This window comes from Pleurodeles waltl, chromosome 3_1, assembly GCF_031143425.1.
Source record: "Pleurodeles waltl isolate 20211129_DDA chromosome 3_1, aPleWal1.hap1.20221129, whole genome shotgun sequence".
Taxonomy (NCBI): domain Eukaryota; kingdom Metazoa; phylum Chordata; class Amphibia; order Caudata; family Salamandridae; genus Pleurodeles; species Pleurodeles waltl.
In genome coordinates, this window is record NC_090440.1 from 1,291,949,291 (window position 1) to 1,292,235,459 (window position 286,169).

Consider the following 286,169-nt stretch of genomic DNA (forward strand, 5'->3'; position numbering starts at 1 on the left):
ATGGGCGCTAGGCCTACCCACACAAGTGAGGTATCATTTTTATCGGGAGACTTGGGGGAACGCTGGGTGGAAGGAAATTTGTGGCTCCTCTCAGATTCCAGAACTTTCTGTCACCGAAATGTGAGGAAAATGTGTTCTTTTAGCCAAATTTTGAGGTTTGCAAAGGATTCTGGGTAACAGAACCTGGTCAGAGCCCCACAAGTCACCCCATCTTGGATTCCCCTAGGTCTCTAGTTTTCAAAAATGCACAGGTTTGGTAGGTTTCCCTAGGTGCCGGCTGAGCTACAGGCCAAAATCTACAGGTAGGCACTTTGCAAAAAACACCTCTGTTTTCTTTCCAAAAATGTGATGTGTCCACGTTGCGTTTTGGGGCATTTCCTGTCGCGGGCGCTAGGACTACCCACACAAGTGAGGTATCATTTTTAACGGGAGACTTGGGGGAACGCTGGGTGGATGGAAATCTGTGGCTCCTCTCTGATTCCAGAACTTTCTGTCACCAAAATGTGAGGAAAATGTGTTTTTTTAGACACATTTTGAGGTTTGCAAAGGATTCTGGGTAACAGAACCTGGTCAGAGCCTCACAAGTCACCCCATCTTGGATTCCCATAGGTCCCTAGTTTTCAAAAATGCACAGGTTTGGTAGGTTTCCCTAGGTGCCGGCTGAGCTAGAGGCCAAAATCTACAGGGAGGCACTTTGCAAAAAACACCTCTGTTTTCTTTCAAAAAATGCGATGTGTCCACGTTGCGTTTTAGAGCATTTCCTTTCGCGGGCGCTAGGCCTACCCACACAAGTGAGGTATCATTTTTATCGGGAGACTTGGGGGAACGCTGGGTGGATGGAAATCTGTGGCTCCTCTCTGATTCCAGAACTTTCTGTCACCGAAACGTGAGGAAAATGTGTTTTTTTAGCCAAATTTTGAGGTTTGCAAAGGATTCTGGGTAACAGAACCTGGTCAGAGCCTCACAAGTCACCCCATCTTGGATTCCCCTAGGACTCTAGTTTTCAAAAATGCACAGGTTTGGTAGGTTTCCCTAGGTGCCGGCTAAGGTAGAGGCTAAAATCTACAGGTAGTCACTTTGCAAAAAACACCTCTGTTTTCTTTCAAAAAATGTGATGTGTCCACGTTGCGTTTTGGGGCATTTCCTGTCGCGGGCCCTAGGCCTACCCACACAGGTGAGGTATCAATTTTATCAGGAGACTTGGGGAACGCTGGGTGGAAGGAAATGTGTGGCTCCTCTCTGATTCCAGAACTTTCTGTCACCAAAATGTGAGGAAAATGTGTTTTTTTAGCCAAATTTTGAGGTTTGCAAAGGATTCTGGGTAACAGAACCTGGTCAGAGCCCCACAAGTCACCCCATCTTGAATTCCCCTAGGTCTCTAGTTTTCAAAAATGCACAGGTTTGGTAGGTTTCCCTAGGTGCCTGCTGAGCTAGAGGCCAAAATCTACAGGTAGGCACTTTGCAAAAAACACCTCTGTTTTCTTTCAAAAAATGTGATGTGTCCACGTTGTGTTTTGGGGCATTTCCTGTCACAGGCGCTAGGCCGACCCACACAAGTGAGGTATCATTTGTATCGGGAGACTTGGTGGAACGCTGGGTGGAAGGAAATTTGTGGCTCCTCTCAGATTCCAGAACTTTCTGTCACCGAAATGTGAGAAAAACTTGTTTTTTTAGCCAAATGTTGAGGTTTGCAAAGGATTCTGGGTAACAGAACCTGGTCAGAGCCCCACAAGTCACCCTATCTTGGATTCCCCTAGGTCTCTAGTTTTCAAAAATGCACAGGTTTGGTAGGTTTCCCTAGGTGCCGGCTGAGCTAGAGGCCAAAATCTACAGGTAGGCACTTTGCAAAAAACTCCTCTGTTTTCTTTCCAAAAATGTGATGTGTCCACGTTGTGTTTTGGGACATTTCCTGTCACGGGCGCTAGGCCTACCCACACAAGAGAGGTATCATTTTTATCGGGAGACTTGGGGGAACGCTGGGTGGAAGGAAATTTGTGGCTCCTCTCAGATTCCAGAACTTTCTGTCACCGAAATGTGAGGAAAATGTGTTCTTTTAGCCAAATTTTGAGGTTTGCAAAGGATTCTGGGTAACAGAACCTGGTCAGAGCCCCACAAGTCACCCCATCTTGGATTCCCCTAGGTCTCTAGTTTTCAAAAATGCACAGGTTTGGTAGGTTTCCCTAGGTGCCGGCTGAGCTACAGGCCAAAATCTACAGGTAGGCACTTTGCAAAAAACACCTCTGTTTTCTTTAAAAAAATGTGATGTGTCCACGTTGTGTTTTGGGACATTTCCTGTCACGGGCGCTAGGCCTACCCACACAAGTGAGGTATCATTTTTTATCGGGAGACTTGGGGGAACGCTGGGTGGAAGGAAATTTGTGGCTCCTCTCAGATTCCAGAACTTTCTGTCACCGAAATGTGAGGAAAATGTGTTCTTTTAGCCAAATTTTGAGGTTTGCAAAGGATTCTGGGTAACAGAACCTGGTCAGAGCCCCACAAGTCACCCCATCTTGGATTCCCCTAGGTCTCTAGTTTTCAAAAATGCACAGGTTTGGTAGGTTTCCCTAGGTGCCGGCCGAGCTAGAGGCCAAAATCTACAGGTAGGCACTTTGCAAAAAACACCTCTGTTTTCTTTCAAAAAATGTGATGTGTCCACGTTGCGTTTTGGAGCATTTCCTTTTGCGGGCGCTAGGCCTACCCACACAAGTGAGGTATCATTTTTATCTGGAGACTTGGGGGAACGCTGGGTGTATGGAAATCTGTGGCTCCTCTCTGATTCCAGAACTTTCTGTCACCGAAACGTGAGGAAAATGTGTTTTTTTAGCCAAATTTTGAGGTTTGCAAAGGATTCTGGGTAACAGAACCTGGTCAGAGCCTCACAAGTCACCCCATCTTGGATTCCCCTAGGACTCTAGTTTTCAAAAATGCACAGGTTTGGTAGGTTTCCCTAGGTGCCGGCTAAGGTAGAGGCTAAAATCTACAGGTAGTCACTTTGCAAAAAACACCTCTGTTTTCTTTCAAAAAATGTGATGTGTCCACGTTGCGTTTTGGGGCATTTCCTTTTGCGGGCTCTAGGCCTACCCACACAAGTGAGGTATCATTTTTATCAGGAGACTTGGGGGAACGCTGGGTGGAAGGAAATTTGTGGCTCCTCTCTGATTCCAGAACTTTCTGTCACCAAAATGTGAGGAAAATGTGTTTTTTTAGCCAAATTTTGAGGTTTGCAAAGGATTCTGGGTAACAGAACCTGGTCAGAGCCCCACAAGTCACCCCATCTTGAATTCCCCTAGGTCTCTAGTTTTCAAAAATGCACAGGTTTGGTAGGTTTCCCTCAGTGCCGGCTGAGCTAGAGGCCAAAATCTACAGGTAGGCACTTTGCAAAAAACACCTCTGTTTTCTTTCAAAAAATGTGATGTGTCCACGTTGTGTTTTGGGGCATTTCCTGTCACAGGCGCTAGGCCGACCCACACAAGTGAGGTATCATTTGTATCGGGAGACTTGGTGGAACGCTGGGTGGAAGGAAATTTGTGGCTCCTCTCAGATTCCAGAACTTTCTGTCACCGAAATGTCTGGAAAACTTGTTTTTTTAGCCAAATGTTAAGGATTGCAAAGGATTCTGGGTAACAGAACCTGGTCAGAGCCCCACAAGTCAACCCATCTTGGATTCCCCTAGGTCTCTAGTTTACAAAAATGCACAGGTTTGTTAGGTTTCCCTAGGTGCCGGCTGAGCTAGAGGCCAAAATCTACAGGTAGGCACTTTGCAAAAAACACCTCTGTTTTCTTTCAAAAAATGTGATGTGTCCACGTTGTGTTTTGGGACATTTCCTGTCATGGGCGCTAGGCCTACCCACACAAGTGAGGTATCATTTTTATCGGGAGACTTGGGGGAACGCTGGGTGGAAGGAAATTTGTGGCTCCTCTCAGATTCCAGAACTTTCTGTCACCGAAATGTGAGGAAAATGTGTTCTTTTAGCCAAATTTTGAGGTTTGCAAAGGATTCTGGGTAACAGAACCTGGTCAGAGCCCCACAAGTCACCCCATCTTGGATTCCCCTAGGTCTCTAGTTTTCAAAAATGCACAGGTTTGGTAGGTTTCCCTAGGTGCCGGCCGAGCTAGATGCCAAAATCTACAGGTAGGCACTTTGCAAAAAACACCTCTGTTTTCTTTCAAAAAATGTGATGTGTCCACGTTGCGTTTTGGAGCATTTCCTTTTGCGGGCGCTAGGCCTACCCACACAAGTGAGGTATCAGTTTTATCTGGAGACTTGGGGGAACGCTGGGTGTATGGAAATCTGTGGCTCCTCTCTGTTTCCAGAACTTTCTGTCACCGAAACATGAGGAAAATGTGTTTTTTTAGCCAAATTTTGAGGTTTGCAAAGGATTCTGGGTAACAGAACCTGGTCAGAGCCTCACAAGTCACCCCATCTTGGATTCCCCTAGGACTCTAGTTTTCAAAAATGCACAGGTTTGGTAGGTTTCCCTAGGTGCCGGCTAAGGTAGAGGCTAAAATCTACAGGTAGTCACTTTGCAAAAAACACCTCTGTTTTCTTTCCAAAAATGTTATGTGTCCACGTTGCGATTTGGGGCATTTCCTGTTGCGGGCTCTAGGCCTACCCATACAAGTGAGGTATCATTTTTATCAGGAGACTTGGGGGAACGCTGGGTGGAAGGAAATTTGTGGCTCCTCTCTGATTCCAGAACTTTCTGTCACCAAAATGTGAGGAAAATGTGTTTTTTTAGCCAAATTTTGAGGTTTGCAAAGGATTCTGGGTAACAGAACCTGGTCAGAGCCCCACAAGTCACCCCATCTTGAATTCCCCTAGGTCTCTAGTTTTCAAAAATGCACAGGTTTGGTAGGTTTCCCTCAGTGCCGGCTGAGCTAGAGGCCAAAATCTACAGGTAGGCACTTTGCAAAAAACACCTCTGTTTTCTTTCAAAAAATGTGATGTGTCCACGTTGTGTTTTGGGGCATTTCCTGTCACAGGCGCTAGGCCGACCCACACAAGTGAGGTATCATTTGTATCGGGAGACTTGGTGGAACGCTGGGTGGAAGGAAATTTGTGGCTCCTCTCAGATTCCAGAACTTTCTGTCACCGAAATGTGAGGAAAACTTGTTTTTTTAGCCAAATGTTGAGGATTGCAAAGGATTCTGGGTAACAGAACCTGGTCAGAGCCCCACAAGTCACCCCATCTTGGATTCCCCTAGGTCTCTAGTTTACAAAAATGCACAGGTTTGTTAGGTTTCTCTAGGTGCCGGCTGAGCTAGAGGCCAAAATCTACAGGTAGGCACTTTGCAAAAAACACCTCTGTTTTCTTTCAAAAAATGTGATGTGTCCACGTTGTGTTTTGGGACATTTCCTGTCATGGGCGCTAGGCCTACCCACACAAGTGAGGTATCATTTTTATCGGGAGACTTGGGGGAACGCTGGGTGGAAGGAAATTTGTGGCTCCTCTCAGATTCCAGAACTTTCTGTCACCGAAATGAGAGGAAAATGTGTTCTTTTAGCCAAATTTTGAGGTTTGCAAAGGATTCTGGGTAACAGAACCTGGTCAGAGCCCCACAAGTCACCCCATCTTGGATTCCCCTAGGTCTCTAGTTTTCAAAAATGCACAGGTTTGGTAGGTTTCCCTAGGTGCCGGCTGAGCTACAGGCCAAAATCTACAGGTAGGCACTTTGCAAAAAACACCTCTGTTTTCTTTCCAAAAATGTGATGTGTCCACGTTGCGTTTTGGGGCATTTCCTGTCGCGGGCGCTAGGACTACCCACACAAGTGAGGTATAATTTTTAACAGGAGACTTGGGGGAACGCTGGGTGGATGGAAATCTGTGGCTCCTCTCTGATTCCAGAACTTTCTGTCACCAAAATGTGAGGAAAATGTGTTTTTTTAGACAAATTTTGAGGTTTGCAAAGGATTCTGGGTAACAGAACCTGGTCAGAGCCTCACAAGTCACCCATCTTGGATTCCCCTAGGTCTCTAGTTTTCAAAAATGCACAGGTTTGGTAGGTTTCCCTAGGTGCTGGCTGAGCTAGAGGCCAAAATCTACAGGTAGGCACTTTGCAAAAAACACCTCTGTTTTCTTTCAAAAAATGTGATGTGTCCACGTTGTGTTTTGGGACATTTCCTGTCATGGGCGCTAGGCCTACCCACACAAGTGAGGTATCATTTTTATCGGGAGACTTGGGGGAACGCTGGGTGGAAGGAAATTTGTGGCTCCTCTCAGATTCCAGAACTTTCTGTCACCGAAATGTGAGGAAAATGTGTTCTTTTAGCCAAATTTTGAGGTTTGCAAAGGATTCTGGGTAACAGAACCTGGTCAGAGCCCCACAAGTCACCCCATCTTGGATTCCCCTAGGTCTCTAGTTTTCAAAAATGCACAGGTTTGGTAGGTTTCCCTAGGTGCCGGCCGAGCTAGATGCCAAAATCTACAGGTAGGCACTTTGCAAAAAACACCTCTGTTTTCTTTCAAAAAATGTGATGTGTCCACGTTGCGTTTTGGAGCATTTCCTTTTGCGGGCGCTAGGCCTACCCACACAAGTGAGGTATCATTTTTATCTGGAGACTTGGGGGAACGCTGGGTGTATGGAAATCTGTGGCTCCTCTCTGTTTCCAGAACTTTCTGTCACCGAAACATGAGGAAAATGTGTTTTTTTAGCCAAATTTTGAGGTTTGCAAAGGATTCTGGGTAACAGAACCTGGTCAGAGCCTCACAAGTCACCCCATCTTGGATTCCCCTAGGACTCTAGTTTTCAAAAATGCACAGGTTTGGTAGGTTTCCCTAGGTGCCGGCTAAGGTAGAGGCTAAAATCTACAGGTAGTCACTTTGCAAAAAACACCTCTGTTTTCTTTCCAAAAATGTTATGTGTCCACGTTGCGATTTGGGGCATTTCCTGTTGCGGGCTCTAGGCCTACCCATACAAGTGAGGTATCATTTTTATCAGGAGACTTGGGGGAACGCTGGGTGGAAGGAAATTTGTGGCTCCTCTCTGATTCCAGAACTTTCTGTCACCAAAATGTGAGGAAAATGTGTTTTTTTAGCCAAATTTTGAGGTTTGCAAAGGATTCTGGGTAACAGAACCTGGTCAGAGCCCCACAAGTCACCCCATCTTGAATTCCCCTAGGTCTCTAGTTTTCAAAAATGCACAGGTTTGGTAGGTTTCCCTCAGTGCCGGCTGAGCTAGAGGCCAAAATCTACAGGTAGGCACTTTGCAAAAAACACCTCTGTTTTCTTTCAAAAAATGTGATGTGTCCACGTTGTGTTTTGGGGCATTTCCTGTCACAGGCGCTAGGCCGACCCACACAAGTGAGGTATCATTTGTATCGGGAGACTTGGTGGAACGCTGGGTGGAAGGAAATTTGTGGCTCCTCTCAGATTCCAGAACTTTCTGTCACCGAAATGTGAGGAAAACTTGTTTTTTTAGCCAAATGTTGAGGATTGCAAAGGATTCTGGGTAACAGAACCTGGTCAGAGCCCCACAAGTCACCCCATCTTGGATTCCCCTAGGTCTCTAGTTTACAAAAATGCACAGGTTTGTTAGGTTTCTCTAGGTGCCGGCTGAGCTAGAGGCCAAAATCTACAGGTAGGCACTTTGCAAAAAACACCTCTGTTTTCTTTCAAAAAATGTGATGTGTCCACGTTGTGTTTTGGGACATTTCCTGTCATGGGCGCTAGGCCTACCCACACAAGTGAGGTATCATTTTTATCGGGAGACTTGGGGGAACGCTGGGTGGAAGGAAATTTGTGGCTCCTCTCAGATTCCAGAACTTTCTGTCACCGAAATGTGAGGAAAATGTGTTCTTTTAGCCAAATTTTGAGGTTTGCAAAGGATTCTGGGTAACAGAACCTGGTCAGAGCCCCACAAGTCACCCCATCTTGGATTCCCCTAGGTCTCTAGTTTTCAAAAATGCACAGGTTTGGTAGGTTTCCCTAGGTGCCGGCTGAGCTACAGGCCAAAATCTACAGGTAGGCACTTTGCAAAAAACACCTCTGTTTTCTTTCCAAAAATGTGATGTGTCCACGTTGCGTTTTGGGGCATTTCCTGTCGCGGGCGCTAGGACTACCCACACAAGTGAGGTATAATTTTTAACAGGAGACTTGGGGGAACGCTGGGTGGATGGAAATCTGTGGCTCCTCTCTGATTCCAGAACTTTCTGTCACCAAAATGTGAGGAAAATGTGTTTTTTTAGACAAATTTTGAGGTTTGCAAAGGATTCTGGGTAACAGAACCTGGTCAGAGCCTCACAAGTCACCCATCTTGGATTCCCCTAGGTCTCTAGTTTTCAAAAATGCACAGGTTTGGTAGGTTTCCCTAGGTGCTGGCTGAGCTAGAGGCCAAAATCTACAGGTAGGCACTTTGCAAAAAACACCTCTGTTTTCTTTAAAAAAATGCGATGTGTCCACGTTGCGTTTTAGAGCATTTCCTTTCGCGGGCGCTAGGCCTACCCACACAAGTGAGGTATCATTTTTATCGGGGGACTTGGGGGAACGCTGGGTGGATGGAAATCTGTGGCTCCTTTCTGATTCCAGAACTTTCTGTCACCGAAACGTGAGGAAAATGTGTTTTTTTAGCCAAATTTTGAGGTTTGCAAAGGATTCTGGGTAACAGAACCTGGTCAGAGCCTCACAAGCCACCCCATCTTGGATTCCCCTAGGACTCTAGTTTTAAAAAATGCACAGGTTTGGTAGGTTTCCCTAGGTGCCGGCTAAGGTAGAGGCTAAAATCTACAGGTAGTCACTTTGCAAAAAACAGCTCTGTTTTCTTTCAAAAAATGTGATGTGTCCACGTTGTGTTTTGGGGCATTTCCTGTCGCGGGCCCTAGGCCTACCCACACAAGTGAGGTATCATTTTTATCAGGAGACTTGGGGGAACGCTGGGTGGAAGGAAATTTGTGGCTCCTCTCTGATTCCAGAACTTTCTGTCACCAAAATGTGAGGAAAATGTGTTTTTTTAGCCAAATTTTGAGGTTTGCAAAGGATTCTGGGTAACAGAACCTGGTCAGAGCCCCACAAGTCACCCCATCTTGAATTCCCCTAGGTCTCTAGTTTTCAAAAATGCACAGGTTTGGTAGGTTTCCCTAGGTGCCGGCTGAGCTAGAGGCCAAAATCTACAGCTAGGCACTTTGCAAAAAACACCTCTGTTTTCTTTAAAAAAATGTGATGTGTCCACGTTGTGTTTTGGGACATTTCCTGTCACGGGCGCTAGGCCTACCCACACAAGTCAGGCATCATTTTTATCGGGAGACTTGGGGGAACGCTGGGTGGAAGGAAATTGGTGGCTCCTCTCAGATTCCAGAACTTTCTGTCACCGAAATGTGAGGAAAACTTTTTTTTTTAGCCAAATGTTGAGGTTTGCAAAGGATTCTAGGTAACAGAACCTGGTCAGAGCCCCACAAGTCACCCCATCTTGGATTCCCCTAGGTCTCTAGTTTTAAAAAATGCACAGGTTTGGTAGGTTTCCCTAGGTGCCGGCTGAGCTAGAAGCCAAAATCTACAGGTAGGCACTTTGCAAAAAACACCTCTGTTTTCTTTCAAAAAATGTGATGTGTCCACGTTGTGTTTTGGGACATTTCCTGTCACGGGCGCTAGGCCTACCCACACAAGTGAGGTATCATTTTTTATCGGGAGACTTGGGGGAATGCTGGGTGGAAGGAAATTTGTGGCTCCTCTCAGATTCCAGAACTTTCTGTCACCGAAATGTGAGGAAAATGTGTTCTTTTAGCCAAATTTTGAGGTTTGCAAAGGATTCTGGGTAACAGAACCTGGTCAGAGCCCCACAAGTCACCCCATCTTGGATTCCCCTAGGTCTCTAGTTTTCAAAAATGCACAGGTTTGGTAGGTTTCCCTAGGTGCCGGCCGAGCTAGAGGCCAAAATCTACAGGTAGGCACTTTGCAAAAAACACCTCTGTTTTCTTTCAAAAAATGTGATGTGTCCACGTTGCGTTTTGGAGCATTTCCTTTTGCGGGCGCTAGGCCTACCCACACAAGTGAGGTATCATTTTTATCTGGAGACTTGGGGGAACGCTGGGTGTATGGAAATCTGTGGCTCCTCTCTGATTCCAGAACTTTCTGTCACCGAAACGTGAGGAAAATGTGTTTTTTTAGCCAAATTTTGAGGTTTGCAAAGGATTCTGGGTAACAGAACCTGGTCAGAGCCTCACAAGTCACCCCATCTTGGATTCCCCTAGGACTCTAGTTTTCAAAAATGCACAGGTTTGGTAGGTTTCCCTAGGTGCCGGCTAAGGTAGAGGCTAAAATCTACAGGTAGTCACTTTGCAAAAAACACCTCTGTTTTCTTTCAAAAAATGTGATGTGTCCACGTTGCGTTTTGGGGCATTTCCTTTTGCGGGCTCTAGGCCTACCCACACAAGTGAGGTATCATTTTTATCAGGAGACTTGGGGGAACGCTGGGTGGAAGGAAATTTGTGGCTCCTCTCTGATTCCAGAACTTTCTGTCACCAAAATGTGAGGAAAATGTGTTTTTTTAGCCAAATTTTGAGGTTTGCAAAGGATTCTGGGTAACAGAACCTGGTCAGAGCCCCACAAGTCACCCCATCTTGAATTCCCCTAGGTCTCTAGTTTTCAAAAATGCACAGGTTTGGTAGGTTTCCCTCAGTGCCGGCTGAGCTAGAGGCCAAAATCTACAGGTAGGCACTTTGCAAAAAACACCTCTGTTTTCTTTCAAAAAATGTGATGTGTCCACGTTGTGTTTTGGGGCATTTCCTGTCACAGGCGCTAGGCCGACCCACACAAGTGAGGTATCATTTGTATCGGGAGACTTGGTGGAACGCTGGGTGGAAGGAAATTTGTGGCTCCTCTCAGATTCCAGAACTTTCTGTCACCGAAATGTCTGGAAAACTTGTTTTTTTAGCCAAATGTTGAGGATTGCAAAGGATTCTGGGTAACAGAACCTGGTCAGAGCCCCACAAGTCACCCCATCTTGGATTCCCCTAGGTCTCTAGTTTACAAAAATGCACAGGTTTGTTAGGTTTCCCTAGGTGCCGGCTGAGCTAGAGGCCAAAATCTACAGGTAGGCACTTTGCAAAAAACACCTCTGTTTTCTTTCAAAAAATGTGATGTGTCCACGTTGTGTTTTGGGACATTTCCTGTCATGGGCGCTAGGCCTACCCACACAAGTGAGGTATCATTTTTATCGGGAGACTTGGGGGAACGCTGGGTGGAAGGAAATTTGTGGCTCCTCTCAGATTCCAGAACTTTCTGTCACCGAAATGTGAGGAAAATGTGTTCTTTTAGCCAAATTTTGAGGTTTGCAAAGGATTCTGGGTAACAGAACCTGGTCAGAGCCCCACAAGTCACCCCATCTTGGATTCCCCTAGGTCTCTAGTTTTCAAAAATGCACAGGTTTGGTAGGTTTCCCTAGGTGCCGGCTGAGCTACAGGCCAAAATCTACAGGTAGGCACTTTGCAAAAAACACCTCTGTTTTCTTTCCAAAAATGTGATGTGTCCACGTTGCGTTTTGGGGCATTTCCTGTCGCGGGCGCTAGGACTACCCACACAAGTGAGGTATCATTTTTAACGGGAGACTTGGGGGAACGCTGGGTGGATGGAAATCTGTGGCTCCTCTCTGATTCCAGAACTTTCTGTCACCAAAATGTGAGGAAAATGTGTTTTTTTAGACACATTTTGAGGTTTGCAAAGGATTCTGGGTAACAGAACCTGGTCAGAGCCTCACAAGTCACCCCATCTTGGATTCCCATAGGTCCCTAGTTTTCAAAAATGCACAGGTTTGGTAGGTTTCCCTAGGTGCCGGCTGAGCTAGAGGCCAAAATCTACAGGTAGGCACTTTGCAAAAAACACCTCTGTTTTCTTTCAAAAAATGCGATGTGTCCACGTTGCGTTTTAGAGCATTTCCTTTCGCGGGCGCTAGGCCTACCCACACAAGTGAGGTATCATTTTTATCGGGAGACTTGGGGGAACGCTGGGTGGATGGAAATCTGTGGCTCCTCTCTGATTCCAGAACTTTCTGTCACCGAAACGTGAGGAAAATGTGTTTTTTTAGCCAAATTTTGAGGTTTGCAAAGGATTCTGGGTAACAGAACCTGGTCAGAGCCTCACAAGTCACCCCATCTTGGATTCCCCTAGGACTCTAGTTTTCAAAAATGCACAGGTTTGGTAGGTTTCCCTAGGTGCCGGCTAAGGTAGAGGCTAAAATCTACAGGTAGTCACTTTGCAAAAAACACCTCTGTTTTCTTTCAAAAAATGTGATGTGTCCACGTTACGTTTTGGGGCATTTCCTGTCGCGGGCCCTAGGCCTACCCACACAGGTGAGGTATCAATTTTATCAGGAGACTTGGGGGAACGCTGGGTGGAAGGAAATGTGTGGCTCCTCTCTGATTCCAGAACTTTCTGTCACCAAAATGTGAGGAAAATGTGTTTTTTTAGCCAAATTTTGAGGTTTGCAAAGGATTCTGGGTAACAGAACCTGGTCAGAGCCCCACAAGTCACCCCATCTTGAATTCCCCTAGGTCTCTAGTTTTCAAAAATGCACAGGTTTGGTAGGTTTCCCTAGGTGCCTGCTGAGCTAGAGGCCAAAATCTACAGGTAGGCACTTTGCAAAAAACACCTCTGTTTTCTTTCAAAAAATGTGATGTGTCCACGTTGTGTTTTGGGGCATTTCCTGTCACAGGCGCTAGGCCGACCCACACAAGTGAGGTATCATTTGTATCGGGAGACTTGGTGGAACGCTGGGTGGAAGGAAATTTGTGGCTCCTCTCAGATTCCAGAACTTTCTGTCACCGAAATGTGAGAAAAACTTGTTTTTTTAGCCAAATGTTGAGGTTTGCAAAGGATTCTGGGTAACAGAACCTGGTCAGAGCCCCACAAGTCACCCTATCTTGGATTCCCCTAGGTCTCTAGTTTTCAAAAATGCACAGGTTTGGTAGGTTTCCCTAGGTGCCGGCTGAGCTAGAGGCCAAAATCTACAGGTAGGCACTTTGCAAAAAACTCCTCTGTTTTCTTTCCAAAAATGTGATGTGTCCACGTTGTGTTTTGGGACATTTCCTGTCACGGGCGCTAGGCCTACCCACACAAGAGAGGTATCATTTTTATCGGGAGACTTGGGGGAACGCTGGGTGGAAGGAAATTTGTGGCTCCTCTCAGATTCCAGAACTTTCTGTCACCGAAATGTGAGGAAAATGTGTTCTTTTAGCCAAATTTTGAGGTTTGCAAAGGATTCTGGGTAACAGAACCTGGTCAGAGCCCCACAAGTCACCCCATCTTGGATTCCCCTAGGTCTCTAGTTTTCAAAAATGCACAGGTTTGGTAGGTTTCCCTAGGTGCCGGCTGAGCTACAGGCCAAAATCTACAGGTAGGCACTTTGCAAAAAACACCTCTGTTTTCTTTAAAAAAATGTGATGTGTCCACGTTGTGTTTTGGGACATTTCCTGTCACGGGCGCTAGGCCTACCCACACAAGTGAGGTATCATTTTTTATCGGGAGACTTGGGGGAACGCTGGGTGGAAGGAAATTTGTGGCTCCTCTCAGATTCCAGAACTTTCTGTCACCGAAATGTGAGGAAAATGTGTTCTTTTAGCCAAATTTTGAGGTTTGCAAAGGATTCTGGGTAACAGAACCTGGTCAGAGCCCCACAAGTCACCCCATCTTGGATTCCCCTAGGTCTCTAGTTTTCAAAAATGCACAGGTTTGGTAGGTTTCCCTAGGTGCCGGCCGAGCTAGAGGCCAAAATCTACAGGTAGGCACTTTGCAAAAAACACCTCTGTTTTCTTTCAAAAAATGTGATGTGTCCACGTTGCGTTTTGGAGCATTTCCTTTTGCGGGCGCTAGGCCTACCCACACAAGTGAGGTATCATTTTTATCTGGAGACTTGGGGGAACGCTGGGTGTATGGAAATCTGTGGCTCCTCTCTGATTCCAGAACTTTCTGTCACCGAAACGTGAGGAAAATGTGTTTTTTTAGCCAAATTTTGAGGTTTGCAAAGGATTCTGGGTAACAGAACCTGGTCAGAGCCTCACAAGTCACCCCATCTTGGATTCCCCTAGGACTCTAGTTTTCAAAAATGCACAGGTTTGGTAGGTTTCCCTAGGTGCCGGCTAAGGTAGAGGCTAAAATCTACAGGTAGTCACTTTGCAAAAAACACCTCTGTTTTCTTTCAAAAAATGTGATGTGTCCACGTTGCGTTTTGGGGCATTTCCTTTTGCGGGCTCTAGGCCTACCCACACAAGTGAGGTATCATTTTTATCAGGAGACTTGGGGGAACGCTGGGTGGAAGGAAATTTGTGGCTCCTCTCTGATTCCAGAACTTTCTGTCACCAAAATGTGAGGAAAATGTGTTTTTTTAGCCAAATTTTGAGGTTTGCAAAGGATTCTGGGTAACAGAACCTGGTCAGAGCCCCACAAGTCACCCCATCTTGAATTCCCCTAGGTCTCTAGTTTTCAAAAATGCACAGGTTTGGTAGGTTTCCCTCAGTGCCGGCTGAGCTAGAGGCCAAAATCTACAGGTAGGCACTTTGCAAAAAACACCTCTGTTTTCTTTCAAAAAATGTGATGTGTCCACGTTGTGTTTTGGGGCATTTCCTGTCACAGGCGCTAGGCCGACCCACACAAGTGAGGTATCATTTGTATCGGGAGACTTGGTGGAACGCTGGGTGGAAGGAAATTTGTGGCTCCTCTCAGATTCCAGAACTTTCTGTCACCGAAATGTCTGGAAAACTTGTTTTTTTAGCCAAATGTTGAGGATTGCAAAGGATTCTGGGTAACAGAACCTGGTCAGAGCCCCACAAGTCAACCCATCTTGGATTCCCCTAGGTCTCTAGTTTACAAAAATGCACAGGTTTGTTAGGTTTCCCTAGGTGCCGGCTGAGCTAGAGGCCAAAATCTACAGGTAGGCACTTTGCAAAAAACACCTCTGTTTTCTTTCAAAAAATGTGATGTGTCCACGTTGTGTTTTGGGACATTTCCTGTCATGGGCGCTAGGCCTACCCACACAAGTGAGGTATCATTTTTATCGGGAGACTTGGGGGAACGCTGGGTGGAAGGAAATTTGTGGCTCCTCTCAGATTCCAGAACTTTCTGTCACCGAAATGTGAGGAAAATGTGTTCTTTTAGCCAAATTTTGAGGTTTGCAAAGGATTCTGGGTAACAGAACCTGGTCAGAGCCCCACAAGTCACCCCATCTTGGATTCCCCTAGGTCTCTAGTTTTCAAATATGCACAGGTTTGGTAGGTTTCCCTAGGTGCCGGCTGAGCTACAGGCCAAAATCTACAGGTAGGCACTTTGCAAAAAACACCTCTGTTTTCTTTCCAAAAATGTGATGTGTCCACGTTGCGTTTTGGGGCATTTCCTGTCGCGGGCGCTAGGACTACCCACACAAGTGAGGTATCATTTTTAACGGGAGACTTGGGGGAACGCTGGGTGGATGGAAATCTGTGGCTCCTCTCTGATTCCAGAACTTTCTGTCACCAAAATGTGAGGAAAATGTGTTTTTTTAGACACATTTTGAGGTTTGCAAAGGATTCTGGGTAACAGAACCTGGTCAGAGCCTCACAAGTCACCCCATCTTGGATTCCCATAGGTCCCTAGTTTTCAAAAATGCACAGGTTTGGTAGGTTTCCCTAGGTGCCGGCTGAGCTAGAGGCCAAAATCTACAGGTAGGCACTTTGCAAAAAACACCTCTGTTTTCTTTCAAAAAATGCGATGTGTCCACGTTGCGTTTTAGAGCATTTCCTTTCGCGGGCGCTAGGCCTACCCACACAAGTGAGGTATCATTTTTATCGGGAGACTTGGGGGAACGCTGGGTGGATGGAAATCTGTGGCTCCTCTCTGATTCCAGAACTTTCTGTCACCGAAACGTGAGGAAAATGTGTTTTTTTAGCCAAATTTTGAGGTTTGCAAAGGATTCTGGGTAACAGAACCTGGTCAGAGCCTCACAAGTCACCCCATCTTGGATTCCCCTAGGACTCTAGTTTTCAAAAATGCACAGGTTTGGTAGGTTTCCCTAGGTGCCGGCTAAGGTAGAGGCTAAAATCTACAGGTAGTCACTTTGCAAAAAACACCTCTGTTTTCTTTCAAAAAATGTGATGTGTCCACGTTGCGTTTTGGGGCATTTCCTGTCGCGGGCCCTAGGCCTACCCACACAGGTGAGGTATCAATTTTATCAGGAGACTTGGGGGAACGCTGGGTGGAAGGAAATGTGTGGCTCCTCTCTGATTCCAGAACTTTCTGTCACCAAAATGTGAGGAAAATGTGTTTTTTTAGCCAAATTTTGAGGTTTGCAAAGGATTCTGGGTAACAGAACCTGGTCAGAGCCCCACAAGTCACCCCATCTTGAATTCCCCTAGGTCTCTAGTTTTCAAAAATGCACAGGTTTGGTAGGTTTCCCTAGGTGCCTGCTGAGCTAGAGGCCAAAATCTACAGGTAGGCACTTTGCAAAAAACACCTCTGTTTTCTTTCAAAAAATGTGATGTGTCCACGTTGTGTTTTGGGGCATTTCCTGTCACAGGCGCTAGGCCGACCCACACAAGTGAGGTATCATTTGTATCGGGAGACTTGGTGGAACGCTGGGTGGAAGGAAATTTGTGGCTCCTCTCAGATTCCAGAACTTTCTGTCACCGAAATGTGAGAAAAACTTGTTTTTTTAGCCAAATGTTGAGGTTTGCAAAGGATTCTGGGTAACAGAACCTGGTCAGAGCCCCACAAGTCACCCTATCTTGGATTCCCCTAGGTCTCTAGTTTTCAAAAATGCACAGGTTTGGTAGGTTTCCCTAGGTGCCGGCTGAGCTAGAGGCCAAAATCTACAGGTAGGCACTTTGCAAAAAACTCCTCTGTTTTCTTTCCAAAAATGTGATGTGTCCACGTTGTGTTTTGGGACATTTCCTGTCACGGGCGCTAGGCCTACCCACACAAGAGAGGTATCATTTTTATCGGGAGACTTGGGGGAACGCTGGGTGGAAGGAAATTTGTGGCTCCTCTCAGATTCCAGAACTTTCTGTCACCGAAATGTGAGGAAAATGTGTTCTTTTAGCCAAATTTTGAGGTTTGCAAAGGATTCTGGGTAACAGAACCTGGTCAGAGCCCCACAAGTCACCCCATCTTGGATTCCCCTAGGTCTCTAGTTTTCAAAAATGCACAGGTTTGGTAGGTTTCCCTAGGTGCCGGCTGAGCTAGAGGCCAAAATCTACAGGTAGGCACTTTGCAAAAAACACCTCTGTTTTCTTTAAAAAAATGTGATGTGTCCACGTTGCGTTTGAGAGCATTTCCTTTCGCGGGCGCTAGGCCTACCCACACAAGTGAGGTATCATTTTTATCGGGAGACTTGGGGGAACGCTGGGTGGATGGAAATCTGTGGCTCCTCTCTGATTCCAGAACTTTCTGTCACCGAAACGTGAGGAAAATGTGTTTTTTTAGCCAAATTTTGAGGTTTGCACAGGATTCTGGGTAACAGAACCTGGTCAGAGCCTCACAAGTCACCCCATCTTGGATTCCCCTAGGACTCTAGTTTTCAAAAATGCACAGGTTTGGTAGGTTTCCCTAGGTGCCGGCTAAGGTAGAGGCTAAAATCTACAGGTAGTCACTTTGCAAAAAATACCTCTGTTTTCTTTCAAAAAATGTGATGTGTCCACGTTGCGTTTTGGGGCATTTCCTGTCGCGGGCCCTAGGCCTACCCACACAAGTGAGGTATCATTTTTATCAGGAGACTTGGGGGAACGCTGGGTGGAAGGAAATTTGTGGCTCCTCTCTGATTCCAGAACTTTCTGTCACCAAAATGTGAGGAAAATGTGTTTTTTTAACCAAATTTTGAGGTTTGCAAAGGATTCTGGGTAACAGAACCTGGTCAGAGCCCCACAAGTCACCCCATCTTGGATTCCCCTATGTCTCTAGTTTTCAAAAATGCACAGGTTTGGTAGGTTTCCCTAGGTGCCGGCTGAGCTAGAGGCCAAAATCTACAGGTAGGCACTTTGCAAAAAACACCTCTGTTTTCTTTCAAAAAATGTGATGTGTCCACGTTGTGTTTTGGGACATTTCCTGTCACGGGCGCTAGGCCTACCCACACAAGTGAGGTATCATTTTTATCGGGAGACTTGGGGGAACGCTGGGTGGAAGGAAATTTGTGGCTCCTCTCAGATTCCAGAACTTTCTGTCACCGAAATGTGAGGAAAACTTGTTTTTTTAGCCAAATGTTGAGGTTTGCAAAGGATTCTGGGTAACAGAACCTGGTCAGAGCCCCACAAGTCACCCCATCTTGGATTCCCCTAGGTCTCTAGTTTTCAAAAATGCACAGGTTTGGTAGGTTTCCCTAGGTGCCGGCTGAGCTAGAGGCCAAAATCTACAGGTAGGCACTTTGCAAAAAACACCTCTGTTTTCTTTCAAAAAATGTGATGTGTCCACGTTGCGTTTTGGATCATTTCCTTTTGCGGGCGCTAGGCCTACCCACACAAGTGAGGTATAATTTTTATCTGGAGACTTGGGGGAACGCTGGGTGTATGGAAATCTGTGGCTCCTCTCTGATTCCAGAACTTTCTGTCACCGAAACGTGAGGAAAATTTGTTTTTTTAGTCAAATTTTGAGGTTTGCAAAGGATTCTGGGTAACAGAACCTGGTCAGAGCCTCACAAGTCACCCCATCTTGGATTCCCCTAGGACTCTAGTTTTCAAAAATGCACAGGTTTGGTAGGTTTCCCTAGGTGCCGGCTAAGGTAGAGGCCAAAATCTACAGGTAGGCACTTTGCAAAAAACACCTCTGTTTTCTTTCAAAAAATGTGATGTGTCCACGTTGTGTTTTGGGGCATTTCCTGTCACAGGCGCTAGGCCGACCCACACAAGTGAGGTATCATTTGTATCGGGAGACTTGGTGGAACGCTGGGTGGAAGGAAATTTGTGGCTCCTCTCAGATTCCAGAACTTTCTGTCACCGAAATGTGAGAAAAACTTGTTTTTTTAGCCAAATGTTGAGGTTTGCAAAGGATTCTGGGTAACAGAACCTGGTCAGAGCCCCACAAGTCACCCTATCTTGGATTCCCCTAGGTCTCTAGTTTTCAAAAATGCACAGGTTTGGTAGGTTTCCCTAGGTGCCGGCTGAGCTAGAGGCCAAAATCTACAGGTAGGCACTTTGCAAAAAACTCCTCTGTTTTCTTTCCAAAAATGTGATGTGTCCACGTTGTGTTTTGGGACATTTCCTGTCACGGGCGCTAGGCCTACCCACACAAGAGAGGTATCATTTTTATCGGGAGACTTGGGGGAACGCTGGGTGGAAGGAAATTTGTGGCTCCTCTCTGATTCCAGAACTTTCTGTCACCAAAATGTGAGGAAAATGTGTTTTTTTAACCAAATTTTGAGGTTTGCAAAGGATTCTGGGTAACAGAACCTGGTCAGAGCCCCACAAGTCACCCCATCTTGGATTCCCCTATGTCTCTAGTTTTCAAAAATGCACAGGTTTGGTAGGTTTCCCTAGGTGCCGGCTGAGCTAGAGGCCAAAATCTACAGGTAGGCACTTTGCAAAAAACACCTCTGTTTTCTTTCAAAAAATGTGATGTGTCCACGTTGTGTTTTGGGACATTTCCTGTCACGGGCGCTAGGCCTACCCACACAAGTGAGGTATCATTTTTATCGGGAGACTTGGGGGAACGCTGGGTGGAAGGAAATTTGTGGCTCCTCTCAGATTCCAGAACTTTCTGTCACCGAAATGTGAGGAAAACTTGTTTTTTTAGCCAAATGTTGAGGTTTGCAAAGGATTCTGGGTAACAGAACCTGGTCAGAGCCCCACAAGTCACCCCATCTTGGATTCCCCTAGGTCTCTAGTTTTCAAAAATGCACAGGTTTGGTAGGTTTCCCTAGGTGCCGGCTGAGCTAGAGGCCAAAATCTACAGGTAGGCACTTTGCAAAAAACACCTCTGTTTTCTTTCAAAAAATGTGATGTGTCCACGTTGCGTTTTGGATCATTTCCTTTTGCGGGCGCTAGGCCTACCCACACAAGTGAGGTATAATTTTTATCTGGAGACTTGGGGGAACGCTGGGTGTATGGAAATCTGTGGCTCCTCTCTGATTCCAGAACTTTCTGTCACCGAAACGTGAGGAAAATTTGTTTTTTTAGTCAAATTTTGAGGTTTGCAAAGGATTCTGGGTAACAGAACCTGGTCAGAGCCTCACAAGTCACCCCATCTTGGATTCCCCTAGGACTCTAGTTTTCAAAAATGCACAGGTTTGGTAGGTTTCCCTAGGTGCCGGCTAAGGTAGAGGCCAAAATCTACAGGTAGGCACTTTGCAAAAAACACCTCTGTTTTCTTTCAAAAAATGTGATGTGTCCACGTTGTGTTTTGGGGCATTTCCTGTCACAGGCGCTAGGCCGACCCACACAAGTGAGGTATCATTTGTATCGGGAGACTTGGTGGAACGCTGGGTGGAAGGAAATTTGTGGCTCCTCTCAGATTCCAGAACTTTCTGTCACCGAAATGTGAGAAAAACTTGTTTTTTTAGCCAAATGTTGAGGTTTGCAAAGGATTCTGGGTAACAGAACCTGGTCAGAGCACCACAAGTCACCCTATCTTGGATTCCCCTAGGTCTCTAGTTTTCAAAAATGCACAGGTTTGGTAGGTTTCCCTAGGTGCCGGCTGAGCTAGAGGCCAAAATCTACAGGTAGGCACTTTGCAAAAAACTCCTCTGTTTTCTTTCCAAAAATGTGATGTGTCCACGTTGTGTTTTGGGACATTTCCTGACACGGGCGCTAGGCCTACCCACACAAGAGAGGTATCATTTTTATCGGGAGACTTGGGGGAACGCTGGGTGGAAGGAAATTTGTGGCTCCTCTCAGATTCCAGAACTTTCTGTCACCGAAATGTGAGGAAAATGTGTTCTTTTAGCCAAATTTTGAGGTTTGCAAAGGATTCTGGGTAACAGAACCTGGTCAGAGCCCCACAAGTCACCCCATCTTGGATTCCCCTAGGTCTCTAGTTTTCAAAAATGCACAGGTTTGGTAGGTTTCCCTAGGTGCCGGCTGAGCTACAGGCCAAAATCTACAGGTAGGCACTTTGCAAAAAACACCTCTGTTTTCTTTCAAAAAATGTGATGTGTCCACGTTGTGTTTTGGGACATTTCCTGTCACGGGCGCTAGGCCTACCCACACAAGTGAGGTATCATTTTTTATCGGGAGACTTGGGGGAACGCTGGGTGGAAGGAAATTTGTGGCTCCTCTCAGATTCCAGAACTTTCTGTCACCGAAATGTGAGGAAAATGTGTTCTTTTAGCCAAATTTTGAGGTTTGCAAAGGATTCTGGGTAACAGAACCTGGTCAGAGCCCCACAAGTCACCCCATCTTGGATTCCCCTAGGTCTCTAGTTTTCAAAAATGCACAGGTTTGGTAGGTTTCCCTAGGTGCCGGCCGAGCTAGAGGCCAAAATCTACAGGTAGGCACTTTGCAAAAAACACCTCTGTTTTCTTTCAAAAAATGTGATGTGTCCACGTTGCGTTTTGGAGCATTTCCTTTTGCGGGCGCTAGGCCTACCCACACAAGTGAGGTATCATTTTTATCTGGAGACTTGGGGGAACGCTGGGTGTATGGAAATCTGTGGCTCCTCTCTGATTCCAGAACTTTCTGTCACCGAAACGTGAGGAAAATGTGTTTTTTTAGCCAAATTTTGAGGTTTGCAAAGGATTCTGGGTAACAGAACCTGGTCAGAGCCTCACAAGTCACCCCATCTTGGATTCCCCTAGGACTCTAGTTTTCAAAAATGCACAGGTTTGGTAGGTTTCCCTAGGTGCCGGCTAAGGTAGAGGCTAAAATCTACAGGTAGTCACTTTGCAAAAAACACCTCTGTTTTCTTTCAAAAAATGTGATGTGTCCACGTTGCGTTTTGGGGCATTTCCTTTTGCGGGCTCTAGGCCTACCCACACAAGTGAGGTATCATTTTTATCAGGAGACTTGGGGGAACGCTGGGTGGAAGGAAATTTGTGGCTCCTCTCTGATTCCAGAACTTTCTGTCACCAAAATGTGAGGAAAATGTGTTTTTTTAGCCAAATTTTGAGGTTTGCAAAGGATTCTGGGTAACAGAACCTGGTCAGAGCCCCACAAGTCACCCCATCTTGAATTCCCCTAGGTCTCTAGTTTTCAAAAATGCACAGGTTTGGTAGGTTTCCCTCAGTGCCGGCTGAGCTAGAGGCCAAAATCTACAGGTAGGCACTTTGCAAAAAACACCTCTGTTTTCTTTCAAAAAATGTGATGTGTCCACGTTGTGTTTTGGGGCATTTCCTGTCACAGGCGCTAGGCCGACCCACACAAGTGAGGTATCATTTGTATCGGGAGACTTGGTGGAACGCTGGGTGGAAGGAAATTTGTGGCTCCTCTCAGATTCCAGAACTTTCTGTCACCGAAATGTCTGGAAAACTTGTTTTTTTAGCCAAATGTTGAGGATTGCAAAGGATTCTGGGTAACAGAACCTGGTCAGAGCCCCACAAGTCACCCCATCTTGGATTCCCCTAGGTCTCTAGTTTACAAAAATGCACAGGTTTGTTAGGTTTCCCTAGGTGCCGGCTGAGCTAGAGGCCAAAATCTACAGGTAGGCACTTTGCAAAAAACACCTCTGTTTTCTTTCAAAAAATGTGATGTGTCCACGTTGTGTTTTGGGACATTTCCTGTCATGGGCGCTAGGCCTACCCACACAAGTGAGGTATCATTTTTATCGGGAGACTTGGGGGAACGCTGGGTGGAAGGAAATTTGTGGCTCCTCTCAGATTCCAGAACTTTCTGTCACCGAAATGTGAGGAAAATGTGTTCTTTTAGCCAAATTTTGAGGTTTGCAAAGGATTCTGGGTAACAGAACCTGGTCAGAGCCCCACAAGTCACCCCATCTTGGATTCCCCTAGGTCTCTAGTTTTCAAAAATGCACAGGTTTGGTAGGTTTCCCTAGGTGCCGGCTGAGCTACAGGCCAAAATCTACAGGTAGGCACTTTGCAAAAAACACCTCTGTTTTCTTTCCAAAAATGTGATGTGTCCACGTTGCATTTTGGGGCATTTCCTGTCGCGGGCGCTAGGACTACCCACACAAGTGAGGTATCATTTTTAACGGGAGACTTGGGGGAACGCTGGGTGGATGGAAATCTGTGGCTCCTCTCTGATTCCAGAACTTTCTGTCACCAAAATGTGAGGAAAATGTGTTTTTTTAGACACATTTTGAGGTTTGCAAAGGATTCTGGGTAACAGAACCTGGTCAGAGCCTCACAAGTCACCCCATCTTGGATTCCCATAGGTCCCTAGTTTTCAAAAATGCACAGGTTTGGTAGGTTTCCCTAGGTGCCGGCTGAGCTAGAGGCCAAAATCTACAGGTAGGCACTTTGCAAAAAACACCTCTGTTTTCTTTCAAAAAATGCGATGTGTCCACGTTGCGTTTTAGAGCATTTCCTTTCGCGGGCGCTAGGCCTACCCACACAAGTGAGGTATCATTTTTATCGGGAGACTTGGGGGAACGCTGGGTGGATGGAAATCTGTGGCTCCTCTCTGATTCCAGAACTTTCTGTCACCGAAACGTGAGGAAAATGTGTTTTTTTAGCCAAATTTTGAGGTTTGCAAAGGATTCTGGGTAACAGAACCTGGTCAGAGCCTCACAAGTCACCCCATCTTGGATTCCCCTAGGACTCTAGTTTTCAAAAATGCACAGGTTTGGTAGGTTTCCCTAGGTGCCGGCTAAGGTAGAGGCTAAAATCTACAGGTAGTCACTTTGCAAAAAACACCTCTGTTTTCTTTCAAAAAATGTGATGTGTCCACGTTGCGTTTTGGGGCATTTCCTGTCACGGGCCCTAGGCCTACCCACACAGGTGAGGTATCAATTTTATCAGGAGACTTGGGGGAACGCTGGGTGGAAGGAAATGTGTGGCTCCTCTCTGATTCCAGAACTTTCTGTCACCAAAATGTGAGGAAAATGTGTTTTTTTAGCCAAATTTTGAGGTTTGCAAAGGATTCTGGGTAACAGAACCTGGTCAGAGCCCCACAAGTCACCCCATCTTGAATTCCCCTAGGTCTCTAGTTTTCAAAAATGCACAGGTTTGGTAGGTTTCCCTAGGTGCCTGCTGAGCTAGAGGCCAAAATCTACAGGTAGGCACTTTGCAAAAAACACCTCTGTTTTCTTTCAAAAAATGTGATGTGTCCACGTTGTGTTTTGGGGCATTTCCTGTCACAGGCGCTAGGCCGACCCACACAAGTGAGGTATCATTTGTATCGGGAGACTTGGTGGAACGCTGGGTGGAAGGAAATTTGTGGCTCCTCTCAGATTCCAGAACTTTCTGTCACCGAAATGTGAGAAAAACTTGTTTTTTTAGCCAAATGTTGAGGTTTGCAAAGGATTCTGGGTAACAGAACCTGGTCAGAGCCCCACAAGTCACCCTATCTTGGATTCCCCTAGGTCTCTAGTTTTCAAAAATGCACAGGTTTGGTAGGTTTCCCTAGGTGCCGGCTGAGCTAGAGGCCAAAATCTACAGGTAGGCACTTTGCAAAAAACTCCTCTGTTTTCTTTCCAAAAATGTGATGTGTCCACGTTGTGTTTTGGGACATTTCCTGTCACGGGCGCTAGGCCTACCCACACAAGAGAGGTATCATTTTTATCGGGAGACTTGGGGGAACGCTGGGTGGAAGGAAATTTGTGGCTCCTCTCAGATTCCAGAACTTTCTGTCACCGAAATGTGAGGAAAATGTGTTCTTTTAGCCAAATTTTGAGGTTTGCAAAGGATTCTGGGTAACAGAACCTGGTCAGAGCCCCACAAGTCACCCCATCTTGGATTCCCCTAGGTCTCTAGTTTTCAAAAATGCACAGGTTTGGTAGGTTTCCCTAGGTGCCGGCTGAGCTACAGGCCAAAATCTACAGGTAGGCACTTTGCAAAAAACACCTCTGTTTTCTTTAAAAAAATGTGATGTGTCCACGTTGCGTTTGAGAGCATTTCCTTTCGCGGGCGCTAGGCCTACCCACACAAGTGAGGTATCATTTTTATCGGGAGACTTGGGGGAACGCTGGGTGGATGGAAATCTGTGGCTCCTCTCTGATTCCAGAACTTTCTGTCACCGAAACGTGAGGAAAATGTGTTTTTTTAGCCAAATTTTGAGGTTTGCACAGGATTCTGGGTAACAGAACCTGGTCAGAGCCTCACAAGTCACCCCATCTTGGATTCCCCTAGGACTCTAGTTTTCAAAAATGCACAGGTTTGGTAGGTTTCCCTAGGTGCCGGCTAAGGTAGAGGCTAAAATCTACAGGTAGTCACTTTGCAAAAAATACCTCTGTTTTCTTTCAAAAAATGTGATGTGTCCACGTTGCGTTTTGGGGCATTTCCTGTCGCGGGCCCTAGGCCTACCCACACAAGTGAGGTATCATTTTTATCAGGAGACTTGGGGGAACGCTGGGTGGAAGGAAATTTGTGGCTCCTCTCTGATTCCAGAACTTTCTGTCACCAAAATGTGAGGAAAATGTGTTTTTTTAGCCAAATTTTGAGGTTTGCAAAGGATTCTGGGTAACAGAACCTGGTCAGAGCCCCACAAGTCACCCCATCTTGGATTCCCCTATGTCTCTAGTTTTCAAAAATGCACAGGTTTGGTAGGTTTCCCTGGGTGCCGGCTGAGCTAGAGGCCAAAATCTACAGGTAGGCACTTTGCAAAAAACACCTCTGTTTTCTTTAAAAAAATGTGATGTGTCCACGTTGCGTTTTGGATCATTTCCTTTTGCGGGCGCTAGGCCTACCCACACAAGTGAGGTATAATTTTTATCTGGAGACTTGGGGGAACGCTGGGTGTATGGAAATCTGTGGCTCCTCTCTGATTCCAGAACTTTCTGTCACCGAAACGTGAGGAAAATTTGTTTTTTTAGTCAAATTTTGAGGTTTGCAAAGGATTCTGGGTAACAGAACCTGGTCAGAGCCTCACAAGTCACCCCATCTTGGATTCCCCTAGGACTCTAGTTTTCAAAAATGCACAGGTTTGGTAGGTTTCCCTAGGTGCCGGCTAAGGTAGAGGCTAAAATCTACAGGTAGTCACTTTGCAAAAAACACCTCTGTTTTCTTTCAAAAAATGTGATGTGTCCACGTTGCGTTTTGGGGCATTTCCTGTCGCGGGCTCTAGGCCTACCTACACAAGTGAGGTATCATTTTTATCAGGAGACTTGGGGGAACGCTGGGTGGAAGGAAATTTGTGGCTCCTCTCTGATTCCAGAACTTTCTGTCACCAAAATGTGAGGAAAATGTGTTTTTTTAGCCAAATTTTGAGGTTTGCAAAGGATTCTGGGTAACAGAACCTGGTCAGAGCCCCACAAGTCACCCCATCTTGAATTCCCCTAGGTCTCTAGTTTTCAAAAATGCACAGGTTTGGTAGGTTTCCCTAGGTGCCGGCTGAGCTAGAGGCCAAAATCTACAGGTAGGCACTTTGCAAAAAACACCTCTGTTTTCTTTCAAAAAATGTGATGTGTCCACGTTGTGTTTTGGGGCATTTCCTGTCACAGGCGCTAGGCCGACCCACACAAGTGAGGTATCATTTGTATCGGGAGACTTGGTGGAACGCTGGGTGGAAGGAAATTTGTGGCTCCTCTCAGATTCCAGAACTTTCTGTCACCGAAATGTGAGGAAAACTTGTTTTTTTAGCCAAATGTTGAGGATTGCAAAGGATTCTGGGTAACAGAACCTGGTCAGAGCCCCACAAGTCACCCCATCTTGGATTCCCCTAGGTCTCTAGTTTACAAAAATGCACAGGTTTGTTAGGTTTCCCTAGGTGCCGGCTGAGCTAGAGGCCAAAATCTACAGGTAGGCACTTTGCAAAAAACACCTCTGTTTTCTTTCAAAAAATGTGATGTGTCCACGTTGTGTTTTGGGACATTTCCTGTCATGGGCGCTAGGCCTACCCACACAAGTGAGGTATCATTTTTAACGGGAGACTTGGGGGAACGCTGGGTGGATGGAAATCTGTGGCTCCTCTCTGATTCCAGAACTTTCTGTCACCAAAATGTGAGGAAAATGTGTTTTTTTAGCCAAATTTTGAGGTTTGCAAAGGATTCTGGGTAACAGAACCTGGTCAGAGCCTCACAAGTCACCCCATCTTGGATTCCCCTAGGTCTCTAGTTTTCAAAAATGCACAGGTTTGGTAGGTTTCCCTAGGTGCCGGCTGAGCTAGAGGCCAAAATCTACAGGTAGGCACTTTGCAAAAAACACCTCTGTTTTCTTTCAAAAAATGCGATGTGTCCACGTTGCGTTTTAGAGCATTTCCTTTCGCGGGCGCTAGGCCTACCCACACAAGTGAGGTACCATTTTTATCGGGAGACTTGGGGGAACGCTGGGTGGATGGAAATCTGTGGCTCCTCTCTGATTCCAGAACTTTCTGTCACCGAAACGTGAGGAAAATGTGTTTTTTTAGCCAAATTTTGAGGTTTGCAAAGGATTCTGGGTAACAGAACCTGGTCAGAGCCCCACAAGTCACCCCATCTTGGATTCCCCTAGGACTCTAGTTTTAAAAAATGCACAGGTTTGGTAGGTTTCCCTAGGTGCCGGCTAAGGTAGAGGCTAAAATCTACAGGTAGTCACTTTGCAAAAAACACCTCTGTTTTCGTTCAAAAAATGTGATGTGTCCACGTTGCGTTTTGGGGCATTTCCTGTCGCGGGCCCTAGGCCTACCCACACAAGTGAGGTATCATTTTTATCAGGAGACTTGGGGGAACGCTGGGTGGAAGGAAATTTGTGGCTCCTCTCTGATTCCAGAACTTTCTGTCACCAAAATGTGAGGAAAATGTGTTTTTTTAGCCAAATTTTGAGGTTTGCAAAGGATTCTGGGTAACAGAACCGGGTCAGAGCCCCACAAGTCACCCCATCTTGAATTCCCCTAGGTCTCTAGTTTTCAAAAATGCACAGGTTTGGTAGGTTTCCCTAGGTGCCGGCTGAGCTAGAGGCCAAAATCTACAGGTAGGCACTTTGCAAAAAACACCTCTGTTTTCTTTCAAAAAATGTGATGTGTCCACGTTGTGTTTTGGGGCATTTCCTGTCACAGGCGCTAGGCCGACCCACACAAGTGAGGTATCATTTGTATCGGGAGACTTGGTGGAACGCTGGGTGGAAGGAAATTTGTGGCTCCTCTCAGATTCCAGAACTTTCTGTCACCGAAATGTGAGGAAAACTTGTTTTTTTAGCCAAATGTTGAGGTTTGCAAAGGATTCTGGGTAACAGAACCTGGTCAGAGCCCCACAAGTCACCCCATCTTGGATTCCCCTAGGTCTCTAGTTTTCAAAAATGCACAGGTTTGGTAGGTTTCCCTAGGTGTCGGCTGAGCTAGAGGCCAAAATCTACAGGTAGGCACTTTGCAAAAAACACCTCTGTTTTCTTTCCAAAAATGTGATGTGTCCACGTTGTGTTTTGGGACATTTCCTGTCACGGGCGCTAGGCCTACCCACACAAGTGAGGTATCATTTTTATCGGGAGACTTGGGGGAACGCTGGGTGGATGGAAATCTGTGGCTCCTCTCTGATTCCAGAACTTTCTGTCACCGAAACGTGAGGAAAATGTGTTTTTTTAGCCAAATTTTGAGGTTTGCAAAGGATTCTGGGTAACAGAACCTGGTCAGAGCCTCACAAGTCACCCCATCTTGGATTCCCCTAGGACTCTAGTTTTCAAAAATGCACAGGTTTGGTAGGTTTCCCTAGGTGCCGGCTAAGGTAGAGGCTAAAATCTACAGGTAGTCACTTTGCAAAAAACACCTCTGTTTTCTTTCCAAAAATGTGATGTGTCCACGTTGTGTTTTGGGACATTTCCTGTCACGGGCGCTAGGCCTACCCACACAAGAGAGGTATCATTTTTATCGGGAGACTTGGGGGAACGCTGGGTGGAAGGAAATTTGTGGCTCCTCTCAGATTCCAGAACTTTCTGTCACCGAAATGTGAGGAAAATGTGTTTTTTTAGCCAAATTTTTAGGTTTGCAAAGGATTCTGGGTAACAGAACCTGGTCAGAGCCTCACAAGTCACCCCATCTTGGATTCCCCTAGGTCTCTAGTTTTAAAAAATGCACAGGTTTGGTAGGTTTCCCTAGGTGCCGGCTGAGCTAGAGGCCAAAATCTACAGGTAGGCACTTTGCAAAAAACACCTCTGTTTTCTTTCAAAAAATGCGATGTGTCCACGTTGCGTTTTAGAGCATTTCCTTTCGCGGGCGCTAGGCCTACCCACACAAGTGAGGTATCATTTTTATCGGGAGACTTGGGGGAACGCTGGGTGGATGGAAATCTGTGGCTCCTCTCTGATTCCAGAACTTTCTGTCACCGAAACGTGAGGAAAATGTGTTTTTTTAGCCAAATTTTGAGGTTTGCAAAGGATTCTGGGTAACAGAACCTGGTCAGAGCCCCACAAGTCACCCCATCTTGGATTCCCCTAGGACTCTAGTTTTAAAAAATGCACAGGTTTGGTAGGTTTCCCTAGGTGCCGGCTAAGGTAGAGGCTAAAATCTACAGGTAGTCACTTTGCAAAAAACACCTCTGTTTTCTTTAAAAAAATGTGATGTGTCCACGTTGCTTTTTAGAGCATTTCCTTTCGCGGGCGCTAGGCCTACCCACACAAGTGAGGTATCATTTTTATCGGGAGACTTGGGGGAACGCTGGGTGGATGGAAATCTGTGGCTCCTCTCTGATTCCAGAACTTTCTGTCACCGAAACGTGAGGAAAATGTGTTTTTTTAGCCAAATTTTGAGGTTTGCAAAGGATTCTGGGTAACAGAACCTGGTCAGAGCCCCACAAGTCACCCCATCTTGGATTCCCCTAGGACTCTAGTTTTAAAAAATGCACAGGTTTGGTAGGTTTCCCTAGGTGCCGGCTAAGGTAGAGGCTAAAATCTACAGGTAGTCACTTTGCAAAAAACACCTCTGTTTTCTTTAAAAAAATGTGATGTGTCCACGTTGCTTTTTAGAGCATTTCCTTTCGCGGGCGCTAGGCCTACCCACACAAGTGAGGTATCATTTTTATCGGGAGACTTGGGGGAACGCTGGGTGGATGGAAATCTGTGGCTCCTCTCTGATTCCAGAACTTTCTGTCACCGAAACGTGAGGAAAATGTGTTTTTTTAGCCAAATTTTGAGGTTTGCAAAGGATTCTGGGTAACAGAACCTGGTCAGAGCCTCACAAGTCACCCCATCTTGGATTCCCCTAGGACTCTAGTTTTCAAAAATGCACAGGTTTGGTAGGTTTCCCTAGGTGCCGGCTAAGGTAGAGGCTAAAATCTACAGGTAGTCACTTTGCAAAAAACACCTCTGTTTTCTTTAAAAAAATGTGATGTGTCCATGTTGCGTTTTGGGGCATTTCCTGTCGCGGGCCCTAGGCCTACCCACACAAGTGAGGTATCATTTTTATCAGGAGACTTGGGGGAACGCTGGGTGGAAGGAAATTTGTGGCTCCTCTCTGATTCCAGAACTTTCTGTCACCAAAATGTGAGGAAAATGTGTTTTTTTAGCCACATTTTGAGGTTTGCAAAGGATTCTGGGTAACAGAACCTGGTCAGAGCTTCACAAGTCACCCCATCTTGAATTCCCCTAGGTCTCTAGTTTTAAAAAATGCACAGGTTTGGTAGGTTTCCCTAGGTGCCGGCTGAGCTAGAGGCCAAAATCTACAGGTAGGCACTTTGCAAAAAACACCTCTGTTTTCTTTCAAAAAATGTGATGTGTCCACGTTGTGTTTTGGGACATTTCATGTCACGGGCGCTAGGCCTACCCACACAAGTGAGGCATCATTTTTATCGGGAGACTTGGGGGAACGCTGGGTGGAAGGAAATTTGTGGCTCCTCTCAGATTCCAGAACTTTCTGTCACCGAAATGTGAGGAAAATGTGTTCTTTTAGCCAAATTTTGAGGTTTGCAAAGGATTCTGGGTAACAGAACCTGGTCAGAGCCCCACAAGTCACCCCATCTTGGATTCCCCTAGGTCTCTAGTTTTCAAAAATGCACAGGTTTGGTAGGTTTCCCTAGGTGCCGGCTGAGCTACAGGCCAAAATCTACAGGTAGGCACTTTGCAAAAAACACCTCTGTTTTCTTTAAAAAAATGTGATGTGTCCACGTTGCGTTTTGGGGCATTTCCTGTCGCGGGCGCTAGGACTACCCACACAAGTGAGGTTTCATTTTTATCGGGAGACTTGGGGGAACGCTGGGTGGATGAAATCTGTGGCTCCTCTCTGATTCCAGAACTTTCTGTCACCAAAATGTGAGGAAAATTTGTTTTTTTAGCCAAATTTTGAGGTTTGCAAAGGATTCTGGGTAACAGAACGGAACCTGGTCAGAGCCTCACAAGTCACCCCATCTTGGATTCCCCTAGGTCTCTAGTTTTCAAAAATGCACAGGTTTGGTAGGTTTCCCTAGGTGCCGACTGAGCTAGAGGCCAAAATCTACAGGTAGGCACTTTGCAAAAAACACCTCTGTTTTCTTTAAAAAAATGTGATGTGTCCACGTTGCGTTTTGGGGCATTTCCTGTCGCGGGCGCTAGGACTACCCACACAAGTGAGGTATCATTTTTATCGGGAGACTTGGGGGAACGCTGGGTGGATGGAAATCTGTGGCTCCTCTCTGATTCCAGAACTTTCTGTCACCAAAATGTGAGGAAAATGTGTTTTTTTAGCCAAATTTTGAGGTTTGCAAAGGATTCTGGGTAACAGAACGGAACCTGGTCAGAGCCTCACAAGTCACCCCATCTTGGATTCCCCTAGGTCTCTAGTTTTCAAAAATGCACAGGTTTGGTAGGTTTCCCTAGGTGCCGGCTGAGCTAGAGGCCAAAATCTACAGGTAGGCACTTTGCAAAAAACACCTCTGTTTTCTTTAAAAAAATGTGATGTGTCCACGTTGCGTTTTAGAGCATTTCCTTTCGCGGGCGCTAGGCCTACCCACACAAGTGAGGTATCATTTTTATCGGGAGACTTGGGGGAACGCTGGGTGGATGGAAATCTGTGGCTCCTCTCTGATTCCAGAACTTTCTGTCACCGAAACGTGAGGAAAATGTGTTTTTTTAGCCAAATATTGAGGTTTGCAAAGGATTCTGGGTAACAGAACCTGGCCAGAGCCTCACAAGTCACCCCATCTTGGATTCCCCTAGGACTCTAGTTTTCAAAAATGCACAGGTTTGGTAGGTTTCCCTAGGTGCCGGCTAAGGTAGAGGCTAAAATCTACAGGTAGTCACTTTGCAAAAAATACCTCTGTTTTCTTTCAAAAAATGTGATGTGTCCACGTTGCGTTTTGGGGCATTTCCTGTCGCGGGCCCTAGGCCTACCCACACAAGTGAGGTATCATTTTTATCAGGAGACTTGGGGGAACGCTGGGTGGAAGGAAATTTGTGGCTCCTCTCTGATTCCAGAACTTTCTGTCACCAAAATGTGAGGAAAATGTGTTTTTTTAGCCAAATTTTGAGGTTTGCAAAGGATTCTGGGTAACAGAACCTGGTCAGAGCCCCACAAGTCACCCCATCTTGGATTCCCCTATGTCTCTAGTTTTCAAAAATGCACAGGTTTGGTAGGTTTCCCTGGGTGCCGGCTGAGCTAGAGGCCAAAATCTACAGGTAGGCACTTTGCAAAAAACACCTCTGTTTTCTTTAAAAAAATGTGATGTGTCCACGTTGCGTTTTGGGGCATTTCCTGTCGCGGGCCCTAGGCCTACCCACACAAGTGAGGTATCATTTTTATCAGGAGACTTGGGGGAACGCTGGGTGGAAGGACATTTGTGGCTCCTCTCTGATTCCAGAACTTTCTGTCACCAAAATGTGAGGAAAATGTGTTTTTTTAGACTAATTTTGAGGTTTGCAAAGGATTCTGGGTAACAGAACCTGGTCAGAGCCCCACAAGTCACCCCATCTTGAATTCCCCTAGGTCTCTAGTTTTAAAAAATGCACAGGTTTGGTAGGTTTCCCATGGTGCCGGCTGAGCCAGAGGCCAAAATCTACAGGTAGTCACTTTGCAAAAAACACCTCTGTTTTCTTTAAAAAAATGTGATGTGTCCACGTTGTGTTTTGGGGCATTTCCTGTCACAGGCGCTAGGCCGACCCACACAAGTGAGGTATCATTTGTATCGGGAGACTTGGTGGAACGCTGGGTGGAAGGAAATTTGTGGCTCCTCTCAGATTCCAGAACTTTCTGTCACCGAAATGTGAGGAAAACTTGTTTTTTTAGCCTAATGTTGAGGTTTGGAAAGGATTCTGGGTAACAGAACCTGGTCAGAGCCCCACAAGTCACCCCATCTTGGATTCCCCTAGGTCTCTAGTTTTAAAAAATGCACAGGTTTGGTAGGTTTCCATAGGTGCCGGCTGAGCTAGAGGCCAAAATCTACAGGTAGGCACTTTGCAAAAAACACCTCTGTTTTCTATCAAAAAATGTGATGTGTCCACGTTGTGTTTTGGGACATTTCCTGTCACGGGCGCTAGGCCTACCCACACAAGTGAGGTATCATTTTTATCGGGAGACTTGGGGGAACGCTGGGTGGAAGGAAATTTGTGGCTCCTCTCAGATTCCAGAACTTTCTGTCACCGAAATGTGAGGAAAATGTGTTATTTTAGCCAAATTTTGAGGTTTGCAAAGGATTCTGGGTAACAGAACCTGGTCAGAGCCCCACAAGTCACCCCATCTTGGATTCCCCTAGGTCTCTAGTTTTAAAAAATGCACAGGTTTGGTAGGTTTCCCTAGGTGCCGGCTGAGCTAGAGGCCAAAATCTACAGGTAGGCACTTTGCAAAAAACACCTCTGTTTTCTTTAAAAAAATGTGATGTGTCCACGTTGTGTTTTGGGACATTTCCTGTCACGGGCGCTAGGCCTACCCACACAAGTGAGGCATCATTTTTATCGGGAGACTTGGGGGAACGCTGGGTGGAAGGATATTTGTGGCTCCTCTCAGATTCCAGAACTTTCTGTCACCGAAATGTGAGGAAAATGTGTTCTTTTAGCCAAATTTTGAGGTTTGCAAAGGATTCTGGGTAACAGAACCTGGTCAGAGCCCCACAAGTCACCCCATCTTGGATTCCCCTAGGTCTCTAGTTTTCAAAAATGCACATGTTTGGTAGGTTTCCCTAGGTGCCGGCTGAGCTACAGGCCAAAATCTACAGGTAGGCACTTTGCAAAAAACACCTCTGTTTTCTTTAAAAAAATGTGATGTGTCCACGTTGCGTTTTGGGGCATTTCCTGTCGCGGGCGCTAGGACTACCCACACAAGTGAGGTATCATTTTTATCGGGAGACTTGGGGGAACGCTGGGTGGATGGAAATCTGTGGCTCCTCTCTGATTCCAGAACTTTCTGTCACCAAAATGTGAGGAAAATGTGTTTTTTTAGCCAAATTTTGAGGTTTGCAAAGGATTCTGGGTAACAGAACCTGGTGAGAGCCTCACAAGTCACCCCATCTTGGATTCCCCTAGGTCTCTAGTTTTCAAAAATGCACAGGTTTAGTAGGTTTCCCTAGGTGCCGGCTGAGCTAGAGGCCAAAATCTACAGGTAGGCACTTTGCAAAAAACACCTCTGTTTTCTTTAAAAAAATGTGATGTGTCCACGTTGCGTTTTAGAGCATTTCCTTTCGCGGGCGCTAGGCCTACCCACACAAGTGAGGTATCATTTTTATCGGGAGACTTGGGGGAACGCTGGGTGGATGGAAATCTGTGGCTCCTCTCTGATTCCAGAACTTTCTGTCACCGAAACGTGAGGAAAATGTGTTTTTTTTGCAAAATTTTGAGGTTTGCAAAGGATTCTGGGTAACAGAACCTGGTCAGAGCCCCACAAGTCACCCCATCTTGGATTCCCCTAGGTCTCTAGTTTTAAAAAATGCACAGGTTTGGTAGGTTTCCCTAGGTGCCGGCTGAGCTAGAGGCCAAAATCTACAGGTAGGCACTTTGCAAAAAACACCTCTGTTTTCTTTAAAAAAATGTGATGTGTCCACGTTGTGTTTTGGGACATTTCCTGTCACGGGCGCTAGGCCTACCCACACAAGTGAGGCATCATTTTTATCGGGAGACTTGGGGGAACGCTGGGTGGAAGGATATTTGTGGCTCCTCTCAGATTCCAGAACTTTCTGTCACCGAAATGTGAGGAAAATGTGTTCTTTTAGCCAAATTTTGAGGTTTGCAAAGGATTCTGGGTAACAGAACCTGGTCAGAGCCCCACAAGTCACCCCATCTTGGATTCCCCTAGGTCTCTAGTTTTCAAAAATGCACATGTTTGGTAGGTTTCCCTAGGTGCCGGCTGAGCTACAGGCCAAAATCTACAGGTAGGCACTTTGCAAAAAACACCTCTGTTTTCTTTAAAAAAATGTGATGTGTCCACGTTGCGTTTTGGGGCATTTCCTGTCGCGGGCGCTAGGACTACCCACACAAGTGAGGTATCATTTTTATCGGGAGACTTGGGGGAACGCTGGGTGGATGGAAATCTGTGGCTCCTCTCTGATTCCAGAACTTTCTGTCACCAAAATGTGAGGAAAATGTGTTTTTTTAGCCAAATTTTGAGGTTTGCAAAGGATTCTGGGTAACAGAACCTGGTGAGAGCCTCACAAGTCACCCCATCTTGGATTCCCCTAGGTCTCTAGTTTTCAAAAATGCACAGGTTTAGTAGGTTTCCCTAGGTGCCGGCTGAGCTAGAGGCCAAAATCTACAGGTAGGCACTTTGCAAAAAACACCTCTGTTTTCTTTAAAAAAATGTGATGTGTCCACGTTGCGTTTTAGAGCATTTCCTTTCGCGGGCGCTAGGCCTACCCACACAAGTGAGGTATCATTTTTATCGGGAGACTTGGGGGAACGCTGGGTGGATGGAAATCTGTGGCTCCTCTCTGATTCCAGAACTTTCTGTCACCGAAACGTGAGGAAAATGTGTTTTTTTTGCAAAATTTTGAGGTTTGCAAAGGATTCTGGGTAACAGAACCTGGTCAGAGCCTCACAAGTCACCCCATCTTGGATTCCCCTAGGACTCTAGTTTTCAAAAATGCACAGGTTTGGTAGGTTTCCCTAGGTGCCGGCTAAGGTAGAGGCTAAAATCTACAGGTAGTCACTTTGCAAAAAACACCTGTTTGTTTTCAAAAAATGTGATGTGTCCACGTTGCGTTTTGGGGCATTTCCTGTCGCGGGCCCTAGGCCTACCCACACAAGTGAGGTATCATTTTTATCAGGAGACTTGGGGGAACGCTGGGTGGAAGGAAATTTGTGGCTCCTCTCTGATTCCAGAACTTTCTGTCACCAAAATTTGAGGAAAATGTGTTTTTTTAGCCAAATTGTGAGGTTTGCAAAGGATTCTGGGTAACAGAACCTGGTCAGAGCCCCACAAGTCACCCCATCTTGAATTCCCCTAGGTCTCTAGTTTTCAAAAATGCTCAGGTTTGGTAGGTTTCCCTAGGTGCCGGCTGAGCTAGAGGCCAAAATCTACAGCTAGGCACTTTGCAAAAAACACCTCTGTTTTCTTTAAAAAAATGTGATGTGTCCACGTTGTGTTTTGGGACATTTCCTGTCACGGGCGCTAGGCCTACCCACACAAGTGAGGCATCATTTTTATCGGGAGACTTGGGGGAACGCTGGGTGGAAGGAAATTTGTGGCTCCTCTCAGATTCCAGAACTTTCTGTCACCGAAATGTGAGGAAAATGTGTTCTTTTAGCCAAATTTTGAGGTTTGCAAAGGATTCTGGGTAACAGAACCTAGTCAGAGCCCCACAAGTCACCCCATCTTGGATTCCCCTAGGTCTCTAGTTTTCAAAAATGCACAGGTTTGGTAGGTTTCCCTAGGTTCCGGCTGAGCTACAGGCCAAAATCTACAGGTAGGCACTTTGCAAAAAACACCTGTTTTCTTTAAAAAAATGTGATGTGTCCACGTTGCGTTTTGGGGCATTTCCTTTCGCGGGCGCTAGGACTACCCACACAAGTGAGGTATCATTTTTATCGGGAGACTTGGGGGAACGCTGGGTGGATGGAAATCTGTGGCTCCTCTCTGATTCCAGAACTTTCTGTCACCAAAATGTGAGGAAAATTTGTTTTTTTAGCCAAATTTTTAGGTTTGCAAAGGATTCTGGGTAACAGAACCTGGTCAGAGCCTCACAAGTCACCCCATCTTGGATTCCCCTAGGTCTCTAGTTTTCAAAAATGCACAGGTTTGGTAGGTTTCCCTAGGTGCCGGCTGAGCTAGAGGCCAAAATCTACAGGTAGGCACTTTGCAAAAAACACCTCTGTTTTCTTTCAAAAAATGCGATGTGTCCACGTTGCGTTTTAGAGCATTTCCTTTCGCGGGCGCTAGGCCTACCCACACAAGTGAGGTATCATTTTTATCGGGAGACTTGGGGGAACGCTGGGTGGATGGAAATCCGTGGCTCCTCTCTGATTCCAGAACTTTCTGTCACCGAAACGTGAGGAAAATTTGTTTTTTTAGCCAAATATTGAGGTTTGCAAAGGATTCTGGGTAACAGAACCTAGTCAGAGCCTCACAAGTCACCCCATCTTGGATTCCCCTAGGACTCTAGTTTTCAAAAATGCACAGGTTTGGTAGGTTTCCCTAGGTGCCGGCTAAGGTAGAGGCTAAAATCTACAGGTAGTCACTTTGCAAAAAACACCTCTGTTTTCTTTAAAAAAATGTGATGTGTCCACGTTGCTTTTTAGAGCATTTCCTTTCGCGGGCGCTAGGCCTACCCACACAAGTGAGGTATCATTTTTATCGGGAGACTTGGGGGAACGCTGGGTGGATGGAAATCTGTGGCTCCTCTCTGATTCCAGAACTTTCTGTCACCGAAACGTGAGGAAAATGTGTTTTTTTAGCCAAATTTTGAGGTTTGCAAAGGATTCTGGGTAACAGAACCTGGTCAGAGCCTCACAAGTCACCCCATCTTGGATTCCCCTAGGACTCTAGTTTTAAAAAATGCACAGGTTTGGTAGGTTTCCCTAGGTGCCGGCTAAGGTAGAGGCTAAAATCTACAGGTAGTCACTTTGCAAAAAACACCTCTGTTTTCTTTCAAAAAATGTTATGTGTCCATGTTGCGTTTTGGGGCATTTCCTGTTGCGGGCCCTAGGCCTACCCACACAAGTGAGGTATCATTTTTATCAGGAGACTTGGGGGAACGCTGGGTGGAAGGAAATTTGTGGCTCCTCTCTGATTCCAGAACTTTCTGTCACCAAAATGTGAGGAAAATGTGTTTTTTTAGCCAAATTTTGAGGTTTGCAAAGGATTCTGGGTAACAGAACCTGGTCAGAGCTTCACAAGTCACCCCATCTTGAATTCCCCTAGGTCTCTAGTTTTAAAAAATGCACAGGTTTGGTAGGTTTCCCTAGGTGCCGGCTGAGCTAGAGGCCAAAATCTACAGGTAGGCCCTTTGCAAAAAACACCTCTGTTTTCTTTAAAAAAATGTGATGTGTCCACGTTGTGTTTTGGGACATTTCATGTCACGGGCGCTAGGCCTACCCACACAAGTGAGGCATCATTATTATCGGGAGACTTGGGGGAACGCTGGGTGGAAGGAAATTTGTGGCTCCTCTCAGATTCCAGAACTTTCTGTCACCGAAATGTGAGGAAAATGTGTTCTTTTAGCCAAATTTTGAGGTTTGCAAAGGATTCTGGGTAACAGAACCTGGTCAGAGCCCCACAAGTCACCCCATCTTGGATTCCCCTAGGTCTCTAGTTTTCAAAAATGCACAGGTTTGGTAGGTTTCCCTAGGTGCCGGCTGAGCTACAGGCCAAAATCTACAGGTAGGCACTTTGCAAAAAACACCTCTGTTTTCTTTAAAAAAATGTGATGTGTCCACGTTGCGTTTTGGGGCATTTCCTGTCGCGGGCGCTAGGACTACCCACACAAGTGAGGTATCATTTTTATCGGGAGACTTGGGGGAACGCTGGGTGGATGGAAATCTGTGGCTCCTCTCTGATTCCAGAACTTTCTGTCACCAAACTGTGAGGAAAATGTGTTTTTTTAGCCAAATTTTGAGGTTTGCAAAGGATTCTGGGTAACAGAACCTGGTCAGAGCCTCACAAGTCACCCCATCTTGGATTCCCCTAGGTCTCTAGTTTTCAAAAATGCACAGGTTTGGTAGGTTTCCCTAGGTGCCGGCTGAGCTAGAGGCCAAAATCTACAGGTAGGCACTTTGCAAAAAACACCTCTGTTTTCTTTCAAAAAATGTGATGTGTCCACGTTGCGTTTTAGAGCATTTCCTTTCGCGGGCGCTAGGCCTACCCACACAAGTGAGGTATCATTTTTATCGGGAGACTTGGGGGAACGCTGGGTGGATGGAAATCCGTGGCTCCTCTCTGATTCCAGAACTTTCTGTCACCGAAACGTGAGGAAAATGTGTTTTTTTAGCCAAATATTGAGGTTTGCAAAGGATTCTGGGTAACAGAACCTGGTCAGAGCCTCACAAGTCACCCCATCTTGGATTCCCCTAGGACTCTAGTTTTCAAAAATGCACAGGTTTGGTAGGTTTCCCTAGGTGCCGGCTAAGGTAGAGGCTAAAATCTACAGGTAGTCACTTTGCAAAAAACACCTCTGTTTTCTTTAAAAAAATGTGATGTGTCCACGTTGCGTTTTAGAGCATTTCCTTTCGCGGGCGCTAGGCCTACCCACACAAGTGAGGTATCATTTTTATCGGGAGACTTGGGGGAACGCTGGGTGGAAGGAAATTTGTGGCTCCTCTCAGATTCCAGAACTTTCTGTCACCGAAATGTGAGGAAAATGTGTTCTTTTAGCCAAATTCTGAGGTGTGCAAAGGATTCTGGGTAACAGAACCTGGTCAGAGCCCCACAAGTCACCCCATCTTGGATTCCCGTAGGTCTCTAGTTTTCAAAAATGCACAGGTTTGGTAGGTTTTCCTAGGTGCCGGCTGAGCTAGAGGCCAAAATCTACAGGTAGGCACTTTGCAAAAAACACCTCTGTTTTCTTTAAAAAAATGTGATGTGTCCACGTTGCGTTTTGGGGCATTTCCTGTCGTGGGCGCTAGACCTACCTACACAAGTGAGGTATCATTTTTATCGGGAGACTTGGGGGAACGCTGGGTGGTTGGAAATCTGTGGCTCCTCTCTGATTCCAGAATTTTCTGTCACCAAAATGTGAGGAAAATGTGTTTTTTTAGACAAATTTTGAGGTTTGCAAAGGATTCTGGGTAACAGAACCTGGTCAGAGCCTCACAAGTCACCCCATCTTGGATTTCCCTAGGACTCTAGTATTCAAAATGCACAGGTTTGGTAGGTTTCCCTAGGTGCCGGCTGAGGTAGAGGCCAAAATCTACAGGTAGTCACTTTGCAAAAAACACCTCTGTTTTCTTTCAAAAAATGTGATGTGTCCACGTTGTGTTTTGGGGCATTTCCTGTCGCGGGCCCTAGGCCTAACCACACAAGTGAGGTATCATTTGTATCTGGAGACTTGGTGGAACGCTGGGTGGAAGGAAATTTGTGGCTCCTCTCAGATTCCAGAACTTTCTGTCACCGAAATGTGAGGAAAATGTGTTCTTTTAGCCAAATTTTGAGGTTTGCAAAGGATTCTGGGTAACAGAACCTAGTCAGAGCCCCACAAGTCACCCCATCTTGGATTCCCCTAGGTCTCTAGTTTTCAAAAATGCACAGGTTTGGTAGGTTTCCCTAGGTGCCGGCTGAGCTAGAGGCCAAAATCTACAGGTAGGCACTTTGCAAAAAACACCTCTGTTTTCTTTCAAAAAATGTGATGTGTCCACGTTGCGTTTTGGAGCATTTCCTTTTGCGGGCGCTAGGCCTACCCACACAAGTGAGGCATCATTTTTATCGGGAGACTTGGGGGAACGCTGGGTGGAAGGAAATTTGTGGCTCCTCTCAGATTCCAGAACTTTCTGTCACCGAAATGTGAGGAAAATGTGTTCTTTTAGCCAAATTTTGAGGTTTGCAAAGGATTCTGGGTAACAGAACCTGGTCAGAGCCCCACAAGTCACCCCATCTTGGATTCCCCTAGGTCTCTAGTTTTCAAAAATGCACAGGTTTGGTAGGTTTCCCTAGGTGCCGGCTGAGCTACAGGCCAAAATCTACAGGTAGGCACTTTGCAAAAAACACCTCTGTTTTCTTTAAAAAAATGTGATGTGTCCACGTTGCGTTTTGGGGCATTTCCTGTCGCGGGCGCTAGGACTACCCACACAAGTGAGGTATCATTTTTATCGGGAGACTTGGGGTAACGCTGGGTGTATGGAAATCTGTGGCTCCTCTCTGATTCCAGAACTTTCTGTCACCGAAACGTGAGGAAAATTTGTTTTTTTAGCCAAATTTTGAGGTTTGCAAAGGATTCTGGGTAACAGAACCTGGTCAGAGCCCCACAAGTCACCCCATCTTGAATTCCCCTAGGTCTCTAGTTTTCAAAAATGCACAGGTTTGGTAGGTTTCCCTAGGTGCCGGCTGAGCTAGAGGCTAAAATCTACAGGTAGGCACTTTGCAAAAAACACCTCTGTTTTCTTTCAAAAAATGTGATGTGTCCACGTTGTGTTTTGGGGCATTTCCTGTCACAGGCGCTAGGCCGACCCACACAAGTGAGGTATCATTTGTATCTGGAGACTTGGTGGAACGCTGGGTGGAAGGAAATTTGTGGCTCCTCTCAGATTCCAGAACTTTCTGTCACCGAAATGTGAGGAAAATGTGTTCTTTTAGCCAAATTCTGAGGTGTGCAAAGGATTCTGGGTAACAGAACCTGGTCAGAGCCCCACAAGTCACCCCATCTTGGATTCCCGTAGGTCTCTAGTTTAAAAAAATGCACAGGTTTGGTAGGTTTTCCTAGGTGCCGGCTGAGCTAGAGGCCAAAATCTACAGGTAGGCACTTTGCAAAAAACACCTCTGTTTTCTTTCAAAAAATGTGATGTGTCCACGTTGCGTTTTGGGGCATTTCCTGTCGCCGGCGCTAGACCTACCTACACAAGTGAGGTATCATTTTTATCGGGAGACTTGCGGGAACGCTGGGTGGTTGGAAATCTGTGGCTCCTCTCTGATTCCAGAACTTTCTGTCACCAAAATGTGAGGAAAATTTATTTTTTTAGACAAATTTTGAGGTTTGCAAAGGATTCTGGGTAACAGAACCTAGTCAGAGCCTCACAAGTCACCCCATCTTGAATTCCCCTAGGTCTCTAGTTTTAAAAAATGCACAGGTTTGGTAGGTTTCCCTAGGTGCCGGCTGAGCTAGAGGCCAAAATCTACAGGTAGGCACTTTGCAAAAAACACCTCTGTTTTCTTTCAAAAAATGTGATGTGTCCACGTTGTGTTTTGGGACATTTCCTGTCACGGGCGCTAGGCCGACCCACACAAGTGAGGTATCATTTGTATCGGGAGACTTGGTGGAACGCTGGGTGGAAGGAAATTTGTGGCTCCTCTCAGATTCCAGAACTTTCTGTCACCGAAATGTGAGGAAAATGTGTTCTTTTAGCCAAATTTTGAGGTTTGCAAAGGATTCTGGGTAACAGAACCTAGTCAGAGCCCCACAAGTCACCCCATCTTGGATTCCCCTAGGTCTCTAGTTTTCAAAAATGCACAGGTTTGGTAGGTTTCCCTAGGTGCCGGCTGAGCTAGAGGCCAAAATCTACAGGTAGGCACTTTGCAAAAAACACCTCTGTTTTCTTTCAAAAAAAGTGATGTGTCCACGTTGCGTTTTGGAGCATTTCCTTTTGCGGGCGCTAGGCCTACCCACACAAGTGAGGCATCATTTTTATCGGGAGACTTGGGGGAACGCTGGGTGGAAGGAAATTTGTGGCTCCTCTCAGATTCCAGAACTTTCTGTCACCGAAATGTGAGGAAAATGTGTTCTTTTAGCCAAATTTTGAGGTTTGCAAAGGATTCTGGGTAACAGAACCTGGTCAGAGCCCCACAAGTCACCCCATCTTGGATTCCCCTAGGTCTCTAGTTTTCAAAAATGCACAGGTTTGGTAGGTTTCCCTAGGTGCCGGCTGAGCTACAGGCCAAAATCTACAGGTAGGCACTTTGCAAAAAACACCTCTGTTTTCTTTAAAAAAATGTGATGTGTCCACGTTGCGTTTTGGGGCATTTCCTGTCGCGGGCGCTAGGACTACCCACACAAGTGAGGTATCATTTTTATCGGGAGACTTGGGGTAACGCTGGGTGTATGGAAATCTGTGGCTCCTCTCTGATTCCAGAACTTTCTGTCACCGAAACGTGAGGAAAATGTGTTTTTTTAGCCAAATTTTGAGGTTTGCAAAGGATTCTGGGTAACAGAACCTGGTCAGAGCCCCACAAGTCACCCCATCTTGAATTCCCCTAGGTCTCTAGTTTTCAAAAATGCACAGGTTTGGTAGGTTTCCCTAGGTGCCGGCTGAGCTAGAGGCTAAAATCTACAGGTAGGCACTTTGCAAAAAACACCTCTGTTTTCTTTCAAAAAATGTGATGTGTCCACGTTGTGTTTTGGGGCATTTCCTGTCACAGGCGCTAGGCCGACCCACACAAGTGAGGTATCATTTGTATCTGGAGACTTGGTGGAACGCTGGGTGGAAGGAAATTTGTGGCTCCTCTCAGATTCCAGAACTTTCTGTCACCGAAATGTGAGGAAAATGTGTTCTTTTAGCCAAATTCTGAGGTGTGCAAAGGATTCTGGGTAACAGAACCTGGTCAGAGCCCCACAAGTCACCCCATCTTGGATTCCCGTAGGTCTCTAGTTTTAAAAAATGCACAGGTTTGGTAGGTTTTCCTAGGTGCCGGCTGAGCTAGAGGCCAAAATCTACAGGTAGGCACTTTGCAAAAAACACCTCTGTTTTCTTTCAAAAAATGTGATGTGTCCACGTTGCGTTTTGGGGCATTTCCTGTCGCCGGCGCTAGACCTACCTACACAAGTGAGGTATCATTTTTATCGGGAGACTTGCGGGAACGCTGGGTGGTTGGAAATCTGTGGCTCCTCTCTGATTCCAGAACTTTCTGTCACCAAAATGTGAGGAAAATTTATTTTTTTAGACAAATTTTGAGGTTTGCAAAGGATTCTGGGTAACAGAACCTAGTCAGAGCCTCACAAGTCACCCCATCTTGAATTCCCCTAGGTCTCTAGTTTTAAAAAATGCACAGGTTTGGTAGGTTTCCCTAGGTGCCGGCTGAGCTAGAGGCCAAAATCTACAGGTAGGCACTTTGCAAAAAACACCTCTGTTTTCTTTCAAAAAATGTGATGTGTCCACGTTGTGTTTTGGGACATTTCCTGTCACGGGCGCTAGGCCGACCCACACAAGTGAGGTATCATTTGTATCGGGAGACTTGGTGGAACGCTGGGTGGAAGGAAATTTGTGGCTCCTCTCAGATTCCAGAACTTTCTGTCACCGAAATGTGAGGAAAACTTGTTTTTTTAGCCAAATGTTGAGGTTTGGAAAGGATTCTGGGTAACAGAACCTGGTCAGAGCCCCACAAGTCACCCCATCTTGGATTCCCCTAGGTCTCTAGTTTTCAAAAATGCACAGGTTTGGTAGGTTTCCCTAGGTGCCGGCTGAGCTAGAGGCCAAAATCTACAGGTAGGCACTTTGCAAAAAACACCTCTGTTTTCTTTCAAAAAATGTGATGTGTCCACGTTGCGTTTTGGGGCATTTCCTGTCGCGGGCGCTAGGCCTACCCACACAAGTGAGGTATCATTTTTATCGGGAGACTTGGGGGAACGCTGGGTGGATGGAAATCTGTGGCTCCTCTCTGATTCCAGAACTTTCTGTCACCAAAATGTGAGGAAAATGTGTTTTTTTAGACAAATTTTGAGGTTTGCAAAGGATTCTGGGTAACAGAACCTGGTCAGAGCCTCACAAGTCACCCCATCTTGGATTCCCCTAGGACTCTAGTTTTCAAAAATGCACAGTTTTGGTAGGTTTCCCTAGGTGCCGCCTGAGGTAGAGGCCAAAATCTACAGGTAGTCACTTTGCAAAAAACACCTCTGTTTTCTTTCAAAAAATGTGATGTGTCCACGTTGCGTTTTGGGGCATTTCCTGTCACGGGCGCTAGGCCTACCCACACAAGTGAGGTATCATTTTTATCAGGAGACTTGGGGGAACGTTGGCTGGAAGGAAATTTGTGGCTCCTCTCTGATTCCAGAACTTTCTGTCACCAAAATGTGAGGAAAATGTGTTTTTTTAGCCAAATTTTGAGGTTTGCAAAGGATTCTGGGTAACAGAACCTGGTCAGAGCCCCACAAGTCACCCCATCTTGGATTCCCCTAGGTCTCTAGTTTTCAAAAATGCACAGGTTTGGTAGGTTTCCCTAGGTGCCGGCTGAGCTAGAGGCCAAAATCTACAGGTAGGCACTTTACAAAAAACACCTCTGTTTTTTTTCACAAAATGTGATGGGTCCACGTTGCGTTTTGGGGTATTTCCTGTCGCGGGCGCTAGGCCTACCCACACAAGTGAGGTATCATTCTTATCAGGAGACTTGGGGGAACGCTGGGTGGAAGGAAATTTGTGGCTCCTCTCAGATTCCAGAACTTTCTGTCACCGAAATGTGAGGAAAATGTGTTCTTTTAGCCAAATTTTGAGGTTTGCAAAGGATTCTGGGTAACAGAACCTAGTCAGAGCCCCACAAGTCACCCCATCTTCGATTCCCCTAGGTCTCTAGTTTTCAAAAATGCACAGGTTTGGTAGGTTTCCCTAGGTGCCGGCTGAGCTAGAGGCCAAAATCTACAGGTAGGCACTTTTCAAAAAACCCTCTGTTTTCTTTAAAAAAATGTGATGTGTCCACGTTGCGTTTTGGAGCATTTCCTTTTGCGGGCGCTAGGCCTACCCACACAAGTGAGGTATCATTTTTATCGGGAGACTTGGGGGAACGCTGGGTGTATGGAAATCTGTGGCTCCTCTCTGATTCCAGAACTTTCTGTCACCGAAACGTGAGGAAAATGTGTTTTTTTAGCCAAATTTTGAGGTTTGCAAAGGATTCTGGGTAACAGAACCTGGTCAGAGCCTCACAAGTCACCCCATCTTGAATTCCCCTAGGTCTCTAGTTTTCAAAAATGCACAGGTTTGGTAGGTTTCCCTAGGTGCCGGGTGAGCTAGAGGCTAAAATCTACAGGTAGGCACTTTGCAAAAAACACCTCTGTTTTCTTTAAAAAAATGTGATGTGTCCACGTTGTGTTTTGGGGGCATTTCCTGTTACAGGCGCTAGGCCGACCCACACAAGTGAGGTATCATTTGTATCTGGAGACTTGGTGGAACGCTGGGTGGAAGGAAATTTGTGGCTCCTCTCAGATTCCAGAACTTTCTGTCACCGAAATGTGAGGAAAATGTGTTCTTTTAGCCAAATTCTGAGGTGTGCAAAGGATTCTGGGTAACAGAACCTGGTCAGAGCCCCACAAGTCACCCCATCTTGGATTCCCATAGGTCTCTAGTTTTCAAAAATGCACAGGTTTGGTAGGTTTTCCTAGGTGCCGGCTGAGCTAGAGGCCAAAATCTACAGGTAGGCACTTTGCAAAAAACACCTCTGTTTTCTTTAAAAAAATGTGATGTGTCCACGTTGCGTTTTGGGGCATTTCCTGTCGCGGGCGCTAGACCTACCTACACAAGTGAGGTATCATTTTTATCGGGAGACTTGGGGGAACGCTGGGTGGTTGGAAATCTGTGGCTCCTCTCTGATTCCAGAACTTTCTGTCACCAAAATGTGAGGAAAATGTGTTTTTTTAGACAAATTTTGAGGTTTGCAAAGGATTCTGGGTAACAGAACCTGGTCAGAGCCTCACAAGTCACCCCATCTTGGATTCCCCTAGGACTCTAGTTTTCAAAAAAGCACAGGTTTGGTAGGTTTCCCTAGGTGCCGGCTGAGCTAGAGGCCAAAATCTACAGGTAGGCACTTTGCAAAAAACACCTCTGTTTTCTTTCAAAAAATGTGATGTGTCCACGTTGCGTTTTGGAGCATTTCCTTTTGCGGGCGCTAGGCCTACCCACACAAGTGAGGTATCATTTGTATCGGGAGACTTGGTGGAACGCTGGGTAGAAGAAAATTTGTGGCTCCTCTCAGATTCCAGAACTTTCTGTCACCGAAATGTGAGGAAAACTTGTTTTTTTAGCCAAATGTTGAGGTTTGCAAAGGATTCTGGGTAACAGAACCTGGTCAGAGCCCCACAAGTCACCCCATCTTGGATTCCCCTAGGATTCTAGTTTTCAAAAATGCACAGGTTTGGTAGGTTTCCCTAGGTGCCGGCTGAGCTAGAGGCCAAAATCTACAGGTAGGCACTTTGCAAAAAACACCTCTGTTTTCTTTCAAAAAATGTGATGTGTCCACGTTGCGTTTTGGAGCATTTCCTTTTGCGGGCGCTAGGCCTACCCACACAAGTGAGGTATCATTTGTATCGGGAGACTTGGTGGAACGCTGGGTAGAAGAAAATTTGTGGCTCCTCTCAGATTCCAGAACTTTCTGTCACCGAAATGTGAGGAAAACTTGTTTTTTTAGCCAAATGTTGAGGTTTGCAAAGGATTCTGGGTAACAGAACCTGGTCAGAGCCCCACAAGTCACCCCATCTTGGATTCCCCTAGGATTCTAGTTTTCAAAATGCACAGGTTTGGTAGGTTTCCCTAGGTGCCGGCTGAGCTAGAGGCCAAAATCTACAGGTAGGCACTTTGCAAAAAACACCTCTGTTTTCTTTCAAAAAATGTGATGTGTCCACGTTGCGTTTTGGGGCATTTCCTTTTGCGGGCGCTAGGCCTACCCACACAAGTGAGGTATCATTTGTATCGGGAGACTTGGTGGAACGCTGGGTAGAAGAAAATTTGTGGCTCCTCTCAGATTCCAGAACTTTCTGTCACCGAAATGTGAGGAAAACTTGTTTTTTTAGCCAAATGTTGAGGTTTGCAAAGGATTCTGGGTAACAGAACCTGGTCAGAGCCCCACAAGTCACCCCATCTTGGATTCCCCTAGGATTCTAGTTTTCAAAAATGCACAGGTTTGGTAGGTTTCCCTAGGTGCCGGCTGAGCTAGAGGCCAAAATCTACAGGTAGGCACTTTGCAAAAAACACCTCTGTTTTCTTTAAAAAAATGTGATGTGTCCACGTTGCGTTTTGGGGCATTTCCTGTCGCGGGCGCTAGACCTACCTACACAAGTGAGGTATAATTTTTATCGGGAGACTTGGGGGAACGCTGGGTGGTTGGAAATCTGTGGCTCCTCTCTGATTCCAGAACTTTCTGTCACCAAAATGTGAGGAAAAGGTGTTTTTTTAGACAAATTTTGAGGTTTGCAAAGGATTCTGCGTAACAGAACCTGGTCAGAGCCTCACAAGTCACAACATCTTGAATTCCCCTAGGTCTCTAGTTTTAAAAAATGCACAGGTTTGGTAGGTTTCCCTAGGTGCCGGCTGAGCTAGAGGCCAAAATCTACAGGTAGGCACTTTGCAAAAAACACCTCTGTTTTCTTTCAAAAAATGTGATGTGTCCACGTTGTGTTTTGGGACATTTCCTGTCACGGGCGCTAGGCCTACCCACACAAGTGAGGTATCATTTTTATCGGGAGACTTGGGGGAACGCTGGGTGGAAGGAAATTTGTGGCTCCTCTCTGATTCCAGAACTTTCTGTCACCAAAATGTGAGGAAAATGTGTTTTTTTAGCCAAATTTTGAGGTTTGCAAAGGATTCTGGGTAACAGAACCTGGTCAGAGCCCCACAAGTCACCCCATCTTGGATTCCCCTAGGTCTCTAGTTTTCAAAAATGCACAGGTTTGGTAGGTTTCCCTAGGTGCCGGCTGAGCTAGAGGCCAAAATCTACAGGTAGGCACTTTACAAAAAACACCTCTGTTTTTTTTCACAAAATGTGATGGGTCCACGTTGCGTTTTGGGGCATTTCCTGTCGCGGGCCCTAGGCCTACCCACACAAGTGAGGTATCATTCTTATCAGGAGACCTGGGGGAACGCTGGGTGGAAGGAAATTTGTGGCTTCTCTCAGATTCCAGAACTTTCTGTCACCGAAATGTGAGGAAAATTTGTTCTTTTAGCCAAATTTTGAGGTTTGCAAAGGATTCTGGGTAACAGAACCTAGTCAGAGCCCCACAAGTCACCCCATCTTCGATTCCCCTAGGTCTCTAGTTTTCAAAAATGCACAGGTTTGGTATGTTTCCCTAGGTGCCGGCTGAGCTAGAGGCCAAAATCTACAGGTAGGCACTTTTCAAAAAAACCTCTGTTTTCTTTAAAAAAATGTGATGTGTCCACGTTCCGTTTTGGAGCATTTCCTTTTGCGGGTGCTAGGCCTACCCACACAAGTGAGGTATCATTTTTATCGGGAGACTTGGGGGAACGCTGGGTGTATGGAAATCTGTGGCTCCTCTCTGATTCCAGAACTTTCTGTCACCGAAACGTGAGGAAAATGTGTTTTTTTAGCCAAATTTTGAGGTTTGCAAAGGATTCTGGGTAACAGAACCTGGTCAGAGCCTCACAAGTCACCCCATCTTGAATTCCCCTAGGTCTCTAGTTTTCAAAAATGCACAGGTTTGGTAGGTTTCCCTAGGTGCCGGGTGAGCTAGAGGCTAAAATCTACAGGTAGGCACTTTGCAAAAAACACCTCTGTTTTCTTTCAAAAAATGTGATGTGTCCACGTTGTGTTTTGGGGGCATTTCCTGTCACAGGCGCTAGGCCGACCCACACAAGTGAGGTATCATTTGTATCTGGAGACTTGGTGGAACGCTGGGTGGAAGGAAATTTGTGGCTCCTCTCAGATTCCAGAACTTTCTGTCACCGAAATGTGAGGAAAATGTGTTCTTTTAGCCAAATTCTGAGGTGTGCAAAGGATTCTGGGTAACAGAACCTGGTCAGAGCCCCACAAGTCACCCCATCTTGGATTCCCATAGGTCTCTAGTTTTCAAAAATGCACAGGTTTGGTAGGTTTTCCTAGGTGCCGGCTGAGCTAGAGGCCAAAATCTACAGGTAGGCACTTTGCAAAAAACACCTCTGTTTTCTTTAAAAAAATGTGATGTGTCCACGTTGCGTTTTGGGGCATTTCCTGTCGCGGGCGCTAGACCTACCTACACAAGTGAGGTATCATTTTTATCGGGAGACTTGGGGGAACGCTGGGTGGTTGGAAATCTGTGGCTCCTCTCTGATTCCAGAACTTTCTGTCACCAAAATGTGAGGAAAATGTGTTTTTTTAGCCAAATTTTGAGGTTTGCAAAGGATTCTGGGTAACAGAACCTGGTCAGAGCCTCACAAGTCACCCCATCTTGGATTCCCCTAGGACTCTAGTTTTCAAAAAAGCACAGGTTTGGTAGGTTTCCCTAGGTGCCGGCTGAGCTAGAGGCCAAAATCTACAGGTAGGCACTTTGCAAAAAACACCTCTGTTTTCTTTCAAAAAATGTGATGTGTCCACGTTGCGTTTTGGAGCATTTCCTTTTGCGGGCGCTAGGCCTACCCACACAAGTGAGGTATCATTTGTATCGGGAGACTTGGTGGAACGCTGGGTAGAAGAAAATTTGTGGCTCCTCTCAGATTCCAGAACTTTCTGTCACCGAAATGTGAGGAAAACTTGTTTTTTTAGCCAAATGTTGAGGTTTGCAAAGGATTCTGGGTAACAGAACCTGGTCAGAGCCCCACAAGTCACCCCATCTTGGATTCCCCTAGGATTCTAGTTTTCAAAAATGCACAGGTTTGGTAGGTTTCCCTAGGTGCCGGCTGAGCTAGAGGCCAAAATCTACAGGTAGGCACTTTGCAAAAAACACCTCTGTTTTCTTTCAAAAAATGTGATGTGTCCACGTTGCGTTTTGGAGCATTTCCTTTTGCGGGCGCTAGGCCTACCCACACAAGTGAGGTATCATTTGTATCGGGAGACTTGGTGGAACGCTGGGTAGAAGAAAATTTGTGGCTCCTCTCAGATTCCAGAACTTTCTGTCACCGAAATGTGAGGAAAACTTGTTTTTTTAGCCAAATGTTGAGGTTTGCAAAGGATTCTGGGTAACAGAACCTGGTCAGAGCCCCACAAGTCACCCCATCTTGGATTCCCCTAGGATTCTAGTTTTCAAAATGCACAGGTTTGGTAGGTTTCCCTAGGTGCCGGCTGAGCTAGAGGCCAAAATCTACAGGTAGGCACTTTGCAAAAAACACCTCTGTTTTCTTTCAAAAAATGTGATGTGTCCACGTTGCGTTTTGGGGCATTTCCTTTTGCGGGCGCTAGGCCTACCCACACAAGTGAGGTATCATTTGTATCGGGAGACTTGGTGGAACGCTGGGTAGAAGAAAATTTGTGGCTCCTCTCAGATTCCAGAACTTTCTGTCACCGAAATGTGAGGAAAACTTGTTTTTTTAGCCAAATGTTGAGGTTTGCAAAGGATTCTGGGTAACAGAACCTGGTCAGAGCCCCACAAGTCACCCCATCTTGGATTCCCCTAGGATTCTAGTTTTCAAAAATGCACAGGTTTGGTAGGTTTCCCTAGGTGCCGGCTGAGCTAGAGGCCAAAATCTACAGGTAGGCACTTTGCAAAAAACACCTCTGTTTTCTTTCAAAAAATGTGATGTGTCCACGTTGCGTTTTGGGGCATTTCCTGTCGCGGGCGCTAGACCTACCTACACAAGTGAGGTATCATTTTTATCGGGAGACTTGGGGGAACGCTGGGTGGTTGGAAATCTGTGGCTCCTCTCTGATTCCAGAACTTTCTGTCACCAAAATGTGAGGAAAATGTGTTTTTTTAGACAAATTTTGAGGTTTGCAAAGGATTCTGCGTAACAGAACCTGGTCAGAGCCTCACAAGTCACCCCATCTTGAATTCCCCTAGGTCTCTAGTTTTAAAAAATGCACAGGTTTGGTAGGTTTCCCTAGGTGCCGGCTGAGCTAGAGGCCAAAATCTACAGGTAGGCACTTTGCAAAAAACACCTCTGTTTTCTTTCAAAAAATGTGATGTGTCCACGTTGTGTTTTGGGACATTTCCTGTCACGGGCGCTAGGCCTACCCACACAAGTGAGGTATCATTTTTTTCGGGAGACTTGGGGGAACGCTGGGTGGAAGGAAATTTGTGGCTTCTCTCAGATTCCATAACTTTCTGTCACCGAAATGTGAGGAAAATGTGTTATTTTAGCCAAATTTTGAGGTTTGCAAAGGATTCTGGGTAACAGAACCTGGTCAGAGCCTCACAAGTCACCCCATCTTGGATTCCCCTAGGACTCTAGTTTTCAAAAATGCACAGTTTTGGTAGGTTTCCCTAGGTGCCGGCTGAGGTAGAGGCCAAAATCTACAGGTAGTCACTTTGCAAAAAACACCTCTGTTTTCTTTAAAAAAATGTGATGTGTCCACGTTGCGTTTTGGGGCATTTCCTGTCGCGGGCCCTAGGCCTACCCACACAAGTGAGGTATCATTTTTATCAGGAGACTTGGGGGAACGTTGGGTGGAAGGAAATTTGTGGCTCCTCTCTGATTCCAGAACTTTCTGTCACCAAAATGTGAGGAAAATGTGTTTTTTTAGCCAAATTTTGAGGTTTGCAAAGGATTCTGGGTAACAGAACCTGGTCAGAGCCCCACAAGTCACCCCATCTTGGATTCCCCTAGGTCTCTAGTTTTCAAAAATGCACAGGTTTGGTAGGTTTCCCTAGGTGCCGGCTGAGCTAGAGGCCAAAATCTACAGGTAAGCACTTTGCAAAAAAACCTCTGTTTTCTTTAAAAAAATGTGATGTGTCCACGTTGCGTTTTGGAGCATTTCCTTTTGCGGGCGCTAGGCCTACCCACACAAGTGAGGTATCATTTTTATCGGGAGACTTGGGGGAACGCTGGGTGTATGGAAATCTGTGGCTCCTCTCTGATTCCAGAACTTTCTGTCACCGAAACGTGAGGAAAATGTGTTTTTTTAGCCAAATTTTGAGGTTTGCAAAGGATTCTGGGTAACAGAACCTGGTCAGAGCCTCACAAGTCACCCCATCTTGAATTCCCCTAGGTCTCTAGTTTTCAAAAATGCACAGGTTTGGTAGGTTTCCCTAGGTGCCGGGTGAGCTAGAGGCTAAAATCTACAGGTAGGCACTTTGCAAAAAACACCTCTGTTTTCTTTCAAAAAATGTGATGTGTCCACGTTGTGTTTTGGGGGCATTTCCTGTCACAGGCGCTAGGCCGACCCACACAAGTGAGGTATCATTTGTATCTGGAGACTTGGTGGAACGCTGGGTGGAAGGAAATTTGTGGCTCCTCTCAGATTCCAGAACTTTCTGTCACCGAAATGTGAGGAAAATGTGTTCTTTTAGCCAAATTCTGAGGTGTGCAAAGGATTCTGGGTAACAGAACCTGGTCAGAGCCCCACAAGTCACCCCATCTTGGATTCCCATAGGTCTCTAGTTTTCAAAAATGCACAGGTTTGGTAGGTTTTCCTAGGTGCCGGCTGAGCTAGAGGCCAAAATCTACAGGTAGGCACTTTGCAAAAAACACCTCTGTTTTCTTTAAAAAAATGTGATGTGTCCACGTTGCGTTTTGGGGCATTTCCTGTCGCGGGCGCTAGACCTACCTACACAAGTGAGGTATCATTTTTATCGGGAGACTTGGGGGAACGCTGGGTGGTTGGAAATCTGTGGCTCCTCTCTGATTCCAGAACTTTCTGTCACCAAAATGTGAGGAAAATGTGTTTTTTTAGCCAAATTTTGAGGTTTGCAAAGGATTCTGGGTAACAGAACCTGGTCAGAGCCTCACAAGTCACCCCATCTTGGATTCCCCTAGGACTCTAGTTTTCAAAAAAGCACAGGTTTGGTAGGTTTCCCTAGGTGCCGGCTGAGCTAGAGGCCAAAATCTACAGGTAGGCACTTTGCAAAAAACACCTCTGTTTTCTTTCAAAAAATGTGATGTGTCCACGTTGCGTTTTGGAGCATTTCCTTTTGCGGGCGCTAGGCCTACCCACACAAGTGAGGTATCATTTGTATCGGGAGACTTGGTGGAACGCTGGGTAGAAGAAAATTTGTGGCTCCTCTCAGATTCCAGAACTTTCTGTCACCGAAATGTGAGGAAAACTTGTTTTTTTAGCCAAATGTTGAGGTTTGCAAAGGATTCTGGGTAACAGAACCTGGTCAGAGCCCCACAAGTCACCCCATCTTGGATTCCCCTAGGATTCTAGTTTTCAAAAATGCACAGGTTTGGTAGGTTTCCCTAGGTGCCGGCTGAGCTAGAGGCCAAAATCTACAGGTAGGCACTTTGCAAAAAACACCTCTGTTTTCTTTCAAAAAATGTGATGTGTCCACGTTGCGTTTTGGAGCATTTCCTTTTGCGGGCGCTAGGCCTACCCACACAAGTGAGGTATCATTTGTATCGGGAGACTTGGTGGAACGCTGGGTAGAAGAAAATTTGTGGCTCCTCTCAGATTCCAGAACTTTCTGTCACCGAAATGTGAGGAAAACTTGTTTTTTTAGCCAAATGTTGAGGTTTGCAAAGGATTCTGGGTAACAGAACCTGGTCAGAGCCCCACAAGTCACCCCATCTTGGATTCCCCTAGGATTCTAGTTTTCAAAATGCACAGGTTTGGTAGGTTTCCCTAGGTGCCGGCTGAGCTAGAGGCCAAAATCTACAGGTAGGCACTTTGCAAAAAACACCTCTGTTTTCTTTCAAAAAATGTGATGTGTCCACGTTGCGTTTTGGGGCATTTCCTTTTGCGGGCGCTAGGCCTACCCACACAAGTGAGGTATCATTTGTATCGGGAGACTTGGTGGAACGCTGGGTAGAAGAAAATTTGTGGCTCCTCTCAGATTCCAGAACTTTCTGTCACCGAAATGTGAGGAAAACTTGTTTTTTTAGCCAAATGTTGAGGTTTGCAAAGGATTCTGGGTAACAGAACCTGGTCAGAGCCCCACAAGTCACCCCATCTTGGATTCCCCTAGGATTCTAGTTTTCAAAAATGCACAGGTTTGGTAGGTTTCCCTAGGTGCCGGCTGAGCTAGAGGCCAAAATCTACAGGTAGGCACTTTGCAAAAAACACCTCTGTTTTCTTTCAAAAAATGTGATGTGTCCACGTTGCGTTTTGGGGCATTTCCTGTCGCGGGCGCTAGACCTACCTACACAAGTGAGGTATCATTTTTATCGGGAGACTTGGGGGAACGCTGGGTGGTTGGAAATCTGTGGCTCCTCTCTGATTCCAGAACTTTCTGTCACCAAAATGTGAGGAAAATGTGTTTTTTTAGACAAATTTTGAGGTTTGCAAAGGATTCTGCGTAACAGAACCTGGTCAGAGCCTCACAAGTCACCCCATCTTGAATTCCCCTAGGTCTCTAGTTTTAAAAAATGCACAGGTTTGGTAGGTTTCCCTAGGTGCCGGCTGAGCTAGAGGCCAAAATCTACAGGTAGGCACTTTGCAAAAAACACCTCTGTTTTCTTTCAAAAAATGTGATGTGTCCACGTTGTGTTTTGGGACATTTCCTGTCACGGGCGCTAGGCCTACCCACACAAGTGAGGTATCATTTTTATCGGGAGACTTGGGGGAACGCTGGGTGGAAGGAAATTTGTGGCTTCTCTCAGATTCCATAACTTTCTGCCACCGAAATGTGAGGAAAATGTGTTATTTTAGCCAAATTTTGAGGTTTGCAAAGGATTCTGGGTAACAGAACCTGGTCAGAGCCTCACAAGTCACCCCATCTTGGATTCCCCTAGGACTCTAGTTTTCAAAAATGCACAGTTTTGGTAGGTTTCCCTAGGTGCCGGCTGAGGTAGAGGCCAAAATCTACAGGTAGTCACTTTGCAAAAAACACCTCTGTTTTCTTTCAAAAAATGTGATGTGTCCACGTTGCGTTTTGGGGCATTTCCTGTCGCGGGCCCTAGGCCTACCCACACAAGTGAGGTATCATTTTTATCAGGAGACTTGGGGGAACGTTGGGTGGAAGGAAATTTGTGGCTCCTCTCTGATTCCAGAACTTTCTGTCACCAAAATGTGAGGAAAATGTGTTTTTTTAGCCAAATTTTGAGGTTTGCAAAGGATTCTGGGTAACAGAACCTGGTCAGAGCCCCACAAGTCACCCCATCTTGGATTCCCCTAGGTCTCTAGTTTTCAAAAATGCACAGGTTTGGTAGGTTTCCCTAGGTGCCGGCTGAGCTAGAGGCCAAAATCTACAGGTAGGCACTTTGCAAAAAAAACTCTGTTTTCTTTAAAAAAATGTGATGTGTCCACGTTGCGTTTTGGAGCATTTCCTTTTGCGGGCGCTAGGCCTACCCACACAAGTGAGGTATCATTTTTATCGGGAGACTTGGGGGAACGCTGGGTGTATGGAAATCTGTGGCTCCTCTCTGATTCCAGAACTTTCTGTCACCGAAACGTGAGGAAAATGTGTTTTTTTAGCCAAATTTTGAGGTTTGCAAAGGATTCTGGGTAACAGAACCTGGTCAGAGCCTCACAAGTCACCCCATCTTGAATTCCCCTAGGTCTCTAGTTTTCAAAAATGCACAGGTTTGGTAGGTTTCCCTAGGTGCCGGGTGAGCTAGAGGCTAAAATCTACAGGTAGGCACTTTGCAAAAAACACCTCTGTTTTCTTTCAAAAAATGTGATGTGTCCACGTTGTGTTTTGGGGGCATTTCCTGTCACAGGCGCTAGGCCGACCCACACAAGTGAGGTATCATTTGTATCTGGAGACTTGGTGGAACGCTGGGTGGAAGGAAATTTGTGGCTCCTCTCAGATTCCAGAACTTTCTGTCACCGAAATGTGAGGAAAATGTGTTCTTTTAGCCAAATTCTGAGGTGTGCAAAGGATTCTGGGTAACAGAACCTGGTCAGAGCCCCACAAGTCACCCCATCTTGGATTCCCATAGGTCTCTAGTTTTCAAAAATGCACAGGTTTGGTAGGTTTTCCTAGGTGCCGGCTGAGCTAGAGGCCAAAATCTACAGGTAGGCACTTTGCAAAAAACACCTCTGTTTTCTTTAAAAAAATGTGATGTGTCCACGTTGCGTTTTGGGGCATTTCCTGTCGCGGGCGCTAGACCTACCTACACAAGTGAGGTATCATTTTTATCGGGAGACTTGGGGGAACGCTGGGTGGTTGGAAATCTGTGGCTCCTCTCTGATTCCAGAACTTTCTGTCACCAAAATGTGAGGAAAATGTGTTTTTTTAGACAAATTTTGAGGTTTGCAAAGGATTCTGGGTAACAGAACCTGGTCAGAGCCTCACAAGTCACCCCATCTTGGATTCCCCTAGGACTCTAGTTTTCAAAAAAGCACAGGTTTGGTAGGTTTCCCTAGGTGCCGGCTGAGCTAGAGGCCAAAATCTACAGGTAGGCACTTTGCAAAAAACACCTCTGTTTTCTTTCAAAAAATGTGATGTGTCCACGTTGCGTTTTGGAGCATTTCCTTTTGCGGGCGCTAGGCCTACCCACACAAGTGAGGTATCATTTGTATCGGGAGACTTGGTGGAACGCTGGGTAGAAGAAAATTTGTGGCTCCTCTCAGATTCCAGAACTTTCTGTCACCGAAATGTGAGGAAAACTTGTTTTTTTAGCCAAATGTTGAGGTTTGCAAAGGATTCTGGGTAACAGAACCTGGTCAGAGCCCCACAAGTCACCCCATCTTGGATTCCCCTAGGATTCTAGTTTTCAAAAATGCACAGGTTTGGTAGGTTTCCCTAGGTGCCGGCTGAGCTAGAGGCCAAAATCTACAGGTAGGCACTTTGCAAAAAACACCTCTGTTTTCTTTCAAAAAATGTGATGTGTCCACGTTGCGTTTTGGAGCATTTCCTTTTGCGGGCGCTAGGCCTACCCACACAAGTGAGGTATCATTTGTATCGGGAGACTTTGTGGAACGCTGGGTAGAAGAAAATTTGTGGCTCCTCTCAGATTCCAGAACTTTCTGTCACCGAAATGTGAGGAAAACTTGTTTTTTTAGCCAAATGTTGAGGTTTGCAAAGGATTCTGGGTAACAGAACCTGGTCAGAGCCCCACAAGTCACCCCATCTTGGATTCCCCTAGGATTCTAGTTTTCAAAATGCACAGGTTTGGTAGGTTTCCCTAGGTGCCGGCTGAGCTAGAGGCCAAAATCTACAGGTAGGCACTTTGCAAAAAACACCTCTGTTTTCTTTCAAAAAATGTGATGTGTCCACGTTGCGTTTTGGGGCATTTCCTTTTGCGGGCGCTAGGCCTACCCACACAAGTGAGGTATCATTTGTATCGGGAGACTTGGTGGAACGCTGGGTAGAAGAAAATTTGTGGCTCCTCTCAGATTCCAGAACTTTCTGTCACCGAAATGTGAGGAAAACTTGTTTTTTTAGCCAAATGTTGAGGTTTGCAAAGGATTCTGGGTAACAGAACCTGGTCAGAGCCCCACAAGTCACCCCATCTTGGATTGCCCTAGGATTCTAGTTTTCAAAAATGCACAGGTTTGGTAGGTTTCCCTAGGTGCCGGCTGAGCTAGAGGCCAAAATCTACAGGTAGGCACTTTGCAAAAAACACCTCTGTTTTCTTTCAAAAAATGTGATGTGTCCACGTTGCGTTTTGGGGCATTTCCTGTCGCGGGCGCTAGACCTACCTACACAAGTGAGGTATCATTTTTATCGGGAGACTTGGGGGAACGCTGGGTGGTTGGAAATCTGTGGCTCCTCTCTGATTCCAGAACTTTCTGTCACCAAAATGTGAGGAAAATGTGTTTTTTTAGACAAATTTTGAGGTTTGCAAAGGATTCTGCGTAACAGAACCTGGTCAGAGCCTCACAAGTCACCCCATCTTGAATTCCCCTAGGTCTCTAGTTTTAAAAAATGCACAGGTTTGGTAGGTTTCCCTAGGTGCCGGCTGAGCTAGAGGCCAAAATCTACAGGTAGGCACTTTGCAAAAAACACCTCTGTTTTCTTTCAAAAAATGTGATGTGTCCACGTTGTGTTTTGGGACATTTCCTGTCACGGGCGCTAGGCCTACCCACACAAGTGAGGTATCATTTTTATCGGGAGACTTGGGGGAACGCTGGGTGGAAGGAAATTTGTGGCTTCTCTCAGATTCCATAACTTTCTGTCACCGAAATGTGAGGAAAATGTGTTCTTTTAGCCAAATTTTGAGGTTTGCAAAGGATTCTGGGTAACAGAACCTGGTCAGAGCCTCACAAGTCACCCCATCTTGGATTCCCCTAGGACTCTAGTTTTAAAAAATGCACAGTTTTGGTAGGTTTCCCTAGGTGCCGGCTGAGGTAGAGGCCAAAATCTACAGGTAGTCACTTTGCAAAAAACACCTCTGTTTTCTTTCAAAAAATGTGATGTGTCCACGTTGCGTTTTGGGGCATTTCCTGTCGCGGGCCCTAGGCCTACCCACACAAGTGAGGTATCATTTTTATCAGGAGACTTGGGGGAACGTTGGGTGGAAGGAAATTTGTGGCTCCTCTCTGATTCCAGAACTTTCTGTCACCAAAATGTGAGGAAAATGTGTTTTTTTAGCCAAATTTTGAGGTTTGCAAAGGATTCTGGGTAACAGAACCTGGTCAGAGCCCCACAAGTCACCCCATCTTGGATTCCCCTAGGTCTCTAGTTTTCAAAAATGCACAGGTTTGGTAGGTTTCCCTAGGTGCCGGCTGAGCTAGAGGCAAAATCTACAGGTAAGCACTTTACAAAAAACACCTCTGGTTTTTTTCACAAAATGTGATGGGTCCACGTTGCGTTTTGGGGCATTTCCTGTCGCGGGCGCTAGGCCTACCCACACAAGTGAGGTATCATTTTTATCAGGAGACTTGGTGGAACTCTGGGTGGAAGGAAATTTGTGGCTCCTCTCAGATTCCAGAACTTTCTGTCACCGAAATGTGAGGAAAACTTGTTTTTTTAGCCAAATGTTGAGGTTTGCAAAGGATTCTGGGTAACAGAACCTGGTCAGAGCCCCACAAGTCATACCATCTTGGATTCCCCTAGGTCTCTAGTTTTCAAAAATGCACAGGCTTGGTAGGTTTCCCTAGGTGCCGGCTGAGCTAGAGGCCAAAATCTACAGGTAGGCACTTTGCAAAAAACACCTCTGTTTTCTTTCAAAAAATGTGATGTGTCCACGTTGCGTTTTGGGGCATTTCCTGTCGCGGGCCCTAGGCCTACCCACACAAGTGAGGTATCATTTTTATCAGGAGACTTGGGGGAACGCTGGGTGGAAGGAAATTTGTGGCTCCTCTCTGATTCCAGAACTTTCTGTCACCAAAATGTGAGGAAAATGTGTTTTTTTTGACAAATTTTGAGGTTTGCAAAGGATTCTGGGTAACAGAACCTTGTCAGAGCCCCACAAGTCACCCCATCTTGAATTCCCCTAGGTCTCTAGTTTTCAAAATTGCACAGGTTTGGTAGGTTTCCCTAGGTGCCGGCTAAGGTAGAGGCTAAAATCTACAGGTAGTCACTTTGCAAAAAACACCTCTGTTTTCTTTCAAAAAATGTGATGTGTCCACGTTGCGTTTTGGGGCATTTCCTGTCGTGGGCCCTAGGCCTACCCACACAAGTGAGGTATCATTTTTATCGGGAGACTTGGGGGAACGCTGGGTGGATGGAAATCTGTGGCTCCTCTCTGATTCCAGAACTTTCTGTCACCAAAATGTGAGGAAAATGTGTTTTTTTAGACAAATTTTGAGGTTTGCAAAGGATTCTGGGTAACAGAACCTGGTCAGAGCCTCACAAGTCACCCCATCTTGGATTCCCCTAGGACTCTAGTTTTCAAAAATGCACAGTTTTGGTAGGTTTCCCTAGGTGCCGCCTGAGGTAGAGGCCAAAATCTACAGGTAGTCACTTTGCAAAAAACACCTCTGTTTTCTTTCAAAAAATGTGATGTGTCCACGTTGCGTTTTGGGGCATTTCCTGTCGCGGGCGCTAGGCCTACCCACACAAGTGAGGTATCATTTTTATCAGGAGACTTGGGGGAACGTTGGCTGGAAGGAAATTTGTGGCTCCTCTCTGATTCCAGAACTTTCTGTCACCAAAATGTGAGGAAAATGTGTTTTTTTAGCCAAATTTTGAGGTTTGCAAAGGATTCTGGGTAACAGAACCTGGTCAGAGCCCCACAAGTCACCCCATCTTGGATTCCCCTAGGTCTCTAGTTTTCAAAAATGCACAGGTTTGGTAGGTTTCCCTAGGTGCCGGCTGAGCTAGAGGCCAAAATCTACAGGTAGGCACTTTACAAAAAACACCTCTGTTTTTTTTCACAAAATGTGATGGGTCCACGTTGCGTTTTGGGGCATTTCCTGTCGCGGGCGCTAGGCCTACCCACACAAGTGAGGTATCATTCTTATCAGGAGACTTGGGGGAACGCTGGGTGGAAGGAAATTTGTGGCTTCTCTCAGATTCCAGAACTTTCTGTCACCGAAATGTGAGGAAAATGTGTTCTTTTAGCCAAATTTTGAGGTTTGCAAAGGATTCTGGGTAACAGAACCTAGTCAGAGCCCCACAAGTCACCCCATCTTCGATTCCCCTAGGTCTCTAGTTTTCAAAAATGCACAGGTTTGGTATGTTTCCCTAGGTGCCGGCTGAGCTAGAGGCCAAAATCTACAGGTAGGCACTTTGCAAAAAAACCTCTGTTTTCTTTAAAAAAATGTGATGTGTCCACGTTGCGTTTTGGAGCATTTCCTTTTGCGGGCGCTAGGCCTACCCACACAAGTGAGGTATCATTTTTATCGGGAGACTTGGGGGAACGCTGGGTGTATGGAAATCTGTGGCTCCTCTCTGATTCCAGAACTTTCTGTCACCGAAACGTGAGGAAAATGTGTTTTTTTAGCCAAATTTTGAGGTTTGCAAAGGATTCTGGGTAACAGAACCTGGTCAGAGCCTCACAAGTCACCCCATCTTGAATTCCCCTAGGTCTCTAGTTTTCAAAAATGCACAGGTTTGGTAGGTTTCCCTAGGTGCCGGGTGAGCTAGAGGCTAAAATCTACAGGTAGGCACTTTGCAAAAAACACCTCTGTTTTCTTTCAAAAAATGTGATGTGTCCACGTTGTGTTTTGGGGGCATTTCCTGTCACAGGCGCTAGGCCGACCCACACAAGTGAGGTATCATTTGTATCTGGAGACTTGGTGGAACGCTGAGTGGAAGGAAATTTGTGGCTCCTCTCAGATTCCAGAACTTTCTGTCACCGAAATGTGAGGAAAATGTGTTCTTTTAGCCAAATTCTGAGGTGTGCAAAGGATTCTGGGTAACAGAACCTGGTCAGAGCCCCACAAGTCACCCCATCTTGGATTCCCATAGGTCTCTAGTTTTCAAAAATGCACAGGTTTGGTAGGTTTTCCTAGGTGCCGGCTGAGCTAGAGGCCAAAATCTACAGGTAGGCACTTTGCAAAAAACACCTCTGTTTTCTTTCAAAAAATGTGATGTGTCCACGTTGCGTTTTGGAGCATTTCCTTTTGCGGGCGCTAGGCCTACCCACACAAGTGAGGTATCATTTGTATCGGGAGACTTGGTGGAACGCTGGGTAGAAGAAAATTTGTGGCTCCTCTCAGATTCCAGAACTTTCTGTCACCGAAATGTGAGGAAAACTTGTTTTTTTAGCCAAATGTTGAGGTTTGCAAAGGATTCTGGGTAACAGAACCTGGTCAGAGCCCCACAAGTCACCCCATCTTGGATTCCCCTAGGATTCTAGTTTTCAAAAATGCACAGGTTTGGTAGGTTTCCCTAGGTGCCGGCTGAGCTAGAGGCCAAAATCTACAGGTAGGCACTTTGCAAAAAACACCTCTGTTTTCTTTCAAAAAATGTGATGTGTCCACGTTGCGTTTTGGAGCATTTCGTTTTGCGGGCGCTAGGCCTACCCACACAAGTGAGGTATCATTTGTATCGGGAGACTTGGTGGAACGCTGGGTAGAAGAAAATTTGTGGCTCCTCTCAGATTCCAGAACTTTCTGTCACCGAAATGTGAGGAAAACTTGTTTTTTTAGCCAAATGTTGAGGTTTGCAAAGGATTCTGGGTAACAGAACCTGGTCAGAGCCCCACAAGTCACCCCATCTTGGATTCCCCTAGGATTCTAGTTTTCAAAATGCACAGGTTTGGTAGGTTTCCCTAGGTGCCGGCTGAGCTAGAGGCCAAAATCTACAGGTAGGCACTTTGCAAAAAACACCTCTGTTTTCTTTCAAAAAATGTGATGTGTCCACGTTGCGTTTTGGGGCATTTCCTTTTGCGGGCGCTAGGCCTACCCACACAAGTGAGGTATCATTTGTATCGGGAGACTTGGTGGAACGCTGGGTAGAAGAAAATTTGTGGCTCCTCTCAGATTCCAGAACTTTCTGTCACCGAAATGTGAGGAAAACTTGTTTTTTTAGCCAAATGTTGAGGTTTGCAAAGGATTCTGGGTAACAGAACCTGGTCAGAGCCCCACAAGTCACCCCATCTTGGATTCCCCTAGGATTCTAGTTTTCAAAAATGCACAGGTTTGGTAAGTTTCCCTAGGTGCCGGCTGAGCTAGAGGCCAAAATCTACAGGTAGGCACTTTGCAAAAAACACCTCTGTTTTCTTTCAAAAAATGTGATGTGTCCACGTTGCGTTTTGGGGCATTTCCTGTCGCGGGCGCTAGACCTACCTACACAAGTGAGGTATAATTTTTATCGGGAGACTTGGGGGAACGCTGGGTGGTTGGAAATCTGTGGCTCCTCTCTGATTCCAGAACTTTCTGTCACCAAAATGTGAGGAAAATGTGTTTTTTTAGACAAATTTTGAGGTTTGCAAAGGATTCTGCGTAACAGAACCTGGTCAGAGCCTCACAAGTCACCCCATCTTGAATTCCCCTAGGTCTCTAGTTTTAAAAAATGCACAGGTTTGGTAGGTTTCCCTAGGTGCCGGCTGAGCTAGAGGCCAAAATCTACAGGTAGGCACTTTGCAAAAAACACCTCTGTTTTCTTTCAAAAAATGTGATGTGTCCACGTTGTGTTTTGGGACATTTCCTGTCACGGGCGCTAGGCCTACCCACACAAGTGAGGTATCATTTTTATCGGGAGACTTGGGGGAACGCTGGGTGGAAGGAAATTTGTGGCTTCTCTCAGATTCCATAACTTTCTGTCACCGAAATGTGAGGAAAATGTGTTCTTTTAGCCAAATTTTGAGGTTTGCAAAGGATTCTGGGTAACAGAACCTGGTCAGAGCCTCACAAGTCACCCCATCTTGGATTCCCCTAGGACTCTAGTTTTCAAAAATGCACAGTTTTGGTAGGTTTCCCTAGGTGCCGGCTGAGGTAGAGGCCAAAATCTACAGGTAGTCACTTTGCAAAAAACACCTCTGTTTTCTTTCAAAAAATGTGATGTGTCCACGTTGCGTTTTGGGGCATTTCCTGTCGCGGGCCCTAGGCCTACCCACACAAGTGAGGTATCATTTTTATCAGGAGACTTGGGGGAACGTTTGGTGGAAGGAAATTTGTGGCTCCTCTCTGATTCCAGAACTTTCTGTCACCAAAATGTGAGGAAAATGTGTTTTTTTAGCCAAATTTTGAGGTTTGCAAAGGATTCTGGGTAACAGAACCTGGTCAGAGCCCCACAAGTCACCCCATCTTGGATTCCCCTAGGTCTCTAGTTTTCAAAAATGCACAGGTTTGGTAGGTTTCCCTACGTGCCGGCTGAGCTAGAGGCAAAATCTACAGGTAGGCACTTTACAAAAAACACCTCTGGTTTTTTTCACAAAATGTGATGGGTCCACGTTGTGTTTTGGGGCATTTCCTGTCGCGGGCGCTAGGCCTACCCACACAAGTGAGGTATCATTTTTATCAGGAGACTTGGTGGAACTCTGGGTGGAAGGAAATTTGTGGCTCCTCTCAGATTCCAGAACTTTCTGTCACCGAAATGTGAGGAAAACTTGTTTTTTTAGCCAAATGTTGAGGTTTGCAAAGGATTCTGGGTAACAGAACCTGGTCAGAGCCCCACAAGTCATACCATCTTGGATTCCCCTAGGTCTCTAGTTTTCAAAAATGCACAGGCTTGGTAGGTTTCCCTAGGTGCCGGCTGAGCTAGAGGCCAAAATCTACAGGTAGGCACTTTGCAAAAAACACCTCTGTTTTCTTTCAAAAAATGTGATGTGTCCACGTTGCGTTTTGGGGCATTTCCTGTCGCGGGCCCTAGGCCTACCCACACAAGTGAGGTATCATTTTTATCAGGAGACTTGGGGGAACGCTGGGTGGAAGGAAATTTGTGGCTCCTCTCTGATTCCAGAACTTTCTGTCACCAAAATGTGAGGAAAATGTGTTTTTTTAGACAAATTTTGAGGTTTGCAAAGGATTCTGGGTAACAGAACCTTGTCAGAGCCCCACAAGTCACCCCATCTTGAATTCCCCTAGGTCTCTAGTTTTCAAAAATGCACAGGTTTGGTAGGTTTCCCTAGGTGCCGGCTAAGGTAGAGGCTAAAATCTACAGGTAGTCACTTTGCAAAAAACACCTCTGTTTTCTTTAAAAAAATGTGATGTGTCCACGTTGCGTTTTGGGGCATTTCCTGTCGTGGGCCCTAGGCCTACCCACACAAGTGAGGTATCATTTTTATCGGGAGACTTGGGGGAACGCTGGGTGGATGGAAATCTGTGGCTCCTCTCTGATTCCAGAACTTTCTGTCACCAAAATGTGAGGAAAATGTGTTTTTTTAGACAAATTTTGAGGTTTGCAAAGGATTCTGGGTAACAGAACCTGGTCAGAGCCTGACAAGTCACACCATCTTGGATTCCCCTAGGACTCTAGTTTTAAAAAATGCACAGTTTTGGTAGGTTTCCCTAGGTGCCGCCTGAGGTAGAGGCCAAAATCTACAGGTAGTCACTTTGCAAAAAACACCTCTGTTTTCTTTCAAAAAATGTGATGTGTCCACGTTGCGTTTTGGGGCATTTCCTGTCGCGGGCGCTAGGCCTACCCACACAAGTGAGGTATCATTTTTATCAGGAGACTTGGGGGAACGTTGGCTGGAAGGAAATTTGTGGCTCCTCTCTGATTCCAGAACTTTCTGTCACCAAAATGTGAGGAAAATGTGTTTTTTTAGCCAAATTTTGAGGTTTGCAAAGGATTCTGGGTAACAGAACCTGGTCAGAGCCCCACAAGTCACCCCATCTTGGATTCCCCTAGGTCTCTAGTTTTCAAAAATGCACAGGTTTGGTAGGTTTCCCTAGGTGCCGGCTGAGCTAGAGGCCAAAATCTACAGGTAGGCACTTTACAAAAAACACCTCTGTTTTTTTTCACAAAATGTGATGGGTCCACGTTGCGTTTTGGGGCATTTCCTGTCGCGGGCGCTAGGCCTACCCACACAAGTGAGGTATCATTCTTATCAGGAGACTTGGGGGAACGCTGGGTGGAAGGAAATTTGTGGCTTCTCTCAGATTCCAGAACTTTCTGTCACCGAAATGTGAGGAAAATGTGTTCTTTTAGCCAAATTTTGAGGTTTGCAAAGGATTCTGGGTAACAGAACCTAGTCAGAGCCCCACAAGTCACCCCATCTTCGATTCCCCTAGGTCTCTAGTTTTCAAAAATGCACAGGTTTGGTATGTTTCCCTAGGTGCCGGCTGAGCTAGAGGCCAAAATCTACAGGTAGGCACTTTGCAAAAAAACCTCTGTTTTCTTTAAAAAAATGTGATGTGTCCACGTTGCGTTTTGGAGCATTTCCTTTTGCGGGCGCTAGGCCTACCCACACAAGTGAGGTATCATTTTTATCGGGAGACTTGGGGGAACGCTGGGTGTATGGAAATCTGTGGCTCCTCTCTGATTCCAGAACTTTCTGTCACCGAAACGTGAGGAAAATGTGTTTTTTTAGCCAAATTTTGAGGTTTGCAAAGGATTCTGGGTAACAGAACCTGGTCAGAGCCTCACAAGTCACCCCATCTTGAATTCCCCTAGGTCTCTACTTTTCAAAAATGCACAGGTTTGGTAGGTTTCCCTAGGTGCCGGGTGAGCTAGAGGCTAAAATCTACAGGTAGGCACTTTGCAAAAAACACCTCTGTTTTCTTTCAAAAAATGTGATGTGTCCACGTTGTGTTTTGGGGGCATTTCCTGTCACAGGCGCTAGGCCGACCCACACAAGTGAGGTATCATTTGTATCTGGAGACTTGGTGGAACGCTGGGTGGAAGGAAATTTGTGGCTCCTCTAAGATTCCAGAACTTTCTGTCACCGAAATGTGAGGAAAATGTGTTCTTTTAGCCAAATTCTGAGGTGTGCAAAGGATTCTGGGTAACAGAACCTGGTCAGAGCCCCACAAGTCACCCCATCTTGGATTCCCATAGGTCTCTAGTTTTCAAAAATGCACAGGTTTGGTAGGTTTTCCTAGGTGCCGGCTGAGCTAGAGGCCAAAATCTACAGGTAGGCACTTTGCAAAAAACACCTCTGTTTTCTTTAAAAAAATGTGATGTGTCCACGTTGCGTTTTGGGGCATTTCCTGTCGCGGGCGCTAGACCTACCTACACAAGTGAGGTATCATTTTTATCGGGAGACTTGGGGGAACGCTGGGTGGTTGGAAATCTGTGGCTCCTCTCTGATTCCAGAACTTTCTGTCACCAAAATGTGAGGAAAATGTGTTTTTTTAGACAAATTTTGAGGTTTGCAAAGGATTCTGGGTAACAGAACCTGGTCAGAGCCTCACAAGTCACCCCATCTTGGATTCCCCTAGGACTCTAGTTTTCAAAAAAGCACAGGTTTGGTAGGTTTCCCTAGGTGCCGGCTGAGCTAGAGGCCAAAATCTACAGGTAGGCACTTTGCAAAAAACACCTCTGTTTTCTTTCAAAAAATGTGATGTGTCCACGTTGCGTTTTGGAGCATTTCCTTTTGCGGGCGCTAGGCCTACCCACACAAGTGAGGTATCATTTGTATCGGGAGACTTGGTGGAACGCTGGGTAGAAGAAAATTTGTGGCTCCTCTCAGATTCCAGAACTTTCTGTCACCGAAATGTGAGGAAAACTTGTTTTTTTAGCCAAATGTTGAGGTTTGCAAAGGATTCTGGGTAACAGAACCTGGTCAGAGCCCCACAAGTCACCCCATCTTGGATTCCCCTAGGATTCTAGTTTTCAAAAATGCACAGGTTTGGTAGGTTTCCCTAGGTGCCGGCTGAGCTAGAGGCCAAAATCTACAGGTAGGCACTTTGCAAAAAACACCTCTGGTTTCTTTCAAAAAATGTGATGTGTCCACGTTGCGTTTTGGGGCATTTCCTGTCGCGGGCGCTAGACCTACCTACACAAGTGAGGTATCATTTTTATCGGGAGACTTGGGGGAACGCTGGGTGGTTGGAAATCTGTGGCTCCTCTCTGATTCCAGAACTTTCTGTCACCAAAATGTGAGGAAAATGTGTTTTTTTAGACAAATTTTGAGGTTTGCAAAGGATTCTGGGTAACAGAACCTGGTCAGAGCCTCACAAGTCACCCCATCTTGAATTCCCCTAGGTCTCTAGTTTTAAAAAATGCACAGGTTTGGTAGGTTTCCCTAGGTGCCGGCTGAGCTAGAGGCCAAAATCTACAGGTAGGCACTTTGCAAAAAACACCTCTGTTTTCTTTCAAAAAATGTGATGTGTCCACGTTGTGTTTTGGGACATTTCCTGTCACGGGCGCTAGGCCTACCCACACAAGTGAGGTATCATTTTTATCGGGAGACTTGGGGGAACGCTGGGTGGAAGGAAATTTGTGGCTTCTCTCAGATTCCATAACTTTTTGTCACCGAAATGTGAGGAAAATGTGTTCTTTTAGCCAAATTTTGAGGTTTGCAAAGGATTCTGGGTAACAGAACCTGGTCAGAGCCTCACAAGTCACCCCATCTTGGATTCCCCTAGGACTCTAGTTTTCAAAAATGCACAGTTTTGGTAGGTTTCCCTAGGTGCCGGCTGAGGTAGAGGCCAAAATCTACAGGTAGTCACTTTGCAAAAAACACCTCTGTTTTCTTTCAAAAAATGTGATGTGTCCACGTTGCGTTTTGGGGCATTTCCTGTCGCGGGCCCTAGGCCTACCCACACAAGTGAGGTATCATTTTTATCAGGAGACTTGGGGGAACGTTTGGTGGAAGGAAATTTGTGGCTCCTCTCTGATTCCAGAACTTTCTGTCACCAAAATGTGAGGAAAATGTGTTTTTTTAGCCAAATTTTGAGGTTTGCAAAGGATTCTGGGTAACAGAACCTGGTCAGAGCCCCACAAGTCACCCCATCTTGGATTCCCCTAGGTCTCTAGTTTTCAAAAATGCACAGGTTTGGTAGGTTTCCCTACGTGCCGGCTGAGCTAGAGGCAAAATCTACAGGTAGGCACTTTACAAAAAACACCTCTGGTTTTTTTCACAAAATGTGATGGGTCCACGTTGTGTTTTGGGGCATTTCCTGTCGCGGGCGCTAGGCCTACCCACACAAGTGAGGTATCATTTTTATCAGGAGACTTGGTGGAACTCTGGGTGGAAGGAAATTTGTGGCTCCTCTCAGATTCCAGAACTTTCTGTCACCGAAATGTGAGGAAAACTTGTTTTTTTAGCCAAATGTTGAGGTTTGCAAAGGATTCTGGGTAACAGAACCTGGTCAGAGCCCCACAAGTCATACCATCTTGGATTCCCCTAGGTCTCTAGTTTTCAAAAATGCACAGGCTTGGTAGGTTTCCCTAGGTGCCGGCTGAGCTAGAGGCCAAAATCTACAGGTAGGCACTTTGCAAAAAACACCTCTGTTTTCTTTCAAAAAATGTGATGTGTCCACGTTGCGTTTTGGGGCATTTCCTGTCGCGGGCCCTAGGCCTACCCACACAAGTGAGGTATCATTTTTATCAGGAGACTTGGGGGAACGCTGGGTGGAAGGAAATTTGTGGCTCCTCTCTGATTCCAGAACTTTCTGTCACCAAAATGTGAGGAAAATGTGTTTTTTTAGACAAATTTTGAGGTTTGCAAAGGATTCTGGGTAACAGAACCTTGTCAGAGCCCCACAAGTCACCCCATCTTGAATTCCCCTAGGTCTCTAGTTTTCAAAAATGCACAGGTTTGGTAGGTTTCCCTAGGTGCCGGCTAAGGTAGAGGCTAAAATCTACAGGTAGTCACTTTGCAAAAAACACCTCTGTTTTCTTTCAAAAAATGTGATGTGTCCACGTTGCGTTTTGGGGCATTTCCTGTCGTGGGCCCTAGGCCTACCCACACAAGTGAGGTATCATTTTTATCGGGAGACTTGGGGGAACGCTGGGTGGATGGAAATCTGTGGCTCCTCTCTGATTCCAGAACTTTCTGTCACCAAAATGTGAGGAAAATGTGTTTTTTTAGACAAATTTTGAGGTTTGCAAAGGATTCTGGGTAACAGAACCTGGTCAGAGCCTGACAAGTCACACCATCTTGGATTCCCCTAGGACTCTAGTTTTAAAAAATGCACAGTTTTGGTAGGTTTCCCTAGGTGCCGCCTGAGGTAGAGGCCAAAATCTACAGGTAGTCACTTTGCAAAAAACACCTCTGTTTTCTTTCAAAAAATGTGATGTGTCCACGTTGCGTTTTGGGGCATTTCCTGTCGCGGGCGCTAGGCCTACCCACACAAGTGAGGTATCATTTTTATCAGGAGACTTGGGGGAACGTTGGCTGGAAGGAAATTTGTGGCTCCTCTCTGATTCCAGAACTTTCTGTCACCAAAATGTGAGGAAAATGTGTTTTTTTAGCCAAATTTTGAGGTTTGCAAAGGATTCTGGGTAACAGAACCTGGTCAGAGCCCCACAAGTCACCCCATCTTGGATTCCCCTAGGTCTCTAGTTTTCAAAAATGCACAGGTTTGGTAGGTTTCCCTAGGTGCCGGCTGAGCTAGAGGCCAAAATCTACAGGTAGGCACTTTACAAAAAACACCTCTGTTTTTTTTCACAAAATGTGATGGGTCCACGTTGCGTTTTGGGGCATTTCCTGTCGCGGGCGCTAGGCCTACCCACACAAGTGAGGTATCATTCTTATCAGGAGACTTGGGGGAACGCTGGGTGGAAGGAAATTTGTGGCTTCTCTCAGATTCCAGAACTTTCTGTCACCGAAATGTGAGGAAAATGTGTTCTTTTAGCCAAATTTTGAGGTTTGCAAAGGATTCTGGGTAACAGAACCTAGTCAGAGCCCCACAAGTCACCCCATCTTCGATTCCCCTAGGTCTCTAGTTTTCAAAAATGCACAGGTTTGGTATGTTTCCCTAGGTGCCGGCTGAGCTAGAGGCCAAAATCTACAGGTAGGCACTTTGCAAAAAAACCTCTGTTTTCTTTAAAAAAATGTGATGTGTCCACGTTGCGTTTTGGAGCATTTCCTTTTGCGGGCGCTAGGCCTACCCACACAAGTGAGGTATCATTTTTATCGGGAGACTTGGGGGAACGCTGGGTGTATGGAAATCTGTGGCTCCTCTCTGATTCCAGAACTTTCTGTCACCGAAACGTGAGGAAAATGTGTTTTTTTAGCCAAATTTTGAGGTTTGCAAAGGATTCTGGGTAACAGAACCTGGTCAGAGCCTCACAAGTCACCCCATCTTGAATTCCCCTAGGTCTCTACTTTTCAAAAATGCACAGGTTTGGTAGGTTTCCCTAGGTGCCGGGTGAGCTAGAGGCTAAAATCTACAGGTAGGCACTTTGCAAAAAACACCTCTGTTTTCTTTCAAAAAATGTGATGTGTCCACGTTGTGTTTTGGGGGCATTTCCTGTCACAGGCGCTAGGCCGACCCACACAAGTGAGGTATCATTTGTATCTGGAGACTTGGTGGAACGCTGGGTGGAAGGAAATTTGTGGCTCCTCTAAGATTCCAGAACTTTCTGTCACCGAAATGTGAGGAAAATGTGTTCTTTTAGCCAAATTCTGAGGTGTGCAAAGGATTCTGGGTAACAGAACCTGGTCAGAGCCCCACAAGTCACCCCATCTTGGATTCCCATAGGTCTCTAGTTTTCAAAAATGCACAGGTTTGGTAGGTTTTCCTAGGTGCCGGCTGAGCTAGAGGCCAAAATCTACAGGTAGGCACTTTGCAAAAAACACCTCTGTTTTCTTTAAAAAAATGTGATGTGTCCACGTTGCGTTTTGGGGCATTTCCTGTCGCGGGCGCTAGACCTACCTACACAAGTGAGGTATCATTTTTATCGGGAGACTTGGGGGAACGCTGGGTGGTTGGAAATCTGTGGCTCCTCTCTGATTCCAGAACTTTCTGTCACCAAAATGTGAGGAAAATGTGTTTTTTTAGACAAATTTTGAGGTTTGCAAAGGATTCTGGGTAACAGAACCTGGTCAGAGCCTCACAAGTCACCCCATCTTGGATTCCCCTAGGACTCTAGTTTTCAAAAAAGCACAGGTTTGGTAGGTTTCCCTAGGTGCCGGCTGAGCTAGAGGCCAAAATCTACAGGTAGGCACTTTGCAAAAAACACCTCTGTTTTCTTTCAAAAAATGTGATGTGTCCACGTTGCGTTTTGGAGCATTTCCTTTTGCGGGCGCTAGGCCTACCCACACAAGTGAGGTATCATTTGTATCGGGAGACTTGGTGGAACGCTGGGTAGAAGAAAATTTGTGGCTCCTCTCAGATTCCAGAACTTTCTGTCACCGAAATGTGAGGAAAACTTGTTTTTTTAGCCAAATGTTGAGGTTTGCAAAGGATTCTGGGTAACAGAACCTGGTCAGAGCCCCACAAGTCACCCCATCTTGGATTCCCCTAGGATTCTAGTTTTCAAAAATGCACAGGTTTGGTAGGTTTCCCTAGGTGCCGGCTGAGCTAGAGGCCAAAATCTACAGGTAGGCACTTTGCAAAAAACACCTCTGGTTTCTTTCAAAAAATGTGATGTGTCCACGTTGCGTTTTGGGGCATTTCCTGTCGCGGGCGCTAGACCTACCTACACAAGTGAGGTATCATTTTTATCGGGAGACTTGGGGGAACGCTGGGTGGTTGGAAATCTGTGGCTCCTCTCTGATTCCAGAACTTTCTGTCACCAAAATGTGAGGAAAATGTGTTTTTTTAGACAAATTTTGAGGTTTGCAAAGGATTCTGGGTAACAGAACCTGGTCAGAGCCTCACAAGTCACCCCATCTTGAATTCCCCTAGGTCTCTAGTTTTAAAAAATGCACAGGTTTGGTAGGTTTCCCTAGGTGCCGGCTGAGCTAGAGGCCAAAATCTACAGGTAGGCACTTTGCAAAAAACACCTCTGTTTTCTTTCAAAAAATGTGATGTGTCCACGTTGTGTTTTGGGACATTTCCTGTCACGGGCGCTAGGCCTACCCACACAAGTGAGGTATCATTTTTATCGGGAGACTTGGGGGAACGCTGGGTGGAAGGAAATTTGTGGCTTCTCTCAGATTCCATAACTTTTTGTCACCGAAATGTGAGGAAAATGTGTTCTTTTAGCCAAATTTTGAGGTTTGCAAAGGATTCTGGGTAACAGAACCTGGTCAGAGCCTCACAAGTCACCCCATCTTGGATTCCCCTAGGACTCTAGTTTTCAAAAATGCACAGTTTTGGTAGGTTTCCCTAGGTGCCGGCTGAGGTAGAGGCCAAAATCTACAGGTAGTCACTTTGCAAAAAACACCTCTGTTTTCTTTCAAAAAATGTGATGTGTCCACGTTGCGTTTTGGGGCATTTCCTGTCGCGGGCCCTAGGCCTACCCACACAAGTGAGGTATCATTTTTATCGGGAGACTTGGGGGAACGTTGGGTGGAAGGAAATTTGTGGCTCCTCTCTGATTCCAGAACTTTCTGTCACCAAAATGTGAGGAAAATGTGTTTTTTTAGCCAAATTTTGAGGTTTGCAAAGGATTCTGGGTAACAGAACCTGGTCAGAGCCCCACAAGTCACCCCATCTTGGATTCCCCTAGGTCTCTAGTTTTCAAAAATGCACAGGTTTGGTAGGTTTCCCTAGGTGCCGGCTGAGCTAGAGGCAAAATCTACAGGTAGGCACTTTACAAAAAACACCTCTGTTTTTTTTCACAAAATGTGATGGGTCCACGTTGCGTTTTGGTGCATTTCCTGTCGCGGGCGCTAGGCCTACCCACACAAGTGAGGTATCATTTTTATCAGGAGACTTGGTGGAACGCTGGGTGGAAGGAAATTTGTGGCTCCTCTCAGATTCCAGAACTTTCTGTCACCGAAATGTGAGGAAAACTTGTTTTTTTAGCCAAATGTTGAGGTTTGCAAAGGATTCTGGGTAACAGAACCTGGTCAGAGCCCCACAAGTCATACCATCTTGGATTCCCCTAGGTCTCTAGTTTTCAAAAATGCACAGGCTTGGTAGGTTTCCCTAGGTGCCGGCTGAGCTAGAGGCCAAAATCTACAGGTAGGCACTTTGCAAAAAACATCTCTGTTTTCTTTCAAAAAATGTGATGTGTCCACGTTGCGTTTTGGGGCATTTCCTGTCGCGGGCCCTAGGCCTACCCACACAAGTGAGGTATCATTTTTATCAGGAGACTTGGGGGAACGCTGGGTGGAAGGAAATTTGTGGCTCCTCTCAGATTCCAGAACTTTCTGTCACCGAAATGTGAGGAAAATGTGTTCTTTTAGCCAAATTCTGAGGTGTGCAAAGGATTCTGGGTAACAGAACCTGGTCAGAGCCCCACAAGTCACCCCATCTTGGATTCCCATAGGTCTCTAGTTTTCAAAAATGCACAGGTTTGGTAGGTTTTCCTAGGTGCCGGCTGAGCTAGAGGCCAAAATCTACAGGTAGGCACTTTGCAAAAAACACCTCTGTTTTCTTTAAAAAAATGTGATGTGTCCACGTTGCGTTTTGGGGCATTTCCTGTCGCGGGCGCTAGACCTACCTACACAAGTGAGGTATCATTTTTATCGGGAGACTTGGGGGAACGCTGGGTGGTTGGAAATCTGTGGCTCCTCTCTGATTCCAGAACTTTCTGTCACCAAAATGTGAGGAAAATGTGTTTTTTTAGACACATTTTGAGGTTTGCAAAGGATTCTGGGTAACAGAACCTGGTCAGAGCCTCACAAGTCACCCCATCTTGGATTCCCCTAGGACTCTAGTTTTCAAAAAAGCACAGGTTTGGTAGGTTTCCCTAGGTGCCGGCTGAGCTAGAGGCCAAAATCTACAGGTAGGCACTTTGCAAAAAACACCTCTGTTTTCTTTCAAAAAATGTGATGTGTCCACGTTGCGTTTTGGAGCATTTCCTTTTGCGGGCGCTAGGCCTACCCACACAAGTGAGGTATCATTTGTATCGGGAGACTTGGTGGAACGCTGGGTAGAAGAAAATTTGTGGCTCCTCTCAGATTCCAGAACTTTCTGTCACCGAAATGTGAGGAAAACTTGTTTTTTTAGCCAAATGTTGAGGTTTGCAAAGGATTCTGGGTAACAGAACCTGGTCAGAGCCCCACAAGTCACCTCATCTTGGATTCCCCTAGGATTCTAGTTTTCAAAAATGCACAGGTTTGGTAGGTTTCCCTAGGTGCCGGCTGAGCTAGAGGCCAAAATCTACAGGTAGGCACTTTGCAAAAAACACCTCTGTTTTCTTTAAAAAAATGTGATGTGTCCACGTTGTGTTTTGGGACATTTCCTGTCACGGGCGCTAGGCCTACCCACACAAGTGAGGTATCATTTTTATCGGGAGACTTGGGGGAACGCTGGGTGGAAGGAAATTTGTGGCTTCTCTCAGATTCCATAACTTTCTGTCACCGAAATGTGAGGAAAATGTGTTCTTTTAGCCAAATTTTGAGGTTTGCAAAGGATTCTGGGTAACAGAACCTGGTCAGAGCCTCACAAGTCACCCCATCTTGGATTCCCCTAGGACTCTAGTTTTCAAAAATGCACAGTTTTGGTAGGTTTCCCTAGGTGCCGGCTGAGGTAGAGGCCAAAATCTACAGGTAGTCACTTTGCAAAAAACACCTCTGTTTTCTTTAAAAAAATGTGATGTGTCCACGTTGCGTTTTGGGGCATTTCCTGTCGCGGGCCCTAGGCCTACCCACACAAGTGAGGTATCATTTTTATCAGGAGACTTGGGGGAACGTTGGGTGGAAGGAAATTTGTGGCTCCTCTCTGATTCCAGAACTTTCTGTCACCAAAATGTGAGGAAAATGTGTTTTTTTAGCCAAATTTTGAGGTTTGCAAAGGATTCTGGGTAACAGAACCTGGTCAGAGCCCCACAAGTCACCCCATCTTGGATTCCCCTAGGTCTCTAGTTTTCAAAAATGCACAGGTTTGGTAGGTTTCCCTAGGTGCCGGCTGAGCTAGAGGCAAAATCTACAGGTAGGCACTTTACAAAAAACACCTCTGTTTTTTTTCACAAAATGTGATGGGTCCACGTTGCGTTTTGGGGCATTTCCTGTCGCGGGCGCTAGGCCTACCCACACAAGTGAGGTATCATTTTTATCAGGAGACTTGGTGGAACGCTGGGTGGAAGGAAATTTGTGGCTCCTCTCAGATTCCAGAACTTTCTGTCACCGAAATGTGAGGAAAACTTGTTTTTTTAGCCAAATGTTGAGGTTTGCAAAGGATTCTGGGTAACAGAACCTGGTCAGAGCCCCACAAGTCATACCATCTTGGATTCCCCTAGGTCTCTAGTTTTCAAAAATGCACAGGCTTGGTAGGTTTCCCTAGGTGCCGGCTGAGCTAGAGGCCAAAATCTACAGGTAGGCACTTTGCAAAAAACACCTCTGTTTTCTTTCAAAAAATGTGATGTGTCCACGTTGCGTTTTGGGGCATTTCCTGTCGCGGGCCCTAGGCCTACCCACACAAGTGAGGTATCATTTTTATCAGGAGACTTGGGGGAACGCTGGGTGGAAGGAAATTTGTGGCTCCTCTCAGATTCCAGAACTTTCTGTCACCGAAATGTGAGGAAAATGTGTTCTTTTAGCCAAATTCTGAGGTGTGCAAAGGATTCTGGGTAACAGAACCTGGTCAGAGCCCCACAAGTCACCCCATCTTGGATTCCCATAGGTCTCTAGTTTTCAAAAATGCACAGGTTTGGTAGGTTTTCCTAGGTGCCGGCTGAGCTAGAGGCCAAAATCTACAGGTAGGCACTTTGCAAAAAACACCTCTGTTTTCTTTAAAAAAATGTGATGTGTCCACGTTGCGTTTTGGGGCATTTCCTGTCGCGGGCGCTAGACCTACCTACACAAGTGAGGTATCATTTTTATCGGGAGACTTGGGGGAACGCTGGGTGGTTGGAAATCTGTGGCTCCTCTCTGATTCCAGAACTTTCTGTCACCAAAATGTGAGGAAAATGTGTTTTTTTAGACAAATTTTGAGGTTTGCAAAGGATTCTGGGTAACAGAACCTGGTCAGAGCCTCACAAGTCACCCCATCTTGGATTCCCCTAGGACTCTAGTTTTCAAAAAAGCACAGGTTTGGTAGGTTTCCCTAGGTGCCGGCTGAGCTAGAGGCCAAAATCTACAGGTAGGCACTTTGCAAAAAACACCTCTGTTTTCTTTCAAAAAATGTGATGTGTCCACGTTGCGTTTTGGAGCATTTCCTTTTGCGGGCGCTAGGCCTACCCACACAAGTGAGGTATCATTTGTATCGGGAGACTTGGTGGAACGCTGGGTAGAAGAAAATTTGTGGCTCCTCTCAGATTCCAGAACTTTCTGTCACCGAAATGTGAGGAAAACTTGTTTTTTTAGCCAAATGTTGAGGTTTGCAAAGGATTCTGGGTAACAGAACCTGGTCAGAGCCCCACAAGTCACCCCATCTTGGATTCCCCTAGGATTCTAGTTTTAAAAAATGCACAGGTTTGGTAGGTTTCCCTAGGTGCCGGCTGAGCTAGAGGCCAAAATCTACAGGTAGGCACTTTGCAAAAAACACCTCTGGTTTCTTTCAAAAAATGTGATGTGTCCACGTTGCGTTTTGGGGCATTTCCTGTCGCGGGCGCTAGACCTACCCACACAAGTGAGGTATCATTTTTATCGGGAGACTTGGGGGAACGCTGGGTGGTTGGAAATCTGTGGCTCCTCTCTGATTCCAGAACTTTCTGTCACCAAAATGTGAGGAAAATGTGTTTTTTTAGACAAATTTTGAGGTTTGCAAAGGATTCTGGGTAACAGAACCTGGTCAGAGCCTCACAAGTCACCCCATCTTGAATTCCCCTAGGTCTCTAGTTTTAAAAAATGCACAGGTTTGGTAGGTTTCCCTAGGTGCCGGCTGAGCTAGAGGCCAAAATCTACAGGTAGGCACTTTGCAAAAAACACCTCTGTTTTCTTTCAAAAAATGTGATGTGTCCACGTTGTGTTTTGGGACATTTCCTGTCACGGGCGCTAGGCCTACCCACACAAGTGAGGTATCATTTTTATCGGGAGACTTGGGGGAACGCTGGGTGGAAGGAAATTTGTGGCTTCTCTCAGATTCCATAACTTTCTGTCACCGAAATGTGAGGAAAATGTGTTCTTTTAGCCAAATTTTGAGGTTTGCAAAGGATTCTGGGTAACAGAACCTGGTCAGAGCCTCACAAGTCACCCCATCTTGGATTCCCCTAGGACTCTAGTTTTCAAAAATGCACAGTTTTGGTAGGTTTCCCTAGGTGCCGGCTGAGGTAGAGGCCAAAATCTACAGGTAGTCACTTTGCAAAAAACACCTCTGTTTTCTTTCAAAAAATGTGATGTGTCCACGTTGCGTTTTGGGGCATTTCCTGTCGCGGGCCCTAGGCCTACCCACACAAGTGAGGTATCATTTTTATCAGGAGACTTGGGGGAACGTTGGGTGGAAGGAAATTTGTGGCTCCTCTCTGATTCCAGAACTTTCTGTCACCAAAATGTGAGGAAAATGTGTTTTTTTAGCCAAATTTTGAGGTTTGCAAAGGATTCTGGGTAACAGAACCTGGTCAGAGCCCCACAAGTCACCCCATCTTGGATTCCCCTAGGTCTCTAGTTTTCAAAAATGCACAGGTTTGGTAGGTTTCCCTAGGTGCCGGCTGAGCTAGAGGCAAAATCTACAGGTAGGCACTTTACAAAAAACACCTCTGTTTTTTTTCACAAAATGTGATGGGTCCACGTTGCGTTTTGGGGCATTTCCTGTCGCGGGCGCTAGGCCTACCCACACAAGTGAGGTATCATTTTTATCAGGAGACTTGGTGGAACGCTGGGTGGAAGGAAATTTGTGGCTCCTCTCAGATTCCAGAACTTTCTGTCACCGAAATGTGAGGAAAACTTGTTTTTTTAGCCAAATGTTGAGGTTTGCAAAGGATTCTGGGTAACAGAACCTGGTCAGAGCCCCACAAGTCATACCATCTTGGATTCCCCTAGGTCTCTAGTTTTCAAAAATGCACAGGCTTGGTAGGTTTCCCTAGGTGCCGGCTGAGCTAGAGGCCAAAATCTACAGGTAGGCACTTTGCAAAAAACACCTCTGTTTTCTTTCAAAAAATGTGATGTGTCCACGTTGCGTTTTGGGGCATTTCCTGTCGCGGGCCCTAGGCCTACCCACACAAGTGAGGTATCATTTTTATCAGGAGACTTGGGGGAACGCTGGGTGGAAGGAAATTTGTGGCTCCTCTCTGATTCCAGAACTTTCTGTCACCAAAATGTGAGGAAAATGTGTTTTTTTAGACAAATTTTGAGGTTTGCAAAGGATTCTGGGTAACAGAACCTTGTCAGAGCCCCACAAGCCACCCCATCTTGAATTCCCCTAGGTCTCTAGTTTTCAAAAATGCACAGGTTTGGTAGGTTTCCCTAGGTGCCGGCTAAGGTAGAGGCTAAAATCTACAGGTAGTCACTTTGCAAAAAACACCTCTGTTTTCTATAAAAAAATGTGATGTGTCCACGTTGCGTTTTGGGGCATTTCCTGTCGCTGGCCCTAGGCCTACCCACACAAGTGAGGTATCATTTTATTCAGTAGACTTGGGGGAACGCTGGGTGGAAGGAAATTTGTGGCTCCTCTCTGATTCCAGAACTTTCTGTCACCAAAATGTGAGGAAAATGTGTTTTTTTAGCCAAATTTTGAGGTTTGCAAAGGATTCTGGGTAACAGAACCTGGTCAGAGCCCCACAAGTCACCCCATCTTGGATTCCCCTAGGTCTCTAGTTTTCAAAAATGCACAGGTTTGGTAGGTTTCCCTAGGTGCCGGCTGAGCTAGAGGCCAAAATCTACAGGTAGGCACTTTGCAAATAACACCTCTGTTTTCTTTCAAAAAATGTGATGTGTCCACGTTGCGTTTTAGAGCATTTCCTTTCGCGGGCGCTAGGCCTACCCACACAAGTGAGGTATCATTTTTATCGGGAGACTTGGGGGAACGCTGGGTGGATGGAAATCCGTGGCTCCTCTCTGATTCCAGAACTTTCTGTCACCGAAACGTGAGGAAAATGTGTTTTTTTAGCCAAATATTGAGGTTTGCAAAGGATTCTGGGTAACAGAACCTGGCCAGAGCCTCACAAGTCACCCCATCTTGGATTCCCCTAGGTCTCTAGTTTTCAAAAATGCACAGGTTTGGTAGGTTTCCCTAGGTGCCGGCTGAGCCAGAGGCCAAAATCTACAGGTAGTCACTTTGCAAAAAACACCTCTGTTTTCTTTAAAAAAATGTGATGTGTCCACGTTGCGTTTTGGGGCATTTCCTGTCGCGGGCCCTAGGCCTACCCACACAAGTGAGGTATCATTTTTATCAGGAGACTTGGGGGAACGCTGGGTGGAAGGAAATTTGTGGCTCCTCTCTGATTCCAGAACTTTCTGTCACCAAAATGTGAGGAAAATGTGTTTTTTTAGACAAATTTTGAGGTTTGCAAAGGATTCTGGGTAACAGAACCTTGTCAGAGCCCCACAAGTCACCCCATCTTGAATTCCCCTAGGTCTCTAGTTTTCAAAAATGCACAGGTTTGGTAGGTTTCCCTAGGTGCCGGCTGAGCCAGAGGCCAAAATCTACAGGTAGTCACTTTGCAAAAAACACCTCTGTTTTCTTTAAAAAAATGTGATTTGTCCACGTTGCGTTTTGGGGCATTTCCTGTCGCGGGCCCTAGGCCTACCCACACAAGTGAGGTATCATTTTTATCAGGAGACTTGGGGGAACGCTGGGTGGAAGGAAATTTGTGGCTCCTCTCTGATTCCAGAACTTTCTGTCACCAAAATGTGAGGAAAATGTGTTTTTTTAGCCAAATTTTGAGGTTTGCAAAGGATTCTGGGTAACAGAACCTGGTCAGAGCCCCACAAGTCACCCCATCTTAAATTCCCCTAGGTCTCTAGTTTTCAAAAATGCACAGGTTTGGTAGGTTTCCCTAGGTGCCGGCTGAGCTGGAGGCCAAAATCTACAGGTAGGCACTTTGCAAAAAACACCTCTGTTTTCTTTAAAAAAATGTGATGTGTCCACGTTGTGTTTTGGGACATTTCCTGTCACGGGCGCTAGGCCTACCCACACAAGTGAGGCATCATTTTTATCGGGAGACTTGGGGGAACGCTGGGTGGAAGGAAATTTGTGGCTCCTCTCAGGTTCCAGAACTTTCTGTCACCGAAATGTGAGGAAAATGTGTTCTTTTAGCCAAATTTTGAGGTTTGCAAAGGATTCTGGGTAACAGAACCTGGTCAGAGCCCCACAAGTCACCCCATCTTGGATTCCCCTAGGTCTCTAGTTTTCAAAAATGCACAAGTTTGGTAGGTTTCCCTTGGTGCCGGCTGAGCTACAGGCCAAAATCTACAGGTAGACACTTTGCAAAAAACACCTCTGTTTTCCTGAAAAAAATGTGATGTGTCCACGTTGCGTTTTGGGGCATTTCCTGTCGCGGGCGCTAGGACTACCCACACAAGTGAGGTATCATTTTTATCGGGAGACTTGGGGGAACGCTGGGTGGATGGAAATCTGTGGCTCCTCTCTGATTCCAGAACTTTCTGTCTCCAAAATGTGAGGAAAATGTGTTTTTTTAGCCAAATTTTGAGGTTTGCAAAGGATTCTGGGTAACAGAACCTGGTCAGAGCCTCACAAGTCACCCCATCTTGGATTCCCCTAGGTCTCTAGTTTTCAAAAATGCACAGGTTTGGTAGGTTTCCCTAGGTGCCGGCTGAGCTAGAGGCCAAAATCTACAGGTAGGCACTTTGCAAAAAACACCTCTGTTTTCTTTCAAAAAATGTGATGTGTCCACGTTGTGTTTTGGGGCATTTCCTGTCACAGGCGCTAGGCCGACCCACACAAGTGAGGTATCATTTGTATCGGGAGACTTGGTGGAACGCTGGGTGGAAGGAAATTTGTGGCTCCTCTCAGATTCCAGAACTTTCTGTCACCGAAATGTGAGGAAAATGTGTTCTTTTAGCCAAATTTTGAGGTTTGCAAAGGATTCTGGGTAACAGAACCTGATCAGAGCCCCACAAGTCACCCCATCTTGGATTCCCCTAGGTCTCTAGTTTTCAAAAATGCACAGGTTTGGTAGGTTTCCCTAGGTGCCGGCTGAGCTAGAGGCCAAAATCTACAGGTAGGCACTTTGCAAAAAACACCTCTGTTTTCTTTCAAAAAATGTGATGTGTCCACGTTGCGTTTTGGGGCATTTCCTGTCGCAGGCGCTAGGCCTACCCTCACAAGTGAGGTATCAATTTTATCGGGAGACTTGGGGGAACGCTGGGTGTATGGAAATCTGTGGCTCCTCTCTGATTCCAGAACTTTCTGTCACCAAAATGTGTGGAAAATGTGTTTTTTTAGACAAATTTTGAGGTTTGCAAAGGATTCTGGGTAACAGAACCTGGTCAGAGCCTCACAAGTCACCCCATCTTGAATTCCCCTAGGTCTCTAGTTTTCAAAAATGCACAGGTTTGGTAGGTTTCCCTAGGTGCCGGCTGAGCTAGAGGCCAAAATCTACAGGTAGGCACTTTGCAAAAAACACCTCTGTTTTCTTTAAAAAAATGTGATGTGTCCACGTTGCGTTTTAGAGCATTTCCTTTCGCGGGCGCTAGGCCTACCCACACAAGTGAGGTATCATTTTTATCAGGAGACTTGGGGGAACGCTGGGTGGAAGGAAATTTGTGGCTCCTCTCTGATTCCAGAACTTTCTGTCACCAAAATGTGAGGAAAATGTGTTTTTTTAGCCAAATTTTGAGGTTTGCAAAGGATTCTGGGTAACAGAACCTGGTCAGAGCCCCACAAGTCACCCCATCTTGAATTCCCCTAGGTCTCTAGTTTTCAAAAATGCACAGGTTTGGTAGGTTTCCCTTGGTGCCGGCTGAGGTAGAGGCCAAAATCTACAGGTAGTCACTTTGCAAAAGACACCTCTGTTTTCTTTAAAAAAATGTGATGTGTCCACGTTGTGTTTTGGGGCATTTCCTGTCACAGGCGCTAGGCCGACCCACACAATTGAGGTATCATTTGTATCGGGAGACTTGGTGGAACGCTGGGTGGAAGGAAATTTGTGGCTCCTCTCAGATTCCAGAACTTTCTGTCACCGAGATGTGAGGAAAACTTGTTTTTGTAGCCAAATTTTGAGGTTTGCAAAGGATTCTGGGTAACAGAACCTGGTCAGAGCCCCACAAGTCACCCCATCTTGAATTCCCCTAGGTCTCTAGTTTCAAAAAAGGCACAGGTTTGGTAGGTTTCCCTAGGTGCCGGCTGAGCTAGAGGCCAAAATCTACAGGTAGGCACTTTGCAAAAAACACCTCTGTTTTCTTTCAAAAAATGTGATGTGTCCACGTTGTGTTTTGGGACATTTCCTGTCACGGGCGCTAGGCCTACCCACACAAGTGAGGTATCATTTTTATCGGGAGACTTGGGGGAACGCTGGGTGGAAGGAAATTTGTGGCTTCTCTCAGATTCAAGAACTTTCTGTCACCGAAATGTGAGGAAAATGTGTTCTTTTAGCCAAATTTCGAGGTTTGCAAAGGATTCTGGGTAACAGAACCTGGTCAGAGCCCCACAAGTCATCCCATTTTGAATTCCCCTAGGTCTCTAGTTTAAGAAAATGCACAGGTGTGGTAGGTTTCCCTAGGTGCCGGCTGAGCTAGAGGCCAAAATCTACAGGTAGGCACTTTGCAAAAAACACCTCTGTTTTCTTTCAAAAAATGTGATGTGTCCACGTTGTGTTTTGGGACATTTCCTGTCACGGGCGCTAGGCCTACCCACACAAGTGAGGTATCATTTTTATCGGGAGACTTGGGGGAACGCTGGGTGGAAGGAAATTTGTGGCTTCTCTCAGATTCCAGAACTTTCTGTCACCGACATGTGAGGAAAATGTGTTCTTTTAGCCAAATTTTGAGGTTTGCAAAGGATTCTGGGTAACAGAACCTGGTCAGAGCCCCACAAGTCACCCCATCTTGGATTCCCCTAGGTCTCTAGATTTAAAAAATGCACAGGTTTGGTAGGTTTCCCTAGGTGCCGGCTGAGCTAGAGGCCAAAATCTACAGGTAGGCACTTTGCAAAAAACACCTCTGTTTTCTTTCAAAAAATGTGATGTGTCCACGTTGCGTTTTGGGGCATTTCCTGTCGCGGGCGCTAGGCCTACCCACACAAGTGAGGTATCATTTTTATCGGGAGACTTGGGGGAACGCTGGGTGGATGGAAATCTGTGGCTCCTCTCTGATTCCAGAACTTTCTGTCACCAAAATGTGAGGAAAATGTGTTTTTTTAGACAAATTTTGAGGTTTGCAAAGGATTCTGGGTAACAGAACCTGGTCAGAGCCTCACAAGTCACCCCATCTTGGATTCCCCTAGGACTCTAGTTTTCAAAAATGCACAGTTTTGGTAGGTTTCCCTAGGTGCCGGCTGAGGTAGAGGCCAAAATCTACAGGTAGTCACTTTGCAAAAAACACCTCTGTTTTCTTTAAAAAAATGTGATGTGTCCACGTTGCGTTTTGGGGCATTTCCTGTCGCGGGCCCTAGGCTTACCCACACAAGTGAGGTATCATTTTTATCAGGAGACTTGGGGGAACGTTGGGTGGAAGGAAATTTGTGGCTCCTCTCTGATTCCAGAACTTTCTGTCACCAAAATGTGAGGAAAATGTGTTTTTTTAGCCAAATTTTGAGGTTTGCAAAGGATTCTGGGTAACAGAACCTGGTCAGAGCCCCACAAGTCACCCCATCTTGGATTCTCCTAGGTCTCTAGTTTTCAAAAATGCACAGGTTTGGTAGGTTTCCCTAGGTGCCGGCTGAGCTAGAGGCCAAAATCTACAGGTAGGCACTTTACAAAAAACACCTCTGTTTTTTTTCACAAAATGTGATGGGTCCACGTTGCGTTTTGGGGCATTTCCTGTCGCGGGCGCTAGGCCTACCCACACAAGTGAGGTATCATTTTCATCGGGAGACTTGGGGGAACGCTGGGTGGATGGAAATCTGTGGCTCCTCTCTGATTCCAGAACTTTCTGTCACCAAAATGTGAGGAAAATGTGTTTTTTTGGACAAATTTTGAGGTTTGCAAAGGATTCTGGGTAACAGAACCTGGTCAGAGCCTCACAAGTCACCCCATCTAGGATTCCCCTAGGACTCTAGTTTTCAAAAATGCACAGTTTTGGTAGGTTTCCCTAGGTGCCGGCTGAGGTAGAGGCCAAAATCTACAGGTAGTCACTTTGCAAAAAACACCTCTGTTTTCTTTCAAAAAATGTGATGTGTCCACGTTGCGTTTTGGGGCATTTCCTGTCGCGGGCCCTAGGCTTACCCACACAAGTGAGGTATCATTTTTATCAGGAGACTTGGGGGAACGTTGGGTGGAAGGAAATGTGTGGCTCCTCTCTGATTCCAGAACTTTCTGTCACCAAAATGTGAGGAAAATGTGTTTTTTTAGCCAAATTTTGAGGTTTGCTAAGGATTCTGGGTAACAGAACCTGGTCAGAGCCCCACAAGTCACCCCATCTTGGATTCCCCTAGGTCTCTAGTTTTCAAAAATGCACAGGTTTGGTAGGTTTCCCTAGGTGCCGGCTGAGCTAGAGGCCAAAATCTACAGGTAGGCACTTTACAAAAAACACCTCTGTTTTTTTTCACAAAATGTGATGGGTCCACGTTGCTTTTTGGGGCATTTCCTGTCGCGGGCGCTAGGCCTACCCACACAAGTGAGGTATCATTCTTATCAGGAGACTTGGGGGAACGCTGGGTGGAAGGAAATTTGTGGCTCCTCTCAGATTCCAGAACTTTCTGTCACCGAAATGTGAGGAAAATTTGTTTTTTTAGACAAATTTTGAGGTTTGCAAAGGATTCTGGGTAACAGAACCTGGTCAGAGCCCCACAAGTCACCCCATCTTGAATTCCCCTAGGTCTCTAGTTTTCAAAAATGCACAGGTTTGGTAGGATTCCCTAGGTGCCGGCTGAGATAGAGGCTAAAATCTACAGGTAGGCACTTTGCAAAAAACACCTCTGTTTTCTTTCAAAAAATGTGATGTGTCCACGTTGTGTTTTGGGGCATTTCCTCTCACAGGCGCTAGGCCGACCCACACAAGTGAGGTATCATTTGTATCTGGAGACTTGGTGGAACGCTGGGTGGATGGAAATTTGTAGCTCCTCTCAGATTCCAGAACTTTCTGTCACCGAAATGTGAGGAAAATGTGTTCTTTTAGCCAAATTCTGAGGTGTGCAAAGGATTCTGGGTAACAGAACCTGGTCAGAGCCCCACAAGTCACCCCATCTTGGATTCCCGTAGGTCTCTAGTTTTAAAAAATGCACAGGTTTGGTAGGTTTTCCTAGGTGCCGGCTGAGCTAGAGGCCAAAATCTACAGGTAGGCACTTTGCAAAAAACACCTCTGTTTTCTTTCAAAAAATGTGATGTGTCCACGTTGCGTTTTGGGGCATTTCCTGTCGCGGGCGCTAGACCTACCTACACAAGTGAGGTATCATTTTTATCGGGAGACTTGGGGGAACGCTGGGTGGTTGGAAATCTGTGGCTCCTCTCTGATTCCAGAACTTTCTGTCACCAAAATGTGAGGAAAATGTGTTTTTTTAGACAAATTTTGAGGTTTGCAAAGGATTCTGGGTAACAGAACCTGGTCAGAGCCTCACAAGTCACCCCATCTTGAATTCCCCTAGGTCTCTAGTTTTAAAAAATGCACAGGTTTGGTAGGTTTCCCTAGGTGCCGGCTGAGCTAGAGGCCAAAATCTACAGGTAGGCACTTTGCAAAAAACACCTCTGTTTTCTTTCAAAAAATGTGATGTGTCCACGTTGTGTTTTGGGACATTTCCTGTCACGGGCGCTAGGCCTACCCACACAAGTGAGGTATCATTTTTATCAGGAGACTTGGGGGAACGTTGGGTGGAAGGAAATGTGTGGCTCCTCTCTGATTCCAGAACTTTCTGTCACCAAAATGTGAGGAAAATGTGTTTTTTTAGCCAAATTTTGAGGTTTGCTAAGGATTCTGGGTAACAGAACCTGGTCAGAGCCCCACAAGTCACCCCATCTTGGATTCCCCTAGGTCTCTAGTTTTCAAAAATGCACAGGTTTGGTAGGTTTCCCTAGGTGCCGGCTGAGCTAGAGGCCAAAATCTACAGGTAGGCACTTTACAAAAAACACCTCTGTTTTTTTTCACAAAATGTGATGGGTCCACGTTGCGTTTTGGGGCATTTCCTGTCGCGGCCGCTAGGCCTACCCACACAAGTGAGGTATCATTCTTATCAGAAGACTTGGGGGAACGCTGGGTGGAAGGAAATTTGTGGCTCCTCTCAGATTCCAGAACTTTCTGTCACCGAAATGTGAGGAAAATGTGTTCATTTAGCCAAATTTTGAGGTTTGCAAAGGATTCTGGGTAACAGAACCTAGTCAGAGCCCCACAAGTCACCCCATCTTCGATTCCCCTAGGTCTCTAGTTTTCAAAAATGCACAGGTTTGGTAGGTTTCCCTAGGTGCCGGCTGAGCTAGAGGCCAAAATCTACAGGTAGGCACTTTGCAAAAAACACCTCTGTTTTCTTTCAAAAAATGTGATGTCTCCACGTTGCGTTTTGGAGCATTTCCTTTTGCGGGCGCTAGGCCTACCCACACAATTGAGGTATCATTTTTATCGGGAGACTTGGGGGAACGCTGGTTGTATGGAAATCTGTGGCTCCTCTCTGATTCCAGAACTTTCTGTCACCGAAACGTGAGGAAAATGTGTTTTTTTAGCCAAATTTTGAGGTTTGCAAAGGATTCTGGGTAACAGAACCTGGTCAGAGCCCCACAAGTCACTCCATCTTGAATTCCCCTAGGTCTCTAGTTTTCAAAAATGCACAGGTTTGGTAGGTTTCCCTAGGTGCCGGCTGAGCTAGAGGCTAAAATCTACAGGTAGGCACTTTGCAAAAAACACCTCTGTTTTCTTTCAAAAAATGTGATGTGTCCACGTTGTGTTTTGGGGCATTTCCTCTCACAGGCGCTAGGCCGACCCACACAAGTGAGGTATCATTTGTATCTGGAGACTTGGTGGAACGCTGGGTGGATGGAAATTTGTAGCTCCTCTCAGATTCCAGAACTTTCTGTCACCGAAATGTGAGGAAAATGTGTTCTTTTAGCCAAATTCTGAGGTGTGCAAAGGATTCTGGGTAACAGAACCTGGTCAGAGCCCCACAAGTCACCCCATCTTGGATTCCCGTAGGTCTCTAGTTTTAAAAAATGCACAGGTTTGGTAGGTTTTCCTAGGTGCCGGCTGAGCTAGAGGCCAAAATCTACAGGTAGGCACTTTGCAAAAAACACCTCTGTTTTCTTTCAAAAAATGTGATGTGTCCACGTTGCGTTTTGGGGCATTTCCTGTCGCGGGCGCTAGACCTACCTACACAAGTGAGGTATCATTTTTATCGGGAGACTTGGAGGAACGCTGGGTGGTTGGAAATCTGTGGCTCCTCTCTGATTCCAGAACTTTCTGTCACCAAAATGTGAGGAAAATGTGTTTTTTTAGACAAATTTTGAGGTTTGCAAAGGATTCTGGGTAACAGAACCTGGTCAGAGCCTCACAAGTCACCCTATCTTGGATTCCCCTAGGTCTCTAGTTTTAAAAAATGCACAGGTTTGGTAGGTATCCCTAGGTGCCGGCTGAGCTAGAGGCCAAAATCTACAGGTAGGCACTTTGCAAAAAACACCTCTGTTTTCTTTCAAAAAATGTGATGTGTCCACGTTGCGTTTTGGGGCATTTTCCTGTCGCGGGCGCTAGGCCTACCCACACAAGTGAGGTATCATTTTCATCGGGAGACTTGGGGGAACGCTGGGTTGATGGAAATCTGTGGCTCCTCTCTGATTCCAGAACTTTCTGTCACCAAAATGTGAGGAAAATGTGTTTTTTAGACAAATTTTGAGGTTTGCAAAGGATTCTGGGTAACAGAACCTGGTCAGAGCCTCACAAGTCACCCCATCTTGGATTCCCCTAGGACTCTAGTTTTCAAAAATGCACAGTTTTGGTAGGTTTCCCTAGGTGCCGGCTGAGGTAGAGGCCAAAATCTACAGGTAGTCACTTTGCAAAAAACACCTCTGTTTTCTTTCAAAAAATGTGATGTGTCCACGTTGCGTTTTGGGGCATTTCCTGTCGCGGGCCCTAGGCCTACCCACACAAGTGAGGTATCATTTTTATCAGGAGACTTGGGGGAACGTAGGGTGGAAGGAAATTTGTGGCTCCTCTCTGATTCCAGAACTTTCTGTCACCAAAATGTGAGGAAAATGTGTTTTTTTAGCCAAATTTTGAGGTTTGCAAAGGATTCTGGGTAACAGAACCTGGCCAGAGCCCCACAAGTCACCCCATCTTGGATTCCCCTAGGTCTCTAGTTTTCAAAAATGCACAGGTTTGGTAGGTTTCCCTAGGTGCCGGCTGAGCTAGAGGCAACATCTACAGGTAGGCACTTTACAAAAAACACCTCTGTTTTTTTTCACAAAATGTGATGGGTCCACGTTGCGTTTTGGGGCATTTCCTGTCGCGAGCGCTAGGCCTACCCACACAAGTGAGGTATCATTCTTATCAGGAGACATGGGGGAACGCTGGGTGGAAGGAAATTTGTGGCTCCTCTCAGATTCCAGAACTTTCTGTCACCGAAATGTGAGGAAAATTTGTTTTTTTAGACAAATTTTGAGGTTTGCAAAGGATTCTGGGTAACAGAACCTGGTCAGAGCCCCACAAGTCACCCCATCTTGAATTCCCCTAGGTCTCTAGTTTTCAAAAATGCACAGGTTTGGTAGGATTCCCTAGGTGCCGGCTGAGCTAGAGGCTAAAATCTACAGGTAGGCACTTTGCAAAAAACACCTCTGTTTTCTTTCAAAAAATGTGATGTGTCCACGTTGTGTTTTGGGGCATTTCCTGTCACAGGCGCTAGGCCGACCCACACAAGTGAGGTATCATTTGTATCTGGAGACTTGGTGGAACGCTGGGTGGATGGAAATTTGTAGCTCCTCTCAGATTCCAGAACTTTCTGTCACCGAAATGTGAGGAAAATGTGTTCTTTTAGCCAAATTCTGAGGTGTGCAAAGGATTCTGGGTAACAGAACCTGGTCAGAGCCCCACAAGTCACCCCATCTTGGATTCCCGTAGGTCTCTAGTTTTAAAAAATGCACAGGTTTGGTAGGTTTTCCTAGGTGCCGGCTGAGCTAGAGGCCAAAATCTACAGGTAGGCACTTTGCAAAAAACACCTCTGTTTTCTTTCAAAAAATGTGATGTGTCCACGTTGCGTTTTGGGGCATTTCCTGTCGCGGGCGCTAGACCTACCTACACAAGTGAGGTATCATTTTTATCGGGAGACTTGGGGGAACGCTGGGTGGTTGGAAATCTGTGGCTCCTCTCTGATTCCAGAACTTTCTGTCACCAAAATGTGAGGAAAATGTGTTTTTTGAGACAAATTTTGAGGTTTGCAAAGGATTCTGAGTAACAGACCCTGGTCAGAGCCTCACAAGTCACCCCATCTTGAATTCCCCTAGGTCTCTAGTTTTAAAAAATGCACAGGTTTGGTAGGTTTCCCTAGGTGCCGGCTGAGCTAGAGGCCAAAATCTACAGGTAGGCACTTTGCAAAAAACACCTCTGTTTTCTTTCAAAAAATGTGATGTGTCCACGTTGTGTTTTGGGACATTTCCTGTCACGGGCGCTAGGCCTACCCACACAAGTGAGGTATCATTTTTATCGGGAGACTTGGGGGAACGCTGGGTGGAAGGAAATTTGTGGCTTCTCTCAGATTCCAGAACTTTCTGTCACCGAAATGTGAGGAAAATGTGTTCTTTTAGCCAAATTCTGAGGTGTGCAAAGGATTCTGGGTAACAGAACCTGGTCAGAGCCCCACAAGTCACCCCATCTTGGATTCCCGTAGGTCTCTAGTTTTCAAAAATGCACAGGTTTGGTAGGTTTTCCTAGGTGCCGGCTGAGCTAGAGGCCAAAATCTACAGGTAGGCACTTTGCAAAAAACACCTCTGTTTTCTTTCAAAAAATGTGATGTGTCCACGTTGCGTTTTGGGGCATTTCCTGTCGCGGGCGCTAGACCTACCTACACAAGTGAGGTATCATTTTTATCAGGAGACTTGCGGGAACGCTGGGTGGTTGGAAATCTGTGGCTCCTCTCTGATTCCAGAACTTTCTGTCACCAAAATGTGAGGAAAATGTATTTTTTTAGACAAATTTTGAGGTTTGCAAAGGATTCTGGGTAACAGAACCTGGTCAGAGCCTCACAAGTCACCCCATCTTGAATTCCCCTAGGTCTCTAGTTTTAAAAAATGCACAGGTTTGGTAGGTTTCCCTAGGTGCCGGCTGAGCTAGAGGCCAAAATCTACAGGTAGGCACTTTGCAAAAAACACCTCTGTTTTCTTTAAAAAAATGTGATGTGTCCACATTGTGTTTTGGGGCATTTCCTGTCACGGGCGCTAGGCCGACCCACACAATTGAGGTATCATTTGTATCGGGAGACTTGGTGGAACGCTGGGTGGAAGGAAATTTGTGGCTCCTCTCAGATTCCAGAACTTTCTGTCACCGAAATGTGAGGAAAACTTGTTTTTTTAGCCAAATGTTGAGGTTTGGAAAGGATTCTGGGTAACAGAACCTGGTCAGAGCCCCACAAGTCACCCCATCTTGGATTCCCCTAGGTCTCTAGTTTTCAAAAATGCACAGGTTTGGTAGGTTTCCCTAGGTGCCGGCTGAGCTAGAGGCCAAAATCTACAGGTAGGCACTTTGCAAAAAACACCTCTGTTTTCTTTCAAAAAATGTGATGTGTCCACGTTGCGTTTTGGGGCATTTCCTGTTGCGGGCGCTAGGCCTACCCACACAAGTGAGGTATCATTTTTATCGGGAGACTTGGGGGAACGCTGGGTGGATGGAAATCTGTGGCTCCTCTGATTCCAGAACTTTCTGTCACCAAAATGTGAGGAAAATGTGTTTTTTTAGACAAATTTTGAGGTTTGCAAAGGATTCTGGGTAACAGAACCTGGTCAGAGCCTCACAAGTCACCCCATCTTGGATTCCCCTAGGACTCTAGTTTTCAAAAATGCACAGTTTTGGTAGGTTTCCCTAGGTGCCGGCTGAGGTAGAGGCCAAAATCTACAGGTAGTCACTTTGCAAAAAACACCTCTGTTTTCTTTCAAAAAATGTGATGTGTCCACGTTGCGTTTTGGGGCATTTCCTGTCGCGGGCGCTAGGCCTACCCACACAAGTGAGGTATCATTTTTATCAGGAGACTTGGGGGAACGTTGGGTGGAAGGAAATTTGTGGCTCCTCTCTGATTCCAGAACTTTCTGTCACCAAAATGTGAGGAAAATGTGTTTTTTTAGCCAAATTTTGAAGTTTGCAAAGGATTCTGGGTAACAGAACCTGGTCAGAGCCCCACAAGTCACCCCATCTTGGATTCCCCTAGGTTTCTAGTTTTCAAAAATGCACAGGTTTGGTAGGTTTCCCTAGGTGCCGGCTGAGCTAGAGGCCAAAATCTACAGGTAGGCACTTTACAAAAAACACCTCTGTTTTTTTTCACAAAATGTGATGGTTCCACGTTGCGTTTTGGGGCATTTCCTGTCGCGGGCGCTAGGCCTACCCACACAAGTGAGGTATAATTCTTATCAGGAGACTTGGGGGAACGCTGGGTGGAAGGAAATTTGTGGCTCCTCTCAGATTCCAGAACTTTCTGTCACCGAAATGTGAGGAAAATGTGTTCTTTTAGCCAAATTTTGAGGTTTGCAAAGGATTCTGGGTAACAGAACCTAGTCAGAGCCCCACAAGTCACCCCATCTTCGATTCCCCTAGGTCTCTAGTTTTCAAAAATGCACAGGTTTGGTAGGTTTCCCTAGGTGCCGGCTGAGCTAGAGGCCAAAATCTACAGGTAGGCACTTTGCAAAAAAACCTCTGTTTTCTTTGAAAAAATGTGATGTGTCCACGTTGCGTTTTGGAGCATTTCCTTTTGCGGGCGCTAGGCCTACCCACACAAGTGAGGTATCATTTTTATCGGGAGACTTGGGGGAACGCTGGGTGTATGGAAATCTGTGGCTCCTCTCTGATTCCAGAATTTCTGTCACCGAAACGTGAGGAAAATGTGTTTTTTTAGCCAAATTTTGAGGTTTGCAAAGGATTCTAGGTAACAGAACCTGGTCAGAGCCCCACAAGTCACCCCATCTTGAATTCCCCTAGGTCTCTAGTTTTCAAAAATGCACAGGTTTGGTAGGTTTCCCTAGGTGCCGGCTGAGCTAGAGGCTAAAATCTACAGGTAGGCACTTTGCAAAAAACACCTCTGTTTTCTTTCAAAAAATGTGATGTGTCCACGTTGTGTTTTGGGGCATTTCCTGTCACAGGCGCTAGGCCGACCCACACAAGTGAGGTATCATTTGTATCTGGAGACTTGGTGGAACGCTGGGTGGAAGGAAATTTGTGGCTCCTCTCAGATTCCAGAACTTTCTGTCACCGAAATGTGAGGAAAATGTGTTCTTTTAGCCAAATTCTGAGGTGTGCAAAGGATTCTGGGTAACAGAACCTGGTCAGAGCCCCACAAGTCACCCCATCTTGGATTCCCATAGGTCTCTAGTTTTCAAAAATGCACAGGTTTGGTAGGTTTTCGTAGGTGCCGGCTGAGCTAGAGGCCAAAATCTACAGGTAGGCACTTTGCAAAAAACACCTCTGTTTTCTTTAAAAAAATGTGATGTGTCCACGTTGCGTTTTGGGGCATTTCCTGTCGCGGGCGCTAGACCTACCTACACAAGTGAGGTATCATTTTTATCGGGAGACTTGGGGGAACGCTGGGTGGTTGGAAATCTGTGGCTCCTCTCTGATTCCAGAACTTTCTGTCACCAAAATGTGAGGAAAATGTGTTTTTTTAGACAAATTTTGAGGTTTGCAAAGGATTCTGGGTAACAGAACCTGGTCAGAGCCTCACAAGTCACCCCATCTTGGATTCCCCTAGGACTCTAGTTTTAAAAAAAGCACAGGTTTGGTAGGTTTCCCTAGGTGCCGGCTGAGCTAGAGGCCAAAATCTACAGGTAGGCACTTTGCAAAAAACACCTCTGTTTTCTTTCAAAAAATGTGATGTGTCCACGTTGCGTTTTGGAGCATTTCCTTTTGCGGGCGCTAGGCCTACCCACACAAGTGAGGTATCATTTGTATCGGGAGACTTGGTGGAACGCTGGGTAGAAGAAAATTTGTGGCTCCTGTCAGATTCCAGAACTTTCTGTCACCGAAATGTGAGGAAAACTTGTTTTTTTAGCCAAATGTTGAGGTTTGCAAAGGATTCTGGGTAACAGAACCTGGTCAGAGCCCCACAAGTCACCCCATCTTGGATTCCCCTAGGACTCTAGTTTTAAAAAATGCACAGGTTTGGTAGGTTTCCCTAGGTGCCGGCTGAGCTAGAGGCCAAAATCTACAGGTAGGCACTTTGCAAAAAACACCTCTGTTTTCTTTAAAAAAATGTGATGTGTCCACGTTGCGTTTTGGGGCATTTCCTGTCACGGGGGCTAGGCCTACCCACACAAGTGAGGTATCATTTTTATCGGGAGACTTGGGGGAACGCTGGGTGGATGGAAATCTGTGGCTCCTCTCTGATTCCAGAACTTTCTGTCACCAAAATGTGAGGAAAATTGGTTTTTTTAGACAAATTTTGAGGTTTGCAAAGGATTCTGGGTAACAGAACCTGGTCAGAGCCTCACAAGTCACCCCATCTTGGATTCCCCTAGGTCTCTAGTTTTCAAAAATGCACAGGTTTGGTAGGTTTCCCTAGGTGCCGGCTGAGCTAGAGGCCAAAATCTACAGGTAGGCACTTTACAAAAAACACCTCTGTTTTTTTTCACAAAATGTGATGGGTCCACGTTGCGTTTTGGGGCATTTCCTGTCGCGGGCGCTAGGCCTACCCACACAAGTGAGGTATCATTCTTATCAGGAGACTTGGGGGAACGCTGGGTGGAAGGAAATTTGTGGCTCCTCTCAGATTCCAGAACTTTCTGTCACCGAAATGTGAGGAAAATGTGTTCTTTTAGCCAAATGTTGAGGTCTGCAAAGGATTCTGGGTAACAGAACCTAGTCAGAGCCCAACAAGTCACCCCATCTTCGATTCCCCTAGGTCTCTAGTTTTCAAAAATGCACAGGTTTGGTAGGTTTCCCTAGGTGCCGGCTGAGCTAGAGGCCAAAATCTACAGGTAGGCACTTTGCAAAAAACACCTCTGTTTTCTTTAAAAAAATGTGATGTGTCCACGTTGCGTTTTGGAGCATTTCCTTTTGCGGGCGCTAGGCCTACCCACATAAGTGAGGTATCATGTTTATCGGGAGACTTGGGGGAACGCTGGGTGTATGGTAATCTGTGGCTCCTCTCTGATTCCAGAACTTTCTGTCACCGAAACGTGAGGAAAATGTGTTTTTTTAGCCAAATTTTGAGGTTTGCAAAGGATTCTGGGTAACAGAACCTGGTCAGAGCCCCACAAGTCACCCCATCTTGAATTCCCCTAGGTCTCTAGTTTTCAAAAATGCACAGGTTTGGTAGGTTTCCCTAGGTACCGGCTGAGCTAGAGGCTAAAATCTACAGGTAGGCACTTTGCAAAAAACACCTCTGTTTTCTTTCAAAAAATGTGATGTGTCCACGTTGTGTTTTGGGGCATTTCCTGTCACAGGCGCTAGGCCGACCCACACAAGTGAGGTATCATTTGTATCTGGAGACTTGGTGGAACGCTGGGTGGAAGGAAATTTGTGGCTCCTCTCAGATTCCAGAACTTTCTGTCACCGAAATGTGAGGAAAATGTGTTCTTTTAGCCAAATTCTGAGGTGTGCAAAGGATTCTGGGTAACAGAACCTGGTCAGAGCCCCACAAGTCACCCCATCTTGGATTCCCGTAGGTCTCTAGTTTTAAAAAATGCACAGGTTTGGTAGGTTTTCCTAGGTGCCGGCTGAGCTAGAGGCCAAAATCTACAGGTAGGCACTTTGCAAAAAACACCTCTATTTTCTTTAAAAAAATGTGATGTGTCCACGTTGCGTTTTGGGGCATTTCCTGTCGCGGGCGCTAGACCTACCTACACAAGTGAGGTATCATTTTTATCGGGAGACTTGCGGGAACGCTGGGTGGTTGGAAATCTGTGGCTCCTCTCTGATTCCAGAACTTTCTGTCACCAAAATGTGAGGAAAATGTATTTTTTTAGACAAATTTTGAGGTTTGCAAAGGATTCTGGGTAACAGAATCTGGTCAGAGCCTCACAAGTCACCCCATCTTGAATTCCCCTAGGTCTCTAGTTTTAAAAAATGCACAGGTTTGGTTGGTTTCCCTAGGTGCCGGCTGAGCTAGAGGCCAAAATCTACAGGTAGGCACTTTGCAAAAAACACCTCTGTTTTCTTTAAAAAAATGTGATGTGTCCACGTTGTGTTTTGGGACATTTCCTGTCACGGGCGCTAGGCCGACCCACACAAGTGAGGTATCATTTGTATTGGGAGACTTGGTGGAACGCTGGGTGGAAGGAAATTTGTGGCTCCTCTCAGATTCCAGAACTTTCTGTCACCGAAATGTGAGGAAAACTTGTTTTTTTAGCCAAATGTTGAGGCTTGGAAAGGATTCTGGGTAACAGAACCTGGTCAGAGCCCCACAAGTCACCCCATCTTGGATTCCCCTAGGTCTCTAGTTTTCAAAAATGCACAGGTTTGGTAGGTTTCCCTAGGTGCCGGCTGAGCTAGAGGCCAAAATCTACAGGTAGGCACTTTGCAAAAAACACCTCTGTTTTCTTTCAAAAAATGTGATGTGTCCACGTTGCGTTTTGGGGCATTTCCTGTCGCGGGCGCTAGGCCTACCCACACAAGTGAGGTATCATTTTTATCGGGAGACTTGGGGGAACGCTGGGTGGATGGAAATCTGTGGCTCCTCTCTGATTCCAGAACTTTCTGTCACCAAAATGTGAGGAAAATGTGTTTTTTTAGACAAATTTTGAGGTTTGCAAAGGATTCTGGGTAACAGAACCTGGTCAGAGCCTCACAAGTCACCCCATCTTGGATTCCCCTAGGACTCTAGTTTTCAAAAATGCACAGTTTTGGTAGGGTTCCCTGGGTGCCGGCTGAGGTAGAGGCCAAAATCTACAGGTAGTCACTTTGCAAAAAACACCTCTGTTTTCTTTCAAAAAATGTGATGTGTCCACGTTGCGTTTTGGGGCATTTCCTGTCGCGGGCGCTAGGCCTACCCACACAAGTGAGGTATCATTTTTATCAGGAGACTTGGGGGAACGTTGGCTGGAAGGAAATTTGTGGCTCCTCTCTGATTCCAGAACTTTCTGTCACCAAAATGTGAGGAAAATGTGTTTTTTTAGCCAAATTTTGAGGTTTGCAAAGGATTCTGGGTAACAGAACCTGGTCAGAGCACCACAAGTCACCCCATCTTGGATTCCCCTAGGTCTCTAGTTTTCAAAAATGCACAGGTTTGGTAGGTTTCCCTAGGTGCCGGCTGAGCTAGAGGCCAAAATCTACAGGTAGGCACTTTACAAAAAACACCTCTGTTTTTTTTCACAAAATGTGATGGGTCCACGTTGCGTTTTGGGGCATTTCCTGTCGCGGGCCCTAGGCCTACCTACACAAGTGAGGTATCATTCTTATCAGGATACTTGGGGGAACGCTGGGTGGAAGGAAATTTGTGGCTCCTCTCAGATTCCAGAACTTTCTGTCACCGAAATGTGAGGAAAATGTGTTCTTTTAGCCAAATTTTGAGGTTTGCAAAGGATTCTGGGTAACAGAACCTAGTCAGAGCCCCACAAGTCACCCCAGCTTCGATTACCCTAGGTCTCTAGTTTTCAAAAATGCACAGGTTTGGTAGGTTTCCCTAGGTGCCGGCTGAGCTAGAGGCCAAAATCTACAGGTAGGCACTTTGCAAAAAAACCTCTGTTTTCTTTCAAAAAATGTGATGTGTCCACGTTGCGTTTTGGAGCATTTCCTTTTGCGGGCGCTAGGCCTACCCACACAAGTGAGGTATCATTTTTATCGGGAGACTTGGGGGAACGCTGGGTGTATGGAAATCTGTGGCTCCTCTCTGATTCCAGAACTTTCTGTCACCGAAACGTGAGGAAAACTTGTTTTTTTAGCCAAATGTTGAGGTTTGCAAAGGATTCTGGGTAACAGAACCTGGTCAGAGCCCCACAAGTCACCCCATCTTGGATTCCCCAGGACTCTAGTTTTCAAAAATGCACAGGTTTGGTAGGTTTCCCTAGGTGCCGGCTAAGGTAGAGGCTAAAATCTACAGGTAGTCACTTTGCAAAAAACACCTCTGTTTTCTTTCAAAAAATGTGATGTGTCCACTTTGCGTTTTGGGGCATTTCCTGTCGCGGGCCCTAGGCCTACCCACACAAGTGAGGTATCATTTTTATCAGGAGACTTGGGGGAACGCTGGGTGGAAGGAAATTTGTGGCTCCTCTCTGATTCCAGTACCAAAATGTGAGGAAAATGTGTTTTTTTAGACAAATTTTGAGGTTTGCAAAGGATTCTGGGTAACAGAACCTGGTCAGAGCCCCACAAGTCACCCCATCTTGAATTCCCCTAGGTCTCTAGTTTTAAAAAATGCACAGGTTTGGTAGGTTTCCCTAGGTGCCGGCTGAGCTACAGGCCAAAATCTACAGGTAGGCACTTTGCAAAAAACACCTCTGTTTTTTTTAAAAAAATGTTATGTGTCCACGTTGCGTTTTAGAGCATTTCCTTTCGCGGGCGCTAGGCCTACCCACACAAGTGAGGTATCATTTTTATCGGGAGACTTGGGGGAACGCTGGGTGGATGGAAATCTGTGGCTCCTCTCTGATTCCAGAACCTTCTGTCACCGAAACGTGAGCAAAATGTGTTTTTTTAGCCAAATTTTGAGGTTTGCAAAGGATTCTGGGTAACAGAACCTGGTCAGAGCCTCACAAGTCACCCCATCTTAGATTCCCCTAGGACTCTAGTTTTCAAAAATGCACAGGTTTGGTAGGTTTCCCTAGGTGCCGGCTAAGGTAGAGGCTAAAATCTACAGGTAGTCACTTTGCAAAAAACACCTCTGTTTTCTTTCAAAAAATGTGATGTGTCCACGTTGCGTTTTGGGGCATTTCCTGTCGTGGGCCCTAGGCCTACCCACACAAGTGAGGTATCATTTTTATCAGGAGACTTGGGGGAACGCTGGGTGGAAGGAAATTTGTGGCTCCTCTCTGATTCCAGAACTTTCTGTCACCAAAATGTGAGGAAAATGTGTTTTTTTAGCCAAATTTTGAGGTTTGCAAAGGATTCTGGGTAACAGAACCTGGTCAGAGCCTCACAAGTCACCCCATCTTGGATTCCCCTAGGACTCTAGTTTTCAAAAATGCACAGGTTTGGTAGGTTTCCCTAGGTGCCGGCTAAGGTAGAGGCTAAAATCTACAGGTAGGCACTTTGCAAAAAACACCTCTGTTTTCTTTCAAAAAATGTGATGTGTCCACGTTGTGTTTTGGGGCATTTCCTGTCACAGGCGCTAGGCCGACCCACACAAGTGAGGTATAATTTGTACCGGGAGACTTGGTGGAACGCTGGGTGGAAGGAAATTTGTGGCTCCTCTCAGATTCCAGAACTTTCTGTCACCGAAATGTGAGGAAAACTTGTTTTTTTAGCCAAATGTTGAGGTTTGCAAAGGATTCTGGGTAAGAGAACCTGGTCAGAGCCCCACAAGTCACCCCATCTTGGATTCCCCTAGGTCTCTAGTTTTCAAAAATGCACAGGTTTGGTAGGTTTCCCTAGGTGCCGGCTGAGCTAGAGGCCAAAATCTACAGGTAGGCACTTTGCAAAAAACACCTCTGTTTTCTTTCCAAAAATGTGATGTGTCCACGTTGTGTTTTGGGACATTTCCTGTCACGGGCGCTAGGCCTACCCACACAAGTGAGGTATCATTTTTATCGGGAGACTTGGGGGAACGCTGGGTGGAAGGAAATTTGTGGCTCCTCTCAGATTCCAGAACTTTCTGTCACCGAAATGTGAGGAAAATGTGTTCTTTTAGCCAAATTTTGAGGTTTGCAAAGGATTCTGGGTAACAGAACCTGGTCAGAGCCCCACAAGTCACCCCATCTTGAATTCCCCTAGGTCTCTAGTTTAAAAAAAGGCACAGGTTTGGTAGGTTTCCCTAGGTGCCGGCTGAGCTAGAGGCCAAAATCTACAGGTAGTCACTTTGCAAAAAACACCTCTGTTTTCTTTCAAAAAATGTGATGTGTCCACGTTGCGTTTTGGGGTATTTCCTGTCGCGGGCGCTAGGCCTACCCACACAAGTGAGGTATCAATTTTATCGGGAGACTTGGGGGAACGCTGGGTGGATGGAAATCTGTGGCTCCTCTCTGATTCCAGAACTTTCTGTCACCAAAATGTGAGGAAAATTTGTTTTTTTAGACAAATTTTGAGGTTTGCAAAGGATTCTGGGTAACAGAACCTGGTCAGAGCCTCACAAGTCACCCCATCTTGGATTCCCCTAGGACTCTAGTTTTCAAAAATGCACAGGTTTGGTAGGTTTCCCTAGGTGCCGGCTAAGGTAGAGGCTAAAATCTACAGGTAGTCACTTTGCAAAAAACACCTCTGTTTTCTTTCAAAAAATGTGATGTGTCCACTTTGCGTTTTGGGGCATTTCCTGTCGCGGGCCCTAGGCCTACCCACACAAGTGAGGTATCATTTTTATCAGGAGACTTGGGGGAACGCTGGGTGGAAGGAAATTTGTGGCTCCTCTCTGATTCCAGAACTTTCTGTCACCAAAATGTGAGGAAAATGTGTTTTTTTAGACAAATTTTGAGGTTTGCAAAGGATTCTGGGTAACAGAACCTGGTCAGAGCCTCACAAGTCACCCCATCTTGGATTCCCCTAGGTCTCTAGTTTTCAAAAATGCACAGGTTTGGTAGGTTTCCCTAGGTGCCGGCTGAGCTAGAGGCCAAAATCTACAGGTAGGCACTTTGCAAAAAACACCTCTGTTTTCTTTAAAAAAATGTGATGTGTCCATGTTGCGTTTTAGAGCATTTCCTTTCGGGGGCGCTAGGCCTACCCACACAAGTGAGGTATCATTTTTATCGGGAGACTTGGGGGAACGCTGGGTGGATGGAAATCTGTGGCTCCTCTCTGATTCCAGAACTTTCTGTCACCGAAACTTGAGGAAAATGTGTTTTTTTAGCCAAATTTTGAGGTTTGCAAAGGATTCTGGGTAACAGAACCTGGTCAGAGCCCCACAAGTCACCCCATCTTGGATTCCCCTATGTCTCTAGTTTTCAAAAATGCACAGGTTTGGTAGGTTTCCCTAGGTGCCGGCTGAGCTAGAGGCCAAAATCTACCGGTAGGCACTTTGCAAAAAACACCTCTGTTTTCTTTAAAAAAATGTGATGTGTCCACGTTGCGTTTTGGGGCATTTCCTGTCGCGGGCCCTAGGCCTACCCACACAAGTGAGGTATCATTTTTATCAGGAGACTTGGGGGAACGCTGGGTGGAAGGAAATTTGTGGCTCCTCTCTGATTCCAGAACTTTCTGTCACCAAAATGTGAGGAAAATGTGTTTTTTTAGACAAATTTTGAGGTTTGCAAAGGATTCTGGGTAACAGAACCTGGCCAGAGCCCCACAAGTCACCCCATCTTGAATTCCCCTAGGTCTCTAGTTTTCAAAAATGCCCAGGTTTGGTAGGTTTCCCTAGGTGCCGGCTGAGCCAGAGGCCAAAATCTACAGGTAGTCACTTTGCAAAAAACACCTCTGTTTTCTTTCAAAAAATGTGATGTGTCCACGTTGTGTTTTGGGGCATTTCCTGCCACAGGCGCTAGGCCGACCCACACAAGTGAGGTATCACTTGTATCGGGAGACTTGGTGGAACGCTGGGTGGAAGGAAATTTGTGGCTCCTCTCAGATTCCAGAACTTTCTGTCACCGAAATGTGAGGAAAACTTGTTTTTTTAGCCAAATGTTGAGGTTTGGAAAGGATTCTGGGTAACAGAACCTGGTCAGAGCCCCACAAGTCACCCCATCTTGGATTCCCCTAGGTCTCTAGTTTTCAAAAATGCACAGGTTTGGTAGGTTTCCCTAGGTGCCGGCTGAGCTAGAGGCCAAAATCTACAAGTAGGCACTTTGCAAAAAACACCTCTGTTTTCTTTAAAAAAATGTGATGTGTCCACGTTGTGTTTTGGGACATTTCCTGTCACGGGCGCTAGGCCTATCCACACAAGTGAGGTATCATTTTTATCGGGAGACTTGGGGGAACGCTGGGTGGATGGAAATCTGTGGCTCCTCTCTGATTCCAGAACTTTCTGTCACCAAAATGTGAGGAAAATGTGTTTTTTTAGACAAATTTTGAGGTTTGCAAAGGATTCTGGGTAACAGAACCTGGTCAGAGCCTCACAAGTCACCCCATCTTGGATTCCCCTAGGACTCTAGTTTTCAAAAATGCACAGGTTTGTTAGGTTTCCCTAGGTGCCGGCTGAGCTAGAGGCCAAAATCTACAGGTAGTCACTTTGCAAAAAACACCTCTGTTTTCTTTCAAAAAATGTGATGTGTCCACGTTGCGTTTTGGGGCATTTCCTGTCGCTGCCCTAGGCCTACCCACAAAAGTGAGGTATCATTTTTATCAGGAGACTTGGGGGAACGCTGGGTGGAAGGAAATTTGTGGCTCCTCTCTGATTCCAGAACTTTCTGTCACCAAAATGTGAGGAAAATGTGTTTTTCTAGACACATTTTGAGGTTTGCAAAGGATTCTGGGTAACAGAACCTGGCCAGAGCCCCACAAGTCACCCCATCTTGAATTCCCCTAGGTCTCTAGTTTTCAAAAATGCACAGGTTTGGTAGGTTTCCCTAGGTGCCGGCTGAGCCAGAGGCCAAAATCTACAGGTAGTCACTTTGCAAAAAACACCTCTGTTTTCTTTCAAAAAATGTGATGTGTCCACGTTGTGTTTTGGGGCATTTCCTGCCACAGGCGCTAGGCCGACCCACACAAGTGAGGTATCATTTGTATCGGGAGACTTGGTGGAACGCTGGGTGGAAGGAAATTTGTGGCTCCTCTCAGATTCTAGAACTTTCTGTCACCGAAATGTGAGGAAAACTTGTTTTTTTAGCCAAATGTTGAGGTTTGGAAAGGATTCTGGGTAACAGAACCTGGTCAGAGCCCCACAAGTCACCCCATCTTGGATTCCCCTAGGTCTCTAGTTTTCAAAAATGCACAGGTTTGGTAGGTTTCCCTAGGTGCCGGCTGAGCTAGAGGCCAAAATCTACAAGTAGGCACTTTGCAAAAAACACCTCTGTTTTCTTTAAAAAAATGTGATGTGTCCACGTTGTGTTTTGGGACATTTCCTGTCACGGGCGCTAGGCCTATCCACACAAGTGAGGTATCATTTTTATCGGGAGACTTGGGGGAACGCTGAGTGGATGGAAATCTGTGGCTCCTCTCTGATTCCAGAACTTTCTGTCACCAAAATGTGAGGAAAATGTGTTTTTTTAGACAAATTTTGAGGTTTGCAAAGGATTCTGGGTAACAGAACCTGGTCAGAGCCTCACAAGTCACCCCATCTTGGATTCCCCTAGGACTCTAGTTTTCAAAAATGCACAGGTTTGGTAGGTTTCCCTAGGTGCCGGCTGAGCTAGAGGCCAAAATCTACAGGTAGTCACTTTGCAAAAAACACCTCTGTTTTCTTTAAAAAAATGTGATGTGTCCACGTTGCGTTTTGGGGCATTTCCTGTCGCGGGCCCTAGGCCTACCCACACAAGTGAGGTATCATTTTTATCAGGAGACTTGGGGGAACGCTGGGTGGAAGGAAATTTGTGGCTCCTCTCTGATTCCAGAACTTTCTGTCACCAAAATGTGAGGAAAATGTGTTTTTTTAGCCAAATTTTGAGGTTTGCAAAGGTTTCTGGGTAACAGAACCTGGTCAGAGCCCCACAAGTCACCCCATCTTGAATTCCCCTAGGTCTCTAGTTTTCAAAAATGCACAGGTTTGGTAGGTTTCCCTAGGTGCAGGCTGAGGTAGAGGCCAAAATCTACAGGTAGTCACTTTGCAAAAAACACCTCTGTTTTCTTTCAAAAAATGTGATGTGTCCATGTTGTGTTTTGGGGCATTTCCTGTCACAGGCGCTAGGCCGACCCACACAAGTGAGGTATCATTTGTATCGGGAGACTTGGTGGAACGCTGGGTGGAAGGAAATTTGTGGCTCCTCTCAGGTTCCAGAACTTTCTGTCACCGAAATGTGAGGAAAACTTGTTTTTTTAGCCAAATTTTGAGGTTTGCAAAGGATTCTGGGTAACAGAACCTGGTCAGAGCCCCACAAGACACCCCATCTTGAATTCCCCTAGGTCTCTAGTTTTAAAAAAGGCACAGGTTTGGTAGGTTTCCCTAGGTGCCGGCTGAGCTAGAGGCCAAAATCTACAGGTAGTCACTTTGCATAAAAAACACCTCTGTTTTCTTTAAAAAAATGTGATGTGTCCACGTTGCGTTTTGGGGCATTTCCTGTCGCGGGCCCTAGGCCTACCCACACAAGTGAGGTATCATTTTTATCAGGAGACTTGGGGGAACGCTGGGTGGAAGGAAATTTGTGGCTCCTCTCTGATTCCAGAACTTTCTGTCACCAAAATGTGAGGAAAATGTGTTTTTTTAGCCAAATTTTGAGGTTTGCAAAGGATTCTGGGTAACAGAACCTGGTCAGAGCCCCACAAGTCACCCCATGTTGAATTCCCCTAGGTCTCTAGTTTTCAAAAATGCACAGGTTTGGTAGGTTTCCCTAGGTGCCGGCTGAGGTAGAGGCCAAAATCTACAGGTAGTCACTTTGCAAAAAACACCTCTGTTTTCTTTCAAAAAATGTGATGTGTCCACGTTGTGTTTTGGGGCATTTCCTGTCACAGGCGCTAGGCCGACCCACACAAGTGAGGTATCATTTGTATCGGGAGACTTGGTGGAACGCTGGGTGGAAGGAAATTTGTGGCTCCTCTCAGATTCCAGAACTTTCTGTCACCGAAATGTGAGGAAAACTTGTTTTTTTAGCCAAATTTTGAGGTTTGCAAAGGATTCTGGGTAACAGAACCTGGTCAGAGCCCCACAAGTCACCCCATCTTGAATTCCCCTAGGTCTCTAGTTTTAAAAAAGGCACAGGTTTGGTAGGTTTCCCTAGGTGCCGGCTGAGCTAGAGGCCAAAATCTACAGGTAGTCACTTTGCAAAAAACACCTCTGTTTTCTTTAAAAAAATGTGATGTGTCCACGTTGCGTTTTGGGGCATTTCCTGTCACGGGCGCTAGGCCTACCCACACAAGTGAGGTATCATTTTTATCGGGAGACTTGGGGGAACGCTGGGTGGAAGGAAATTTGTGGCTCCTCTCAGATTCCAGAACTTTCTGTCACCGAAATGTGAGGAAAATGTGTTCTTTTAGCCAAATTTTGAGGTTTGCAAAGGATTCTGGGTAACAGAACCTAGTCAGAGCCCCACAAGTCACCCCATCTTGAATTCCCCTAGGTCTCTAGTTTTCAAAAATGCACAGGTTTGGTAGGTTTCCCTAGGTGCCGGCTGAGCTACAGGCCAAAATCTACAGGTAGGCACTTTGCAAAAAACACCTCTGTTTTCTTTCAAAAAATGTGATGTGTCTACGTTGCGTTTTGGGGCATTTCCTGTCGCGGGCGCTAGGCCTACCCACACAAGTGAGGTATCAATTTTATCGGGAGACTGGGGGATCGCTGGGTGGGTGGAAATCTGTGGCTCCACTTTGATTCCAGAACTTTCTGTCACCAAAATGTGAGGAAAATGTGTTTTTTTAGACAAATTTTGAGGTTTGCAAAGGATTCTGGGTAACAGAACCTGGTCAGAGCCTCACAAGTCACCCCATCTTGGATTCCCCTGGGTCTCTAGTTTTAAAAAATGCACAGGTTTGGTAGGTTTCCCTAGGTGCCGGCTGAGCTAAAGGCCAAAATCTACAGGTAGGCACTTTGCAAAAAACACCTCTGTTTTCTTTAAAAAATTGTGTTGTGTCCATGTTGCGTTTTAGAGCATTTCCTTTCGGGGGCGCTAGGCCTACCCACACAAGTGAGGTATCATTTTTATCGGCACCCTTGGGGGAACGCTGGGTGGATGGAAATCTGTGGCTCCTCTCTGATTCCAGAACTTTCTGTCACCGAAACGTGAGGAAAATGTGTTTTTTTAGCCAAATTTTGAGGTTTGCAAAGGATTCTGGGTAACAGAACCTGGTCAGAGCCTCACAAGTCACCCCATCTTGGATTCCCCTAGGACTCTAGTTTTAAAAAATGCACAGGTTTGGTAGGTTTCCCTAGGTGCCGGCTAAGGTAGAGGCTAAAATCTACAGGTAGTCACTTTGCAAAAAACACCTCTGTTTTCTTTCAAAAAATGTGATGTGTCCACGTTGCGTTTTTGGGCATTTCCTGTCGCGGGCCCTAGGCCTACCCACACAAGTGAGGTATCATTTTTATCAGGAGACTTGGGGGAACGCTGGGTGGAAGGAAAATTGTGGCTCCTCTCTGATTCCAGAACTTTCTGTCACCAAAATGTGAGGAAAATGTGTTCTTTTACACAACTTTTGAGGTTTGCAAAGGATTCTGGGTAACAGAACCTGGTCAGAGCCCCACAAGTCACCCCATCTTGGATTCCCCTATGTCTCTAGTTTTCAAAAATGCACAGGTTTGGTAGGTTTCCCTAGGTGCCGGCTGAGCTAGAGGCCAAAATCTACCGGTAGGCACTTTGCAAAAAACACCTCTGTTTTCTTTAAAAAAATGTGATGTGTCCACGTTGCGTTTTGGGGCATTTCCTGTCGCGGGCCCTAGGCCTACCCACACAAGTGAGGTATCATTTTTATCAGGAGACTTGGGGGAACGCTGGGTGGAAGGAAATTTGTGGCTCCTCTCTGATTCCAGAACTTTCTGTCACCAAAATATGAGGAAAATGTGTTTTTTTAGACAAATTTTGAGGTTTGCAAAGGATTCTGGGTAACAGAAACTGGCCAGAGCCCCACAAGTCACCCCATCTTGAATTCCCCTAGGTCTCTAGTTTTAAAAAATGCACAGGTTTGGTAGGTTTCCCTAGGTGCCGGCTGAGCCAGAGGCCAAAATCTACAGGTAGTCACTTTGCAAAAAACACCTCTGTTTTCTTTAAAAAAATGTGATGTGTCCACGTTGTGTTTTGGGGCATTTCCTGCCACAGGCGCTAGGCCGACCCACACAAGTGAGGTATCATTTGTATCGGGAGACTTGGTGGAACGCTGGGTGGAAGGAAATTTGTGGCTCCTCTCAGATTCCAGAACTTTCTGTCACCGAAATGTGAGGAAAACTTGTTTTTTTAGCCAGATGTTGAGGTTTGGAAAGGATTCTGGGTAACAGAACCTGGTCAGAGCCCCACAAGTCACCCCATCTTGGATTCCCCTAGGTCTCTAGTTTTCTAAAATGCACAGGTTTGGTAGGTTTCCCTAGGTGCCGGCTGAGCTAGAGGCCAAAATCTACAAGTAGGCACTTTGCAAAAAACACCTCTGTTTTCTTTAAATAAATGTGATGTGTCCACGTTGTGTTTTGGGACATTTCCTGTCACGGGCGCTAGGCCTATCCACACAAGTGAGGTATCATTTTTATCGGGAGACTTGGGGGAACGCTGGGTGGATGGAAATCTGTGGCTCCTCTCTGATTCCAGAACTTTCTGTCACCAAAATGTGAGGAAAATGTGTTTTTTTAGACAAATTTTGAGGTTTGCAAAGGATTCTGGGTAACAGAACCTGGTCAGAGCCTCACAAGTCACCCCATCTTGGATTCCCCTAGGACTCTAGTTTTCAAAAATGCACAGGTTTGGTAGGTTTCCCTAGGTGCCGGCTAAGGTAGAGGCTAAAATCTACAGGTAGTCACTTTGCAAAAAACACCTCTGTTTTCTTTCAAAAAATGTGATGTGTCCACGTTGCGTTTTGGGGCATTTCCTGTCGTGGGCCCTAGGCCTACCCACACAAGTGAGGTATCATTTTTATCAGGAGACTTGGGGGAACGCTGGGTGGAAGGAAATTTGTGGCTCCTCTCTGATTCCAGAACTTTCTGTCACCAAAATGTGAGGAAAATGTGTTTTTTTAGCCAAATTTTGAGGTTTGCAAAGGATTCTGGGTAACAGAACCTGGTCAGAGCCTCACAAGTCACCCCATCTTGGATTCCCCTAGGACTCTAGTTTTCAAAAATGCACAGGTTTGGTAGGTTTCCCTAGGTGCCGGCTAAGGTAGAGGCTAAAATCTACAGGTAGGCACTTTGCAAAAAACACCTCTGTTTTCTTTCAAAAAATGTGATGTGTCCACGTTGTGTTTTGGGGCATTTCCTGTCACAGGCGCTAGGCCGACCCACACAAGTGAGGTATAATTTGTACCGGGAGACTTGGTGGAACGCTGGGTGGAAGGAAATTTGTGGCTCCTCTCAGATTCCAGAACTTTCTGTCACCGAAATGTGAGGAAAACTTGTTTTTTTAGCCAAATGTTGAGGTTTGCAAAGGATTCTGGGTAAGAGAACCTGGTCAGAGCCCCACAAGTCACCCCATCTTGGATTCCCCTAGGTCTCTAGTTTTCAAAAATGCACAGGTTTGGTAGGTTTCCCTAGGTGCCGGCTGAGCTAGAGGCCAAAATCTACAGGTAGGCACTTTGCAAAAAACACCTCTGTTTTCTTTCCAAAAATGTGATGTGTCCACGTTGTGTTTTGGGACATTTCCTGTCACGGGCGCTAGGCCTACCCACACAAGTGAGGTATCATTTTTATCGGGAGACTTGGGGGAACGCTGGGTGGAAGGAAATTTGTGGCTCCTCTCAGATTCCAGAACTTTCTGTCACCGAAATGTGAGGAAAATGTGTTCTTTTAGCCAAATTTTGAGGTTTGCAAAGGATTCTGGGTAACAGAACCTGGTCAGAGCCCCACAAGTCACCCCATCTTGAATTCCCCTAGGTCTCTAGTTTAAAAAAAGGCACAGGTTTGGTAGGTTTCCCTAGGTGCCGGCTGAGCTAGAGGCCAAAATCTACAGGTAGTCACTTTGCAAAAAACACCTCTGTTTTCTTTCAAAAAATGTGATGTGTCCACGTTGCGTTTTGGGGTATTTCCTGTCGCGGGCGCTAGGCCTACCCACACAAGTGAGGTATCAATTTTATCGGGAGACTTGGGGGAACGCTGGGTGGATGGAAATCTGTGGCTCCTCTCTGATTCCAGAACTTTCTGTCACCAAAATGTGAGGAAAATTTGTTTTTTTAGACAAATTTTGAGGTTTGCAAAGGATTCTGGGTAACAGAACCTGGTCAGAGCCTCACAAGTCACCCCATCTTGGATTCCCCTAGGACTCTAGTTTTCAAAAATGCACAGGTTTGGTAGGTTTCCCTAGGTGCCGGCTAAGGTAGAGGCTAAAATCTACAGGTAGTCACTTTGCAAAAAACACCTCTGTTTTCTTTCAAAAAATGTGATGTGTCCACTTTGCGTTTTGGGGCATTTCCTGTCGCGGGCCCTAGGCCTACCCACACAAGTGAGGTATCATTTTTATCAGGAGACTTGGGGGAACGCTGGGTGGAAGGAAATTTGTGGCTCCTCTCTGATTCCAGAACTTTCTGTCACCAAAATGTGAGGAAAATGTGTTTTTTTAGACAAATTTTGAGGTTTGCAAAGGATTCTGGGTAACATAACCTGGTCAGAGCCTCACAAGTCACCCCATCTTGGATTCCCCTAGGTCTCTAGTTTTCAAAAATGCACAGGTTTGGTAGGTTTCCCTAGGTGCCGGCTGAGCTAGAGGCCAAAATCTACAGGTAGGCACTTTGCAAAAAACACCTCTGTTTTCTTTAAAAAAATGTGATGTGTCCATGTTGCGTTTTAGAGCATTTCCTTTCGGGGGCGCTAGGCCTACCCACACAAGTGAGGTATCATTTTTATCGGGAGACTTGGGGGAACGCTGGGTGGATGGAAATCTGTGGCTCCTCTCTGATTCCAGAACTTTCTGTCACCGAAACTTGAGGAAAATGTGTTTTTTTAGCCAAATTTTGAGGTTTGCAAAGGATTCTGGGTAACAGAACCTGGTCAGAGCCCCACAAGTCACCCCATCTTGGATTCCCCTATGTCTCTAGTTTTCAAAAATGCACAGGTTTGGTAGGTTTCCCTAGGTGCCGGCTGAGCTAGAGGCCAAAATCTACCGGTAGGCACTTTGCAAAAAACACCTCTGTTTTCTTTAAAAAAATGTGATGTGTCCACGTTGCGTTTTGGGGCATTTCCTGTCGCGGGCCCTAGGCCTACCCACACAAGTGAGGTATCATTTTTATCAGGAGACTTGGGGGAACGCTGGGTGGAAGGAAATTTGTGGCTCCTCTCTGATTCCAGAACTTTCTGTCACCAAAATGTGAGGAAAATGTGTTTTTTTAGACAAATTTTGAGGTTTGCAAAGGATTCTGGGTAACAGAACCTGGCCAGAGCCCCACAAGTCACCCCATCTTGAATTCCCCTAGGTCTCTAGTTTTCAAAAATGCCCAGGTTTGGTAGGTTTCCCTAGGTGCCGGCTGAGCCAGAGGCCAAAATCTACAGGTAGTCACTTTGCAAAAAACACCTCTGTTTTCTTTCAAAAAATGTGATGTGTCCACGTTGTGTTTTGGGGCATTTCCTGCCACAGGCGCTAGGCCGACCCACACAAGTGAGGTATCACTTGTATCGGGAGACTTGGTGGAACGCTGGGTGGAAGGAAATTTGTGGCTCCTCTCAGATTCCAGAACTTTCTGTCACCGAAATGTGAGGAAAACTTGTTTTTTTAGCCAAATGTTGAGGTTTGGAAAGGATTCTGGGTAACAGAACCTGGTCAGAGCCCCACAAGTCACCCCATCTTGGATTCCCCTAGGTCTCTAGTTTTCAAAAATGCACAGGTTTGGTAGGTTTCCCTAGGTGCCGGCTGAGCTAGAGGCCAAAATCTACAAGTAGGCACTTTGCAAAAAACACCTCTGTTTTCTTTAAAAAAATGTGATGTGTCCACGTTGTGTTTTGGGACATTTCCTGTCACGGGCGCTAGGCCTATCCACACAAGTGAGGTATCATTTTTATCGGGAGACTTGGGGGAACGCTGGGTGGATGGAAATCTGTGGCTCCTCTCTGATTCCAGAACTTTCTGTCACCAAAATGTGAGGAAAATGTGTTTTTTTAGACAAATTTTGAGGTTTGCAAAGGATTCTGGGTAACAGAACCTGGTCAGAGCCTCACAAGTCACCCCATCTTGGATTCCCCTAGGACTCTAGTTTTCAAAAATGCACAGGTTTGTTAGGTTTCCCTAGGTGCCGGCTGAGCTAGAGGCCAAAATCTACAGGTAGTCACTTTGCAAAAAACACCTCTGTTTTCTTTCAAAAAATGTGATGTGTCCACGTTGCGTTTTGGGGCATTTCCTGTCGCTGCCCTAGGCCTACCCACAAAAGTGAGGTATCATTTTTATCAGGAGACTTGGGGGAACGCTGGGTGGAAGGAAATTTGTGGCTCCTCTCTGATTCCAGAACTTTCTGTCACCAAAATGTGAGGAAAATGTGTTTTTCTAGACACATTTTGAGGTTTGCAAAGGATTCTGGGTAACAGAACCTGGCCAGAGCCCCACAAGTCACCCCATCTTGAATTCCCCTAGGTCTCTAGTTTTCAAAAATGCACAGGTTTGGTAGGTTTCCCTAGGTGCCGGCTGAGCCAGAGGCCAAAATCTACAGGTAGTCACTTTGCAAAAAACACCTCTGTTTTCTTTCAAAAAATGTGATGTGTCCACGTTGTGTTTTGGGGCATTTCCTGCCACAGGCGCTAGGCCGACCCACACAAGTGAGGTATCATTTGTATCGGGAGACTTGGTGGAACGCTGGGTGGAAGGAAATTTGTGGCTCCTCTCAGATTCTAGAACTTTCTGTCACCGAAATGTGAGGAAAACTTGTTTTTTTAGCCAAATGTTGAGGTTTGGAAAGGATTCTGGGTAACAGAACCTGGTCAGAGCCCCACAAGTCACCCCATCTTGGATTCCCCTAGGTCTCTAGTTTTCAAAAATGCACAGGTTTGGTAGGTTTCCCTAGGTGCCGGCTGAGCTAGAGGCCAAAATCTACAAGTAGGCACTTTGCAAAAAACACCTCTGTTTTCTTTAAAAAAATGTGATGTGTCCACGTTGTGTTTTGGGACATTTCCTGTCACGGGCGCTAGGCCTATCCACACAAGTGAGGTATCATTTTTATCGGGAGACTTGGGGGAACGCTGAGTGGATGGAAATCTGTGGCTCCTCTCTGATTCCAGAACTTTCTGTCACCAAAATGTGAGGAAAATGTGTTTTTTTAGACAAATTTTGAGGTTTGCAAAGGATTCTGGGTAACAGAACCTGGTCAGAGCCTCACAAGTCACCCCATCTTGGATTCCCCTAGGACTCTAGTTTTCAAAAATGCACAGGTTTGGTAGGTTTCCCTAGGTGCCGGCTGAGCTAGAGGCCAAAATCTACAGGTAGTCACTTTGCAAAAAACACCTCTGTTTTCTTTAAAAAAATGTGATGTGTCCACGTTGCGTTTTGGGGCATTTCCTGTCGCGGGCCCTAGGCCTACCCACACAAGTGAGGTATCATTTTTATCAGGAGACTTGGGGGAACGCTGGGTGGAAGGAAATTTGTGGCTCCTCTCTGATTCCAGAACTTTCTGTCACCAAAATGTGAGGAAAATGTGTTTTTTTAGCCAAATTTTGAGGTTTGCAAAGGTTTCTGGGTAACAGAACCTGGTCAGAGCCCCACAAGTCACCCCATCTTGAATTCCCCTAGGTCTCTAGTTTTCAAAAATGCACAGGTTTGGTAGGTTTCCCTAGGTGCAGGCTGAGGTAGAGGCCAAAATCTACAGGTAGTCACTTTGCAAAAAACACCTCTGTTTTCTTTCAAAAAATGTGATGTGTCCATGTTGTGTTTTGGGGCATTTCCTGTCACAGGCGCTAGGCCGACCCACACAAGTGAGGTATCATTTGTATCGGGAGACTTGGTGGAACGCTGGGTGGAAGGAAATTTGTGGCTCCTCTCAGGTTCCAGAACTTTCTGTCACCGAAATGTGAGGAAAACTTGTTTTTTTAGCCAAATTTTGAGGTTTGCAAAGGATTCTGGGTAACAGAACCTGGTCAGAGCCCCACAAGACACCCCATCTTGAATTCCCCTAGGTCTCTAGTTTTAAAAAAGGCACAGGTTTGGTAGGTTTCCCTAGGTGCCGGCTGAGCTAGAGGCCAAAATCTACAGGTAGTCACTTTGCATAAAAAACACCTCTGTTTTCTTTAAAAAAATGTGATGTGTCCACGTTGCGTTTTGGGGCATTTCCTGTCGCGGGCCCTAGGCCTACCCACACAAGTGAGGTATCATTTTTATCAGGAGACTTGGGGGAACGCTGGGTGGAAGGAAATTTGTGGCTCCTCTCTGATTCCAGAACTTTCTGTCACCAAAATGTGAGGAAAATGTGTTTTTTTAGCCAAATTTTGAGGTTTGCAAAGGATTCTGGGTAACAGAACCTGGTCAGAGCCCCACAAGTCACCCCATGTTGAATTCCCCTAGGTCTCTAGTTTTCAAAAATGCACAGGTTTGGTAGGTTTCCCTAGGTGCCGGCTGAGGTAGAGGCCAAAATCTACAGGTAGTCACTTTGCAAAAAACACCTCTGTTTTCTTTCAAAAAATGTGATGTGTCCACGTTGTGTTTTGGGGCATTTCCTGTCACAGGCGCTAGGCCGACCCACACAAGTGAGGTATCATTTGTATCGGGAGACTTGGTGGAACGCTGGGTGGAAGGAAATTTGTGGCTCCTCTCAGATTCCAGAACTTTCTGTCACCGAAATGTGAGGAAAACTTGTTTTTTTAGCCAAATTTTGAGGTTTGCAAAGGATTCTGGGTAACAGAACCTGGTCAGAGCCCCACAAGTCACCCCATCTTGAATTCCCCTAGGTCTCTAGTTTTAAAAAAGGCACAGGTTTGGTAGGTTTCCCTAGGTGCCGGCTGAGCTAGAGGCCAAAATCTACAGGTAGTCACTTTGCAAAAAACACCTCTGTTTTCTTTAAAAAAATGTGATGTGTCCACGTTGCGTTTTGGGGCATTTCCTGTCACGGGCGCTAGGCCTACCCACACAAGTGAGGTATCATTTTTATCGGGAGACTTGGGGGAACGCTGGGTGGAAGGAAATTTGTGGCTCCTCTCAGATTCCAGAACTTTCTGTCACCGAAATGTGAGGAAAATGTGTTCTTTTAGCCAAATTTTGAGGTTTGCAAAGGATTCTGGGTAACAGAACCTGGTCAGAGCCCCACAAGTCACCCCATCTTGAATTCCCCTAGGTCTCTAGTTTAAAAAAAGGCACAGGTTTGGTAGGTTTCCCTAGGTGCCGGCTGAGCTAGAGGCCAAAATCTACAGGTAGTCACTTTGCAAAAAACACCTCTGTTTTCTTTAAAAAAATGTGATGTGTCCACGTTGCGTTTTGGGGCATTTCCTGTCGCGGGCGCTAGGCCTACCCACACAAGTGAGGTATCAATTTTATCGGGAGACTTGGGGGAACGCTGGGTGGATGGAAATCTGTGGCTCCTCTCTGATTCCAGAACTTTCTGTCACCAATATGTGAGGAAAATTTGTTTTTTTAGACAAATTTTGAGGTTTGCAAAGGATTCTGGGTAACAGAACCTGGTCAGAGCCTCACAAGTCACCCCATCTTGGATTCCCCTAGGACTCTAGTTTTAAAAAATGCACAGGTTTGGTAGGTTTCCCTAGGTGCCGGCTAAGGTAGAGGCTAAAATCTACAGGTAGTCACTTTGCAAAAAACACCTCTGTTTTCTTTCAAAAAATGTGATGTGTCCACTTTGCGTTTTGGGGCATTTCCTGTCGCGGGCCCTAGGCCTACCCACACAAGTGAGGTATCATTTTTATCAGGAGACTTGGGGGAACGCTGGGTGGAAGGAAATTTGTGGCTCCTCTCTGATTCCAGAACTTTCTGTCACCAAAATGTGAGGAAAATGTGTTTTTTTAGACAAATTTTGAGGTTTGCAAAGGATTCTGGGTAACAGAACCTAGTCAGAGCCCCACAAGTCACCCCATCTTGAATTCCCCTAGGTCTCTAGTTTTCAAAAATGCACAGGTTTGGTAGGTTTCCCTAGGTGCCGGCTGAGCTACAGGCCAAAATCTACAGGTAGGCACTTTGCAAAAAACACCTCTGTTTTCTTTCAAAAAATGTGATGTGTCTACGTTGCGTTTTGGGGCATTTCCTGTCGCGGGCGCTAGGCCTACCCACACAAGTGAGGTATCAATTTTATCGGGAGACTGGGGGATCGCTGGGTGGGTGGAAATCTGTGGCTCCACTTTGATTCCAGAACTTTCTGTCACCAAAATGTGAGGAAAATGTGTTTTTTTAGACAAATTTTGAGGTTTGCAAAGGATTCTGGGTAACAGAACCTGGTCAGAGCCTCACAAGTCACCCCATCTTGGATTCCCCTGGGTCTCTAGTTTTAAAAAATGCACAGGTTTGGTAGGTTTCCCTAGGTGCCGGCTGAGCTAAAGGCCAAAATCTACAGGTAGGCACTTTGCAAAAAACACCTCTGTTTTCTTTAAAAAATTGTGTTGTGTCCATGTTGCGTTTTAGAGCATTTCCTTTCGGGGGCGCTAGGCCTACCCACACAAGTGAGGTATCATTTTTATCGGCACCCTTGGGGGAACGCTGGGTGGATGGAAATCTGTGGCTCCTCTCTGATTCCAGAACTTTCTGTCACCGAAACGTGAGGAAAATGTGTTTTTTTAGCCAAATTTTGAGGTTTGCAAAGGATTCTGGGTAACAGAACCTGGTCAGAGCCTCACAAGTCACCCCATCTTGGATTCCCCTAGGACTCTAGTTTTAAAAAATGCACAGGTTTGGTAGGTTTCCCTAGGTGCCGGCTAAGGTAGAGGCTAAAATCTACAGGTAGTCACTTTGCAAAAAACACCTCTGTTTTCTTTCAAAAAATGTGATGTGTCCACGTTGCGTTTTTGGGCATTTCCTGTCGCGGGCCCTAGGCCTACCCACACAAGTGAGGTATCATTTTTATCAGGAGACTTGGGGGAACGCTGGGTGGAAGGAAAATTGTGGCTCCTCTCTGATTCCAGAACTTTCTGTCACCAAAATGTGAGGAAAATGTGTTCTTTTACACAACTTTTGAGGTTTGCAAAGGATTCTGGGTAACAGAACCTGGTCAGAGCCCCACAAGTCACCCCATCTTGGATTCCCCTATGTCTCTAGTTTTCAAAAATGCACAGGTTTGGTAGGTTTCCCTAGGTGCCGGCTGAGCTAGAGGCCAAAATCTACCGGTAGGCACTTTGCAAAAAACACCTCTGTTTTCTTTAAAAAAATGTGATGTGTCCACGTTGCGTTTTGGGGCATTTCCTGTCGCGGGCCCTAGGCCTACCCACACAAGTGAGGTATCATTTTTATCAGGAGACTTGGGGGAACGCTGGGTGGAAGGAAATTTGTGGCTCCTCTCTGATTCCAGAACTTTCTGTCACCAAAATATGAGGAAAATGTGTTTTTTTAGACAAATTTTGAGGTTTGCAAAGGATTCTGGGTAACAGAAACTGGCCAGAGCCCCACAAGTCACCCCATCTTGAATTCCCCTAGGTCTCTAGTTTTAAAAAATGCACAGGTTTGGTAGGTTTCCCTAGGTGCCGGCTGAGCCAGAGGCCAAAATCTACAGGTAGTCACTTTGCAAAAAACACCTCTGTTTTCTTTAAAAAAATGTGATGTGTCCACGTTGTGTTTTGGGGCATTTCCTGCCACAGGCGCTAGGCCGACCCACACAAGTGAGGTATCATTTGTATCGGGAGACTTGGTGGAACGCTGGGTGGAAGGAAATTTGTGGCTCCTCTCAGATTCCAGAACTTTCTGTCACCGAAATGTGAGGAAAACTTGTTTTTTTAGCCAGATGTTGAGGTTTGGAAAGGATTCTGGGTAACAGAACCTGGTCAGAGCCCCACAAGTCACCCCATCTTGGATTCCCCTAGGTCTCTAGTTTTCTAAAATGCACAGGTTTGGTAGGTTTCCCTAGGTGCCGGCTGAGCTAGAGGCCAAAATCTACAAGTAGGCACTTTGCAAAAAACACCTCTGTTTTCTTTAAATAAATGTGATGTGTCCACGTTGTGTTTTGGGACATTTCCTGTCACGGGCGCTAGGCCTATCCACACAAGTGAGGTATCATTTTTATCGGGAGACTTGGGGGAACGCTGGGTGGATGGAAATCTGTGGCTCCTCTCTGATTCCAGAACTTTCTGTCACCAAAATGTGAGGAAAATGTGTTTTTTTAGACAAATTTTGAGGTTTGCAAAGGATTCTGGGTAACAGAACCTGGTCAGAGCCTCACAAGTCACCCCATCTTGGATTCCCCTAGGACTCTAGTTTTCAAAAATGCACAGGTTTGGTAGGTTTCCCTAGGTGTCGGCTGAGCTAGAGGCCAAAATCTACAGGTAGTCACTTTGCAAAAAACACCTCTGTTTTCTTTCAAAAAATGTGATGTGTCCACGTTGCGTTTTGGGGCATTTCCTGTCGCGGGCCCTAGGCCTACCCACAAAAGTGAGGTATCATTTTTATCAGGAGACTTGGGGGAACGCTGGGTGGAAGGAAATTTGTGGCTCCTCTCTGATTCCAGAACTTTCTGTCACCAAAATGTGAGGAAAATGTGTTTTTCTAGACAGATTTTGAGGTTTGCAAAGGATTCTGGGTAACAGAACCTGGCCAGAGCCCCACAAGTCACCCCATCTTGAATTCCCCTAGGTCTCTAGTTTTAAAAAATGCACAGGTTTGGTAGGTTTCCCTAGGTGCCGGCTGAGCCAGAGGCCAAAATCTACAGGTAGTCACTTTGCAAAAAACACCTCTGTTTTCTTTCAAAAAATGTGATGTGTCCACGTTGTGTTTTGGGGCATTTCCTGCCACAGGCGCTAGGCCGACCCACACAAGTGAGGTATCATTTGTATCGGGAGACTTGGTGGAACGCTGGGTGGAAGGAAATTTGTGGCTCCTCTCAGATTCCAGAACTTTCTGTCACCGAAATGTGAGGAAAACTTGTTTTTTTAGCCAAATGTTGAGGTTTGGAAAGGATTCTGGGTAACAGAACCTGGTCAGAGCCCCACAAGTCACCCCATCTTGGATTCCCCTAGGTCTCTAGTTTTCAAAAATGCACAGGTTTGGTAGGTTTCCCTAGGTGCCGGCTGAGCTAGAGGCCAAAATCTACAAGTAGGCACTTTGCAAAAAAACACCTCTGTTTTCTTTAAAAAAATGTGATGTGTCCACGTTGTGTTTTGGGACATTTCCTGTCACGGGCGCTACGCCTATCCACACAAGTGAGGTATCATTTTTATCGGGAGACTTGGGGGAACGCTGGGTGGATGGAAATCTGTGGCTCCTCTCTGATTCCAGAACTTTCTGTCACCAAAATGTGAGGAAAATGTGTTTTTTTAGACAAATTTTGAGGTTTGCAAAGGATTCTGGGTAACAGAACCTGGTGAGAGCCTCACAAGTCACCCCATCATGGATTCCCCTAGGACTCTAGTTTTCAAAAATGCACAAGTTTGGTAGGTTTCCCTAGGTGCCGGCTGAGCTAGAGGCCAAAATCTACAGGTAGTCCCTTTGCAAAAAACACCTCTGTTTTCTTTAAAAAAATGTGATGTGTCCACGTTGCGTTTTGGGGCATTTCCTGTCGCGGGCCCTAGGCCTACCCACACAAGTGAGGTATCATTTTTATCAGGAGACTTGGGGGAACGCTGGGTGGAAGGAAATTTGTGGCTCCTCTCTGATTCCAGAACTTTCTGTCACCAAAATGTGAGGAAAATGTGTTTTTTTAGCCAAATTTTGAGGTTTGCAAAGGATTCTGGGTAACAGAACCTGGTCAGAGCCCCACAAGTCACCCCATCTTGAATTCCCCTAGGTCTCTAGTTTTCAAAAATGCACAGGTTTGGTAGGTTTCCCTAGGTGCCGGCTGAGGTAGAGGCCAAAATCTACAGGTAGTCACTTTGCAAAAAACACCTCTGTTTTCTTTCAAAAAATGTGATGTGTCCACGTTGTGTTTTGGGGCATTTCCTGTCACAGGCGCTAGGCCGACCCACACAAGTGAGGTATCATTTGTATCGGGAGACTTGGTGGAACGCTGGGTGGAAGGAAATTTGTGGCTCCTCTCAGATTCCAGAACTTTCTGTCACCGAAATGTGAGGAAAACTTGTTTTTTTAGCCAAATTTTGAGGTTTGCAAAGGATTCTGGGTAACAGAACCTGGTCAGAGCCCCACAAGTCACCCCATCTTGAATTCCCCTAGGTCTCTAGTTTTAAAAAAGGCACAGGTTTGGTAGTTTTCCCTAGGTGCCGGCTGAGCTAGAGGCCAAAATCTACAGGTAGGCACTTTGCAAAAAACACCTGTTTTCTTTCAAAAAATGTGATGTGTCCACGTTGTGTTTTGGGGCATTTCCTGTCACAGGCGCTATGCCGACCCACACAAGTGAGGTATCATTTGTATCGGGAGACTTGGTGGAACGCTGGGTGGAAGGAAATTTGTGGCTCCTCTCAGATTCCAGAACTTTCTGTCACCGAAATGTGAGGAAAACTTGTTTTTTTAGCCAAATGTTGAGGTTTGGAAAGGATTCTGGGTAACAGAACCTGGTCAGAGCCCCACAAGTCACCCCATCTTGGATTCCCCTAGGTCTCTAGTTTTCAAAAATGCACAGGTTTGGTAGGTTTCCCTAGGTGCCGGCTGAGCTAGAGGCCAAAACCTACAAGTAGGCACTTTGCAAAAAACACCTCTGTTTTCTTTAAAAAAATGTGATGTGTCCACGTTGTGTTTTGGGACATTTCCTGTCACGGGCGCTAGGCCTATCCACACAAGTGAGGTATCATTTTTATCGGGAGACTTGGGAGAACGCTGGGTGGATGGAAATCTGTGGCTCCTCTCTGATTCCAGAACTTTCTGTCACCAAAATGTGAGGAAAATGTGTTTTTTTAGACAAATTTTGAGGTTTGCAAAGGATTCTGGGTAACAGAACCTGGTCAGAGCCTCACAAGTCACCCCATCTTGGATTCCCCTAGGACTCTATTTTTAAAAAATTCACAGGTTTGGTAGGTTTCCCTAGGTGCCGGCTGAGGTAGAGGCCAAAATCTACAGGTAGTCACTTTGCAATAAACACCTCTGTTTTCTTTCAAAAAATGTGATGTGTCCACGTTGCGTTTTGGGGCATTTCCTGTCGCGGGCCCTAGGCCTACCCACAAAAGTGAGGTATCATTTTTATCAGGAGACTTGGGGGAACGCTGGGTGGAAGGAAATTTGTGGCTCCTCTCTGATTCCAGAACTTTCTGTCACCAAAATGTGAGGAAAATGTGTTTTTCTAGACAAATTTTGAGGTTTGCAAAGGATTCTGGGTAACAGAACCTGGCCCGAGCCCCACAAAATGTCACCCCATCTTGAATTCCCCTAGGTCTCTAGTTTTAAAAAATGCACAGGTTTGGTTCGTTTCCCTACGTGCCGGCTGAGCCAGAGGCCAAAATCTACAGGTAGTCACTTTGCAAAAAACACCTCTGTTTTCTTTCAAAAAATGTGATGTGTCCACGTTGTGTTTTGGGGCATTTCCTGCCACAGGCGCTAGGCCGACCCACACAAGTGAGGTATCATTTGTATCGGGAGACTTGGTGGAACGCTGGGTGGAAGGAAATTTGTGGCTCCTCTCAGATTCCAGAACTTTCTGTCACCGAAATGTGAGGAAAACTTGTTTTTTTAGCCAAATGTTGAGGTTTGGAAAGGATTCTGGGTAACAGAACCTGGTCAGAGCCCCACAAGTCACCCCATCTTGGATTCCCCTAGGTCTCTAGTTTTCAAAAATGCACAGGTTTGGTAGGTTTCCCTAGGTGCCGGCTGAGCTAGAGGCCAAAATCTACAAGTAGGCACTTTGCAAAAAACACCTCTGTTTTCTTTCAAAAAATGTGATGTGTCCACGTTGTGTTTTGGGACATTTCCTGTCACGGGCGCTAGGCCTATCCACACAAGTGAGGTATCATTTTTATCGGGAGACTTGGGGGAACGCTGGGTGGATGGAAATCTGTGGCTCCTCTCTGATTCCAGAACTTTCTGTCACCAAAATGTGAGGAAAATGTGTTTTTTTAGACAAATTTTGAGGTTTGCAAAGGATTCTGGGTAACAGAACCTGGTCAGAGCCTCACAAGTCACCCCATCTTGGATTCCCCTAGGACTCTAGTTTTCAAAAATGCACAGGTTTGGTAGGTTTCCCTAGGTGCCGGCTAAGCTAGAGGCCAAAATCTACAGGTAGTCCCTTTGCAAAAAACACCTCTGTTTTCTTTAAAAAAATGTGATGTGTCCACGTTGCGTTTTGGGGCATTTCCTGTCGCGGGCCCTAGGCCTACCCACACAAGTGAGGTATCATTTTTATCAGGAGACTTGGGGGAACGCTGGGTGGAAGGAAATTTGTGGCTTCTCTCTGATTCCAGAACTTTCTGTCACCAAAATGTGAGGAAAATGTGTTTTTTTAGCCAAATTTTGAGGTTTGCAAAGGATTCTGGGTAACAGAACCTGGTCAGAGCCCCACAAGTCACCCCATCTTGAATTCCCCTAGGTCTCTAGTTTTCAAAAATGCACAGGTTTGGTAGGTTTCCCTAGGTGCCGGCTGAGGTAGAGGCCAAAATCTACAGGTAGTCACTTTGCAAAAAACACCTCTGTTTTCTTTCAAAAAATGTGATGTGTCCACGTTGTGTTTTGGGGCATTTCCTGTCACAGGCGCTAGGCCGTCCCACACAAGTGAGGTATCATTTGTATCGGGAGACTTGGTGGAACGCTGGGTGGAAGGAAATTTGTGGCTCCTCTCAGATTCCAGAACTTTCTGTCACCGAAATGTGAGGAAAACTTGTTTTTTTAGCCAAATTTTGAGGTTTGCAAAGGATTCTGGGTAACAGAACCTGGTCAGAGCCCCACAAGTCACCCCATCTTGAATTCCCCTAGGTCTCTAGTTTTAAAAAAGGCACAGGTTTGGTAGGTTTCCCTAGGTGCCGGCTGAGCTAGAGGCCAAAATCTACAGGTAGGCACTTTGCAAAAAACACCTGTTTTCTTTAAAAAAATGTGATGTGTCCACGTTGTGTTTTGGGGCATTTCCTGTCACAGGCGCTAGGCCGACCCACACAAGTGAGGTATCATTTGTATCGGGAGACTTGGTGGAACGCTGGGTGGAAGGAAATTTGTGGCTCCTCTCAGATTCCAGAACTTTCTGTCACCGAAATGAGAGGAAAACTTGTTTTTTTAGCCAAATGTTGAGGTTTGCAAAGGATTCTGGGTAACAGAACCTGGTCAGAGCCCCACAAGTCACCCCATCTTGGATTCCCCTAGGTCTCTAGTTTTCAAAAATGCACAGGTTTGGTAGGTTTCCCTAGGTGCCGGCTGAGCTAGAGGCCAAAATCTACAGGTAGGCACTTTGCAAAAAACACCTCTGTTTTCTTTCCAAAAATGTGATGTGTCCACGTTGTGTTTTGGGGCATTTCCTGTCACAGGCGCTAGGCCGACCCACACAAGTGAGGTATCATTTGTATCGGGAGACTTGGTGGAACGCTGGGTGGAAGGAAATTTGTGGCTCCTCTCAGATTCCAGAACTTTCTGTCACCGAAATGTGAGGAAAACTTGTTTTTTTAGCCAAATGTTGAGGTTTGCAAAGGATTCTGGGTAACAGAACCTGGTCAGAGCCCCACAAGTCACCCCATCTTGGATTCCCCTAGGTCTCTAGTTTTCAAAAATGCACAGGTTTGGTAGGTTTCCCTAGGTGCCGGCTGAGCTAGAGGCCAAAATCTACAGGTAGGCACTTTGCAAAAAACACCTCTGTTTTCTTTCCAAAAATGTGATGTGTCCACGTTGTGTTTTGGGACATTTCCTGTCACGGGCGCTAGGCCTACCCACACAAGTGAGGTATCCTTTTTATCGGGAGACTTGGGGGAACGCTGGGTGGAAGGAAATTTGTGGCTCCTCTCAGATTCCAGAACTTTCTGTCACCGAAATGTGAGGAAAATGTGTTCTTTTAGCCAAATTTTGAGGTTTGCAAAGGATTCTGGGTAACAGAACCTGGTCAGAGCCCCACAAGTCACCCCATCTTGAATTCCCCTAGGTCTCTAGTTTAAAAAAAGGCACAGGTTTGGGAGGTTTCCCTAGGTGCCGGCTGAGCTAGAGGCCAAAATCTACAGGTAGTCACTTTGCAAAAAACACCTCTGTTTTCTTTAAAAAAATGTGATGTGTCCACGTTGCGTTTTGGGGCATTTCCTGTCGCGGGCCCTAGGCCGACCCACACAAGTGAGGTATCAATTTTATCGGGAGACTTGGGGGAACGCTGGGTGAATGGAAATCTGTGGCTCCTCTCTGATTCCAGAACTTTCTGTCACCAAAATGTGAGGAAAATTTGTTTTTTTAGACAAATTTTGAGGTTTGCAAAGGATTCTGGGTAACAGAACCTGGTCAGAGCCCCACAAGTCACCCCATCTTGAATTCCCCTAGGTCTCTAGTTTTCAAAAATGCACAGGTTTGGTAGGTTTCCCTAGGTGCCGGCTGAGCTAGAGGCCAAAATCTACAAGTAGGCACCTAGCAAAAAACACCTCTGTTTTCTTTCAAAAAATGTGATGTGTCCACGTTGTGTTTTGGGACATTTCCTGTCACGGGCGCTAGGCCTATCCACACAAGTGAGGTATCATTTTTATCGGGAGACTTGGGGGAACGCTGGGTGGATGGAAATCTGTGGCTCCTCTCTGATTCCAGAACTTTCTGTCACCAAAATGTGAGGAAAATTTGTTTTTTTAGACAAATTTTGAGGTTTGCAAAGGATTCTGGGTAACAGAACCTGGTCAGAGCCTCACAAGTCACCCCATCTTGGATTCCCCTAGGACTCTAGTTTTCAAAAATGCACAGGTTTGGTAGGTTTCCCTAGGTGCCGGCTAAGCTAGAGGCCAAAATCTACAGGTAGTCACTTTGCAAAAAACACCTCTGTTTTCTTTAAAAAAATGTGATGTGTCCACGTTGCGTTTTGGGGCATTTCCTGTCGCGGGCCCTAGGCCTACCCACACAAGTGAGGTATCATTTTTATCAGGAGACTTGGGGGAACGCTGGGTGGAAGGAAATTTGTGGCTCCTCTCTGATTCCAGAACTTTCTGTCACCAAAATGTGAGGAAAATGTGTTTTTTTAGCCAAATTTTGAGGTTTGCAAAGGATTCTGGGTAACAGAACCTGGTCAGAGCCCCACAAGTCACCCCATCTTGAATTCCCCTAGGTCTCTAGTTTTCAAAAATGCACAGGTTTGGTAGGTTTCCCTAGGTGCCGGCTGAGGTAGAGGCCAAAATCTACAGGTAGTCACTTTGCAAAAAACACCTCTGTTTTCTTTCAAAAAATGTGATGTGTCCACGTTGTGTTTTGGGGCATTTCCTGTCACAGGCGCTAGGCCGTCCCACACAAGTGAGGTATCATTTGTATCGGGAGACTTGGTGGAACGCTGGGTGGAAGGAAATTTGTGGCTCCTCTCAGATTCCAGAACTTTCTGTCACCGAAATGTGAGGAAAACTTGTTTTTTTAGCCAAATTTTGAGGTTTGCAAAGGATTCTGGGTAACAGAACCTGGTCAGAGCCCCACAAGTCACCCCATCTTGAATTCCCCTAGGTCTCTAGTTTTAAAAAAGGCACAGGTTTGGTAGGTTTCCCTAGGTGCCGGCTGAGCTAGAGGCCAAAATCTACAGGTAGGCACTTTGCAAAAAACACCTGTTTTCTTTAAAAAAATGTGATGTGTCCACGTTGTGTTTTGGGGCATTTCCTGTCACAGGCGCTAGGCCGACCCACACAAGTGAGGTATCATTTGTATCGGGAGACTTGGTGGAACGCTGGGTGGAAGGAAATTTGTGGCTCCTCTCAGATTCCAGAACTTTCTGTCACCGAAATGAGAGGAAAACTTGTTTTTTTAGCCAAATGTTGAGGTTTGCAAAGGATTCTGGGTAACAGAACCTGGTCAGAGCCCCACAAGTCACCCCATCTTGGATTCCCCTAGGTCTCTAGTTTTCAAAAATGCACAGGTTTGGTAGGTTTCCCTAGGTGCCGGCTGAGCTAGAGGCCAAAATCTACAGGTAGGCACTTTGCAAAAAACACCTCTGTTTTCTTTCCAAAAATGTGATGTGTCCACGTTGTGTTTTGGGGCATTTCCTGTCACAGGCGCTAGGCCGACCCACATAAGTGAGGTATCATTTGTATCGGGAGACTTGGTGGAACGCTGGGTGGAAGGAAATTTGTGGCTCCTCTCAGATTCCAGAACTTTCTGTCACCGAAATGTGAGGAAAACTTGTTTTTTTAGCCAAATGTTGAGGTTTGCAAAGGATTCTGGGTAACAGAACCTGGTCAGAGCCCCACAAGTCACCCCATCTTGGATTCCCCTAGGTCTCTAGTTTTCAAAAATGCACAGGTTTGGTAGGTTTCCCTAGGTGCCGGCTGAGCTAGAGGCCAAAATCTACAGGTAGGCACTTTGCAAAAAACACCTCTGTTTTCTTTCCAAAAATGTGATGTGTCCACGTTGTGTTTTGGGACATTTCCTGTCACGGGCGCTAGGCCTATCCACACAAGTGAGGTATCATTTTTATCGGGAGACTTGGGGGAACGCTGAGTGGATGGAAATCTGTGGCTCCTCTCTGATTCCAGAACTTTCTGTCACCAAAATGTGAGGAAAATGTGTTTTTTTAGACAAATTTTGAGGTTTGCAAAGGATTCTGGGTAACAGAACCTGGTCAGAGCCTCACAAGTCACCCCATCTTGGATTCCCCTAGGACTCTAGTTTTCAAAAATGCACAGGTTTGGTAGGTTTCCCTAGGTGCCGGCTGAGCTAGAGGCCAAAATCTACAGGTAGTCACTTTGCAAAAAACACCTCTGTTTTCTTTAAAAAAATGTGATGTGTCCACGTTGCGTTTTGGGGCATTTCCTGTCGCGGGCCCTAGGCCTACCCACACAAGTGAGGTATCATTTTTATCAGGAGACTTGGGGGAACGCTGGGTGGAAGGAAATTTGTGGCTCCTCTCTGATTCCAGAACTTTCTGTCACCAAAATGTGAGGAAAATGTGTTTTTTTAGCCAAATTTTGAGGTTTGCAAAGGTTTCTGGGTAACAGAACCTGGTCAGAGCCCCACAAGTCACCCCATCTTGAATTCCCCTAGGTCTCTAGTTTTCAAAAATGCACAGGTTTGGTAGGTTTCCCTAGGTGCCGGCTGAGGTAGAGGCCAAAATCTACAGGTAGTCACTTTGCAAAAAACACCTCTGTTTTCTTTCAAAAAATGTGATGTGTCCATGTTGTGTTTTGGGGCATTTCCTGTCACAGGCGCTAGGCCGACCCACACAAGTGAGGTATCATTTGTATCGGGAGACTTGGTGGAACGCTGGGTGGAAGGAAATTTGTGGCTCCTCTCAGGTTCCAGAACTTTCTGTCACCGAAATGTGAGGAAAACTTGTTTTTTTAGCCAAATTTTGAGGTTTGCAAAGGATTCTGGGTAACAGAACCTGGTCAGAGCCCCACAAGACACCCCATCTTGAATTCCCCTAGGTCTCTAGTTTTAAAAAAGGCACAGGTTTGGTAGGTTTCCCTAGGTGCCGGCTGAGCTAGAGGCCAAAATCTACAGGTAGTCACTTTGCATAAAAAACACCTCTGTTTTCTTTAAAAAAATGTGATGTGTCCACGTTGCGTTTTGGGGCATTTCCTGTCGCGGGCCCTAGGCCTACCCACACAAGTGAGGTATCATTTTTATCAGGAGACTTGGGGGAACGCTGGGTGGAAGGAAATTTGTGGCTCCTCTCTGATTCCAGAACTTTCTGTCACCAAAATGTGAGGAAAATGTGTTTTTTTAGCCAAATTTTGAGGTTTGCAAAGGATTCTGGGTAACAGAACCTGGTCAGAGCCCCACAAGTCACCCCATGTTGAATTCCCCTAGGTCTCTAGTTTTCAAAAATGCACAGGTTTGGTAGGTTTCCCTAGGTGCCGGCTGAGGTAGAGGCCAAAATCTACAGGTAGTCACTTTGCAAAAAACACCTCTGTTTTCTTTCAAAAAATGTGATGTGTCCACGTTGTGTTTTGGGGCATTTCCTGTCACAGGCGCTAGGCCGACCCACACAAGTGAGGTATCATTTGTATCGGGAGACTTGGTGGAACGCTGGGTGGAAGGAAATTTGTGGCTCCTCTCAGATTCCAGAACTTTCTGTCACCGAAATGTGAGGAAAACTTGTTTTTTTAGCCAAATTTTGAGGTTTGCAAAGGATTCTGGGTAACAGAACCTGGTCAGAGCCCCACAAGTCACCCCATCTTGAATTCCCCTAGGTCTCTAGTTTTAAAAAAGGCACAGGTTTGGTAGGTTTCCCTAGGTGCCGGCTGAGCTAGAGGCCAAAATCTACAGGTAGTCACTTTGCAAAAAACACCTCTGTTTTCTTTAAAAAAATGTGATGTGTCCACGTTGCGTTTTGGGGCATTTCCTGTCACGGGCGCTAGGCCTACCCACACAAGTGAGGTATCATTTTTATCGGGAGACTTGGGGGAACGCTGGGTGGAAGGAAATTTGTGGCTCCTCTCAGATTCCAGAACTTTCTGTCACCGAAATGTGAGGAAAATGTGTTCTTTTAGCCAAATTTTGAGGTTTGCAAAGGATTCTGGGTAACAGAACCTGGTCAGAGCCCCACAAGTCACCCCATCTTGAATTCCCCTAGGTCTCTAGTTTAAAAAAAGGCACAGGTTTGGTAGGTTTCCCTAGGTGCCGGCTGAGCTAGAGGCCAAAATCTACAGGTAGTCACTTTGCAAAAAACACCTCTGTTTTCTTTAAAAAAATGTGATGTGTCCACGTTGCGTTTTGGGGCATTTCCTGTCGCGGGCGCTAGGCCTACCCACACAAGTGAGGTATCAATTTTATCGGGAGACTTGGGGGAACGCTGGGTGGATGGAAATCTGTGGCTCCTCTCTGATTCCAGAACTTTCTGTCACCAATATGTGAGGAAAATTTGTTTTTTTAGACAAATTTTGAGGTTTGCAAAGGATTCTGGGTAACAGAACCTGGTCAGAGCCTCACAAGTCACCCCATCTTGGATTCCCCTAGGACTCTAGTTTTAAAAAATGCACAGGTTTGGTAGGTTTCCCTAGGTGCCGGCTAAGGTAGAGGCTAAAATCTACAGGTAGTCACTTTGCAAAAAACACCTCTGTTTTCTTTCAAAAAATGTGATGTGTCCACTTTGCGTTTTGGGGCATTTCCTGTCGCGGGCCCTAGGCCTACCCACACAAGTGAGGTATCATTTTTATCAGGAGACTTGGGGGAACGCTGGGTGGAAGGAAATTTGTGGCTCCTCTCTGATTCCAGAACTTTCTGTCACCAAAATGTGAGGAAAATGTGTTTTTTTAGACAAATTTTGAGGTTTGCAAAGGATTCTGGGTAACAGAACCTAGTCAGAGCCCCACAAGTCACCCCATCTTGAATTCCCCTAGGTCTCTAGTTTTCAAAAATGCACAGGTTTGGTAGGTTTCCCTAGGTGCCGGCTGAGCTACAGGCCAAAATCTACAGGTAGGCACTTTGCAAAAAACACCTCTGTTTTCTTTCAAAAAATGTGATGTGTCTACGTTGCGTTTTGGGGCATTTCCTGTCGCGGGCGCTAGGCCTACCCACACAAGTGAGGTATCAATTTTATCGGGAGACTGGGGGATCGCTGGGTGGGTGGAAATCTGTGGCTCCACTTTGATTCCAGAACTTTCTGTCACCAAAATGTGAGGAAAATGTGTTTTTTTAGACAAATTTTGAGGTTTGCAAAGGATTCTGGGTAACAGAACCTGGTCAGAGCCTCACAAGTCACCCCATCTTGGATTCCCCTGGGTCTCTAGTTTTAAAAAATGCACAGGTTTGGTAGGTTTCCCTAGGTGCCGGCTGAGCTAAAGGCCAAAATCTACAGGTAGGCACTTTGCAAAAAACACCTCTGTTTTCTTTAAAAAATTGTGTTGTGTCCATGTTGCGTTTTAGAGCATTTCCTTTCGGGGGCGCTAGGCCTACCCACACAAGTGAGGTATCATTTTTATCGGCACCCTTGGGGGAACGCTGGGTGGATGGAAATCTGTGGCTCCTCTCTGATTCCAGAACTTTCTGTCACCGAAACGTGAGGAAAATGTGTTTTTTTAGCCAAATTTTGAGGTTTGCAAAGGATTCTGGGTAACAGAACCTGGTCAGAGCCTCACAAGTCACCCCATCTTGGATTCCCCTAGGACTCTAGTTTTAAAAAATGCACAGGTTTGGTAGGTTTCCCTAGGTGCCGGCTAAGGTAGAGGCTAAAATCTACAGGTAGTCACTTTGCAAAAAACACCTCTGTTTTCTTTCAAAAAATGTGATGTGTCCACGTTGCGTTTTTGGGCATTTCCTGTCGCGGGCCCTAGGCCTACCCACACAAGTGAGGTATCATTTTTATCAGGAGACTTGGGGGAACGCTGGGTGGAAGGAAAATTGTGGCTCCTCTCTGATTCCAGAACTTTCTGTCACCAAAATGTGAGGAAAATGTGTTCTTTTAGACAACTTTTGAGGTTTGCAAAGGATTCTGGGTAACAGAACCTGGTCAGAGCCCCACAAGTCACCCCATCTTGGATTCCCCTATGTCTCTAGTTTTCAAAAATGCACAGGTTTGGTAGGTTTCCCTAGGTGCCGGCTGAGCTAGAGGCCAAAATCTACCGGTAGGCACTTTGCAAAAAACACCTCTGTTTTCTTTAAAAAAATGTGATGTGTCCACGTTGCGTTTTGGGGCATTTCCTGTCGCGGGCCCTAGGCCTACCCACACAAGTGAGGTATCATTTTTATCAGGAGACTTGGGGGAACGCTGGGTGGAAGGAAATTTGTGGCTCCTCTCTGATTCCAGAACTTTCTGTCACCAAAATATGAGGAAAATGTGTTTTTTTAGACAAATTTTGAGGTTTGCAAAGGATTCTGGGTAACAGAAACTGGCCAGAGCCCCACAAGTCACCCCATCTTGAATTCCCCTAGGTCTCTAGTTTTAAAAAATGCACAGGTTTGGTAGGTTTCCCTAGGTGCCGGCTGAGCCAGAGGCCAAAATCTACAGGTAGTCACTTTGCAAAAAACACCTCTGTTTTCTTTAAAAAAATGTGATGTGTCCACGTTGTGTTTTGGGGCATTTCCTGCCACAGGCGCTAGGCCGACCCACACAAGTGAGGTATCATTTGTATCGGGAGACTTGGTGGAACGCTGGGTGGAAGGAAATTTGTGGCTCCTCTCAGATTCCAGAACTTTCTGTCACCGAAATGTGAGGAAAACTTGTTTTTTTAGCCAGATGTTGAGGTTTGGAAAGGATTCTGGGTAACAGAACCTGGTCAGAGCCCCACAAGTCACCCCATCTTGGATTCCCCTAGGTCTCTAGTTTTCTAAAATGCACAGGTTTGGTAGGTTTCCCTAGGTGCCGGCTGAGCTAGAGGCCAAAATCTACAAGTAGGCACTTTGCAAAAAACACCTCTGTTTTCTTTAAAAAAATGTGATGTGTCCACGTTGTGTTTTGGGACATTTCCTGTCACGGGCGCTAGGCCTATCCACACAAGTGAGGTATCATTTTTATCGGGAGACTTGGGGGAACGCTGGGTGGATGGAAATCTGTGGCTCCTCTCTGATTCCAGAACTTTCTGTCACCAAAATGTGAGGAAAATGTGTTTTTTTAGACAAATTTTGAGGTTTGCAAAGGATTCTGGGTAACAGAACCTGGTCAGAGCCTCACAAGTCACCCCATCTTGGATTCCCCTAGGACTCTAGTTTTCAAAAATGCACAGGTTTGGTAGGTTTCCCTAGGTGTCGGCTGAGCTAGAGGCCAAAATCTACAGGTAGTCACTTTGCAAAAAACACCTCTGTTTTCTTTCAAAAAATGTGATGTGTCCACGTTGCGTTTTGGGGCATTTCCTGTCGCGGGCCCTAGGCCTACCCACAAAAGTGAGGTATCATTTTTATCAGGAGACTTGGGGGAACGCTGGGTGGAAGGAAATTTGTGGCTCCTCTCTGATTCCAGAACTTTCTGTCACCAAAATGTGAGGAAAATGTGTTTTTCTAGACAGATTTTGAGGTTTGCAAAGGATTCTGGGTAACAGAACCTGGCCAGAGCCCCACAAGTCACCCCATCTTGAATTCCCCTAGGTCTCTAGTTTTAAAAAATGCACAGGTTTGGTAGGTTTCCCTAGGTGCCGGCTGAGCCAGAGGCCAAAATCTACAGGTAGTCACTTTGCAAAAAACACCTCTGTTTTCTTTCAAAAAATGTGATGTGTCCACGTTGTGTTTTGGGGCATTTCCTGCCACAGGCGCTAGGCCGACCCACACAAGTGAGGTATCATTTGTATCGGGAGACTTGGTGGAACGCTGGGTGGAAGGAAATTTGTGGCTCCTCTCAGATTCCAGAACTTTCTGTCACCGAAATGTGAGGAAAACTTGTTTTTTTAGCCAAATGTTGAGGTTTGGAAAGGATTCTGGGTAACAGAACCTGGTCAGAGCCCCACAAGTCACCCCATCTTGGATTCCCCTAGGTCTCTAGTTTTCAAAAATGCACAGGTTTGGTAGGTTTCCCTAGGTGCCGGCTGAGCTAGAGGCCAAAATCTACAAGTAGGCACTTTGCAAAAAAACACCTCTGTTTTCTTTAAAAAAATGTGATGTGTCCACGTTGTGTTTTGGGACATTTCCTGTCACGGGCGCTACGCCTATCCACACAAGTGAGGTATCATTTTTATCGGGAGACTTGGGGGAACGCTGGGTGGATGGAAATCTGTGGCTCCTCTCTGATTCCAGAACTTTCTGTCACCAAAATGTGAGGAAAATGTGTTTTTTTAGACAAATTTTGAGGTTTGCAAAGGATTCTGGGTAACAGAACCTGGTGAGAGCCTCACAAGTCACCCCATCATGGATTCCCCTAGGACTCTAGTTTTCAAAAATGCACAAGTTTGGTAGGTTTCCCTAGGTGCCGGCTGAGCTAGAGGCCAAAATCTACAGGTAGTCCCTTTGCAAAAAACACCTCTGTTTTCTTTAAAAAAATGTGATGTGTCCACGTTGCGTTTTGGGGCATTTCCTGTCGCGGGCCCTAGGCCTACCCACACAAGTGAGGTATCATTTTTATCAGGAGACTTGGGGGAACGCTGGGTGGAAGGAAATTTGTGGCTCCTCTCTGATTCCAGAACTTTCTGTCACCAAAATGTGAGGAAAATGTGTTTTTTTAGCCAAATTTTGAGGTTTGCAAAGGATTCTGGGTAACAGAACCTGGTCAGAGCCCCACAAGTCACCCCATCTTGAATTCCCCTAGGTCTCTAGTTTTCAAAAATGCACAGGTTTGGTAGGTTTCCCTAGGTGCCGGCTGAGGTAGAGGCCAAAATCTACAGGTAGTCACTTTGCAAAAAACACCTCTGTTTTCTTTCAAAAAATGTGATGTGTCCACGTTGTGTTTTGGGGCATTTCCTGTCACAGGCGCTAGGCCGACCCACACAAGTGAGGTATCATTTGTATCGGGAGACTTGGTGGAACGCTGGGTGGAAGGAAATTTGTGGCTCCTCTCAGATTCCAGAACTTTCTGTCACCGAAATGTGAGGAAAACTTGTTTTTTTAGCCAAATTTTGAGGTTTGCAAAGGATTCTGGGTAACAGAACCTGGTCAGAGCCCCACAAGTCACCCCATCTTGAATTCCCCTAGGTCTCTAGTTTTAAAAAAGGCACAGGTTTGGTAGTTTTCCCTAGGTGCCGGCTGAGCTAGAGGCCAAAATCTACAGGTAGGCACTTTGCAAAAAACACCTGTTTTCTTTCAAAAAATGTGATGTGTCCACGTTGTGTTTTGGGGCATTTCCTGTCACAGGCGCTATGCCGACCCACACAAGTGAGGTATCATTTGTATCGGGAGACTTGGTGGAACGCTGGGTGGAAGGAAATTTGTGGCTCCTCTCAGATTCCAGAACTTTCTGTCACCGAAATGTGAGGAAAACTTGTTTTTTTAGCCAAATGTTGAGGTTTGGAAAGGATTCTGGGTAACAGAACCTGGTCAGAGCCCCACAAGTCACCCCATCTTGGATTCCCCTAGGTCTCTAGTTTTCAAAAATGCACAGGTTTGGTAGGTTTCCCTAGGTGCCGGCTGAGCTAGAGGCCAAAACCTACAAGTAGGCACTTTGCAAAAAACACCTCTGTTTTCTTTAAAAAAATGTGATGTGTCCACGTTGTGTTTTGGGACATTTCCTGTCACGGGCGCTAGGCCTATCCACACAAGTGAGGTATCATTTTTATCGGGAGACTTGGGAGAACGCTGGGTGGATGGAAATCTGTGGCTCCTCTCTGATTCCAGAACTTTCTGTCACCAAAATGTGAGGAAAATGTGTTTTTTTAGACAAATTTTGAGGTTTGCAAAGGATTCTGGGTAACAGAACCTGGTCAGAGCCTCACAAGTCACCCCATCTTGGATTCCCCTAGGACTCTATTTTTAAAAAATTCACAGGTTTGGTAGGTTTCCCTAGGTGCCGGCTGAGGTAGAGGCCAAAATCTACAGGTAGTCACTTTGCAATAAACACCTCTGTTTTCTTTCAAAAAATGTGATGTGTCCACGTTGCGTTTTGGGGCATTTCCTGTCGCGGGCCCTAGGCCTACCCACAAAAGTGAGGTATCATTTTTATCAGGAGACTTGGGGGAACGCTGGGTGGAAGGAAATTTGTGGCTCCTCTCTGATTCCAGAACTTTCTGTCACCAAAATGTGAGGAAAATGTGTTTTTCTAGACAAATTTTGAGGTTTGCAAAGGATTCTGGGTAACAGAACCTGGCCCGAGCCCCACAAAATGTCACCCCATCTTGAATTCCCCTAGGTCTCTAGTTTTAAAAAATGCACAGGTTTGGTTCGTTTCCCTACGTGCCGGCTGAGCCAGAGGCCAAAATCTACAGGTAGTCACTTTGCAAAAAACACCTCTGTTTTCTTTCAAAAAATGTGATGTGTCCACGTTGTGTTTTGGGGCATTTCCTGCCACAGGCGCTAGGCCGACCCACACAAGTGAGGTATCATTTGTATCGGGAGACTTGGTGGAACGCTGGGTGGAAGGAAATTTGTGGCTCCTCTCAGATTCCAGAACTTTCTGTCACCGAAATGTGAGGAAAACTTGTTTTTTTAGCCAAATGTTGAGGTTTGGAAAGGATTCTGGGTAACAGAACCTGGTCAGAGCCCCACAAGTCACCCCATCTTGGATTCCCCTAGGTCTCTAGTTTTCAAAAATGCACAGGTTTGGTAGGTTTCCCTAGGTGCCGGCTGAGCTAGAGGCCAAAATCTACAAGTAGGCACTTTGCAAAAAACACCTCTGTTTTCTTTCAAAAAATGTGATGTGTCCACGTTGTGTTTTGGGACATTTCCTGTCACGGGCGCTAGGCCTATCCACACAAGTGAGGTATCATTTTTATCGGGAGACTTGGGGGAACGCTGGGTGGATGGAAATCTGTGGCTCCTCTCTGATTCCAGAACTTTCTGTCACCAAAATGTGAGGAAAATGTGTTTTTTTAGACAAATTTTGAGGTTTGCAAAGGATTCTGGGTAACAGAACCTGGTCAGAGCCTCACAAGTCACCCCATCTTGGATTCCCCTAGGACTCTAGTTTTCAAAAATGCACAGGTTTGGTAGGTTTCCCTAGGTGCCGGCTAAGCTAGAGGCCAAAATCTACAGGTAGTCCCTTTGCAAAAAACACCTCTGTTTTCTTTAAAAAAATGTGATGTGTCCACGTTGCGTTTTGGGGCATTTCCTGTCGCGGGCCCTAGGCCTACCCACACAAGTGAGGTATCATTTTTATCAGGAGACTTGGGGGAACGCTGGGTGGAAGGAAATTTGTGGCTTCTCTCTGATTCCAGAACTTTCTGTCACCAAAATGTGAGGAAAATGTGTTTTTTTAGCCAAATTTTGAGGTTTGCAAAGGATTCTGGGTAACAGAACCTGGTCAGAGCCCCACAAGTCACCCCATCTTGAATTCCCCTAGGTCTCTAGTTTTCAAAAATGCACAGGTTTGGTAGGTTTCCCTAGGTGCCGGCTGAGGTAGAGGCCAAAATCTACAGGTAGTCACTTTGCAAAAAACACCTCTGTTTTCTTTCAAAAAATGTGATGTGTCCACGTTGTGTTTTGGGGCATTTCCTGTCACAGGCGCTAGGCCGTCCCACACAAGTGAGGTATCATTTGTATCGGGAGACTTGGTGGAACGCTGGGTGGAAGGAAATTTGTGGCTCCTCTCAGATTCCAGAACTTTCTGTCACCGAAATGTGAGGAAAACTTGTTTTTTTAGCCAAATTTTGAGGTTTGCAAAGGATTCTGGGTAACAGAACCTGGTCAGAGCCCCACAAGTCACCCCATCTTGAATTCCCCTAGGTCTCTAGTTTTAAAAAAGGCACAGGTTTGGTAGGTTTCCCTAGGTGCCGGCTGAGCTAGAGGCCAAAATCTACAGGTAGGCACTTTGCAAAAAACACCTGTTTTCTTTAAAAAAATGTGATGTGTCCACGTTGTGTTTTGGGGCATTTCCTGTCACAGGCGCTAGGCCGACCCACACAAGTGAGGTATCATTTGTATCGGGAGACTTGGTGGAACGCTGGGTGGAAGGAAATTTGTGGCTCCTCTCAGATTCCAGAACTTTCTGTCACCGAAATGAGAGGAAAACTTGTTTTTTTAGCCAAATGTTGAGGTTTGCAAAGGATTCTGGGTAACAGAACCTGGTCAGAGCCCCACAAGTCACCCCATCTTGGATTCCCCTAGGTCTCTAGTTTTCAAAAATGCACAGGTTTGGTAGGTTTCCCTAGGTGCCGGCTGAGCTAGAGGCCAAAATCTACAGGTAGGCACTTTGCAAAAAACACCTCTGTTTTCTTTCCAAAAATGTGATGTGTCCACGTTGTGTTTTGGGGCATTTCCTGTCACAGGCGCTAGGCCGACCCACACAAGTGAGGTATCATTTGTATCGGGAGACTTGGTGGAACGCTGGGTGGAAGGAAATTTGTGGCTCCTCTCAGATTCCAGAACTTTCTGTCACCGAAATGTGAGGAAAACTTGTTTTTTTAGCCAAATGTTGAGGTTTGCAAAGGATTCTGGGTAACAGAACCTGGTCAGAGCCCCACAAGTCACCCCATCTTGGATTCCCCTAGGTCTCTAGTTTTCAAAAATGCACAGGTTTGGTAGGTTTCCCTAGGTGCCGGCTGAGCTAGAGGCCAAAATCTACAGGTAGGCACTTTGCAAAAAACACCTCTGTTTTCTTTCCAAAAATGTGATGTGTCCACGTTGTGTTTTGGGACATTTCCTGTCACGGGCGCTAGGCCTACCCACACAAGTGAGGTATCCTTTTTATCGGGAGACTTGGGGGAACGCTGGGTGGAAGGAAATTTGTGGCTCCTCTCAGATTCCAGAACTTTCTGTCACCGAAATGTGAGGAAAATGTGTTCTTTTAGCCAAATTTTGAGGTTTGCAAAGGATTCTGGGTAACAGAACCTGGTCAGAGCCCCACAAGTCACCCCATCTTGAATTCCCCTAGGTCTCTAGTTTAAAAAAAGGCACAGGTTTGGGAGGTTTCCCTAGGTGCCGGCTGAGCTAGAGGCCAAAATCTACAGGTAGTCACTTTGCAAAAAACACCTCTGTTTTCTTTAAAAAAATGTGATGTGTCCACGTTGCGTTTTGGGGCATTTCCTGTCGCGGGCCCTAGGCCGACCCACACAAGTGAGGTATCAATTTTATCGGGAGACTTGGGGGAACGCTGGGTGAATGGAAATCTGTGGCTCCTCTCTGATTCCAGAACTTTCTGTCACCAAAATGTGAGGAAAATTTGTTTTTTTAGACAAATTTTGAGGTTTGCAAAGGATTCTGGGTAACAGAACCTGGTCAGAGCCCCACAAGTCACCCCATCTTGAATTCCCCTAGGTCTCTAGTTTTCAAAAATGCACAGGTTTGGTAGGTTTCCCTAGGTGCCGGCTGAGCTAGAGGCCAAAATCTACAAGTAGGCACCTAGCAAAAAACACCTCTGTTTTCTTTCAAAAAATGTGATGTGTCCACGTTGTGTTTTGGGACATTTCCTGTCACGGGCGCTAGGCCTATCCACACAAGTGAGGTATCATTTTTATCGGGAGACTTGGGGGAACGCTGGGTGGATGGAAATCTGTGGCTCCTCTCTGATTCCAGAACTTTCTGTCACCAAAATGTGAGGAAAATTTGTTTTTTTAGACAAATTTTGAGGTTTGCAAAGGATTCTGGGTAACAGAACCTGGTCAGAGCCTCACAAGTCACCCCATCTTGGATTCCCCTAGGACTCTAGTTTTCAAAAATGCACAGGTTTGGTAGGTTTCCCTAGGTGCCGGCTAAGCTAGAGGCCAAAATCTACAGGTAGTCACTTTGCAAAAAACACCTCTGTTTTCTTTAAAAAAATGTGATGTGTCCACGTTGCGTTTTGGGGCATTTCCTGTCGCGGGCCCTAGGCCTACCCACACAAGTGAGGTATCATTTTTATCAGGAGACTTGGGGGAACGCTGGGTGGAAGGAAATTTGTGGCTCCTCTCTGATTCCAGAACTTTCTGTCACCAAAATGTGAGGAAAATGTGTTTTTTTAGCCAAATTTTGAGGTTTGCAAAGGATTCTGGGTAACAGAACCTGGTCAGAGCCCCACAAGTCACCCCATCTTGAATTCCCCTAGGTCTCTAGTTTTCAAAAATGCACAGGTTTGGTAGGTTTCCCTAGGTGCCGGCTGAGGTAGAGGCCAAAATCTACAGGTAGTCACTTTGCAAAAAACACCTCTGTTTTCTTTCAAAAAATGTGATGTGTCCACGTTGTGTTTTGGGGCATTTCCTGTCACAGGCGCTAGGCCGTCCCACACAAGTGAGGTATCATTTGTATCGGGAGACTTGGTGGAACGCTGGGTGGAAGGAAATTTGTGGCTCCTCTCAGATTCCAGAACTTTCTGTCACCGAAATGTGAGGAAAACTTGTTTTTTTAGCCAAATTTTGAGGTTTGCAAAGGATTCTGGGTAACAGAACCTGGTCAGAGCCCCACAAGTCACCCCATCTTGAATTCCCCTAGGTCTCTAGTTTTAAAAAAGGCACAGGTTTGGTAGGTTTCCCTAGGTGCCGGCTGAGCTAGAGGCCAAAATCTACAGGTAGGCACTTTGCAAAAAACACCTGTTTTCTTTAAAAAAATGTGATGTGTCCACGTTGTGTTTTGGGGCATTTCCTGTCACAGGCGCTAGGCCGACCCACACAAGTGAGGTATCATTTGTATCGGGAGACTTGGTGGAACGCTGGGTGGAAGGAAATTTGTGGCTCCTCTCAGATTCCAGAACTTTCTGTCACCGAAATGAGAGGAAAACTTGTTTTTTTAGCCAAATGTTGAGGTTTGCAAAGGATTCTGGGTAACAGAACCTGGTCAGAGCCCCACAAGTCACCCCATCTTGGATTCCCCTAGGTCTCTAGTTTTCAAAAATGCACAGGTTTGGTAGGTTTCCCTAGGTGCCGGCTGAGCTAGAGGCCAAAATCTACAGGTAGGCACTTTGCAAAAAACACCTCTGTTTTCTTTCCAAAAATGTGATGTGTCCACGTTGTGTTTTGGGGCATTTCCTGTCACAGGCGCTAGGCCGACCCACACAAGTGAGGTATCATTTGTATCGGGAGACTTGGTGGAACGCTGGGTGGAAGGAAATTTGTGGCTCCTCTCAGATTCCAGAACTTTCTGTCACCGAAATGTGAGGAAAACTTGTTTTTTTAGCCAAATGTTGAGGTTTGCAAAGGATTCTGGGTAACAGAACCTGGTCAGAGCCCCACAAGTCACCCCATCTTGGATTCCCCTAGGTCTCTAGTTTTCAAAAATGCACAGGTTTGGTAGGTTTCCCTAGGTGCCGGCTGAGCTAGAGGCCAAAATCTACAGGTAGGCACTTTGCAAAAAACACCTCTGTTTTCTTTCCAAAAATGTGATGTGTCCACGTTGTGTTTTGGGACATTTCCTGTCACGGGCGCTAGGCCTACCCACACAAGTGAGGTATCCTTTTTATCGGGAGACTTGGGGGAACGCTGGGTGGAAGGAAATTTGTGGCTCCTCTCAGATTCCAGAACTTTCTGTCACCGAAATGTGAGGAAAATGTGTTCTTTTAGCCAAATTTTGAGGTTTGCAAAGGATTCTGGGTAACAGAACCTGGTCAGAGCCCCACAAGTCACCCCATCTTGAATTCCCCTAGGTCTCTAGTTTAAAAAAAGGCACAGGTTTGGGAGGTTTCCCTAGGTGCCGGCTGAGCTAGAGGCCAAAATCTACAGGTAGTCACTTTGCAAAAAACACCTCTGTTTTCTTTAAAAAAATGTGATGTGTCCACGTTGCGTTTTGGGGCATTTCCTGTCGCGGGCCCTAGGCCGACCCACACAAGTGAGGTATCAATTTTATCGGGAGACTTGGGGGAACGCTGGGTGAATGGAAATCTGTGGCTCCTCTCTGATTCCAGAACTTTCTGTCACCAAAATGTGAGGAAAATTTGTTTTTTTAGACAAATTTTGAGGTTTGCAAAGGATTCTGGGTAACAGAACCTGGTCAGAGCCCCACAAGTCACCCCATCTTGAATTCCCCTAGGTCTCTAGTTTTCAAAAATGCACAGGTTTGGTAGGTTTCCCTAGGTGCCGGCTGAGCTAGAGGCCAAAATCTACAAGTAGGCACTTTGCAAAAAACACCTCTGTTTTCTTTAAAAAAATGTGATGTGTCCACGTTGTGTTTTGGGACATTTCCTGTCACGGGCGCTAGGCCTATCCACACAAGTGAGGTATCATTTTTATCGGGAGACTTGGGGGAACGCTGGGTGGATGGAAATCTGTGGCTCCTCTCTGATTCCAGAACTTTCTGTCACCAAAATGTGAGGAAAATGTGTTTTTTTAGACAAATTTTGAGGTTTGCAAAGTATTCTGGGTAACAGAACCTGGTCAGAGCCTCACAAGTCACCCCATCTTGGATTCCCCTAGGACTCTAGTTTTAAAAAATGCACAGGTTTGGTAGGTTTCCCTAGGTGCCGGCTAAGCTAGAGGCCAAAATCTACAGGTAGTCACTTTGCAAAAAACACCTCTGTTTTCTTTAAAAAAATGTGATGTGTCCACTTTGCGTTTTGGGGCATTTCCTGTCGCGGGCCCTAGGCCTACCCACACAAGTGAGGTATCATTTTTATCAGGAGACTTGGGGGAACGCTGGGTGGAAGGAAATTTGTGGCTCCTCTCTGATTCCAGAACTTTCTGTCACCAAAATGTGAGGAAAATGTGTTTTTTTAGCCAAATTTTGAGGTTTGCAAAGGATTCTGGGTAACAGAACCTGGTCAGAGCCCCACAAGTCACCCCATCTTGAATTCCCCTAGGTCTCTAGTTTTCAAACATGCACAGGTTTGGTAGGTTTCCCTAGGTGCCGGCTGAGGTAGAGGCCAAAATCTACAGGTAGTCACTTTGCAAAAAACACCTCTGTTTTCTTTCAAAAAATGTGATGTGTCCACGTTGTGTTTTGGGGCATTTCCTGTCACAGGCGCTAGGCCGTCCCACACAAGTGAGGTATCATTTGTATCGGGAGACTTGGTGGAACGCTGGGTGGAAGGAAATTTGTGGCTCCTCTCAGATTCCAGAACTTTCTGTCACCGAAATGTGAGGAAAACTTGTTTTTTTAGCCAAATTTTGAGGTTTGCAAAGGATTCTGGGTAACAGAACCTGGTCAGAGCCCCACAAGTCACCCCATCTTGAATTCCCCTAGGTCTCTAGTTTTAAAAAAGGCACAGGTTTGGTAGGTTTCCCTAGGTGCCGGCTGAGCTACAGGCCAAAATCTACAGGTAGGCACTTTGCAAAAAACACCTGTTTTCTTTCAAAAAATGTGATGTGTCCACGTTGTGTTTTGGGGCATTTCCTGTCACAGGCGCTAGGCCGACCCACACAAGTGAGGTATCATTTGTATCGGGAGACTTGGTGGAACGCTGGGTGGAAGGAAATTTGTGGCTCCTCTCAGATTCCAGAACTTTCTGTCACCGAAATGTGAGGAAAACTTGTTTTTTTAGCCAAATGTTGAGGTTTGCAAAGGATTCTGGGTAACAGAACCTGGTCAGAGCCCCACAAGTCACCCCATCTTGGATTCCCCTAGGTCTCTAGTTTTCAAAAATGCACAGGTTTGGTAGGTTTCCCTAGGTGCCGGCTGAGCTAGAGGCCAAAATCTACAGGTAGGCACTTTGCAAAAAACACCTCTGTTTTCTTTCCAAAAATGTGATGTGTCCACGTTGTGTTTTGGGACATTTCCTGTCACGGGCGCTAGGCCTACCCACACAAGTGAGGTATCATTTTTATCGGGAGACTTGGGGGAACGCTGGGTGGAAGGAAATTTGTGGCTCCTCTCAGATTCCAGAACTTTCTGTCACCGAAATGTGAGGAAAATGTGTTCTTTTAGCCAAATTTTGAGGTTTGCAAAGGATTCTGGGTAACAGAACCTGGTCAGAGCCCCACAAGTCACCCCATCTTGAATTCCCCTAGGTCTCTAGTTTAAAAAAAGGCACAGGTTTGGGAGGTTTCCCTAGGTGCCGGCTGAGCTAGAGGCCAAAATCTACAGGTAGTCACTTTGCAAAAAACACCTCTGTTTTCTTTAAAAAAATGTGATGTGTCCACGTTGCGTTTTGGGGCATTTCCTGTCGCGGGCCCTAGGCCGACCCACACAAGTGAGGTATCAATTTTATCGGGAGACTTGGGGGAACGCTGGGTGAATGGAAATCTGTGGCTCCTCTCTGATTCCAGAACTTTCTGTCACCAAAATGTGAGGAAAATTTGTTTTTTTAGACAAATTTTGAGGTTTGCAAAGGATTCTGGGTAACAGAACCTGGTCAGAGCCTCACAAGTCACCCCATCTTGGATTCCCCTAGGACTCTATTTTTAAAAAATGCACAGGTTTGGTAGGTTTCCCTAGGTGCCGGCTTAGGTAGAGGCTAAAATCTACAGGTAGTCACTGTGCAAAAAACACCTCTGTTTTCTTTCAAAAAATGTGATGTGTCCACGTTGCGTTTTGGGGCATTTCCTGTCGCGGGCCCTAGGCCTACTCACACAAGTGAGGTATCATTTTTATCAGGAGACTTGGGGGAACGCTGGGTGGAAGGAAATTTGTGGCTCCTCTCTGATTCCAGAACTTTCTGTCACCAAAATGTGAGGAAAATGTGTTTTTTTAGCCAAAGTTTGAGGTTTGCAAAGGATTCTGGGTAACAGAACCTGGTCAGAGCCCCACAAGTCACCCCATCTTGGATTCCCCTATGTCTCTAGTTTTCAAAAATGCACATGTTTGGTAGGTTTCCCTAGGTGCCGGCTGAGCTAGAGGCCAAAATCTACAGGTAGGCACTTTGCAAAAAACACCTCTGTTTTCTTTAAAAAAATGTGATGTGTCCACGTTGCGTTATGGGGCATTTCCTGTCGCGGGCCCTAGGCCTACCCACACAAGTGAGGTATCATTTTTATCAGGAGACTTGGGGGAACGCTGGGTGGAAGGAAATTTGTGGCTCCTCTCTGATTCCAGAACTTTCTGTCACCAAAATGTGAGGAAAATGTGTTTTTTTAGACAAATTTTGAGGTTTGCAAAGGATTCTGGGTAACAGAACCTGGTCAGAGCCCCACAAGTCACCCCATCTTGAATTCCCCTAGGTCTCTAGTTTTCAAAAATGCACAGGTTTGGTAGGTTTCCCTAGGTGCCGGCTGAGCCAGAGGCCAAAATCTACAGGTAGTCACTTTTCAAAAAACACCTCTGTTTTCTTTAAAAAAATGTGATGTGTCCACGTTGTGTTTTGGGGCATTTCCTGTCACAGGCGCTAGGCCGACCCACACAAGTGAGGTATCATTTGTATCGGGTGACTTGGTGGAACGCTGGGTGGAAGGAAATTTGTGGCTCCTCTCAGATTCCAGAACTTTCTGTCACCGAAATGTGAGGAAAACTTGTTTTTTTAGCCAAATGTTGAGGTTTGGAAAGGATTCTGGGTAACAGAACCTGGTCAGAGCCCCACAAGTCACCCCATCTTGGATTCCCCTAGGTCTCTAGTTTGCATAAATGCACAGGTTTGGTAGGTTTCCCTAGGTACCGGCTGAGCTAGAGGCCAAAATCTACAGGTAGGCACTTTGCAAAAAACACCTCTGTTTTCTTTCAAAAAATGTGATGTGTCCACGTTGTGTTTTGGGACATTTCCTGTCACGGGCGCTAGGCCTACCCACACAAGTGAGTTATCATTTTTATCGGGAGACTTGGGGGAACGCTGGGTGGATGGAAATCTGTGGCTCCTCTCTGATTCCAGAACTTTCTGTCACCAAAATGTGAGGAAAATGTGTTTTTTTAGACAAATTTTGAGGTTTGCAAAGGATTCTGGGTAACAGAACCTGGTCAGAGCCTCACAAGTCACCCCATCTTGGATTCCCCTAGGACTCTAGTTTTCAAAAATGCACAGGTTTGGTAGGTTTCCCTAGGTGCCGGCTGAGCTAGAGGCCAAAATCTACAGGTAGTCACTTTGCAAAAAACACCTCTGTTTTCTTTAAAAAAATGTGATGTGTCCGCGTTGCGTTTTGGGGCATTTACTGTCGCGGGCCCTAGGCCTACCCACACAAGTGAGGTATCATTTTTATCAGGAGACTTGGGGGAACGCTGGGTGGAAGGAAATTTGTGGCTCCTCTCTGATTCCAGAACTTTCTGTCACCAAAATGTGAGGAAAATGTGTTTTTTTAGCCAAATTTTGAGGTTTGCAAAGGATTCTGGGTAACAGAACCTGGTCAGAGCCCCACAAGTCACCCCATCTTGAATTCCCCTAGGTCTCTAGTTTTCAAAAATGCACAGGTTTGGTAGGTTTCCCTAGGTGCCGGCTGAGGTAGAGGCCAAAATCTACAGGTAGTCACTTTGCAAAAAACACCTCTGTTTTCTTTAAAAAAATGTGATGTGTCCACGTTGTGTTTTGGGGCATTTCCTGTCACAGGCGCTAGGCCGACCCACACAAGTGAGGTATCATTTGTATCGGGAGACTTGGTGGAACGCTGGGTGGAAGGAAATTTGTGGCTCCTCTCAGATTCCAGAACTTTCTGTCACCGAAATGTGAGGAAAACTTGTTTTTTTAGCCAAATGTTGAGGTTTGCAAAGGATTCTGGGTAACAGAACCTGGTCAGAGCCCCACAAGTCACCCCATCTTGAATTCCCCTAGGTCTCTAGTTTTAAAAAAGGCACAGGTTTGGTAGGTTTCCCTAGGTGCCGGCTGAGCTACAGGCCAAAATGTACAGGTAGGCACTTTGCAAAAAACACCTCTGTTTTCTTTCAAAAAATGTGATGTGTCCACGTTGCGTTTTGGGGCATTTCCTGTCGCGGGTGCTAGGCCTACCCACACAAGTGAGGTATCAATTTTATCGGGAGACTTGGGGGAACGCTGGGTGGATGGAAATCTGTGGCTCCTCTCTGATTCCAGAACTTTCTGTCACCAAAATGTGAGGAAAATGTGTTTTTTTAGACAAATTTTGAGGTTTGCAAAGGATTCTGGGTAACAGAACCTGGTCAGAGCCTCACAAGTCACCCCATCTTGGATTCCCCAGGACTCTAGTTTTCAAAAATGCACAGGTTTGGTAGGTTTCCCTAGGTGCCGGCTAAGGTAGAGGCTAAAATCTACAGGTAGTCAATTGCAAAAAACACCTCTGTTTTCTTTCAAAAAATGTGATGTGTCCACTTTGCGTTTTGGGGCATTTCCTGTCGCGGGCCCTAGGCCTACCCACACAAGTGAGGTATCATTTTTATCAGGAGACTTGGGGGAACGCTGGGTGGAAGGAAATTTGTGGCTCCTCTCTGATTCCAGAACTTTCTGTCACCAAAATGTAAGGAAAATGTGTTTTTTTAGACAAATTTTGAGGTTTGCAAAGGATTCTGGGTAACAGAACCTGGTCAGAGCCCCACAAGTCACCCCATCTTGAATTCCCCTAGGTCTCTAGTTTTGAAAAATGCACAGGTTTGGTAGGTTTCCCTAGGTGCCGGCTGAGCTACAGGCCAAAATCTACAGGTAGGCACTTTGCAAAAAACACCTCTGTTTTCTTTCAAAAAATGTGATGTGTCCACGTTGCGTTTTAGGGCATTTCCTGTCGCGGGCGCTAGGCCTACCCACACAAGTGAGGTATCAATTTTATCGGGAGACTTGGGGGAACGCTGGGTGGGTGGAAATCTGTGGCTCCTCTTTGATTCCAGAACTTTCTGTCACCAAAATGTGAGGAAAATGTGTTTTTTGAGACAAATTTTGAGGTTTGCAAAGGATTCTGGGTAACAGAACCTGGTCAGAGCCTCACAAGTCACCCCATCTTGGATTCCCCTAGGTCTCTAGTTTTCAAAAATGCACAGGTTTGGTAGGTTTCCCTAGGTGCCGGCTGAGCTAGAGGCCAAAATCTACAGGTAGGCACTTTGCAAAAAACACCTCTGTTTTCTTTAAAAAAATGTGATGTGTCCATGTTGCGTTTTAGAGCATTTCCTTTCGGGGGCGCTAGGCCTACCCACACAAGTGAGGTATCATTTTTATCGGGAGACTTGGGGGAACGCTGGGTGGATGGAAATCTGTGGCTCCTCTCTGATTCCAGAACTTTCTGTCACCGAAACGTGAGGAAAATGTGTTTTTTTAGCCAAATTTTGAGGTTTGCAAAGGATTCTGGGTAACAGAACCTGGTCAGAGCCTCACAAGTCACCCCATCTTGGATTCCCCTAGGACTCTAGTTTTCAAAAATGCACAGGTTTGGTAGGTTTCCCTAGGTGCCGGCTAAGGTAGAGGCTAAAATCTACAGGTAGTCACTTTGCAAAAAACACCTCTGTTTTCTTTCAAAAAATGTGATGTGTCCACATTGCGTTTTGGGGCATTTCCTGTCGCGGGCCCTAGGCCTACCCACACAAGTGAGGTATCATTTTTATCAGGAGACTTGGGGGAACGCTGGGTGGAAGGCAAATTGTGGCTCCTCTCTGATTCCAGAACTTTCTGTCACCAAAATGTGAGGAAAATGTGTTTTTTTAGACAAATTTTGAGGTTTGCAAAGGATTCTGGGTAACAGAACCTGGTCAGAGCCCCACAAGTCACCCCATCTTGGATTCCCCTATGTCTCTAGTTTTCAAAAATGCACAGGTTTGGTAGGTTTCCCTAGGTGCCGGCTGAGCTAGAGGCGAAAATCTACAGGTAGGCACTTTGCAAAAAACACCTCTGTTTTCTTTAAAAAAATGTGATGTGTCCACGTTGCGTTTTGGGGCATTTCCTGTCGCGGGCCCTAGGCCTACCCACACAAGTGAGGTATCATTTTTATCAGGAGACTTGGGGGAACGCTGGGTGGAAGGAAATTTGTGGCTCCTCTCTGATTCCAGAACTTTCTGTCACCAAAATGTGAGGAAAATGTGTTTTTTTAGACAAATTTTGAGGTTTGCAAAGGATTCTGGGTAACAGAACCTGGCCAGAGCCCCACAAGTCACCCCATCTTGAATTCCCCTAGGACTCTAGTTTTCAAAAATGCACAGGTTTGGTAGGTTTCCCTAGGTGCCTGCTGAGCCAGAGGCCAAAATCTACAGGTAGTCACTTTGCAAAAAACACCTCTGTTTTCTTTCAAAAAATGTGATGTGTCCACGTTGTGTTTTGGGGCATTTCCTGCCACAGGCGCTAGGCCGACCCACACAAGTGAGGTATCATTTGTATCGGGAGACTTGGTGGAACGCTGGGTGGAAGGAAATTTGTGGCTCCTCTCAGATTCCAGAACTTTCTGTCACCGAAATGTGAGGAAAACTTGTTTTTTTAGCCAAATGTTGAGGTTTGGAAAGGATTCTGGGTAACAGAACCTGGTCAGAGCCCCACAAGTCACCCCATCTTGGATTCCCCTAGGTCTCTAGTTTTCAAAAATGCACAGGTTTGGTAGGTTTCCCTAGGTGCCGGCTGAGCTAGAGGCCAAAATCTACAAGTAGGCACTTTGCAAAAAACACCTCTGTTTTCTTTAAAAAAAATGTGATGTGTCCACGTTGTGTTTTGGGACATTTCCTGTCACGGGCGCTAGGCCTATCCACACAAGTGAGGTATCATTTTTATCGGGAGACTTGGGGGAACGCTGGGTGGATGGAAATCTGTGGCTCCTCTCTGATTCCAGAACTTTCTGTCACCAAAATGTGAGGAAAATGTGTTTTTTTAGACAAATTTTGAGGTTTGCAAAGGATTCTGGGTAACAGAACCTGGTCAGAGCCTCACAAGTCACCCCATCTTGGATTCCCCTAGGACTCTAGTTTTCAAAAATGCACAGGTTTGGTAGGTTTCCCTAGGTGCCGGCTGAGCTAGAGGCCAAAATCTACAGGTAGTCACTTTGCAAAAAACACCTCTGTTTTCTTTCAAAAAATGTGATGTGTCCACGTTGCGTTTTGGGGCATTTCCTGTCGCGGGCCCTAGGCCTACCCACAAAAGTGAGGTATCATTTTTATCAGGAGACTTGGGGGAACGCTGGGTGGAAGGAAATTTGTGGCTCCTCTCTGATTCCAGAACTTTCTGTCACCAAAATGTGAGGAAAATGTGTTTTTCTAGACAAATTTTGAGGTTTGCAAAGTATTCTGGGTAACAGAACCTGGCCAGAGCCCCACAAGTCACCCCATCTTGAATTCCCCTAGGTCTCTAGTTTTCAAAAATGCACAGGTTTGGTAGGTTTCCCTAGGTGCCGGCTGTGCCAGAGGCCAAAATCTACAGGTAGTCACTTTGCAAAAAACACCTCTGTTTTCTTTCAAAAAATGTGATGTGTCCACGTTGTGTTTTGGGGCATTTCCTGCCACAGGCGCTAGGCCGACCCACACAAGTGAGGTATCATTTGTATCGGGAGACTTGGTGGAACGCTGGGTGGAAGGAAATTTGTGGCTCCTCTCAGATTCCAGAACTTTCTGTCACCGAAATGTGAGGAAAACTTGTTTTTTTAGCCAAATGTTGAGGTTTGGAAAGGATTCTGGGTAATAGAACCTGGTCAGAGCCCCACAAGTCACCCCATCTTGGATTCCCCTAGGTCTCTAGTTTTCAAAAATGCACAGGTTTGGTAGGTTTCCCTAGGTGCCGGCTGAGCCAGAGGCCAAAATCTACAGGTAGTCACTTTGCAAAAAACACCTCTGTTTTCTTTCAAAAAATGTGATGTGTCCACGTTGTGTTTTGGGGCATTTCCTGCCACAGGCGCTAGGCCGACCCACACAAGTGAGGTATCATTTGTATCGGGAGACTTGGTGGAACGCTGGGTGGAAGGAAATTTGTGGCTCCTCTCAGATTCCAGAACTTTCTGTCACCGAAATGTGAGGAAAACTTGTTTTTTTAGCCAAATGTTGAGGTTTGGAAAGGATTCTGGGTAACAGAACCTGGTCAGAGCCCCACAAGTCACCCCATCTTGGATTCCCCTAGGTCTCTAGTTTTCAAAAATGCACAGGTTTGGTAGGTTTCCCTAGGTGCCGGCTGAGCTAGAGGCCAAAATCTACAAGTAGGCACTTTGCAAAAAACACCTCTGTTTTCTTTAAAAAAATGTGATGTGTCCACGTTGTGTTTTGGGACATTTCCTGTCACGGGCGCTGGGCCTATCCACACAAGTGAGGTATCATTTTTATCGGGAGACTTGGGGGAACGCTGGGTGGATGGAAATCTGTGGCTCCTCTCTGATTCCAGAACTTTCTGTCACCAAAATGTGAGGAAAATGTGTTTTTTTAGACAAATTTTGCGGTTTGCAAAGGATTCTGGGTAACAGAACCTGGTCAGAGCCTCACAAGTCACCCCATCTTGGATTCCCCTAGGACTCTAGTTTTCAAAAATGCACAGGTTTGGTAGGTTTCCCTAGGTGCCGGCTGAGCTAGAGGCCAAAATCTACAGGTAGTCACTTTGCAAAAAACACCTCTGTTTTCTTTCAAAAAATGTGATGTGTCCACGTTGCGTTTTGGGGCATTTCCTGTCGCGGGCCCTAGGCCTACCCACAAAAGTGAGGTATCATTTTTATCAGGAGACTTGGGGGAACGCTGGGTGGAAGGAAATTTGTGGCTCCTCTCTGATTCCAGAACTTTCTGTCACCAAAATGTGAGGAAAATGTGTTTTTTTAGACAAATTTTGAGGTTTGCAAAGGATTCTGGGTAACAGAACCTGGTCAGAGCCCCACAAGTCACCCCATCTTGAATTCCCCTAGGTCTCTAGTTTTAAAAAAGGCACAGGTTTGGTAGGTTTCCCTAGGTGCCGGCTGAGCTACAGGCCAAAATGTACAGGTAGGCACTTTGCAAAAAACACCTCTGTTTTCTTTCAAAAAATGTGATGTGTCCACGTTGCGTTTTGGGGCATTTCCTGTCGCGGGTGCTAGGCCTACCCACACAAGTGAGGTATCAATTTTATCGGGAGACTTGGGGGAACGCTGGGTGGATGGAAATCTGTGGCTCCTCTCTGATTCCAGAACTTTCTGTCACCAAAATGTGAGGAAAATGTGTTTTTTTAGACAAATTTTGAGGTTTGCAAAGGATTCTGGGTAACAGAACCTGGTCAGAGCCTCACAAGTCACCCCATCTTGGATTCCCCAGGACTCTAGTTTTCAAAAATGCACAGGTTTGGTAGGTTTCCCTAGGTGCCGGCTAAGGTAGAGGCTAAAATCTACAGGTAGTCAATTGCAAAAAACACCTCTGTTTTCTTTCAAAAAATGTGATGTGTCCACTTTGCGTTTTGGGGCATTTCCTGTCGCGGGCCCTAGGCCTACCCACACAAGTGAGGTATCATTTTTATCAGGAGACTTGGGGGAACGCTGGGTGGAAGGAAATTTGTGGCTCCTCTCTGATTCCAGAACTTTCTGTCACCAAAATGTAAGGAAAATGTGTTTTTTTAGACAAATTTTGAGGTTTGCAAAGGATTCTGGGTAACAGAACCTGGTCAGAGCCCCACAAGTCACCCCATCTTGAATTCCCCTAGGTCTCTAGTTTTGAAAAATGCACAGGTTTGGTAGGTTTCCCTAGGTGCCGGCTGAGCTACAGGCCAAAATCTACAGGTAGGCACTTTGCAAAAAACACCTCTGTTTTCTTTCAAAAAATGTGATGTGTCCACGTTGCGTTTTAGGGCATTTCCTGTCGCGGGCGCTAGGCCTACCCACACAAGTGAGGTATCAATTTTATCGGGAGACTTGGGGGAACGCTGGGTGGGTGGAAATCTGTGGCTCCTCTTTGATTCCAGAACTTTCTGTCACCAAAATGTGAGGAAAATGTGTTTTTTGAGACAAATTTTGAGGTTTGCAAAGGATTCTGGGTAACAGAACCTGGTCAGAGCCTCACAAGTCACCCCATCTTAGATTCCCCTAGGTCTCTAGTTTTCAAAAATGCACAGGTTTGGTAGGTTTCCCTAGGTGCCGGCTGAGCTAGAGGCCAAAATCTACAGGTAGGCACTTTGCAAAAAACACCTCTGTTTTCTTTAAAAAAATGTGATGTGTCCACGTTGCGTTTTGGGGCATTTCCTGTCGCGGGCCCTAGGCCTACCCACAAAAGTGAGGTATCATTTTTATCAGGAGACTTGGGGGAACGCTGGGCGGAAGGAAATTTGTGGCTCCTCTCTGATTCCAGAACTTTCTGTCACCAAAATGTGAGGAAAATGTGTTTTTCTAGACAAATTTTGAGGTTTGCAAAGTATTCTGGGTAACAGAACCTGGCCAGAGCCCCACAAGTCACCCCATCTTGAATTCCCCTAGGTCTCTAGTTTTCAAAAATGCACAGGTTTGGTAGGTTTCCCTAGGTGCCGGCTGTGCCAGAGGCCAAAATCTACAGGTAGTCACTTTGCAAAAAACACCTCTGTTTTCTTTCAAAAAATGTGATGTGTCCACGTTGTGTTTTGGGGCATTTCCTGCCACAGGCGCTAGGCCGACCCACACAAGTGAGGTATCATTTGTATCGGGAGACTTGGTGGAACGCTGGGTGGAAGGAAATTTGTGGCTCCTCTCAGATTCCAGAACTTTCTGTCACCGAAATGTGAGGAAAACTTGTTTTTTTAGCCAAATGTTGAGGTTTGGAAAGGATTCTGGGTAATAGAACCTGGTCAGAGCCCCACAAGTCACCCCATCTTGGATTCCCCTAGGTCTCTAGTTTTCAAAAATGCACAGGTTTGGTAGGTTTCCCTAGGTGCCGGCTGAGCCAGAGGCCAAAATCTACAGGTAGTCACTTTGCAAAAAACACCTCTGTTTTCTTTCAAAAAATGTGATGTGTCCACGTTGTGTTTTGGGGCATTTCCTGCCACAGGCGCTAGGCCGACCCACACAAGTGAGGTATCATTTGTATCGGGAGACTTGGTGGAACGCTGGGTGGAAGGAAATTTGTGGCTCCTCTCAGATTCCAGAACTTTCTGTCACCGAAATGTGAGGAAAACTTGTTTTTTTAGCCAAATGTTGAGGTTTGGAAAGGATTCTGGGTAACAGAACCTGGTCAGAGCCCCACAAGTCACCCCATCTTGGATTCCCCTAGGTCTCTAGTTTTCAAAAATGCACAGGTTTGGTAGGTTTCCCTAGGTGCCGGCTGAGCTAGAGGCCAAAATCTACAAGTAGGCACTTTGCAAAAAACACCTCTGTTTTCTTTAAAAAAATGTGATGTGTCCACGTTGTGTTTTGGGACATTTCCTGTCACGGGCGCTGGGCCTATCCACACAAGTGAGGTATCATTTTTATCGGGAGACTTGGGGGAACGCTGGGTGGATGGAAATCTGTGGCTCCTCTCTGATTCCAGAACTTTCTGTCACCAAAATGTGAGGAAAATGTGTTTTTTTAGACAAATTTTGAGGTTTGCAAAGGATTCTGGGTAACAGAACCTGGTCAGAGCCTCACAAGTCACCCCATCTTGGATTCCCCTAGGACTCTAGTTTTCAAAAATGCACAGGTTTGGTAGGTTTCCCTAGGTGCCGGCTGAGCTAGAGGCCAAAATCTACAGGTAGTCACTTTGCAAAAAACACCTCTGTTTTCTTTCAAAAAATGTGATGTGTCCACGTTGCGTTTTGGGGCATTTCCTGTCGCAGGCCCTAGGACTACCCACAAAAGTGAGGTATCATTTTTATCAGGAGACTTGGGGGAAAGCTGGGTGGAAGGAAATTTGTGGCTCCTCTCTGATTCCAGAACTTTCTGTCACCAAAATGTGAGGAAAATGTGTTTTTTTAGACAAATTTTGAGGTTTGCAAAGGATTCTGGGTAACAGAACCTGGTCAGAGCCTCACAAGTCACCCCATCTTGGATTCCCCTAGGACTCTAGTTTTCAAAAATGCACAGGTTTGGTAGGTTTCCCTAGGTGCCGGCTAAGCTAGAGGCCAAAATCTACAGGTAGTCACTTTGCAAAAAACACCTCTGTTTTCTTTAAAAAAATGTGATGTGTCCACGTTGCGTTTTGGGGCATTTCCTGTTGCGGGCCCTAGGCCTACCCACACAAGTGAGGTATCATTTTTATCAGGAGACTTGGGGGAACGCTGGGTGGAAGGAAATTTGTGGCTCCTCTCTGATTCCAGAACTTTCTGTCACCAAAATGTGAGGAAAATGTGTTTTTTTAGCCAAATTTTGAGGTTTGCAAAGGATTCTGGGTAACAGAACCTGGTCAGAGCCCCACAAGTCACCCCATCTTGAATTCCCCTAGGTCTCTAGTTTTCAAAAATGCACAGGTTTGGTAGGTTTCCCTAGGTGCCGGCTGAGGTAGAGGCCAAAATCTACAGGTAGTCACTTTGCAAAAAACACCTCTGTTTTCTTTCAAAAAATGTGATGTGTCCACGTTGTGTTTTGGGGCATTTCCTGTCACAGGCGCTAGGCCGTCCCACACAAGTGAGGTATCATTTGTATCGGGAGACTTGGTGGAACGCTGGGTGGAAGGAAATTTGTGGCTCCTCTCAGATTCCAGAACTTTCTGTCACCGAAATGTGAGGAAAACTTGTTTTTTTAGCCAAATTTTGAGGTTTGCAAAGGATTCTGGGTAACAGAACCTGGTCAGAGCCCCACAAGTCACCCCATCTTGAATTCCCCTAGGTCTCTAGTTTTAAAAAAGGCACAGGTTTGGTAGGTTTCCCTAGGTGCCGGCTGAGCTAGAGGCCAAAATCTACAGGTAGGCACTTTGAAAAAAACACCTGTTTTCTTTCAAAAAATGTGATGTGTCCACGTTGTGTTTTGGGGCATTTCCTGTCACAGGCGCTAGGCCGACCCACACAAGTGAGGTATCATTTGTATCGGGAGACTTGGTGGAACGCTGGGTGGAAGGAAATTTGTGGCTCCTCTCAGATTCCAGAACTTTCTGTCACCGAAATGTGAGGAAAACTTGTTTTTTTAGCCAAATGTTGAGGTTTGCAAAGGATTCTGGGTAACAGAACCTGGTCAGAGCCCCACAAGTCACCCCATCTTGGATTCCCCTAGGTCTCTAGTTTTCAAAAATGCACAGGTTTGGTAGGTTTCCCTAGGTGCCGGCTGAGCTAGAGGCCAAAATCTACAGGTAGGCACTTTGCAAAAAACACCTCTGTTTTCTTTCCAAAAATGTGATGTGTCCACGTTGTGTTTTGGGGCATTTCCTGTCACAGGCGCTAGGCCGACCCACACAAGTGAGGTATCATTTGTATCGGGAGACTTGGTGGAACGCTGGGTGGAAGGAAATTTGTGGCTCCTCTCAGATTCCAGAACTTTCTGTCACCGAAATGTGAGGAAAACTTGTTTTTTTAGCCAAATGTTGAGGTTTGCAAAGGATTCTGGGTAACAGAACCTGGTCAGAGCCCCACAAGTCACCCCATCTTGGATTCCCCTAGGTCTCTAGTTTTCAAAAATGCACAGGTTTGGTAGGTTTCCCTAGGTGCCGGCTGAGCTAGAGGCCAAAATCTACAGGTAGGCACTTTGCAAAAAACACCTCTGTTTTCTTTCCAAAAATGTGATGTGTCCACGTTGTGTTTTGGGACATTTCCTGTCACGGGCGCTAGGCCTACCCACACAAGTGAGGTATCATTTTTATCGGGAGACTTGGGGGAACGCTGGGTGGAAGGAAATTTGTGGCTCCTCTCAGATTCCAGAACTTTCTGTCACCGAAATGTGAGGAAAATGTGTTCTTTTAGCCAAATTTTGAGGTTTGCAAAGGATTCTGGGTAACAGAACCTGGTCAGAGCCCCACAAGTCACCCCATCTTGAATTCCCCTAGGTCTCTAGTTTAAAAAAAGGCACAGGTTTGGGAGGTTTCCCTAGGTGCCGGCTGAGCTAGAGGCCAAAATCTACAGGTAGTCACTTTGCAAAAAACACCTCTGTTTTCTTTAAAAAAATGTGATGTGTCCACGTTGCGTTTTGGGGCATTTCCTGTCGCGGGCCCTAGGCCTACCCACACAAGTGAGGTATCAATTTTATCGGGAGACTTGGGGGAACGCTGGGTGAATGGAAATCTGTGGCTCCTCTCTGATTCCAGAACTTTCTGTCACCAAAATGTGAGGAAAATTTGTTTTTTTAGACAAATTTTGAGGTTTGCAAAGGATTCTGGGTAACAGAACCTGGTCAGAGCCTCACAAGTCACCCCATCTTGGATTCCCCTAGGACTCTATTTTTAAAAAATGCACAGGTTTGGTAGGTTTCCCTAGGTGCCGGCTTAGGTAGAGGCTAAAATCTACAGGTAGTCACTGTGCAAAAAACACCTCTGTTTTCTTTCAAAAAATGTGATGTGTCCACGTTGCGTTTTGGGGCATTTCCTGTCGCGGGCCCTAGGCCTACCCACACAAGTGAGGTATCATTTTTATCAGGAGACTTGGGGGAACGCTGGGTGGAAGGAAATTTGTGGCTCCTCTCTGATTCCAGAACTTTCTGTCACCAAAATGTGAGGAAAATGTGTTTTTTTAGCCAAAGTTTGAGGTTTGCAAAGGATTCTGGGTAACAGAACCTGGTCAGAGCCCCACAAGTCACCCCATCTTGGATTCCCCTATGTCTCTAGTTTTCAAAAATGCACAGGTTTGGTAGGTTTCCCTAGGTGCCGGCTGAGCTAGAGGCCAAAATCTACAGGTTGGCACTTTGCAAAAAACACCTCTGTTTTCTTTAAGAAAATGTGATGTGTCCACGTTGCGTTTTGGGGCATTTCCTGTCGCGGGCCCTAGGCCTACCCACACAAGTGAGGTATCATTTTTATCAGGAGACTTGGGGGAACGCTGGGTGGAAGGAAATTTGTGACTCCTCTCTGATTCCAGAACTTTCTGTCACCAAAATGTGAGGAAAATGTGTTTTTTTAGACAAATTTTGAGGTTTGCAAAGGATTCTGGGTAACAGAACCTGGTCAGAGCCCCACAAGTCACCCCATCTTGAATTCCCCTAGGTCTCTAGTTTTAAAAAAGGCACAGGTTTGGTAGGTTTCCCTAGGTGCCGGCTGAGCTACAGGCCAAAATGTACAGGTAGGCACTTTGCAAAAAACACCTCTGTTTTCTTTCAAAAAATGTGATGTGTCCACGTTGCGTTTTGGGGCATTTCCTGTTGCGGGTGCTAGGCCTACCCACACAAGTGAGGTATCAATTTTATCGGGAGACTCGGGGGAACGCTGGGTGGATGGAAATCTGTGGCTCCTCTCTGATTCCAGAACTTTCTGTCACCAAAATGTGAGGAAAATGTGTTTTTTTAGACAAATTTTGAGGTTTGCAAAGGATTCTGGGTAACAGAACCTGGTCAGAGCCTCACAAGTCACCCCATCTTGGATTCCCCAGGACTCTAGTTTTCAAAAATGCACAGGTTTGGTAGGTTTCCCTAGGTGCCGGCTAAGGTAGAGGCTAAAATCTACAGGTAGTCAATTGCAAAAAACACCTCTGTTTTCTTTCAAAAAATGTGATGTGTCCACTTTGCGTTTTGGGGCATTTCCTGTCGCGGGCCCTAGGCCTACCCACACAAGTGAGGTATCATTTTTATCAGGAGACTTGGGGGAACGCTGGGTGGAAGGAAATTTGTGGCTCCTCTCTGATTCCAGAACTTTCTGTCACCAAAATGTAAGGAAAATGTGTTTTTTTTAGACAAATTTTGAGGTTTGCAAAGGATTCTGGGTAACAGAACCTGGTCAGAGCCCCACAAGTCACCCCATCTTGAATTCCCCTAGGTCTCTAGTTTTGAAAAATGCACAGGTTTGGTAGGTTTCCCTAGGTGCCGGCTGAGCTACAGGCCAAAATCTACAGGTAGGCACTTTGCAAAAAACACCTCTGTTTTCTTTCAAAAAATGTGATGTGTCCACGTTGCGTTTTAGGGCATTTCCTGTCGCGGGCGCTAGGCCTACCCACACAAGTGAGGTATCAATTTTATCGGGAGACTTGGGGGAACGCTGGGTGGGTGGAAATCTGTGGCTCCTCTTTGATTCCAGAACTTTCTGTCACCAAAATGTGAGGAAAATGTGTTTTTTGAGTCAAATTTTGAGGTTTGCAAAGGATTCTGGGTAACAGAACCTGGTCAGAGCCTCACAAGTCACCCCATCTTGGATTCCCCTAGGTCTCTAGTTTTCAAAAATGCACAGGTTTGGTAGGTTTCCCTAGGTGCCGGCTGAGCTAGAGGCCAAAATCTACAGGTAGGCACTTTGCAAAAAACACCTCTGTTTTCTTTAAAAAAATGTGATGTGTCCATGTTGCGTTTTAGAGCATTTCCTTTCGGGGGCGCTAGGCCTACCCACACAAGTGAGGTATCATTTTTATCGGGAGACTTGGGGGAACGCTGGGTGGATGGAAATCTGTGGCTCCTCTCTGATTCCAGAACTTTCTGTCACCGAAACGTGAGGAAAATGTGTTTTTTTAGCCAAATTTTGAGGTTTGCAAAGGATTCTGGGTAACAGAACCTGGTCAGAGCCTCACAAGTCACCCCATCTTGGATTCCCCTAGGACTCTAGTTTTCAAAAATGCACAGGTTTGGTAGGTTTCCCTAGGTGCCGGCTAAGGTAGAGGCTAAAATCTACAGGTAGTCACTTTGCAAAAAACACCTCTGTTTTCTTTCAAAAAATGTGATGTGTTCACGTTGCGTTTTGGGGCATTTCCTGTCGCGGGCCCTAGGCCTACCCACACAAGTGAGGTATCATTTTTATCAGGAGACTTGGGGGAACGCTGGGTGGAAGGCAAATTGTGGCTCCTCTCTGATTCCAGAACTTTCTGTCACCAAAATGTGAGGAAAATGTGTTTTTTTAGACAAATTTTGAGGTTTGCAAAGGATTCTGGGTAACAGAACCTGGTCAGAGCCCCACAAGTCACCCCATCTTGGATTCCCCTATGTCTCTAGTTTTCAAAAATGCACAGGTTTGGTAGGTTTCCCTAGGTGCCGGCTGAGCTAGAGGCGAAAATCTACAGGTAGGCACTTTGCAAAAAACACCTCTGTTTTCTTTAAAAAAATGTGATGTGTCCACGTTGCGTTTTGGGGCATTTCCTGTCGCGGGCCCTAGGCCTACCCACACAAGTGAGGTATCATTTTTATCAGGAGACTTGGGGGAACGCTGGGTGGAAGGAAATTTGTGGCTCCTCTCTGATTCCAGAACTTTCTGTCACCAAAATGTGAGGAAAATGTGTTTTTTTAGACAAATTTTGAGGTTTGCAAAGGATTCTGGGTAACAGAACCTGGCCAGAGCCCCACAAGTCACCCCATCTTGAATTCCCCTAGGACTCTAGTTTTCAAAAATGCACAGGTTTGGTAGGTTTCCCTAGGTGCCGGCTGAGCCAGAGGCCAAAATCTACAGGTAGTCACTTTGCAAAAAACACCTCTGTTTTCTTTCAAAAAATGTGATGTGTCCACGTTGTGTTTTGGGGCATTTCCTGCCACAGGCGCTAGGCCGACCCACACAAGTGAGGTATCATTTGTATCGGGAGACTTGGTGGAACGCTGGGTGGAAGGAAATTTGTGGCTCCTCTCAGATTCCAGAACTTTCTGTCACCGAAATGTGAGGAAAACTTGTTTTTTTAGCCAAATGTTGAGGTTTGGAAAGGATTCTGGGTAACAGAACCTGGTCAGAGCCCCACAAGTCACCCCATCTTGGATTCCCCTAGGTCTCTAGTTTTCAAAAATGCACAGGTTTGGTAGGTTTCCCTAGGTGCCGGCTGAGCTAGAGGCCAAAATCTACAAGTAGGCACTTTGCAAAAAACACCTCTGTTTTCTTTCAAAAAATGTGATGTGTCCACGTTGTGTTTTGGGACATTTCCTGTCACGGGCGCTAGGCCTATCCACACAAGTGAGGTATCATTTTTATCGGGAGACTTGGGGGAACGCTGGGTGGATGGAAATCTGTGGCTCCTCTCTGATTCCAGAACTTTCTGTCACCAAAATGTGAGGAAAATGTGTTTTTTTAGACAAATTTTGAGGTTTGCAAAGGATTCTGGGTAACAGAACCTGGTCAGAGCCCCACAAGTCACCCCATCTTGGATTCCCCTATGTCTCTAGTTTTCAAAAATGCACAGGTTTGGTAGGTTTCCCTAGGTGCCGGCTGAGCTAGAGGCCAAAATCTACAGGTTGGCACTTTGCAAAAAACACCTCTGTTTTCTTTAAGAAAATGTGATGTGTCCACGTTGCGTTTTGGGGCATTTCCTGTCGCGGGCCCTAGGCCTACCCACACAAGTGAGGTATCATTTTTATCAGGAGACTTGGGGGAACGCTGGGTGGAAGGAAATTTGTGACTCCTCTCTGATTCCAGAACTTTCTGTCACCAAAATGTGAGGAAAATGTGTTTTTTTAGACAAATTTTGAGGTTTGCAAAGGATTCTGGGTAACAGAACCTGGTCAGAGCCCCACAAGTCACCCCATCTTGAATTCCCCTAGGTCTCTAGTTTTAAAAAAGGCACAGGTTTGGTAGGTTTCCCTAGGTGCCGGCTGAGCTACAGGCCAAAATGTACAGGTAGGCACTTTGCAAAAAACACCTCTGTTTTCTTTCAAAAAATGTGATGTGTCCACGTTGCGTTTTGGGGCATTTCCTGTTGCGGGTGCTAGGCCTACCCACACAAGTGAGGTATCAATTTTATCGGGAGACTCGGGGGAACGCTGGGTGGATGGAAATCTGTGGCTCCTCTCTGATTCCAGAACTTTCTGTCACCAAAATGTGAGGAAAATGTGTTTTTTTAGACAAATTTTGAGGTTTGCAAAGGATTCTGGGTAACAGAACCTGGTCAGAGCCTCACAAGTCACCCCATCTTGGATTCCCCAGGACTCTAGTTTTCAAAAATGCACAGGTTTGGTAGGTTTCCCTAGGTGCCGGCTAAGGTAGAGGCTAAAATCTACAGGTAGTCAATTGCAAAAAACACCTCTGTTTTCTTTCAAAAAATGTGATGTGTCCACTTTGCGTTTTGGGGCATTTCCTGTCGCGGGCCCTAGGCCTACCCACACAAGTGAGGTATCATTTTTATCAGGAGACTTGGGGGAACGCTGGGTGGAAGGAAATTTGTGGCTCCTCTCTGATTCCAGAACTTTCTGTCACCAAAATGTAAGGAAAATGTGTTTTTTTTAGACAAATTTTGAGGTTTGCAAAGGATTCTGGGTAACAGAACCTGGTCAGAGCCCCACAAGTCACCCCATCTTGAATTCCCCTAGGTCTCTAGTTTTGAAAAATGCACAGGTTTGGTAGGTTTCCCTAGGTGCCGGCTGAGCTACAGGCCAAAATCTACAGGTAGGCACTTTGCAAAAAACACCTCTGTTTTCTTTCAAAAAATGTGATGTGTCCACGTTGCGTTTTAGGGCATTTCCTGTCGCGGGCGCTAGGCCTACCCACACAAGTGAGGTATCAATTTTATCGGGAGACTTGGGGGAACGCTGGGTGGGTGGAAATCTGTGGCTCCTCTTTGATTCCAGAACTTTCTGTCACCAAAATGTGAGGAAAATGTGTTTTTTGAGTCAAATTTTGAGGTTTGCAAAGGATTCTGGGTAACAGAACCTGGTCAGAGCCTCACAAGTCACCCCATCTTGGATTCCCCTAGGTCTCTAGTTTTCAAAAATGCACAGGTTTGGTAGGTTTCCCTAGGTGCCGGCTGAGCTAGAGGCCAAAATCTACAGGTAGGCACTTTGCAAAAAACACCTCTGTTTTCTTTAAAAAAATGTGATGTGTCCATGTTGCGTTTTAGAGCATTTCCTTTCGGGGGCGCTAGGCCTACCCACACAAGTGAGGTATCATTTTTATCGGGAGACTTGGGGGAACGCTGGGTGGATGGAAATCTGTGGCTCCTCTCTGATTCCAGAACTTTCTGTCACCGAAACGTGAGGAAAATGTGTTTTTTTAGCCAAATTTTGAGGTTTGCAAAGGATTCTGGGTAACAGAACCTGGTCAGAGCCTCACAAGTCACCCCATCTTGGATTCCCCTAGGACTCTAGTTTTCAAAAATGCACAGGTTTGGTAGGTTTCCCTAGGTGCCGGCTAAGGTAGAGGCTAAAATCTACAGGTAGTCACTTTGCAAAAAACACCTCTGTTTTCTTTCAAAAAATGTGATGTGTTCACGTTGCGTTTTGGGGCATTTCCTGTCGCGGGCCCTAGGCCTACCCACACAAGTGAGGTATCATTTTTATCAGGAGACTTGGGGGAACGCTGGGTGGAAGGCAAATTGTGGCTCCTCTCTGATTCCAGAACTTTCTGTCACCAAAATGTGAGGAAAATGTGTTTTTTTAGACAAATTTTGAGGTTTGCAAAGGATTCTGGGTAACAGAACCTGGTCAGAGCCCCACAAGTCACCCCATCTTGGATTCCCCTATGTCTCTAGTTTTCAAAAATGCACAGGTTTGGTAGGTTTCCCTAGGTGCCGGCTGAGCTAGAGGCGAAAATCTACAGGTAGGCACTTTGCAAAAAACACCTCTGTTTTCTTTAAAAAAATGTGATGTGTCCACGTTGCGTTTTGGGGCATTTCCTGTCGCGGGCCCTAGGCCTACCCACACAAGTGAGGTATCATTTTTATCAGGAGACTTGGGGGAACGCTGGGTGGAAGGAAATTTGTGGCTCCTCTCTGATTCCAGAACTTTCTGTCACCAAAATGTGAGGAAAATGTGTTTTTTTAGACAAATTTTGAGGTTTGCAAAGGATTCTGGGTAACAGAACCTGGCCAGAGCCCCACAAGTCACCCCATCTTGAATTCCCCTAGGACTCTAGTTTTCAAAAATGCACAGGTTTGGTAGGTTTCCCTAGGTGCCGGCTGAGCCAGAGGCCAAAATCTACAGGTAGTCACTTTGCAAAAAACACCTCTGTTTTCTTTCAAAAAATGTGATGTGTCCACGTTGTGTTTTGGGGCATTTCCTGCCACAGGCGCTAGGCCGACCCACACAAGTGAGGTATCATTTGTATCGGGAGACTTGGTGGAACGCTGGGTGGAAGGAAATTTGTGGCTCCTCTCAGATTCCAGAACTTTCTGTCACCGAAATGTGAGGAAAACTTGTTTTTTTAGCCAAATGTTGAGGTTTGGAAAGGATTCTGGGTAACAGAACCTGGTCAGAGCCCCACAAGTCACCCCATCTTGGATTCCCCTAGGTCTCTAGTTTTCAAAAATGCACAGGTTTGGTAGGTTTCCCTAGGTGCCGGCTGAGCTAGAGGCCAAAATCTACAAGTAGGCACTTTGCAAAAAACACCTCTGTTTTCTTTCAAAAAATGTGATGTGTCCACGTTGTGTTTTGGGACATTTCCTGTCACGGGCGCTAGGCCTATCCACACAAGTGAGGTATCATTTTTATCGGGAGACTTGGGGGAACGCTGGGTGGATGGAAATCTGTGGCTCCTCTCTGATTCCAGAACTTTCTGTCACCAAAATGTGAGGAAAATGTGTTTTTTTAGACAAATTTTGAGGTTTGCAAAGGATTCTGGGTAACAGAACCTGGTCAGAGCCTCACAAGTCACCCCATCTTGGATTCCCCTAGGACTCTAGTTTTCAAAAATGCACAGGTTTGGTAGGTTTCCCTAGGTGCCGGCTGAGCTAGAGGCCAAAATCTACAGGTAGGCACTTTGCAAAAAACACCTCTGTTTTCTTTCAAAAAATGTGATGTGTCCACGTTGCGTTTTGGGGCATTTCCTGTCGCGGGCCCTAGGCCTACCCACAAAAGTGAGGTATCATTTTTATCAGGAGACTTGGGGGAACGCTGGGTGGAAGGAAATTTGTGGCTCCTCTCTGATTCCAGAACTTTCTGTCACCAAAATGTGAGGAAAATGTGTTTTTCTAGACAAATTTTGAGGTTTGCAAAGTATTCTGGGTAACAGAACCTGGCCAGAGCCCCACAAGTCACCCCATCTTGAATTCCCCTAGGTCTCTAGTTTTCAAAAATGCACAGGTTTGGTAGGTTTCCCTAGGTGCCGGCTGTGCCAGAGGCCAAAATCTACAGGTAGTCACTTTGCAAAAAACACCTCTGTTTTCTTTCAAAAAATGTGATGTGTCCACGTTGTGTTTTGGGGCATTTCCTGCCACAGGCGCTAGGCCGACCCACACAAGTGAGGTATCATTTGGATCGGGAGACTTGGTGGAACGCTGGGTGGAAGGAAATTTGTGGCTCCTCTCAGATTCCAGAACTTTCTGTCACCAAAATGTGAGGAAAACTTGTTTTTTTAGCCAAATGTTGAGGTTTGGAAAGGATTCTGGGTAATAGAACCTGGTCAGAGCCCCACAAGTCACCCCATCTTGGATTCCCCTAGGTCTCTAGTTTTCAAAAATGCACAGGTTTGGTAGGTTTCCCTAGGTGCCGGCTGAGCCAGAGGCCAAAATCTACAGGTAGTCACTTTGCAAAAAACACCTCTGTTTTCTTTCAAAAAATGTGATGTGTCCACGTTGTGTTTTGGGGCATTTCCTGCCACAGGCGCTAGGCCGACCCACACAAGTGAGGTATCATTTGTATCGGGAGACTTGGTGGAACGCTGGGTGGAAGGAAATTTGTGGCTCCTCTCAGATTCCAGCACTTTCTGTCACCGAAATGTGAGGAAAACTTGTTTTTTTAGCCAAATGTTGAGGTTTGGAAAGGATTCTGGGTAACAGAACCTGGTCAGAGCCCCACAAGTCACCCCATCTTGGATTCCCCTAGGTCTCTAGTTTTCAAAAATGCACAGGTTTGGTAGGTTTCCCTAGGTGCCGGCTGAGCTAGAGGCCAAAATCTACAAGTAGGCACTTTGCAAAAAACACCTCTGTTTTCTTTAAAAAAATGTGATGTGTCCACGTTGTGTTTTGGGACATTTCCTGTCACGGGCGCTGGGCCTATCCACACAAGTGAGGTATCATTTTTATCGGGAGACTTGGGGGAACGCTGGGTGGATGGAAATCTGTGGCTCCTCTCTGATTCCAGAACTTTCTGTCACCAAAATGTGAGGAAAATGTGTTTTTTTAGACAAATTTTGAGGTTTGCAAAGGATTCTGGGTAACAGAACCTGGTCAGAGCCTCACAAGTCACCCCATCTTGGATTCCCCTAGGACTCTAGTTTTCAAAAATGCACAGGTTTGGTAGGTTTCCCTAGGTGCCGGCTGAGCTAGAGGCCAAAATCTACAGGTAGTCACTTTGCAAAAAACACCTCTGTTTTCTTTCAAAAAATGTGATGTGTCCACGTTGCGTTTTGGGGCATTTCCTGTCGCGGGCCCTAGGCCTACCCACAAAAGTGAGGTATCATTTTTATCAGGAGACTTGGGGGAACGCTGGGTGGAAGGAAATTTGTGGCTCCTCTCTGATTCCAGAACTTTCTGTCACCAAAATGTGAGGAAAATTTGTTTTTCTAGTCAAATTTTGAGGTTTGCAAAGGATTCTGGGTAACAGAACCTGGCCAGAGCCCCACAAGTCACCCCATCTTGAATTCCCCTAGGTCTCTAGTTTTCAAAAATGCACAGGTTTGGTAGGTTTCCCTAGGTGCCGGCTGTGCCAGAGGCCAAAATCTACAGGTAGTCACTTTGCAAAAAACACCTCTGTTTTCTTTCAAAAAATGTGATGTGTCCACGTTGTGTTTTGGGGCATTTCCTGCCACAGGCGCTAGGCCGACCCACACAAGTGAGGTATCATTTGTATCGGGAGACTTGGTGGAACGCTGGGTGGAAGGAAATTTGTGGCTCCTCTCAGATTCCAGAACTTTCTGTCACCGAAATGTGAGGAAAACTTGTTTTTTTAGCCAAATGTTGAGGTTTGGAAAGGATTCTGGGTAATAGAACCTGGTCAGAGCCCCACAAGTCACCCCATCTTGGATTCCCCTAGGTCTCTAGTTTTCAAAAATGCACAGGTTTGGTAGGTTTCCCTAGGTGCCGGCTGAGCTAGAGGCCAAAATCTACAAGTAGGCACTTTGCAAAAAACACCTCTGTTTTCTTTAAAAAAATGTGATGTGTCCACTTTGCGTTTTGGGGCATTTCCTGTCGCGGGCCCTAGGCCTACCCACACAAGTGAGGTATCATTTTTATCAGGAGACTTGGGGGAACGCTGGGTGGAAGGAAATTTGTGGCTCCTCTCTGATTCCAGAACTTTCTGTCACCAAAATGTAAGGAAAATGTGTTTTTTTAGACAAATTTTGAGGTTTGCAAAGGATTCTGGGTAACAGAACCTGGTCAGAGCCCCACAAGTCACCCCATCTTGAATTCCCCTAGGTCTCTAGTTTTGAAAAATGCACAGGTTTGGTAGGTTTCCCTAGGTGCCGGCTGAGCTACAGGCCAAAATCTACAGGTAGGCACTTTGCAAAAAACACCTCTGTTTTCTTTCAAAAAATGTGATGTGTCCACGTTGCGTTTTAGGGCATTTCCTGTCGCGGGCGCTAGGCCTACCCACACAAGTGAGGTATCAATTTTATCGGGAGACTTGGGGGAACGCTGGGTGGGTGGAAATCTGTGGCTCCTCTTTGATTCCAGAACTTTCTGTCACCAAAATGTGAGGAAAATGTGTTTTTTGAGACAAATTTTGAGGTTTGCAAAGGATTCTGGGTAACAGAACCTGGTCAGAGCCTCACAAGTCACCCCATCTTGGATTCCCCTAGGTCTCTAGTTTTCAAAAATGCACAGGTTTGGTAGGTTTCCCTAGGTGCCGGCTGAGCTAGAGGCCAAAATCTACAGGTAGGCACTTTGCAAAAAACACCTCTGTTTTCTTTAAAAAAATGTGATGTGTCCACGTTGCGTTTTGGGGCATTTCCTGTCGCGGGCCCTAGGCCTACCCACAAAAGTGAGGTATCATTTTTATCAGGAGACTTGGGGGAACGCTGGGCGGAAGGAAATTTGTGGCTCCTCTCTGATTCCAGAACTTTCTGTCACCAAAATGTGAGGAAAATGTGTTTTTCTAGACAAATTTTGAGGTTTGCAAAGTATTCTGGGTAACAGAACCTGGCCAGAGCCCCACAAGTCACCCCATCTTGAATTCCCCTAGGTCTCTAGTTTTCAAAAATGCACAGGTTTGGTAGGTTTCCCTAGGTGCCGGCTGTGCCAGAGGCCAAAATCTACAGGTAGTCACTTTGCAAAAAACACCTCTGTTTTCTTTCAAAAAATGTGATGTGTCCACGTTGTGTTTTGGGGCATTTCCTGCCACAGGCGCTAGGCCGACCCACACAAGTGAGGTATCATTTGTATCGGGAGACTTGGTGGAACGCTGGGTGGAAGGAAATTTGTGGCTCCTCTCAGATTCCAGAACTTTCTGTCACCGAAATGTGAGGAAAACTTGTTTTTTTAGCCAAATGTTGAGGTTTGGAAAGGATTCTGGGTAATAGAACCTGGTCAGAGCCCCACAAGTCACCCCATCTTGGATTCCCCTAGGTCTCTAGTTTTCAAAAATGCACAGGTTTGGTAGGTTTCCCTAGGTGCCGGCTGAGCCAGAGGCCAAAATCTACAGGTAGTCACTTTGCAAAAAACACCTCTGTTTTCTTTCAAAAAATGTGATGTGTCCACGTTGTGTTTTGGGGCATTTCCTGCCACAGGCGCTAGGCCGACCCACACAAGTGAGGTATCATTTGTATCGGGAGACTTGGTGGAACGCTGGGTGGAAGGAAATTTGTGGCTCCTCTCAGATTCCAGAACTTTCTGTCACCGAAATGTGAGGAAAACTTGTTTTTTTAGCCAAATGTTGAGGTTTGGAAAGGATTCTGGGTAACAGAACCTGGTCAGAGCCCCACAAGTCACCCCATCTTGGATTCCCCTAGGTCTCTAGTTTTCAAAAATGCACAGGTTTGGTAGGTTTCCCTAGGTGCCGGCTGAGCTAGAGGCCAAAATCTACAAGTAGGCACTTTGCAAAAAACACCTCTGTTTTCTTTAAAAAAATGTGATGTGTCCACGTTGTGTTTTGGGACATTTCCTGTCACGGGCGCTGGGCCTATCCACACAAGTGAGGTATCATTTTTATCGGGAGACTTGGGGGAACGCTGGGTGGATGGAAATCTGTGGCTCCTCTCTGATTCCAGAACTTTCTGTCACCAAAATGTGAGGAAAATGTGTTTTTTTAGACAAATTTTGAGGTTTGCAAAGGATTCTGGGTAACAGAACCTGGTCAGAGCCTCACAAGTCACCCCATCTTGGATTCCCCTAGGACTCTAGTTTTCAAAAATGCACAGGTTTGGTAGGTTTCCCTAGGTGCCGGCTGAGCTAGAGGCCAAAATCTACAGGTAGTCACTTTGCAAAAAACACCTCTGTTTTCTTTCAAAAAATGTGATGTGTCCACGTTGCGTTTTGGGGCATTTCCTGTCGCAGGCCCTAGGACTACCCACAAAAGTGAGGTATCATTTTTATCAGGAGACTTGGGGGAACGCTGGGTGGAAGGAAATTTGTGGCTCCTCTCTGATTCCAGAACTTTCTGTCACCAAAATGTGAGGAAAATGTGTTTTTTTAGACAAATTTTGAGGTTTGCAAAGGATTCTGGGTAACAGAACCTGGTCAGAGCCTCACAAGTCACCCCATCTTGGATTCCCCTAGGACTCTAGTTTTAAAAAATGCACAGGTTTGGTAGGTTTCCCTAGGTGCCGGCTAAGCTAGAGGCCAAAATCTACAGGTAGTCACTTTGCAAAAAACACCTCTGTTTTCTTTAAAAAAATGTGATGTGTCCACGTTGCGTTTTGGGGCATTTCCTGTTGCGGGCCCTAGGCCTACCCACACAAGTGAGGTATCATTTTTATCAGGAGACTTGGGGGAACGCTGGGTGGAAGGAAATTTGTGGCTCCTCTCTGATTCCAGAACTTTCTGTCACCAAAATGTGAGGAAAATGTGTTTTTTTAGCCAAATTTTGAGGTTTGCAAAGGATTCTGGGTAACAGAACCTGGTCAGAGCCCCACAAGTCACCCCATCTTGAATTCCCCTAGGTCTCTAGTTTTCAAAAATGCACAGGTTTGGTAGGTTTCCCTAGGTGCCGGCTGAGGTAGAGGCCAAAATCTACAGGTAGTCACTTTGCAAAAAACACCTCTGTTTTCTTTCAAAAAATGTGATGTGTCCACGTTGTGTTTTGGGGCATTTCCTGTCACAGGCGCTAGGCCGTCCCACACAAGTGAGGTATCATTTGTATCGGGAGACTTGGTGGAACGCTGGGTGGAAGGAAATTTGTGGCTCCTCTCAGATTCCAGAACTTTCTGTCACCGAAATGTGAGGAAAACTTGTTTTTTTAGCCAAATGTTGAGGTTTGGAAAGGATTCTGGGTAACAGAACCTGGTCAGAGCCCCACAAGTCACCCCATCTTGAATTCCCCTAGGTCTCTAGTTTTAAAAAAGGCACAGGTTTGGTAGGTTTCCCTAGGTGCCGGCTGAGCTAGAGGCCAAAATCTACAGGTAGGCACTTTGAAAAAAACACCTGTTTTCTTTCAAAAAATGTGATGTGTCCACGTTGTGTTTTGGGGCATTTCCTGTCACAGGCGCTAGGCCGACCCACACAAGTGAGGTATCATTTGTATCGGGAGACTTGGTGGAACGCTGGGTGGAAGGAAATTTGTGGCTCCTCTCAGATTCCAGAACTTTCTGTCACCGAAATGTGAGGAAAACTTGTTTTTTTAGCCAAATGTTGAGGTTTGCAAAGGATTCTGGGTAACAGAACCTGGTCAGAGCCCCACAAGTCACCCCATCTTGGATTCCCCTAGGTCTCTAGTTTTCAAAAATGCACAGGTTTGGTAGGTTTCCCTAGGTGCCGGCTGAGCTAGAGGCCAAAATCTACAGGTAGGCACTTTGCAAAAAACACCTCTGTTTTCTTTCCAAAAATGTGATGTGTCCACGTTGTGTTTTGGGACATTTCCTGTCACGGGCGCTAGGCCTACCCACACAAGTGAGGTATCATTTTTATCGGGAGACTTGGGGGAACGCTGGTTCGAAGGAAATTTGTGGCTCCTCTCAGATTCCAGAACTTTCTGTCACCGAAATGTGAGGAAAATGTGTTCTTTTAGCCAAATTTTGAGGTTTGCAAAGGATTCTGGGTAACAGAACCTGGTCAGAGCCCCACAAGTCACCCCATCTTGAATTCCCCTAGGTCTCTAGTTTAAAAAAAGGCACAGGTTTGGGAGGTTTCCCTAGGTGCCGGCTGAGCTAGAGGCCAAAATCTACAGGTAGTCACTTTGCAAAAAACACCTCTGTTTTCTTTAAAAAAATGTGATGTGTCCACGTTGCGTTTTGGGGCATTTCCTGTCGCGGGCCCTAGGCCTACCCACACAAGTGAGGTATCAATTTTATCGGGAGACTTGGGGGAACGCTGGGTGAATGGAAATCTGTGGCTCCTCTCTGATTCCAGAACTTTCTGTCACCAAAATGTGAGGAAAATTTGTTTTTTTAGACAAATTTTGAGGTTTGCAAAGGATTCTGGGTAACAGAACCTGGTCAGAGCCTCACAAGTCACCCCATCTTGGATTCCCCTAGGACTCTATTTTTAAAAAATGCACAGGTTTGGTAGGTTTCCCTAGGTGCCGGCTTAGGTAGAGGCTAAAATCTACAGGTAGTCACTGTGCAAAAAACACCTCTGTTTTCTTTCAAAAAATGTGATGTGTCCACGTTGCGTTTTGGGGCATTTCCTGTCGCGGGCCCTAGGCCTACCCACACAAGTGAGGTATCATTTTTATCAGGAGACTTGGGGGAACGCTGGGTGGAAGGAAATTTGTGGCTCCTCTCTGATTCCAGAACTTTCTGTCACCAAAATGTGAGGAAAATGTGTTTTTTTAGCCAAAGTTTGAGGTTTGCAAAGGATTCTGGGTAACAGAACCTGGTCAGAGCCCCACAAGTCACCCCATCTTGGATTCCCCTATGTCTCTAGTTTTCAAAAATGCACAGGTTTGGTAGGTTTCCCTAGGTGCCGGCTGAGCTAGAGGCCAAAATCTACAGGTTGGCACTTTGCAAAAAACACCTCTGTTTTCTTTAAGAAAATGTGATGTGTCCACGTTGCGTTTTGGGGCATTTCCTGTCGCGGGCCCTAGGCCTACCCACACAAGTGAGGTATCATTTTTATCAGGAGACTTGGGGGAACGCTGGGTGGAAGGAAATTTGTGACTCCTCTCTGATTCCAGAACTTTCTGTCACCAAAATGTGAGGAAAATGTGTTTTTTTAGACAAATTTTGAGGTTTGCAAAGGATTCTGGGTAACAGAACCTGGTCAGAGCCCCACAAGTCACCCCATCTTGAATTCCCCTAGGTCTCTAGTTTTAAAAAAGGCACAGGTTTGGTAGGTTTCCCTAGGTGCCGGCTGAGCTACAGGCCAAAATGTACAGGTAGGCACTTTGCAAAAAACACCTCTGTTTTCTTTCAAAAAATGTGATGTGTCCACGTTGCGTTTTGGGGCATTTCCTGTTGCGGGTGCTAGGCCTACCCACACAAGTGAGGTATCAATTTTATCGGGAGACTCGGGGGAACGCTGGGTGGATGGAAATCTGTGGCTCCTCTCTGATTCCAGAACTTTCTGTCACCAAAATGTGAGGAAAATGTGTTTTTTTAGACAAATTTTGAGGTTTGCAAAGGATTCTGGGTAACAGAACCTGGTCAGAGCCTCACAAGTCACCCCATCTTGGATTCCCCAGGACTCTAGTTTTCAAAAATGCACAGGTTTGGTAGGTTTCCCTAGGTGCCGGCTAAGGTAGAGGCTAAAATCTACAGGTAGTCAATTGCAAAAAACACCTCTGTTTTCTTTCAAAAAATGTGATGTGTCCACTTTGCGTTTTGGGGCATTTCCTGTCGCGGGCCCTAGGCCTACCCACACAAGTGAGGTATCATTTTTATCAGGAGACTTGGGGGAACGCTGGGTGGAAGGAAATTTGTGGCTCCTCTCTGATTCCAGAACTTTCTGTCACCAAAATGTAAGGAAAATGTGTTTTTTTTAGACAAATTTTGAGGTTTGCAAAGGATTCTGGGTAACAGAACCTGGTCAGAGCCCCACAAGTCACCCCATCTTGAATTCCCCTAGGTCTCTAGTTTTGAAAAATGCACAGGTTTGGTAGGTTTCCCTAGGTGCCGGCTGAGCTACAGGCCAAAATCTACAGGTAGGCACTTTGCAAAAAACACCTCTGTTTTCTTTCAAAAAATGTGATGTGTCCACGTTGCGTTTTAGGGCATTTCCTGTCGCGGGCGCTAGGCCTACCCACACAAGTGAGGTATCAATTTTATCGGGAGACTTGGGGGAACGCTGGGTGGGTGGAAATCTGTGGCTCCTCTTTGATTCCAGAACTTTCTGTCACCAAAATGTGAGGAAAATGTGTTTTTTGAGACAAATTTTGAGGTTTGCAAAGGATTCTGGGTAACAGAACCTGGTCAGAGCCTCACAAGTCACCCCATCTTGGATTCCCCTAGGTCTCTAGTTTTCAAAAATGCACAGGTTTGGTAGGTTTCCCTAGGTGCCGGCTGAGCTAGAGGCCAAAATCTACAGGTAGGCACTTTGCAAAAAACACCTCTGTTTTCTTTAAAAAAATGTGATGTGTCCATGTTGCGTTTTAGAGCATTTCCTTTCGGGGGCGCTAGGCCTACCCACACAAGTGAGGTATCATTTTTATCGGGAGACTTGGGGGAACGCTGGGTGGATGGAAATCTGTGGCTCCTCTCTGATTCCAGAACTTTCTGTCACCGAAACGTGAGGAAAATGTGTTTTTTTAGCCAAATTTTGAGGTTTGCAAAGGATTCTGGGTAACAGAACCTGGTCAGAGCCTCACAAGTCACCCCATCTTGGATTCCCCTAGGACTCTAGTTTTCAAAAATGCACAGGTTTGGTAGGTTTCCCTAGGTGCCGGCTAAGGTAGAGGCTAAAATCTACAGGTAGTCACTTTGCAAAAAACACCTCTGTTTTCTTTCAAAAAATGTGATGTGTTCACGTTGCGTTTTGGGGCATTTCCTGTCGCGGGCCCTAGGCCTACCCACACAAGTGAGGTATCATTTTTATCAGGAGACTTGGGGGAACGCTGGGTGGAAGGCAAATTGTGGCTCCTCTCTGATTCCAGAACTTTCTGTCACCAAAATGTGAGGAAAATGTGTTTTTTTAGACAAATTTTGAGGTTTGCAAAGGATTCTGGGTAACAGAACCTGGTCAGAGCCCCACAAGTCACCCCATCTTGGATTCCCCTATGTCTCTAGTTTTCAAAAATGCACAGGTTTGGTAGGTTTCCCTAGGTGCCGGCTGAGCTAGAGGCGAAAATCTACAGGTAGGCACTTTGCAAAAAACACCTCTGTTTTCTTTAAAAAAATGTGATGTGTCCACGTTGCGTTTTGGGGCATTTCCTGTCGCGGGCCCTAGGCCTACCCACACAAGTGAGGTATCATTTTTATCAGGAGACTTGGGGGAACGCTGGGTGGAAGGAAATTTGTGGCTCCTCTCTGATTCCAGAACTTTCTGTCACCAAAATGTGAGGAAAATGTGTTTTTTTAGACAAATTTTGAGGTTTGCAAAGGATTCTGGGTAACAGAACCTGGCCAGAGCCCCACAAGTCACCCCATCTTGAATTCCCCTAGGACTCTAGTTTTCAAAAATGCACAGGTTTGGTAGGTTTCCCTAGGTGCCGGCTGAGCCAGAGGCCAAAATCTACAGGTAGTCACTTTGCAAAAAACACCTCTGTTTTCTTTCAAAAAATGTGATGTGTCCACGTTGTGTTTTGGGGCATTTCCTGCCACAGGCGCTAGGCCGACCCACACAAGTGAGGTATCATTTGTATCGGGAGACTTGGTGGAACGCTGGGTGGAAGGAAATTTGTGGCTCCTCTCAGATTCCAGAACTTTCTGTCACCGAAATGTGAGGAAAACTTGTTTTTTTAGCCAAATGTTGAGGTTTGGAAAGGATTCTGGGTAACAGAACCTGGTCAGAGCCCCACAAGTCACCCCATCTTGGATTCCCCTAGGTCTCTAGTTTTCAAAAATGCACAGGTTTGGTAGGTTTCCCTAGGTGCCGGCTGAGCTAGAGGCCAAAATCTACAAGTAGGCACTTTGCAAAAAACACCTCTGTTTTCTTTCAAAAAATGTGATGTGTCCACGTTGTGTTTTGGGACATTTCCTGTCACGGGCGCTAGGCCTATCCACACAAGTGAGGTATCATTTTTATCGGGAGACTTGGGGGAACGCTGGGTGGATGGAAATCTGTGGCTCCTCTCTGATTCCAGAACTTTCTGTCACCAAAATGTGAGGAAAATGTGTTTTTTTAGACAAATTTTGAGGTTTGCAAAGGATTCTGGGTAACAGAACCTGGTCAGAGCCTCACAAGTCACCCCATCTTGGATTCCCCTAGGACTCTAGTTTTCAAAAATGCACAGGTTTGGTAGGTTTCCCTAGGTGCCGGCTGAGCTAGAGGCCAAAATCTACAGGTAGGCACTTTGCAAAAAACACCTCTGTTTTCTTTCAAAAAATGTGATGTGTCCACGTTGCGTTTTGGGGCATTTCCTGTCGCGGGCCCTAGGCCTACCCACAAAAGTGAGGTATCATTTTTATCAGGAGACTTGGGGGAACGCTGGGTGGAAGGAAATTTGTGGCTCCTCTCTGATTCCAGAACTTTCTGTCACCAAAATGTGAGGAAAATGTGTTTTTCTAGACAAATTTTGAGGTTTGCAAAGTATTCTGGGTAACAGAACCTGGCCAGAGCCCCACAAGTCACCCCATCTTGAATTCCCCTAGGTCTCTAGTTTTCAAAAATGCACAGGTTTGGTAGGTTTCCCTAGGTGCCGGCTGTGCCAGAGGCCAAAATCTACAGGTAGTCACTTTGCAAAAAACACCTCTGTTTTCTTTCAAAAAATGTGATGTGTCCACGTTGTGTTTTGGGGCATTTCCTGCCACAGGCGCTAGGCCGACCCACACAAGTGAGGTATCATTTGGATCGGGAGACTTGGTGGAACGCTGGGTGGAAGGAAATTTGTGGCTCCTCTCAGATTCCAGAACTTTCTGTCACCAAAATGTGAGGAAAACTTGTTTTTTTAGCCAAATGTTGAGGTTTGGAAAGGATTCTGGGTAATAGAACCTGGTCAGAGCCCCACAAGTCACCCCATCTTGGATTCCCCTAGGTCTCTAGTTTTCAAAAATGCACAGGTTTGGTAGGTTTCCCTAGGTGCCGGCTGAGCCAGAGGCCAAAATCTACAGGTAGTCACTTTGCAAAAAACACCTCTGTTTTCTTTCAAAAAATGTGATGTGTCCACGTTGTGTTTTGGGGCATTTCCTGCCACAGGCGCTAGGCCGACCCACACAAGTGAGGTATCATTTGTATCGGGAGACTTGGTGGAACGCTGGGTGGAAGGAAATTTGTGGCTCCTCTCAGATTCCAGCACTTTCTGTCACCGAAATGTGAGGAAAACTTGTTTTTTTAGCCAAATGTTGAGGTTTGGAAAGGATTCTGGGTAACAGAACCTGGTCAGAGCCCCACAAGTCACCCCATCTTGGATTCCCCTAGGTCTCTAGTTTTCAAAAATGCACAGGTTTGGTAGGTTTCCCTAGGTGCCGGCTGAGCTAGAGGCCAAAATCTACAAGTAGGCACTTTGCAAAAAACACCTCTGTTTTCTTTAAAAAAATGTGATGTGTCCACGTTGTGTTTTGGGACATTTCCTGTCACGGGCGCTGGGCCTATCCACACAAGTGAGGTATCATTTTTATCGGGAGACTTGGGGGAACGCTGGGTGGATGGAAATCTGTGGCTCCTCTCTGATTCCAGAACTTTCTGTCACCAAAATGTGAGGAAAATGTGTTTTTTTAGACAAATTTTGAGGTTTGCAAAGGATTCTGGGTAACAGAACCTGGTCAGAGCCTCACAAGTCACCCCATCTTGGATTCCCCTAGGACTCTAGTTTTCAAAAATGCACAGGTTTGGTAGGTTTCCCTAGGTGCCGGCTGAGCTAGAGGCCAAAATCTACAGGTAGTCACTTTGCAAAAAACACCTCTGTTTTCTTTCAAAAAATGTGATGTGTCCACGTTGCGTTTTGGGGCATTTCCTGTCGCGGGCCCTAGGCCTACCCACAAAAGTGAGGTATCATTTTTATCAGGAGACTTGGGGGAACGCTGGGTGGAAGGAAATTTGTGGCTCCTCTCTGATTCCAGAACTTTCTGTCACCAAAATGTGAGGAAAATTTGTTTTTCTAGTCAAATTTTGAGGTTTGCAAAGGATTCTGGGTAACAGAACCTGGCCAGAGCCCCACAAGTCACCCCATCTTGAATTCCCCTAGGTCTCTAGTTTTCAAAAATGCACAGGTTTGGTAGGTTTCCCTAGGTGCCGGCTGTGCCAGAGGCCAAAATCTACAGGTAGTCACTTTGCAAAAAACACCTCTGTTTTCTTTCAAAAAATGTGATGTGTCCACGTTGTGTTTTGGGGCATTTCCTGCCACAGGCGCTAGGCCGACCCACACAAGTGAGGTATCATTTGTATCGGGAGACTTGGTGGAACGCTGGGTGGAAGGAAATTTGTGGCTCCTCTCAGATTCCAGAACTTTCTGTCACCGAAATGTGAGGAAAACTTGTTTTTTTAGCCAAATGTTGAGGTTTGGAAAGGATTCTGGGTAATAGAACCTGGTCAGAGCCCCACAAGTCACCCCATCTTGGATTCCCCTAGGTCTCTAGTTTTCAAAAATGCACAGGTTTGGTAGGTTTCCCTAGGTGCCGGCTGAGCTAGAGGCCAAAATCTACAAGTAGGCACTTTGCAAAAAACACCTCTGTTTTCTTTAAAAAAATGTGATGTGTCCACTTTGCGTTTTGGGGCATTTCCTGTCGCGGGCCCTAGGCCTACCCACACAAGTGAGGTATCATTTTTATCAGGAGACTTGGGGGAACGCTGGGTGGAAGGAAATTTGTGGCTCCTCTCTGATTCCAGAACTTTCTGTCACCAAAATGTAAGGAAAATGTGTTTTTTTAGACAAATTTTGAGGTTTGCAAAGGATTCTGGGTAACAGAACCTGGTCAGAGCCCCACAAGTCACCCCATCTTGAATTCCCCTAGGTCTCTAGTTTTGAAAAATGCACAGGTTTGGTAGGTTTCCCTAGGTGCCGGCTGAGCTACAGGCCAAAATCTACAGGTAGGCACTTTGCAAAAAACACCTCTGTTTTCTTTCAAAAAATGTGATGTGTCCACGTTGCGTTTTAGGGCATTTCCTGTCGCGGGCGCTAGGCCTACCCACACAAGTGAGGTATCAATTTTATCGGGAGACTTGGGGGAACGCTGGGTGGGTGGAAATCTGTGGCTCCTCTTTGATTCCAGAACTTTCTGTCACCAAAATGTGAGGAAAATGTGTTTTTTGAGACAAATTTTGAGGTTTGCAAAGGATTCTGGGTAACAGAACCTGGTCAGAGCCTCACAAGTCACCCCATCTTGGATTCCCCTAGGTCTCTAGTTTTCAAAAATGCACAGGTTTGGTAGGTTTCCCTAGGTGCCGGCTGAGCTAGAGGCCAAAATCTACAGGTAGGCACTTTGCAAAAAACACCTCTGTTTTCTTTAAAAAAATGTGATGTGTCCACGTTGCGTTTTGGGGCATTTCCTGTCGCGGGCCCTAGGCCTACCCACAAAAGTGAGGTATCATTTTTATCAGGAGACTTGGGGGAACGCTGGGCGGAAGGAAATTTGTGGCTCCTCTCTGATTCCAGAACTTTCTGTCACCAAAATGTGAGGAAAATGTGTTTTTCTAGACAAATTTTGAGGTTTGCAAAGTATTCTGGGTAACAGAACCTGGCCAGAGCCCCACAAGTCACCCCATCTTGAATTCCCCTAGGTCTCTAGTTTTCAAAAATGCACAGGTTTGGTAGGTTTCCCTAGGTGCCGGCTGTGCCAGAGGCCAAAATCTACAGGTAGTCACTTTGCAAAAAACACCTCTGTTTTCTTTCAAAAAATGTGATGTGTCCACGTTGTGTTTTGGGGCATTTCCTGCCACAGGCGCTAGGCCGACCCACACAAGTGAGGTATCATTTGTATCGGGAGACTTGGTGGAACGCTGGGTGGAAGGAAATTTGTGGCTCCTCTCAGATTCCAGAACTTTCTGTCACCGAAATGTGAGGAAAACTTGTTTTTTTAGCCAAATGTTGAGGTTTGGAAAGGATTCTGGGTAATAGAACCTGGTCAGAGCCCCACAAGTCACCCCATCTTGGATTCCCCTAGGTCTCTAGTTTTCAAAAATGCACAGGTTTGGTAGGTTTCCCTAGGTGCCGGCTGAGCCAGAGGCCAAAATCTACAGGTAGTCACTTTGCAAAAAACACCTCTGTTTTCTTTCAAAAAATGTGATGTGTCCACGTTGTGTTTTGGGGCATTTCCTGCCACAGGCGCTAGGCCGACCCACACAAGTGAGGTATCATTTGTATCGGGAGACTTGGTGGAACGCTGGGTGGAAGGAAATTTGTGGCTCCTCTCAGATTCCAGAACTTTCTGTCACCGAAATGTGAGGAAAACTTGTTTTTTTAGCCAAATGTTGAGGTTTGGAAAGGATTCTGGGTAACAGAACCTGGTCAGAGCCCCACAAGTCACCCCATCTTGGATTCCCCTAGGTCTCTAGTTTTCAAAAATGCACAGGTTTGGTAGGTTTCCCTAGGTGCCGGCTGAGCTAGAGGCCAAAATCTACAAGTAGGCACTTTGCAAAAAACACCTCTGTTTTCTTTAAAAAAATGTGATGTGTCCACGTTGTGTTTTGGGACATTTCCTGTCACGGGCGCTGGGCCTATCCACACAAGTGAGGTATCATTTTTATCGGGAGACTTGGGGGAACGCTGGGTGGATGGAAATCTGTGGCTCCTCTCTGATTCCAGAACTTTCTGTCACCAAAATGTGAGGAAAATGTGTTTTTTTAGACAAATTTTGAGGTTTGCAAAGGATTCTGGGTAACAGAACCTGGTCAGAGCCTCACAAGTCACCCCATCTTGGATTCCCCTAGGACTCTAGTTTTCAAAAATGCACAGGTTTGGTAGGTTTCCCTAGGTGCCGGCTGAGCTAGAGGCCAAAATCTACAGGTAGTCACTTTGCAAAAAACACCTCTGTTTTCTTTCAAAAAATGTGATGTGTCCACGTTGCGTTTTGGGGCATTTCCTGTCGCAGGCCCTAGGACTACCCACAAAAGTGAGGTATCATTTTTATCAGGAGACTTGGGGGAACGCTGGGTGGAAGGAAATTTGTGGCTCCTCTCTGATTCCAGAACTTTCTGTCACCAAAATGTGAGGAAAATGTGTTTTTTTAGACAAATTTTGAGGTTTGCAAAGGATTCTGGGTAACAGAACCTGGTCAGAGCCTCACAAGTCACCCCATCTTGGATTCCCCTAGGACTCTAGTTTTCAAAAATGCACAGGTTTGGTAGGTTTCCCTAGGTGCCGGCTAAGCTAGAGGCCAAAATCTACAGGTAGTCACTTTGCAAAAAACACCTCTGTTTTCTTTAAAAAAATGTGATGTGTCCACGTTGCGTTTTGGGGCATTTCCTGTTGCGGGCCCTAGGCCTACCCACACAAGTGAGGTATCATTTTTATCAGGAGACTTGGGGGAACGCTGGGTGGAAGGAAATTTGTGGCTCCTCTCTGATTCCAGAACTTTCTGTCACCAAAATGTGAGGAAAATGTGTTTTTTTAGCCAAATTTTGAGGTTTGCAAAGGATTCTGGGTAACAGAACCTGGTCAGAGCCCCACAAGTCACCCCATCTTGAATTCCCCTAGGTCTCTAGTTTTCAAAAATGCACAGGTTTGGTAGGTTTCCCTAGGTGCCGGCTGAGGTAGAGGCCAAAATCTACAGGTAGTCACTTTGCAAAAAACACCTCTGTTTTCTTTCAAAAAATGTGATGTGTCCACGTTGTGTTTTGGGGCATTTCCTGTCACAGGCGCTAGGCCGTCCCACACAAGTGAGGTATCATTTGTATCGGGAGACTTGGTGGAACGCTGGGTGGAAGGAAATTTGTGGCTCCTCTCAGATTCCAGAACTTTCTGTCACCGAAATGTGAGGAAAACTTGTTTTTTTAGCCAAATGTTGAGGTTTGGAAAGGATTCTGGGTAACAGAACCTGGTCAGAGCCCCACAAGTCACCCCATCTTGAATTCCCCTAGGTCTCTAGTTTTAAAAAAGGCACAGGTTTGGTAGGTTTCCCTAGGTGCCGGCTGAGCTAGAGGCCAAAATCTACAGGTAGGCACTTTGAAAAAAACACCTGTTTTCTTTCAAAAAATGTGATGTGTCCACGTTGTGTTTTGGGGCATTTCCTGTCACAGGCGCTAGGCCGACCCACACAAGTGAGGTATCATTTGTATCGGGAGACTTGGTGGAACGCTGGGTGGAAGGAAATTTGTGGCTCCTCTCAGATTCCAGAACTTTCTGTCACCGAAATGTGAGGAAAACTTGTTTTTTTAGCCAAATGTTGAGGTTTGCAAAGGATTCTGGGTAACAGAACCTGGTCAGAGCCCCACAAGTCACCCCATCTTGGATTCCCCTAGGTCTCTAGTTTTCAAAAATGCACAGGTTTGGTAGGTTTCCCTAGGTGCCGGCTGAGCTAGAGGCCAAAATCTACAGGTAGGCACTTTGCAAAAAACACCTCTGTTTTCTTTCCAAAAATGTGATGTGTCCACGTTGTGTTTTGGGACATTTCCTGTCACGGGCGCTAGGCCTACCCACACAAGTGAGGTATCATTTTTATCGGGAGACTTGGGGGAACGCTGGGTGGAAGGAAATTTGTGGCTCCTCTCAGATTCCAGAACTTTCTGTCACCGAAATGTGAGGAAAATGTGTTCTTTTAGCCAAATTTTGAGGTTTGCAAAGGATTCTGGGTAACAGAACCTGGTCAGAGCCCCACAAGTCACCCCATCTTGAATTCCCCTAGGTCTCTAGTTTAAAAAAAGGCACAGGTTTGGGAGGTTTCCCTAGGTGCCGGCTGAGCTAGAGGCCAAAATCTACAGGTAGTCACTTTGCAAAAAACACCTCTGTTTTCTTTAAAAAAATGTGATGTGTCCACGTTGCGTTTTGGGGCATTTCCTGTCGCGGGCCCTAGGCCTACCCACACAAGTGAGGTATCAATTTTATCGGGAGACTTGGGGGAACGCTGGGTGAATGGAAATCTGTGGCTCCTCTCTGATTCCAGAACTTTCTGTCACCAAAATGTGAGGAAAATTTGTTTTTTTAGACAAATTTTGAGGTTTGCAAAGGATTCTGGGTAACAGAACCTGGTCAGAGCCTCACAAGTCACCCCATCTTGGATTCCCCTAGGACTCTATTTTTAAAAAATGCACAGGTTTGGTAGGTTTCCCTAGGTGCCGGCTTAGGTAGAGGCTAAAATCTACAGGTAGTCACTGTGCAAAAAACACCTCTGTTTTCTTTCAAAAAATGTGATGTGTCCACGTTGCGTTTTGGGGCATTTCCTGTCGCGGGCCCTAGGCCTACCCACACAAGTGAGGTATCATTTTTATCAGGAGACTTGGGGGAACGCTGGGTGGAAGGAAATTTGTGGCTCCTCTCTGATTCCAGAACTTTCTGTCACCAAAATGTGAGGAAAATGTGTTTTTTTAGTCAAAGTTTGAGGTTTGCAAAGGATTCTGGGTAACAGAACCTGGTCAGAGCCCCACAAGTCACCCCATCTTGGATTCCCCTATGTCTCTAGTTTTCAAAAATGCACAGGTTTGGTAGGTTTCCCTAGGTGCCGGCTGAGCTAGAGGCCAAAATCTACAGGTTGGCACTTTGCAAAAAACACCTCTGTTTTCTTTAAGAAAATGTGATGTGTCCACGTTGCGTTTTGGGGCATTTCCTGTCGCGGGCCCTAGGCCTACCCACACAAGTGAGGTATCATTTTTATCAGGAGACTTGGGGGAACGCTGGGTGGAAGGAAATTTGTGACTCCTCTCTGATTCCAGAACTTTCTGTCACCAAAATGTGAGGAAAATGTGTTTTTTTAGACAAATTTTGAGGTTTGCAAAGGATTCTGGGTAACAGAACCTGGTCAGAGCCCCACAAGTCACCCCATCTTGAATTCCCCTAGGTCTCTAGTTTTAAAAAAGGCACAGGTTTGGTAGGTTTCCCTAGGTGCCGGCTGAGCTACAGGCCAAAATGTACAGGTAGGCACTTTGCAAAAAACACCTCTGTTTTCTTTCAAAAAATGTGATGTGTCCACGTTGCGTTTTGGGGCATTTCCTGTTGCGGGTGCTAGGCCTACCCACACAAGTGAGGTATCAATTTTATCGGGAGACTCGGGGGAACGCTGGGTGGATGGAAATCTGTGGCTCCTCTCTGATTCCAGAACTTTCTGCCACCAAAATGTGAGGAAAATGTGTTTTTTTAGACAAATTTTGAGGTTTGCAAAGGATTCTGGGTAACAGAACCTGGTCAGAGCCTCACAAGTCACCCCATCTTGGATTCCCCAGGACTCTAGTTTTCAAAAATGCACAGGTTTGGTAGGTTTCCCTAGGTGCCGGCTAAGGTAGAGGCTAAAATCTACAGGTAGTCAATTGCAAAAAACACCTCTGTTTTCTTTCAAAAAATGTGATGTGTCCACTTTGCGTTTTGGGGCATTTCCTGTCGCGGGCCCTAGGCCTACCCACACAAGTGAGGTATCATTTTTATCAGGAGACTTGGGGGAACGCTGGGTGGAAGGAAATTTGTGGCTCCTCTCTGATTCCAGAACTTTCTGTCACCAAAATGTAAGGAAAATGTGTTTTTTTTAGACAAATTTTGAGGTTTGCAAAGGATTCTGGGTAACAGAACCTGGTCAGAGCCCCACAAGTCACCCCATCTTGAATTCCCCTAGGTCTCTAGTTTTGAAAAATGCACAGGTTTGGTAGGTTTCCCTAGGTGCCGGCTGAGCTACAGGCCAAAATCTACAGGTAGGCACTTTGCAAAAAACACCTCTGTTTTCTTTCAAAAAATGTGATGTGTCCACGTTGCGTTTTAGGGCATTTCCTGTCGCGGGCGCTAGGCCTACCCACACAAGTGAGGTATCAATTTTATCGGGAGACTTGGGGGAACGCTGGGTGGGTGGAAATCTGTGGCTCCTCTTTGATTCCAGAACTTTCTGTCACCAAAATGTGAGGAAAATGTGTTTTTTGAGACAAATTTTGAGGTTTGCAAAGGATTCTGGGTAACAGAACCTGGTCAGAGCCTCACAAGTCACCCCATCTTGGATTCCCCTAGGTCTCTAGTTTTCAAAAATGCACAGGTTTGGTAGGTTTCCCTAGGTGCCGGCTGAGCTAGAGGCCAAAATCTACAGGTAGGCACTTTGCAAAAAACACCTCTGTTTTCTTTAAAAAAATGTGATGTGTCCATGTTGCGTTTTAGAGCATTTCCTTTCGGGGGCGCTAGGCCTACCCACACAAGTGAGGTATCATTTTTATCGGGAGACTTGGGGGAACGCTGGGTGGATGGAAATCTGTGGCTCCTCTCTGATTCCAGAACTTTCTGTCACCGAAACGTGAGGAAAATGTGTTTTTTTAGCCAAATTTTGAGGTTTGCAAAGGATTCTGGGTAACAGAACCTGGTCAGAGCCTCACAAGTCACCCCATCTTGGATTCCCCTAGGACTCTAGTTTTCAAAAATGCACAGGTTTGGTAGGTTTCCCTAGGTGCCGGCTAAGGTAGAGGCTAAAATCTACAGGTAGTCACTTTGCAAAAAACACCTCTGTTTTCTTTCAAAAAATGTGATGTGTTCACGTTGCGTTTTGGGGCATTTCCTGTCGCGGGCCCTAGGCCTACCCACACAAGTGAGGTATCATTTTTATCAGGAGACTTGGGGGAACGCTGGGTGGAAGGCAAATTGTGGCTCCTCTCTGATTCCAGAACTTTCTGTCACCAAAATGTGAGGAAAATGTGTTTTTTTAGACAAATTTTGAGGTTTGCAAAGGATTCTGGGTAACAGAACCTGGTCAGAGCCCCACAAGTCACCCCATCTTGGATTCCCCTATGTCTCTAGTTTTCAAAAATGCACAGGTTTGGTAGGTTTCCCTAGGTGCCGGCTGAGCTAGAGGCGAAAATCTACAGGTAGGCACTTTGCAAAAAACACCTCTGTTTTCTTTAAAAAAATGTGATGTGTCCACGTTGCGTTTTGGGGCATTTCCTGTCGCGGGCCCTAGGCCTACCCACACAAGTGAGGTATCATTTTTATCAGGAGACTTGGGGGAACGCTGGGTGGAAGGAAATTTGTGGCTCCTCTCTGATTCCAGAACTTTCTGTCACCAAAATGTGAGGAAAATGTGTTTTTTTAGACAAATTTTGAGGTTTGCAAAGGATTCTGGGTAACAGAACCTGGCCAGAGCCCCACAAGTCACCCCATCTTGAATTCCCCTAGGACTCTAGTTTTCAAAAATGCACAGGTTTGGTAGGTTTCCCTAGGTGCCGGCTGAGCCAGAGGCCAAAATCTACAGGTAGTCACTTTGCAAAAAACACCTCTGTTTTCTTTCAAAAAATGTGATGTGTCCACGTTGTGTTTTGGGGCATTTCCTGCCACAGGCGCTAGGCCGACCCACACAAGTGAGGTATCATTTGTATCGGGAGACTTGGTGGAACGCTGGGTGGAAGGAAATTTGTGGCTCCTCTCAGATTCCAGAACTTTCTGTCACCGAAATGTGAGGAAAACTTGTTTTTTTAGCCAAATGTTGAGGTTTGGAAAGGATTCTGGGTAACAGAACCTGGTCAGAGCCCCACAAGTCACCCCATCTTGGATTCCCCTAGGTCTCTAGTTTTCAAAAATGCACAGGTTTGGTAGGTTTCCCTAGGTGCCGGCTGAGCTAGAGGCCAAAATCTACAAGTAGGCACTTTGCAAAAAACACCTCTGTTTTCTTTCAAAAAATGTGATGTGTCCACGTTGTGTTTTGGGACATTTCCTGTCACGGGCGCTAGGCCTATCCACACAAGTGAGGTATCATTTTTATCGGGAGACTTGGGGGAACGCTGGGTGGATGGAAATCTGTGGCTCCTCTCTGATTCCAGAACTTTCTGTCACCAAAATGTGAGGAAAATGTGTTTTTTTAGACAAATTTTGAGGTTTGCAAAGGATTCTGGGTAACAGAACCTGGTCAGAGCCTCACAAGTCACCCCATCTTGGATTCCCCTAGGACTCTAGTTTTCAAAAATGCACAGGTTTGGTAGGTTTCCCTAGGTGCCGGCTGAGCTAGAGGCCAAAATCTACAGGTAGGCACTTTGCAAAAAACACCTCTGTTTTCTTTCAAAAAATGTGATGTGTCCACGTTGCGTTTTGGGGCATTTCCTGTCGCGGGCCCTAGGCCTACCCACAAAAGTGAGGTATCATTTTTATCAGGAGACTTGGGGGAACGCTGGGTGGAAGGAAATTTGTGGCTCCTCTCTGATTCCAGAACTTTCTGTCACCAAAATGTGAGGAAAATGTGTTTTTCTAGACAAATTTTGAGGTTTGCAAAGTATTCTGGGTAACAGAACCTGGCCAGAGCCCCACAAGTCACCCCATCTTGAATTCCCCTAGGTCTCTAGTTTTCAAAAATGCACAGGTTTGGTAGGTTTCCCTAGGTGCCGGCTGTGCCAGAGGCCAAAATCTACAGGTAGTCACTTTGCAAAAAACACCTCTGTTTTCTTTCAAAAAATGTGATGTGTCCACGTTGTGTTTTGGGGCATTTCCTGCCACAGGCGCTAGGCCGACCCACACAAGTGAGGTATCATTTGGATCGGGAGACTTGGTGGAACGCTGGGTGGAAGGAAATTTGTGGCTCCTCTCAGATTCCAGAACTTTCTGTCACCAAAATGTGAGGAAAACTTGTTTTTTTAGCCAAATGTTGAGGTTTGGAAAGGATTCTGGGTAATAGAACCTGGTCAGAGCCCCACAAGTCACCCCATCTTGGATTCCCCTAGGTCTCTAGTTTTCAAAAATGCACAGGTTTGGTAGGTTTCCCTAGGTGCCGGCTGAGCCAGAGGCCAAAATCTACAGGTAGTCACTTTGCAAAAAACACCTCTGTTTTCTTTCAAAAAATGTGATGTGTCCACGTTGTGTTTTGGGGCATTTCCTGCCACAGGCGCTAGGCCGACCCACACAAGTGAGGTATCATTTGTATCGGGAGACTTGGTGGAACGCTGGGTGGAAGGAAATTTGTGGCTCCTCTCAGATTCCAGCACTTTCTGTCACCGAAATGTGAGGAAAACTTGTTTTTTTAGCCAAATGTTGAGGTTTGGAAAGGATTCTGGGTAACAGAACCTGGTCAGAGCCCCACAAGTCACCCCATCTTGGATTCCCCTAGGTCTCTAGTTTTCAAAAATGCACAGGTTTGGTAGGTTTCCCTAGGTGCCGGCTGAGCTAGAGGCCAAAATCTACAAGTAGGCACTTTGCAAAAAACACCTCTGTTTTCTTTAAAAAAATGTGATGTGTCCACGTTGTGTTTTGGGACATTTCCTGTCACGGGCGCTGGGCCTATCCACACAAGTGAGGTATCATTTTTATCGGGAGACTTGGGGGAACGCTGGGTGGATGGAAATCTGTGGCTCCTCTCTGATTCCAGAACTTTCTGTCACCAAAATGTGAGGAAAATGTGTTTTTTTTAGACAAATTTTGAGGTTTGCAAAGGATTCTGGGTAACAGAACCTGGTCAGAGCCTCACAAGTCACCCCATCTTGGATTCCCCTAGGACTCTAGTTTTCAAAAATGCACAGGTTTGGTAGGTTTCCCTAGGTGCCGGCTGAGCTAGAGGCCAAAATCTACAGGTAGTCACTTTGCAAAAAACACCTCTGTTTTCTTTCAAAAAATGTGATGTGTCCACGTTGCGTTTTGGGGCATTTCCTGTCGCGGGCCCTAGGCCTACCCACAAAAGTGAGGTATCATTTTTATCAGGAGACTTGGGGGAACGCTGGGTGGAAGGAAATTTGTGGCTCCTCTCTGATTCCAGAACTTTCTGTCACCAAAATGTGAGGAAAATTTGTTTTTCTAGTCAAATTTTGAGGTTTGCAAAGGATTCTGGGTAACAGAACCTGGCCAGAGCCCCACAAGTCACCCCATCTTGAATTCCCCTAGGTCTCTAGTTTTCAAAAATGCACAGGTTTGGTAGGTTTCCCTAGGTGCCGGCTGTGCCAGAGGCCAAAATCTACAGGTAGTCACTTTGCAAAAAACACCTCTGTTTTCTTTCAAAAAATGTGATGTGTCCACGTTGTGTTTTGGGGCATTTCCTGCCACAGGCGCTAGGCCGACCCACACAAGTGAGGTATCATTTGTATCGGGAGACTTGGTGGAACGCTGGGTGGAAGGAAATTTGTGGCTCCTCTCAGATTCCAGAACTTTCTGTCACCGAAATGTGAGGAAAACTTGTTTTTTTAGCCAAATGTTGAGGTTTGGAAAGGATTCTGGGTAATAGAACCTGGTCAGAGCCCCACAAGTCACCCCATCTTGGATTCCCCTAGGTCTCTAGTTTTCAAAAATGCACAGGTTTGGTAGGTTTCCCTAGGTGCCGGCTGAGCTAGAGGCCAAAATCTACAAGTAGGCACTTTGCAAAAAACACCTCTGTTTTCTTTAAAAAAATGTGATGTGTCCACGTTGTGTTTTGGGACATTTCCTGTCACGGGCGCTATGCCTATCCACACAAGTGAGGTATCATTTTTATCGGGAGACTTGGGGGAACGCTGGGTGGATGGAAATCTGTGGCTCCTCTCTGATTCCAGAACTTTCTGTCACCAAAATGTGAGGAAAATGTGTTTTTTTAGACAAATTTTGAGGTTTGCAAAGGATTCTGGGTAACAGAACCTGGTCAGAGCCTCACAAGTCACCCCATCTTGGATTCCCCTAGGACTCTAGTTTTCAAAAATGCACAGGTTTGGTAGGTTTCCCTAGGTGCCGGCTGAGCTAGAGGCCAAAATCTACAGGTAGTCACTTTGCAAAAAACACCTCTGTTTTCTTTAAAAAAATGTGATGTGTCCACGTTGTGTTTTGGGGCATTTCCTGTCACAGGCGCTAGGCCGACCCACACAAGTGAGGTATCATTTGTATCGGGAGACTTGGTGGAACGCTGGGTGGAAGGAAATTTGTGGCTCCTCTCAGATTCCAGAACTTTCTGTCACCGAAATGTGAGGAAAACTTGTTTTTTTAGCCAAATTTTGAGGTTTGCAAAGGATTCTGGGTAACAGAACCTGGTCAGAGCCCCACAAGTCACCCCATCTTGAATTCCCCTAGGTCTCTAGTTTTAAAAAAGGCACAGGTTTGGTAGGTTTCCCTAAGTGCCGGCTGAGCTAGAAGCCAAAATCTACAGGTAGACACTTTGCAAAAAACACCTCTGTTTTCTTTCAAAAAATGTGATGTGTCCACGTTGTGTTTTGGGACATTTCCTGTCACGGGCGCTAGGCCTACCCACACAAGTGAGGTATCATTTTTATCGGGAGACTTGGGGGAACGCTGCGTGGAAGGAAATTTGTGGCTTCTCTCAGATTCCAGAACTTTCTGTCACCGAAATGTGAGGAAAATGTGTTCTTTTAGCCAAATTTTGAGGTTTGCAAAGGATTCTGGGTAACAGAACCTGGTCAGAGCCCCACAAGTCACCCCATCTTGAATTCCCCTAGGTCTCTAGTTTTAAAAAATGCACAGGTTTGGTAGGTTTCCTTAGGTGCCGGCTGAGCTAGAGGCCAAAATCTACAGGTAGTCACTTTGCAAAAAACACCTCTGTTTTCTTTCAAAAAATGTGATGTGTCCACGTTGCGTTTTGGGGCATTTCCTGTCGCAGGCCCTAGGACTACCCACAAAAGTGAGGTATCATTTTTATCAGGAGACTTGGGGGAACGCTGGGTGGAAGGAAATTTGTGGCTCCTCTCTGATTCCAGAACTTTCTGTCACCAAAATGTGAGGAAAATGTGTTTTTTTAGACAAATTTTGAGGTTTGCAAAGGATTCTGGGTAACAGAACCTGGTCAGAGCCTCACAAGTCACCCCATCTTGGATTCCCCTAGGACTCTAGTTTTCAAAAATGCACAGGTTTGGTAGGTTTCCCTAGGTGCCGGCTAAGCTAGAGGCCAAAATCTACAGGTAGTCACTTTGCAAAAAACACCTCTGTTTTCTTTAAAAAAATGTGATGTGTCCACGTTGCGTTTTGGGGCATTTCCTGTTGCGGGCCCTAGGCCTACCCACACAAGTGAGGTATCATTTTTATCAGGAGACTTGGGGGAACGCTGGGTGGAAGGAAATTTGTGGCTCCTCTCTGATTCCAGAACTTTCTGTCACCAAAATGTGAGGAAAATGTGTTTTTTTAGCCAAATTTTGAGGTTTGCAAAGGATTCTGGGTAACAGAACCTGGTCAGAGCCCCACAAGTCACCCCATCTTGAATTCCCCTAGGTCTCTAGTTTTCAAAAATGCACAGGTTTGGTAGGTTTCCCTAGGTGCCGGCTGAGGTAGAGGCCAAAATCTACAGGTAGTCACTTTGCAAAAAACACCTCTGTTTTCTTTCAAAAAATGTGATGTGTCCACGTTGTGTTTTGGGGCATTTCCTGTCACAGGCGCTAGGCCGTCCCACACAAGTGAGGTATCATTTGTATCGGGAGACTTGGTGGAACGCTGGGTGGAAGGAAATTTGTGGCTCCTCTCAGATTCCAGAACTTTCTGTCACCGAAATGTGAGGAAAACTTGTTTTTTTAGCCAAATGTTGAGGTTTGGAAAGGATTCTGGGTAACAGAACCTGGTCAGAGCCCCACAAGTCACCCCATCTTGAATTCCCCTAGGTCTCTAGTTTTAAAAAAGGCACAGGTTTGGTAGGTTTCCCTAGGTGCCGGCTGAGCTAGAGGCCAAAATCTACAGGTAGGCACTTTGAAAAAAACACCTGTTTTCTTTCAAAAAATGTGATGTGTCCACGTTGTGTTTTGGGGCATTTCCTGTCACAGGCGCTAGGCCGACCCACACAAGTGAGGTATCATTTGTATCGGGAGACTTGGTGGAACGCTGGGTGGAAGGAAATTTGTGGCTCCTCTCAGATTCCAGAACTTTCTGTCACCGAAATGTGAGGAAAACTTGTTTTTTTAGCCAAATGTTGAGGTTTGCAAAGGATTCTGGGTAACAGAACCTGGTCAGAGCCCCACAAGTCACCCCATCTTGGATTCCCCTAGGTCTCTAGTTTTCAAAAATGCACAGGTTTGGTAGGTTTCCCTAGGTGCCGGCTGAGCTAGAGGCCAAAATCTACAGGTAGGCACTTTGCAAAAAACACCTCTGTTTTCTTTCCAAAAATGTGATGTGTCCACGTTGTGTTTTGGGACATTTCCTGTCACGGGCGCTAGGCCTACCCACACAAGTGAGGTATCATTTTTATCGGGAGACTTGGGGGAACGCTGGGTGGAAGGAAATTTGTGGCTCCTCTCAGATTCCAGAACTTTCTGTCACCGAAATGTGAGGAAAATGTGTTCTTTTAGCCAAATTTTGAGGTTTGCAAAGGATTCTGGGTAACAGAACCTGGTCAGAGCCCCACAAGTCACCCCATCTTGAATTCCCCTAGGTCTCTAGTTTAAAAAAAGGCACAGGTTTGGGAGGTTTCCCTAGGTGCCGGCTGAGCTAGAGGCCAAAATCTACAGGTAGTCACTTTGCAAAAAACACCTCTGTTTTCTTTAAAAAAATGTGATGTGTCCACGTTGCGTTTTGGGGCATTTCCTGTCGCGGGCCCTAGGCCTACCCACACAAGTGAGGTATCAATTTTATCGGGAGACTTGGGGGAACGCTGGGTGAATGGAAATCTGTGGCTCCTCTCTGATTCCAGAACTTTCTGTCACCAAAATGTGAGGAAAATTTGTTTTTTTAGACAAATTTTGAGGTTTGCAAAGGATTCTGGGTAACAGAACCTGGTCAGAGCCTCACAAGTCACCCCATCTTGGATTCCCCTAGGACTCTATTTTTAAAAAATGCACAGGTTTGGTAGGTTTCCCTAGGTGCCGGCTTAGGTAGAGGCTAAAATCTACAGGTAGTCACTGTGCAAAAAACACCTCTGTTTTCTTTCAAAAAATGTGATGTGTCCACGTTGCGTTTTGGGGCATTTCCTGTCGCGGGCCCTAGGCCTACCCACACAAGTGAGGTATCATTTTTATCAGGAGACTTGGGGGAACGCTGGGTGGAAGGAAATTTGTGGCTCCTCTCTGATTCCAGAACTTTCTGTCACCAAAATGTGAGGAAAATGTGTTTTTTTAGCCAAAGTTTGAGGTTTGCAAAGGATTCTGGGTAACAGAACCTGGTCAGAGCCCCACAAGTCACCCCATCTTGGATTCCCCTATGTCTCTAGTTTTCAAAAATGCACAGGTTTGGTAGGTTTCCCTAGGTGCCGGCTGAGCTAGAGGCCAAAATCTACAGGTTGGCACTTTGCAAAAAACACCTCTGTTTTCTTTAAGAAAATGTGATGTGTCCACGTTGCGTTTTGGGGCATTTCCTGTCGCGGGCCCTAGGCCTACCCACACAAGTGAGGTATCATTTTTATCAGGAGACTTGGGGGAACGCTGGGTGGAAGGAAATTTGTGACTCCTCTCTGATTCCAGAACTTTCTGTCACCAAAATGTGAGGAAAATGTGTTTTTTTAGACAAATTTTGAGGTTTGCAAAGGATTCTGGGTAACAGAACCTGGTCAGAGCCCCACAAGTCACCCCATCTTGAATTCCCCTAGGTCTCTAGTTTTAAAAAAGGCACAGGTTTGGTAGGTTTCCCTAGGTGCCGGCTGAGCTACAGGCCAAAATGTACAGGTAGGCACTTTGCAAAAAACACCTCTGTTTTCTTTCAAAAAATGTGATGTGTCCACGTTGCGTTTTGGGGCATTTCCTGTTGCGGGTGCTAGGCCTACCCACACAAGTGAGGTATCAATTTTATCGGGAGACTCGGGGGAACGCTGGGTGGATGGAAATCTGTGGCTCCTCTCTGATTCCAGAACTTTCTGCCACCAAAATGTGAGGAAAATGTGTTTTTTTAGACAAATTTTGAGGTTTGCAAAGGATTCTGGGTAACAGAACCTGGTCAGAGCCTCACAAGTCACCCCATCTTGGATTCCCCAGGACTCTAGTTTTCAAAAATGCACAGGTTTGGTAGGTTTCCCTAGGTGCCGGCTAAGGTAGAGGCTAAAATCTACAGGTAGTCAATTGCAAAAAACACCTCTGTTTTCTTTCAAAAAATGTGATGTGTCCACTTTGCGTTTTGGGGCATTTCCTGTCGCGGGCCCTAGGCCTACCCACACAAGTGAGGTATCATTTTTATCAGGAGACTTGGGGGAACGCTGGGTGGAAGGAAATTTGTGGCTCCTCTCTGATTCCAGAACTTTCTGTCACCAAAATGTAAGGAAAATGTGTTTTTTTTAGACAAATTTTGAGGTTTGCAAAGGATTCTGGGTAACAGAACCTGGTCAGAGCCCCACAAGTCACCCCATCTTGAATTCCCCTAGGTCTCTAGTTTTGAAAAATGCACAGGTTTGGTAGGTTTCCCTAGGTGCCGGCTGAGCTACAGGCCAAAATCTACAGGTAGGCACTTTGCAAAAAACACCTCTGTTTTCTTTCAAAAAATGTGATGTGTCCACGTTGCGTTTTAGGGCATTTCCTGTCGCGGGCGCTAGGCCTACCCACACAAGTGAGGTATCAATTTTATCGGGAGACTTGGGGGAACGCTGGGTGGGTGGAAATCTGTGGCTCCTCTTTGATTCCAGAACTTTCTGTCACCAAAATGTGAGGAAAATGTGTTTTTTGAGACAAATTTTGAGGTTTGCAAAGGATTCTGGGTAACAGAACCTGGTCAGAGCCTCACAAGTCACCCCATCTTGGATTCCCCTAGGTCTCTAGTTTTCAAAAATGCACAGGTTTGGTAGGTTTCCCTAGGTGCCGGCTGAGCTAGAGGCCAAAATCTACAGGTAGGCACTTTGCAAAAAACACCTCTGTTTTCTTTAAAAAAATGTGATGTGTCCATGTTGCGTTTTAGAGCATTTCCTTTCGGGGGCGCTAGGCCTACCCACACAAGTGAGGTATCATTTTTATCGGGAGACTTGGGGGAACGCTGGGTGGATGGAAATCTGTGGCTCCTCTCTGATTCCAGAACTTTCTGTCACCGAAACGTGAGGAAAATGTGTTTTTTTAGCCAAATTTTGAGGTTTGCAAAGGATTCTGGGTAACAGAACCTGGTCAGAGCCTCACAAGTCACCCCATCTTGGATTCCCCTAGGACTCTAGTTTTCAAAAATGCACAGGTTTGGTAGGTTTCCCTAGGTGCCGGCTAAGGTAGAGGCTAAAATCTACAGGTAGTCACTTTGCAAAAAACACCTCTGTTTTCTTTCAAAAAATGTGATGTGTTCACGTTGCGTTTTGGGGCATTTCCTGTCGCGGGCCCTAGGCCTACCCACACAAGTGAGGTATCATTTTTATCAGGAGACTTGGGGGAACGCTGGGTGGAAGGCAAATTGTGGCTCCTCTCTGATTCCAGAACTTTCTGTCACCAAAATGTGAGGAAAATGTGTTTTTTTAGACAAATTTTGAGGTTTGCAAAGGATTCTGGGTAACAGAACCTGGTCAGAGCCCCACAAGTCACCCCATCTTGGATTCCCCTATGTCTCTAGTTTTCAAAAATGCACAGGTTTGGTAGGTTTCCCTAGGTGCCGGCTGAGCTAGAGGCGAAAATCTACAGGTAGGCACTTTGCAAAAAACACCTCTGTTTTCTTTAAAAAAATGTGATGTGTCCACGTTGCGTTTTGGGGCATTTCCTGTCGCGGGCCCTAGGCCTACCCACACAAGTGAGGTATCATTTTTATCAGGAGACTTGGGGGAACGCTGGGTGGAAGGAAATTTGTGGCTCCTCTCTGATTCCAGAACTTTCTGTCACCAAAATGTGAGGAAAATGTGTTTTTTTAGACAAATTTTGAGGTTTGCAAAGGATTCTGGGTAACAGAACCTGGCCAGAGCCCCACAAGTCACCCCATCTTGAATTCCCCTAGGACTCTAGTTTTCAAAAATGCACAGGTTTGGTAGGTTTCCCTAGGTGCCGGCTGAGCCAGAGGCCAAAATCTACAGGTAGTCACTTTGCAAAAAACACCTCTGTTTTCTTTCAAAAAATGTGATGTGTCCACGTTGTGTTTTGGGGCATTTCCTGCCACAGGCGCTAGGCCGACCCACACAAGTGAGGTATCATTTGTATCGGGAGACTTGGTGGAACGCTGGGTGGAAGGAAATTTGTGGCTCCTCTCAGATTCCAGAACTTTCTGTCACCGAAATGTGAGGAAAACTTGTTTTTTTAGCCAAATGTTGAGGTTTGGAAAGGATTCTGGGTAACAGAACCTGGTCAGAGCCCCACAAGTCACCCCATCTTGGATTCCCCTAGGTCTCTAGTTTTCAAAAATGCACAGGTTTGGTAGGTTTCCCTAGGTGCCGGCTGAGCTAGAGGCCAAAATCTACAAGTAGGCACTTTGCAAAAAACACCTCTGTTTTCTTTCAAAAAATGTGATGTGTCCACGTTGTGTTTTGGGACATTTCCTGTCACGGGCGCTAGGCCTATCCACACAAGTGAGGTATCATTTTTATCGGGAGACTTGGGGGAACGCTGGGTGGATGGAAATCTGTGGCTCCTCTCTGATTCCAGAACTTTCTGTCACCAAAATGTGAGGAAAATGTGTTTTTTTAGACAAATTTTGAGGTTTGCAAAGGATTCTGGGTAACAGAACCTGGTCAGAGCCTCACAAGTCACCCCATCTTGGATTCCCCTAGGACTCTAGTTTTCAAAAATGCACAGGTTTGGTAGGTTTCCCTAGGTGCCGGCTGAGCTAGAGGCCAAAATCTACAGGTAGGCACTTTGCAAAAAACACCTCTGTTTTCTTTCAAAAAATGTGATGTGTCCACGTTGCGTTTTGGGGCATTTCCTGTCGCGGGCCCTAGGCCTACCCACAAAAGTGAGGTATCATTTTTATCAGGAGACTTGGGGGAACGCTGGGTGGAAGGAAATTTGTGGCTCCTCTCTGATTCCAGAACTTTCTGTCACCAAAATGTGAGGAAAATGTGTTTTTCTAGACAAATTTTGAGGTTTGCAAAGTATTCTGGGTAACAGAACCTGGCCAGAGCCCCACAAGTCACCCCATCTTGAATTCCCCTAGGTCTCTAGTTTTCAAAAATGCACAGGTTTGGTAGGTTTCCCTAGGTGCCGGCTGTGCCAGAGGCCAAAATCTACAGGTAGTCACTTTGCAAAAAACACCTCTGTTTTCTTTCAAAAAATGTGATGTGTCCACGTTGTGTTTTGGGGCATTTCCTGCCACAGGCGCTAGGCCGACCCACACAAGTGAGGTATCATTTGGATCGGGAGACTTGGTGGAACGCTGGGTGGAAGGAAATTTGTGGCTCCTCTCAGATTCCAGAACTTTCTGTCACCAAAATGTGAGGAAAACTTGTTTTTTTAGCCAAATGTTGAGGTTTGGAAAGGATTCTGGGTAATAGAACCTGGTCAGAGCCCCACAAGTCACCCCATCTTGGATTCCCCTAGGTCTCTAGTTTTCAAAAATGCACAGGTTTGGTAGGTTTCCCTAGGTGCCGGCTGTGCCAGAGGCCAAAATCTACAGGTAGTCACTTTGCAAAAAACACCTCTGTTTTCTTTCAAAAAATGTGATGTGTCCACGTTGTGTTTTGGGGCATTTCCTGCCACAGGCGCTAGGCCGACCCACACAAGTGAGGTATCATTTGTATCGGGAGACTTGGTGGAACGCTGGGTGGAAGGAAATTTGTGGCTCCTCTCAGATTCCAGAACTTTCTGTCACCGAAATGTGAGGAAAACTTGTTTTTTTAGCCAAATGTTGAGGTTTGGAAAGGATTCTGGGTAATAGAACCTGGTCAGAGCCCCACAAGTCACCCCATCTTGGATTCCCCTAGGTCTCTAGTTTTCAAAAATGCACAGGTTTGGTAGGTTTCCCTAGGTGCCGGCTGAGCTAGAGGCCAAAATCTACAAGTAGGCACTTTGCAAAAAACACCTCTGTTTTCTTTAAAAAAATGTGATGTGTCCACGTTGTGTTTTGGGACATTTCCTGTCACGGGCGCTATGCCTATCCACACAAGTGAGGTATCATTTTTATCGGGAGACTTGGGGGAACGCTGGGTGGATGGAAATCTGTGGCTCCTCTCTGATTCCAGAACTTTCTGTCACCAAAATGTGAGGAAAATGTGTTTTTTTAGACAAATTTTGAGGTTTGCAAAGGATTCTGGGTAACAGAACCTGGTCAGAGCCTCACAAGTCACCCCATCTTGGATTCCCCTAGGACTCTAGTTTTCAAAAATGCACAGGTTTGGTAGGTTTCCCTAGGTGCCGGCTGAGCTAGAGGCCAAAATCTACAGGTAGTCACTTTGCAAAAAACACCTCTGTTTTCTTTAAAAAAATGTGATGTGTCCACGTTGTGTTTTGGGGCATTTCCTGTCACAGGCGCTAGGCCGACCCACACAAGTGAGGTATCATTTGTATCGGGAGACTTGGTGGAACGCTGGGTGGAAGGAAATTTGTGGCTCCTCTCAGATTCCAGAACTTTCTGTCACCGAAATGTGAGGAAAACTTGTTTTTTTAGCCAAATTTTGAGGTTTGCAAAGGATTCTGGGTAACAGAACCTGGTCAGAGCCCCACAAGTCACCCCATCTTGAATTCCCCTAGGTCTCTAGTTTTAAAAAAGGCACAGGTTTGGTAGGTTTCCCTAAGTGCCGGCTGAGCTAGAAGCCAAAATCTACAGGTAGACACTTTGCAAAAAACACCTCTGTTTTCTTTCAAAAAATGTGATGTGTCCACGTTGTGTTTTGGGACATTTCCTGTCACGGGCGCTAGGCCTACCCACACAAGTGAGGTATCATTTTTATCGGGAGACTTGGGGGAACGCTGCGTGGAAGGAAATTTGTGGCTTCTCTCAGATTCCAGAACTTTCTGTCACCGAAATGTGAGGAAAATGTGTTCTTTTAGCCAAATTTTGAGGTTTGCAAAGGATTCTGGGTAACAGAACCTGGTCAGAGCCCCACAAGTCACCCCATCTTGAATTCCCCTAGGTCTCTAGTTTTAAAAAATGCACAGGTTTGGTAGGTTTCCTTAGGTGCCGGCTGAGCTAGAGGCCAAAATCTACAGGTAGGCACTTTGCAAAAAACACCTCTGTTTTCTTTCAAAAAATGTGATGTGTCCACGTTGTGTTTTGTGACATTTCCTGTCACGGGCGCTAGGCCTATCCACACAAGTGAGGTATCATTTTTATCGGGAGACTTGGGGGAACGCTGGGTGGATGGAAATCTGTGGCTCCTCTCTGATTCCAGAACTTTCTGTCACCAAAATGTGAGGAAAATGTGTTTTTTTAGACAAATTTTGAGGTTTGCAAAGGATTCTGGGTAACAGAACGTAGTCAGAGCCCCACAAGTCACCCCATCTTGGATTCCCCTATGTCTCTAGTTTTAAAAAATGCACAGGTTTGGTAGGTTTCCCTAGGTGCCGGCTGAGCTAGAGGCCAAAATCTACCGGTAGGCACTTTGCAAAAAACACCTCTGTTTTCTTTAAAAAAATGGGATGTGTCCACGTTGCGTTTTGGGGCATTTCCTGTCGCGGGCCCTAGGCCTACCCACACAAGTGAGGTATCATTTTTATCAGGAGACTTGGGGGAACGCTGGGTGGAAGGAAATTTGTGGCTCCTCTCTGATTCCAGAACTTTCTGTCACCAAAATGTGAGGAAAATGTGTTTTTTGAGACAAATTTTGAGGTTTGCAAAGGATTCTGGGTAACAGAACCTGGTCAGAGCCTCACAAGTCACCCCATCTTGGATTCCCCTAGGTCTCTAGTTTTCAAAAATGCACAGGTTTGGTAGGTTTCCCTAGGTGCCGGCTGAGCTAGAGGCCAAAATCTACAGGTAGGCACTTTGCAAAAAACACCTCTGTTTTCTTTAAAAAAATGTGATGTGTCCATGTTGCGTTTTAGAGCATTTCCTTTCGGGGGCGCTAGGCCTACCCACACAAGTGAGGTATCATTTTTATCGGGAGACTTGGGGGAACGCTGGGTGGATGGAAATCTGTGGCTCCTCTCTGATTCCAGAACTTTCTGTCACCGAAACGTGAGGAAAATGTGTTTTTTTAGCCAAATTTTGAGGTTTGCAAAGGATTCTGGGTAACAGAACCTGGTCAGAGCCTCACAAGTCACCCCATCTTGGATTCCCCTAGGACTCTAGTTTTAAAAAATGCACAGGTTTGGTAGGTTTCCCTAGGTGCCGGCTAAGGTAGAGGCTAAAATCTACAGGTAGTCACTTTGCAAAAAACACCTCTGTTTTCTTTCAAAAAATGTGATGTGTCCACGTTGCGTTTTGGGGCATTTCCTGTCGCGGGCCCTAGGCCTACCCACACAAGTGAGGTATCATTTTTATCAGGAGACTTGGGGGAACGCTGGGTGGAAGGCAAATTGTGGCTCCTCTCTGATTCCAGAACTTTCTGTCACCAAAATGTGAGGAAAATGTGTTTTTTTAGACAAATTTTGAGGTTTGCAAAGGATTCTGGGTAACAGAACCTGGTCAGAGCCCCACAAGTCACCCCATCTTGGATTCCCCTATGTCTCTAGTTTTCAAAAATGCACAGGTTTGGTAGGTTTCCCTAGGTGCCGGCTGAGCTAGAGGCCAAAATCTACCGGTAGGCACTTTGCAAAAAACACCTCTGTTTTCTTTAAAAAAATTTGATGTGTCCACGTTGCGTTTTGGGGCATTTCCTGTCGCGGGCCCTAGGCCTACCCACACAAGTGAGGTATCATTTTTATCAGGAGACTTGGGGGAACGCTGGGTGGAAGGAAATTTGTGGCTCCTCTCTGATTCCAGAACTTTCTGTCACCAAAATGTGAGGAAAATGTGTTTTTTTAGCCAAATTTTGAGGTTTGCAAAGGATTCTGGGTAACAGAACCTGGTCAGAGCCCCACAAGTCACCCCATCTTGAATTCCCCTAGGTCTCTAGTTTTAAAAAAGGCACAGGTTTGGTAGGTTTCCCTAGGTGCCGGCTGAGCTAGAAGCCAAAATCTACAGGTAGACACTTTGCAAAAAACACCTCTGTTTTCTTTCAAAAAATGTGATGTGTCCACGTTGTGTTTTGGGACATTTCCTGTCACGGGCGCTAGGCCTACCCACACAAGTGAGGTATCATTTTTATCGGGAGACTTGGGGGAACGCTGCGTGGAAGGAAATTTGTGGCTTCTCTCAGATTCCAGAACTTTCTGTCACCGAAATGTGAGGAAAATGTGTTCTTTTAGCCAAATTTTGAGGTTTGCAAAGGATTCTGGGTAACAGAACCTGGTCAGAGCCCCACAAGTCACCCCATCTTGAATTCCCCTAGGTCTCTAGTTTTAAAAAATGCACAGGTTTGGTAGGTTTCCTTAGGTGCCGGCTGAGCTAGAGGCCAAAATCTACAGGTAGGCACTTTGCAAAAAACACCTCTGTTTTCTTTCAAAAAATGTGATGTGTCCACGTTGTGTTTTGTGACATTTCCTGTCACGGGCGCTAGGCCTATCCACACAAGTGAGGTATCATTTTTATCGGGAGATTTGGGGGAACGCTGGGTGGATGGAAATCTGTGGCTCCTCTCTGATTCCAGAACTTTCTGTCACCAAAATGTGAGGAAAATTTGTTTTTTTAGACAAATTTTGAGGTTTGCAAAGGATTCTGGGTAACAGAACCTGGTCAGAGCCCCACAAGTCACCCCATCTTGGATTCCCCTATGTCTCTAGTTTTCAAAAATGCACAGGTTTGGTAGGTTTCCCTAGGTGCCGGCTGAGCTAGAGGCCAAAATCTACCGGTAGGCACTTTGCAAAAAACACCTCTGTTTTCTTTAAAAAAATGTGATGTGTCCACGTTGCGTTTTGGGGCATTTCCTGTCGCGGGCCCTAGGCCTACCCACACAAGTGAGGTATCATTTTTATCAGGAGACTTGGGGGAACGCTGGGTGGAAGGAAATTTGTGGCTCCTCTCTGATTCCAGAACTTTCTGTCACCAAAATGTGAGGAAAATGTGTTTTTTTAGACAAATTTTGAGGTTTGCAAAGGATTCTGGGTAACAGAACCTGGTCAGAGCCCCACAAGTCACCCCATCTTGGATTCCCCTATGTCTCTAGTTTTCAAAAATGCACAGGTTTGGTAGGTTTCCCTAGGTGCCGGCTGAGCTAGAGGCCAAAATCTACCGGTAGGCACTTTGCAAAAAACACCTCTGTTTTCTTTAAAAAAATGTGATGTGTCCACGTTGCGTTTTGGGGCATTTCCTGTCGCGGGTCCTAGGCCTACCCACACAAGTGAGGTATCATTTTTATCAGGAGACTTGGGGGAACGCTGGGTAGAAGGAAATTTGTGGCTCCTCTCTGATTCCAGAACTTTCTGTCACCAAAATGTGAGGAAAATGTGTTTTTTTAGACAAATTTTGAGGTTTGCAAAGGATTCTGGGTAACAGAACCTGGCCAGAGCCCCACAAGTCACCCCATCTTGAATTCCCCTAGGTCTCTAGTTTTCAAAAATGCACAGGTTTGGTAGGTTTCCCTAGGTGCCGGCTGAGCCAGAGGCCAAAATCTACAGGTAGTCACTTTGCAAAAAACACCTCTGTTTTCTTTCAAAAAATGTGATGTGTCCACGTTGTGTTTTGGGGCATTTCCTGCCACAGGCGCTAGGCCGACCCACACAAGTGAGGTATCATTTGTATCGGGAGACTTGGTGGAACGCTGGGTGGAAGGAAATTTGTGGCTCCTCTCAGATTCCAGAACTTTCTGTCACCGAAATGTGAGGAAAACTTGTTTTTTTAGCCAAATGTTGAGGTTTGGAAAGGATTCTGGGTAACAGAACCTGGTCAGAGCCCCACAAGTCACCCCATCTTGGATTCCCCTAGGTCTCTAGTTTTCAAAAATGCACAGGTTTGGTAGGTTTCCCTAGGTGCCGGCTGAGCTAGAGGCCAAAATCTACAAGTAGGCACTTTGCAAAAAACACCTCTGTTTTCTTTCAAAAAATGTGATGTGTCCACGTTGTGTTTTGGGACATTTCCTGTCACGGGCGCTAGGCCTATCCACACAAGTGAGGTATCATTTTTATCGGGAGACTTGGGGGAACGCTGGGTGGATGGAAATCTGTGGCTCCTCTCTGATTCCAGAACTTTCTGTCACCAAAATGTGAGGAAAATGTGTTTTTTTAGACAAATTTTGAGGTTTGCAAAGGATTCTGGGTAACAGAACCTGGTCAGAGCCTCACAAGTCACCCCATCTTGGATTCCCCTAGGACTCTAGTTTTCAAAAATGCACAGGTTTGGTAGGTTTCCCTAGGTGCCGGCTGAGCTAGAGGCCAAAATCTACAGGTAGTCACTTTGCAAAAAACACCTCTGTTTTCTTTCAAAAAATGTGATGTGTCCACGTTGCGTTTTGGGGCATTTCCTGTCGCGGGCCCTAGGCCTACCCACAATAGTGAGGTATCATTTTTATCAGGAGACTTGGGAGAACGCTGGGTGGAAGGAAATTTGTGGCTCCTCTCTGATTCCAGAACTTTCTGTCACCAAAATGTGAGGAAAATGTGTTTTTCTAGACAAATTTTGAGGTTTGCAAAGGATTCTGGGTAACAGAACCTGGCCAGAGCCCCACAAGTCACCCCATCTTGAATTCCCCTAGGTCTCTAGTTTTCAAAAATGCACAGGTTTGGTAGGTTTCCCTAGGTGCCGGCTGTGCCAGAGGCCAAAATCTACAGGTAGTCACTTTGCAAAAAACACCTCTGTTTTCTTTCAAAAAATGTGATGTGTCCACGTTGTGTTTTGGGGCATTTCCTGCCACAGGCGCTAGGCCGACCCACACAAGTGAGGTATCATTTGTATCGGGAGACTTGGTGGAACGCTGGGTGGAAGGAAATTTGTGGCTCCTCTCAGATTCCAGAACTTTCTGTCACCGAAATGTGAGGAAAACTTGTTTTTTTAGCCAAATGTTGAGGTTTGGAAAGGATTCTGGGTAATAGAACCTGGTCAGAGCCCCACAAGTCACCCCATCTTGGATTCCCCTAGGTCTCTAGTTTTCAAAAATGCACAGGTTTGGTAGGTTTCCCTAGGTGCCGGCTGAGCCAGAGGCCAAAATCTACAGGTAGTCACTTTGCAAAAAACACCTCTGTTTTCTTTCAAAAAATGTGATGTGTCCACGTTGTGTTTTGGGGCATTTCCTGCCACAGGCGCTAGGCCGACCCACACAAGTGAGGTATCATTTGTATCGGGAGACTTGGTGGAACGCTGGGTGGAAGGAAATTTGTGGCTCCTCTCAGATTCCAGAACTTTCTGTCACCGAAATGTGAGGAAAACTTGTTTTTTTAGCCAAATGTTGAGGTTTGGAAAGGATTCTGGGTAACAGAACCTGGTCAGAGCCCCACAAGTCACCCCATCTTGGATTCCCCTAGGTCTCTAGTTTTCAAAAATGCACAGGTTTGGTAGGTTTCCCTAGGTGCCGGCTGAGCTAGAGGCCAAAATCTACAGGTAGGCACTTTGCAAAAAACACCTCTGTTTTCTTTAAAAAAATGTGATGTGTCCATGTTGCGTTTTAGAGCATTTCCTTTCGGGGGCGCTAGGCCTACCCACACAAGTGAGGTATCATTTTTATCGGGAGACTTGGGGGAACGCTGGGTGGATGGAAATCTGTGGCTCCTCTCTGATTCCAGAACTTTCTGTCACCGAAACGTGAGGAAAATGTGTTTTTTTAGCCAAATTTTGAGGTTTGCAAAGGATTCTGGGTAACAGAACCTGGTCAGAGCCTCACAAGTCACCCCATCTTGGATTCCCCTAGGACTCTAGTTTTAAAAAATGCACAGGTTTGGTAGGTTTCCCTAGGTGCCGGCTAAGGTAGAGGCTAAAATCTACAGGTAGTCACTTTGCAAAAAACACCTCTGTTTTCTTTCAAAAAATGTGATGTGTCCACGTTGCGTTTTGGGGCATTTCCTGTCGCGGGCCCTAGGCCTACCCACACAAGTGAGGTATCATTTTTATCAGGAGACTTGGGGGAACGCTGGGTGGAAGGCAAATTGTGGCTCCTCTCTGATTCCAGAACTTTCTGTCACCAAAATGTGAGGAAAATGTGTTTTTTTAGACAAATTTTGAGGTTTGCAAAGGATTCTGGGTAACAGAACCTGGTCAGAGCCCCACAAGTCACCCCATCTTGGATTCCCCTATGTCTCTAGTTTTCAAAAATGCACAGGTTTGGTAGGTTTCCCTAGGTGCCGGCTGAGCTAGAGGCCAAAATCTACCGGTAGGCACTTTGCAAAAAACACCTCTGTTTTCTTTAAAAAAATGTGATGTGTCCACGTTGCGTTTTGGGGCATTTCCTGTCGCGGGCCCTAGGCCTACCCACACAAGTGAGGTATCATTTTTATCAGGAGACTTGGGGGAACGCTGGGTGGAAGGAAATTTGTGGCTCCTCTCTGATTCCAGAACTTTCTGTCACCAAAATGTGAGGAAAATGTGTTTTTTTAGCCAAATTTTGAGGTTTGCAAAGGATTCTGGGTAACAGAACCTGGTCAGAGCCCCACAAGTCACCCCATCTTGAATTCCCCTAGGTCTCTAGTTTTAAAAAAGGCACAGGTTTGGTAGGTTTCCCTAGGTGCCGGCTGAGCTAGAAGCCAAAATCTACAGGTAGACACTTTGCAAAAAACACCTCTGTTTTCTTTAAAAAAATGTGATGTGTCCACGTTGTGTTTTGGGACATTTCCTGTCACGGGCGCTAGGCCTACCCACACAAGTGAGGTATCATTTTTATCGGGAGACTTGGGGGAACGCTGGGTGGAAGGAAATTTGTGGCTTCTCTCAGATTCCAGAACTTTCTGTCACCGAAATGTGAGGAAAATGTGTTCTTTTAGCCAAATTTTGAGGTTTGCAAAGGATTCTGGGTAACAGAACCTGGTCAGAGCCCCACAAGTCACCCCATCTTGAATTCCCCTAGGTCTCTAGTTTTAAAAAATGCACAGGTTTGGTAGGTTTCCTTAGGTGCCGGCTGAGCTAGAGGCCAAAATCTACAGGTAGGCACTTTGCAAAAAACACCTCTGTTTTCTTTCAAAAAATGTGATGTGTCCACGTTGTGTTTTGTGACATTTCCTGTCACGGGCGCTAGGCCTATCCACACAAGTGAGGTATCATTTTTATCGGGAGATTTGGGGGAACGCTGGGTGGATGGAAATCTGTGGCTCCTCTCTGATTCCAGAACTTTCTGTCACCAAAATGTGAGGAAAATTTGTTTTTTTAGACAAATTTTGAGGTTTGCAAAGGATTCTGGGTAACAGAACCTGGTCAGAGCCCCACAAGTCACCCCATCTTGGATTCCCCTATGTCTCTAGTTTTCAAAAATGCACAGGTTTGGTAGGTTTCCCTAGGTGCCGGCTGAGCTAGAGGTCAAAATCTACCGGTAGGCACTTTGCAAAAAACACCTCTGTTTTCTTTAAAAAAATGTGATGTGTCCACGTTGCGTTTTGGGGCATTTCCTGTCGCGGGCCCTAGGCCTACCCACACAAGTGAGGTAACATTTTTATCAGGAGACTTGGGGGAACGCTGGGTGGAAGGAAATTTGTGGCTCCTCTCTGATTCCAGAACTTTCTGTCACCAAAATGTGAGGAAAATGTGTTTTTTTAGACAAATTTTGAGGTTTGCAAACGATTCTGGGTAACAGAACCTGGTCAGAGCCCCACAAGTCACCCCATCTTGGATTCCCCTATGTCTCTAGTTTTCAAAAATGCACAGGTTTGGTAGGTTTCCCTAGGTGCCGGCTGAGCTAGAGGCCAAAATCTACCGGTAGGCACTTTGCAAAAAACACCTCTGTTTTCTTTAAAAAAATGTGATGTGTCCACGTTGCGTTTTGGGGCATTTCCTGTCGCGGGCCCTAGGCCTACGCACACAAGTGAGGTATCATTTTTATCAGGAGACTTGGGGGAACGCTGGGTGGAAGGAAATTTGTGGCTCCTCTCTGATTCCAGAACTTTCTGTCACCAAAATGTGAGGAAAATGTGTTTTTTTAGACAAATTTTGAGGTTTGCAAAGGATTCTGGGTAACAGAACCTGGCCAGAGCCCCACAAGTCACCCCATCTTGAATTCCCCTAGGTCTCTAGTTTTCAAAAATGCACAGGTTTGGTAGGTTTCCCTAGGTGCCGGCTGAGCCAGAGGCCAAAATCTACAGGTAGTCACTTTGCAAAAAACACCTCTGTTTTCTTTCAAAAAATGTGATGTGTCCACGTTGTGTTTTGGGGCATTTCCTGCCACAGGCGCTAGGCCGACCCACACAAGTGAGGTATCATTTGTATCGGGAGACTTGGTGGAACGCTGGGTGGAAGGAAATTTGTGGCTCCTCTCAGATTCCAGAACTTTCTGTCACCGAAATGTGAGGAAAACTTGTTTTTTTAGCCAAATGTTGAGGTTTGGAAAGGATTCTGGGTAACAGAACCTGGTCAGAGCCCCACAAGTCACCCCATCTTGGATTCCCCTAGGTCTCTAGTTTTCAAAAATGCACAGGTTTGGTAGGTTTCCCTAGGTGTCGGCTGAGCTAGAGGCCAAAATCTACAAGTAGGCACTTTGCAAAAAACACCTCTGTTTTCTTTAAAAAAATGTGATGTGTCCACGTTGTGTTTTGGGACATTTCCTGTCACGGGCGCTAGGCCTATCCACACAAGTGAGGTATCATTTTTATCGGGAGACTTGGGGGAACGCTGGGTGGATGGAAATCTGTGGCTCCTCTCTGATTCCAGAACTTTCTGTCACCAAAATGTGAGGAAAATGTGTTTTTTTAGACAAATTTTGAGGTTTGCAAAGGATTCTGGGTAACAGAACCTGGTCAGAGCCTCACAAGTCACCCCATCTTGGATTCCCCTAGGACTCTAGTTTTCAAAAATGCACAGGTTTGGTAGGTTTCCCTAGGTGCCGGCTGAGCTAGAGGCCAAAATCTACAGGTAGTCACTTTGCAAAAAACACCTCTGTTTTCTTTCAAAAAATGTGATGTGTCCACGTTGCGTTTTGGGGCATTTCCTGTCGCGGGCCCTAGGCCTACCCACAAAAGTGAGGTATCATTTTTATCAGGAGACTTGGGGGAACGCTGGGTGGAAGGAAATTTGTGGCTCCTCTCTGATTCCAGAACTTTCAGTCACCAAAATGTGAGGAAAATGTGTTTTTCTAGACAAATTTTGAGGTTTGCAAAGGATTCTGGGTAACAGAACCTGGCCAGAGCCCCACAAGTCACCCCATCTTGAATTCCCCTAGGTCTCTAGTTTTCAAAAATGCACAGGTTTGGTAGGTTTCCCTAGGTGCCGGCTGTGCCAGAGGCCAAAATCTACAGGTAGTCACTTTGCAAAAAACACCTCTGTTTTCTTTCAAAAAATGTGATGTGTCCACGTTGTGTTTTGGGGCATTTCCTGCCACAGGCGCTAGGCCGACCCACACAAGTGAGGTATCATTTGTATCGGGAGACTTGGTGGAACGCTGGGTGGAAGGAAATTTGTGGCTCCTCTCAGATTCCAGAACTTTCTGTCACCGAAATGTGAGGAAAACTTGTTTTTTTAGCCAAATGTTGAGGTTTGGAAAGGATTCTGGGTAATAGAACCTGGTCAGAGCCCCACAAGTCACCCCATCTTGGATTCCCCTAGGTCTCTAGTTTTCAAAAATGCACAGGTTTGGTAGGTTTCCCTAGGTGCCGGCTGAGCCAGAGGCCAAAATCTACAGGTAGTCACTTTGCAAAAAACACCTCTGTTTTCTTTCAAAAAATGTGATGTGTCCACGTTGTGTTTTGGGGCATTTCCTGCCACAGGCGCTAGGCCGACCCACACAAGTGAGGTATCATTTGTATCGGGAGACTTGGTGGAACGCTGGGTGGAAGGAAATTTGTGGCTCCTCTCAGATTCCAGAACTTTCTGTCACCGAAATGTGAGGAAAACTTGTTTTTTTAGCCAAATGTTGAGGTTTGGAAAGGATTCTGGGTAACAGAACCTGGTCAGAGCCCCACAAGTCACCCCATCTTGGATTCCCCTAGGTCTCTAGTTTTCAAAAATGCACAGGTTTGGTAGGTTTCCCTAGGTGCCGGCTGAGCTAGAGGCCAAAATCTACAAGTAGGCACTTTGCAAAAAACACCTCTGTTTTCTTTAAAAAAATGTGATGTGTCCACGTTGTGTTTTGGGACATTTCCTGTCACGGGCGCTAGGCCTATCCACACAAGTGAGGTATCATTTTTATCGGGAGACTTGGGGGAACGCTGGGTGGATGGAAATCTGTGGCTCCTCTCTGATTCCAGAACTTTCTGTCACCAAAATGTGAGGAAAATGTGTTTTTTTAGACAAATTTTGAGGTTTGCAAAGGATTCTGGGTAACAGAACCTGGTCAGAGCCTCACAAGTCACCCCATCTTGGATTCCCCTAGGACTCTAGTTTTCAAAAATGCACAGGTTTGGTAGGTTTCCCTAGGTGCCGGCTGAGCTAGAGGCCAAAATCTACAGGTAGTCACTTTGCAAAAAACACCTCTGTTTTCTTTAAAAAAATGTGATGTGTCCACGTTGTGTTTTGGGGCATTTCCTGTCACAGGCGCTAGGCCGACCCACACAAGTGAGGTATCATTTGTATCGGGAGACTTGGTGGAACGCTGGGTGGAAGGAAATTTGTGGCTCCTCTCAGATTCCAGAACTTTCTGTCACCGAAATGTGAGGAAAACTTGTTTTTTTAGCCAAATGTTGAGGTTTGGAAAGGATTCTGGGTAACAGAACCTGGTCAGAGCCCCACAAGTCACCCCATCTTGGATTCCCCTAGGTCTCTAGTTTTCAAAAATGCACAGGTTTGGTAGGTTTCCCTAGGTGCCGGCTGAGCTAGAGGCCAAAATCTACAGGTAGGCACTTTGCAAAAAACACCTCTGTTTTCTTTAAAAAAATGTGATGTGTCCATGTTGCGTTTTAGAGCATTTCCTTTCGGGGGCGCTAGGCCTACCCACACAAGTGAGGTATCATTTTTATCGGGAGACTTGGGGGAACGCTGGGTGGATGGAAATCTGTGGCTCCTCTCTGATTCCAGAACTTTCTGTCACCGAAACGTGAGGAAAATGTGTTTTTTTAGCCAAATTTTGAGGTTTGCAAAGGATTCTGGGTAACAGAACCTGGTCAGAGCCTCACAAGTCACCCCATCTTGGATTCCCCTAGGACTCTAGTTTTAAAAAATGCACAGGTTTGGTAGGTTTCCCTAGGTGCCGGCTAAGGTAGAGGCTAAAATCTACAGGTAGTCACTTTGCAAAAAACACCTCTGTTTTCTTTCAAAAAATGTGATGTGTCCACGTTGCGTTTTGGGGCATTTCCTGTCGCGGGCCCTAGGCCTACCCACACAAGTGAGGTATCATTTTTATCAGGAGACTTGGGGGAACGCTGGGTGGAAGGCAAATTGTGGCTCCTCTCTGATTCCAGAACTTTCTGTCACCAAAATGTGAGGAAAATGTGTTTTTTTAGACAAATTTTGAGGTTTGCAAAGGATTCTGGGTAACAGAACCTGGTCAGAGCCCCACAAGTCACCCCATCTTGGATTCCCCTATGTCTCTAGTTTTCAAAAATGCACAGGTTTGGTAGGTTTCCCTAGGTGCCGGCTGAGCTAGAGGCCAAAATCTACCGGTAGGCACTTTGCAAAAAACACCTCTGTTTTCTTTAAAAAAATGTGATGTGTCCACGTTGCGTTTTGGGGCATTTCCTGTCGCGGGCCCTAGGCCTACCCACACAAGTGAGGTATCATTTTTATCAGGAGACTTGGGGGAACGCTGGGTGGAAGGAAATTTGTGGCTCCTCTCTGATTCCAGAACTTTCTGTCACCAAAATGTGAGGAAAATGTGTTTTTTTAGCCAAATTTTGAGGTTTGCAAAGGATTCTGGGTAACAGAACCTGGTCAGAGCCCCACAAGTCACCCCATCTTGAATTCCCCTAGGTCTCTAGTTTTAAAAAAGGCACAGGTTTGGTAGGTTTCCCTAGGTGCCGGCTGAGCTAGAAGCCAAAATCTACAGGTAGACACTTTGCAAAAAACACCTCTGTTTTCTTTAAAAAAATGTGATGTGTCCACGTTGTGTTTTGGGACATTTCCTGTCACGGGCGCTAGGCCTACCCACACAAGTGAGGTATCATTTTTATCGGGAGACTTGGGGGAACGCTGGGTGGATGGAAATCTGTGGCTCCTCTCTGATTCCAGAACTTTCTGTCACCAAAATGTGAGGAAAATTTGTTTTTTTAGACAAATTTTGAGGTTTGCAAAGGATTCTGGGTAACAGAACCTGGTCAGAGCCCCACAAGTCACCCCATCTTGGATTCCCCTATGTCTCTAGTTTTCAAAAATGCACAGGTTTGGTAGGTTTCCCTAGGTGCCGGCTGAGCTAGAGGCCAAAATCTACCGGTAGGCACTTTGCAAAAAACACCTCTGTTTTCTTTAAAAAAATGTGATGTGTCCACGTTGCGTTTTGGGGCATTTCCTGTCGCGGGCCCTAGGCCTACCCACACAAGTGAGGTAACATTTTTATCAGGAGACTTGGGGGAACGCTGGGTGGAAGGAAATTTGTGGCTCCTCTCTGATTCCAGAACTTTCTGTCACCAAAATGTGAGGAAAATGTGTTTTTTTAGTCAAATTTTGAGGTTTGCAAAGGATTCTGGGTAACAGAACCTGGTCAGAGCCCCACAAGTCACCCCATCTTGGATTCCCCTATGTCTCTAGTTTTCAAAAATGCACAGGTTTGGTAGGTTTCCCTAGGTGCCGGCTGAGCTAGAGGCCAAAATCTACCGGTAGGCACTTTGCAAAAAACACCTCTGTTTTCTTTAAAAAAATGTGATGTGTCCACGTTGCGTTTTGGGGCATTTCCTGTCGCGGGCCCTAGGCCTACGCACACAAGTGAGGTATCATTTTTATCAGGAGACTTGGGGGAACGCTGGGTGGAAGGAAATTTGTGGCTCCTCTCTGATTCCAGAACTTTCTGTCACCAAAATGTGAGGAAAATGTGTTTTTTTAGACAAATTTTGAGGTTTGCAAAGGATTCTGGGTAACAGAACCTGGCCAGAGCCCCACAAGTCACCCCATCTTGAATTCCCCTAGGTCTCTAGTTTTCAAAAATGCACAGGTTTGGTAGGTTTCCCTAGGTGCCGGCTGAGCCAGAGGCCAAAATCTACAGGTAGTCACTTTGCAAAAAACACCTCTGTTTTCTTTCAAAAAATGTGATGTGTCCACGTTGTGTTTTGGGGCATTTCCTGCCACAGGCGCTAGGCCGACCCACACAAGTGAGGTATCATTTGTATCGGGAGACTTGGTGGAACGCTGGGTGGAAGGAAATTTGTGGCTCCTCTCAGATTCCAGAACTTTCTGTCACCGAAATGTGAGGAAAACTTGTTTTTTTAGCCAAATGTTGAGGTTTGGAAAGGATTCTGGGTAACAGAACCTGGTCAGAGCCCCACAAGTCACCCCATCTTGGATTCCCCTAGGTCTCTAGTTTTCAAAAATGCACAGGTTTGGTAGGTTTCCCTAGGTGTCGGCTGAGCTAGAGGCCAAAATCTACAAGTAGGCACTTTGCAAAAAACACCTCTGTTTTCTTTAAAAAAATGTGATGTGTCCACGTTGTGTTTTGGGACATTTCCTGTCACGGGCGCTAGGCCTATCCACACAAGTGAGGTATCATTTTTATCGGGAGACTTGGGGGAATGCTGGGTGGATGGAAATCTGTGGCTCCTCTCTGATTCCAGAACTTTCTGTCACCAAAATGTGAGGAAAATGTGTTTTTTTAGACAAATTTTGAGGTTTGCAAAGGATTCTGGGTAACAGAACCTGGTCAGAGCCTCACAAGTCACCCCATCTTGGATTCCCCTAGGACTCTAGTTTTCAAAAATGCACAGGTTTGGTAGGTTTCCCTAGGTGCCGGCTGAGCTAGAGGCCAAAATCTACAGGTAGTCACTTTGCAAAAAACACCTCTGTTTTCTTTCAAAAAATGTGATGTGTCCACGTTGCGTTTTGGGGCATTTCCTGTCGCGGGCCCTAGGCCTACCCACAAAAGTGAGGTATCATTTTTATCAGGAGACTTGGGGGAACGCTGGGTGGAAGGAAATTTGTGGCTCCTCTCTGATTCCAGAACTTTCTGTCACCAAAATGTGAGGAAAATGTGTTTTTCTAGACAAATTTTGAGGTTTGCAAAGGATTCTGGGTAACAGAACCTGGCCAGAGCCCCACAAGTCACCCCATCTTGAATTCCCCTAGGTCTCTAGTTTTCAAAAATGCACAGGTTTGGTAGGTTTCCCTAGGTGCCGGCTGTGCCAGAGGCCAAAATCTACAGGTAGTCACTTTGCAAAAAACACCTCTGTTTTCTTTCAAAAAATGTGATGTGTCCACGTTGTGTTTTGGGGCATTTCCTGCCACAGGCGCTAGGCCGACCCACACAAGTGAGGTATCATTTGTATCGGGAGACTTGGTGGAACGCTGGGTGGAAGGAAATTTGTGGCTCCTCTCAGATTCCAGAACTTTCTGTCACCGAAATGTGAGGAAAACTTGTTTTTTTAGCCAAATGTTGAGGTTTGGAAAGGATTCTGGGTAATAGAACCTGGTCAGAGCCCCACAAGTCACCCCATCTTGGATTCCCCTAGGTCTCTAGTTTTCAAAAATGCACAGGTTTGGTAGGTTTCCCTAGGTGCCGGCTGAGCCAGAGGCCAAAATCTACAGGTAGTCACTTTGCAAAAAACACCTCTGTTTTCTTTCAAAAAATGTGATGTGTCCACGTTGTGTTTTGGGGCATTTCCTGCCACAGGCGCTAGGCCGACCCACACAAGTGAGGTATCATTTGTATCGGGAGACTTGGTGGAACGCTGGGTGGAAGGAAATTTGTGGCTCCTCTCAGATTCCAGAACTTTCTGTCACCGAAATGTGAGGAAAACTTGTTTTTTTAGCCAAATGTTGAGGTTTGGAAAGGATTCTGGGTAACAGAACCTGGTCAGAGCCCCACAAGTCACCCCATCTTGGATTCCCCTAGGTCTCTAGTTTTCAAAAATGCACAGGTTTGGTAGGTTTCCCTAGGTGCCGGCTGAGCTAGAGGCCAAAATCTACAAGTAGGCACTTTGCAAAAAACACCTCTGTTTTCTTTAAAAAAATGTGATGTGTCCACGTTGTGTTTTGGGACATTTCCTGTCACGGGCGCTAGGCCTATCCATACAAGTGAGGTATCATTTTTATCGGGAGACTTGGGGGAACGCTGGGTGGATGGAAATCTGTGGCTCCTCTCTGATTCCAGAACTTTCTGTCACCAAAATGTGAGGAAAATGTGTTTTTTTAGACAAATTTTGAGGTTTGCAAAGGATTCTGGGTAACAGAACCTGGTCAGAGCCTCACAAGTCACCCCATCTTGGATTCCCCTAGGACTCTAGTTTTCAAAAATGCACAGGTTTGGTAGGTTTCCCTAGGTGCCGGCTGAGCTAGAGGCCAAAATCTACAGGTAGTCACTTTGCAAAAAACACCTCTGTTTTCTTTCAAAAAATGTGATGTGTCCACGTTGCGTTTTGGGGCATTTCCTGTCGCGGGCCCTAGGCCTACCCACAAAAGTGAGGTATCATTTTTATCAGGAGACTTGGGGGAACGCTGGGTGGAAGGAAATTTGTGGCTCCTCTCTGATTCCAGAACTTTCTGTCACCAAAATGTGAGGAAAATGTGTTTTTCTAGACAAATTTTGAGGTTTGCAAAGGATTCTGGGTAACAGAACCTGGCCAGAGCCCCACAAGTCACCCCATCTTGAATTCCCCTAGGACTCTAGTTTTCAAAAATGCACAGGTTTGGTAGGTTTCCCTAGGTGCCGGCTGTGCCAGAGGCCAAAATCTACAGGTAGTCACTTTGCAAAAAACACCTCTGTTTTCTTTAAAAAAATGTGATGTGTCCACGTTGTGTTTTGGGGCATTTCCTGCCACAGGCGCTAGGCCGACCCACACAAGTGAGGTATCATTTGTATCAGGAGACTTGGTGGAACGCTGGGTGGAAGGAAATTTGTGGCTCCTCTCAGATTCCAGAACTTTCTGTCACCGAAATGTGAGGAAAACTTGTTTTTTTAGCCAAATGTTGAGGTTTGGAAAGGATTCTGGGTAATAGAACCTGGTCAGAGCCCCACAAGTCACCCCATCTTGGATTCCCCTAGGTCTCTAGTTTTAAAAAATGCACAGGTTTGGTAGGTTTCCCTAGGTGCCGGCTGAGCCATAGGCCAAAATCTACAGGTAGTCACTTTGCAAAAAACACCTCTGTTTTCTTTCAAAAAATGTGATGTGTCCACGTTGTGTTTTGGGGCATTTCCTGCCACAGGCGCTAGGCCGACCCACACAAGTGAGGTATCATTTGTATCGGGAGACTTGGTGGAACGCTGGGTGGAAGGAAATTTGTGGCTCCTCTCAGATTCCAGAACTTTCTGTCACCGAAATGTGAGGAAAACTTGTTTTTTTAGCCAAATGTTGAGGTTTGGAAAGGATTCTGGGTAACAGAACCTGGTCAGAGCCCCACAAGTCACCCCATCTTGGATTCCCCTAGGTCTCTAGTTTTCAAAAATGCACAGGTTTGGTAGGTTTCCCTAGGTGCCGGCTGAGCTAGAGGCCAAAATCTACAAGTAGGCACTTTGCAAAAAACACCTCTGTTTTCTTTAAAAAAATGTGATGTGTCCACGTTGTGTTTTGGGACATTTCCTGTCACGGGCGCTAGGCCTATCCACACAAGTGAGGTATCATTTTTATCGGGAGACTTGGGGGAACGCTGGGTGGATGGAAATCTGTGGCTCCTCTCTGATTCCAGAACTTTCTGTCACCAAAATGTGAGGAAAATGTGTTTTTTTAGACAAATTTTGAGGTTTGCAAAGGATTCTGGGTAACAGAACCTGGTCAGAGCCTCACAAGTCACCCCATCTTGGATTCCCCTAGGACTCTAGTTTTCAAAAATGCACAGGTTTGGTAGGTTTCCCTAGGTGCCGGCTGAGCTAGAGGCCAAAATCTACAGGTAGTCACTTTGCAAAAAACACCTCTGTTTTCTTTCAAAAAATGTGATGTGTCCACGTTGCGTTTTGGGGCATTTCCTGTCGCGGGCCCTAGGCCTACCCACAAAAGTGAGGTATCATTTTTATCAGGAGACTTGGGGGAACGCTGGGTGGAAGGAAATTTGTGGCTCCTCTCTGATTCCAGAACTTTCTGTCACCAAAATGTGAGGAAAATGTGTTTTTCTAGACAAATTTTGAGGTTTGCAAAGGATTCTGGGTAACAGAACCTGGCCAGAGCCCCACAAGTCACCCCATCTTGAATTCCCCTAGGTCTCTAGTTTTCAAAAATGCACAGGTTTGGTAGGTTTCCCTAGGTGCCGGCTGTGCCAGAGGCCAAAATCTACAGGTAGTCACTTTGCAAAAAACACCTCTGTTTTCTTTCAAAAAATGTGATGTGTCCACGTTGTGTTTTGGGGCATTTCCTGCCACAGGCGCTAGGCCGACCCACACAAGTGAGGTATCATTTGTATCGGGAGACTTGGTGGAACGCTGGGTGGAAGGAAATTTGTGGCTCCTCTCAGATTCCAGAACTTTCTGTCACCGAAATGTGAGGAAAACTTGTTTTTTTAGCCAAATGTTGAGGTTTGGAAAGGATTCTGGGTAATAGAACCTGGTCAGAGCCCCACAAGTCACCCCATCTTGGAATCCCCTAGGTCTCTAGTTTCCAAAAATGCACAGGTTTGGTAGGTTTCTCTAGGTGCCGGCTGAGCTAGAGGCCAAAATCTACAAGTAAGCACTTTGCAAAAAACACCTCTGTTTTCTTTAAAAAAATGTGATGTGTCCACGTTGTGTTTTGGGACATTTCCTGTCACGGGCGCTAGGCCTATCCACACAAGTGAGGTATCATTTTTATCGGGAGACTTGGGGGAACGCTGGGTGGATGGAAATCTGTGGCTCCTCTCTGATTCCAGAACTTTCTGTCACCAAAATGTGAGGAAAATGTGTTTTTTTAGACAAATTTTGAGGTTTGCAAAGGATTCTGGGTAACAGAACCTGGTCAGAGCCTCACAAGTCACCCCATCTTGGATTCCCCTAGGACTCTAGTTTTCAAAAATGCACAGGTTTGGTAGGTTTCCCTAGGTGCCGGCTGAGCTAGAGGCCAAAATCTACAGGTAGTCACTTTGCAAAAAACACCTCTGTTTTCTTTAAAAAAATGTGATGTGTCCACGTTGTGTTTTGGGGCATTTCCTGTCACAGGCGCTAGGCCGACCCACACAAGTGAGGTATCATTTGTATCGGGAGACTTGGTGGAACGCTGGGTGGAAGGAAATTTGTGGCTCCTCTCAGATTCCAGAACTTTCTGTCACCGAAATGTGAGGAAAACTTGTTTTTTTAGCCAAATTTTGAGGTTTGCAAAGGATTCTGGGTAACAGAACGTGGTCAGAGCCCCACAAGTCACCCCATCTTGAATTCCCCTAGGTCTCTAGTTTTAAAAAAGGCACAGGTTTGGTAGGTTTCCCTAGGTGCCGGCTGAGCTAGAAGCCAAAATCTACAGGTAGGCACTTTGCAAAAAACACCTCTGTTTTCTTTCAAAAAATGTGATGTGTCCACGTTGTGTTTTGGGACATTTCCTGTCACGGGCGCTAGGCCTACCCACACAAGTGAGGTATCATTTTTATCGGGAGACTTGGGGGAACGCTGGGTGGAAGGAAATTTGTGGCTTCTCTCAGATTCCAGAACTTTCTGTCACCGAAATGTGAGGAAAATGTGTTCTTTTAGCCAAATTTTGAGGTTTGCAAAGGATTCTGGGTAACAGAACCTGGTCAGAGCCCCACAAGTCACCCCATCTTGAATTCCCCTAGGTCTCTAGTTTTAAAAAATGCACAGGTTTGGTAGGTTTCCTTAGGTGCCGGCTGAGCTAGAGGCCAAAATCTACAGGTAGGCACTTTGCAAAAAACACCTCTGTTTTCTTTCAAAAAATGTGATGTGTCCACGTTGTGTTTTGGGACATTTCCTGTCACGGGCGCTAGGCCTATCCACACAAGTGAGGTATCATTTTTATCGGGAGACTTGGGGGAACGCTGGGTGGATGGAAATCTGTGGCTCCTCTCTGATTCCAGAACTTTCTGTCACCAAAATGTGAGGAAAATGTGTTTTTTTTTAGACAAATTTTGAGGTTTGCAAAGGATTCTGGGTAACAGAACGTGGTCAGAGCCCCACAAGTTACCCCATCTTGGATTCCCCTATGTCTCTAGTTTTCAAAAATGCACAGGTTTGGTAGGTTTCCCTAGGTGCCGGCTGAGCTAGAGGCCAAAATCTACCGGTAGGCACTTTGCAAAAAACACCTCTGTTTTCTTTAAAAAAATGTGATGTGTCCACGTTGCGTTTTGGGGCATTTCCTGTCGCGGGCCCTAGGCCTACCCACACAAGTGAGGTATCATTTTTATCAGGAGACTTGGGGGAACGCTGGGTGGAAGGAAATTTGTGGCTCCTCTCTGATTCCAGAACTTTCTGTCACCAAAATGTGAGGAAAGTGTGTTTTTTTAGACAAATTTTGAGGTTTGCAAAGGATTCTGGGTAACAGAACCTGGCCAGAGCCCCACAAGTCACCCCATCTTGAATTCCCCTAGGTCTCTAGTTTTCAAAAATGCACAGGTTTGGTAGGTTTCCCTAGGTGCCGGCTGAGCCAGAGGCCAAAATCTACAGGTAGTCACTTTGCAAAAAACACCTCTGTTTTCTTTCAAAAAATGTGATGTGTCCACGTTGTGTTTTGGGGCATTTCCTGCCACAGGCGCTAGGCCGACCCACACAAGTGAGGTATCATTTGTATCGGGAGACTTGGTGGAACGCTGGGTGGAAGGAAATTTGTGGCTCCTCTCAGATTCCAGAACTTTCTGTCACCGAAATGTGAGGAAAACTTGTTTTTTAGCCAAATGTTGAGGTTTGGAAAGGATTCTGGGTAACAGAACCTGGTCAGAGCCCCACAAGTCACCCCATCTTGGATTCCCCTAGGTCTCTAGTTTTCAAAAATGCACAGGTTTGGTAGGTTTCCCTAGGTGCCGGCTGAGCTAGAGGCCAAATTCTACAAGTAGGCACTTTGCAAAAAACACCTCTGTTTTCTTTCAAAAAATGTGATATGTCCACGTTGTGTTTTGGGACATTTCCTGTCACGGGCGCTAGGCCTATCCACACAAGTGAGGTATCATTTTTATCGGGAGACTTGGGGGAACGCTGGGTGGATGGAAATCTGTGGCTCCTCTCTGATTCCAGAACTTTCTGTCACCAAAATGTGAGGAAAATGTGTTTTTTTAGACAAATTTTGAGGTTTGCAAAGGATTCTGGGTAACAGAACGTGGTCAGAGCCCCACAAGTTACCCCATCTTGGATTCCCCTATGTCTCTAGTTTTCAAAAATGCACAGGTTTGGTAGGTTTCCCTAGGTGCCGGCTGAGCTAGAGGCCAAAATCTACCGGTAGGCACTTTGCAAAAAACACATCTGTTTTCTTTAAAAAAATGTGATGTGTCCACGTTGCGTTTTGGGGCATTTCCTGTCGCGGGCCCTAGGCCTACCCACTCAAGTGAGGTATCATTTTTATCAGGAGACTTGGGGGAACGCTGGGTGGAAGGAAATTTGTGGCTCCTCTCTGATTCCAGAACTTTCTGTCACCAAAATGTGAGGAAAGTGTGTTTTTTTAGACAAAGTTTGAGGTTTGCAAAGGATTCTGGGTAACAGAACCTGGCCAGAGCCCCACAAGTCACCCCATCTTGAATTCCCCTAGGTCTCTAGTTTTCAAAAATGCACAGGTTTGGTAGGTTTCCCTAGGTGCCGGCTGAGCCAGAGGCCAAAATCTACAGGTAGTCACTTTGCAAAAAACACCTCTGTTTTCTTTCAAAAAATGTGATGTGTCCACGTTGTGTTTTGGGGCATTTCCTGCCACAGGCGCTAGGCCGACCCACACAAGTGAGGTATCATTTGTATCGGGAGACTTGGTGGAACGCTGGGTGGAAGGAAATTTGTGGCTCCTCTCAGATTCCAGAACTTTCTGTCACCGAAATGTGAGGAAAACTTGTTTTTTTAGCCAAATGTTGAGGTTTGGAAAGGATTCTGGGTAACAGAACCTGGTCAGAGCCCCACAAGTCACCCCATCTTGGATTCCCCTAGGTCTCTAGTTTTCAAAAATGCACAGGTTTGGTAGGTTTCCCTAGGTGCCGGCTGAGCTAGAGGCCAAAATCTACAAGTAGGCACTTTGCAAAAAACACCTCTGTTTTCTTTCAAAAAATGTGATGTGTCCACGTTGTGTTTTGGGACATTTCCTGTCACGGGCGCTAGGCCTATCCACACAAGTGAGGTATCATTTTTATCGGGAGACTGGGGGGAACGCTGGGTGGATGGAAATCTGTGGCTCCTCTCTGATTCCAGAACTTTCTGTCACCAAAATGTGAGGAAAATGTGTTTTTTTAGACAAATTTTGAGGTTTGCAAAGGATTCTGGGTAACAGAACCTGGTCAGAGCCTCACAAGTCACCCCATCTTGGATTCCCCTAGGACTCTAGTTTTCAAAAATGCACAGGTTTGGTAGATTTCCCTAGGTGCCGGCTGAGCTAGAGGCCAAAATCTACAGGTAGTCACTTTGCAAAAAACACCTCTGTTTTCTTAAAAAAAAATGTGATGTGTCCACGTTGCGTTTTGGGGCATTTCCTGTCGCGGGCCCTAGGCCTACCCACAAAAGTGAGGTATCATTTTTATCAGGAGACTTGGGGGAACGCTGGGTTGAAGGAAATTCGTGGCTCCTCTCTGATTCCAGAACTTTCTGTCACCAAAATGTGAGGAAAATGTGTTTTTCTAGACAAATTTTGAGGTTTGCAAAGGATTCTGGGTAACAGAACCTGGTCAGAGCCTCACAAGTCACCCCATCTTGGATTCCCCTAGGACTCTAGTTTTAAAAAATGCACAGGTTTGGTAGGTTTCGCTAGGTGCCGGCTGAGCTAGAGGCCAAAATCTACAGGTAGTCACTTTGCAAAAAACACCTCTGTTTTCTTTAAAAAAATGTGATGTGTCCACGTTGTGTTTTGGGGCATTTCCTGTCACAGGCGCTAGGCCGACCCACACAAGTGAGGTATCATTTGTATCGGGAGACTTGGTGGAACGCTGGGTGGAAGGAAATATGTGGCTCCTCTCAGATTCCAGAACTTTCTGTCACCGAAATGTGAGGAAAACTTGTTTTTTTAGCCAAATTTTGAGGTTTGCAAAGGATTCTGGGTAACAGAACCTGGTCAGAGCCCCACAAGTCACCCCATCTTGAATTCCCCTAGGTCTCTATTTTAAAAAAAGGCACAGGTTTGGTAGGTTTCCCTAGGTGCCGGCTGAGCTAGAGGCCAAAATCTACAGGTAGGCACTTTGCAAAAAACACCTCTGTTTTCTTTCAAAAAATGTGATGTGTCCACGTTGTGTTTTGGGACATTTCCTGTCACGGGCGCTAGGCCTACCCACACAAGTGAGGTATCATTTTTATCGGGAGACTTGGGGGAACGCTGGGTGGAAGGAAATTTGTGGCTTCTCTCAGATTCCAAACTTTCTGTCACCGAAATGTGAGGAAAATGTGTTCTTTTAGCCAAATTTTGAGGTTTGCAAAGGATTCTGGGTAACAGAACCTGGTCAGAGCCCCACAAGTCACCCCATCTTGAATTCCCCTAGGTCTCTAGTTTTAAAAAATGCACAGGTTTGGTGGGTTTCCTTAGGTGCCGGCTGAGCTAGAGGCCAAAATCTACAGGTAGGCACTTTGCAAAAAACACCTCTGTTTTCTTTCAAAAAATGTGATGTGTCCACGTTGTGTTTTGGGACATTTCCTGTCACGGGCGCTAGGCCTACCCACACAAGTGAGGTATCATTTTTATCGGGAGACTTGGGGGAACGCTGGGTGGAAGGAAATTTGTGGCTTCTCTCAGATTCCACAACTTTCTGTCACCGAAATGTGAGGAAAATGTGTTCTTTTAGCCAAATTATGAGGTTTGCAAAGGATTCTGGGTAACAGAACCTGGTCAGAGCCCCACAAGTCACCCCATCTTGGATTCCCCTAGGTCTCTAGTTTTAAAAAATGCACAGGTTTGGTAGGTTTCCCTAGGTGCCGGCTGAGCTAGAGGCCAAAATCTACAGGTAGGCACTTTGCAAAAAACACCTTTGTTTTCTATCAAAAAATTTGATGTGTCCACGTTGCGTTTTGGGGCATTTCCTGTCGTGGGCGCTAGGCCTACCCACACAAGTGAGGTATCATTTTTATCGGGAGACTTGGGGGAACGCTGGGTGGATGGAAATCTGTGGCTCCTCTCTGATTCCAGAACTTTCTGTCACCAAAATGTGAGGAAAATTTGTTTTTTTAGACAAATTTTGAGGTTTGCAAAGGATTCTCGGTAACAGAACCTGGTCAGAGCCTCACAAGTCACCCCATCTTGGATTCCCCTGGGACACTAGTTTTAAAAAATGCACAGGTTTGGTAGGTTTCCCTAGGTGCCGGCTGAGGTAGAGGCCAAAATCTACAGGTAGTCACTTTGCAAAAAACACCTCTGTTTTCTTTCAAAAAATGTGATGTGTCCACGTTGCGTTTTGGGGCATTTCCTGTCGCGGGCCCTAGGCCTACCCACACAAGTGAGGTATCATTTTTATCAGGAGACTTGGGGGAACGCTGGGTGGATGGAAATTTGTGGCTCCTCTCAGATTCCAGAACTTTCTGTCACCGAAATGTGAGGAAAACTTGTTTTTTTAGCCAAATTTTGAGGTTTGCAAAGGATTCTGGGTAACAGAACCTGGTCAGAGCCCCACAAGTCACCCCATCTTGAATTCCCCTAGGTCTCTAGTTTTAAAAAAGGCACAGGTTTGGTAGGTTTCTCTAGGTGCCGGCTGAGCTAGAAGCCAAAATCTACAGGTAGGCACTTTGCAAAAAACACCTCTGTTTTCTTTCAAAAAATGTGATGTGTCCACGTTGTGTTTTGGGACATTTCCTGTCACGGGCGCTAGGCCTACCCACACAAGTGAGGTATCACTTTTATCGGGAGACTTGGGGGAACGCTGGGTGGAAGGAAATTTGTGGCTTCTCTCAGATTCCAGAACTTTCTGTCACCGAAATGTGAGGAAAATGTGTTCTTTTAGCCAAATTTTGAGGTTTGCAAAGGATTCTGGGTAACAGAACCTGGTCAGAGCCCCACAAGTCACCCCATCTTGAATTCCCTTAGGTCTCTAGTTTTAAAAAATGCACAGGTTTGGTAGGTTTCCCTAGGTGCCGGCTGAGCTAGAGGCCAAAATCTACAGGTAGGCACTTTGCAAAAAACACCTCTGTTTTCTTTAAAAAAATGTGATGTGTCCACTTTGCGTTTTGGGGCATTTCCTGTCGCGGGCGCTAGGCCTACCCACACAAGTGAGGTATCATTTTTATCGGGAGACTTGGGGGAACGCTGGGTGGATGGAAATCTGTGGCTCCTCTCTGATTCCAGAACTTTCTGTCACCAAAATGTGAGGAAAATGTGTTTTTTTAGCCAAATTTTGAGGTTTGCAAAGGATTCTGGGTAACAGAACCTGGTCAGAGCCCCACAAGTCACCCCATCTTGGATTCCCCTAGGTCTCTAGTTTTAAAAAATGCAGAGGTTTGGTAGGTTTCCCTAGGTGCCGGCGGAGCTAGAGGCCAAAATCTACAGGTAGGCACTTTGCAAAAAACATCTCTGTTTTCTTTAAAAAAATGTGATGTGTCCACGTTGCGTTTTGGGGCATTTCCTGTCGCGGGCCCAAGGCCTACCCACACAAGTGAGGTATCATTTTTATCAGGAGACTTGGGGGAACGCTGGGTGGAAGGAAATTTGTGGCTCCTCTCTGATTCCAGAACTTTCTGTCACCAAAATGTGAGGAAAATGTGTTTTTTTAGACAAATTTTGAGGTTTGCAAAGGATTCTGGGTAACAGAACCTGGTCAGAGCCCCACAAGTCACCCCATCTTGAATGCCCCTAGGTCTCTAGTTTTCAAAAATGCACAGGTTTGGTAGGTTTCCCTAGGTGCCGGCTGAGCCAGAGGCCAAAATCTACAGGTAGTCACTTTGCAAAAAACACCTCTGTTTTCTTTCAAAAAATGTGATGTGTCCACGTTGTGTTTTGGGGCATTTCCTGCCACAGGCGCTAGGCCGACCCACACAAGTGAGGTATCATTTGTATCGGGAGACGTGGTGGAACGCTGGGTGGAAGGAAATTTGTGGCTCCTCTCAGATTCCAGAACTTTCTGTCACCGAAATGTGAGGAAAACTTGTTTTTTTAGCCAAATGTTGAGGTTTGGAAAGGATTCTGGGTAACAGAACCTGGTCAGAGCCCCACAAGTCACCCCATCTTGGATTCCCCTAGGTCTCTAGTTTTCAAAAATGCACAGGTTTGGTAGGTTTCCCTTGGTGCTGGCTGAGCTAGAGGCCAAAATCTACAGGTAGGCACTTTGCAAAAAACACCTCTGTTTTCTTTAAAAAAATGTGATGTGTCCACGTTGCGTTTTGGGGCATTTCCTGTCGCGGGCCCTAGGCCTACCCACACAAGTGAGGTATCATTTTTATCAGGAGACTTGGGGGAACGCTGGGTGGAAGGAAATTTGTGGCTCCTCTCAGATTCCAGAACTTTCTGTCACCGAAATGTGAGGAAAACTTGTTTTTTTAGCCAAATGTTGAGGTTTGGAAAGGATTCTGGGTAACAGAACCTGGTCAGAGCCCCACAAGTCACCCCATCTTGGATTCCCCTAGGTCTCTAGTTTTAAAAAATGCAGAGGTATGGTAGGTTTCCCTAGGTGCCGGCTGAGCTAGAGGCCAAAATCTACAGGTAGGCACTTTGCAAAAAACATCTCTGTTTTCTTTAAAAAAATGTGATGTGTCCACGTTGCGTTTTGGGGCATTTCCTGTCGCGGGCCCTAGGCCTACCCACACAAGTGAGGTATCATTTTTATCAGGAGACTTGGGGGAACGCTGGGTGGAAGGAAATTTGTGGCTCCTCTCTGATTCCAGAACTTTCTGTCACCAAAATGTGAGGAAAATGTGTTTTTTTAGACAAATTTTGAGGTTTGCAAAGGATTCTGGGTAACAGAACCTGGTCAGAGCCCCACAAGTCACCCCATCTTGAATTCCCCTAGGTCTCTAGTTTTCAAAAATGCACAGGTTTGGTAGGTTTCCCTAGGTGCCGGCTGAGCCAGAGGCCAAAATCTACAGGTAGTCACTTTGCAAAAAACACCTCTGTTTTCTTTCAAAAAATGTGATGTGTCCACGTTGTGTTTTGGGGCATTTCCTGCCACAGGCGCTAGGCCGACCCACACAAGTGAGGTATCATTTGTATCGGGAGACGTGGTGGAACGCTGGGTGGAAGGAAATTTGTGGCTCCTCTCAGATTCCAGATTTTTCTGTCACCGAAATGTGAGGAAAACTTGTTTTTTTAGCCAAATGTTGAGGTTTGGAAAGGATTCTGGGTAACAGAACCTGGTCAGAGCCCCACAAGTCACCCCATCTTGGATTCCCCTAGGTCTCTAGTTTTCAAAAATGCACAGGTTTGGTAGGTTTCCCTAGGTGCTGGCTGAGCTAGAGGCCAAAATCTACAGGTAGGCACTTTGCAAAAAACACCTCTGTTTTCTTTAAAAAAATGTGATGTGTCCACGTTGTGTTTTGGGACATTTCCTGTCACGGGCGCTAGGCCTATCCACACAAGTGAGGTATCATTTGTATCGGGAGACTTGGTGGAACGCTGGGTGGAAGGAAATTTGTGGCTCCTCTCAGATTCCAGAACTTTCTGTCACCGAAATGTGAGGAAAACTTGTTTTTTTAGCCAAATTTTGAGGTTTGCAAAGGATTCTGGGTAACAGAACCTGGTCAGAGCCCCACAAGTCACCCCATCTTGAATTCCCCTAGGTCTCTAGTTTTAAAAAAGGCACAGGTTTGGTAGGTTTCTCTAGGTGCCGGCTGAGCTAGAAGCCAAAATCTACAGGTAGGCACTTTTCAAAAAACACCTCTGTTTTCTTTCAAAAAATGTGATGTGTCCACGTTGTGTTTTGGGACATTTCCTGTCACGGGCGCTAGGCCTACCCACACAAGTGAGGTATCATTTTTATCGGGTGACTTGGGGGAACGCTGGGTGGAAGGCAATTTGTGGCTTCTCTCAGATTCCAGAACTTTCTGTCACCGAAATGTGAGGAAAATGTGTTCTTTTAGCCAAATTTTGAGGTTTGCAAAGGATTCTGGGTAACAGAACCTGGTCAGAGCCCCACAAGTCACCCCATCTTGAATTCCCCTAGGTCTCTAGTTTTAAAAAATGCACAGGTTTGGTAGGTTTCTCTGGGTGCCGGCTGAGCTAGAGGCCAAAATCTACAGGTAGGCACTTTGCAAAAAACACCTCTGTTTTCTTTAAAAAAATGTGATGTGTCCACGTTGTGTTTTGGGACCTTTCCTGTCACGGGCGCTAGGCCTACACACACAAGTGAGGTATCATTTTTATCGGGAGACTTGGGGGAACGGTGGGTGGAAGGAAATTTGTGGCTTCTCTCAGATTCCAGAACTTTCTGTCACCGAAATGTGAGGAAAATGTGTTCTTTTAGCCAAATTTTGAGGTTTGCAAAGGATTCTGGGTAACAGAACCTGGTCAGAGCCCCACAAGTCACCCCATCTTGGATTCCCCTAGGTCTCTAGTTTTCAAAAATGCACAGGTTTGGTAGGTTTCCCTAGGTGCCGGCTGAGCTAGAGGCCAAAATCTACAGGTAGGCACTTTGCAAAAAACACCTTTGTTTTCTTTCAAAAAATGTGATGTGTCCACGTCGCGTTTTGGGGCATTTCCTGTCGCGGGCTCTAGGCCTAACCACACAAGTGAGGTATCATTTTTATCGGGAGACTTGGGGGAACGCTGGGTGGATGGAAATCTGTGGCTCCTCTCTGATTCCAGAACTTTCTGTCACCAAAATGTGAGGAAAATTTGTTTTTTTAGACAAATTTTGAGGTTTGCAAAGGATTCTCGGTAACAGAACCTGGTCAGAGCCTCACAAGTCACCCCATCTTGGATTCCCCTAGGACTCTAGTTTTCAAAAATGCACAGGTTTGGTAGATTTCCCTAGGTGCCGGCTGAGGTAGAGGCCAAAATCTACAGGTAGTCACTTTGCAAAAAACACCTCTGTTTTCTTTCAAAAAATGTGATGTGTCCACGTTGCGTTTTGGGGCATTTCCTGTCGCGGGCCCTAGGCCTACCCACACAAGTGAGGTATCATTTTTATCAGGAGACTTGGGGGAACGCTGGCTGGAAGGAAATTTGTGGCTCCTCTCAGATTCCAGAACTTTCTGTCACCAAAATGTGAGGAAAATGTGTTTTTTTAGCCAAATTTTGAGGTTTGCAAAGGATTCTGGGTAACAGAACCTGGTCAGAGCCCCACAAGTCACCCCATCTTGCATTCCCCTAGGTCTCTAGTTTTAAAAAATGCACAGGTTTGGTAGGTTTCCCTAGGTGCCGGCTGAGCTAGAGGCCAAAATCTACAGGTAGGCACTTTGCAAAAAACACCTCTGTTTTCTTTCAAAAAATGTGATGTGTCCACGTTGCGTTTTGGGGCATTTCCTGTCGCGGGCCCTAGGCCTACCCACACAAGTGAGGTATCATTTTTATCGGGAGACTTGGGGGAACGCTGGGTGGAAGGAAATTTGTGGCTTCTCTCAGATTCCAGAACTTTCTGTCACCGAAATGTGAGGAAAATGTGTTCTTTTAGCCAAATTTTGAGGTTTGCAAAGGATTCTGGGTAACAGAACCTGGTCAGAGCCCCACAAGTCACCCCATCTTGAATTCCCCTAGGTCTCTAGTTTTAAAAAATGCACAGGTTTGGTAGGTTTCCCTAGGTGCCGGCTGAGCTAGAGGCCAAAATCTACAGGTATGCACTTTGCAAAAAACTCCTCTGTTTTCTTTCAAAAAATGTGATGTGTCCACGTTGTGTTTTGGGACATTTCCTGTCACAGGCGCTAGGCCTACCCACACAAGTGAGGTATCATTTTTATCGGGAGACTTGGGGGAACGCTGGGTGGAAGGAAATTTGTGGCTTCTCTCAGATTCCAGAACTTTCTGTCACCGAAATGTGAGGAAAATGTGTTCTTTTAGCCAAATTTTGAGGTTTGCAAAGGATTCTGGGTAACAGAACCTGGTCAGAGCCCCACAAGTCACCCCATCTTGGATTCCCCTAGGTCTCTAGTTTTTCAAAAATGCACAGGTTTGGTAGGTTTCCCTAGGTGCCGGCTGAGCTAGAGGCCAAAATCTACAGGTAGGCACTTTGCAAAAAACACCTCTGTTTTCTTTAAAAAAATGTGATGTGTCCACGTTGCGTTTTGGGGCATTTCCTGTCGCGGGCGCTAGGCCTACCCACACAAGTGAGGTGTCATTTTTATCGGGAGACTTGGGGGAACGCTGGGTGGATGGAAATCTGTGGCTCCTCTCTGATTCCAGAACTTTCTGTCACCAAAATGTGAGGAAAGTTTATTTTTTTAGCCAAATTTTGAGGTTTGCAAAGGATTCTGGGTAACAGAACCTGGTCAGAGCCTCACAAGTCACCCCATCTTGGATTCCCCTAGGACTCTAGTTTTCAAAAATGCACAGGTTTGGTAGGTTTCCCTAGATGCCGGCTGAGGTAGAGGCCAAAATCTACAGGTAGTCACTTTGCAAAAAACACCTCTGTTTTCTTTAAAAAAATGTGATGTGTCCACGTTGCGTTTTGGGGCATTTCCTGTCGCGGGCCCTAGGCCTACCCACACAAGTGAGGTATCATTTTTATCAGGAGACTTGGGGGAACGCTGGGTGGAAGGAAATTTGTGGCTCCTCTCAGATTCCACAACTTTCTGTCACCGAAATGTGAGGAAAACTTGTTTTTTTAGCCAAATGTTGAGGTTTGCAAGGGATTCTGGGTAACAGAACCTGGTCAGAGCCCCACAAGTCACCCCATCTTGGATTCCCCTAGGTCTCTAGTTTTCAAAAATGCACAGGTTTGGTAGGTTTCCCTAGGTGCCGGCTGAGCTAGAGGCCAAAATCTACAGGTAGGCACTTTGCAAAAAACACCTCTGTTTTCTTTCAAAAAATGTGATGTGTCCACGTTGTGTTTTGGGACATTTCCTGTCACGGGCGCTAGGCCTACCCACACAAGTGAGGTATCATTTTTATCGGGAGACTTGGGGGAACGCTGGGTGGAAGGAAATTTGTGGCTCCTCTCAGATTCCAGAACTTTCTGTCACCGAAAAGTGAGGAAAATGTGTTCTTTTAGCCAAATTTTGAGGTTTGCAAAGGATTCTGGGTAACAGAACCTGGTCAGAGCCCCACAAGTCACCCCATCTTGGATTCCCCTAGGTCTCTAGTTTTCACAAATGCACAGGTTTGATAGGTTTCCCTAGGTGCCGGCTGAGCTAGAGGCCAAAATCTACAGGTAGGCACTTTGCAAAAAACACCTCTGTTTTCTTTAAAAAAATGTGATGTGTCCACGTTGCGTTTTGGAGCATTTCCTTTTGCGGGCGCTAGGCCTACCCACACAAGTGAGGTATCATTTTTATCAGGAGACTTGGGGGAACGCTGGGTGGATGGAAATCTGTGGCTCCTCTCTGATTCCAGAACTTTCTGTCACCGAAACGTGAGGAAAATGTGTTTTTTTAGCCAAATTTTGAGGTTTGCAAAGGATTCTGGGTAACAGAACCTGGTCAGAGCCTCACAAGTCACCCCATCTTGGATTCCCCTAGGACTCTAGTTTTCAAAAATGCACAGGTTTGGTAGGTTTCCCTAGGTGCCGGCTAAGATAGAGGCTAAAATCTACAGGTAGTCACTTTGCAAAAAACACCTCTGTTTTCTTTCAAAAAATGTGATGTGTCCACGTTGCGTTTTGGGGCATTTCCTGTCGCGGGCCCTAGGCCTACCCACACAAGTGAGGTATCATTTTAATCAGTAGACTTGGGGGAACGCTGGGTGGAAGGAAATTTGTGGCTCCTCTCAGATTCCAGAACTTTCTGTCACCGAAATGTGAGTAAAACTTGTTTTTTTAGCCAAATGTTGAGGTTTGCAAAGGATTCTGGGTAACAGAACCTGGCCAGAGCCCCACAAGTCACCCCATCTTGGATTCCCCTAGGTCTCTAGTTTAAAAAAATGCACAGGTTTGGTAGGTTTCCCTAGGTGCCGGCTGAGCTAGAGGCCAAAATCTACAGGTAGGCACTTTGCAAAAAACACCTCTGTTTTCTTTAAAAAAATGTGATGTGTCCACGTTGAGTTTTGGGACATTTCCTGTCACGGGCGCTAGGCCTAGCCACACAAGTGAGGTATCATTTTTATCGGGAGACTTGGGGGAACGCTGGGTGGAAGGAAATTTGTGGCTCCTCTCAGATTCCAGAACATTCTGTCACCGAAATGTGAGGAAAATTTGTTCTTTTAGCCAAATTTTGAGGTTTGCAAAGGATTCTGGGTAACAGAACCTGGTCAGAGCCCCACAAGTCACCCCATCTTGGATTGCCCTAGGTCTCTAGTTTTCAGAAATGCACAGGTTTGGTAGGTTTCCCTAGGTGCCGGCTGAGGTAGAGGCCAAAATCTACAGGTAGTCACTTTGCAAAAAACACCTCTGTTTTCTTTAAAAAAATGTGATGTGTCCACGTTGTGTTTTGGGACATTTCCTGTCACGGGCGCTAGGCCTACCCACACAAGTGAGGTATCATTTTTATCGGGAGACTTGGGGGAACGCTGGGTGGAAGGAAATTTGTGGCTCCTCTCAGATTCCAGAACTTTCTGTCACCGAAAAGTGAGGAAAATGTGTTCTTTTAGCCAAATTTTGAGGTTTGCAAAGGATTCTGGGTAACAGAACCTGGTCAGAGCCCCACAAGTCACCCCATCTTGGATTCCCCTAGGTCTCTAGTTTTCACAAATGCACAGGTTTGGTAGGTTTCCCTAGGTGCCGGCTGAGCTAGAGGCCAAAATCTACAGGTAGGCACTTTGCAAAAAACACCTCTGTTTTCTTTAAAAAAATGTGATGTGTCCACGTTGCGTTTTGGAGCATTTCCTTTTGCGGGCGCTAGGCCTACCCACACAAGTGAGGTATCATTTTTATCAGGAGACTTGGGGGAACGCTGGGTGGATGGAAATCTGTGGCTCCTCTCTGATTCCAGAACTTTCTGTCACCGAAACGTGAGGAAAATGTGTTTTTTTAGCCAAATTTTGAGGTTTGCAAAGGATTCTGGGTAACAGAACCTGGTCAGAGCCTCACAAGTCACCCCATCTTGGATTCCCCTAGGACTCTAGTTTTCAAAAATGCACAGGTTTGGTAGGTTTCCCTAGGTGCCGGCTAAGATAGAGGCTAAAATCTACAGGTAGTCACTTTGCAAAAAACACCTCTGTTTTCTTTAAAAAAATGTGATGTGTCCACGTTGCGTTTTGGGGCATTTCCTGTCGCGGGCCCTAGGCCTACCCACACAAGTGAGGTATCATTTTAATCAGTAGACTTGGGGGAACGCTGGGTGGAAGGAAATTTGTGGCTCCTCTCAGATTCCAGAACTTTCTGTCACCGAAATGTGAGTAAAACTTGTTTTTTTAGCCAAATGTTGAGGTTTGCAAAGGATTCTGGGTAACAGAACCTGGCCAGAGCCCCACAAGTCACCCCATCTTGGATTCCCCTAGGTCTCTAGTTTAAAAAAATGCACAGGTTTGGTAGGTTTCCCTAGGTGCCGGCTGAGCTAGAGGCCAAAATCTACAGGTAGGCACTTTGCAAAAAACACCTCTGTTTTCTTTAAAAAAATGTGATGTGTCCACGTTGTGTTTTGGGACATTTCCTGTCACGGGCGCTAGGCCTAGCCACACAAGTGAGGTATCATTTTTATCGGGAGACTTGGGGGAACGCTGGGTGGAAGGAAATTTGTGGCTCCTCTCAGATTCCAGAACATTCTGTCACCGAAATGTGAGGAAAATTTGTTCTTTTAGCCAAATTTTGAGGTTTGCAAAGGATTCTGGGTAACAGAACCTGGTCAGAGCCCCACAAGTCACCCCATCTTGGATTGCCCTAGGTCTCTAGTTTTCAGAAATGCACAGGTTTGGTAGGTTTCCCTAGGTGCCGGCTGAGGTAGAGGCCAAAATCTACAGGTAGTCACTTTGCAAAAAACACCTCTGTTTTCTTTAAAAAAATGTGATGTGTCCACGTTGTGTTTTGGGACATTTCCTGTCACGGGCGCTAGGCCTACCCACACAAGTGAGGTATCATTTTTATCGGGAGACTTGGGGGAACGCTGGGTGGAAGGAAATTTGTGGCTCCTCTCAGATTCCAGAACTTTCTGTCACCGAAAAGTGAGGAAAATGTGTTCTTTTAGCCAAATTTTGAGGTTTGCAAAGGATTCTGGGTAACAGAACCTGGTCAGAGCCCCACAAGTCACCCCATCTTGGATTCCCCTAGGTCTCTAGTTTTCACAAATGCACAGGTTTGGTAGGTTTCCCTAGGTGCCGGCTGAGCTAGAGGCCAAAATCTACAGGTAGGCACTTTGCAAAAAACACCTCTGTTTTCTTTAAAAAAATGTGATGTGTCCACGTTGCGTTTTGGAGCATTTCCTTTTGCGGGCGCTAGGCCTACCCACACAAGTGAGGTATCATTTTTATCAGGAGACTTGGGGGAACGCTGGGTGGATGGAAATCTGTGGCTCCTCTCTGATTCCAGAACTTTCTGTCACCGAAACGTGAGGAAAATGTGTTTTTTTAGCCAAATTTTGAGGTTTGCAAAGGATTCTGGGTAACAGAACCTGGTCAGAGCCTCACAAGTCACCCCATCTTGGATTCCCCTAGGACTCTAGTTTTCAAAAATGCACAGGTTTGGTAGGTTTCCCTAGGTGCCGGCTAAGATAGAGGCTAAAATCTACAGGTAGTCACTTTGCAAAAAACACCTCTGTTTTCTTTAAAAAAATGTGATGTGTCCACGTTGCGTTTTGGGGCATTTCCTGTCGCGGGCCCTAGGCCTACCCACACAAGTGAGGTATCATTTTAATCAGTAGACTTGGGGGAACGCTGGGTGGAAGGAAATTTGTGGCTCCTCTCAGATTCCAGAACTTTCTGTCACCGAAATGTGAGTAAAACTTGTTTTTTTAGCCAAATGTTGAGGTTTGCAAAGGATTCTGGGTAACAGAACCTGGCCAGAGCCCCACAAGTCACCCCATCTTGGATTCCCCTAGGTCTCTAGTTTAAAAAAATGCACAGGTTTGGTAGGTTTCCCTAGGTGCCGGCTGAGCTAGAGGCCAAAATCTACAGGTAGGCACTTTGCAAAAAACACCTCTGTTTTCTTTAAAAAAATGTGATGTGTCCACGTTGTGTTTTGGGACATTTCCTGTCACGGGCGCTAGGCCTAGCCACACAAGTGAGGTATCATTTTTATCGGGAGACTTGGGGGAACGCTGGGTGGAAGGAAATTTGTGGCTCCTCTCAGATTCCAGAACATTCTGTCACCGAAATGTGAGGAAAATTTGTTCTTTTAGCCAAATTTTGAGGTTTGCAAAGGATTCTGGGTAACAGAACCTGGTCAGAGCCCCACAAGTCACCCCATCTTGGATTGCCCTAGGTCTCTAGTTTTCAGAAATGCACAGGTTTGGTAGGTTTCCCTAGGTGCCGGCTGAGCTAGAGGCCAAAATCTACAGGTAGGCACTTTGCAAAAAACACCTCTGTTTTCTTTCAAAAAATGTGATGTTTCCACGTTGTGTTTTGGGACATTTCCTGTCACGGGCGCTAGGCCTACCCACACAAGTGAGGTATCATTTTTATCGGGAGACTTAGGGGAACGCTGGGTGGAAGGAAATTTGTGGCTTCTCTCATATTCCAGAACTTTCTGTCACCGAAATGTGAGGAAAATGTGTTCTTTTAGCCAAATTTTGAGGTTTGCAAAGGATTCTGGGTAACAGAACCTGGTCAGAGCCCCACAAGTCACCCCATCTTGAATTCCCCTAGGTCTCTAGTTTTAAAAAATGCACAGGTTTGGTAGGTTTCCCTAGGTGCCGGCTGAGCTAGAGGCCAAAATCTACAGGTAGGCACTTTGCAAAAAACACCTCTGTTTTCTTTCAAAAAATGTGATGTGTCCACGTTGTGTTTTGGGACATTTCCTGTCACGGGCGCTAGGCCTACCCACACAAGTGAGGTATCATTTTTATCGGGAGACTTTGGGGAACGCTGGGTGGAAGGAAATTTGTGGCTCCTCTCAGATTCCAGAACATTCTGTCACCGAAATGTGAGGAAAATTTGTTCTTTTAGCCAAATTTTGAGGTTTGCAAAGGATTCTGGGTAACAGAACCTGGTCAGAGCCCCACAAGTCACCCCATCTTGGATTGCCCTAGGTCTCTAGTTTTCAGAAATGCACAGGTTTGGTAGGTTTCCCTAGGTGCCGGCTGAGCTAGAGGCCAAAATCTACAGGTAGGCACTTTGCAAAAAACACCTCTGTTTTCTTTAAAAAAATGTGATGTTTCCACGTTGTGTTTTGGGACATTTCCTGTCACGGGCGCTAGGCCTACCCACACAAGTGAGGTATCATTTTTATCGGGAGACTTAGGGGAACGCTGGGTGGAAGGAAATTTGTGGCTTCTCTCATATTCCAGAACTTTCTGTCACCGAAATGTGAGGAAAATGTGTTCTTTTAGCCAAATTTTGAGGTTTGCAAAGGATTCTGGGTAACAGAACCTGGTCAGAGCCCCACAAGTCACCCCATCTTGAATTCCCCTAGGTCTCTAGTTTTAAAAAATGCACAGGTTTGGTAGGTTTCCCTAGGTGCCGGCTGAGCTAGAGGCCAAAATCTACAGGTAGGCACTTTGCAAAAAACACCTCTGTTTTCTTTCAAAAAATGTGATGTGTCCACGTTGTGTTTTGGGACATTTCCTGTCACGGGCGCTAGGCCTACCCACACAAGTGAGGTATCATTTTTATCGGGAGACTTGGGGGAACGCTGGGTGGAAGGAAATTTGTGGCTTCTCTCAGATTCCAGAACTTTCTGTCACCGAAATGTGAGGAAAATGTGTTCTTTTAGCCAAATTTTGAGGTTTGCAAAGGATTCTGGGTAACAGAACCTGGTCAGAGCCCCACAAGTCACCCCATCTTGGATTCCCCTAGGTCTCTAGTTTTTCAAAAATGCACAGGTTTGGTAGTTTTCCTAGGTGCCGGCTGAGCTAGAGGCCAAAATCTACAGGTAGGCACTTTGCAAAAAACACCTCTGTTTTCTTTCAAAAAATGTGATGTGTCCACGTTGCGTTTTGGGGCATTTCCTGTCGCGGGCGCTAGGCCTACCCACACAAGTGAGGTGTCATTTTTATCGGGAGACTTGGGGGAACGCTGGGTGGATGGAAATCTGTGGCTCCTCTCTGATTCCAGAACTTTCTGTCACCGAAATGTGAGGAAAATGTGTTCTTTTAGCCAAATTTTGAGGTTTGCAAAGGATTCTGGGTAACAGAACCTGGTCAGAGCCCCACAAGTCACCCCATCTTGGATTCCCCTAGGTCTCTAGTTTTTCAAAAATGCACAGGTTTGGTAGGTTTCCCTAGGTGCCGGCTGAGCTAGAGGCCAAAATCTACAGGTAGGCACTTTGCAAAAAACACCTCTGTTTTCTTTCAAAAAATGTGATGTGTCCACGTTGCGTTTTGGGGCATTTCCTGTCGCGGGCGCTAGGCCTACCCACACAAGTGAGGTGTCATTTTTATCGGGAGACTTGGGGGAACGCTGGGTGGATGGAAATCTGTGGCTCCTCTCTGATTCCAGAACTTTCTGTCACCAAAATGTGAGGAAAATGTGTTTTTTTAGCCAAATTTTGAGGTTTGCAAAGGATTCTGGGTAACAGAACCTGGTCAGAGCCTCACAAGTCACCCCATCTTGGATTCCCCTAGGACTCTAGTTTTCAAAAATGCACAGGTTTGGTAGGTTTCCCTAGATGCCGGCTGAGGTAGAGGCCAAAATCTACAGGTAGTCACTTTGCAAAAAACACCTCTGTTTTCTTTAAAAAAATGTGATGTGTCCACGTTGCGTTTTGGGGCATTTCCTGTCGCGGGCCCTAGGCCTACCCACACAAGTGAGGTATCATTTTTATCAGGAGACTTGGGGGAACGCTGGGTGGAAGGAAATTTGTGGCTCCTCTCAGATTCCACAACTTTCTGTCACCGAAATGTGAGGAAAACTTGTTTTTTTAGCCAAATGTTGAGGTTTGCAAAGGATTCTGGGTAACAGAACCTGGTCAGAGCCCCACAAGTCACCCCATCTTGGATTCCCCTAGGTCTCTAGTTTTCAAAAATGCACAGGTTTGGTAGGTTTCCCTAGGTGCCGGCTGAGCTAGAGGCCAAAATCTACAGGTAGGCACTTTGCAAAAAACACCTCTGTTTTCTTTCAAAAAATGTGATGTGTCCACGTTGTGTTTTGGGACATTTCCTGTCACGGGCGCTAGGCCTACCCACACAAGTGAGGTATCATTTTTATCGGGAGACTTGGGGGAACGCTGGGTGGAAGGAAATTTGTGGCTCCTCTCAGATTCCAGAACTTTCTGTCACCGAAAAGTGAGGAAAATGTGTTCTTTTAGCCAAATTTTGAGGTTTGCAAAGGATTCTTTTTTTTTTTTTTTTTTTAGTTTCAAAACCTTTATTCAACCATTAAAAGCAGAATACATGTTAGCCAATCCATGTTTCAGGTGGCACGACATTGGACCAGGTGAAAACCCGCACACAGTGCCTAGGCCAACACCAGTTTAACATCTAGATGTTAATGCATTCCGAAGTAAAAGAAACTAAAAGCAGGAATGTTTAAAAGCAATGGGATAAAAGAAAAAAAAAACAAAGATCAATCCCAAGAAACACAGCAACTCCTGTGTTAGAAAAAAGCCCAAACTAAAAAATAAACCAACCATCACCCATGATCACTCCAACACCATTCCAAATAGGAAGGCACCTTACCCTTCAGACATATATCTTTAGACAAGTAATCGTGGACCAAGGAACAACCAAGAGCATAGACCACTTGTGGGGAGAGATCAACACCTTTGAAAAGTAGAAGATTTCTAGCCCTCCACAAAGCATCCTTCAAGCAATTAACCACAATCCAATACTTCTGACATGGGGAGCTGGAAACGAACAGGCCAAAGATCACACCCTCTCTAGACAAAACCACATCAGAATTCAGGGAAGAAAGCCATACTTCCGCAAAAGCCCACACCTGTTGTGCCATGGGGCAGTACCAAAAGAGGTGGTCACAAGATTCTTCTGCCAAACAACCCTTCCTGACACAAAAGGGTGCCCTAGAACATCGTCGCCTAAACAAAAAAAGGCGGAGAGGCAGGCAACCATGTGCTGTGGACCATGCCAGGTCCCAATGGATATTTTGAAGGTACCGTACAGAAACATTTGCCCAAATAGCCTTAGAAGCCAGGTCTGAAAACCCCCTGACTGGTACCTGCTGCTGGGCCCCAGTAACAGATTTGCGAATGAGCCTAGGTGAGATCAAGCCCAAAGGAATTGCGTGTAAATTGTGAGTCCTAATGAATTTCCTGGCATAAAAGTAAGCAAATGGGCAGGATTCCGAATGAGGCATGCTATTTGAGACAACCATGCCCCATGTTCTGCACACCAGAAAATTCAGCCAGAAACTGGCAAAAAAAGACCACTTCCTTTCTTCCTTATCCAGACAAATACTCCCCCTAATCATGGTGCAAATAAACAAAGATTGCAAGGCGAGACCAATGTTTGGAGCACTCTTGCCACCCAAATCCACAGGCTTTAACATGGTCGAGCGAGACACTCGTTCTTGCTTTCCTCCCCAAATGAACTGAAAAACCCACCTCTGTAGCAGTGTAAGGCAGTGTCGGGGGACGGGGTAAACCACTGCAATATACAGAAGGCATGATAGAAATTCTGCCTTTGCAACAAGTATTTTACCAGTCATAGTAAGTGACCGCAAACCCCAAAGTGCAATCTTCTGCTTTACCCTGGACATGCATTCAGACCAGCTCTGCAAGCTACCACCCTCACCAAAAAACAGACCAATAACTTTCACGCTATCTTGCACTACCTTAAGGCCCCAATCCATCTTATCTTCCTTCCAGTTTATGTACAAACACTCACTCTTGGCCAGGTTAATCCTCGATGACGAAGCAAAGGAAAACCTACTACAATACCATAAAACCTGGCGGATAGAAATATTATCTGAACAAAAAACAGATACATTGTCCATATAAGCAGAGGCAGTGACAGAAACCCCCCTACCTCCAGGGACAGGGATCCCTTTAATCAGTTTATCAGCCCTCAGTGTTGCAAGAAAAGGTTCGATGGCCAAAATGAACAAGAGGGGGGACAAAGGGCATCCCTGCCGTACACCAGACAAAACAGGAAAAGAGGCAGTCAACGTGCCATTGACCATGACCCTGCTGTAACAATTGGTATACAATAAAGAAATCCAGGACCTGAAAGTTGGACCAAAATTCAAATGTTTCAAAACCTGAAACATAAAAGTGTGGTTTAGCCTATCAAAAGCCTTTTCCTGATCCAGGTTCAGCAAACACAGAGATAACCCACGGTCTTTAATATACGAGAACACATCTCTAACCAAACATAAGTTGTCAGATATCTTACGCCCAGGTATACCACACGTTTGGTCTGACTCAACGACAGTGGAAACAACAGGCCGCAACCGAAGGAACAAAGATTTAGACAATATTTTAAAGTCTACATTAAGAAGGCTGATTGGACGCCAGTTCCTTACATCGGCTCTATCACCTTTCTTCTTGTAGATAAGTCTTATGCAACCACATCTCAAGGAATTAGGGAGCAATCCTTCCCTCATAGAACAGCGAAAGACTTCAAGCAAGTCGGAGCCCACTAAGTCCCAAAAAGTAGCATAGAACTCTACAGGTATGCCATCAGAACCGGGGGATCTCCCCTTAGGCAAGCTGAGCATGGCCCTTTTGAGGTCTGCAAGCACCAAATCCCCTTCAAGAACTTCCTTATTCTCTTCAGACAAAGACAAATGCAGATGTTGCATGAAAAAATTCCCAGTTGCATTGTCTGAAACTTTGGGCCCATATAAGTCGCTATAGAAAGCATGCACACTGTCTCGGATTCCTTCAGTAGTGGTATGAGTGGTACCGTGGGAGTCCATCATGGCATCTATAATTCTCCCAGTAGCCCTCGCTTTTAGAAAGAAAAACCTAGAGCACGTCTCATTGTTCTCCAGGAACTGAACCCTACTGCGAAGAATCAACCCTTTAGTAAATTCATGGTACAAGGAGGATAACCTCTGCTTGCACAATAGAATGTCTGCCTGTACATCAAAACCGTGCTCCAATAGCTTTGACAAATCCTGGAGCCGGATTTGCAAATGGTTGATTCTACACCGCCTGTCTCTAGCCACTCTAGTTCCCTCCCGAATAAAGAAGGCCCGTATACGGATCTTAATGTCCTCCCACCACTCACTGACTGAGGGGAAAAGAATTTTCAGGGACTGCCAATTTTGGTAATGGTAACTAAACTTATCCCGGGTAGCCTTATCATTGAGCAAAAGAATATTGAGTCTCCGCAGACCTTTCCCTCTAAGAAGTATATCTGCTATGGAGACGCCAACTGAAATGAGGTGATGATCGGAAAAGAAAACCGGAATGAGAGTGGCTGAAACTATCTTTTCTGAGGGACTTGCAAAGATAAAATCTATGCGTGACTTAGTGGAAGAGTTGGAGCTAACCCAAGTGTAACCTGGATCATTAGGATGCAACAATCTGTAAGAATCCTGCAAATGAAAATCAGAAATAACACTTTTCAGTGAGGTAGAGCTACCGTCCAGGTGTACTGCAGAAGAAGAGGATCTGTCTTCCACAGCCAATAAACAGTTGAAATCACCGCCTAGAAAAACATTCCTGTAGCATAAAAGGAGCTGAGGCAGGAAGCTCAAAACATTCTTTCTGCAGGACAATGATGTAGGGCAGTACACATTAATAAGGCGTAAATCATGGCCATTCCAAGTAACATCCACACATAGTAATCGCCCTTTAACCACATGTTGAACGTTCTGAATAACAAAGTCATTACTGCAAAATAAAATGCCTATCCCCGCATTTCGGTCAGAATTACAGCCTGACCAGATGGAAGGGCCACAAGTCCACATTTGTTGCAATTTTGTGTCCTTAGATAGTTCTGGGATAGCACATTCCTGTAAGAAAATCATGTCCAATTTTTGCAGGCTCAAAAAGTCAAAAATTGATGAGCTTTTCACATCATCACCCAAGCACCTAACATTAATACTCCCCAAGAGAAGCATCAGGAAATATCTGAAAAACATAGACATTGTAGAATGGTACTTTCAGAACCGAACCTGGTCAGAGCCCCACAAGTCACCCCATCTTGGATTCCCCTAGGTCTCTAGTTTTCAAAATTGCACAGGTTTGGTAGGTTTCCCTAGGTGCCGGCTGAGCTAGAGGCCAAAATCTACAGGTAGGCACTTTGCAAAAAACACCTCTGTTTTCTTTCAAAAAATGTGATGTGTCCACGTTGCGTTTTGGAGCATTTCCTTTCGCGGGCGCTAGGCCTACCCACACAAGTGAGGTATCATTTTTATCGGGAGACTTGGGGGAACGCTGGGTGGATGGAAATCTGTGGCTCCTCTCTGATTCCAGAACTTTCTGTCACCAAAATGTGAGGAAAATGTGTTTTTTTAGACAAAGTTTGAGGTTTGCAAAGGATTCTGGGTAACAGAACCTGGTCAGAGCCTCACAAGTCACCCCATCTTGGATTCCCCTAGGTCTTTAGTTTTCAAAAATGCACACGTTTGGTAGGTTTCCCTAGGTGCCGGCTGAGCTAGAGGCCAAAATCTACAGGTAGGCACTTTGCAAAAAACACCTCTGTTTTCTTTCAAAAAATGTGATGTGTCCACGTTGCGTTTTGGAGCATTTCCTTTCGCGGGCGCTAGGCCTACCCACACAAGTGAGGTATCATTTTTATCGGGAGACTTGGGGGAACGCTGGGTGGATGGAAATCTGTGTCTCCTCTCTGATTCCAGAACTTTCTGTCACCGAAACGTGAGGAAAATGTGTTTTTTTAGCCAAATTTTGAGGTTTGCAAAGGATTCTGGGTAACAGAACCTGGTCAGAGCCTCACAAGTCACCCCATCTTGGATTCCCCTAGGACTCTAGTTTTCAAAAATGCACAGGTTTGGTAGGTTTCCCTAGGTGCCGGCTGAGGTAGAGGCCAAAATCTACAGGTAGTTACTTTGCAAAAAACACCTCTGTTTTCTTTAAAAAAATGTGATGTGTCCACGTTGCGTTTTGGGGCATTTCCTGTCGCGGGCGCTAGGCCTACCCACACAAGTGAGGTATCATTCTTATCAGGAGACTTGGGGGAACGCTGGGTGGAAGGAAATTTGTGGCTCCTCTCTGATTCCAGAACTTTCTGTCACCGAAACGTGAGGAAAATGTGTTTTTTTATCCAAATTTTGAGGTTTGCAAAGGATTCTGGGTAACAGAACCTGGTCAGAGCCTCACAAGTCACCCCATCTTGGATTCCCCTAGGACTCTAGTTTTCAAAAATGCACAGGTTTGGTAGGTTTCCCTAGGTGCCGGCTGAGGTAGAGGCCAAAATCTACAGGTAGTCACTTTGCAAAAAACACCTCTGTTTTCTTCCAAAAAATGTGATGTGTCCACGTTGTGTTTTGGGACATTTCCTGCCACGGGCGCTAGGCTTACCCACACAAGTGAGGTATCATTTTTATCAAGAGACTTGGGGGAACGCTGGGTGGAAGAAAATTTGTGGCTCCTCTCTGATTCCAGAACTTTCTGTCACCAAAATCTGAGGAAAATGTGTTTTTTTAGCCAAATTTTGAGGTTTGCAAAGGATTCTGGGTAACAGAACCTGGTCAGAGGGCCCTCAAGTCACCCCATCTTGGATTCCCCTAGGTCTCTAGTTTTCAAAATTGCACAGGTTTGGTAGGTTTCCCTAGGTGCCGGCTGAGCTAGAGGCCAAAATCTACAGGTAGGCACTTTGCAAAAAACACCTCTGTTTTCTTTCAAAAAATGTGATGTGTCCACGTTGCGTTTTGGGGCATTTCCTGTCGCGGGCGCTAGGCCTACCCACACAAGTGAGGTATCATTTTTATCGGGAGACTTGGGGGAACGCTGGGTGGATGGAAATCTGTGGCTCCTCTCTGATTCCAGAACTTTCTGTCACCAAAATGTGAGGAAAATGTGTTTTTTTAGACAAAGTTTGAGGTTTGCAAAGGATTCTGGGTAACAGAACCTGGTCAGAGCCTCACAAGTCACCCCATCTTGGATTCCCCTAGGTCTTTAGTTTTCAAAAATGCACAGGTTTGGTAGGTTTCCCTAGGTGCCGGCTGAGCTAGAGGCCAAAATCTACAGGTAGGCACTTTGCAAAAAACACCTCTGTTTTCTTTCAAAAAATGTGATGTGTCCACGTTGCGTTTTGGAGCATTTCCTTTCGCGGGCGCTAGGCCTACCCACACAAGTGAGGTATCATTTTTATCGGGAGACTTGGGGGAACGCTGGGTGGATGGAAATCTGTGTCTCCTCTCTGATTCCAGAACTTTCTGTCACCGAAACGTGAGGAAAATGTGTTTTTTTAGCCAAATTTTGAGGTTTGCAAAAGATTCTGGGTAACAGAACCTGGTCAGAGCCTCACAAGTCACCCCATCTTGGATTCCCCTAGGACTCTAGTTTTCAAAAATGCACAGGTTTGGTAGGTTTCCCTAGGTGCCGGCTGAGGTAGAGGCCAAAATCTACAGGTAGTCACTTTGCAAAAAACACCTCTGTTTTCTTTAAAAAAATGTGATGTGTCCACGTTGCGTTTTGGGGCATTTCCTGTCGCGGGCCCTAGGCCTACCCACACAAGTGAGGTATCATTTTTATCAGGAGACTTGGGGGAACGCTGGGTGGAAGGAAATATGTGGCTCCTCTCTGATTCCAGAACTTTCTGTTACCAAAATGTGAGGAAAATTTGGTTTTTTAGACAAATTTTTTTAGGTTTGCAAAGGATTCTGGGTAACAGAACCTGGTCAGAGACTCACAAGTCACCCCATCTTGGATTCCCCTAGGACTCTAGTTTTCAAAAATGCACAGGTTTGGTAGGTTTCCCTAGGTGCCGGCTGAGGTAGAGGCCAAAATCTACAGGTAGGCACTTTGCAAAAAACACCTCTGTTTTCTTTAAAAAAATTTGATGTGTCCACGTTGCGTTTTGGGGCATTTTCTGTCGCGGGCCCTAGGCCTACCCACACAAGTGAGGTATCATTTTTATCAGGAGACTTGGGGGTACGCTGGGTGGAAGGAAATGTGTGGCTCCTCTCTGATTCCAGAACTTTCTGTCACCAAAATGTGAGGAAAATGTGTTTTTTTAGCCAAATTTTGAGGTTTGCAAAGGAGTCTGGGTAACAGAACCTGGTCAGAGTCCCACAAGTCACCCCATCTTGAATTCCCCTAGGTCTCTAGTTTTCAAAAATGCACAGGTTTGGTAGGTTTCCCTAGGTGCCGGCTGAGGTAGAGGCCAAAATCTACAGGTAGTCACTTTGCAAAAAACACCTCTGTTTTCTTTCAAAAAATTTGATGTGTCCACGTTGTGTTTTGGGGCATTTCCTGTCACAGGCGCTAGGCCGACCCACACAAGTGAGGTATCATTTGTATCGGGAGACTTGGTGGAACGCTGGGTGGAAGGAAATTTGTGGCTCCTCTCAGATTCCAGAACTTTCTGTCACCGAAATGTGAGGAAAACTTGTTTTTTTAGCCAAATGTTGAGGTTTGCAAAGGATTCTGGGTAACAGAACCTGGTCAGAGCCCCACAAGTCACCCCATCTTGGATTCCCCTAGGTCTCTAGTTTTAAAAAATGCACAGATTTGGTAGGTTTCCCTAGGTGCCGGCTGAGCTAGAGGCCAAAATCTACAGGTAGGCACTTTGCAAAAAGCACCTCTGTTTTATTTAAAAAAATGTGATGTGTCCACGTTGCGTTTTGGAGCATTTCCTTTCGCGGGCGCTAGGCCTACCCACACAAGTGAGGTATCATTTTTATCAGGAGACTTGGGGGTACGCTGGGTGGAAGGAAATGTGTGGCTCCTCTCTGATTCCAGAACTTTCTGTCACCAAAATGTGAGGAAAATGTGTTTTTTTAGCCAAATTTTGAGGTTTGCAAAGGAGTCTGGGTAACAGAACCTGGTCAGAGTCCCACAAGTCACCCCATCTTGAATTCCCCTAGGTCTCTAGTTTTCAAAAATGCACAGGTTTGGTAGGTTTCCCTAGGTGCCGGCTGAGGTAGAGGCCAAAATCTACAGGTAGTCACTTTGCAAAAAACACCTCTGTTTTCTTTCAAAAAATGTGATGTGTCCACGTTGTGTTTTGGGGCATTTCCTGTCACAGGCGCTAGGCCGACCCACACAAGAGAGGTATCATTTGTATCGAGAGACTTGGTGGAACGCTGGGTGGAAGGAAATTTGTGGCTCCTCTTAGATTCCAGAACTTTCTGTCACCGAAATGTGGGGAAAACTTGTTTTTTTAGAAAAATGTTGAGGTTTGGAAAGGATTCTGTGTAACAGAACCTGGTCAGAGCCCCACAAGTCACCCCATCTTGGATTCCCCTAGGTCTCTAGTTTTCAAAAATGCACAGGTTTGGTAGGTTTCCCTAGGTGCCGGCTGAGCTAGAGGCCAAAATCTACAGGTAGGCACTTTGCAAAAAACACCTCTGTTTTCTTTCAAAAAATGTGATGTGTCCACGTTGTGTTTTGGGACATTTCCTGTCACGGGCGCTAGGCCTACCCACCCAAGTGAGGTATCATTTTTATCGGGAGACTTGGGGGAACGCTGGGTGGATGGAAATCTGTGGCTCCTTTCTGATTCCAGAACTTTCTGTCACCAAAATTTGAGGAAAATGTGTTTTTTTAGACAAATTTTGAGGTTTGCAAAGGATTCTGGGTAACAGAACCTGGTCAGAGCCCCACAAGTCACCTCATCTTGGATTCCCCTAGGTCTCTAGTTTTCAAAAATGCACAGGTTTGGTAGGTTTCCATAGGTGCCGGCTGAGCTAGAGGCCAAAATCTACAGGTAGGCACTTTGCAAAAAACACCTCTGTTTTCTTTAAAAAAATGTGATGTGTCCATGTTGCGTTTTGGGGCATTTCCTGTCGCGGGCCCTAGGCCTACCCACACAAGTGAGGTATCATTTTTATCAGGAGACTTGGGGGAACGCTGGGTGGAAGGAAATTTGTGGCTCCTCTCTGATTCCAGAACTTTCTGTCACCAAAATGTGAGGAAAATGTGTTTTTTTAGCCAAATTTTGAGGTTTGCAAAGGATTCTGGGTAACAGAACCTGGTCAGAGCCCCACAAGTCACCCCATCTTGGATTCCCCTAGGTCTCTAGTTTTCAAAAATGCACAGGTTTGGTAGGTTTCCCTAGGTGCCGGCTGAGGTAGAGGCCAAAATCTACAGGTAGTCATCTTGCAAAAAACACCTCTGTTTTCTTTCAAAAAATGTGATGTGTCCACGTTGTGTTTTGGGGCATTTCCTGTCACAGGCGCTAGGCCGACCCACACAAGTGAGGTATCATTTGTATCGGGAGACTTGGTGGAACGCTGGGTGGGAGGAAATTTGTGGCTCCTCTCAGATTCCAGAACTTTCTGTCACCGAAATGTGAGGAAAACTTGTTTTTTTAGCCAAATGTTGAGGTTTGCAAAGGATTCTGGGTAACAGAACCTGGTCAGAGCCCCACAAGTCACCCCATCATGGATTCCCCTAGGTCTCTAGTTTTCAAAAATGCACAGGTTTGGTAGGTTTCCCTAGGTGCCGGCTGAGCTAGAGGCCAAAATCTACAGGTAGGCACTTTGCAAAAAACACCTCTGTTTTCTTTAAAAAAATGTGATGTGTCCACGTTGTGTTTTCGGATATTTCCTGTCACGGGCGCTAGGCCTACCCACACAAGTGAGGTATCATTTTTATCGGGAGACTTGGGGGAATGCTGGGTGGAAGGAAATTTGTGGCTCCTCTCAGATTCCAGAACTTTCTGTCACCAAAATGTGAGGAAAATGTGTTCTTTTAGCCACATTTTGAGGTTTGCAAAGGATTCTGGGTAACAGAACCTGTTCCGAGCCCCACAAGTCACCCCATCTTGGATTCCCCTACGTCTCTAGTTTTCAGAAATGCACAGGTTTGGTAGGTTTCCCTAGGTGCCGGCTGAGCTAGAGGCCAAAATCTACAGGTAGGCACTTTGCAAAAAACACCTCTGTTTTCTTTCAAAAAATGTGATGTGTCCACGTTGCGTTTTGGGGCATTTCCTGTCACGGGCGCTAGGCCTACCCCCACAAGTGAGGTATCATTTTTATCGGGAGACTTGGGGGACGCTGGGTGGATGGAAATCTGTGGCTCCTCTCTGATTCCAGAACTTTCTGTCACCAAAATGTGAGGAAAATGTGTTTTTTTAGACAAATTTTGAGGTTTGCAAAGGATTCTGGGTAACAGAACCTGGTCAGAGCCTCACAAGTCACCCCATCTTGGATTCCCCTAGGTCTTTAGTTTTCAAAAATGCACAGGTTTGGTAGGTTTCCCTAGGTGCCGGCTGAGCTAGAGGCCAAAATCTACAGGTAGGCACTTTGCAAAAAACACCTCTGTTTTCTTTAAAAAAAATGTGATGTGTCCACGTTGCGTTTTGGAGCATTTCCTTTCGCGGGCGCTAGGCCTACCCACACAAGTGAGGTATCATTTTTATCGGGAGACTTGGGGGAACGCTGGGTGGATGGAAATCTGTGTCTCCTCTCTGATTCCAGAACTTTCTGTCACCGAAACTTGAGGAAAATGTGTTTTTTTAGCCAAATTTTGAGGTTTGCAAAGGATTCTGGGTAACAGAACCTGGTCAGAGCCTCACAAGCCACCCCATCTTGGATTCCCCTAGGACTCTAGTTTTCAAAAATGCACAGGTTTGGTAGGTTTCCCTAGGTGCCGGCTGAGCTAGAGGCCAAAATCTACAGGTAGTCACTTTGCAAAAAACACCTCTGTTTTCTTTCAAAAAATGTGATGTGTCCACGTTGCGTTTTGGGGCATTTCCTGTCGCGGGCCCTAGGCCTACCCACACAAGTGAGGTATCATTTTTATCAGGAGACTTGGGGGAACGCTGGGTGGAAGGAAATTTGTGGCTCCTCTCTGATTCCAGAACTTTCTGTTACCAAAATGTGAGGAAAATTTGTTTTTTTAGACAATTTTTTTTAGGTTTGCAAAGGATTCTGGGTAACAGAACCTGGTCAGAGACTCACAAGTCACCCTATCTTGGATTCCCCTAGGACTCTAGTTTAAAAAAATGCACAGGTTTGGTAGGTTTCCCTAGGTGCCGGCTGAGCTAGAGGCCAAAATCTACAGGTAGGCACTTTGCAAAAAACACCTCTGTTTTCTTCCAAAAAATGTGATGTGTCCACGTTGTGTTTTGGGACATTTCCTGTCACGGGCGCTAGGCCTACCCACACAAGTGAGGTATCATTTTTATCGGGAGACTTGGGGGAACGCTGGGTGGATGGAAATCTGTGGCTCCTCTCTGATTCCAGAACTTTCTGTCACCAAAATGTGAGGAAAATGTGTTTTTTTAGACAAATTTTGAGGTTTGCAAAGGATTCTGGGTAACAGAACCTGGTCAGAGCCTCACAAGTCACCCCATCTTGGATTCCCCTAGGACTCTAGTTTTAATAAATGCACAGGTTTGGTAGGTTTCCCTAGGTGCCGGCTGAGGTAGAGGCCAAAATCTACAGGTAGTCACTTTGCAAAAAACACCTCTGTTTTCTTTAAAAAAATGTGATGTATCCACGTTGCGTTTTGGGGCATTTCCTGTCGCGGGCGCTAGGCCTACCCACACAAGTGAGGTATCATTCTTATCAGGAGACTTGGGGGAACGCTGGGTGGAAGGAAATTTGTGGCTCCTCTCTGATTCCAGAACTTTCTGTCACCGAAACGTGAGGAAAATGTGTTTTTTTATCCAAATTTTGAGGTTTGCAAAGGATTCTGGGTAACAGAACCTGGTCAGAGCCTCACAAGTCACCCCATCTTGGATTCCCCTAGGACTCTAGTTTTCAAAAATGCACAGGTTTGGTAGGTTTCCCTAGGTGCCGGCTGAGGTAGAGGCCAAAATCTACAGGTAGTCACTTTGCAAAAAACACCTCTGTTTTCTTCCAAAAAATGTGATGTGTCCACGTTGTGTTTTGGGACATTTCCTGCCACGGGCGCTAGGCCTACCCACACAAGTGAGGTATCATTTTTATCAAGAGACTTGGGGGAACGCTGGGTGGAAGGAAATTTGTGGCTCCTCTCTGATTCCAGAACTTTCTGTCACCAAAATCTGAGGAAAATGTGTTTTTTTAGCCAAATTTTGAGGTTTGCAAAGGATTCTGGGTAACAGAACCTGGTCAGAGCCCCACAAGTCACCCCATCTTGGATTCCCCTAGGTCTCTAGTTTTCAAAATTGCACAGGTTTGGTAGGTTTCCCTAGGTGCCGGCTGAGCTAGAGGCCAAAATCTACAGGTAGGCACTTTGCAAAAAACACCTCTGTTTTCTTTCAAAAAATGTGATGGGTCCACGTTGCGTTTTGGGGCATTTCCTGTCGCGGGCGCTAGGCCTACCCACACAAGTGAGGTATCATTCTTATCAGGAGACTTGGGGGAACGCTGGGTGGAAGGAAATTTGTGGCTCCTCTCTGATTCCAGAACTTTCTGTCACCAAAACGTGAGGAAAATGTGTTTTTTTATCCAAATGTTGAGGTTTGCAAAGGATTCTGGGTAACAGAACCTGGTCAGAGCCCCACTAGTCACCCCATCTTGAATTCCCCTAGGTCTCTAGTTTTAAAAAATGCACAGGTTTGGTAGGTTTCCCTAGGTGCTGGCTGAGCTAGAGGCCAAAATCTACAGGTAGGCAATTTGCAAAAAACACCTCTGTTTTCTTTCAAAAAATGAGATGTGTCCACGTTGTGTTTTGGGGCATTTCCTGTCACAGGCGCTAGGCCGACCCACACAAGTGAGGTATCATTTGTATCTGGAGACTTGGTGGAACGCTGGGTGGAAGGAAATTTGTGGCTCCTCTCAGATTTCAGAACTTTCTGTCACCGAAATGTGAGGAAAACTTGTTTTTTTAGCCAAATGTTGAGGTTTGCAAAGGATTCTGGGTAACAGAACCTGGTCAGAGCCCCACAAGTCACCCCTTCTTGGATTCCCCTAGGTCTCTAGTTTTCGAAAATGCAGAGGTTTGGTAGGTTTCCCTAGGTGCCGGCTGAGCTAGAGGCCAAAATCTACAGGTAGGCACTTTGCAAAAAACACCTCTGTTTTCTTTAAAAAAATGTGATGTGTCCACGTTGTGTTTTGGGACATTTCCTGTCACGGGCGCTAGGCCTACCCACACAAGTGAGGTATCATTTTTATCGGGAGACTTGGGGGAACGCTGGGTGGAAGGAAATTTGTGGCTCCTCTCAGATTCTAGAACTTTCTGTCACCGAAATGTGAGGAAAATGTGTTCTTTTAGCCAAATTCTGAGGTGTGCAAAGGATTCTGGGTAACAGAACCTGGTCAGAGCCCCACAAGTCACCCCATCTTGGATTCCCCTAGGTCTCTAGTTTTAAAAAATGCACAGGTTTGGTAGGTTTTCCTAGGTGCCGGCTGAGCTAGAGGCCAAAATCTACAGGTAGGCACTTTGCAAAAAACACCTCTGTTTTCTTTCAAAAAATGTGATGTGTCCACGTTGCGTTTTGGGGCATTTCCTGTCGCGGGCGCTAGACCTACCCACACAAGTGAGGTATCATTTTTATCGGGAGACTTGGGGGAACGCTGGGTGGATGGAAATCTGTGGCTCCTCTCTGATTCCAGAACTTTCTGTCACCAAAATGTGAGGAAAATGTGTTTTTTTAGACAAATTTTGAGGTTTGAAAAGGATTCTGGGTAACAGAACCTGGTCAGAGCCTCACAAGTCACCCCATCTTGGATTCCCCTAGGACTCTTGTTTTCAAAATGCACAGGTTTGGTACGTTTCCGAAGGTGCCGGCTGAGGTAGAGGCCAAAATCTACAGGTAGTCACTTTGCAAAAAACACCTCTGTTTTCTTTAAAAAAATGTGATGTGTCCACGTTGCGTTTTGGGGCATTTCCTGTCGCGGGCCCTAGGCCTACCCACACAAGTGAGGTATCATTTTTATCAGGAGACTTGGGGGAACGCTGGGTGGAAGGAAATTTGTGGCTCCTCTCAGATTCCAGAACTTTCTGTCACCGAAATGTGTGGAAAACTTGTTTTTTTAGCCAAATGTTGAGGTTTGCAACGGATTCTGGGTAACAGAACCTGGTCAGAGCCCCACAAGTCACCCCATCTTGGATTCACCTAGGTCTCTAGTTTTCAAAAATGCACAGGTTTGGTAGGTTTCCCTAGGTGCCGGCTGAGCTAGAGGCCAAAATCTACAGGTAGGCACTTTGCAAAAAACACCTTTGTTTTCTTTCAAAAAATGTGATGTGTCCACGTTGTGTTTTGGGACATTTCCTGTCACGGGCGCTAGGCCTACCCACACAAGTGAGGTATCATTTTTATCGGGAGACTTGGGGGAACGCTGGGTGGAAGGAAATTTATGGCTCCTCTCAGATTCCAGAACTTTCTGTCACCGAAATGTGAGGAAAATGTGTTCTTTTAGCCAAATTTTGAGGTTTGCAAAGGATTCTGGGTAACAGAACCTGGTCAGAGCCCCACAAGTCACCCCATCTTGGATTCCCCTAGGTCTCTAGTTTTCAAAAATGCACAGGTTTGGTAGGTTTCCCTAGGTGCCGGCTGAGCTAGAGGCCAAAATCTACAGGTAGGCACTTTGCAAAAAACACCTCTGTTTTCTTTCAAAAAATGTGATGTGTCCACGTTGCGTTTTGGAGCATTTCCTTTTGCGGACGCTAGGCCTACCCACACAAGTGAGGTATCATTTTTATGGGGAGACTTGGGGGAACGCTGGGTGGATGGAAATCTGTGGCTCCTCTCTGATTCCAGAACTTTCTGTCACCGAAAAGTGAGGAAAATGTGTTTTTTTAGCCAAATTTTGAGGTTTGCAAAGGATTCTGGGTAACAGAACCTGGTCAGAGCCTCACAAGTCACCCCATCTTGGATTCCCCTAGGACTCTAGTTTTAAAAAATGCACAGGTTTGGTAGGTTTCCCTAGGTGCCGGCTAAGGTAGAGGCTAAAATCTACAGGTAGTCACTTTGCAAAAAACACCTCTGTTTTCTTTAAAAAAATGTGATGTGTCCACGTTGCGTTTTGGGGCATTTCCTGTCGCGGGCCCTAGGCCTACCCACACAAGTGAGGTATCATTTTTATCAGGAGACTTGGGGGAACGCTGGGTGGAAGGAAATTTGTGGCTCCTCTCTGATTCCAGAACTTTCTGTCACCAAAATGTGAGGAAAATGTGTTTTTTTAGACAAATTTTGAGGTTTGCAAAGGATTCTGGGTAACAGAACCTGGTCAGAGCCCCACAAGTCACCCCATCTTGGATTCCCCTATGTCTCTAGTTTTCAAAAATGCACAGGTTTGGTAGGTTTCCCTAGGTGCCGGCTGAGCTAGAGGCCAAAATCTACAGGTAGGCACTTTGCAAAAAACACCTCTGTTTTCTTTCAAAAAATGTGATGTGTCCACGTTGCGTTTTGGGGCATTTCCTGTCGCGGGCCCTAGGCCTACCCACACAAGTGAGGTATCATTTTTATCAGGAGACTTGGGGGAACGCTGGGTGGAAGGAAATTTGTGGTTCCTCTCTGATTCCAGAACTTTCTGTCACCAAAATGTGAGGAAAATGTGTTCTTTTAGCCAAATTTTGAGGTTTGCAAAGGATTCTGGGTAACAGAACCTGGTCAGAGCCCCACAAGTCACCCCATCTTGGATTCCCCTAGGTCTCTAGTTTTCAAAAATGCACAGGTTTGGTAGGTTTCCCTAGGTGCCGGCTGAGCTAGAGGCCAAAATCTACAGGTAGGCACTTTGCAAAAAACACCTCTGTTTTCTTTCAAAAAATGTGATGTGTCCACGTTGCGTTTTGGAGCATTTCCTTTTGCGGACGCTAGGCCTACCCACACAAGTGAGGTATCATTTTTATGGGGAGACTTGGGGGAACGCTGGGTGGATGGAAATCTGTGGCTCCTCTCTGATTCCAGAACTTTCTGTCACCGAAAAGTGAGGAAAATGTGTTTTTTTAGCCAAATTTTGAGGTTTGCAAAGGATTCTGGGTAACAGAACCTGGTCAGAGCCTCACAAGTCACCCCATCTTGGATTCCCCTAGGACTCTAGTTTTAAAAAATGCACAGGTTTGGTAGGTTTCCCTAGGTGCCGGCTAAGGTAGAGGCTAAAATCTACAGGTAGTCACTTTGCAAAAAACACCTCTGTTTTCTTTAAAAAAATGTGATGTGTCCACGTTGCGTTTTGGGGCATTTCCTGTCGCGGGCCCTAGGCCTACCCACACAAGTGAGGTATCATTTTTATCAGGAGACTTGGGGGAACGCTGGGTGGAAGGAAATTTGTGGCTCCTCTCTGATTCCAGAACTTTCTGTCACCAAAATGTGAGGAAAATGTGTTTTTTTAGCCAAATTTTGAGGTTTGCAAAGGATTCTGGGTAACAGAACCTGGTCAGAGCCCCACAAGTCACCCCATCTTGGATTCCCCTTTGTCTCTAGTTTTCAAAAATGCACAGGTTTGGTAGGTTTCCCTAGGTGCCGGCTGAGCTAGAGGCCAAAATCTACAGGTAGGCACTTTGCAAAAAACACCTCTGTTTTCTTTCAAAAAATGTGATGTGTCCACGTTGCGTTTTGGGGCATTTCCTGTCGCGGGCCCTAGGCCTACCCACACAAGTGAGGTATCATTTTTATCAGGAGACTTGGGGGAACGCTGGGTGGAAGGAAATTTGTGGTTCCTCTCTGATTCCAGAACTTTCTGTCACCAAAATGTGAGGAAAATGTGTTTTTTTAGACAAATTTTGAGGTTTGCAAAGGATTCTGGGTAACAGAACCTGGTCAGAGCCTCACAAGTCACCCCATCTTGGATTCCCCTAGGACTCTAGTTTTCAAACATGCACCGGTTTGGTAGGTTTCCCTAGCTGGCGGCTGAGGTAGAGGCCAAAATCTACAGGTAGTCACTTTAAAAAAAACACCTCTGTTTTCTTTAAAAAAATGTGATGTGTCCACGTTGCGTTTTGGGGCATTTCCTGTCGCGGGCCCTAGGCCTACCCACACAAGTGAGGTATCATTTTTATCAGGAGACTTGGGAGAACATAGATTATCAAAACAAGTGTTATTGCCCCTTGTCTTTCTGTACATTTTTTCCTTCCAAATATAAGAGAGTGTGTAAAAAAGACATCTATTTGAGAAATGCCCTGTAATTCACATGCTAGTATGGTCACCCCGGAATTCAGAGATGTGCAAATAACCACTGCTCCTCAACACCTTATCTTGTGCCCTTTTTGGAAATACAAAGGTTTTCTTGATAGCTATTTTCCACTCTTTATATTTCAGCAAATGAATTGCCGTATACCCAGTATAGAATGAAAACGCACTGCAGGGTGCAGCTCATTTATTGGCTCTGGGTACCTAGGGTTCTTGACGAACCTACAAGCCCTATATATCCCCGCAACCAGAAGAGTCCAGCAGACATAACGGTATATTGCTTTCAAAAATCTGACAGTGCAGGAAAAAGTTACAGAGTAAAACGTAGAGAAAAATTGCAGATTTTTTCACCTCAATTTCAATTTTTTTGTTTTTTCAGTTGTTATTTTCTGTAGGAAACCCTTGTAGGATCTACACGAATTACTGCTTGCTGAATTCAGAATTTTGTCTACTTTTCAGAAATGTTGCGGTTTCTGGGATCCAGCATTGGTTTCATGCCCATTTCAGTCACTGACTGGAAGGAGGCTGAAAGCACAAAAAATCGTAAAAATGGGGTATGTCCCAGTAAAATGCCAAAATTGTGTTGAAAAATTGTTTTTTCTGATTCAAGTCTGCCTTTTCCTGAAAGCTAGGAAGCTGGGGATCTTAGCACCGCAAACCCTTTGTTGATGCCATTTTCAGGGAAAAAAATACAAGCCTTCTTCTGCAGCCCCTTTTTCCCCTTTTTTTGAAAAAAACGACATTTTCACTGTATTTTGGCTAATTTCTTGGCTTCCTTCTGGGGAACCCACAAAGTCTGGGTACCTCTAGAATCCCTAGGATGTTGGAAAAAAAGGACGCAAATTTGGCGTGGGTAGCTTATGTGAACAAAAAGTTATGAAGGCCTAAGCGTGAACTGCCCCAAATAGCCAAAAAAAGGCTTAGCACCTGAGGGGGAAAAGGCCTGGCAGCAAAGGGGTTAATGGCTACTAAAATACAAGAATAAACAGTGCTCAATTGGCTCTTAAGGTTTCTGCGCCCGGGACCTGCTGTGCCAATGGTAGCTACTGCATCCCTGACTGAAGGATAGAATATCCTCTTGGGAAAAATACCATTATTAGTGATGGGATGAATTGCAGTAGTGAAAATAGTGGCATTGACAAGAATGCTCTGCTGTTTCACAACAACCCCTATGTCCTTGCCAGCCTCATTGTTTAGACAACTAACCTTGACATTGAACAGACAGGGTACTCCATTGAAAATGCAACAGATTACCCTGCCCACCAAACCCTTGGTCCGCCCTCAAAAGAGTTGGTGTGTCAGTAGGTATTCTATGAACGGAACACTTGTTAGCTCTGTTGATGGAATACTTCCTCCAACAGCTCAACACAGTAAGGGTTGTTCGAGGAAGGGCATTACACTGTCTCCCACATTTAGGGTGCATAGTGTAAATGATTGATTTTCTGCTCCCTCACCAGCAGGAAAATCCTAGCAGTGAGGGAAAGGAAAAAAGCTAAAATGAATCCCACCCCCTGGGACAAGCTCTCAAGTAGTGATGGCCATTCGTTTTTTTTTTTTTTAAACAAACTCTGGGAGTTTTTTTTTTTTTTTTTTTAAACAAAAAAAACGTTTGAAAAGTATGATGGCCATCCGTCATGGTTGATGGTAATGTCTATCAAATTTTTTCTACATTGACAGGAAATTCCATGACAGTGGTTCCTGTCAATGTAGACAGCTCTAAATTTAGCGGGCAGAGGTCCATCAGGAGTAAACACTGTCAGCTAACCTTTAAATCAGGTCCTAAATCTAATGCCTTGGAGGTTTCAAAGAAGCCCTGCAGACATTAATATTACCTTACAGATATGGGATGGTTGCAAGTAGACAAAGCAAAACAAAATTAAATAAACCCTAGGGCCCGTATTTATACTTTTTTTGCGCCGCATTTGCGTCGTTTTTTGACGCAAAAACGGCGCAAACTTGCAAAATGCCATTGTATTTTGTAGGTTTGCGCCGTTTTGCGTCAAAAAGCGGCGCAAATGCGGCGCTAAAAAAAGTATAAATACGGGCCCAGATACCTTGCAAAATGACCATGCTTGAATTGAAACTGAGAAACAAAAGAAAGACTCCTGTTGCGACTGTAAAAGAAGAGAAAAATCTCTTATAACAGCGTACTGAAAATAGAACGCATCATTAAGTTCTTATGATGCCTCCCTCTAAAAATGTTGTCACATTTACACACATTTTGCTTGAGATCCGAGTCTAACAAAGCTGACCTGCATGTGTAATAGTACTACCACTTTATCATGTAAGTGTTCTTATTAAATATCTCTTTGGTTGCTGTTAGACCTCGCATCCTTAGAGTGATTTCACATCACTTATCTTTCTTCTGGCCTCCTGTTTTGCTGACCTTGTTTTTTCAGGCTTTAGGACTCTGGCTACTTTACCACTGCTAACCATTGCTAAAGTGCATGTGCTCTCTGCTTAAAACATGGTAACATTAGCTTAACCACAATTAGTATATTTCATTTACTTGTAAGTTACCAGTACAGTGTGCTACATGTACCCAGGGCCTGTACATTAAATGCTACTGGTGGGGCTGCAGTACTGATTGTGCTACCCACTTCAGTAGCACTTTAAACATTGTTCAGGCCTGCCATTGCAGAATCTTTGTGTGCAGTTTTAAACTGCCATGTCTACCTGGTAAGTTAACCCTGTAGCCAGGCCCAAACCTTTTTTAATACTATTAAGTCACTCTAAAGGCAGGCTCTGGATATGTCCATGGGCAGGGTGCAGTGTATTTAAAAAGCTGGGCATGTACATTTTACTTGTCGATGTAGTAAAAAACTCTTGAATCTGTTCTTCACTACTGCAAGGCCTATCTCTCCAGTAGGATAACATTGGTATAGCCTTATTATATGTTATAAGTGTAATTTCAGAAAGAGATGGGACCCCCACGTTTGGTGTCTCTGAAATCACAATTTAAAATCGGGATTTATGGTGAAGTCAGATTTTATATTGTAGTTCTGAAAATGCCACGTTTAGAAAGTTGGCATTTTCTTACTTTAATTCATCTAGTGCCTTTCGCCTGTCTCTGAATACACGTCTGGGTGAGTGACAGCAGCCTCTTGTGCATTCCCTCCAGACACCCCACACAAAGGGAGCTTAGGTATGACCGAGGGACCATCAACATACTGATTCTCCATCCTGGGCAGGATCGGAGGGAGGAGCTGACAATTACCCCTGAATGGGCTATGTTCTGATCCCACACAAAGGACAGTATTAACCCCTGTAGTGTGTCTGAAGCCAGGGCACAAAGGGCCCTCTGTGCACTTCAAAAGCCTCTCTTTGAAGTCTCTCCCACTTCAAAGGCACCACTGGATATAAGAACTGGACCCCAGGGCTCACCAATTCAATGCATTTCTGGACCTCTGAATTCCCTGCCAGAAAGAAGGACTGCTGTGCTGCTGAAAGGACTGGTGCACTGATAAACTCTGCTGGACTCCTACTCAGCTGCGCTGACCCGCTGTGCTGCCTGCTGCCCTCCTTGCCTGGTAGTGAGAAGGATGGGACCTGAATCTCTCCAACACATAACCAGAGTGACTCCAAGGGCTTGCCAGAGTGACTCCAAGGGCTTGCTGGCTTACCTACTGCTCTTCGGAAGACTCAGGGACCCAAAAGGCTTCCAACACATCTGCTACAGCTTCTCGACCTATCTTCAACCGGCTCCTGCCCACCAAGAGGCACCACTCCAGTCCTGGGGTCTTAAAAATGTTTATGTGGCTCCTGAATCAGTGCATGTCGCCACAAGTTTGTCTCTTAGTACAGCAAGCATTGTCACTTATGAGGCTCCAGTTTGCCCGTCTGCAATGCCTGGCTGACTCTTTGCACTCCTGGACCACTGCCAGTGATGCTCTGCCTGCTCCCGGCGGACTCTTTCCCTGAAAACGGGACTCGTGGCTCAACTATGAGAAGGTAAAACTTCGGCAGGACTTGTCAGGGACTGTATCTGACCCACACACCATTGCGGTCAGCCTGAACGTTTGGATTTCACCCAGTCTGTTATGCTTTTAAGCACTATATTGCAGTTTAGTCTTTAAATATCCCTATTTCGACTTCTACTTATTGGATGTTTGTTGTTTTGGACTTGTTTTACTCATAAAATTACGCTCTATTTTCCTAACTAGGTGTGGGGGCTTTTTGTGTGGTGTTTTCACTGTTTTACTGTATGAAATATTGCACAAATTCTTTACACATTGCTCATAAGTTAAGCCTAACTGCTCTGTGCCAAGCTAGCAGAGGATGAGAGCAGGTTAATTTATGGTGTATATCTGACTTACCCTGACTAGGATTGTGATTCCTGCTTAAACAGGGTGCATAGCTCGGCCAACCAAAAACCCAAATTGTAACAATTGTGCATCTATACGAGGACATAGGACAGCAAGGCCAATCCTGCCTTCATCCTTAGAGGTTCATCCACTTTGTATAAAGACTTCAGGAAAGTGAAATGAACCTTATGTCTATGGCAAAGGAGCTGTGAGAGAGAGCGACAGAGGGAAAGAGAGAAGGAGAAACACTTTCTCCAACATGTTGGATGGCAGAACATCTGGACTGGGTCCTGTGGTTAATCAGGCAACATAGCGTCACAAATCACAAGGGAGAAGCAGAACTTCTCTGTCAAAATACAGAAAGAAAGTAAGTATGCAATCACAAACAGGGAGTTACAATGCATGGAATTGTAAATATCACATAGGACTTTACTCTGTGCAGAGATGAGTCACACTGTAACTAGCCTACAGGTAAACCTGGAATCTTGCATGAGAATGGAAGAAGTAATTAATATTTCAGCACCAGTGAAGCTGACTTGTACATGTATCCAAGAAGGGACACAGTGGCAAAGGCAAGGAGGGAGTAGTGCAGAAGGACTGAGAAAAGCCAATGAAGGATAAAATAGAAACAGTTCAGTAACAATATTGGGTGCAAACAAGTAGGAAAGCAAAATATTCATACCAACTGCTGATGCCAGACACAAGCTTTCAGAACAGAGAAGTCGTTTTTGGGGTCTATCTAACTTTAACTGGAAATTCCCTTGTCAAATACTGTATCTATAATGAGTGGCATAGTGTGTTGCTGAAATATGCCTGTGAGAGCATCTTCTGCAGAATCGCAGTTTCCATTGTCCTTTCCTCCATCTCATGCACATGTTGTATCTTGAATCCTTTTTTGCAGTGATCTGACAATTGGCTTAACACATGAAAAATATTTTAGGGATGGAGCAAGACTTGATAGCAGCTTCTAGTTCACTCAACTATTGTTAGATTGTCCATGATTTATGAAGTCTATCACATACCAAAGTTTTTTTTTTCATAAATGCAAAGAGTAACAATTCTGAAGCACAGGATTATATTCTAGATGAAAAAATTATACAGCCAACACGATTCTCAGCCAAGCGCTCAATCTCAAGGTAAATATGTTGATCGACGATATGTAAATGCAGCAAAACCAAAATCCTGTATAAAGACACTTATGATGGACTGTACAAAACCGTAATCCTCCAAAACTTCCTAAAGTGTGAGCTACAACGGATTAATAGGAGGAACTCATGACACCATCCCTAACAATTGATTCCTCTATTTATTGGGCAGAATGTCCTCACAGCAATTAGGCAAACCATTTTTCGGAATAAAAGTCGCAGATGCCACAAAGTCTTCCACTTCTAACAAAGTTTTCCAACATCGTATGATGTTACTATTTAAATAAACTAAAGCTGAATGAACGCGAACAGTGGGACTTATGCCACATGTGAGATAGCACAGAGGTGACAGAATTGGAAAGTGACCATCAAGAAGTTTACTCGCTTTCAAATCTATTACATCGTCACATCCACTAATCTTTTTGTTTCTTGTTCCTTGCAGCTTTCCTAAGGAGTGGTTTAGCTATTGTCTGTTCCTGATACACTTTGACAGAATTTTATTTATGGGGACAATCAAGAAGAAAAATCACTATCACACTTGTCCGTTACTTGTGATTCTCTCCAAAGCATCTCAAATAGAATTTTCTACCTCCTTGATCAGATTAATGTTAAATGAGGGCCTGTTCCACCAAGTTTGAATTGTCTATTCAGATTAGCTTCAATAAGCAGCAAACATGGCACAGTTGTGGGTCTAAAGTTCAACAATAGTTTTGTTAGTTTCATTGCACAGGTTCAAGACACCACATACTTTATTCAAATAAAGTCAACTGCAATAAAGAAGGGAAACAGAGAAGAACACTTTTAGTACATTTAAATAAAATCTGAACCAATTAGAAATAGCTGACCCGTCCTGCCTCTATAAAGATTAGTAAAACACAGATATCTTGTGCAAGTGCGGTCTTACTTTCAAGCTCCTAAAACATGCACCCCTGCTTAATGAAGGCTAGAAGGTAATCCCAAGATATGTAGATTGTTTAGCTTGATCAATTCTTTTTTCTTTGTGTGCATAACAATTCACTCACCAGTCATCAAAAGACATGACTTTGTCCAATCATAGTTAATTTTACCTAGTTTAGATCAGTGTAGTCTTCCAGGAATGTAGAGGTCTTTGCAGATAAATGGAAGATGATTTAAACCATCTGCCAGTGTCAAGAAGGCTACCAAAGTGCTACCCAGCACTGAGGCAATGGGAGGTGCACAGATTAGTTATTACAGATAATTAATTTATAATTTGTATTTTACATTGTGTGTATATATGCATGTACACACATTATTATTACATATAATTAAATTTTAGCACAATTTTATTAAGAATTTTGGTTATTTTAACGGTACCAAAAGAGATACAGTGAACATTGCATACGTGTAGTATAATCGTAGAATCAGCTTTCAAGTAGCTTTTTTATTTTGAAAATGCTGTATTGAATAAAGAACAAAGGGCCAGATGTATGAACAGATTTTGCACTTGCAAACAGCAAAATCGGCCATTTGCGAGTGCAAAATCAAGGTCTGCAATGCATCAAATGCATTCGCAGACCAAAAACAGAAAATCGCAAAAATTGCGTTTTTCTGCGTTGCGACCTGGATTTTGCGAATCGCAATTTGCGATTCGCAAAATCCAGGTCGCAATGCAATTCTGCAAGTGCAAAATACCATGACCTGCAACCAGGTGGTAACCTGGTGCAAAATTAAAAAATGCAGTAAAACTGCATTTTTAAATTTGATATGTAAAGCACACATGCCCTTTTGGCATGTGTGTACTTTACATGTGGAAAAAAAAAATGGGGTGCAGGAGAGGGGGCCTTAGGCCCCCAGCACCCTGGCCCTTTGCTTTTCCCAAATTGCAATTTCTGTCTCAGAAATCGCAATTTGCGAAATGCAAAAAATTCGCAGCTATGGGCCAACAGGCCCATAGCTGCGAATGGGGCCAGTATCGCAAATTACAATTACCGAATTTGTAATTACCGAATCGCAAATGTGATACATGGCCCTTTGCGAGTCGGTAATTGCAATTTCTTAAAAATCACAATTATCGAATCGCAATGGGCCGGATTCATACATCTGGCCCAAAATAACATGAATTAACAGCTATCGATCAAAGAATGGAATATCATCTATAAAGTACAAACAAGTAGTCAAAACATTTTGCATTACTAAAAAATTCCAGCAAACAAATTAGCATCTTATAAAAAATAAAATTGTTTTTGGGAGAGAGGAGAAAAAGAAGGTGAGAAAGGAGAGAGAAAGAAAAAAGAGAAAACAAGAGGGGAAGGGATCTTTATTAAGGCATATTCAAGTATATATAACTAGTAAATTCATACTATACACTAAAAAAATATAACAAGTAGCTTAATAATACTATCTGTGAGTCATGGAGGTTCAGAATTAGTAATTGGGGCTGGAGCGGTAACAGATGTCTAAAAAAGAAGAACGGAAATGACTGCCACAGCAGATCCTGTTTGATCATCAGGTGCATGGAAATCGCATTTGCTCTATCACGTCTATGATTGTGACATATCACATTCCACCACCAGACAAATGAGATTTAATAGTGTCTATATCGATAAAAAAAGTGCCCCACTTGTCAGCTTAAAAATGTTTTTTTTCAAACTGCCCTTTTGGACCCGTTTTGGTTCCCCCTCATTTTTGACATGTTTTTGGCTCTTCCCTGTCACAGGCAATTGGCCCACCTACACAAGTGAGGTATCATTTTTACCAGGAGACTGAGGGGAACATTGGGTGGTAGGAAATATGGTTCAGTGTGGTGATCCCACACAAAAATGTGGGAAAAATCAAATTTTTTAGCTAAATTTGAGGATTGCTGAGGATTCTGGGTAAGAAAACACTAGGGGATACACGCAAGTCACACCTCCCTGGATTCCCTCGGGTGTCTAATTTTAGGAAATATTTGGGTTTGGTATGCTTCCCTAGATGGCTGCTGAGCCCAGAACCAGAAACGCAGGTTCCCCCCGCAAAAACAGGTAGTTTTGTATTTGATAATTTTGATGTGTCCACATAGTGTTTTGGGACATTTCCTGTGGCGGGCACTAGGCCTACCCACACAAGTGTGGTACCATTTTTATCAGGAGACTGGGGGAACACTGGGTGGAAGGAAGTTTGTGGCGCCCCTCAGATTCCAGAACTCTGCAACACCGAAATGGGAGGAAAAAGTGTTTTTTTGCTAAATGTTGAGGTTTGCTAAGGATTCTGGGTAACAGAACCAGGTGAGAGTACCACAAGTTACCCCATCCTGTGTTCACCTAGGTATCTAGTTTTCAAAAATGCACAAGCTTGGTAGGTTTTGCGAGGTACCGGCTGAGCTACACCAAAAAACACATCAGTTTTCAATGTAAAAAGTTGATGTGCCCATTCCCTATTCCCCTAGGTGTCTAGTTTTCAGAAATGTCCAGGTTTACTTGGTTTTCTTAGGTGCCAGATGAGCTAGAGGCCAAAATCCACATCTAGGCACTTTGCAAAAAACAGGTCTGTTTTCTTTGGGAAAATGTGATGTGTCCATGTTCTGTTTTGGGGCATTTCCTGTTGCGGGCACTAGGCCTACCCACACAAGTGAGGTACCATTTTTATCGGGAGTCTTAGGGGAGTGCTGGGTGGAAGGTAATTTGTGGCTCGTCTCAGATTCCAGAACTTTCTGTCACCGAATGTGAGGAAAAAGTGTTATGGGGCCAGATTTTGAGGTTTGCAAAGGGTTCTGGGTAACAAAACCTGGTGAGAGCCCCCAAGTCACCCCATGTTGGATTCCCCAAGGTGTCTAGTTTTAAAAAATGCTCAGGTTTAGTAGGTTTCCCTAGGTGCTGGCTGAGCTAGAAGCCTAAATCCACAGCTAGGCACTTTGCAAAAAAAAGCTCAGTTGTCTTTGGGAAAATGTAATGTGTCCACGTTGTGTTTTGGGGCATTTCCTGTCGTGGGCCCTAGGCCTACCCACACAAGAGAGGTACCATTTTTATCAGGAGACTTGGGGGAATGCTGGGTGGAAGGTCATTTGTGGCTCCTCTCAGATTCCAGAACTTTCTGTCACCGAAATGTGAGGAAAAAGTGTTTTTTGGCCAAATTGTGAGGTTTGCAAAGGATTCTGGGTAACAGAACTTGGTGAGAGCCCCTGAAGGCACCTAATCATGATTCCCTTAGGTGTCTGGTTTTAAAAAATGTACAGGTGTGATAGCTTTCCCTGGGTGCCGGCTGAGCTAGAGGCCAAAATCCACAGCCAGGCACTTTGCAAAAAACAGCTCTGTTTTCTTTGGGAAAATGTAATGTGTCCACGTTGTGTTTTGGGGCTTTTCCTGTCACGGGCACTAGGCCTACCCACACAAGTGAGGTACCATTGTTATCGGGAGACTTGGAGGAATGCAGTGTGGAAGGAAATTTGTGGCTCCTTTCAGATTCCAGAACTTTCTGTCACCAAAATGTGAGGAAAATTGTTTTTTGGCCACATTTTGAGGTTTGCAAAGGATTCTGGGTAACAGAACTTGTTGAGAGCCCCTCAAGTCACCCCATCCTGGATTCCCATAGGTGTCTAGTTTTCACAAATGCACAGGATTGGTAGGTTTCCCTTGGTGCTGGCTGAGCTAGAGGCCAAAATCCACAGCTAGGCACTTTGCAAAAAACACATCGGATTTCAATGTAAAAATGTAATGTGTCCATATTGCGTTTCCTGTCTCAGGCACTAGGCCTACCCACACAAGTGAGGTACCATTTATATTGGGAGACTTGGGGGGAAACAGAATAGAAGAACAAGTGTTATTGCTTTTTGTCTTTCTCAACATTTCTATCTTCCAAATGTAAGACAGTGTGTAAAAAAGATGCTTATTTGAGAAACGCACAGTAATACGCATGCTAATATGGGGACCCCGGAATTCAGAGATGTGCAAATAACCACTGATTCTCAACACCTTATCATGTGCCCATTTTGGAAATACTAAAGGTTTCTTCATACCTATTTTTCACTTTTTATATTTCAGCAAATGAATTGCTGTATACCCGGTATAGAATGAAAACCGATTGCAAGGTGCAACTCATTTATTGGCTCTGGGTACCTAGGGTGCTTGATTAACCTACAAGCCCTATATATCCACAAAACCAGAAGAGTCCAGCAGACGTAACAGTATATTGCTTTCAAAAACTTGACATTGCAGGAAAAAGTTACTGAGTAAAACGTGGAGAAAAGAATTGCTGTTTTTTTCACCTCAATTTCAAAATATATTTTATTTCAGCTGCTATTTTCTGTAGGAAAACCTTGTACACAAATGAACCCTTGGTGAATTTAGAATTGTGTCTACTTTTCAGAAATATTTAGCTTTCCGGGATCCAGCATTGGTTTCACACCCATTTCTGTCACTAACTGGAAGGTGGCTAACAGCACAAAAAATAGTAAAAATGGGGTATGTCTCAGTAAAATGCCAAAATTGTGTTGAAAAATGTGGTTTTCTGATTCAAGTCTGCCTATTCCTATAAGCAGGGAAGATGGTGATTTTAGCACTGCACACCCTTTGTTGATGCCATTTTCAGGAGAGAAAAAAACACAAGCCTTCATCTGCAGCCCTTTCTTCCCATTTTTTTGAAAAAAAAAGATTTTTTTGCTGTATTTTGGCTAATTTCTTGGTCTCCTCCAGGGGAACCCACAAACTTTGGATACCCCTGGAATCCCTAGGATGTTGGAAAAAAAGGACGCAAATTTGGCGTGGGTAGCTTATGTGGGCAAAAAGCTATGAGGGCGTAAGCGCTAACTGCCCGAATAGCCAAAAGAAGGCCTGGCACCTGAGGGGGAAAAGGCCTGGCAGCGAAGGGGGGTGCCCACGACGTAATGGTTACGTCCTTGTTTGCACCGCTCGAGTGCCGAGGATGTAACCGTTACGTCCAGCTATGGGCCCTCTGGGGGGGGCGCTAGAGCTCCCCCTGATGACCAAGCACCTCCCTCCTCTGGGCAGGGATGGAAGGGAAATCGCTTCCCCTCTTCCCTTTCCACCCCCACCCGGACCCCCCCCTGTGGCATCTGATGATGTCAGCGCGCATAGCGCGCTGACCTCTCCATAGGCTGGCCCACTGAGGATCAGAGGAGAAATGCTAAAGCATTTCTCCTCCAATCACTTGGAGGGGGCGAGAGAGAGGCATCAAAGGAAAGGGCAGATTGGCCTTTTCTAAATAGGCCGTGGGCCCCCGGGGGGGGGGGTGGGCAGAAACCACTAGGCGCCAGGGATCTTATTTTTTGTTTGTGTTTTGTTTTTTAATTTACACGTGGGGAGCGACCCCTTAGGCAAGGGTTGCTCCCCGGGGGGGGAAGTATCTTTAGGCCATTTGTGCCCCCTTTGGGAGCAGATCAGCCTATTTTTATTAGACCAATCTGCCCCCAGGGGGGTAAAAACCACTGGACACCAGGGATTATTTTGGGGGTCAATTTCATGCAAGGGGTGCGACCCCTTAGGCCAGAGGTCTTCAAACTGGGGAGTGGGCCACCCTAGGGGGGCCTCAAGTGATCCCAGGGGGGTGCCAGACTCTGGCTAAAAGAAGCATTATACAGATAACAGGCCTTTGTTTGAAGCAGAAGCATGTTATTGCATTTTTAAAAAAAGGTAACCATACTTAAATGCAATGTTTAAATAGGTCTAGGCATATTTAAACATTGCCATCTTTTTAAAATAATTGTGAAAAATTGTGAAGGGGGCGTCCAATGATTATTATTTTTCAACTGAGGGGGGGCCGGCATTAAAAAGTTTGGAGACCACTGCCTTAGGCAAGGGTCGCTCCCCTGGGGGGGCAATTTGTTTCAGGCCATGTCTGCCCCCCTTTGGGGCAGATCGGCCTATTTCTATTAGGCCGATGTGTCCCCGGGGGCAGAAAGCACTTAGGCATCAGGGATTGGTGTTTGTGTTTTGCTTGGGCAAGAGTCGTTCCCCATGGGGGCCTATTTTTGGAGGGCCCATCTGCCCCTAAGGGGGGCAGAAAGCCCACCAGAGATCAGGGAAGATTTTTTTTTCAAAAAGAGAGGGTGGACTTCACATGATGGCAGTGGGTATGGAAGAGAGGTAAGGTACACACACGCTGTCCCTTAGCCATAGGTGCAATCCCACACTATACACCACACAACACAACACATACACACATCTACTCATTGCCAATGTGACACAACACAGCCCATACATGCTGGAAACACACAGCATGTCACATTCATGACACAAAATACACACACCATTGGTTCTGCACCCACACACCACACAACCACAACAAACAACACAGCTACACACTCAGCTACACAAACACACACACATCCACACCTCACCCTGCCAATCGCATTGCATACACTCATACATATACTGACTCACACACGCAACTTGCAGCACAGCATGACAGATACAGGTCCCCTGGCAATGTGCACACGTGGACACAGTTGACAGGTCTGAATGTACCATCTTTGTGGTGCCATCATTCATTTGCCAATGAATACTGGTACCATAATGACAGTTGTGTATGTGTGCGATATGTTTTTTGTATCAGTGTGTCCCCCCGTGTCTGACCCACTTGTGTCCCCGACATCTGCATGTCACAGTGAATAAAAAACTTACTGTGACATGTATATATCTCCAGTGTTCCCCATCTCCTGTGCACTGCCCCCCCAATGTACCCTGGCAATGCGGCGTCCCTACCTTGAAGTCCATCGCCGGGGGAGTCAGTGGCAGCAGCGAGGGCAGGTGCTGTCTAGTCATGGTCAGTCGGAGATGGGGGAAGAGGTAAAACGGTGAGTGTTCACCCCCTTTCTCCCTCAAACCACCAACAAAGGACTGGTGGTCGGACCACCACTTTTTCTTTGGCATGAAGGCACATATAAATCTGCATGGTGGGAAAGCTGGCTCCGGTCCTGCCGGCAGCCCCTTTTCCCTTTCCCACTATCAAAGTGTCTGATGTTTCTTTGTGGAGACAGCGGTTTGAATGCGGTCTTTCGTCTATGGGACTGCCAACATCTAAATATGGCGGGTGGACCGTCGCAGCGGCAGGCAAGTTTACAGTTGAAAAGTCAACGATGGGACCTATAGCACAAACATCTAAATTAGGCCTAAAGACACGCTTTTTTTTTACTGCATCAAGGTTAGCATGGATAGTATCTTTTAATAAAACTGGAATATCGAATTTCTAGGCATTTGATATTTTTGGAGTTCCATGAAAAGACCTGAGTGTGAGTACATTTACGGAAGACAATATTTGTTTAAAGGCATTACTTCTAATTGGTTGATATGTACTTTATAACCCCATATTTCTGAATATTTGTGTATGAGATGGAAAAATTCAGGGATGGTACGTTGGGGGTCTAATACATAAAACAGAATATCAACTGAATATGCAGTGAATTTAACTTCTATGTCCTTATGTTTGTAACCAAAAAAGCGGATGATCTGCAGTTTTTTCCCAAAAATGCTTCCAAAGATAAAATAAAAAGAAGAAGAAAAGAGTTGTCGAGTACTCCTGTGACAGTGAAAATATTGGTATTACTTGGCATTCATGTAAGCAGAAGTAGAGGGTGCAGAGTATAATCATAAATTAATATATTTTAGTATATGAGGGCTATAGCCATGCCATTGTAATGCCCCTTACATAAAACCCCTGTTAACATGTTCAATTGCTTTTTGTGCATATAATGTTATTGCAGACATTGGAGAGGTAGGTTTGGAGGCAAGGTGAATATTGTTGAGAAATGTTCTAGAGTTATCTGATATATAACTCCCTCTTTTGAACCCTGATTGTTCTATAGCAATAAGTGCTGGAATCACTTGGTTAATACGTAAGGCCAAATACTTTTGTACAAATGTTACAGTCAGTATATGTTTAGGAAATAGGTCTGTAGTTCCAGCATAAAGACAAATCGTTGTCCTTTTTGGGAAGCAAGCAGAGCATAGCCCCGATGAATGTCCCCTGTGCCCTATTTTGAGAGAGCAAATATTGGATCAGAAATAGTAACTTTGGTAAAAACATATTGGAAAAGTGAGAATAAAACTCGACAGAAAATCCACCAGAACCGGGGGCCTTTTGGTAATAACTGTCATAAACATTGCTGTTGAGGCTTCAGCATCTAGGGAAGAGAAATCCACTTGACAGTCTGTTTTTTTAGGGATTAATTTAAGGAAAGCATCCAAAACATCCCCTGAGGTGGATGACTCTGGATTGTGTAATTGAGTATAGTATTCTCTGAAACACTCCAGAATCTTTGAATCGGTGAAATGTCTATTGCCATAGTTATCAGTAATAACTGTGAATTTGGATTTTTGCTTTCTAGTTTTTAGATGATTGGCAAGTAGCCTTACAGCTTTATTGCAGCCACTATAGTATTTGGCATTTATTTTCAGTAAATGGCCACAGGCGTTATCGATTGATATTTTGTTATACTGTAATTTGGCCGTAGTCAGTTGAGGGAGGGTATCTTCTTTGTTGGTGAAGTAATATTCATGTGCCAGGGCTTTAATTTCTTTTAGTAGGATTACAGAGTCATTAAAAGTATTCTTATTTTATTTTGAGCAACACAGTCTTTAACAAAGCCTCTAGCAGTATCTTTGAAAGAGTCCCAAATAAAATGCATCTGAGTGACTGTAGTGAGAGAAAGTTCAAAGAATGTATTTTAGATTAATTTAAATTGTTCCACAAACGTTTTATCATGTAATAAAGCGTTATTACATATCCATTTATTTGATTGCGGAGTGTCAGTATGTCTAGGTCAACTAAAGCAGGGGCATGACCCAAAGTGATGATGGAACCAAGTCTGCAAGTATCATATGTTGAAGCATATTTTGAGTTTAGAAAATTTAGGGCCTCATTACAACATTCCGCCCGCCAAGTTGTAACCGCTGTGCGGCCTCCAATGCAGCCGCACTCCCACGGTGCCCATTATGACATCCCTGCTGGGCCGGCGGGTGGAAACAGAGTTTCTGCCCGCCGGCCCAGCGGGGAAGTGGGCCGCAACATGGGAGGCGGCTCCAAATGGAGCCGGCGGTGTTGCGGCCGTGCGACGGGTGCAATTGCACCCGTCGCGCTTTTCACTGTCTGCATAGCAGACAGTGAAAAGCCACATGGGGCCCTGTCATGGGGCCCCTGCACTGCCCATACCAGTGGGATGGGCAGTGCAGGGGCCCCCGGGGCCCGCGACTCCCCGTACCGCCACCCTTTTCCTGGTGGTTCAAACCGCCAGGAAAAGGCTGGCGGTAGGGGGACTCATAATCCCCTGGGCAGCACTGCTAGCAGCGCTGCCCTGGCGGATTACTACCACCAGGGCCTTTGTGGCGGGAAACCCCCGACCCCGGCGGTGCGACCGCGGCGCTTCCACCGCAGTCGTAATGACCCTGGAAGCACCGCCAGCCTGTTGGCGGTGCTTCCGTCATTTCAGCCCTGGCAGTCCTGTACCGCCAGGGTTGAAATGACCCCCTTAATGAATTCTAGTTTTGGAATGGGCTACTGAGGAATAGAAAGTGCAATAAAAAAACAGGGTGGGAGGTTCTCCAAACAACAAACAACAGTCAGACCTCGGGATACAATAAAGGTTTAAAGGTTTTTTGCATTTTGGTGGGGATGTATCTAGTTTGAGAACTTCTATCAATGAAAGGGTCAATTAACTGGTTGCACTCCTCTCCTAAATAGGATTGTCTGATGGACAAGATAGTAATTGGGTAGAAACTGTTATCCAAAATTGTGGATTTACCCCAGTGAGGCCATAGGTATTATATACAGAGAGTTGAGTGTTATGCATCTTGAGATATAGTTTTTTTAGTCAAGATTATTCAAAAGTGTACTAAATGAAAGAGCTATAAACCACATAAATACATTCTTTACTGTATCCCCATGAAAGCATTATAAAATTATACATTACATAAAAACTACGAGTACAACAAGCAGCATATATTACAACAAAAAAATTCCTAGTACCCTACAAATCGAAAGACTGAAGAGGTACATGGTTTTAAAGTTAACCAATATTTAAAATGCAGACCTTAGACATTTTAGTTTCCAGAAAATTCATCTCCCCAATTTTGTATAAAGTGCAGCCTTTTCACCCCACAGAAGTACCAAACAAATGTAAGGTGCAATATTTACCTAAATAGGCATTACAGTCAACACATAATACAACTACCCTTCCCACACCACCTACAGTATTCAGAATTTTAAAAAACCACACTCTTTTTAAATACACTTTATGAACATTTTTCAAACCCTAACAAATTTTATTCTCCTACCCCATTTGAGTTTGTCTTACCTTGTTCATACAGCTTTTTTGATGCCAAACATAAACATTTTGTTAGTCTAGCATTTAAAATCATATCTGATGATTTAAACTACTGATCACTGCTTGCCTACAAGTACGTATACCTCTTTGGTTAAAGGCAGCCTTCAACAAACACATTTAGCAATCCTTTACATAGACAAACCAAATGAATAACATCTTCTACCCAACATCCACACAAACTACATGGAGAATTTAGACCTGTCCTTTCCCAGCGAACCGTATTAACTCATCCTGGCAAGTGGCCAAATCGATATCTAATAGACAAGTCATTTTCACTTTTTGACCACCCTGTCTCCACGTATTAGTGGGATTTTAGGATTTTATACTCATTTATTATCATCCATGAGTGGGATCTATCTGCGAGGAGACCCTTATCCATGATTAAGGATTTATTCTTCACAGTGTGGTTAATAACCTTTTTAGAGGCATCATAAGGGATATTTTTATCTCACAGCATCCAAGCCCCCAGATCATCCATTGCCTGATCCAGGTACTACCGGGATAGAGCAAGGGATTTAAACTCATCTCCTTCCAAAGTGCCTGACAAAGTTGTTTCCCCATAGCTTGCTGTAGATTTTTCCATATGTTAATGTAACTACCCTTTCTTGTTATAATTTGATTCAGATATCGAAACTCTAATCTAATCTGTGCATGTGACGAGCTACCTGGAAGATGGAACAGAGACCTAAAAACCTTTGCAATATTTCTATTCAAAATACTGGTGTCTCTCCCACACAAAGCTATGCTTCCGTAATTAATAATTGACACTAATTTTGCAGCAATCACTTGCAACAGAGGCTGATAACTAGAGCCATATAACGAACTTGACCTGTTCTAATTCTTGCCCTTGCAGGTACCACTTATAGGTTCTCGTATTTTTTTACTTATTTCCATAATTGTTTTTCATTTATTATCATTCCATTTGCCTCAGTATTTTCAGACAGACTGTTAATAAGCCACCTTAATCCTACTTTCGTTTGACTTAAAAGGATTACATCGTCTGCATATAGCAGGTTTGAGATAAACATTTCTCCTATCTTTGGAGGGTGCGCATTCACCTCATTTAGCTTAACAGTCAAGTCTGATAGGAAGAGGTTAAACAAATATGGCGAAAGCATGCAGCCCTGCATAAGGCCTTGTTTTGTCTCTATTTTTTCTTGACTGGAAGGAACCATCCCCTACTTTCACTCTAACCAATGTGTCAGTATATAACATCTATATGGCTTTTGATAACCAAACAGGAATTCCCCAAGAGCCTAACTTGTCCCATAATTGGTTACTCTGTACCAGATCAAAAGCAGACTTAAAATCAACAAAGTACAGGTTCAGTGGTTGATTTCATTGCTTACACTTGTCTATAATAATAGGCAGGGATAAAATATGAATTGCCATCCCTGGCCCTTTCACACAACCTGACTGAAGAGCCAGAATAATATTATTTTCAGTAGTCCAGATTTGAAGCTCCTCTAAAAGTAAACCCACATAGTAATTTGCCTCAGTGTCAGTTAAAGTAATTAAACGATAATTTCCCAGGCAGGAGCGATTTCCTCCTTTATATATCGGGTGATTTATCAATCCCCTCCATGAATTTGGGATGGTTTGAGCTCTAAGATACTATTAAAAACAGTAACCAACCTTTCTGCCCAAAATCCCAGGTTCATTCATTTTAAATAAAGCATTTGGGACCTCATTTGGGCCGGGTGACCCCTCGTGCCTGCTCTTCTTAATCTGTCTAGTAATCTGAGCCACTGAAAATGTTAATTCTATTACTCCCTTATGGCCATCACAGGCCGTATTTGCACCCTCACATGGGAGCAACTCTCCCCCTATGACTCCCATTTTAATAGAATCTTCTTTGGTTTCCCTAGTGTGGTTGAAATGCTGTTTTAGAAAAGCAATCCAAACCAATTCTGAAATATTGGAGCTTGTTAAGGTCATTAGAGCTTCATTCAGATCATTCACCATTTTCGAGAACCCCTGCAAATCACTTTTTTACCTCATCTTGAGGTATAAAAAAAGCCATTTACCCCCACCATCTCTAACTTCTTTCCTACCTGAAAAGGTAAACTTTTATGGATGAGTATTGTAACTCCTCTTTTATTGTTGTTAGCAGTCGAACCAAAAGTGTGCCCAGCCCAGTTTCGAGAGGCAATATCTTTTTCTTTAAGGTGAGTTTCTTGTAATAGGGCAATTTGAAATTTTAAGAACTCTGTAGGGTTGCAAAGAACTTCAACATTTCAGGATATAACATGCCAATTACTCTTTGTATATAAGAGTAAGGAAATATAGTCATACCTATTGCAAAGAAAACATTGTTGAAAATCATTATTGATCCAGAAGGAACAATAAAAGGCATGTGTGAATGAAATAGCAACATTAAGAGGCTTCAGAAAGAAAAATATATAGCATTGAGGAATGAGAATGGGAAAAGAGAGAGAATGGTAAGAGCCAGACGACTTTAGCCATGGACATCAATAGCAAAATGAAAAGTACAATAGATATAGGAGGGGTGGAGCATAAGTGAAGAGGCCAAAAAGAAGCAACCCCCAGAAAATTAGAAGCATATGAGCGACGCAGTGGAGGAAGTGGTACTAGGAAAGAAATGAATACAATAACATATGAGGAATAACATGGACCATAAAAATCGAAATATGAGAGCGACTTAGCAACTTGGATACAGCAGTACTCTGGGAGATAAGGGGAGATCGAGGCAAGGATACATAGGAACATAGAAAATTGTGATCCTAAGGATCTGGGTAAGCTGTAAACCTGAGAAAGAAAACAGAAGACAAGAAACCAACCAACATTTTGTGTAGCCTATACCACATATATAGAAGATAGAGTTCAAGTTTTGTCAAGTTCCATTGCCTCTCCGTCGTGTGTGTGCATAAAATGTCTTACATCTAGAGGTTTTTTAACAGTGATTGTATTGTCCTTATGGAGGACCCTGAAAAGGCAGGGATAAAAAAAGACAATATTTAGCATTCATGAAGCACAAAGCCGGGCGTAAACCCCAAAATTATTTTGTCCTGTAGCCGTCTCCCTGCCAACATCCTGACTGAAGAAAATCCTGTGACCAGACCACATTATTTGTTTCCATTGTTCAACAGCTGGGAGGATGTGTATTAGTTCAGAATACAGTACAAAATAGGTGATGAACCTTCTTGATTTGGAAGAGTTTGAAGAAGATGGATGCCGATGCGATGGGTTCTTTGGATATTGAGAGCCGAGGGCGCCTTCATACTGACCATCTTGGGAATGCTATCATTTGGGAAAGAGATGATGTTGGACCCCTCCAAACCCACAGGAATACCATAAATTCTCAAGTTGTTGCACCCATTGAGATTTTCTAAGTCTTCTGTCTGTTTCTTCAGTAGAGTAACTTCCTTGGACAAGGATGCCACTGTAGCAATAAGATTCGGTGTGTCACCAACTCGCTGTTCAACATCTGTAAGCTTGGAATCTAAATGAGACCATTTGTCTTCGATTCTCTGAAGAGCTGTGTTTGTTTCCACAACATACTGTATAGCTTGATCATTTTTAGCTCATCCATAATATCCTCCATTGTTGAAGGTAGCAACAACTTCATAGGAGAAGTCAGGTCCTTTCTGGGAGGGTCCTAGGGGGAAGCTAGTTGCAGACTAATCTTTCCCCAGGAAGTTTCATGGGACGGAGGGAGGGGAGAAGGCAGGGAGTCATGTGGGGGGGATATTTAGGGGCCGGGAGAGGAAGTGACGTCCTCTCCTATAGTATAGCGGTACGGGAAAGGAGCGTTTAGAGCTCCTTTCCTTTTTTGAGCCTGACTCTAGATTTCGGTTCCTCCGTTATTTTGTAGCACAAAGGTTGCACAGAGCGACGCCGATGCGGTGCTCTGCGTAATTGCCGAAGCTGGGCAGGCAGATTTACTGCGGCACGGAGTGCTGGGGGAGGCCTGGGTTGGCTTGGAAAGGCCAACCCGGACTGCTGCGAGGGGCGTGGTGGCTGCGGTGGGAGCGTGCAGCTCACCACAGAAGGTAAAGCAAAAAGGGATGGAGGGAAGGGGGGAGCATTTCCCCAGGGTGAGGGGGCCCAAAAGTGCCAGCGAGGTGTAGGAGCCTCCCTGGACCACGGGGGCCCTTGGGGCCCATTGTGAGGACAGACAGAAAGGCAGGGGGACCCCTTTATGGTGTCTGCAGGGGAGAACTAGGAGGATGAAGGAAAGGAGGAGGGGACAGGGAAGGACATGGGGCTTAGGGCCTCCTGGACCTGAATTTGGGCAAGGCAGGAAACAGCAGGCAGAAGGCAGGTGTCCATGGGCAGAATATGAGCACGAAGAGGAAGCAGGCAGGGGAAGGCACCAGTAAGCCCAGAGGTGAGGCACTTGCGCAGGTAGAAGAGGGGGCGGGCATGGTGCCTAGTTGAGTGGGGTTGGGGGGTAGGCTGTATGGCATGTTCAGTGTACCACAGGGCACCAGGAAAGGGGGCCCTCCGGTGGGCCTATGTAGTGAGGCAGTGGCAGATTTGGAGGCCAGGATCAAAGAACAGTGCAGGGCAGTGGAGGAGACTGAGGCCCTGTGGGACAGGTTGTGCAGGGCCAGGGACCAAGAGGCAGAACAGGCAAGGTAGGTCAAGAAGGCAAAAGGGGCGCTACGACAGAGGGCGACAGGTTAGGGCCAGAGATTCCCGGTCCAAGGGGACACTGGTTGTGGGTGCCAGTGGAACTGGGAGATGGAGGTCAGGCAGAGGGGAGCTAGTGTGGCTCGTGGGTCCAGCAACGTCATAGATGCCGCAGGCTGGAGCTGCCTGGCGGGCGGTAATGCGAGGCCAGCGGGAGAGGCTGGCAGAAAGTTGGTGACACCAGCGGGGAGCATGACTGCCCCAGGACGTTGGTCTGAAGAACTAGGGGGGTTCACAGCGGTCCTCCCTACCACAAGGTACCATGTGCGCAGTGTGACACCCAAGGAGTGGATGACACCAGAAGGGTCTAGGCGCACCTCAACAGATGAGCGGGGGTTGGATGATGCACTTGGTGGTGAGGTTGTGTTGAAGCTGGATTATGAGGATGCAAGTGACGAGTGGGAGGTAGGAGAGGTCTGGGCTGAAGGTAAGGGTGGTCGGGATGTGAAGGCTGGTGGCTGGCGGACTCACAGACAGCAGAGATTAGTGTCTTACAAGAGTCCAGTGCGGACATGGGAGGCACACAAGGGCAGCGGAAGCCAGCTGGCATGGCGGCCAGGCACCCAAGGAGGAGTGAAACTGCTTTACCAATGGGTAAGAAGCATTGGTGGGCTGTATGGGAGAGACAGGAGGGTGGTTCGGGGGAGAAGGAGTGCAAATCAGTAGGAGTCGGGGATGGGGTGATTGGTAAAGAAGATGAGGCTGTTGAAGCAGAAATGCTAATTAGAAAACTATTAATGATGTTATGTGCTTAAATAATGAAGAATTTATAGAGAAATTAATCGTAGAGAAAATAATGTGCACGTTTGAAAATGTGCCCTTGAAGGCATGTCAGCCATGTGTACGAGATTGCACTAATATAACTGAAACTGTATGAAATAATGAAAATATATGTGAAAAATGTAGTAATATGTCATATTGAAATGTATAACCTATGTTTTACTTTAATTTGTAGTGTTAACTTAGCTGAATTTAAGGCCTAGTCTTCCTAGGCCTCGCCCACTGAGAGCAGAAATAATAACCGCGTTTATAGAAGCTACGACCCGTCCTTGATCCACCCGATGTTAAAGTTGCTTAGCTAGAATTTTCTGCAATGTACCGGCGCACAGGAGATGTTGAAGACAATTTGGTACAATTATATGTAGAGTAGGCTAAATGTACTTTCCCAGGACTTGAACAATGAAGGCACTGACTGAAGAGAAACATGCAACAATTTTGATACCTGAAGAGCCGGATGGTGAGGACATTGTATAGCACACCAACCTGCATCTTGTGAAAGAACTGATATTGAAATTGGTAGATTTAGTAAACAAATACTATAGGTTAAAGTCATATCAGCTGATTGACTGACCAAGGAATTAGGGGGATGGACTGGGAGACCCTAATAAAAAGTCATGACAAGGGGCTTAAAGTTTCAGATGCGAGGGGAAAATTCATGACATCAGGAGATGCTATCCGAGGTTCTGTTGTTGAGCTTATACTCTGTGAGCCTGATGCGTGGCTGACTAGTTGATGACCTGAAGACTGACTTGTTGCTGACCCATCCTGGATAGATAGCTATGAAAATGTGACTGACAATTTGTGCCTTTTTTTCTATGTACCAACTGCGCTGATTATAGAATTCACACTTAGATAGATCTTTTTCCAAATTTATGTTTTTCTCTAAAGTGTTTTGCATGAAGGCCCACATGCTGATGCTAATCTTGGTTAGGTAGGCTGTTAAGGGTGACGTTGACAGTAACAAATGACTGACAAGCTATTTGCTGAACTGTGCTATTAATGCTGGTTTCCTTTTGACAATATGTAGGTGATTTTGTGCATGTGTTTTCTTCAAGTTATGTTATGATGCTTTTCATTAACAAATTAATAATTGAGTGGAATGAATAAAGATTGAGCTAACTATACTCCGCAGTATGAGAGTAGGGAAGTCGTCGAACTTCTCATGTGTGTGCCGCTTTGTGCTAAAAAATTATCCACATGGTTGTTGGTGATGTACGGACCCTGCTTGGTCTAAGACTCCGGAGTATATTGACAAGTGTAGGAGACACTTGGTTATATGTTATAATCTGTCTGGTTTAGTAGGTTGATCGGGCATGGTCAACAAGTCGGTGTGTGAGTTAAATGAGTAAGAGAAATTTTTCGACTGAGATTTGGCGAGTCCTATGTGCACCAGGACAGACCCATGGATCAGTTGAGAGTGAAATTCGTGTGTTGTATTTAGCTTGCGAATGTGGGAGACTGAGAAAGAGAAATAACTACATGAGCTAAAGGGCCATTAGTGAAAATCCGTAAGGTCTCTGAAGCGATTGTGTCCCTTCCCGTAGTAAACCGTCAGGTTTATTTTAGTTATTGGTTTGGTTAAAGTGCTCGCAATATCCTGCATTAGTTTTGTGTGAGTTGAAATCTAGGAGGACAAGCCGCAAGACTTTGTCAACCGCAGTGTGTGAGTGTGATGTCAGAGTGTGCCGCGCTGGGATAGGTTGGTTGGTAAGAAGAGTCGCGAGCGGATTGGCAGGCGTCCGTAAGAGGCAACTGATCGAGTAAGCGGGTGATAAAAGTCATTTCCTTACAAGGGTGATTCTTACATTAAGGTGTCAGTGGGGGAGCCAACCCCACCGGAAAATTCTCCGGCTTATATTGTGATGGAGGAGTGAGGTGTCGCACCATGTCTTTGGTTAAAGCAATGGTGTAAGATAAAAAGGAAGTTAGGAGCCTTAGCGTTTCCAGAGCATGTAACATTTAATTTGAGAATTTTGGATGAATTGTGAATGGTATTATATGAGATGAAGCCATTACCGAGACCAGCACAATTTGAGGCTTTAGCGGTTTGGGAGTTGGTGGCCAGAGAGCAACAAGAGATGAAATTCAAGAGGAGAATAAAAAGAATGGAAAAATCCATAGCTGAAGCTAGGTGGAATTGGGAACAGAAAAGGTGGAGAACAGAGACGCTACAGGGAGTTAAATTGTTTTCTGCAATCACAGAGGGAGATGAGTCAGAGAAAGAAGACACTGCTAAAGAGAGTGAGAGTGCAGGGACAAAGAAAAAGGAAAAGCCTTATCTAGACAATGAGGACTCTGATGTTGAGGACCTTATTACACAGTTGTTGAGGGATCGACCTCGACCCTATGGGACTTATTCAGGGGATCCAAGTACTAGTGCTGCTACAACTGCTCCAGTACAAGCATTCGGAACAGAGGGACCAGTGCAGACAGATAATGGACAGTTACCAGGGGTAGTAGAGAGTACACCTAATGCAGGGACTACTACTGTGGTCCGAGCGCAGATGCATCCACCATCGATACAGAGAATTTATCCAGATGTGCCAGTTCTTGAGACGATTTCAAACTTAGAGGTGCCATCGGAGCAAGTGCTCCCGAGGCCAATGTTAGTTCAGACAGAGCCGACTCCAATGTTATTGCCTCCGGCACAGCCACAGGGTTTGCCGAAGTTTACACCAATAACAGGAACACTTACACAAGTTATGAACCAGGCGATGGGGGTAACTTTTCCACAAGGCACAAATGTCAGGGCAGCTCCAGCTGCAATATCGCTACCGATTACTGTTGGTCAAGCGCTACCTTTATTTGTGCAAAAGAAAGCAAATGCAGGAGATCAGAATGAAATTTCACAGAGCCTTGTGAGAAGGGGAGTGAGTGATCCTGTGCAAATGATGTCACCTGTGGGTCGGACTTTTAATGGATCTAGACCGTTAATGGATCTTAGTCCGCTTGTAGCGCTTCCAGATGCAGTAAATGGCTCAAATGCAAGTCAAGGTTTGAAACTTTTGACACCGCAAACACCAGATGCAGCGATACAACAAATACCAGTGCCGAATGTAAGTAATATCCCATTACAGGGATTGTCAGCCCAAAAATTGAGTGAATGGTTAGACAGTCTAAACACACCACAAAATACATCCAAGGGTATAGAGCAGATAAATTGTGTGAGGTTAACTACAGAATCAACATAGCGAGTTGAGGGAACAATGGGAGTGAACTGGTTAGAATCCTACACAGAAGAAGAGCTGAGGTATTTGTGCCCCAGAATTATAAGGGAAGTGAGTAAAATATATCAGAAATTGGCAGAGCTGGCAGAAAAACATGACATCGAAATTGAGAAAACAAAGCATTTGAAGAGCAGTTACAGGTTAGATTTCGAGGAAAATTATTTTGAGCATATGAGATCAGCAGGAATGAAGGCCCACTTGAAAGAGTTGTTGCAGAGTTCTCAGATCTGGGGTGCATTGGAAAAGTGGGAAGGTAGATGGGCGAAGAAGAATGATAAGCGAAAACGAGATTCACAAGATGGGTCTGAAGATGTTCAGAAAGAAAAGGAATCAGTAAAGATGCTTCCGCTGAGAGAAATTCCAGGAGGGCAATTTGTTCATGTCCCATGGCACAGGAGTGATACATTGTCATTCACAAATGATTACCCGAAACTAAGAGAGAAACCAGTGAGTGCTATCAGCAGACAAACAGATTTGTGAAACTTTCTAAATGTCTCTGGGAAGACTTAAACACATTGTTGGAGATAGTTGTTCCAGCTCATTTTTGGGTCAAGTGTAAGAGAGCAGTAAATTGGCCAACAAGTGAACCAGAAAGGGATAGAGTAACGGGTGCACCTTCACCTGAGGTGATGAAACATTACTATAAGGTGATTGAGTTCCTGAAGACAAGAATTTCTCCTAAAAATATTGATTGGCAGAGAATTGACAGAACAATTCAAGAGTCTAAAGAGTTAACACATACCTACTATGAAAGATTGTTAAAGGTGTTTAAAGAGTACAGTGGTAAGGAAGCAATTGAGCCGAAAGACATGTTGCATTTTGTGTTCAGGTTCGTCGAAGGTTTAAGACCAGAAGTAGGATACACGATTAAGAGTCATTTGATTTGTTGGCAGGCAAAACCGATTGATGAAGTGTTGCAATAAGCAAAGTACTGTAGTGATGAGATTAAATTGAAGCAGAAAAAGCTGAAGGAGAAAGCAATGGTGATGCAAATAAAGGCAGCTCAGATAGGAGTGCAAGGAGCTTTACCGATGCCGCTGCAGTAGAGAACTATTATGCTCCAGCATCTAATGAGAGGTAGAGGTCGTGGAATGGACGTGACGGGTAGGCTGGATGTGGGTACTGTAGTGGTTCAGAATGACATGCAAGTGATGAAAAAGATGTTACCATGTCATTTGTGCAGGAACGTGGGACACTGGAAGCGGGAGTGTCCGTTGATGGTGCAGGATGGTGTCGTTCAGCAAAGTGGTGATGTCAGTACATTTCAAACTGTGAAAGTCCCAAGAGTGAAAGGATTTATTCCCAATGTTCAGAACCGAGTGCAGAATTTCCAACCCATGCAGCAGGTGCAAGTGCTACATGCACAACTAACACAGTTGCAACCAATCCAGAAGCAGGTTCCCATGGTACCTAGACAGCAAATGCAGATACCTCAAGCCCCGATGGAGCAGCAACAGCTGATGCTTACTCATCAGGTCACAGGTCAAAGACAAGACAGAAGTAATGACACAGTACACCAATTTCCATTTTACAGTGAGGATTAAATAAACGAAGAATGGATGAGTGACAGTTCGGATGAAGGACCGTGTATGCTTGCAGCATCCTTAGAAGTATATCAGAGAAGACCTTTTGTGAAGGGAAAGGTGATTGGTTATAAGGTCTCATTTTTTGTGGACACAGGAGCTACACGCTCTACAGCAACAAGTGTGGAAGTCCCAAAATTAACTCTTTCAGGCAGAACAGTTCAAGTTGTGGGAGTGGAGAACAGACATATGACAAATCCAATCACAGATCCAGTGCAGGTTGAAATTGGTAATTACCAGGGACTACATAGGTTTGTAGTATGTGATTCGAGTCCAGTATCGCTACTGGGAAGAGACTTACTGTGTAAGACAAAATGCTCCATTAATTGTTCAGACACTGGAATAGAAGTACAAACTAATAGTAAAGATGAAGAAGAACAGGTGGCTGAAACGGTGATCAACAATGCTAGTGAGTAATACCCATTGATTTAGTTTTTCCCAATGTTTACTGTAAGAGAATTGCATGCAGATTTACAGGGAACAGTGAAGGAAGATGTCTGGGACCTGACAGGTAAAGAAGTGGGTTTGATTAAAGGAGTGAAACTGATTAAGATCACTTTGAAGCCAAATGTAGTATTCCCGCAACTTCCACAGTATAACATGCCACAGGATGTTCTGATGAAGGTGGTGCAAATAATTTAAGATTTTCTAAAACAAGGGGTTTTGAAGGAAGTTTTGAGCAGTCCATGTAATTTCCCAATAATGGGATTAAAGAAGCCATGTGGGAAAGTGCGCATTGTGCAGGACTTGCAAAAAGTGAACAATCTGGTGGTCAAGTGTTGTCCAGTGGTGCCAAGTCCAGCATTGATACTGTTTCAGATTCCTTGTGATGCAGAGTGGTTCACACTGGTTGACTTGTCACAAGCTTTTTTTTCCATTCCTCTCCATGAGGATAGTCAGTTTCTTTTTAGTTTCAAATTCCTAGACAGAGTCCACAGCTGGTGCAGGCTTCCAAAAGGGTATAGGGAGTCACCATCACTATTTAATCAGATCTTGAAAAAGAATCTGTAGTCATTGGAATTACCATACCAATCGACTGTAGTGCAATACATTGATGATTTGCTGATTGTATCCAAAACAAGGGACAAGTGTAAGTACGACTCGATTGCCCTGTTGAATCATTTAGGAAATTTTGGACATAAGGTGTCACCTGTAAAACTGCAGTATTGTCAGAAATCAGTGAAATACCTGGGACATCAGATTGAAAAAGGGTCAAGGAGAATCTCCAGGGAGAGAATTACCATGATATTGCAAAGAAGTCCTCCGACTTCGCAAAGAGATGTCAGAATGTTTCTGGGAATGGTAGGGTACTGTAGACAGTGGTTTCCAAATTTTGCTGAAATTGCAAAACCCCTACAGTAGTTGACACATAAGAAAGTTACAGATCCCATTACCCTAGATGAAGCTCAGATGAAAGCGTTCACTGAATTGAGAGAGAGTTTGTTGCAGAGCTCCAGTGTTGGGAATGCCTGATTACACAAAGCCAGCCATTCACATTGTTTTGTCATGAACGTGATGCTTGTTCTTTGTCTGTTTTGACACAGGTCCTTGGAGGAGCTTATCGCCCAGTAGCCTATTTTTCAGCTACCTTAGACCCGGTCGCAGCAGCTTTACCAGGTTGCCTGCGTGCAGTAGCCGCAGTTGGTCAAAGTCTTTCTCAATGTGAGGGGGTAGTCATGGGATACCCTTTGACAGTAATGGTACCACACTCTGTTGAAATTTTATTGACAAGGACGAAAACGCAATACTTGACTGGTCCAAGACTGACAAGGTATGAGACAAGCATATTGGGTGCTCCAAATGTAACATTGAAAAGATGTACAGTGCTGAATCCAGCAACATTGCTTCCAAGTGATACTTTTGAAATTGAAAGGGAATAAGAAATTTAGCATGATTGTCTTGAGGTAAGTGAGCTGTGTACAAAACCAAGACTTGATATTAAAGACACGCTTTTGCAAGAAAATGACCAAATTGTCTTTGTTGATGGTTCGTGTCTCAGAGATGGAACAGGGACATTGAGAGCAGGCTATGCAGTATGCACAATTACAGACACATTAGACGCTTCCTGGCTTCAAGGTGTATATTCTGCACAAGTTGCAGAGTTGGTAGATCTTACTAGGGCATGCCATGTTTCTGCGAGACTAAGAGTCACAATCTATACAGACAGTCAATATGGATTTGGAATTGTCTATGATTTTGGTTAGTTGTGGTCGCAAAGAGGGTTTTTGACTTCTACTGCAACACCAGTGAGAAATGGTGACAAAATAAAAGAGTTTTTGTACGCAATACAGTTACCTGAAGAAATTGCTGTGGTCAAATGCAGTGCACATCAAAAGACGCAGGATTACATTTCATTGGGAAATGGATATGCGGATCAAGTCACACGGTTTTGCGGATTGAACTGTATATCGTTTAAAGACAAATGGGAATTGATGCCTGAGGAAGAAAATAATTGTACAGGTTTTGCCTTAAAAGCGATCGATAAACTGGAAGAGTTTAAAACATTGCAGGAAAATGCAGATAAGGAGAAGAAACAACTTTTGGTAAACCTAAAGTGCATTCAAAGGCCTGATGAAATTTGGACTTCTGAGGAGGGTAGGTGGTGTTGCCCAATAGTTTATTGTCTCAGATGGCCTGCCATTATCATGGGCAGGCACATATTTGAAGGAATGCCATGGTCAGGTTGTTCAACATTGATTGGTTCAATCCTAAATTCAGGCAAGCAGCAGAGGCAGTTTGTCATCGATGTGTAATTTGTCAGCAACTCAACGTGGGAAAAGGGACAGTGGTGAGTTTGAGCCACATTGGAAGGGCAGGAGGTCCATTCAGCAGAATGCAATTGGATTTCATTGAGATGCCTGCATGTGGTGGTCTGAAGTTCGTGTTGGTGATTGTGTGTGTCTTTAGTCATTGGATTGAAGCATATCCCACACGAAGCATGACAGTCTCACAGTAGCAAAGCTGTTGCTTAGATAGTTAATACCACAGTTCGGATTTCCAATCTCTTTAGAATCAGATAAGGGAACTCACTTCAATAATGAGGTAATTAAACTCCTATGTGCAGCACTAAACATTGGGCAGAAGTTGCATCGTAGCTATCGCCCTGAAGCATCAGGACTAGTGGAACAGATGAATAGTACACTGAAATCAAGAATTGCCAAGATGTGTGCAGCTACAAATCTGAAATTGCCAGATGCATTACCTTTGGTGTTGATGTCAATGCGAAACATACCTGACAGGAAGACATGGCTGTCGCCCCATGAGATCCTCATGGGCAGAGCAATGAGATTGCCAGCAATTCCAGCCAGTGCACTTGTCAATATTACAGATAATATGGTGTTGGACTACTGCAAAGGTCTGGCTGATGTAGTTCGCTCTTTCTCTTAGCAGGTGCAGGCCACTACCCTGCCACCCATCCATGACCCAGGTCACAATCTGAGAGCTGGAGATTGGGTCGTCATTAAGAAACATGTTTGCAAGACCTGTTTAGAACCGCGTTGGAAAGGTCCCTACCAGGTGGTGCTAACAACTACGACAGCTGTAAAGTATGCAGGACTGCTGAACTGGATACATGCAAGTCATACAAAGAGAGTGGTGAGCCCGCAAGAGTATGAAGAAGTGTTGTTGAGAGCACCAACAACAGCGAAGCAAGTAGCTACACGTGAACCAGAACAAGAGCAAGCTTAACCTGAGGTTGAACCTGAGCTTGTGGAAGATGGGTCTATCACCCCTGTAAGAGAAGAGAGTGAAGGATTACAGGACGGTGTGCAAGAGCCGATCTCAACAGAGACAGCAGGAGACCCAAGCACAGCAGAGGTGTAGGAGGCTGGCCTGGCATATAGTGGGTACCTGATGGTACTTACACCTTGCGCCAGGTCCAGTTATCCCTTATTAGTAGATTAGTAGTGTTCTAGCAGCTTAGGCTGATAGAGGTAGCTATAGCAGAGCAGCTTAGGCTGAACTAGGAGGCATGCAAAGCTCCTATTATACCACTTATATCATATAGCACTATATCATAAGAAACACAATACTCAGAGTTACTACAAATAAAGGTACTTTATTTTAGTGACAATGTGCCAAAAATATCTCAGAGGATATACTCCCTTAGGAGGTAAGTAAAATACACAACATATACACACAAACCAAAATCAGGTAAGTAAACAGTTAGAAAAGTAGTGCAAACTCTGTAAAATACAAAAGGATGCAATAGGCCTAGGGGCACCACAAACCATATACTCCAAAAGTGTAATGTGAACCACAAATGGACCCCAGGCCTAGTGTAATGTGTAGAGGGTTGCTGGGAGTATAAGAAAACACTAAGATACCCCACCCCAAGACCCTGGAAAGTAGGAGTAAAGTTACCCTACTACCCCAGAAACACACTAAAGTCGTGATAGGAGATCCTGCAAAGGCAACAACTGACTGAAAAGCACTGAAGATGGATTCCTGGACCTGAGGATGAAGGTGCAAAAGGGCTGCCTCCGGGTGGAAGAAGCTGAAGATTCTGCAACAACGGAAGATGACAGGAACTTCTCCTTTACACAGAAGATGTCCCACGGTGTGCTGGAGGATGCAGAGTTGTTTCACCGCACAAAGACCGCAATCAAGCCTTGCTAGCTGCAAGAGTCACGGTTGAAAAAAATGGGTGCTGCCCGGGCCCAGGAAGGACCAGGAGGTTGCCCTTTGGAGGAGGAGATAGAGGGGGCACTCAGCAGCACGGAGAGCCCATGCAGAAGCAGGCAGCACCCGCAGAAGCACTTGAACAGGCGTTCAGGAAATCTGAGCACAGCAGTCTTCTCAACACTACAAAGGAGGGTCCCACAAAGTCGGTGTTCAACTCAACGAGTTGAGCAATGCAAGACAGAGTGCTGGGGACCTGGGCTATGTTGTACATTAAGGATTCCTTGCAAAAGTGCACAGAAGCTCTAGCAGCTGCAATTCACGCAGTACATAGGATGATTGTCTGGGGTGTGGAGGCAAGGACTTACCTCTACCAAATCTGGACAGAAGGACCTCTGGACTGTCGGGGTCACTTGGATCCAGCTCCTGTCTTCCAGGGACCACGCTCGTTGAGATGAGAGGGGACCCAGAGGACCGGTAATGCAGAAGTTTGGTGCCTGCGTTAGCAGGGGGAAGATTCCGTCGACCCATGGGAGATTTCTTCTTGGCTTTCAGTGCAGGGTGAAGGCAGACAGCTCTCAGAGCATTCACCACCAGGAAACAGTCGAGAAAGCCGGCAGGATTAGGCACTACAATGTTGCTGGTAGTCTTCTTGCTACTTTGTTGCGGTTTTGTAGGCGTCCTGGAGCAGTCAGCGGTCGATCCTTGGCAGAATTTGGAGAGAGAGATGCAGAGGAACTCTGGTGAGCTCTTGCATTCGTTATCTGACGAGAAACCCACAGGAGAGACCCTAAATAGCCCTCAGAGGAGGATTGGACACCTAACCAGGTAAGCTCCTATCAGGAGGGGTCTCTTACGTCACCTGCTGGCACTGGCCACTCAGAGGCCTCCGTTGTGCTCTCACACCTCTGCGTTCAAGATGGCAGAGGTCTGGGACACACTGGAGGAGCTCTGGGCACCACCCTTGGGGTGGTGATGGACAGGGGAGGGGTCACTCCCCTTTCCTTTGTCCAGTTTCGCGCCAGAGAAGGGACTGGGGGATCCCTGAACCGGTGTAGAGGAGGGCACCATCTGTGCCCTTCAAAGCTTTTCCAGAGGCTGGGGGAGGCTACTCCTCCCCAGCCCTTAACACCTATTTCCAAAGGGAGAGGGTGTAACATCCTCTCTCAGAGGAAATCCTTTGTTCTGCCTTCCTGGGACTGGGATGCACAGACCCCAGGAGGACAGAAGCCTGTCTGTGGGTTGGCAGCAGCGGTAGCTGCAGTGAAAACCCCAGTGAGCTAATTTGGCAGTACCTGGTGTCTATGCTGGAGCCCCGGGGATGCATGGGATTGGCACCCCAATACCAGATTTGGCATGGGGGGACAATTCCATGATCTTACATGATGTTACATGGCCATATTCCGAGTTACCATTGTGAAGCTACATATAGGTATTGACCTATATGTAGTGCACACGTGTAATGGTGTCCCGGCACTCACAAAGTCCGGGGAAATTGCCCTGAACAATTTGGGGGCACCTTGGCTAGTGCCAGGGTGCCATCACACTTAGTAACTTTGCACCTAACCTTCACTAATTGAGGGTTAGACATATAGGTGACTTATAAGTTACTTAAGTGCAGTGTAAAATGGCTGTGAAATAACGTGGACGTTATTTCACTCAGGCTGCAGTGGCAGTCCTGTGTAAGAATTGTCTGAGCTCCCTATAAGTGGCAAAAGAAATGCTGCAGCCCATAGGAATCTCCTGGAACCCCAATACCCTGGGTACCTAGGTACCATATACTAGTGAATTATAAGGGTGTTCCAGTGTGCCAATCAGAATTGGTGAAAATGGTCACTAGCCTGCAGTGACAATTTTAAAAGCAGAGAGAGCATAAGCACTGAGGTTCTGGTTAGCAGAGCCTCAGTGACACAGTTAGGCACCACACAGGGAACACATATAGGCCACAAACTATGAGCACTGGGTTCCTGGCTAGCAGGATCCCAGTGACACAGGCAAAAACAAACTGACACACAAGTAAAAATGGGGATCACATGCCAGGCAAGATGGTACTTTCCTACAAGAGGTTCTCCCAGAAGCAGACAGTGCTGAAAAGCAAACAGAGTGAGTGCCAGATCAAGAGGGGGAAAGAGTTGAGATGAATCAAAGCCAAGGTGATTCCACTCCTCCTGAACCTGTTGCAAGTCCATCAAGAGAAAACACCGTAGAGAAAGAAAAAGAAAAGAGTCTAATCCTGAGGAGAATACTGACAAAAGGAACGAGAAAAGGAGATAATTGGCCTGAGTTGCAAATTGGGAAGAAGAAGGAATTGGTCATAAATGAAACAATAGAGGAAGAAGTGGATACAACAAGAAAGGAAGAATTGAGTGAGGGAGAATTAGGGGGTGAATGAAGGTTGAAGAGGAAGAGAATAGCAAGTCGAATAGGGGGGATTCCTGTGGGATGGCGGATTGCTGACATCAGGTCAGGCTCCAACTGTGTACACAGTTCCTGGATTGTGGCACGGTCAAACCTGTAGGTGATAATCAAATTTCTTTCCCCCATTGTCGACAGGTCCACCAGCGGTCGGTACACCGGAGGATTCCGCCATCTCCTCACATGTCCCAGCGGACGGTGCCTATGAAGGACAACAGCGACCACAGAGTCAAACAACTCAGAGGTATGTACCCACAGTCTACACAGAACACCAATCATACACAAAATGTGGCCTGTATGTGTGGTGAGACTAGGCCTAGGTATGTGTGACGCATTTGGAAACTAGGCCATGTGGGCCCCTGAAATGGCGGCTGCCTGACCTCTAAAGTGGGACAATGGGATGTGAGGTAACTGCACTGGCGTTGTACACCGTCGCGGAAGGTGGTCAAAGACCGCGGCGCAATGCTGCATTGGTTAACATTGGACCCTAAAGGACCCAGGAGCCAATGACGATGTACGCCGGCGGTGATGGTACCCACCGCCGCGGATGTGACCGCCGCGGACGTGACCGCCGCGGACGTGACCGCCATTTTCTATCTGTATAATCACTTGATACCTGATCTTCGACAGGAGAGGACCTACACTGCAAGTGCTGCTGTGACCTCGGTCTGGAAGAGACAATGGCTCGTGCGTCTGGGGAAAGGGCCCCTGCTTCACATCGGAAGAGTTGGAGAAGCTCGTCAATGGGGTCCTCCCCCAGTGCACGCTACTCTACGGTCCTCCAGACCAACAGGTAAGTACACAGGGAGCATGTTGTATGGGCTATGCCTGTGTGGAGAGGGCTGGTTGTAAGAAGGAAGGGGGCAGAGTTCTGCGTGCATGAAAGACGGTGGGTGAATGTGCCACATGGCCAGGGTAGGGATGGGGGCCACTCACATTGACGGCGCAGTTGGTAATGACTTCTCTTCTTCCCCTGTACATTTCATGTAGGTCAGCGCCCACCAGAAGAAGGATATTTGGCGTGCCATTGCCAAGGACGTCCGGACCCTGGGGGTCCACCACAGACAGAGCACCCACTGCCGGAAAAGATGGGAGGACATTCGCCGCTGGAGCAAGAAGATGGCGGAGGCTCAGCTGGGGATGGCCTCCCAACGTGGGAGGGGTGCCCGTCGAACCATGACCCCCCTGATGTTCAGGATCCTGGCGGTGGCCTACCCGGAGTTGAATGGGCACTTGAGGGCATCACATCAGACACAAGGGGGTGAGTACACTCTCATTCAGCTGACTTTGCGTGCAGTGGAGGTGTCTGGGTGGGGGAGGAGGGCTGTGGGTTTCCCTAGACCAGGGCGAGTTCTGTAGGCTAGGCCCCTCCGTAAGGCAGGCCCTGTGGCCCCCACCCCACCTCTGTAGAGTGCCAAGTACAGCTATTCATGCACCTGTGTCATCTATGTGTGCAGATGTCGTCCATAGCCTTGTAGGCCATTTCCCATGAATTGCACTGTAGAGCCCAAGAGCACGACGTAGTGCCGGGGGCTTCTGTGTCTGTCTTGTCTGCCAACGGTAGCGGTAATCCATGCACTCAACATGTCTTTCTTCTGTCCCCCCCCCCCCCTTTTTTGTGGTCTCCCTGTTCTTGTGTGCATTAGCATCATCAGGCGGAGGAGCAGTGGCACCGGAGCACGAGGGAGCTGCATCCCACATGGCCATGGAGGGCCACACTACGGACTCAGAATTCACCAGTGGGATGGAGGGCAAGGGGAGCACCACGGCAGGGACAGGATCTGAAACCAGCGACACGGACTCGTCCTCTGATGGGAGCTCCCTTGTGGTGGCGGCAACATCTGTGCCCCACGCATCTACAGGTACAGCCGCCACCCCCGCCTCCCAGCACCACCCTCCCAGCAGCCCCTCAGCCTTCACCCGTGCCCACTCACCCAGGAGGGTGGGCATCACCTTCGCCCCAGGCACCTCAGGCCCTGCCCCAGTCACCCCTGCTGCCCTCAGTGAGGAGGCCATTGACCTCCTCAGGTCCCTCACTGTTGGGCAGTCTACCATTTTGAATGCCATCCTGGGTGTAGAAAGGCAGTTGCAACAAACAAATGCATTCCTGGAGGGCATTCATTCTGGTCAGGCGGCCCCTCACCGAGTCTTTCAAACTCTGGCCTCAGCACTGATGGCAGCCATTGTCCCTGTGTCTAGCCTCCCCCCTCCAACTTCCTCCACCCAGACCCAATCCCCTGTACCTCTGCCTATCCGAAGCACACCATCAGACCAGCCTGCACACACCTCACCACACAAGGGAAGCTCAGGCAAACATAAGCACCACACATCCCACAGGCACTCACGCAAGCATCACACACATACAGACACACCAACATCCACTGCCTCCACTGTGTCCCCCTCCTCATCGTCTCCCTCCTCCCTCCCAGTCTCGTCTACACTCACACCTGCATGCACTACCTCTACAGCCACTACGTCCCTCACCAGCACACCCACCAGCACACCCCGCTCATGTGCAGTCACCACCCCCACTACCATACACACGTCCCCTGTGTCCTCTCCCAGTGTGTCTGTGACGCCCCCACCCAAGATACACAAATGCAGGCACACACCCACCCAACAGCCATCCACCTCACAACAGCTTCCAGCGCATGCACCTGCACCCAAAGCCACTAACCGTACACCTCCTACAACCACCATCTCTTCCTCCACTCCCAAACCCCCTCCAGCTACCCGTCCCAGTGTGTCCAAAAAACTTTTCCTGTCCAGCCTTGACCTATAAATCCCACCCCCCGTCCAACTCATAGGTCCCGAAGTAGCACCTCAGCCACAACATCTCCGGGACCAGTGGTGCCTGTTGTCACAGGTATGTGGAGTGCACCGGCCACCAGGACAGCCAGTATGGCACGGAGCCACAGCACAGCCAGTCCCCCCCGTGAAGCACCAGAAGTTGTCCAGTGCCCGGCGGTAGAGGGGGAAGACTCCAGCCACCCAAGCCGTTCCCAGGGGTCCCGGTTGGAGTGTGGACTCAGCTGTGACTCCTCCCAAGGTGGGGAAAGGGCACAAGAAACCCGGCAAGTCTGGGAGGAGCAGCACGGCGGAGAAGCCCGCCATCATCCCCGCTGCCCAGGAGGGTCCCGCCAGCCCCATCCTCGCTGCACAGGAGGCCACCGCCAG